General features: G+C 47.8%; 10 protein-coding genes across 23 annotated transcripts; 4 read left to right on the top strand and 6 right to left on the bottom strand.

The window, feature by feature from the left end:
- Positions 1-4655: 4655 nt before the first annotated feature.
- On the bottom strand, positions 4656-23521 carry MXD1 (MAX dimerization protein 1). 3 transcript variants are annotated; one of them, XR_010886516.1, is made up of 7 exons: positions 23378-23521; positions 23154-23259; positions 16926-16955; positions 11824-11938; positions 9764-9923; positions 9423-9666; positions 4656-6261 (listed from the first exon to the last, which is right to left on the bottom strand). XR_010886516.1 is itself a non-coding variant. In XM_067312237.1 (6 exons), exons 1-6 carry the CDS (start codon positions 23460-23462, stop codon positions 9479-9481), a joined length of 684 nt encoding a protein of 227 aa, XP_067168338.1. In that variant the 5' UTR covers positions 23463-23521; the 3' UTR covers positions 6783-9478. The 3 variants fall into 3 exon arrangements, 1 of the variants encoding a protein (XP_067168338.1); XM_067312237.1 differs by lacking the exon at positions 4656-6261 and having other exon boundaries at positions 6783-9666; XR_010886517.1 differs by lacking the exons at positions 4656-6261; positions 9423-9666 and adding an exon at positions 11426-11732 and having other exon boundaries at positions 9886-9923.
- A 3642-nt stretch (positions 23522-27163) lies between these two features.
- Positions 27164-30242, bottom strand: SNRNP27 (small nuclear ribonucleoprotein U4/U6.U5 subunit 27). The gene is made up of 6 exons (XM_067312448.1): positions 30169-30242; positions 29418-29538; positions 29119-29231; positions 28830-28909; positions 28338-28402; positions 27164-27540 (listed from the first exon to the last, which is right to left on the bottom strand). Exons 1-6 carry the CDS (start codon positions 30203-30205, stop codon positions 27486-27488), a joined length of 471 nt encoding a protein of 156 aa, XP_067168549.1. The 5' UTR covers positions 30206-30242; the 3' UTR covers positions 27164-27485.
- Positions 30243-30782: 540 nt separating this feature from the next.
- On the bottom strand, positions 30783-39159 carry ADD2 (adducin 2). Its single transcript, XM_067312239.1, is given in 16 exon segments — positions 30783-31040; positions 31042-31184; positions 31298-31453; positions 31534-31690; positions 31953-32042; positions 32143-32265; positions 32368-32616; positions 32728-32904; positions 33840-33938; positions 34030-34173; positions 34245-34394; positions 34477-34557; positions 35441-35595; positions 35764-35902; positions 35983-36197; positions 39121-39159. Coding segments are annotated over 15 exon segments (2220 nt in total). The 5' UTR covers positions 36166-36197; positions 39121-39159; the 3' UTR covers positions 30783-30866.
- A 1019-nt stretch (positions 39160-40178) lies between these two features.
- Positions 40179-41463, bottom strand: FIGLA (folliculogenesis specific bHLH transcription factor). The gene is made up of 4 exons (XM_067312264.1): positions 41257-41463; positions 40992-41144; positions 40355-40510; positions 40179-40245 (listed from the first exon to the last, which is right to left on the bottom strand). The coding sequence occupies exons 1-4, from the start codon at positions 41461-41463 to the stop codon at positions 40225-40227; spliced, it is 537 nt and encodes a 178-aa protein (XP_067168365.1). The 3' UTR covers positions 40179-40224.
- A 4852-nt stretch (positions 41464-46315) lies between these two features.
- On the top strand, positions 46316-67300 carry HK2 (hexokinase 2). The gene is made up of 18 exons (XM_067312308.1): positions 46316-46401; positions 53906-54068; positions 57675-57823; positions 57937-58056; positions 59141-59236; positions 59396-59495; positions 59999-60182; positions 60928-61083; positions 61239-61472; positions 61710-62014; positions 62532-62680; positions 63482-63601; positions 63963-64058; positions 64555-64654; positions 64849-65032; positions 65359-65514; positions 65811-66044; positions 67061-67300. The coding sequence occupies exons 1-18, from the start codon at positions 46339-46341 to the stop codon at positions 67203-67205; spliced, it is 2754 nt and encodes a 917-aa protein (XP_067168409.1). The 5' UTR covers positions 46316-46338; the 3' UTR covers positions 67206-67300.
- A 4379-nt stretch (positions 67301-71679) lies between these two features.
- Positions 71680-93258, bottom strand: GMCL1 (germ cell-less 1, spermatogenesis associated). Its single transcript, XM_067312331.1, has 14 exons — positions 92968-93258; positions 92573-92696; positions 88595-88691; positions 88037-88134; positions 87014-87126; positions 86189-86254; positions 85924-86008; positions 85608-85698; positions 84979-85119; positions 80380-80449; positions 75545-75620; positions 74549-74694; positions 74253-74340; positions 71680-73097 (listed from the first exon to the last, which is right to left on the bottom strand). The coding sequence occupies exons 1-14, from the start codon at positions 93174-93176 to the stop codon at positions 72969-72971; spliced, it is 1533 nt and encodes a 510-aa protein (XP_067168432.1). The 5' UTR covers positions 93177-93258; the 3' UTR covers positions 71680-72968.
- Positions 93259-93551: 293 nt separating this feature from the next.
- ANXA4 (annexin A4) lies at positions 93552-106420 on the bottom strand. Of its 3 annotated transcripts, XM_013944574.2 has the most exons (16): positions 106329-106420; positions 105540-105579; positions 104368-104451; positions 104133-104187; positions 100565-100621; positions 99577-99652; positions 98684-98778; positions 98279-98392; positions 98049-98139; positions 97473-97552; positions 96991-97047; positions 96731-96824; positions 96174-96269; positions 95679-95737; positions 95260-95382; positions 93552-94992 (listed from the first exon to the last, which is right to left on the bottom strand). In XM_013944574.2, exons 5-16 carry the CDS (start codon positions 100565-100567, stop codon positions 94933-94935), a joined length of 948 nt encoding a protein of 315 aa, XP_013800028.2. In that variant the 5' UTR covers positions 100568-100621; positions 104133-104187; positions 104368-104451; positions 105540-105579; positions 106329-106420; the 3' UTR covers positions 93552-94932. The 3 variants fall into 3 exon arrangements, with proteins under 3 accessions (XP_013800028.2, XP_013800029.2, XP_067168522.1); XM_013944575.2 differs by lacking the exon at positions 104133-104187; XM_067312421.1 differs by lacking the exons at positions 104368-104451; positions 105540-105579; positions 106329-106420 and having other exon boundaries at positions 104133-104210.
- Positions 106421-113903: 7483 nt separating this feature from the next.
- AAK1 (AP2 associated kinase 1) lies at positions 113904-196788 on the top strand. 6 transcript variants are annotated; one of them, XM_067312482.1, is made up of 20 exons: positions 113904-114234; positions 139656-139774; positions 140971-141079; positions 143246-143388; positions 147671-147792; positions 149280-149361; positions 151389-151521; positions 152551-152654; positions 153643-153722; positions 155230-155384; positions 155488-155765; positions 156633-156848; positions 160114-160343; positions 160972-161129; positions 161542-161658; positions 174180-174281; positions 175658-175759; positions 176854-176964; positions 180405-180509; positions 182090-183854. In XM_067312482.1, exons 1-20 carry the CDS (start codon positions 114072-114074, stop codon positions 182182-182184), a joined length of 2724 nt encoding a protein of 907 aa, XP_067168583.1. In that variant the 5' UTR covers positions 113904-114071; the 3' UTR covers positions 182185-183854. The 6 variants fall into 6 exon arrangements, with proteins under 6 accessions (XP_067168583.1, XP_067168584.1, XP_067168580.1 ...); XM_067312483.1 differs by lacking the exon at positions 176854-176964 and having other exon boundaries at positions 113905-114234; XM_067312479.1 differs by lacking the exons at positions 176854-176964; positions 180405-180509; positions 182090-183854 and adding an exon at positions 190264-196788 and having other exon boundaries at positions 113905-114234.
- Positions 196789-198071: 1283 nt separating this feature from the next.
- NFU1 (NFU1 iron-sulfur cluster scaffold) lies at positions 198072-217649 on the top strand. Of its 4 annotated transcripts, none has more exons than XM_067312356.1 (9): positions 198072-198133; positions 198210-198292; positions 202976-203082; positions 206625-206760; positions 209307-209373; positions 210246-210360; positions 212116-212179; positions 214562-214736; positions 215858-217649. In XM_067312356.1, the coding sequence occupies exons 1-9, from the start codon at positions 198098-198100 to the stop codon at positions 215903-215905; spliced, it is 831 nt and encodes a 276-aa protein (XP_067168457.1). In that variant the 5' UTR covers positions 198072-198097; the 3' UTR covers positions 215906-217649. The 4 variants fall into 4 exon arrangements, with proteins under 4 accessions (XP_067168457.1, XP_067168458.1, XP_067168459.1 ...); XM_067312358.1 differs by lacking the exons at positions 198072-198133; positions 198210-198292 and adding exons at positions 199551-199603; positions 201690-201747; XM_067312357.1 differs by lacking the exons at positions 198072-198133; positions 198210-198292 and adding an exon at positions 199531-199603.
- A 3192-nt stretch (positions 217650-220841) lies between these two features.
- On the top strand, positions 220842-265919 carry GFPT1 (glutamine--fructose-6-phosphate transaminase 1). 2 transcript variants are annotated; one of them, XM_067312528.1, is made up of 19 exons: positions 220842-220859; positions 231913-232020; positions 232427-232534; positions 234101-234226; positions 235136-235194; positions 236119-236253; positions 237117-237178; positions 237470-237549; positions 241598-241703; positions 242996-243159; positions 243794-243889; positions 244179-244276; positions 245339-245459; positions 247343-247500; positions 250580-250694; positions 251026-251153; positions 251864-252031; positions 252798-252959; positions 265568-265919. In XM_067312528.1, the coding sequence occupies exons 1-19, from the start codon at positions 220853-220855 to the stop codon at positions 265595-265597; spliced, it is 2031 nt and encodes a 676-aa protein (XP_067168629.1). In that variant the 5' UTR covers positions 220842-220852; the 3' UTR covers positions 265598-265919. The 2 variants fall into 2 exon arrangements, with proteins under 2 accessions (XP_067168629.1, XP_067168628.1); XM_067312527.1 differs by lacking the exon at positions 265568-265919 and adding an exon at positions 253609-257922.
- Positions 265920-266732: the final 813 nt, after the last annotated feature.

Raw genomic sequence — 266732 nt, 5'->3', positions numbered from 1 at the left:
CCCCCGGCACCAATGGCCTGAGCCATGCTGACCCCCCCCCCCCCCCCAGGGGCCTCGGCCTCCCCCAGGGCCGGGCACCTCCGCAGCAGAGCGTGGAGCTGCACCCACCTGGGAGCCGAGGGGCTGCGGGGGCCAGCGACGCTCCGGCCGGTCCTGAAGGGGGTAAAACCACCAGCGAGGGAAGCCGGCAGCCCTGCGGCACCGAGCCCGGGTCCTGCAAGGCAAACGGGGACGTGAGGGCAGCCGCAGCGGGGCCGGGGCAAGCGGGGGCACCTGCGGGGCCACCGGGGCGCCCAGAGCCGCCAGCAGCGGGAGCAGGGCCGGCAGCCGGGCTCGCTCCCAGCCAGGCACGGAGAGGGGTAAAAACACCCCCACGCTCACCCTGGGGCTGGGGTTGCACCAGCACCGCTCTGCTCATCATCCTCAGCCCTTCGTCGTGGGGGCAGGCGCCAGGGTCGTCCCTGCGGCTTCATCCTGTGCCGAGACCTGCGGAGAGAGACAGGGAGCACCGACGGCTGCGGGGCAGGGAGGGGGCCAGGGGGCAGCTGCTCCTCGCTGAGCCCCAGGGCTCTGGGATGGGATGGGATGGGATGGGATGGGATGGGATGGGATGGGATGGGATGGGATGGGATGGGATGGGATGGGATCCCCAGGCCCTCCCCTGCCCAGCAGCTCCCACCCAGCTCAGCCTGGAGCCCTGCTTGGCCCCGGGGGGTTTAAGAGGCCGCGGGCAGCCCTGCCCTCAGCACCCAACGTGGCACAGCTGGGCCCAGGCAAGGGGCCACCAGCTCCTCGTTAGCCCCTGATTGCGCTGCTCCCCCCCCTTCCCAGCAGGAGTTTCCCAGCTGCCCCCCCGGTGGCTGCAGCATCCCAGGGGGCTGCACAGCCAGCGCCAACTCCAGGCCTGGCGGCCGGACACGGGGCCCCGCGGCTGGGGCCAGGGCAGAACCGCCTGCGCCGCCTGCGCCGTGCTGGCCAGGGGGGCACCGGGCCGGGCGCCGGAGCAGCCAGGTGGCAGCGTGCAGCTGGGACACAGGGGGCAGGCCGAGGGTGGCAGGGGCAGGACACAGGGTGCTGCGTGCAGCGGGGGGGGGGACAAGATGGGGGATGCAGGTGGAGGACAGAGGAGGCTGGAGGGTGCAGGAGGAGGATGGAGGGTGCAGGAGGAGGCTGGAGGGTGCAGGAGGAGGATGGACAGTGCGGGGGGAGGCTGGCAGGTGCAGAAGGAGGCTGGCGGGTGCAGGAGGAGACCGGAGGGTGCAGGAGGAGGATGGAGGGTGCAGAAGGAGGATGGAAGGTGCAGGAGGAGGCCGGAGGGTGCAGGAGGAGGCCGGAGGGTGCAGAGGGAGGCCGGAGGGTGCAGGGGGAGGCTGGAGGGTGCAGGAGGAGGCTGGAGGGTGCAGAGGGAGGCTGGCGGGTGCAGAAGGAGGATGGAGGGTGCAGGAGGAGGCTGGAGGGTGCAGAGGGAGGCCGGAGGGTGCAGGAGGAGGCCGGAGGGTGCAGAAGGAGGACGGAGGGTGCAGGGGGAGGCCGGAGGGTGCAGAGGGAGGCCGGAGGGTGCAGGAGGAGGCCGGAGGGTGCAGGAGGAGGCTGGAGGGTGCAGGAGGAGGCCGGAGGGTGCAGAGGGAGGCTGGAGGGTGCAGAAGGAGGCTGGAGGGTGCAGGGGGAGGCTGGAGGGTGCAGGAGGAGGCCGGAGGGTGCAGGAGGAGGCCGGAGGGTGCAGGGGGAGGCTGGAGGGTGCAGGGGGAGGCTGGAGGGTGCAGAAGGAGGCTGGAGGGTGCAGGAGGAGGCCGGAGGGTGCAGGAGGAGGCCGGAGGGTGCGGGAGGAGGATGGACAGTGCGGGGGGAGGCTGGCAGGTGCAGAAGGAGGCTGGCGGGTGCAGGAGGAGGATGGAGGGTGCAGAGGGAGGCTGGAGGGTGCAGGAGGAGGCCGGAGGGTGCAGAGGGAGGCTGGAGGGTGCAGAGGGAGGCTGGAGGGTGCAGGAGGAGGCTGGAGGGTGCAGGAGGAGGCCGGAGGGTGCAGGAGGAGGCCGGAGGGTGCAGAAGGAGGATGGAAGGTGCAGGAGGAGGATGGAGGGTGCAGAGGGAGGCTGGAGGGTGCAGGAGGAGGCTGGAGGGTGCAGGAGGAGGATGGAAGGTGCAGGAGGAGGCCGGAGGGTGCAGAAGGAGGCTGGAGGGTGCAGGAGGAGGCTGGAGGGTGCAGGGGGAGGCTGGAGGGTGCAGAGGGAGGCCGGAGGGTGCAGAAGGAGGATGGAAGGTGCAGGGGGAGGCCAGAGGGTGCAGAAGGAGGCTGGAGGGTGCAGAAGGAGGCCAGAGGGTGCAGGAGGAGGCTGGAGGGTGCAGAAGGAGGCTGGAGGGTGCAGGAGGAGGCTGGCGGGTGCAGGAGGAGACCAGCGGGTGCAGAAGGAGGCCGGAGAGTGCAGGAGGAGGCCGGTGGGTGCAGGAGGAGGCCGGTGGGTGCAGGAGGAGGCTGGTGGGTGCAGGCTGGTGGGTGCAGCATGCCGGATGCAGGAGGAGGCCGGCGGGTGCAGGAGGAGGCTGGTGGCTGCAGGCCGGCAGCTGCGGGATGCGATGGATGGAGCCTCCCTGTGGCGGCCTGGAGGCCGCGTCGCTCCGCAGGGAGCCGTGGCCAGCTCCGACCTGGGGCAGCCCCCGGCACAACCCTGTGCCAGCCGCAGCCGTGGCCGCCCCGCGGGTGCCGTGCGGCCGGGTGGCACCATGGGCAGCCGGGCCGGGCCAGCGCGGGCTGAGCACGCCGCACTCGCTGCACCCGTGGCGACGGCCTCGCTGGGGAGGTGCCGGCACCTCCCGTCCCCGAGCGGTTCTGCGAAATCAGCTGACGCCGCTCCATTTCGGGAGGAAAAACCCTCCTGGGCCGGCACGAAAGGCCTCGCGCGGGCGCTGGCGGCCGGGTTCAAAAATAACCGGGAGCAGCCCAGGGCCCCGGCGGCGGCTCCCGATCCTGGCGGGAGGTGACACCGCCGTGAGTCACGGAGCCCCCGGGCTTTTCCACCTCCTCCCTGCGGCTTTTTCTTTTGCTGGCACCAGGCGTTTGGCAGAAGCAGGGGGAGGTCCCCCCCCCCCCCCCCCCCCGGCATGTCGGGAAAGCCGGCCGCTGCGGCGCAGAACGGGCCCAATTCGCGTGCAAAAAGTGGGACGCGGGAGCCGGCGGCCGCGCGGGGAATCGGGGCCGAGCTCCGGCCTGGCTCCCTCCTCCTGGCATGGCCACATGAGCAAAAGCGGGAATAAACACACACACACACACACACACCCCCCCCCCAAATTCCCTGGAAAAGGGCATAAATGAGGGCAGCGCGGTAAAGCAGCGGAGCCGGGGGCTGCCCGTGCCGGGGCTCTGCCGGTGGCACCCCCGACCCTCCGCCGAGCTGCAGCCCCGGGAGTTTCCTTGAACCTCATGGAGCGAAATAGTCCCGAAAGTTTCCAGCGCGGAGGGGAAGCCCGTGGGCAGCGAGGCGGCGGCGGTGGCAGCTCGGCGCGTCCCCGGTGCAGCCGGCAGCGCTGCCTTCGCGGCTCCTGCCCAGCCCCAGTTCTGCCCCGGCCACTTGCGCCACAACCCGACCGAGAACCGAGCGTCTCCCCCCCCCCCGGGCCCGGAGCGACCGGAGCCGAGCGGTTTTGCAAGCGAGCGCGGCGGCCGCGCGGAAACGCGGTGCCGAGGAGCTGCCGGCCGTTTGGGGAAGGACGGGCCGCGATTAGGCAAGCAGGAAACGTGGGTTTAACCCCCCTCCCCGGGGTGCCGGAGCCTGCGGCCGTGCAGGGCTCCCACCCCGGCGGCTTTCCCGCTTGAGCGCCGCTCCCAAGGAATCGTGCCTTTTCCCGCTTTCCCAAGGAGCAGCCGTGCCGCTATTTTAGCATTTTTCTGCTCCTTTCAGCGCCAGAAAACAGCGCTTCTCCAGCAGGGCGCCAAGTGCAGAAAAGGGGGAGCTAGGTAGGGAAAAGCCGCGTGCTCGGAAACCCGCCGTCTCCCCTTCCCGGTCGGAGGGAGGAGGACGGGCGAGCACGGCGGGGCTCCGGGACCTGCAGCCATGCTCGCGCAGAGCCTGGCGGGATTTGCTTCCAAGTCCCACCGACCGGAGCCACACAGGGACCGTGGCCCTTCCTAACGCCCCGGAAAATCCCAGCCCCGGCTGCCCTGGCCGGCGGGGCCGGAGCCACGGGCGGCCGAGGGAAGCGGTGTCCCGCCAGCGGCAATGCTGGTTTATGGCCTCCCATGTGCAAGGCACGTGCCAGCCGCCCTTCCCTCACCCCCATCTCCTTCCCGGGAATTTTATTTCGGTGCTTTAAAGAAAACGTGGTCGCAGGGCACCAGGCGCACCGCAGCCAGCCGATTCCGGGGGCCGAGCGTCCCAACGCTGCAGGAAATCCCATGGGACCGGCTCCACGGGGCCAGCTTCCTCACCGGCTCTTCCGCAAAGGCCTGCACGGCGGCAGCCGCGAGGACGAGGTTTCCCGGGAGCTTTGGCCTCCGCTCGTTCGAATTTGGGCAACTCTTGCTTTGCCTCGGCAAACTGCGCCGCTTGCTTCTTGGCAATGTTTTGGTGGCTGCTTGTTCGAGACGGGAACGGACGGGGAAAGGGGCACCGCCGCCGGGCATTTCCCGCTCGGTTCGGAAGGCAGCTGGCAGGACACGCGTCTCTTTAGTAATGAAATAATTTATTTTCTAACAGTTGAACAATACAGAAGTATACATATACACAGCAAGGTCTTCTAAAACATGTAGGTTCTAAAAATGCATGTGCTAACTGTAATAAAAAGCACCATTATATGGTCTTGACACAGGATTTATAATGATGTGGTATTTACATTAGGAACCGAACATCTGGAAACAGAATTCATATTCTCCCATCTGCTGCTCCCCTGTTTAGTCCGTGTTTATGAGTCGGAAGACTGCCAAAAATAAAGCCGACGGTTCAACAGCTAAGAGCACCGACTCGAGCGAGCGAGACGAGCAAGTTTGGTTCTCGTGTCAAATGGGAAGCAAAGAAGAAAGAAAAAGAAAAAAAGAAAAAAGCACAGATTAAACTGATAAAAAACGCAGACCGATTCAAGGTTTGGACATTTCAGAAGGCTTTTAAGTCACGCAACAGCTACCCGGCAAATAGCGACCGGGAGAGAGATGCCTCTACCATCGGTTTTGTTCTTCCGCCCGGGAGAGCGCGGTGCAAGGCAGCTCCCGGAGGGGTGAGGAAGAGGAAGAGGAGTTTTATCGCGTTCCAGACCCTTTAGGGAACTGGCCCTCGCAGAGCCGAAAGCAGGGCGACCCTCTGCGCCCGGGCCTCGACGCTCTTCCTTCCACACCCCGACCTCTACGCGGCTAGCTGTTCACAGAGCTGTTGTACGAGTTTAATGGTTCGACGGCGCTTGGGAACCGGGAACCTGTTTCTACTAGCAGACGATTTTAAAAAAAGGCGACTTTCGGGTCAAGCAGCAACGAAAGCGAGCAACGAAATAACACTTTCAGGGGAGCAAACACGTAGCTTGGCAAAAGCAGAATTCTTCCCAATACAGTACAGTGTCAAAACCTGAAATCTGTTACAAAAAGGGGGCAGAACTGGAAGGCGAAGCCCTGACGTATTGCTACCCGGCGTTTCAGACGCCCCTTCCCGCTCCCCGCCGCGGCTGGAGGAGGCGAGGAAAGTCCCCGCCGCCGCGGGGCGCCGCGCAGGGCCGCGGGGCTTCATCCCGGCTCGCGTTGGAGGCTCGAGCGCACGGCGTCGGCGCGGGAGCGAAACCGCGGAGGGCCGGGGCGCGCTCCGCTTTCGGAGCCGAAGCCGGGTCGGGGACGGAAGCGCGGCGGTGGAGGGCAAAGCGCTCTGTCAGTGAGCGGCAGAGCCCGGGCTGCTAACACCCGGAGTGCCGGAGAGTTTCCCACGGCCCGGCGAGGCATTGGGCGGTCGGCAGCGCACGGGTGCCGCTCCGAAAGTGCTCTGGGAATTTATGCAGGAAGCTGGTACTAGCCGCGACCCCGGGAATGCGGCACGTGCGACTAGCGGCACCTTGCGGAGTCGACAGCTCGGCTTCGCGCGCGAGTCGGACTCCGGGTGCTCGACGCTCAGCAAAAAGCTCGCCGGGCACCGGCAATACTTTGGGGCGTTTGAGACAGACGATCATTGACACACAAGTTACCGCGACCGTAATTTCTCTGCTCTGATCAAGTGCGAGAGCGTCCTCTTTCTCTTCCGAACGAGCACGTGCCTGGTTTCACCATTTGCACCGTGACCCAGGATGGCATTTTACGATCTGCCCTCCACAAGGAAAAAAAAAAAAAGGAAAAAAAAAAAAAGAAAAAGGGGGAAAAAAAAAAGGCGTGTTTTATACTCACACACATCTGTGCAACTATCAATCGTAAACTTGGGGTATCTGAGTTGCTCCTCACTCCCCCTTTATAGCAATCTACAAAAATTTAATTTCTGCAGCTTATTTCTTAATAATGCTGGTGGATCAGTGAATTCGAGAAAAAGGCTGGCAAAACAGAGAACAGTGCTACCATTTCTGCAACCTTCGGAGCAGACTCGGCTGCCCGGGGCCGGGCTCGCTGACCGGTACGGGAGGACCTGGAGAGACCCGAAGCTGCCGAAGATGGTCCCGGTCAACGCGACCGCGGCCTCGGAGCCCCGAGCAGCAGAATGTACTTCCCTTGCCTAGAGTTTTGGAAAAAACACCGTATTTACCCTTGTGTCAGTTTGACGTTAGTGCATCGTTTTCAAAAGTTCAAAATTTTCTAAGCCATCGAGATCGAGAGGACCACATCCAAACAGTGCAAAGGTCAAAGAATTACTGGTTTATATCGGGACAAAAACCACACAGTATTTCACCAAAAAAAAGAATGCAGTTAACTCAAAAAGGCACAACAATTAAAAAAAAAAAAACACAGTCGAAACCTTAAGACTCGGTACGTCTAAATAAAAAACAAAGTACACAATTTCGTATCTCTAATTTACCCCTCTGATGCTTTCCAAAAGTCTAAAGTTACTTTCACCTCGAAAAAGGTAGCAACATCTGCAACTCTAGGTTTGGAGTCGTGAGGCAGTTTATGCAACGCTCGGAACAAAAAAGCTAGAGAGGTCTCTCGAGCAAAAACGTATCGGAGCAAAGGACCTCAAAGTGCAGATATTCAGCTTGGTTTTCTTTTTTCTTTATATTTTTTAAGTAAGTTCACAGGGTTTGAGCTAGCTCTCTGAAGATGCTCTGCTCGGACTTCGGAAGCAGGCGTACAGATGCAAAAGGCATACGAGTTGTAGTTCAGTGCAAATCTGCTGGACGTCTGAAAATCCCAGCTGTTTAAAAAAAAAATCCTTTTTTCTTTTTCTTTTAAAACATAGCACACACAAAAAGAGAACATACTTTGGAGATTTTCGCAATCCACTAGCCCCGTCTCCCATCCGCTTGCTTTTCAAAGAGTTCAAATGATCCAAAAATAGCTTAAGGATACTTTTAAAAAAACCAAACAAATCAAGTTTTATATAGTTCATTCATTTGCACTTTACAGAGTGTCTTAGTGGCTTTTGGCAGCTTGACTAGTGAAGTCCTAGAAATTGCATTTTTTTCAAATTAAGTTTTAAAGACTGCAGGCAAGTCTGAAAGCCCATTTTTGTTGCCTATCGCTAAATAAGCTACGTAGCCCTTGAAGAGTAAAGTTGCTTTTAGCTGAATGGTAGGGCCTCTCTCGTCACCTTGAGCGAGTTGGTCGTATTACTGGAATCGAGTGTTTAATATTCGCTGCGAAAGGTTTGCCGAGTGGGCTGAATATAAAGACCTTAAAATGTTTCAAGCAAAAAGGACCGAAGAAATCTATATATCTCAGTTAGCAGACCGCTACGTACAAAGTTTCCAGAACATCTATAAAAGCACAAAGTCATAAGAATGTATCTCCATTACATTAGTTTCATATAAAATGAATAAATACTATTTATAGATCATGTGTTTTATGTACATTTACATGTGCTCTAGTTAGCTTAAACGAAAGTGTTGCGAGGTTTGAAACCACAGCTTTCGGGGGAGGGGAACGGTGCCTTGTTTTTTGTCTTTTTGTTGGTTTTTTTTTCTTCCCTCTCTCAAAGGCGGCAACCAAAATCCTTAGCGAACCAATTTTAGGGTGCCTAAAAATAACTCAACCAGCTGAAGAAGTGCTTAAATGCCAATAACGCTCTACTGACTAACTGTAGTAACATCAAGCAACATTCTGTAAAACGTGCCCTTTTCGATCGCTGACGGCCGCCGGTAGCGCAGCTACCCTCATCGCTCAGTTATTGCTAACTTTCGCATAACAGGTTTGGACGGGACCAAGCATCGCTTCTGTCAAACAAATGAGGCATAATTATTTTTGTGCTAAAGGGATCGAGATAATCTTTGTTCATCTCTCTGAGGTAGAAAAAATTGTCCCAGAGACAAGACGCATGAACAAGCTTCTAGGAAAACTCGCCTAGAACAGTAATATGCAGCTGTAATGCACGAGGTCATCAATTGCACAGGAGAAGTCTAGTACCATTTGGTTTTAGGTATTAAAGAAACTCGTGAGATGTGTAAAAACTGAAGACGTCCCCTCAAAGGCTCTGCAAGAGGGGGAGCAGGAGCTCCCTTGCCAAGGTCCTGCGGCCCAGTCGTGCGGGGAGAAGCGCCTTTCTTTTCGCAGAGGGGGCTCAAAACCTCCCGAGATCGGTCCCCGCAGCCCCGCTGCCGCCAGAACTCCCCGCGTCTCTCGGCGGGTGCCGACGCGAGAGCGGCCTTCGCGGGATTTCTCCCGCTTTCCCACCGCGGCCTTCAAAAATCAGGAGGAGCCGCAGTAAGACAGCGGGACCGGGCCAAAGGTTATACGGTTACGCTACTACCCTGAATGTTTAGAGATAAGTCCTCAAATTGACGCGCCAGCATTTCACAGTGCAATTATCACCCACGTCAAAGACGGGACACGGCCGAAATGCTCCGCGCGCCGTTCTCGGACTTCCCTCCGCCCGCCGCCAGATCTAAACTAAATATTAGGTCGGTAGGTTGGTTCTCCCTCCAGAGCTTTGCCCAGACAAGTTACCTTTGGGCCCTATTTCTGATGATTAGATACGTTATGTTGCTAGGCAAATACAAAGCAGATCTAGAATACCAGGCACTAACAGCAAGCCAAAAAAAAAAAAAAACAAAAAAAAAACGCTGAGGCTTTTTTAGGTCGCTGTTACTGCTAAAATATTCTCGGGCGCTTCGCAATTTGGTTGGAATGTACGGTCTCACAGAGGTGAGTTTACTGACAGGAAGAGAAGCTAGTGGATGCAATCGGATGTGTGCTCCAGAGAGTAGCTTGTAACCCACAACCCTATGCACTGTGCTGGGACTTAGGCAAAGCTGACTTCAATAACGTTGGTGGTACATTAGATTTACGTGCAAGAGAATTGCGGGACGGTCCAAAATACTACCTAACGAGATCCAACAGGGAAACAGCAAAGGATGAAACGGCTACAGGAGTCGCTTCTTATAGACCGAGGCAGGGCTTGTGATTGCTCTGCGACTTCAACCTCTTAACGCCCGAGCTGGAGTAGCCTTCGTCGCTGCAGACGCTCTGCAGACTTCCCCTTTCGTCCGAGTCGCTCAGGCTGCTGCTGCTCCAGTCCAGGTCTGCAGGTAGGCAGTCTGTGCTTTCAACATCCACGTCGATCTCTTCTGTAAGCACAAAGATTAGCGTTACAGCGCACCCAGCGAGACCTCGAAACGCCGTTCGGCAACGAGCGCGCAGCCCTCGCCGGCCGCGGGGCCTCACCTCGGTCGGAGTCGGAGCGCTCGGAGGAAACGGTAGATCCTATACTGTCCATTCTTACTCTTTCTATGCCCAGTTTCTCCAGCTGCCTTTTCAGATGCCTCTGTTCCCGCTGCAGCTGGTCTATTTGGTGTACTGCTTTTCTGTCGTATTCTTCAAGCTTCTGCAGGTTGAGAAATAAGGCACCGTTAGCTCCTCCGCACATCGCAGGCTAAGGCCCGCGGTCTTCCGGCTCGGCCTTCTAAACACGGAGCCTAGCTTCCAGGGCCACGTACCCAGCACTACTGAAAATCGGTTTCTTTTATGTTATCTAAATACGATTTCTGTTAACTAATGAAGGGTATCCAGGCCTAGACTCAGGACGTCAAGCAGGTGAATTAGAGTTGCTATGAGCCAGTGCGAGGGCAAGAGGGAAATCACAAAAACGACTGAAGCGTGCCAGGCAACTGGAGAGATTTGTGCAGACAGCTTTTCAAGCTGAGTAATGAACTTTTCGCAGGAAGAGACGGAAACCTTTCAGATTTCCTAGAAATCCACCGTTTTTGATGGCTTGCGCGGTAGCTACCATTTGCCCCTGCTCAAATCTGAGCTCTTTGCACTCTAACAGCTTCAAGTCATTTCAGACTTCAGTCACCAAGTCGGCTGCCAGCACATACCCTATGACTGTTTTCCCGAGGGATCCAACACCTGTACCTGAATGAGCACGGTTTACCGGCAAAATCTCTCGACACTTCGCTTCTCTTTCAAATGTGGCTGTCCCCTACCCAACACATTGTTTTCTGCTCGCGCGTTCGCGAGACAGATAGCAAAACCCCTATATGAACAAACACGCTGTCCCAAAAGCCTTACGCACTGCCTACTCGCCTGGCCCGTGTGCGAACTCCCAGCGCCACGGCGGTTTAAAAGGCAGTCCCTCGCACACCGAAAACACCAAAAGCCGCTCACGTGCATCCACAAGTTTCATCCCCGCACAGCCCGAAGGAAATCAAGTGAAGTTCCTCCACCGCAGAGCAGCGTCTGCCCCAGAGATCCAGCACAGGAACCAGATCTGAGACCCGTTAAAGACTTAACTGCTGTCCAATCCGAATTATCCCGAGACCGCTGGAGAAGACGCAAACGAAGCTTCCCCCTCCAAGTAGCTTACATGCAGCTAGACTGGAACTGGCCCAATCCTATTTTTATATATTCTGAGTCTTTGATAGCTAGCTATTAGTAAGCAGCCTGAAGCCAGGGCTCTCCCTCAACACCACCCCTTTTATCTTTCAGTTCATAAAACTCTAAATATACTCAGCAAGGAGAGTCTTGTCTATTCAAAGTTAATGTTAACTTCTCTTCCCGAGGAAAGCCACGAGAAAGGAAAAGCAGTAAAACAGTAAATACTCCTCAGCAGGAAAACAAACAAACACACACACACACACACACACACAGAAAAAGAAAAGAAAACCTCCCCAAATTATTTCATTTTTGATCAGCCAATACTTCGAACATGTCCCGTTCCTAAGGCCTCTGGGCAATGTCGCAGTATATATAAAATAAAACACCCAAATTAGGCTTTAAAGAACAGCGGCAGGCATCTACAAGCCTGCCTATAAGGAGAAGCCTTGGTTGTTGCACAAACTTGCTACATCCACCACTAAGGTAAACTGCGAGAGAGACGATACCGACCTTTGACGACGTTAGCCTAAGTCGGTACTTTCATAACAACGTCTCGACCCAGCTGCTCACTTTTTCCTTTCTAAGGATCAAGACGCGCTGAAATCCGTATGGCAACGCTGCTCCTGAAACAGGACTTGACACTCGTCCAACGGGAACAAAGCTGAATGCTGACGGCTACAGCGGGCACCAAACTAAAGGTCTGGGGATGTTCTGGTCTAAGAGCGCGAGGACGTCGCTTCCTTGAGCCTCGAACCCTTCGGGTCCTAGCACAACCCTCCGGCGGGGCAGTCCGGCGGCTTTCCTCAACAAAGCAGAACTTGATTTGCGCAATTTGCTGCCTATCTCAAAGGTTCCCAAAGCGGATCTACCCAGCGACATTTCCCACAACGAAATGAAATCAAACTCACCTTTATGTGCAATTTAGCTTTTTTTAGTAAACTCAGGGTAGTATGTCTGCTGGATTCAGGCCCAAGTGGTACCAGCCCTTTCAGCTTCTCCAAACACAATCGCAGATGGGCACGCCTGTAAAAGAGGCAGAGTTCACATAACATGTTAAACAGCGTTTGTAAAGCACTTATCTGAACATTTAGCATCTGTAAGCAGCTATGGCAAAGATAATCAGGGTATTTATAACCTAAGCCGTACAATAAATAACAATAGCAGCTGGCCATCTAGGTTAGGATTTATTCCTCTGCATTTTCCTCTGGCATAATACCAGATGCCTTCCCACCCTCGGGGTTATTACACCGCTCCAAGATCAGATCTTTAAAGCCACTGCCACCCAGAAACAGAAGAAATTCTTCCAAACCGCTCGATCAACGCAGCCCCAAAAGACCAAGGATTCTGGCAAATATACAACAGCCAATTAAGTCGGATGTACTATCTGCTGCCTCCTCCTTCCCGGTGGACACCGCTGCCCCAAGGCATGCAATTCGCTCACGAACCCGCTCCCGAAACACCACGGTATCAGCTCTGGGTACCTCAGACAAATGCGCACGGAGCAAAGCTTAAGGCATTCTAACTAACATATTTGCAGACCTGTTGAGGGAAAAAGAAGTCCCTTCCCAACCCCCCCAACCGCAGAATAGCCAACGCAGGCGTTCATCAACTTTTAAAAAGTGTTTCCGAGACGTGTCTCTCTCCACTCCGAATTTCTGCGAGTTACTAGCACTCCGCTCAGCACAGTCTTTCCCTCTGCAGCACAAGACGGACCCCAGGCCAAGCAGAGCCTTGCTCTGCAAGTTAACTAGTTGGTTCTACAGGCGACAAAACACAAGCCTACAGGAAAAGGGGGGGTTTATTTTGCTGGCACCCGATGCTCTTGTTTTCAGTGAATTTACCGTGCTCAGCACTTGCAAACAGTTTTTACAAAACGCTACAGCTCCAAGAACTTGTTTACATCATATACCTCCACTGAGAATTCAAGATTAAAACGATTTCTGTTTCCAAACTCATTAGCTACATAAAAGCCTTTAAATCAGATCTCTTTGATACGAAACCTACTGGTCCTGCAGGCTGAGAGGCCTACTTCTGCGTACAGGGAGAAAACAGCAGCCAGAGGAAAACAAGGTAAGTTGGAACCCTGCATTCTGGCTTCCAGCCATAAAAAAAACAGCCAGGCTGAAAAGTTTCTGGAAAGGAGGCATGTGCCAGGAATACTTTTTAGAGCACACAAATTCCATTAATCTACTCAGTCCATCATTTTACAGGTGCTGCAGAATTTACGCCAGACTAACGACAAGGTTTTAACGCAAGCCAGTCTTTTACTGAGAACCGTGAAAAGCAGCACAATTAAATACATCTTCAAGATAACGGCTGTTTCAAGAGTCAGATCTGCAGACGGCTAGGTCGGACAAGACCAACCCGCATCAAATAGGGTTGCGTGCGTTTCGGCCTGACCTGTGGGAGCGAGGAAAGCAGCGGGAGCACTTAAACTGGCCTATGGTCAATATACGTTTTTCCCAGTCAAAGTGAACAGCGCTAAGCAAACAGATTCTTTGGACTAGCTATTTTTCACAGCTTTGAGCGTGGCGACCATTCCAGAGTTCTTGCGCGATCAGACAACATCTGGGATCCACCCAGTTACCAGGGCCTGATTTTTCAGAGGCTTCGCACACCCACAGCTCCTGTAGCCTTTTCCCTGGAGCTGCGGATGAGCAGGACTTCTGGAAAAGCCGCCAGACGTTGCTATCGTTACACCTCACTGAAAAGCCTGACTCCGGCCAGCGGCGAGAGCTTTTGCGATCCCCACCGACAAAAGCCCACCAGCGACTTACGGACCGTCGGTGCGCGGCTGGCAAGGAGCTGCTGCAGGCCCGTTTCAGCTTTTGGGGTAAGCATATGCAGTTTGGGTTTTCTTCTCCCCCTTCTCAAAAAGCTTCGCCCCACGTGTACCGTTTTGTCTTTGCTTTGTTCCGCTGGCAGCTGGAACAGTGGGTGTCGGTGCTACGCAGCTGTAAAGGGACGGCATCCTTTCAAGCACTTCCCTTACCTATTTTTAGTAGGAATCGGCCAGTTTCAGATCAATTGCCTTGGCACTCGCGGCTCCATTCAAAACAAAAGCCTCACCGAGCCGACGCGGGCCCTTATCGGTGCCGCGCCGAACAGCGATCCCAGCGCAGAAGCCTGCTAGCGCTCCCTCGGTCGCTGGCTCACTGCGCAAGACACGCATAGTTTATATGCCTTAATATATAGGCTAATGCTTTATTGCTTTCATACCACTGTTGCATGCAGGAGTGAAATTATGGATTGGCAAGGAAATCCTTTTACCCATGGACAGTGATGATCCTCCCGACACGGGCAGGTTTCTCTAATGTTCAGCGCTCCAGCCCCAATATTTAGGTCACATTATTTGGCACCGGTTGCAACACCTGTCTTTGAAATATCTAATTGACACAGGCAGCTGCAAATTGAGATTTTGCAACTACCTGCCTATCTTGTTTTGTGCTCACTACAAGTAAACAATGATTTGCCTACACAAAGCACCTCCTGAGCTACAATGCAAAGAAAGCACATGGTCTTTACTGTTAAGAGTAAATCCCAAACACTGACAGGTTCAAAGACGAACCTTCGCAAAGACTATTTTCAATAGCAGGGGGAAGATCTGATTGGAGCTGCGCAGACCTGTTCAACCGTGCCTTGCAGAGTTAGCAGCGATCCGTCTGCAAGATCTGAGGATAAGGAGCTAGCACGACTGTGCTCTACAACAGTTAAAACAACAAAACTGAAATGCAAAGCTAATTCTGTTAAAAAGACAGCCTTGCAATGCAGGGTGTTCTCACAAGAAAAATAAAACCAAACATCCACTAGCAGAAGCTGCGCTTTGATGTTAAAACTGAGATAGGACACAGGAACGCACGTAATGGTGGAAAATGCAGAAGTAACCCGTTCAGCTTTGCCAACACCGAGCAATTTTCTGGGTTACGCAATGCAAACTCTGAAGTAAAAATTTCAGTTGTTTCCACTTCAAAGTTTTACAGCATAAGCTGGCTTATACAAAAGCAGATTTCTGCCATGTTTTAACTAAATAAAACTGCTGCCACGGTTAAACCCCAGAAGTCTCACTGGCCAATTAAAAAATAAAAATAAAAAAAAGCTCAAAAGATTTGTTTAAGTGACGACGAATGACCTTTCAAATCCATCGCGTGCCAGCCAGACCATTTCATTATGCTAGCGTTCATGCTTAGCAAGATACCATCTACCCATAATTCTCCCTCCAAATATTAAGCTAAACTGGTCCTTACGCCAGTGGGAAAGAAAGAAAGCTTCTGCAGCCAACGTCAGCCACGTCTTAAGACCGAGGCCAAGATTCAACAGCTCAACAGCGGCAGAACTGGACTAAGGTATCTGCAACTAGGAGTGAAATAGGAAGGGGTACGTGATCTCTGTATAGAAATAAGCTATTTTTTTCCAGCTACCCTTTTTCAAAGGGCTTAAAATACAGCAATTTTACTGTACTTACTTGTGCAACATTACAAACAGGATTTCAACACAGCTCCGGTCTAAACAATGCGGCAGCAAGAGGGATGCAACGCATCCTTTGGTAGAGCTTTAAGTACACTTTAGTTTTCCAGTAAGCAAATGCTAATTTTCTAAGTCATTTAAAACGAGGAATAAATTGCCCTGTCCTTTTCTAACCCGTGTCATTTGGGACTTGGGCATTTCTGCCTCTTCAGATAAAAAACAAACCAAGTTCACAGGAGTACTTAACCGGCAACAGACAACACTACGCTGCAATGTTTGAGTCAGATCCAAGCCATACAGAGAAAAAGAGAAGCTTATAAAGGATACAAAGCCATCTTTCAGCTAGACGACAAAGGCTGCACCAGTCTGTCTCAAATAATAACAGTTACTTGCATTCACAGCTCCAATCTTGTACCTACACAAAATATTCCAAAGAGGAACAGTTCAGCTGAACTTCAATAGCTCACTAAGGAGAGACGTGCAATTTAAACCTTGTAATGGAACATTAAAAAGCCACAGAACAATTAACACGCGCTGGGCTTTCCTATTCATGGAAGCTTCCAGCTTGCCACTGCATCCCCCAGCACACTAAGTTATTTATAGCGCTCCTACCTACAGTGAAGAACACGTCTTTGCACCCTGAAATGTACACGTATCATCACCCCCAGTCCAGCTGCCTCCTACCCCAAAACGGATGCCCTTTCATCAATCTGATTAGAAAAAGCTCAGAACCCCTTAGGAAACGCTTCAGCCTCCAAATCTTTACTCCCTTGATAAGGGCCCACCTACAGCTTTGGCCTTCGTCTTGTGAAATGTGCTTTCGGTTAAGAGAACAGCTTTCCGGATCCTACAGACTGCATCATCTCCGCCAGTTTAGGACCTGCTGCGTTCTGCAAAGTCAGACAAACGCTGCTGTCCTCGTTCAGGCAAAGGCTCCGCTCGTGGCAGCAAACTGGCGAAGGCCGGCTTGCATCGGGGATGCCCACTCAACGTGCGAGGAACTCCCCTGCGGGCCGGTACGATATAATGCCCTCCCCACGGAGAAGGACTCCCTCCACGAATTAGGAGATGGGTATCACCCACAGGGATGAACACTCTTCTCCTTAAGAAGTTCAGCGCTGGGACAAAGAGAGGCACATTCCTCAGAGTTTCACAAACCTGGGCTCACACGGGAGCTACTACGGCAGCTAAACGGCATTCCCGTCTGCTTATTACATAGTTGTTGTAGCGGTCGGGGACAGGAAATACTTCAAGTTGGAGCACTCGTGCTAAGTGACGTGATGCATTGCCCACACGCTCCTGTGGCTACCTTATTCAGCTGCCCCTTTCCTTCCCTCTTGCTTCCTCTCTGCCCCACTCCAACGCTGCCTCAGTTCCCTGAAGTCAGATTCCCAAACCGCGCTCAGAGCACGACTTCTAAACCAGGACACGGAGCGTGCGCTTGCAACGACTTCTCCCCTGGGAAGAAGACCCAGATGACCCCTGCGTAGGCTGAAAAAGAACAGATTCATTCAAATGCAGATCCTAACAAATCTCAAACACTCACCTGTTCTTCTCCATCTCATTGTGTGTTGACCTGAAAAACAAAGAACAAGTTATTAACTCCTCTGCTGTTGGCAAGCACAGTATGACTACATATACTGCAATTAAGATCAACACACAGCCTTAGTAACCGCTCACTGGAAAAGCTACAAACCTGGGGGGATTTCAAAGAGCTGCTGGCTACCCCGGGGACATCAAAAATGTTGGAAGCAACACAGACTGTACACCCCACGGGCCTGAGCAACGGAGAAGTTGCCAGACAAACGGCAATAAAAGGGCCAGTAAAACCAAGAGACGTGATTTTAAAGTGGAGAGTCAATATTAGAAATGTTCTGGTTAATGCTGACTGCGATTAAAGAGCTGTATCAGTGTAATGACTCAAGACATGACTCAAGACAGCCTACATCACCCAAGAGCAAATGCTCTGTAGACTTGGGGCAAAGGGTTTAGTGCAGAAGATTAAGCAACAGACCCTTGAGATCCACCACACTCTCAGTGCAGAAGTTCTTATCTCTAAGCAGAAAGAGGGAAATTGCTCCATCTTAACACAAACCTGAAATTTAGCCTATTAGAAATACAGTGCACTTTCACACACCACAGATGCCCTTGAGTGTTAGGCTAACTGCATGTTTAAAAAAGCTTTTTAAAGACTTCTCCCTCATTGCGCTGCGCAAGAAACGCACGCAGTACAAGAGAAGTCGATTGAGCATCTGCAGCTATTTGCACGTGAAGCAAAGAGATGGGGGTTAACAATTCCACGAAATTTAGATGAAAGCCTGAGTGTTACGTGCCACCTTCTGGAAAAACACCGCTTTTCTGAAGGCTGCATTTAAACAGGAATCCCGAAACAACTAAGAACATGCTGCCCCACACAACAGCAACACACTATGGCCAACAGGAGCCCCAAGAGCCTTGGCGTCCGTATTCGAAGTTCGCTTCTGTCGCCGCTGCTCAGGGAACAAAGCTCAGAACTAGGACCTGTCGCTACCCAAGTCGGAAGAGGCCATTTGCACCCTGCTCATCATCTCGCTGCAAAGCTGGTGGCAAACTCCCAAGGAAGACGGCATGCAAACAGAGATTCCCCGGGTCATACAACCCTTTAGCATTTCACACTTACAGGGGTGAGCGAGAGATGACAAGCATAACGCCAGCCTAGGTTTCAAAGTTAAGTCCATTTGCAAATTATCCTTAAGCTCATTTATTCTAAGCTACGAAAGGGCAGAGAAAACAAGCCGCTACTCGCTTTCTCTCAGTCGGAACGGAGGACATCTAAAAAAGGCCACCTTGCACATGACAGTAGGGCTGACGTTTAGGTAAGGACCGCTTGCGTGCATGCTCAGGATAAAGAGCTGGCTGCACTGCTTGGAAAAGCTTCAGAGGACACTTGCTCACAATCAGAAAAAATGTTACTACGTGACCGAAAACCTAAAGACGTAAAAAACCCCACATACTGCTACGATAAAGAAAGACGAGTACCAACTCCCTCTGACCTATCCCGAGTCTCTCCTACAGATCACCAGCTTCCACCACGTTTCCTACAGGCCCCAGTACTGGAGGAGTTTACTATAAAAACAAGCAACGCCACAAACTCGTGAGCAAAAGACACTCGCTGGCCACACCGGGGGTATTCGTAGCCGCACTACTCTTCGCAACTTTGCCAGCAGTGTTTCACAATAGGTCAGCCATTGTTTAGGAAGCCATCGCAACCCTCCTCCCCCATCTTCCTAATGAGATTAATCTTAACATGGCTCCTTTTGTTTGCTTTCTGGTGGCATTGTTTAAAGCAGTCCGTTCTGAAAAGCCAGCATCCAGCTCCCAGACAGTCTCAAAAAGTCCAAAGACATTTGATTCCAATTGAGATCGAAAGGTCCATATTTCTTCACAGACCATTTAAACGGATGCACATTATTCTGACATGTAATGGAACAGCAAGTTCTTCCTACCAGAGCATCTGTAAACGGCTAAGAAGAAAGACTCGGGCTCTCTGCTCCCTGGGGCTTCTCCATTAAACTTTTCCATATAAAGAAGTTTCATTTTTAAAACTGAACCCTTCACCACATCCCAGTTACAAGCACTTACAAGGCTCAAGCTCATGCAAGCCAACGAGCCTGCGCTTTACTACCAGCCTAGGCAAATATAAAAAAGCCAAACACCTTGTAAGTGTTCGTTTTGACAGATGTGAGGATCCCCGCTACCAGGGAGCTTTTATTAATATGTTCATTCTCTCTTTAGTAACTTTGTTTTGCAGTCCTGATTAGTATTTTTTTTTTGCACAGACAGTTATTAATATTTCAAAAAATGTATATTGGTTGGTGAATTATATTTTTAGAACATGAAGACCTCCACTGGTTTAACAATCCCTACGCGAGATCCCTATTGCTCTCTCTCACCCTTAATTCTTTGTAAAGAAAAAAAACCTCGCATAACGGACTTGGCTGAATACGGAAGACCTGTATGCAGTAACGGCTTAGACTGCGGTATTTTGTTCGGGGGTTCCCCAGTAGCTTTCACCATTTCCAGCTTTAATCACGCTTAATCACATTTGCACTAGTCAAATATCCGTGCAGAACACGGCAACAGCTCCTGCCCTTACTCCCTTCTACAAGGAAAAGGGAAATGCGTAATTGGCTTGCCTGGAGAAGAACTACCACGCTCCCGGGAACAGCAGCACGGCACGATTTCCACTCCCGAGATGCAGCCTCGGCCATACCGACAACACAGCGACAGCTCCGCACACCCCGACTTACAGCTCCAGGCTTAACTTCCAGCTGCGCAGAGAATCCCCAGCTTCTCCCCTCGGCAGAGAGGCCGCACCACTGTGTAGTACCAGACCCATTTCTGGACACCTTAATACCTACGGAGGAGCCAGCAACGCTCCATACTAACTGAAAGCTAGAACGTGAGCCGCAGAGCTCCGGCACATCGTCAGCGTGACTTTCGAAACTTGATCTTTTCTCCTCCAGACCATAACAATAGAAGAAAGTAACTGCAAAAAAACAGTAATTACCAATTTATTTTTAATAAAACCCAGAAATTAGTTCTGCCGCTACGATTCACCATAAGAAACATGAAAGTGAAGAAGAAGCTTAAAAGCTTATGTTTCAGAAAGGAAATTCGGAGCCTCTCCAGGTGCTACGCACACCCGCAAGTTCACTCAGACCACATTTTAGCATTCCGTGTTTCTATTTAAAAGTGCTCAGCTCTGTGAGGAGTCTGCTTATCACCCGGAGACAAAAAGAGCTAATCTAGCTTCCGCTGCAGTAATGGGAACCCAGCAGCCTTTAAACGACTGCGCAGGAGAAGACGGGAACACCCCAGCTTCAGGAGACAGCAAGAAACAGGGTACAACAAGTGACCTGTCCCTGTCACCTGGGAGTGGTATCTGGGCAGTATCTGTTGCTACAGGCACTATCAAAGGTCAACTGCTGCTATGTAACACGGACAAATATGTTCAGAACAAGGAAAATGTGACATATCTAGTGACAGAGCAAAGTTGCTCCTCCCTAGACAAACAGCTAAAAACGGACCAATAAGGAACAAAGTGATCTGCCCACAGATGACGTGACACGATGAACCTGCTCCGACTTCATTCTGCGCTGAAGTTTCTCTCCTAGCTGTGTTTTTGTCTGCGAGCTGCTTGATATGCACTTATTTGCACAAGGGTGGCTCTCCGGAGTCAGCCCTCGTCACCAGGAAAATACTACCGCTCCTGCAAAATCAGTTGACAACGTGATCTCTACAACGTAGAGGCGATTTTAACCTTATTAAAGTGACAGAAAAACTAACATGACGAAAAAAGAAGTGATCAGAGTTACGCTCGATTCTTTTGCTAATAACTTCCGTTTGCCCAGAAAAATCTTTTTGGTGAAAGTTAATACGTAGGAGCCCTGGGCCAAAACTTTACCCCTGCTCAAGCTAACAGAATACCCTCAGTCTACCTCTCTGTCCTCTGAACAGTTTCAGAGCTCTGACTCCAGCTTACAACTGTAACTCCTAAGGAACACGAGGTGAAGCTCACGCCGAAAAGACAACCCACAACTATCAAAACTCGAGATCGCCCCGGAGGCTGGCACGTAAGCCTGCGACAAGACAAACAGAAAGTTAACGCAGCCCTCGCCGGCTGCGTCCCACCTCAGCCGTGTTTGCGTACTGCAGGCATCACATCGCGTATCGATCTTCAGCCGCCAACCGCAGAGCTGAGCAGGATGAGTTAAAAACAGACCTTTAACTGCAAACTTCCTCGTTTCTGCTAGTTCGTATCATAACACAAGCATTCCCTGTGAGGTAGTAGTTTCTGTTTTACAAAACAGAAGAGCAAACAAATAAAACAAGACACGGGAGCGTTTAATTCACAGGCCTTCGAGGCGTAATTAAATACGCCCCTAAAAAACAGCCTAGCAGAACTTGCTTGTACAAAACAACCTAGCTGCTTAGATCCAACTTGAACTTGGACAATATAAGTCTCTGTCGTAGACAACACATGGAGTTGTTACCCAAGTACTCAACCATTTAGCATTTTTAGTATCCCAAGGACTGGATGCATATTTACATGAGAGATTAATGATCTGCGTCAAGACTCTAGATGGATTTCAAGGAGAATAATAAAGGCACACCATCAAACAAAAGCAGCACTAGAAGATTTAATCTAAGCATCAAACAAAAACCAGGCCGTTTTCTGCACTATGCCAAAATAATATTAAAAAAATCTTGCTTTAATTAAGAAGAACGCTCACAAACTCAGATCCATTTAACTTCCAAAGCTTTGGTAGGACACTGCTTTTACAAGCCTCAAATAAAAAGCCCAGCTCTCACGTTCCCTTCGAAAAAGCCACTCGCCACGTCACATGATTGCAAGTTTCAGATCCAAGTTTGCCCAAGACGGGCGGTTCCAGCTGCTCCCCTCCAGCCTGCTCCGAGCAGCGACCCACCCTCAGACGCGCCCCTCGCCGGGCATCCCCGCGGCGCCGCGCGGGCACGGCGGAAACGCGCAGGCACCTGCTCGGGGCCAAGGCCGCTCACCCGAGTGCCAGCACTGCCTGCCAGCAGCTGAGGGTCGCTGACAGCAGCCTGTCTCAAGGCACAACGGGGTGCGGTAACATCGCATGTCAGGATGGCTGCTTCTCGCAGGACCTCCTGCAGGGTCTCCCAGACCTGCCGGGCACCCCGTGACAGTGTTTTGGCCGGACCCACCAAGCTCCCTTTGACAGCAAGGTCTCCCAGACCTGCCGGGCGCCCCGTGATGGTGTTTTGGCTGGACCCACCAAGCTCCCTTTGACAGCAGGGTCTCCCAGACCTGCCGGGCGCCCCGTGACAGTGTTTTGGCTGGACCCACCAAGCTCCCTTTGACAGCAGGGTCTCCCAGACCTGCTGGGCGCCCCGTGACGGTGTTTTGGCCGGACCCACCAAGCTCCCTTTGACAGCAGGGTCTCCCAGACCTGCCGGGCGCCCCGTGACGGTGTTTTGGCCGGACCCACCAGGCTCCCTTTGACAGCAAGGTCTCCCAGACCTGCCGGGCGCCCCGTGACAGTGTTTTGGCTGGACCCACCAAGCTCCCTTTGACAGCAGGGTCTCCCAGACCTGCCGGGTGCCCCGTGATGGTGTTTTGGCTGGACCCACCAAGCTCCCGTTGACAGCAGGGTCTCCCAGACCTGCCGGCTGCCCCGTGACGGTGTTTTGGCTGGACCCACCAAGCTCCCGTTGACAGCAAGGTCTCCCAGACCTGCCGGGCGCCCCGTGATGGTGTTTTGGCCGGACCCACCAAGCTCCCTTTGACAGCAAGGTCTCCCAGACCTGCCGGGCGCCCCGTGATGGTGTTTTGGCCGGACCCACCGGGCTCCCGTTGACAGCAGGGTCTCCCAGGCCTGCCGGGCGCCCCGTGACGGTGTTTTGGCTGGACCCACCAAGCTCCCTTTGACAGCAAGGTCTCCCAGACCTGCCGGGCACCCCGTGACGGTGTTTTGGCCGGACCCACCGGGCTCCCGTTGACAGCAGGGTCTCCCAGGCCTGCCGGGCGCCCTGTGACGGTGTTTTGGCCGGACCCACCGGGCACCCAGGGCCTCCGGGACCCTCTGGCTGGGGGATGCCGGTAGTGGCAGCCAGGCTGGGGACCCCGGGGCAGCATCGCTGTGGGACCCCCGACCCCTGAGCCTCCCTGACACGGACAAGGCCGGTCCCCGCGGGCCTGGGGGCCCAGGCGTCCCTCCCCCCACCCCCCCCCGGTAACGGCCGTTACCTGCTGCTGCTGCTGCTCTTCTTGGCCTTGGCGCGGCGCCGCAGGGCCTCGCCGTCCTTGCCGCCGCCGCCGTAGGGGAGCAGCGAGGCGTAGCCGTGCTCCGCTTCTGCGGAGACACAACCCCACACACCGCCCCGTCAATGCCGGGCCCGCCGCGCCGCGCCGCCGCCGCCGCGGCGGGCCGAGGGGAGGGGAGGAGAGGGGGGGCCGGGCGCCGCCGGTACCTCGCTCCCGCCGATCCAGGTACTCGGCCGCCTCCAGCAGCATCTGGATGTTCCCGCCGCCGCCGCGCGCCGCCGCCGCCGCCATCTTGCCGCGCTGTGAGGGAAGGGGCGCCGCGGGGGGAGGGGGAGCGGGCGCCGCGCGCGCGGAGGGGGGAGGGGGGGGCGGGAGCGGAGCGCGAGCCGCGGCGCCGCTGTTTATCCGCCCGGCCCGGCCCGCTCCGCCGGCCCCGCCCCGCCGCGCGCCCGTTGGCCAGCCGCGACGCCCCGCCCCCTCATTGGCCACCGCCCCCTGCCCGGCCCCGCGCGCTCATTGGCCCCCGCCCCCCTCGACGTTCCCCATTGGCGGAGGAGCGGGGGGGTGTGGGGGGAGGCCGGCCCGCCCGGCGCCGCGACGCGGAAGGGAGGAGGGGGCGGGGCCCCTCTTCCCCGCCCCCTTCGGCCGCCATTGGGCAACAGCGCCACGCCCTCCCTCTATTGGCGCAGACCCAAAGGACGCCCCGCCCCTCCCCGCCAGCCTCCCATTGGCCCGGCCTTTCGCCGGGGCTCGTCCTATTTGGTAGCCGAGCCCCCCCCCCCGCCTCCAACCCTGACTCACTTCCTGCCGAGGCAACCAATCGCGAGGCGGAGAAAGGCGAGGGGGCGGGGCGCCGGCGCCAGGTGTCAACGTGGGCCCGACAGAGCCACCGGGGGGGGGGGGGGGGGGGAGGGAGGAGGTGCGGCAGGGAGCGCGCGCGGGGACCCCCCGGGCAGGGACCCCCCCCGGGGTTCCCCCAGGCAGGGGCCATCCTGGGGCACGGAGCACCCGGGGACCCCCCCCGGGGATCCCCCATGCAGGGACCCCCCCCAGGCAAAGCCCCCCCCCGGGGATCCCCCATGCAGGGACCCCCATGCAGGGACCCCCCAGGCAGGGAGCACCCCGGGGCAGCACCCCCCTTCCCTGCACCCCCCCCCCCACAGCAGGGGCGGGGGGGGGGATCCAGCCACCCTCCCTCCCCGCTTCCCGAAACCCGGCCCTCCCCCCCCCCCCCCCCCCCCCCCCCGCGCCCCGGCGGGCCCCACCTCGCCGGCACGCAGGGCCCCGGGGTGACTCACCCGCCTCGCCGCGCCCGCGCCCGGCGCCCCGCTGCGGCCCCACACCCGGCGCCCCGGCTGCGGCCGTGCAGGGTGTCACGGAAAAGGAGGAGGCAGTTCCAAACGCAGAAAGACAGATAAGCCGGAACTCAATGGAGAAACGGGAGCGGTTTATAGCTCGGGTGCTCCCATCCCGCGCTGCCCGGGTACAAGGAAAACACCAATGTTCGGGGGAACCACCCGACTATGGAGCACAGCTGGAGCATAAGGCAAACTACCACACTGAAAACTCTCCGTCTTTGCCTAGGTTTTGGTCAAAACTCTGCTTTTTTCACCTAACGGTGATTGACCGTTTGCACTTGCATTCCCTCCACGCCGACTTTTGGTCTTCATTTACTGCAAAGGGTTGGTCCTGCCTCCGAAGCCGGGAAGTCCTATTTACCGTCACTTGGCCCTTCTCTCCTCTGTTCCCACTCGCGTTTTCCCCTTCCTCCCCACGTCTCCCACTTGCCGCCATCCCCGCAGCTCCTTGGGTGGTGCCAGGGCGCTGATCCCAGCCCACCTCCCAACAAGGGTGACGGAGCACAGCTGGAGCTGCTACGTGACTCAGGGCAGCGGGCTGCTCACCCGGGCTCACCGATAGCGCCTGGCTCCGCAGCCAGAGATAGCGCCAGCGAGGCAACGGCCGAGAAAGGCTCAGTTTCACTGCAAAGCTCGGCTTTACACGGCACGCGTTGCTGAAAAGCTTTCCAGCAACCGCTTGCCATCCGACGTGCCGAGCCGAGCTCCAGAAGAGCCGAACCGTTCTCCCCTCTAGGAGGCCACGCTGCCACGTCCCCTCTCCCAAAGCAGTGCCACTGTGCCGGGCCCGCGCCCCATAAAAGGGAAAAAGCAGCATTAGGTGTAAACGGATTCCGCCGTCTCCGCAGGTTTCGGAGCTCCCTGCCGAGGACGGCAGCCCGTCACGGCACCATGACGCAGGTGCGACGCAGAGGAATCGAGGTTCCTCCTCGGCGCATCCGTTCGGGGCACCAGGCTGGAGCGAGCTCACGCTTGCTTGCGTGACAAGCAGTTTCTAATTAGCGAGAACACGAAACTAAAAAAGTGACTACTACATCCTGCCGATTTGGAAATCCCTGGCCACCAGCGGGGCCTTATCGGAGGACGGCAGACAGGAGCCTGTGACAAGTCCCACCACGTGGCCCGGGCTGATTAAGCACAGCGGCCAAATCAGCGGTGTCGCCACCTCCAGGCTGCCTCAACCCACCCTGCCCCAAGGTCCGCAGGAAAAACTAGCCGCGCTCGACGCCAGGAACTGGGTGTCAGCCTCGGCCTCGCCCCGGGCGCGAGGAGGAACGCAGCGCGCTTAGTCCTCAGGCAAACCTCCACGCCTGCACGTGGACAGAGGAGAGGCAGACCGTGAAAGCCAGCCCAAGTGAGGCGCTGACGAGTCGGATTTGCCGCACGGGTGGGTTTTAGGAATACGTCTCGACTGCCACGGCATGAGATACTGAGCTGCACCTTGGGAAAACAAAAAAGCATAAAGTCGTCCACAGTAAAGGCTGCCCAATCCTAAACTCCCTAGGTTAAATACACACATACACTTTTTAAACTATCTGTCTGGATAACCAGAGAATTGAAGCGCTTTTGATCAGAAGATCCCCCACTGCGGACTGCTGGGCTCCGAGCCACTTGCCGGGCTCTGCTGGGAGCAGCAGGTCCCAGGAACAAGCGGGCAAGAGGCCCTAAGCCAATAGCACCATTTGGGTTTTTTTTCTTTCGAAAAAGCCCAAACATTTCATGTCGCATTAAAGGCAGCTCAAAATACAGGCTGTGCTCTTGCAATATTCCTTTGCTCTGCGAGCAGTAGCTTTATTGGCCAAAACCATGACAAAGGAGGTGAGGGAGCCCCACGCTGCAAACGGCAGCAGAGGCCCTTTGTCTGAGAGGCCACGGCCTCAGCCACCGCGGTGCAAAGGGCTTTCGCTCTCCCAGGTCCGTGCTGCCACCTCCTGGGCTGCGCGCGACCCGCTCGGCGGAAACCCAGCGCTGGGAAAGGCCAACAAACCCCCCGCGACTGCAGCTTGGCTGCTCGGCAAGCGACGATCCCGTAAAGCGATACGCAGTTCTCGTCTAGTCGCCAGTAACGCTCCCTGCTTCGCCCAGGAAAGACTCAGCCTCAAAAACACAGAAATACTGCTAAGCGTTCAAGCCCGGCTTAACGTTTCCATGCCGTCCCACGCTGTGCTTAGGAAGAACTTGATGACTAAAGTAGCAAGAAGAGGATTAAACGTTCGGTAAGATCTGCACAAACAACTCTTTCAGCAGCGAGATAAGAAGCAGCGAAGCATGCGGGTTAGCCAGTCAACACACGAGGAAAAACACAACCAATGCTTTTCTGCTTGAAACCCTAAACCACAGGTTCCCAAACTCCACCTGCTCAAAGGGCAGGACTAACGCCACCGCTAGCTGCTCCCGGCTCCCCGCAGCTCCGACCACACGCGTGCAGGGAGGCATTCAGCTGTTCAGGCCATGTTCCCGTGCTCCGCGGAAGCAGCTTTCTTCCAGCACTACCCACGTACTGCAGGTTCTTAACGCCTACTCTGAACAACCGCTACGTTCAGGCAAAGAACTGCCCAGACATCTTCAGCAGCCTCCTCTCTGGTATTTTATTCCTGAGCGATGCTATCACAGTTTAAAAAACAAAAAGAAAAATATATACAGATTTTTATTGTAATGGACAATACCGAGTTATTTAAAAAAAACAACAACAAAAAAAATACAACCATCAGGTAACCCTGACAAGGAACAAACCAATCTGGACATTATAAAACCGAAGACTCTAGGAAACAACAATTTTTACCCTCTCTTCCTATGGGGCAGAGCAAGTACATCTGGATTTGTTATAAATAATCCAATTTCATTTTACGGAGAGAAGCCAAGATCCTGTCTCTGAGCTACCAGCACGTGTAAAAGCAAGCGCTATTCACTGGTGGTGCAGAAGTCCTTCCCCACAGGCAACTGGCCAATCCGAGCATCAAGCAATGAAATCCAAAGGTCTGTTGAATCCTCCTTTCCTGTTCATGTACTGCCTGCGAGGAGAGGAAGGAAAACAACATCAGTACCTGCGGTTAAAACCAACAGGCCGTAAGAGACTCCAAACTCTAGAAGGCTGGCGAGCTTCCAGCTAGACTGGCTCCAAAGCGGTATCTGACAGAGGTCTGTAACCGTGATCAGTAGCCACGGGGAATCAGCTTCCCCAGGACTGAAGGAACACGTGCGCAGGAACAAAGCTGCTTGTAACTGAGCAACTTTCTTGTTTAAACTCGACACCTCGCTGAGGACCGAACCTCCGGAGCTCGCCAGCGTGACGCTGTCAGGTCTGCACCCGCCTGGTCAAAACAGAAGCACCAAACCCAAAGTCTGTCAATATGGACTTTCTGCGCGCTTTAAACTCAAGCTCCCGTGAAAAAGAAAATGGAATTAACAGGTTATATTTTTTTATTCCAAGAAACAGGAGAACAGAGTTCCTTAGGGGAGGACTGATGCTCTGTCCTGCCCTAGCCACAAGCAGCACGTCTTGTTCGTGGACAATGTGTCCTTTTTGCTCTTCACCTCTCTCTGCTTTCAGAATTTCAAGGGGAAACCAGAGGCCTCAAACTTACCTTTGTTTGACAGCACTAAATGTACAACTTGTCTTTGTGAGGGCAGAAGAAGCCAGATTACCTCCTAAATAAGCTTAGGGACCGCAGCTTCCACATAAGGCTGCAGAGTTTCCCCTGAATGAGACTACCATGTAAAAGGAATTATTTCTCTATCATAAAAACGCAGGTAAATTCTGTGCAGTCACCACAGCAGGGCGAGTTTCCCAAGGGGCAGAAAGACCAACCTGTATTTTCTCTTCTGTGACACATTGATGGCATAAGCGTTTGCAGCACCGTCCACCTTCTTCCCCTGAAAGACACAATGAGGAAAACGGTCCAAAACTCAGCGCACCGTCCAGAGCGTGCCGGAGAAAGGGCACAGCAACACAGAGAGCACACGCACAGGCGGGATCGGGGCATTTCGCACAGGACGCCTCTGTGAGGGGCTGAACGCTTATTTGTGCCTGAGCTCCGGAGCTGTAAAGAGGGAACCCCACCGCAGGCTGCGTGTCTCGACAGCAAGGAAAGACACTCGTGCACGTACGGTGCAAAGCCCGACATCATCATTAGGACCTGGACGGCGCTAACGAGGGACTGTTGGGGGCAAAGGCATGACGACTCCTCTCCACACAAACCATTCCCACATCACAGCCAGGGAGAGAGGGAGCGGAAAGCCACTTCCAGACTCCACCTCTGGCCATACAGCATGGCTGTGGGATCGCACTGTCCACGCTCACCTTTGTCGTGTCAAACGAGGCGAACCCCATCATTTTCATCATCTCAATTTCCTCTTCTGTCTTGCCCTGCAAATCTTCTTCTGGAATAGCAACAAAGTACACGAGTTCACCAAATGTAGCCACTAAAGAAACCAGTATTTTAATAAACAGTGAAGGTGCCCGCTGGGCTGATCACAATCTAACCGGTATTTTGGTCAGAGAAGCAGGACCAAGGAGGTATTAACGAACACGAAAAGCGCCTCCCCTCCTCCTCACTGCCACACGGCGAGCCGCGACCCTGCTCCATTACCGGTGATCTGCCGCTCTTTGCTTTTGGAGTCCTTTATTTCTTTCTTCTCTTCGTCTCGCCTTTCCTTCAGCCGCGGCGGGGAGGACGAACTGGACCTGTGCCGCCTCGGGGACCTGAGATGTCAAACGCGCCCAGGTTTCAGCCGCGCAGCCCAAGAGGCGCAGGCAGCGCTGCGCGAAGCGCTCGACCGCCTCTGCAAAGCCGGGCTGCGAGCCCGCCTGCAGCGCCGCCGAAGAGCAGGCCCTTGGGGGGTGTTAAGGGTCCCGGCCCCCGCGCTCCCCCCCCCCCCCCCCGCTCACCTGGAGCGCCGCCGGTGCGGGGAGCGGGAGCGGCTCCTCCTCCTGTCCCTCTCGCGGGACCGGGACCGCTCTCTTCGCCTCCTCTCCCTCTCCCGCGAGGCGGACCGCGAGCGTCTGCGCTCTGCTCGGCGGGGCAAAGGCGGCGCTCAGTGACCCGCCCCGCTGCCCCCCCCGAGCCGCGGCCCCCGGCACGGCCCTCTCCGACCCCCCCAGACCCCGGCCCGGCTCCTTCCCCCCCCCAGGACCCCCCCAGACCCCGGGCCTGGCTCCTTCCCCCCCCCAGGACCCCCCTCGCCCCCGGGCTCGGCTCCTTCCCCCCCCCCGGACCCCCCCAGACCCCGGGCCCGGCTCCTTCCCCCCCCCAGGACCCCCCCAGACCCCGGGCCCGGCTCCTTCCCCCCCCCCCCCGGACCCCCCCCAGACCCCGGGCCCGGCTCCTTCCCCCCCCCAGGACCCCCCTCGCCCCCGGGCCCGGCTCCTTCCCCCCCCCCCCGGACCCCCCTCGCCCCCGGGCCCGGCTCCTTCCCCCCCCCCCCCGGACCCCCCTCGCCCCCGGGCCCGGCTCCTTCCCCCCCCCCCGGACCCCCCTCGCCCCCGGGCCCGGCTCCTTCCCCCCCCCAGGACCCCCCTCGCCCCCCGGCCCGGCTCCTTCCCCCCCCCGGACCCCCCCAGACCCCGGGCCCGGCTCCTTCCCCCCCCCAGCCCTCCCCATCCCCGGTCCCGGTCCCGGCTCCTCCCCGTCCCCCCTCACCGCGGCGCGGCGGCGACCGGGAGCGGCTGCGGCCCATCCCGCCGCCGCCCCCCGCACTTCCGGCCTCGCCACCACCCCCCCTCCCCAGAACGTGCCGCACTTCCGGTCCCGCCGCGCCGCCGCTCCCCCCGCCCCGGCGGGAACCGGCGCCGCCGCGCTTTGGTTCCGCAGCAGCAACGGTCCGGGCAGCGGGAGGCCCTGGGGGGGGGAAGGGGGGGAAGCGGCGGCCCCAGGGGGCGGCGGCGGCCCCGGCCGCTCTCCCGCAGCGGGACGGGCCCGGTGGCGCAGGGCCCGGGCGGAGGGCCGCGGCCCCGGCTGCCGCGGGGGCCACCAGTGACACGAGCGCGGCAGGCCTCAGCCGCCCCCCGAGGCTGCCCCGGGCGGGCGGGCGGGCGCCCAGACACCATTCCCACCGCGGCTGCCTTTTCGCACTCGTTTTATTTGTCACTCCGCGATGAGCCGGTGAGGGGAGGGAGGGAGGGAGGTGGCAGCAGCCCCGCAGCGTGGCCGCCCCGGCCGCCCGCGCCCCGGCCCCCAGCACGGGGGGGGAAACGCAGGCGGGGGGGGGGGGGGCAGCGGGGGCGGTTTGGGGCCCGTCCTCGGCACGGCACGGCGCGGGGGGAAGAGAGCGAGCGAAAAGCCGCGGCCGGGGCGCGGGGGCCTGGCGCCCCAGGAGCACTTGGTGAGCGCGGGGGGCCTCAGGCCTCCACCTTCTCCTTCTTCTTGCCCTTTTTGAGGAAGGAGGGCGTGCGGAACTTCTTCTTCTTCTTGGAGGGCGACTTGGAGGGCGAGCCGTCGGGCGACGCCGGGCTGCTGGGCGCCGTCTCCCCCCGCTCCTTGGGGGCGCCCGGCTCCGGCGCCCGCGGGCCCCCCTCGGCTCGGTGCCTCCTCGGCCACCCGCTCCTTCCCCTCTTCCTCCTCCTCCTCCTCCTCTGCTGGGGCCGGTGGCGGCGGCGGCTCCGGCTCGGCGTCGGGGGGCTCGGCCGGCGCCTGCCCGCCATCCGCCTCCTCGTCACCTTGGCCGGGGCGGGAAGAGAGAGAAAGGAGGAGGGAAAAGGGGGGAGCGGTGAGGTTGGGGCTGGCCCCCTTCCCGGCCGCTCGCCCTCCTCCTCCTCGCCGGGACCCTCACCCCGGGGCGGTGCGGTGGGCGCCGGGTTGGCGGGGCTCTGCGGCATGGTGGTGGCGGGGGGCTCGGTGGCGGCGGGGGGCTCGGCGGCGGGCGCAGCCGGGCTCTCCCCCTTCTCCTGCTCCTCCTGCTCCTGCTCGGCGCCGGCGTCCTTCTCGCCTGCGAGCGGAGACGGGGGGTAGCGGGCGCCGGGGGGGCTCGGCGCAGCTCGGCTCGGCCCCGCGGCCCCGCGGCCGTACCGTGCGGCGGCAGCTTCTTGCGCTCCACCTCGCGCCTGTACTCCTCCAGCTCCCGGTCCGTCAGCTGGCTGAAGGGGTTGGGGGGCTCCGGCTCGGCAGGTGCCTCCGCCCGGGGCTCCGCCGCCGCCTCCGCCGCCCTCAGGTGACTCTCTGTGGACTGAAAACCCCCCCGGCCCCCGAAAGCAGCATCAGGTCACGGCAGTGGTGGCATCACGGGGGGCTCCGGGCGGGGGCGAGGACGGGGATGGGGATGCAGGAAAAGGCGAGGAGCTGCCCACAGGGATGGGGACGGGGATGCAGGAAAAGGCAAGGGGCTGCCCACAGGGCCAGTGCCACGGGAAAGGGCAGGGGACCGTGTCCCGTCCCGTGGTGACACGACACGACGTGACGCGACGCGCGGCAGCCGCCGGGCGACGTACGGGGCTGCGGCTCGTCTCGGCGATGACGCTGGCCAGCAGCTGCGACTGGGGCCCGGCCGACTTGACGTCCTGGCGGTTCTGCTCGCGGATCTGGGGGGCGAGAGCGGCGCCGGGCAGGCGGTGGGGGCGGCACGCGGCCGAGCCCCCGCGCAGGGCAGGGCAGGACGGGGCAGGGGGACCCGGCCGGTACCTTATTCCGCATCTCCAGCACCTCCTGCGGGTCCGTGTAGAGAGGCACGAACTGGTTGGGGTTTTCGATTCGGATCGCCGTGCCGCCGCCGCTGCCCTTTTCCACCTCGTCCGCCTTCAGCCACTGCGCGCCGCGGCGGGGAGGGGGGAAAAGCCGGGTCACGACGACGATGCCGCCGCCGCCGCCGCCCGCCGCGCGCCCCCGGCCGCCCCGTGGGCGCCGTACCGTGGTCTTGGTCCTGGGGCCGCCCGGCTGCTCGCCGGCCACGTCGACCCGCAGGTAGGTGTTGGGGGTGTTGAGCCAGCGCGTCTTCTCCTTCTGCTGCTTGTGCGCGTGCTGCCGCAGCGCCGGCACGGCGGCGGCCTCCTCCTCGAAGACGAAGGCCGTCACCGTGGCGGGAATGAGCACGTCGCTCTTGGGCTTGCTCTTCTCCTGCACGAAGGGGTAGCGGTAGGTGTAGCCCGTCCGGTAGCCCTGGGGAGGCGGCACACAGCGCTCGCTCGCACGCTCCCCGCGCCGGCAACGGGGGCGATCGGCGGGGGGGGGGGGGTGGGGGGTTTTTTTTGGCCCCTTTTGCCGGCTCACCAGGTTGTCGAGCATGCGCATGAGGGCCTCGAACTCGTGCTCGCCCAGGCGGCTCTTCTGCATGGGCCCGAAGGTGCTGCCGGCCCAGCGCACCGAGCCGGCCTCGTGCGGCCGGTGCTTGGCGCGCTCCAGCACGATGAGGTTCTCGGCGCCGCCGGCGCTCGACAGCGCGGACACCTGCGGCGAGGCGGGGGGCGGCGCTGCCGGCAGGGCGCCACAGCGGCGGCGGCCACGGCCCCGCGGAGGGGGGCTGCACGGCGCCGCGCGGCTGGCAGAGGCCTGGCACCGCTCGGTGCATGGCCTCCGGGGCGCCGTGCTGGTGGCAGAGGCCTGGCCCCCGCTCAGTGCATGGCCTCCGGGGCGCCGTGCTCATGGCAGAGGCCTGGCACCCGCTCAGTGCATGCTCCAGGGCACTGTGCTGGTGGGAGACCTGGCCCAGCTCAGTGCATGGTCCCAGGGTATCACACTGGTGGCAGAGGCCTGGCACCACTCAGTGCATGGTCCCAGGGCACTGTGCTGGTGGCAGAGACCTGGCCCAGCTCAGTGCATGGTCCCAGGGTATCACACTGGTGGCAGAGGCCTGACACCACTCAGTGCATGGTCCCAATGGCAGAGACCTGGCCCAGCTCAGTGCATGCCCCCGGGGCACCGTGCTGGCGGCAGAGGCCTGGCACCGCTCAGTGCATGCCCCCGGGGCACTGTGCTGGCGGCAGAGGCCTGGCACCGCTCAGTGCATGCTCCTGGGGTGCCGTGCTGGCGGCAGAGGCCTGGCACTGCTCAGTGCGTGGTCCCAGGGTATCACACCGGTGACAAAGCTCTGGCACAGCTCAGTGCATGATCCTCAGAGCAGAGACCTTGCACAGCTCAGTGCATGCTCCCAGGGCACCATGCTGGTGGCAGAGGCCTGGCACCACTCAGTGCATGGTCCCAGGGCACCGTGCTGGTGGCAGAGACCTGGCCGAGCTCAGTGCATGGTCCCAATGGCAGAGACCTGGCCCAGCTCAGTGCATGCCCCCGGGGCGCCGTGCTGGCGGCAGAGGCCCGGCCCAGCTCAGCACACAGTTGCGGCGGCAGAGGCCGGGCGCAGCTCGGCGCGCGGCCCCCGCGCTCACCTGGATCTCGCAGGCCGCCTGCAGGTGGAAGATCTTGTAGAAGGCCTCCTCCACCGTGTCGCCCAGCGCCAGCACCCCGTGGTTGCGCAGCACCAGGATCTGCGCGGCAGAGCGGCGCCGCTGGGCTCCGGCCGGCCGGGGCGGCGCCGGGGGGGGGGGTTCGTTGGGGGGGGGGGGGGGCAGCGCTCACCTTGCAGGTGGGGCCGAGGCTCTTCTGCAGCTGCACGCGGTCGGCCTCGTCCTGCAGCGCGCCGCCGAAGTCGAAGTAGGCCGCGTCGCCCGCCAGCAGCGCCTCGTGCGACACCGGCAGCACGCCGCAGCGCATGGCCGACACCTGCGGGAGGTGGCACGGTGCGGCACGGCGCGGCGCGGCATGGTGCCCCCGCTCGCCCGGCGCCCCCTTACCGCGGCGGTGGCCGGCGTGTGCAGGTGCACCACGCAGCGCGTGGCCGGCCGGGCGGCGTAGACGGCCGCGTGCAGGCTGAAGGCGCCGGCGTCCACGGCGAAGCCGGTGCTGCCCTGCTCCACCACCTCGCCCAGGATGTTCACCTTGACCTGCGGCGGGCCAAGCTCAGAGCCCGCCCCCGGGGCCCGGGCCCCCCGCGCCGCCGCCGCCGCCGCCGCCACTGGCACTCACCAGGCTCGACGCCGTCACCTCGCTGCACGAGAGGCCCTTGGGGCTGATGAGGAAATGGTCCTGCTCCTTGCTCACCCGCAGCTGCGGGCGTGCGAGAGGTGGGGAAGCCGGGCCGGCCCCTGCGCCGCCCGGGGCTGCGGGAACCGCACCGGCCGGGGTGCGGGAACCGTGGGAACCGCACCGACCAGGGATGTGGGAACCACGGGAACCGCACCGGCCGGGGTGCGGGAACCGTGGGAACTGCACCGACCGGGGATGTGGGAACCACAGGAACCACACTGACCGGGGTGCGGGAACCGCGGGAACTGCACGGACCAGGGACACTGGAACCGCAGGAACCGCACGGACCAGGGACACGGGAACTGTGGGAACCGCACTGACTGGGGCTGCGGGAACCGCAGGAACCACACTGGCCGGGGACATGGGAACCGCAGGAACCGCACCGACCAGGGCTGCGGGAACCGCACCGACCAGGGACATGGGAACCACAGGAACTGCACTGACCGGGGTGCGGGAAACACGGGAACCGCACCAACCGGGGCCACGGAACCGCACTGACCAGGGACATGGAAACTGCGGGAACCGCACCGGCCAGGGACACGGGAACTGCGGGAACCGCGCTGGCCAGGGCCGCGGGAACCGCACTGACCGGGGCTGCGGGAACCACAGGAACTGCACTGGCCAGGGACATGGGAGCTGCGGGAACCGCACCGGCCAGGGCCGTGGGAACTGCACCAACTGGGGCCACGGGAACTGCGGGAACCACACTGACCGGGGCTGCGGGAATCGCACCAGCCAGGGACATGGGAACTGTGGGAACTGCACTGTCTGGGGCCACGGGAACCGCGGGAACCGCACCGACTGCGGCCACGGGAAGCGCGGGAGCCGCCCCCGGCTGCCTGGGCGCCGTGCGAGCCAGCCGGCGCGGGCAGCGGGGGGGCAGGGGCCGCCCCCCGAGCCTCACCGTGACGTAGGTGTCGCTGAGCTGCGCCCAGCCGTAGAGGTCCAGCAGGCGGTAGACGCTGCCCACCTTGCAGCGCATCAGCCGCTCGCCCTTGGCCAGCGGCAGCGCCTCGCCGGCGCCCTGCAGGTCGTTGATGGGCGTCACCGTGGAGGGGCCTGGGGGCGGCGGGGGGCCGCGTCAGCGCGGGGTGGCACCGGCATCCCCGTCCCCGTCCCCATCCCGCGCGGAGCCGGGGCGGCCGGCGGGCTCAGGGCGGCTCCGCGCCCACCCTGCCGCCTCCATCCGGAGGGGTTTATCCGCTACGACCCGGGCGCCGCGCGCACCCATGGGCGACGTGGGGAAGACGGCCGGGGAGGTGCTGGCCATGAAGTCAGCGATCTGCCGCAGGGCCCAGATGTTGGACGAGTTGTTCCCTTTCTTCATCTGCTCCTGGATGAGGCTCTCCAGCTCCTCCCTGAAAGACTGCAGAGCCCCGGCCCGTGACGGCGCCCGAGAGCCGGGCCCCCGCGGCGCCCCGGACCCGCGCAGCGGCCGCCCCTCACCGGGCTCTGCAGGATCATGGTGACGCGCTTCTTCTGCTCCATCATGTTGAAGTCCTGCCGCAGGTCGGCTGCCATGTTGCGGGCGCGCAGGTACTCGGGATCGTCCGCCGAGAAGCGGTCGAAGTAGCGGGGCCCCGCGGCGGGCGGCGAGGGCAGCGGCTCGGGGCTGGCGGCGGCGCTCATCCTCGCGGCGTCCCGGCACGGCTCCGGGCGGCCTGTGGGGAGCAGGGGGTCGGCAGAGCCCTCCCGCCCAAAACCCTCCTGCAAAAACCCTTCCCGCGCAAAACCCGCCTGTGCAAAACCTTTCCATGCAAAACCTTCCAGTGAAAAACCCTCCCATGCAAAACCCATCCATGCAAAACCCTCCTGTGCAAAAACCCTCCCGTGCAAAACCCATCCGTGCAAAACCCTCCCGTGCAAAACCCTCCCGTGCAAAACCCTCCCGTGCAAAATCTGCCCACGCAAAAACCCTCCCATGCAAAACCCGCCCGTGCAAAAACCCTCCTGCGCAAAACCCTCCCGTGCAAAAACCCTCCCGTGCAAAACCCACCCCCACAAAAGCCGCCCGCGCAACCCCCTCCCTCGCGTCCGCGCACCGCCCGCGTGAGCCCCCGGGGCCGAGGGAAGCTTTGGGCGGCTGCTGCCGATCCCGCCTGCCTGCTGCCCCCGGGGCCGCTCCGGGGCGCAGCGGGTCCTGGTGCCGCAGCTCCGCGCTCCCCGAAGCGGCGCGGGAGCCGCTTTCCACGTGAGCTTTCCCAGCTTTGCCGACGGCTCCGCACTGAGCACCCCAAAACAGCCCGGCGCTGCGGGGCCGCGCATTAAGGGTGGCCGTGGGGTGCCGCCGGCGTCGCGCTCCCCCTTCCTGCCCGCCTGGAAACCCGGCATCGCTCCCGCAATCGAATTAGTGCGGAGCTGCCCGGGAGCAGCCGGAGCTGAAGCTCCCCGGGGAACAGCCGGGGCCGGATGCTCCAACAGCATTAGGACACGAGCGGCAGGGCGGGAGGGAGGCTGGGCCCGGGGTCTCCGCTGAGCACGGCCAGCTCAGCCCGCTGGTGGGTGCGGTGGCGCAGCGCAGGAGGCGGCCGCAGCGCGCCGGGGCGCCGGGCTCGGCCTTTGCACGTGCAAACGCGCGGCGCCGCGGCCCGGCGGCTGCAAAGCTCCCGGGTATTTATCGGCGCCGCGGGGCGCCGGCTCACGGGCGCACGGGGATTATTGTGCAGCCGCCCGACGCCTCCCCCGGGGCGGCTGCTGCTGCTGCTGCTGCTGCTGCCCGGCGCTTCTGGGGCTGCGCGGAGTCGAGCCGCGTTTGAAGCGCTGCAAAGCGGCGGCTCCAAAACCCGCCTCTCCCGCGAGCTGGGGCGCCCGTGCCGCCGTCCCTCGCCGCGCAGCGAGGAGGAGGAGGAGGGGGGAGGGCGAGGAAGGGCCGCCGGCGTGCCGCGAAGGCTCCCGCGGTTCGGTGCTCCCGGATTTCTCAAGCGGCACCGCGGGCTGCTGCCCATACGCGCACGCGCGGGGTCTCCTCCTTCCCGGGGAGCCCGAAACCCCGCCGGCGGGTTTGGGCGCTCGCTCGCCCGGCCGGGTCATGCCGGCGGCAGCGCAGCCTGTGCTGCTAACGCCGCGCGGGGGGATCGATAGCGGCGCCGCGACCTGCTAAAACAGGCCGGAGGCGCCTGTTGAAGCCGCCTGGGCGACGCGATCGATGCCGGACAGTGGAGCGGGCGGGCAGGCTGCAGTGGGGACAAAATAACTGCTTTTTTCCCCCAAAACGGGGCCCAAAGCTGCAGCTGGACCTGCCCCACGGCCGGACTCGGTCTCTGAATTTCACGGCTCTGGACGGCTCCGTCCCCAACGGTGCCCTGAGCCGGCGGCGGGGGCTTCCCAGCACCGGGGCACAGGCCGGTTTGGGGGCCGGGAGACAGAGAGCGGCGCCGGGGGGGACGCCGGGGTCCCCACGCCGCCCCCATGGAGGAGCCTGGCGGCGGAAACGCCGAATGCAATGGGCCAGCGCGGAGCTTGGGCCGGGGAGGGAGCAGCCGCGGGGGAAGAGGGCTCTGCGAAGGCCTGATGGGCGGCGGGAGCCGGGGGCGACCCAGCTCCCTGCACCTCTGGCCCCGGCGAGCCGCCGGCCCCCAGCACCGGGAGAACAAAGAAACGGGATGGGGCTGAGGATCAAAACCCCAGCGCAGGAACCCGCCGCCGCCGCATGCAGGGAAGCGAGCGCTGTTCCTTGTCGCCCAAAGACCCCGTCTCAGCGTGCCGTCGCCGCTCCCGGCCCAGGAGCGTGGCGTTCCCAGCGGGAAGGGCGGCCGCAGCCCTGGCCGGCCAGCGGCTTTGGGGGAAAGGCAGCTTGCCCTGGGTGTCTTCCACCAGCGCCTCGACGCCCTGAGCCCGGCGGCCCCGCGGGTACCATGCCGGGGCATCGCCCGCGCGGCGCGACACAACCCAACCCGACCCGTGGGGCCGGCAACCGGCGGGATAACGCGGAGCATCTCCAAACGCAAGAATCCCCCGAGAAACGGGAGGAAAAAACAAAACCACAGACAAACCGCTGCCCCGCGCCGCTTTGCGGGGGCCGCCAAGCCTCGACGGGCGCCGGGGAGCGGCAGCAGCACGGCTGGGGCCGGGGTCGGGGCCGGTGTCGTGCCGCTCCCCAGCCCGGGGGGGCGCAGGGGGCCCGGGCGAGACAAAAGAAGGCGGCGCGGGCAGCTCCGGTGCCGGCATCGCCCCGCCGCCGCACCGGGAATTGGGGGGGGGGGGGGCTCGGCCCGGCGGCGCTGCCCCCCCCCCCCCCCCCCCCCCGGGAGCCGCCGCGGCTGAGTCACGGTGCGGCCGCGCCGCCGGGCCGGGGGGGCCGCGGGGACGGAGCCGGCCCCGGTCCCGGGTTGTTTTATGGTTGTTTTTTTTTGGGGGGGGGGTGTAGAAACGCTGCCCAGCGGCGCTCGCCGCTTGCAGGGCGGCGGCGGCGGCTCCACCTAGGCGCGGATAATGCAGCAAAGCGGGATGCGCCAGCCGCGCCGCTGCCGGCTTGCGGGGGGGGGGGGGGGAGCGGGGAGAAAATGCAAAAGAAAACCAAAAAAAAAAAAAAAAGAAAAAACAGCCACGGGGGAAAAGGCGCCGCGGGAGCCGCGCATCTCCTACCTCCTCAGAGCATCCTCATCCTCCTCCTCCTCCTCCGCCGCGCAGCGCTGCGCAGCGCACCGCGCCGCCGCGCAGCCCCGCACAAAGGCCGCCCCGCGCCGGTCCCCCCCCCCCCCCCCCCCGCAACGGGGCTGGGAGCAGCCCCGCGGCCGCACCCGTGGCTGCTGGGGGGGCAGAGGTCCTCCCCCCCCCCCCGCATCCCTCAGCTCCCCCCCTCTCCAGCCCTTTTCCCCCCATCCGGCACGGGAAGGGCTCTGCTGCCCCCCAGGTTTTGCAGCCAGCTCCCCCCGAGGATGCACCCCGGTGCTCCAGGCAGGCCGGGGGGGCAGCACAGCCCACCCCCCCCCCCCAAAAGCAGGGGCAGCCTCTCCCCACCAAGACCCCTCCGCCCTGGGTGCAAGCTGGGCCTTGCAGTCCAGCCGGGGTTCGTCCTGCTGCCCGCACCAGGGGACCCAGCCCAGCATCCCCCCCCCCCCCCATTCCATCACCAGCACTTAAACCCTCAGCATTTATAGCTGGAGCCAGGTGGGAGCAGCAACCACCCTGGCCCGTGCCCCGGAGCCGCAGCAGAGACCACAGCCGCTCGCTCTCCCCCTTCACCCGGGGGTAGTTTATTATTTTGAACCAACAGCTCCCTGTTTCCACCGCAGCAGGGCTCGGGGGGGGGGGGGGGGGCAGGTGTACATGAGCATAAGCTCCCGGCCTCTGGAAGACTGTTTCATTAGGAGATCCTTAGCTCGGAGCAGTTTTAAATAACTTTGCTACCTGGCAAAGGACAAGATAAATCCTGGCGGCGCTAATTACACTTTGATAGAGCAATTACAGAGCTGGCGTCCCTCGGATGCGTTCGGGTGGGACGGATGCAGCGCACGCCTGGCCCCTCCCCGACACCCAGCCCTCCGGCTCCGGATGCGGCACGTGCACATGGTTACACGCGGCCGGGATTCATCAGCTTGGGTTTGCTGGGAGCCCGTGCCGGCATCGCTCCGGCCACGAGCCACCCGCGCTCCGCACCATCCGACACCGAGCTTGGCCGCTGCTCTCCTCCCCATGGCACGGGACAGCGCGCAGCCCCGCTCCCGGCCACGCAGGGCGTCTCGTGCTCTAGGGATTGGCTTGAAACACCTTAAAAAAAATAATAATTCAGCTCCTTTAAAACAGCTGGAATACCCTCAGGAATTAAACGCGATTTGGAAGAGCCCCGGTTCCCGCGGCCACCCCCACCAGCGCTTACCAGCCTCCCGCTCTCCAGCGGCCGCCCCGGCGCGGCAGCACCCCACGGGCACCCGGGGGCCAGCGGCCACCCCTGCTCCCCCGCTGCCTGCGCGCTGCCCCCCGCGCCCGAGGGCCGGGCCGCAGCTGGATCCCGCTCGGCAGCGTCTTCCGGGCGCTGGGGAAAGAGGCAGAAGGGAAGAGCGGATCCGGCATTATGACTTGCCTTCCCCTCTTTCTGCTTTTAGAGAGGAGCCTTCCGCAGGCAAATCCCCTCCCATCCCCCTTTTTCCCCCATCTGAAAGGCAGGAAGGGGGGAAAAAAAAAAAAATCAAATATTGCTCTCATTTCTCCCAGGAAACTGCAAAAATACAGAATAAAGCAAAAACCACCCGCTGGGAAGAGTTAATCCTGTTCCCACCCCTCTCCCTGCTTCCCGCTGAGCGGTGCCACCCCCGGACTGCCAGGAACAGGCGCAGCCCTCGCCGCAGTTCGGGCTTTTCCTCCAGAACGGGCAATTTCTGCGCTTGCAGCCCCGCGCGGGGCCACGTCCCGCTGCTCCGCTTCGGGCGACCTGCCGATCGCACCTGCAGGTGCCCGGGAGCCCCCCAAAAGCCCGTGCCCCTCCCAGGAGGCCCTCGAGGGCGAAGCTCGCCCACCTCGCAGCCGCCCGTCTCCTCCAGAACCGAGCGGAGCAGGCGGATGTACTCGGCGGCGGCTTTGAGGGTGTCCACTTTGCTGGGCTTGCGGTCGCGGGGGATCAGCGGCACGAGGGTCTTGAGCCTGGAGAAGCCGCTGTTGAGGTTCTTGATCTGCCGGGGAGAAGGCAGCAGAAGCGGTGAACCCGGGGCGGGGGGGGGGGGGGGGGGGGTCATCGCCACGGCCGCCCCGGCGCCTTGCAAACCCGGAACGGGACCCGCTCACCCGCTGGCGCTCCTTGGCGTTGGCGGCCCGCCGGCGCTCCAGCACCTCCGCGGGGTCGCCGGCCGCCTCGTAGCGCCCCGACGGCTGCTTCCGCAGGCGGGCGATGGCGGCGGCGCGGGGCAGGGGCCCGAAGCGGGCGCTCAGCACCTCGCCCAGCACCTCGGGGGCCGGCGTGGGCTGCAGGGCCCCCGGGCGCCCCCCGGCCATGCCCGCGCTCACCAGCAGGGACAGACCCCAGGGGAGCAGAACAGCCCCCAAAATGCCCCTTTTATAGCCGTTATCCCAAACACGCGCACCTGGGCCCGGCCGCCCCCGCCGTGCTAACGAGGCTAACGAGCGGGGCAGGACCTGCTGGCCGTGCCTCGGTTTCCCCCGCTCGGGAGCGCGTGCTGGTGCCCTCCTTGCAGGGGGCCGGAGGATGATGAAGGCCCGGCGCGAAGGCTCAGCGCTGCTTTGGGGCCGCACGGTGCCATCGCAGGGGAAAAATGCCAGCACTTAGGAGCACCGCCGGGCTGGGAAAGGGCCAAAACGGGGCTCGGGATCCCCCCCTGCCCGGCCGGGGCAGCGCGAGGCCATGGCTGAGGCCGTGCAAGCTCGTGACAGGGATGCGCAACCTGCGCACCGGGGGGGGGGGGGGGGGGAGCCCGCGCAGCCCCAGGCCCGGCGGGGTGGGGGGACACACCAGGGCCACCCCGTCTGGGGGGGTTTAATGAGCGAGGGGCCAGGCCGGCTCCTTCCCAGCGGCGGGGCCGGGTGACGCTAGATGTCGCTGCCTTACTCCCCGCTTCCGCCCGGCCGCCGGGTCCCCAGCCCTCCCCCCGCGAAGGCTGCGGGAGGGGAGAAATGTGCAGCAAACGCGGCGACCGCAGCAAACGCGGCGACCGCGGCAATCGCAGCAAACGCCGCAAACGCCGCAAACGCGCCGCGGCACGGGGCCGGGAAAGGTGCAGCTTTTCCGGCTGCCTCGTGGGAACCGGGAGCGGCGTTTGGGGCGCCCCAGAATCCCCGCCCGAAGCCGTCGGGGGCATCGCGCCCGGGAAGGCCGCCAGCCCGGGAGATGCCTCCGCTCCCGCGCGGCGGCACCCCGCATCCCGCGAGCCCGCGGCCGGCCGGCCGCTCCGGGCGCCGCAGCCGCAGCCCGGGGTTTTATAAGCCCCTTACGTAAGCGCTGCCGTCGCCCCGCGGCAGGGCCGGATTTGCCTCCTTAATTCCCTCGCCGGCGGAGGGGAGAGGCATGCGGCCCGGCACGTCCCCCCCCGCGCGGCCGCCGCGCCGTGACGGGCAGCGGCCGGTGCTCCGGCGGGAGCGGCCCGGCCTCGCGCATCCGCTCCGATCATGAGCCTGGAAAATTACCCAAAGGTTTCCAGTTACTCCAGCAGGGCCGGTGCTGGGAAGAGCCCGGTGCCAGGGCGGTGACGCGAGCGCGTCGCGGAGCCGCGCAGCTGTCGGCACGAGATTATCGCGAGCTCTCTCGGCGCGGCACCGCGGCCCCACGCGCGGGGACGGGGAGGTCTCGGGGGAGGCGCGAGCGAGAGCGCCGCGCCGGGCTGTTCCCCCGGGGACGATCGCGCTGCAAAGCCCCCGGAGCCGAGACGTCTCCGTCGTTTCTCATTACTAGCTTCACCTCGCTATCGGCATAAAGGAGGCAGAAATCCCCTCGTAATTAATACTTTCGAGGAACAACAGCACATCCCGGTTTGGTGCGGCTGGGAAAATCCCCCTGCAATCCTGAAAGGCAGAGCCGTGTCCCGCCGCCGGCCCAGCCCGGCTGCCGGCGAGGAAGCTCCCACCCGGAGCTGGAGATCCCCGACCCTCCGCTCCGCAGCCGTGCCCTGAGAGCCGGCATGGAGCCACCCCACGGCTTCAGCTTTGCCCTGGAAGCACACAGGGATTCAGGGAGACGGAAAAGCTGCTGTCACGCACGAGCGTCGCCCAAAGAGCCGCGGCACGAGGCGAGCGTCTGCCCTGGCTGCCGGCGGCGCGACCCCGTCGCCGCTCTTGCCGGAGGCCAGGATGCCCCGCGGCCCCGGACCCGCTCCGGCTGCCGGAGCTGCCGCGCCACTGGGGCCGGTCCCCGGCACAACCCCGCGACGGGGCAGAGCCAGGCCGCAGGAAAATGCCGCTTTTTGCAGGTCCCGAGGATGAGTCGTCCCCGGTGGGGCCGCGAGGGCGCTTGGCACTCGCGATCCGCATGGTCTCCGTCGCGGGAATTACTAAGAGCGGGGCCTTGCCGCTCCGTCCCCGCAGCCGGGGACCGCGTGCCTGCCGGCACGTAGCGGCGCGCGCTGCCATGCAGAGCACCTGGCTGCACCTTTGCTCCCGGGATACGGGAGTGTCGCATCCTGTCCCGCTCCGGCCTCCCTGCTGCTCCAGGCGCGCGGCCGGTGGGGTCGGGACTGGGGCGGCCGAGAGGAGCCGCCGCGGGGCTGGGAGCTGCGGGAAGGCGGGCGGGAGAAGCCGCTGGGCCCCGCATCCTCCTGGTGCCTCCCCCTCCGCAGCCCGTTTCCCCCTCTAAGCAGTGCGCCACTCCTCGCCCTCATCCCCCGGCTCTGGGATTAAATCCATGCCGGCTAAAATCCCACGTTTATCTCCGCGGCGCCCAGCCAATGGCCTCCGGCCTGGCGCGCGGCCCCGGGCCGCGGATCAGCGGCGATAAAGCCGTCGGCGTCCCCGTGCCGGCTCCCGTCCCCATCCCCGTCCCGGCGGACCATGGCGGCGGCGGCAGCGGCGAAGGGGGGCGACAGCGCCGGGCAGGTAAGGGCATGCTGCTGCCGGCCCCATGGTGGGGGCTCGCCCCGGGATCTGCCGGGCGGCGGGAGCGCATCCGGAGGGTGCCGGGAAACGGCTTGCGGAAGGGTGCAAGAGCGGTTGCGCAAGGCGCCGGGCTTCAGCCATGCCGGGCTTTGCCGAAGCCGCGGGGCGGCGCCGTGCCGTGCCGTGCCGTGCCGTGCCGGGCGCTGTGCCCGGCTTCCTCTCCCGCGGGGCTCGAGGGGCTCCGACCTCCCGTGCAGCGGGGACGCCAGGGAGGCGCCGCACACGGGGCCGAGCCGCCGTGCGAGCGAGCGGCTCCTGGCGCTCCGAGCGAGGCGGCTGCCGGCACGGCCGGGCCGGAGCAGGCAGCGAGCGGCAGCGGGACCGTGCCGCAGGGGCAGGGTCGCGCCTGAGCGGGGTCCGTCCGTGCCGGCGCCTCGGGGCTCCCTTTGCTCCGCTTGCCCCCGCGCCGGCCCAGCGGAGCGGCCGTCTCGCGGCGCTCGCCCCCGAGCTCACGTGCTCCACGCGCCGCCGCCGCCGCCTCCAGCAAACTTATCGGACCGGTTTTGCCTCCGCGGCCCCGCGCCGAGGGCTGGCGGCGCCGCTCTGCTCGGGCCACGCGTCCTCGGGCCCCGCGCATCGCAGAGGCGGTCGCGAGGGACGGCTTCAAAAGACCTAGATATGTAATTAAAATTTAAAGGTACGAACAATCTGTTCAAAAAAAGCTGCAAAGAAAAGTGCTATTTCCAACCCCGCGTTAGCCGGAGGCCAGCTCCTCCGGCCTTTGCTCGACTAACGCGTTCCCTGGTAAATAAGTTCAGTCGGGGGCAATCCGCCTTCCGCCACCGCCCAAAACAGACCGGTTTTGCCGAGGACGAGCGTGGGGTCCGCGGAGGTTAGGCGAACCGCTGCGCGGGGCGGGAGGAGGGGACACGCTCCGGATTTTGCAAATGCAGCCGCTGCCTTTAGGAATCAGGCGACCCGGCGCACGAGGAAGGTGGACAGATGCGCCGAGTTATTTTTAGGCTGAATTACGCTTTAATTTTGCAGTAATCACTGCGACTTTGGGTATTTAGCAAAAGCCGGCTGAGAGGGCGAGCTGAAATGGAGTCACGCTGAAAAGATTAAGTGGAATCGTTTCCTGATGCCGGGCAGCTTTCCCTGAAACCCGCCCTGGACAAACCCTCGCTCGATGCGAGAGCTCAGGAAGGACTGGATTTCCCAGGAAAATAAAAGCAGTCCGGCAGGAGGCACCGGGATCCTTGGGGGGCGTTTCACTTTGCGAGCTTCGGTGGCTTCTCCCCGGCTCTTTCCTTCAAAAAGCAGTTTCGGTTCCTTGGAAAAATGATGTAAATGACCCCATAGGAATAACTATTGCCAGGCAAAGCAGCGAAGAGTCTGATCTCCTTGGAAGTCGTTTGGGGAGCGTGGCTCCTTGCAGGAGGGAGCGGGCGTACAGGTTAGGTAACTGCCGCCCCAGGGCTGCCGAGACCGGCTCTTCTGGGAGCGCGGATCCGGGCAGCGCGGGCCGCCGCCGAGGGCCAGCCGGGCGGGCGACGTGCCCCGGCCCTCGTCGGGCTCTTGCGACACACCGCCGCGGGTACCCGCGCGGGCACACGCCGCCTGACATGCGCACGCGTGGATGGGTGCGTGAGCACAGCCCGACGCGCGCACCGACGATCGCACGCGCGCAGCCGCCGGGGCACGCGCAACCAATGCACGCGGTGACGCGTCCGCAGCAACGCACCGCAGCGCACGCAGGCGCTGGTGAACGCGCACACGCGGACTGGTGCACGCACCTGCCTGCCGATGCCCGTAAAGCGGAGTGCACACCCACACCCCACGCAGGCACGTGGTGCGCGCACACACACACACACACACACACACACTAGGCACGCGCGTAGCCCAGCCAGTGCCCCTGCATGCAGGCACACGGGTGTGCATGCACACGGGTGTGCGCACACGCGCTCGCACACCCCCCCCCCCCCGTGTCCCCCCCCGGCACGCGCGGGCGCGCGCAGCAGCCCGGGCACGCGCACACGCGCACACGCGCGCACCCCCCCCCCGTGCACCCCCCCCCCGGCACGGCACGCGGCCGCGGCCCCGCGCGCGGGCGCCCCCTCTCGGCGCGGGCCAATGGGCGGGCGGCGCGGGCCACACACCCTCGCGGCGCGGCCAATGGGCGGCGGGCGCGGCGACGCGTCACTCGGGGGCTGGGGGAACCTCCTCAATGAGCCTCATTGAGGCGCGGGCGAGGACCGCGGCGCGCGCTGCTCCCGGGCCGCCTCCGCTGCGCACCGCTCCGCACCGCACCGCACCGCACCGCGCACCATGATCGCCTCCCACCTGCTCGCCTACTTCTTCACCGAGCTCAACCATGACCAGGCGCAGAAGGTGAGCGGGACAAAGGGATCGGCGGGGAGAAAAGGGAAGCGGGCGGGGGGGGGGGAGAAAAACGGAGGGAAGGGGGAGAAGAAAGAGGAAAAAGGGTAAAAGAGAGGAGAAAGGGGGGGAAAAGAGGAAAGGGGGAAAGGAGGAAAGGGCGAAGAGGAGAGGGGAAAGAAAGGAGGAAGAGGGGAAGAGGAGAGGGGGAAAAAGAGAAAAGGGTGAAAGAGGAGAAAAGGGGAGAACAGGAAAGGGGGAAAAAGGAGGAAAGAGGGGAAAAAAGGAGGAAAGAGGGGAAAAAAGGAGGAAAGAGGGAAAAGAGAAAGGGGAAAAGGGAGGGAAGGGGGAAAAAGAAAAGGGAAAAAAGAGAGAGGGAAAAAAGAGAAAGGGGAAAAGGAGAAAGGGGAAAAGGAGGAAAGGGGGGAAAACAAGAGGGAAAAAGATGAAAGGGGAGAAAAGAGAAGAAAGGGGGGAAAAGGAGGAAAGGAGGAAAGGGAGGGAAGGGGAAAAGAGAAAGGGGGAAAAAAGAGGGGGAAAGGAGGAAAGGGGCAGAAAGAGAGGAAGGGGGAAAGAGAAAGGGGAGAAAAGAGAGGAAAGGGGGAAAAAAGGAAGGGGAAAGGAGGCGGGGAGGGGGGGCAGCGGGCAGCCCGCTCGGCTGCACGGCCCCGTGCGGTACGTGCCGGCCGCGGGGCCGGGGGGGCTGCGCGGGGGCTGCACGGGTGGTGCACGTGGCGCTGCCGCACAGCATCCGCCGCCGCGGCCCGTCCGCGCCCGCAACGCGGCCACCGGCACCCACGGAAGTGTCGCCGGCTGGCTTGCCCAGAGGCCACGGTGAGGGGCTGAGCCCCCGTGCCCGGCGAGCCCCCGCTGCCAGCGGGCAGCGCGACGGGTGCTCGGCGCGGCGTCCGCCCCATCCGGCTTGTCGCGGGTTATCCCAGGTTATCCCGGGTCACGGCGGTGCCGCAGGCACCTCCGGTCTCCTTGGCTGCTCCCATGCCCAGCTGCCTGCTCCCGTCACCCTGCTCCGGCGCTGCGAGCGTTGGGAGCTGATGCAGCACGCCGCTCGGAGCCGGATGGGATAGAGGGAAGTGAGCCCAGACTCACTGCCTGAGACGGGGGACAGGGCCCCGGGGCGTCGCGAGGCTCTTCCCCTTCCCGAGCTGCCTCCCGACGTTGGCTCTCTCCAGCGCCGACTGCAACAAAAAGCGTCTTGGTGCCTTTTTTTTGCCTTTTTTTTTAATCTGTGTGTTCCGGCTGTTCTCGGGTGGAAAACGCGAGTAAAAGTGTCCCGCTGCGACGCGCTGCCTGTTTGTCACCAGTAGTTCAGCGTTTAGATTTCAGGCAGTGGAAAAATGCAAGCGCCGGTGTCCTTACGCGCCTCGCTGAAAGCATCCGCTCTTTGTTTGGACAGGGCAGGCGATTAATCTCCCAACAATGGCTAAATAAATGATTTCTGGGAAAGTGCCGCCTGGGAGACTCTGCGGAGGATAAAACTCCTCTCCGGGCCCTCCGGCGAGCGCCGGCGGGCCGGAGCCCTGCCCGGGAAGCCGGGCGCAGAGGGACCCACCTGCGGCGGGTCACGAGGCCGCACGGCCGCTGCGTTACCCCGTCACTGCCGGCGGCTCGCAACCGCCGCAAAACCTCTCCGTAAAGGAAGCTGAAGCAAAGCGCGCCGCTGCGCAGCCCCGGCGCCGCCCGGCCCGCTCCATCGCCTCGCGCACAGGAAGACGCCGTGCCGGCGACCGCGAGCGAGCAAGCTTGCCACGCTGGCGGCGGCCCGCTGGCCGCGATAAGTAGGAAGTAAAACAAGAGATAGACAAAACAGAAAGGAGCAGAAATAACTCCGTGGCTGGAGCCGGTCCGTGGGGAAGCAGAGGCTCAGCTTCTCCCCGTGCCCGCTTGCAGCGAGCGTCCCGGCGTTGCGCAAGGGCGAAAGCCGCGGCAAGGGCTTGTGTAAGCCGCCGTCGGAAACGGGCCACGCGCACGGACCCCGCTTCTGCTTTTGAGGAGCCGGGCAGCTCGCCGGGTCCTTATCGGGGCTGGCAATAAGGGACGGGGAGCTTTTGTCCGAGGCGTTCGACTTGGATGCGGCGCGGGAACGCGCTGTGCCACGCTCAGCAGCCGCTCGCTTCTCCTCCCGGCTCCAAACCCAAACAAAGTTTATTGTGGAGATGGGGGGAAAAAGCATCCGGCTGGGGCTGGGCTCGCTCCGGCTGGCCCGCGAGCCACTGTGGCCGTCCCGGCCCCCGGCAGCCGCCTCCGCCGCTCTCGGTTATTTTTAAACGGGCTCCCGCAAAGCCTCCTGCGAAGGAAAATGTGCCTTTGCCGCTGGTGCCGGGGCGAGCGGCCGCACGGTCCCGCGTTAGAGAGCCGGGTGCTTCCCCCGGGGCTGCAAAAATTATCCCTGCTCGCAAAGCTTCCCAAGCAGGCGGCAGCCGCCTCTGCGGGGAAAGGCAGGAGCGGCAGGTTCTTGGAAAGCGGTGATTTTTCTCTCTCTGACGGTGCCAACCTCATCAAAAGCAAAGGTTTTCCCCGGGGTTTCAAGCATACTCCATTCAGGGAGAGATTTTCGGGCAGCTAGCATGTGTTTGAGTCGTGCGTTTCTTTCTTTTTTTTTGCTCTGAATCGGGCAGAAAAGGGTCTTGGCCATAGATCTGTCCCTTGGGAAGAAAACGCCCTTTGCAGGAGCCGTGGTTCGTTTCCGCGTCAGGACAAAGGACTTCAAAAAAGCCCCAAAACGGGACTTTTGTTCCCATTCGGGAGAAGCCTGGTCACGGAGGCAGCTTTGTCCGGGGCTCCGGCGCTCGGCTCGGCTGCCGAACAGGAGGGATCGGGTCGGCTCGCCCGGCCGGGAAGTGGCCCGAAGTGAGAACTTCTCCGGGTCGCTGGCGTTGTGCAAACTGTGATTAGTGTCAGCAGCGTCCGCTGCGATCCCGGGCCGAGAGCGGCCGCGGCACGTTCCCTTCGGATGTGCCGGGGCTCCCGGCCGTGGCCGGGGCACGGGGAGGCGATGAGTGTTCGGTGACTCAGTGTCAAGCTGCTGGGCCAGTGGCCTTCATTCCTCACCGCGACTTTTCCTTAGAAAGGAGGCAAAACGGGAGATGGGGTTAATTTTCCCGCATTTGCGGTGTTCCCAGGCCCCGGCGGGCTGCACGGTTTCGCTCCGGCCTGTTCCTAGGGGGTTAATTTTGTCACGCCGGGGGATTGATTTCCGCGAGGGCGTTTTTTCCCCGGCCGGCTCGTGCCGGCTGCGGCCGCGGCCGTGGGAGGGGCGGCGGGTTCGCGGGTTCCTGGAAACCGGCTCGCGGCTCCACTCGAGCCCGGCAAGGTCGGCGGCGGGCCGGGAGGCGCCGGGCAGCCGCGGCTCACGCGCTCGGAGCCGGCAGCGGGTCGCGCCGGGGCCGGGGCCGGGCCGCGGGCGGCTGACGCGCCGCGCCGTGACCGCTGAGTAATGGGGGCCCGGCCCCCGCCGGCCGGCTTTGCCGGGAACCGGCCGAGCAGGAAAGCGCCTGACTCACGCCGGCCTGGCCCGGCTCGGCATCGCTCGGGGCGTGTGTCAGCAGGGGCTCGGCGGTCACGCGGCGTTGGATTTAGGGAGCAGCCGGGGCCGTGGGCCGGGCGAGGGCTCCCCGCACCGAGCCGGACCCCGCCGGGTATCGGCACGGCTCGGCGACGCGCTCGGAAAATAATTCAGGAAGGGGTTGCCCTAGAGAGAGGTTCGACCGCGCGTCCTGGCAGCTCGGGAGCGCTCGGAAACGCTGCGGATCTCTGTGTCAAAGCCTGCTCCAAACTCGCAGCTTGAACCTATCTCTAGTTTTCTCACGCAGAGCGAGTCTGCACGCTCTGGTGCCAAAAGGGAGGAAAACCCTCCCCAGAAAGCAGCTAGCCTCTTGCACTGCTGCCCTCTCCGCCAAAACGCTTCCCAAAGCGGTACGTCCGGCTCAAAAACCGCACGGGGAAGATGCGACAGGGCTTGAAAAGTTTGCTCCGAGTTCGGTTCCTGCCCGAAACGCCGCTCTGGGAAGCAAAACGCCGCCGACCGAACAGCCAGAGGCGGACGGCTTCCCCGGCCGGAGCGCAGCGCGACCCAGCCGCGAGCGTGTGGCCGAGGCCTTTTGCATGGGAATGAGCAGCCCTGCGCCCTTCCCTGCTGCGCCGGCGGCTGTTGCGCAGGAAGCGGTTGTGCCTCGCCGGAAGCCGTTATCGCGCTGTAATTCACCGCGTGCAGAGCAGTCGCGCGCCGGTTCCCCGCGGCGTGGCGGGGCAGGGGGTCCCCGGCGCGAGCGCGGGCGGAAAGGCCTCCGTTCGCCTCCGCTCCCGCACCCTGGCCGATTCGGCAGGAAGGTCAATTTTAGGGACATTTTTCATCCCCACGAGCAGCTGCCCGGACGGGGCCGGTTTTGCAGATGCATAAGCCGAGGAATTAACTCTTTCTCTCACCTGGGTGGCTGCACTGAGTTTGAGGGAGGTTATTCACGTGCTTGTGTGATTGCACCGCCAAACCCTCAGGGTCTCTAGGGCCCGAGGTGGCGGCAACTTCATGGGAATCGAGAGAAATCTTCAGGCGAAAGAGCTTCACCCGGCTGCGCCACAGGGCCGGTACCCGAGCCGTGACCACCGTTCCTCACCCCGCTCCTCCAGGCAGGTCAAACGTTATCCAGAACCAAATCTGAAACTGGGGCTTTTCCTCCTTCCTTGCAGCAGCCTTGCAAATCTTAGCGGCGCGGCAGAGCGGTGCAGGGGGGCGAAAGCCAACCGGCCCTTCGGGGAGGCCGAGCTGCCTTGCAGCCCCCTCCGGCGCCCTGCCCCGGGTCCGCCCCGCCGCTTCGCGCCCCGCGCCGTGCCGCGTTGCCCGCGGCCGATGGCAAAAGCCGGGTAACTCGCCGGCTCCCCGCGCCGCCGCGTGGACCTTGCCCCGGGGCGGCACTGCGGCTGCGGGGCGCGATAGCGGGCAATCCCCCGGCGGCCGGCGGCCGGCGGCCAACGCTCCGCGGGGGGGACCAGCCCGGCCCCCGGAGACGCCCCGGCGCTGCGGGGCATCCCACGTCCTGAGAAAAGAGCGATTCGCCCCGTTTTCGTTCAAATCGGACGTTGCATCCAACCGGTTGCAGCTGCTCCGGCTGCAGTCCTGGCTCTCCTCCTGCTCTCCTCCGGGTCCCCCGAACTCGGCTGCTCCCTGCTCGCAGCGGGGCTCCGACCAGCAGGGAAGACCCGACCCTGCGTGTGACCTGTCTCCGCTCCAAGCAGCAGCAGCACCTGCCAGCTTCAATTTGTTCCCCCTGCTCTCTTCCCTTCAGTTGGGATTTCCTCGGGGAAACGCTATTAATTTCCGCAATTCTCCCACTGTGACTAAAATGCCCCGTTCTGGATTCTAGTCTAGTAACTCTATTTCTTCAAAATTGATCTTAAAAGGTTGAACGACTGAGAAGGTTCTTTCCCTTGAAAGATGCTCGTGCTTCGTAGCCGCAGACTCATTCCCTTCTCTGACCCAATCCCTGGGCGTCTGGGATTGCAAAACCCTTTTTGGGGGGATGCTTCACGGCAGCGTACCGAGGCGCACGCGGTAACTGGATTAATTTGGCTGGGTTAATTCGGGGCCACCAGCTGGCCAAGACCTGGCCGTGAAAGCGGCCCTGGCTGCCTCCCGCGTGGGTCCGGGGGACTTTCCCGGGGAATTTTTGCGCCGGTGCCGCGCGGGGGCTTGTGCTGGGGCAGCAGGACGGACACGCTGACCTGCCCTAGCCGGGAAGTGGGCCGGCGTCTGCGCTCGCGGGAGAAGATGATCCAGGGCTTTGCGGAATTAGGAGAAGGTCACCCTGCTTGTGGCGCGGCTGCTTATTCCCGGCGCGGGGGAAGCGGGAGGGCAGCGGTGCCGGGCGAGCTCCGGGACGAGGGCGGCGGCGAGCCGGCGCCGCGCACGCCTTCCCCAGCGCCGTGACCGTAGCCTGGCCACGTGGGCGGCAATTTGCAGCGAGCGAAAGCAAACAGGAGGGCGAGCGGGGCCCTGTTTGACTTCCTGCTCCTCCGCTGGGCGAGGAGGGTCTGGCAAACAAGCCGCGCGCGGAGCAACTTCCCGGTTCCCTGCCGGGCTGCTCCTGGGCCGCGGCTGCCTGCTCCGTCGGCCCCGGCTCGCTCGTGCTCCCCTGCGGTTCAAGCAGAGGGAAAGCTCTTTTGGGGAGGTGGGTCACGTCTCGGCCAGAAGCCACCAAGGAGGAGGAGGAGGAGGAGGTCGGGAGAAGGGTTTCCCATCTCCACGGCAAGGATGCTGTTCCTCCGGGAAGACACATTGTCCTCGTGCAGCACAGGGCCAGGCTAAGCTGCGTTTCCACCCTCTGACCTCACCGCAGCAAGTGAGGCAACTTCAGCTGGGGCTTTGGCTCCAAAACGGGCGGGAGAGCTGGGAGCAAGGTCGCGCCAAAGCATCCCGGAGCCCGAAAAGCAGACGGACAAAAGCGCGGCAGGGCTCGAGACGAGGCCTCTTCGGTTCAGCCCCGGGGTCCCGAAGGGCACGTCCGCAAACAAGGTCACTCCTCAGTCAGACAGCTATTAGCAGCCCGCAAAATGCCCATTTCCGACTGGAGCGTAGCCCTATTAAATAAAAAACAGTCACGCTCGATTTCCGATGACCTTATGTTACGTGCCTACAGCCAGGTGAGCTAACTGGGTGGGGTTTTCCTCTGGCTTTGCAGGGCTCGCAGCTGCCCTTTAATTAATTTTAAGTGAAGTTAATTGAAATGGGGCACAGCTTGGGAGCTGGCAGTCCGTCCGCCTCTCCGTTTCCCTTCCCTGCCCAGTCCAGAAATGCTCTCCGCTCAGGAGCGGCTCCAGGAACGCGCACGGGGATGCTTCGGGGATGAGTTTTCCCGTGCGGCTCAAGGGGAACGTGCATCTGTGGGGGGATCTCTCCAGCCTCAGCGTGTCAATGATTTCTGGGATTTCTTCCCTTTCCACGCCGCGGGAGCCACTCGTGTCACAACGACTGAGCGTTGTTCGCTCTACCGGGGGTTTGGGGAGCTCTCGGCCCGGGAACCCGCGCGAGGGTGATCCCGGCAGGGAGTAAACGAAAGGGCAGCGGCTTCCCCGCGAGCATCCTCCGCGTAGGATGGGGTCCGGCGGGCCGAGGTCGGGGCCCGTTGGCGCCGCGCCGCAGCCCGGTGATGCTGCCGCTGCCTCCGCCGCCGAGCCCGTGACTCACGGCGCGGGCAGCGAAGGTTGCCGAGTTTGGATCCTCCCGCTGTCGCAACGTGTTTGGGCGCCTGCGGGTGAATAAGCGGCGAGGATGCTGCGGAGCGTCGGGACTTCCGCGGGGTTTGGCTTTTTCCCCGTCCACGCCGGGATGCTGCGGAGCGATACGGCGGAAGAGGTGACCCGTTGGGCCAGTGTCCCGCTGACCTCGTTACCTCGGAGGTGGCACCCGCCTGCTTTTGCTCCGAGCGCTGCCCTCCATGCGTCGCGGTGGTTGTGCCCGTGTCCCAACCCTCCCGCTGACCTTTGGCTTTTCCGCCCCTTCCAGGTCGACAAATACCTCTACCACATGCGGCTGTCTGAGGAGACCCTGCAGGAGGTGTCCCAGCGCTTCCGGAAGGAGATGGAGAAGGGTCTGGGAGCAGACACCAACCCCACCGCCTCGGTGAAAATGCTGCCCACCTTCGTGAGGTCCACCCCGGACGGGACAGGTACCGACGGGGACCCCCGAAACAGGGCTGGCGTTGCCGCGGAGGGAGCTCCCTTCCCGCGGACCCCTTCCCGCCTGGGCTGCTCCGTCCCTTCGCGGGGAGCAACGGGGGCCGCCTGGACTTTCCTCTCCCTTCTCCGGCTGCCTTAAACACCAGAGCGGCCTCTCCGTGAAATCCGGGTGCGCTGCGGCTCCCAGGCCGCCAGGCAGCCACCAGCCCCGACGTCGGGACCTGCCCGCTGCCGCCGTGCCGGGCCACGGCGCTGCCGAGAACGGCCGGAGCTGGCTGCCTGCCGGCCCCGGGACGGAGATTTAGATCTCTTCAAATATTTGAGAATATTTTAATTACAGGCCCAGCCTGGGCTCTGCCCCCGGGCGCGTGAACAATCGCAGCCAAAGGTGAGGGGAGCGGCGCGGCGCGGTGCGCTGGCCCGCCGCGTGCCCCTGCGTCACCCGCCTGCCCGGCGAGGCGGGGGCGAAGCGCCGCAGCGCGCCGCCGGCCCCGGGCAGAGCGTGCAATCGCCCGCCGCCGTTGCGAGAGCCGCCTGGGGCTTCCCGTATTGCAGCCTCGCCGGTGCCAGGACGGGGCGCCCAGCCCCGGCTGGGATTTTGCTCCCGACGCCGGCTGGGGTCGCGGGGCGACGAGGCAGGGCGGAAGGGGAAGCGTTTCGCCAGGGCTGGAAATTTGGAGGGTTTTGAGCAAGTCGTGCAGAGCCGCGAGTCGGGTTTCCCCGGGCGGCTCCGGGTGGATCGGGGCCAGGAGAGGCGTCGTGGCCTCGGCTCGCGGGTTTTGGAGGGGGCCGGCAGAAGCCGATGCAGGACGGCGGGGTGAGCTGGCGCCAGCCCACGCGGGTGGCACGGTGCCAGCCGCCTCGGCACGTCGCTTTACCGAGAGACGGTGTGACAGTTGCTCGGAAAAGGCTCAAGGCCACGGGTAAAGTCTGAGGGGTGCAGCCTCCTCGCTTCCTTTTTTTTGCGGTTCTGGCCAAAGTCTGACCGCCGGCCAGCGCGCGGTGCTGCTGCCACCGGGGTGGACGTTAGCACCCCTGTCCCGCGAGCACGTTATCCCTGCCGGGCTCCCTGCGTCCCAGCAGAGGACGGCGCTGGTTTTGGGGCTCGGCGCACTCCCGCTGCGGCGCATCGCCGCCCTCGCTCCGCCCGGATCCGCCGCTAGGGCGAACCGCCTGTGCTGCGGGATTACGCCGGCTGATGCCCATCCTCGTGCGCAGTCTCCCCGGGATCCGCTTACCTAAGGGCAAGGTCACGTCTGCAGCGTCTCGGGGCAGGCTGCGCCGGAGGGCGGACGCCAAACCCAGCCGCGGCCCCGCGCTGCAGCCTCCCCTCGCCCTCCTAACGTCTCTGGCAGAAGACCCTCCGGGAATTAGGTGGTCAAAGCCCTTGAAATGCGGAAGGTGCTTTATGCCTGCCTTCCTGGAGGTGCTGCACAGCACCCCTCGCCCAGCAATTTGAAGTACCCGATAGCAAGGAAACCCGCTGGGAATTACTGTCCAGGGATCTGGCCTGGCGTTATCCCGCTGCGGTCGGCGGGAGCTGCTGCCCCCTGGCCCCGATTCTGGCTGAAAGACGCTGCCAGGTTAATCCCTGCTCCTGTGCTGCTGCGAAACCAGCACGCAGAGCCGCAGGCACCTCCGCCTCGTCCCGCGTTCCCGTGCGGGGCAGCATCTGGACTGCTCCAGCTTTCCTCTTTCCCTCTTATTTTTCTAAGCCGGCTTGACTGACTGTTCCCGGCAGCAGCACAGGCTGGAAACCCCGAGGTCGGCGGCGAAGGTCGGGGAAGGAGCTGGGGTTACCAAACCCCGGCGTCCCCGGACGTGACCTTGGGCAAGACACTTCTTCCGGCCGCAGCCTGGCAAAGACCACGACCCAAAGCGCGCAGAAGTCCCTGCCTGTTGCGCCAACCACGCAAGGGCTTTTTCCCGGCAAGCTCGAGCATTGGCAAAGGGACTTAAACACACACCTTCAAGTGCTCTGCCAAGAGCAAACAGCCCCTTGGAGCGGAGCTCCCTGTTTGCCTTCTCTGTTTGGTTTGTGAGCTCAGCGTTGGGGCCCGTAACTTATCACCCGCGCGAAGGAAGCCCTAATCTAAGGCAGCACCCAGATGTGACATTTGCAGATATTGCTCATGGCGTAGCCCACGTGGCTTTGGTCTTGTGATTTCCCAGCAGAGCTGCTGCTTCCTCTTCCTCCCCCAAAGCCGAACCAGCCGGGGAGTCCCCCCCTCCGGCTGCAGCCGTCGCCGCTCGGCGCACGGCCTCTCTCCGGGGCTGCTCGTAGCTGGCGTTTCGTCGGCTCCTGCCAGCTGGAGGGACATCTTCTGCAGGTGGCTTGCAAGTCCATGTGTCTATGGACGGATACCATCAAAGTGGCTGTTGAGGTCCAGGTTTCGAGTGCTCCGCGGGTCTGGGTTAACGGCCCGCACGGGGTGCGTTCGCGTTGCTCCAGAGGTCAAGCATGACCTTGAGCGGGACGGTGGCCAGAGCCTTGCAGCCCGTGCAGAGGGTTTTGCGGCTCCGGGGCGGACGATTGCGGGGATCAGAGGGACTCCGTAAACCTACCCTCAGACTGCACTTGGGGTTGGCCCCCGCCTCCAGCTGCCTCGCGCCGGCCCCAGGGATGCCGTGAGCGTGGATGGACGCCCTGCAGACTTGGCTGGGAGCTGGCTTTCCTGCTGAAGTCACCGGAGACGCTGGCCGGCCCCTGTCGGTTGAATACTAATAACCGGCACGTTTTTGTTTCGGCTGTAGCCCCTTTGTACCGGCGCCGCTGGGCGCAATGCGGCCCCGGGCGCCGCGAGCTGCCGGGGGGAGCCAGCGCCGCACACGGGATGCATTCGGAAATCGCGCACCGCTGAGAGAGGGCTTTCCCCCGGCCCTCTGCCCTGGCGGCGAGGCGGTGAAAACAGCTAGCCTGGCGCTTTTCCCACATCCCGGGTCCCAGTGGATCCTAAACTCATCAACGGGCTGCCCTGGTGCTGGGTAAAATTAAAAAAAGTGCTCTGAAGCTGGTGGGCTCGGCCAAGAGGTCTCGGACAGCCCAAACAGCCCGGTTGACCTTGGCGCTCTCCAAGCCACGTGCAACGAGTCCCCGCTCGCCAGGGTCTTTCCCAATTCCTCGCCCTCCGCTTTCCTCCTTACCCCCGAAGCCTTGCCCTGAACACAGCAGCTCCCAGGGCAGGGTGAGATCACACGGCAGGAATGCGCGGGATTCCTGGGCCGTGACCCAGGACGCCTTCCCGCGTCGGCCGGGGCGGGAAGCTCCTCAGAAACCGCCTCTCTCTTCCAGAGGCGTGCGAGAGTGCCTCGACGCTTTTTTCCATATCAAAAGCTTGGGCAAATTCTCTCAGCGGGAAGGGAAATATGTCGTGTTGCAACAGCGAGCTTCAACATCTCGGGGGGGGGGGGGCCAGGAGACACAGCCACCACCTTGCCTCCTCTCTGGGGTCCGAGTCGGACCTTCCCCATGGGTTTGTGGGGCAGCTGGTTGGCGCTGGGCTGGTCCACAGGCCCAGGGTGATCCCGCGTGTGCGCAAATGCCAGGACAAGAGACCTGCTTAGCCAAATCCTTGTCCTTGTCCTGGCTTCTGCAGAGAATGGAGACTTCCTGGCCTTGGATCTCGGCGGCACCAACTTCCGCGTGCTGCGAGTGCGGGTGTCCGACAACGGGCTGCAGCAGGTGGAGATGGAGAATCAGATTTACGCCATCCCCGAGGAGCTCATGCGAGGCAGCGGCGTGCAGGTGGGTTTGACCGCTCTCCCCCCCGCCCCTTCCCTCCTCATCCCCACTCTTCCTCCGCGTGGGACGGCTCTGCTGCGGGACGCGGGGCTGTAGCAGGACTGGGTGTCTTCCAGCTCTTCGACCACATTGCCGAGTGCCTGGCCAACTTCATGGACAAGCTGAACATCAAAGACGAGAAGCTGCCCCTGGGGTTCACCTTCTCCTTCCCGTGTCGGCAGACCAAGCTGGACGAGGTGAGTGAAGGTCTCTGCTCCTCGCGAGGGCTGCGGCCAAGCCGGGGGGGGATTTCTGACGGCCTTGGGGGGTGAGCTCTGTGCCGGGGCAGCAGGTCCCCTGCAGAGACTCTGCTTTAAGCAGCCTCGCTGGTGCTCATGCTTCGGCGCTGCAAGCCGGCGGGAGGGCAGGATGGCTTGCCGGGGCGCGCGGGGGACCGGGAGGCGATGCCGAGCGCGCCGCACGGATGCCCTCGTGGGAAGCGGCTGCTTCCGCCGGCAGCGAGAGCCGGGTGGAGGGAGGAGGCAACGGCAGCAGGGAGAGCAGGTCGCCCGGGGCCGGCGCGGCTCAGCGCTCGTGATGCGGTGCGGGGGCACGGCGATGGGCTGTCAGCTCCGCTCAGCGTCTCCGCTGGGAGAGGGGACGGCTCGGGAAGCGGAGCCCGGCGGAGGCACGTGGCCCTCTTCCGCTCGTCACGCGCGGGGCAGCGGAGCGTCTCGCCACGCCGGGGCTCGGCCACCTCTCGCTCGCGGAGGCGGTCGCCTTCCTCGCCCTCGCGTCACCCCGGCTTTCTGGTCTCCATGTCGCTCTGGCAGTTCAGCACGTCCTCGCCGTGCAGAAACACTGCGGCAGCAGCTCACGCTGGGGACGCGGCAAGTCCCGCTCCGGCGTTCAGCAAAAGCCATGAGGAAGAAGACGGCCGCTCTCCTTGTCGCGGTGGCGAGGGCTGTTAAAAAGCCAGGGGGAGGAGGCATTTGCCCCCAGGGGACCTTGTCCAACTCACTCGTCTCCATGCCTCGGTTTCCCCATCTGTAAGCTGGGGCGGACATTTGATCCACCGTTGCTAAAGCACCCGAGCACATGGGGTTTCAGGGCTTTTGGTCAGAGACTTCAAATTCAAGCGAGTCCTGCGGCCTGAAACTTTGGCCGTACTCGGGCACAGAAATCCTTGCTGCTCTAACAACTGCGTGCGGTGGGTCCGTGCAGCCCTTGCCCTGTAGCGGAGAAGTAGACCTGGCCGGTGGAGTCGGGAGAGGGAAGCCTTTGAGACGCATGCTTGGCGGTTCCACTCTCTGAGCGCTCGTTCTCGCTGTTTCTCCATAGAGCATCCTCGTAACGTGGACGAAGGGGTTCAAATGCAGCGGCGTGGAGGGGAAAGACGTGGTTTCAATGCTGCGCAGATCCATCAAGAAACGAGGGGTAAGAACTTCCGCAGGCGTTCACCTGCCGAGGAGACGGGATGGGGACCCTAGGGACGCAACGCGTACATCTCCACACCTTGGCTGCCCCATCAGAACGGAGATAGTTCAGGTGGTTTTGACCGCACTAACTCGCTTTCTCTCCTCTCCACCATTTCAGGACTTTGACATAGACATCGTTGCTGTGGTGAACGACACGGTCGGGACCATGATGACCTGCGGTTATGACGACCATAACTGTGAAATTGGCCTCATTGTTGGTGAGCTGCGGCAGGGCTGGGCGAGGGCGGATCTGGGTCCACCTTGACTGGCAGCATTGTTTGTGCACTCTGGAAGGAGATCAGGTTTCTTGCAGGTTTTAAGGTCTTTGGAGGAGAAAGGTGATTGCAGCTTTAAGCAATGTTGCCTGAGGTTTGCTTTCTTTAATCTGAGCCAAGCAGAAGCTCAGGCCTGGGACTATGTATTTACTTAGTGAAAGATTTTTAACTCACAGCAGTGAGTTGCAACACATGGTTTTGCTTTAGATAAAACCAGTTCCCTAATTTTAAGGGTTTCATCTCTGAAGGGCCATCAGAGGAAACATGTATTGTCAGCTCAAACATGCTGCAAAATACTTCGGACTATGGTGCGAGTCAGATGCTCAAACCAGCTGCCAAATTGTTTTATATGTTGCATTTGGGCTATTTCTAATTATGGAGAAAAAGGGAAACGCGTCATGCTTTCTCACCTGCCCGAAGTGATGGAGCCTCTGTGCTTGGTGCAGGTACCGGTACCAACGCCTGTTACATGGAGGAGATGAGACACATTGACCTGGTGGAAGGGGACGAAGGCCGGATGTGCATCAACATGGAGTGGGGGGCCTTCGGCGACGACGGCGTGCTAAACGACATCAGGACCGAGTTTGACCGCGAGATAGACATGGGCTCGCTCAACCCTGGCAAACAATTGTAAGCACATTCCTGGCTTCAGCTCAGACTTGGGGTTAGCTCTGCGTTTTCTGTCCTCCCATTGTGCTGGCGCTAATGGGACCGAAGAGGTCATCCTAGTTAACTAGGTCACAGCGTCCTCCAGGGTGCCGGCTACACCAGCGCAAATAGGGACTGCATCACCAGTTCGGGTTGGTGCATCCAACCGAACCTCCCCATGTCCGCTCCCTTGGGATAATGTGTTCATGTCAATGTGTTTCTTTCCCCTTCCCATGAAATAATCTGCAAGCAAGGGCAAACACCACCACCTAATGTTCACGCCCGAGTCTTACAGACTTCCCATCTCCTACGTGGTGTGGGTATCTTCATAGCTGGCTTCTGGCAGCATGGGTGGGATTTGGGGCAGACCCCTGAACTGAAAGACACCCCGCAGGTAGTTGTAAATTCTCCTTTCAGAATGACTCTCTACAGAATAAACTACCCTGGAAAAAGAACACCTAGGTTTTATCTGTGCCTGGAAGGCCGCTTTGTCACTATAGCAAAGGGTTTTTAACACAGACCTGGCCATGGGGAGCTCTGTTCTTGCAGAGGTACAGGCGTGTCATTGATTTGACTAACTTCTGTAGATGGTACAAGCGTCTGCCCTCTTTTGGGGGCATGATCTGATATTCACACGCTTACGTACTAGAAACCTGCCCCTGCCATTGGTGGCCAGCTCACGGTGCACACGGAGCCAAGCAAGTGCATCTTGTGCTTACCTTGGCAGGTTTGAGAAGATGATCAGTGGCATGTACATGGGAGAGCTGGTCAGACTCATCCTGGTGAAGATGACTAAGGAAGGGCTCTTGTTTAACGGGAGGCTCTCGTCAGATCTGCTCACTACTGGCCACTTCGAGACCAGATACGTCTCTGCTATTGAGAAGTGAGTAGGATCCAGATGTTTTTTTCGGGGTCCCAGCCCGACTCCTGCTGTCTGTGCTGCCGGAACAGGACAGAGCTATCCACTGGGCAAACAGAAACACTTCAGATCACAAAAGTGGTACTGTCAGGCACAAATCCCTTTTCTTTGATCTGTAGGGAGAAAGAAGGGCTGCAAAAAGCCCATGAGATCCTCACCAAACTGGGCTTGGAGCCATCTCATGAAGACTGTATGGCCACCCACCGCATCTGCCAGATCGTCTCCACCCGCTCGGCCAACCTGTGCGGGGCCACCCTGGCAGCCGTGTTGCGACGCATTAAGGAGAACAAGGGGCTGGACCGTCTGCGGTCCACCGTCGGGGTGGATGGCACGGTCTACAAGAAGCACCCTCAGTAAGTCCATGAGTGTGGCCAAGGCCAAGGGGGAGAAAAAGGGGGTCTGGCTGCAGGGTGAGAGAGAAAGCGTGCAAATCTGGTCCTGCCAGCAGTGAATACGAGCTTGGCGCGAGCCGAGGGTCTCTGAATATCCCCAGGGCCCCTCCGTTTGGATGCCAAAGGAATTTGTACTCCCAGAGATTCACATGCCCCACGGTGGCATGCTCAAGTCCTCTTCTTCCTCCTCCCACGTAGCTTTGCCCGGCGCCTCCATAAGACAGTGCGGAAGCTGCTGCCAGACTGCGACATCCGGTTCGCGAGGTCGGAAGACGGGAGCGGCAAAGGGGCAGCCATGGTGACGGCCGTGGCCTACAGGCTGGCCGCCCAGCACAAGGCACGGCAGAAGACTTTGGAAGCCCTCAAACTAAGCCACGAGCAGCTCCTGGAGGTGAAGCAAAGGATGAGGCTGGAGATAGAGAAGGGGCTGGGCAAGGAGACACATGCAGAGGCCACGGTGAAAATGCTGCCCACCTACGTGTGCTCAACTCCAGACGGGACAGGTGAGGTACCACATACCTGCTGCGTAGGGCAGAAAGCGAGCATCTCAGCTCCCAGCATCTCTGCCTTTTAGGGAAAGGCTGGGACCTTTGTCATGGTCAGTTCCCTCCTTATGGTGTGAACGGCACAAGGTTTTTAACCTCCTGGTACGATACTGCGAAAAGCAGCTGAGCTTCCAGGGCACCGTGCTTTGGTCTTAACACCAAGCTTTGCTTTTACTGCTGCACGTTTCTCACACTGTCGCCTTGGGCTGTACTGCCAGTTCTGTCTCGTGGCTTGAATGTCCACCCCTCCATGGCTTAACACCCTGCTGTCTCCCTGAGGTGGGAGCCAACCCTACATTGCCTTCTACATTGCCCTCCTGCCTTTTCACCTGTGCCTACTCTTCCTCGTTCTCAGCCACGTCTTGGCTTTCTGGTTCTCCCAGGAAGAGGGCGGATTCAGATCAGCCTTTGGGCCACGCTCACAAGGCCCCTTTTGGGGGAATCTCTCTCTTAATGACTCTCTCTTGGGTTTCAGAAAAAGGAGATTTCCTGGCCCTGGACCTGGGAGGGACGAATTTCCGTGTGCTGCTGGTACGCGTGCGGAACGGGATGAGGCGCGGCGTGGAGATGCACAATAAGATCTACTCCATCCCATTGGAGATCATGCAGGGGACAGGAGAGGAGGTAAGGATGAGCAGCTGGAGACTGGGTGGGAAAAGCATCTTCCCTGGGGGGAGGCTGCAGAAGTGGCAAGCAGTGCAGCCACCCCCAAGGGCCAGTGCTGGGGCCCTGGGAGTTGGTTTTGCCTTGCTTTGGTTTCCGGGGTACAAAATGAGGAGCGTGGAGGACGCTGTTGCTTTCCTGCCTTTGCAAGGCACTCAGGGATGTTCTGTACACAGCGCTGGAATTTGAAATGTGCTTTACTAAGTGCAAAACTGGTTTTAGGTTAGAAACTGTTATTCCCGGACATCATTGAACCTCCCTGAATCCCACGCTCTCCGCAAGGGCAGATAAACATCAGCCCCATTTCCCAGATAAGCAAACCACAACACAGGCACTCGGAGACCTCTCCAGAGCCACATTTGCTGACTGAAACAGTTTTGCAAACCACTTCAAACAGTGCTTGGGGAACAGGAGTTTTTCTAGCAGGAGTTGAGGCAGACCGGCTGTGGGGCTACCTTGTGAAGGATCACCCATGTGAAGCTGTCCCCTCTCCGCCAGCCCCTCCATTGCTTCTGGGTGCGGTGTGGGGCCTGCAAGATGGAGATATCACAGTGATATCACCACACTGTTAGTGGGGGAGACACAAAAGGGAGCTGTTTTGGGTTTGCTCACCTCATATGGTGCAGCTGAGGGGCATCCTGGTCTGTTCAGAGCCCCGGTGGCTTGGGAATGGATCGGTGTCCCTGGGACATCAAGCAGGTTAAAACCAAATTGAACTTTCCACTGTGACTGTAACTGCCTCCTGTGGCTTTGTGCGCCCAGCTCTTCGACCACATCGTCCACTGCATCTCCGACTTCCTGGAATACATGGGAATGAAGGGCGTATCGCTCCCGCTCGGATTCACGTTCTCCTTCCCTTGCCAGCAGAACAGTCTGGATGAGGTAAGCCCAACCCAGCCGGCTCATATCACGGATGTCCGGTACCTAGGACTGGCTGAAAAGCCAAAGCGCACTGGGAAGTCCAGGTTCCCACATTAACGACTGTGTGGCAGATCAGACAGATCCAACAGAGGGGGAAGGTGAAGGTTTGGGACTACCAGTTCTTCTGCAAAGCCCCCTTTGCTGCATCAAAACAAATGCGCATCTCCCAAGCTCTGGAGAAGGCCCAGTCGAGGCACCTGCCTCCGTGAGGATCTGACCTCTGCGGGGCTGGCAGCGCCCACCAAAAGCTGGTGGAGGTGTGGGGACTGCCCCTCCTGCCCAGCTGCCCGGATGGCTTACCGCATTTTTTTCCCCACAATAGGGGATTCTTCTGAAGTGGACAAAGGGTTTCAAGGCCACTGGCTGTGAAGGAGAAGATGTGGTGAACCTGCTGAAGGAGGCAATTCACAGGAGAGAGGTGAATGTCTGTGGAGCTGTGAGAGAAGCTGGCTGCTTGCTGCCACATCCCGGCTCTCTTTGGGATCTTTAATTGGACTGTAAAAGCAAATTAATGGGCTGAGCACAGGGTTAATGAGTGTCTGAGTTTAAACAACTGCCCTTAGTCATTGCTAGAGGTTGGATTTTCAGACCCTGGAGCTAAGAGCCTGCTTCTGGCCAGGGCTGGAGCAGACTTGTCTCTCCTATAAGTTAGGGAGATACCATTGCCCTCTTCCTCGGTGCAGACCACGCAAAGCTCTCGCTGTGAGGGCTGCTTCTGGCAGGGCTGTTCTTACCTTGCTGGAGGTATCTGAGGTGTGTAGTATCCACCTAAAGATGCACGGGGCTGTGGGTAGTCCGTGTGTGTTTTGAGGACTCCCACACCCAGCAGGCAGGTCCTTTCCCATCACTAGAGAAGATAGTAATGTGGCAGGCTGTCTTCCAGGAATAACACGTGCAAACCCTTCCCCCTGCAGGAATTCGACCTGGATGTGGTCGCTCTCGTAAATGACACGGTCGGCACCATGATGACCTGTGGGTACGAAGATCCGTATTGTGAAGTTGGGCTCATAGTTGGTGAGAACAAACTTTCTTACAGAGTTCCCTTGCTCATCCTGTCTGCAAGCACCAATCCACTTGCGCAGGGCAATCTTATCCCTTTCCAGTGCCTCTTCCTTTGGGACAGGGCTTCTGGCTGTTCAGGATGTAAGATAAAAGCTCACAGACAGCTTCTCCGAGTCCGCTGTTGAAAGACGCTCTTCTCTTGGCAGGCACAGGCAGCAACGCCTGTTACATGGAGGAGATGAGGAACGTGGAGCTGGTGGAAGGGGAGGAGGGCAGGATGTGCGTGAACATGGAGTGGGGGGCGTTTGGCGACAACGGGTGTTTGGACGACGTGCAGACAGAATTTGACTTGGCGGTGGATGAGCTGTCTCTCAACCCTGGGAAGCAAAGGTGCGTGGTGGCTTTGCGGGGCTGGGAAGGGACTCCGCTGTGAGAGCCACCCCTAACGCTCTGGTGTGCCTGGGGCAAGAGGTGAACAGAGATGAGGCTGGGTGTCTGGGAGCAGCTCAGAGCTCCCCATCAACCTCTTGGCGGAGCATCGGTGTCAGCAGGGCAGCCTAGCTCTGCAATGCACCAGCGTGAGGTTCCCGTCTTCCCTCTCTGCCACGCTCCCCACCTGCAAGATGGGGACCACGCTGCTGTATTTTCTCCAGGAATCCCACATGCTGCTGTGTCCCTTCCTGCCCTGATGTTCAGCCCTGTCCTCTCCTCTCTAGGTTTGAGAAGATGATCAGCGGGATGTACTTGGGGGAGATCGTCCGAAACATCCTGATGGATTTTACCAAGCGAGGGCTGCTCTTCCGGGGACGCATCTCAGAGAGGCTGAAGACCAGGGGGATCTTTGAGACCAAGTTCCTGTCCCAGATAGAAAGGTGAGCTCAAACAGGCAGGGTGAGCACCAACTCTGGCCTTGCTGCTGCAGACCAGAGCAGAGAGGGAGCTTGGGGAACGTGTTCCCAGGGCTTGCGGGAGAAGTCTCAAGTGCTCGGTTCCTTCTGGAGCCAGGACGATGCAGGGTGGTGCAGAGGAAGACAGCAAAATCGCAGCGGTCCTGGTGTTATCCAAGCCACGAGTCCGTGGGCTCTGCAGGGCATAGCTAAGAAAGGGGGGAGACAAAAGCCAAGCTGCCCCATCCACTAATGCTGCCTCTACCTCGTGTCCTCCCCAGCGACTGCCTGGCCCTGCTCCAGGTGCGCTCCATCCTCCAGCACCTCGGCCTGGAGAGCACGTGCGACGACAGCATCACCGTGAAGGAGGTGTGCACGGTGGTGGCCCGGCGGGCAGCCCAGCTCTGCGGGGCCGGCATGGCAGCTGTGGTGGACAAGATCCGGGAGAACCGTGGGCTGGACTTCCTCAAGATCACCGTCGGCGTGGACGGCACGCTCTACAAGCTGCACCCTCAGTGAGTCACTCATCCTCATACAGGTGGCCAGGGGCTGTCCTCCAAGGAGACCGGGGGGATGCGCTCATGCCAGGCAGCCTGGGTGCTGACCGGGGGCCTGGTTGGGGCAGTCAGGGAGGACAGGAGAGCACTTAAGGGCTGTCAGTGCCAGAAGCTCACCAAGCTAGACTTTGCCAGGGTGCCACGAGGGCTGGCTGCTCCCTAAGGGACGGATAGCTGGGAGCCGAGGGGCATAACACAGCCGGCAGGGCAGGGGCCTCACCAGGCAGGGCCTGTCCCACCACCCCAGAGCGAGGTGAGCAGGACAGAGCTGGTGATTGAGTTCAGCCAAGAGCCCGGATCATCAGACAAGCTTGTAGTGACGAGGCTGGTCCAAGATTGAGCTGGGAAGTCAATCCGCAGGCCAGGAGCAAGTCCAGTGTTGGCCAGGCAGGTCCATGGTGATAAGCCAGGTCTGAAGCCAAGCCAGAAAGTCAGCTTTCAGGTCAGGATCAACAAGGTCCATCATTAGGCACAAGCACACTAGAAACCACTACTTGTAGGACAACACAGCTCAGGCAGGGAGTGAGGGCCCAGGGCCGAGCTTAAATGGGGTTCCTGGGCCCATGGGCAGAGGAGGATGATGGAGGCCCCAGGTGAGGCTGCTCAGGACCATTAAAGCTTATTAGTGCTCTCAGGGCCCTGACAAACCCCACCTGGTGGGTCTGGAGCAGGTGCCAGATTTGGTCCTGGAAGGAGAACGGGTGTACGCCAGGACAACCGTGAACCCGGCTGAAGTACGGAGACTTGGGCTCTCATGCCTAACGCGTGGCCGAGCTTACGTTGCAGCTCTCTCTGAAAAGGGTCCTGCTCCTCCGTTGACCTTATTTCTCTGAGTCTGCAGCGCTGGTTGGGAGTCTGTTGAAGGCGACCACGCAGATAGGGGCTGAGGGGTTCGTTCCCTTTGGGGCTGGCACCTGCGACCACCGGCAGCTTAAATCAGCCCCTCTTCTTTCTCCATCTATTATTTCCTGCAGCTTCTCCACTGTCATGCACGAAACAGTGAAGCAGTTGTCCCCCAAGTGCGAAGTGACCTTCCTGCAGTCGGAAGACGGCAGCGGCAAGGGCGCAGCACTCATCACGGCGGTGGCCTGCCGGATCCGGGAGGCCGGCCAGCGATAGAAGGAAGGAGGTTTGCAGAAGAGCTTGGTCTCAGCAAAGCAGAGGACGTTTCCCCCTCCTGTTCCCTCTTCCCCTCCCTCTGTACACACACACACACACACCCCACCCCCCCTTGCAAGCAGACTCTTAGCTTTCCTAGTTCTCTCGAGATACCACCGGTGGGACTGGAGATGCTGCGTGCTTTGCATAAAGTGTTGTCTTAGGAGTTTGACTGCCTGCCGTAAAACCGTGTCTCGAGTGAAGCTCCACGTGTCTTCTGGCTGCCTACCTACATCTGCAGTCAGAGCCAGACCTGTTCCGCTTGCAGCCTACCTTAAACACCAGCTCTCCTCCCCGTATCTCCTAACCACCCTCCCGTGTTCCCTGACGGCAGCAAGGATGATGCTAGAATAATTAAGATACCGCATTGTCACTTTACAGTAACCAGCACCTATTTATGTATGTTTGCGTGGTCGCGCCCGTGCTCTAGAAAGCAAACCTCTTTCAGATTGGGCTAAAGACCTCCATTAGTCTTTTACCCTGATCAAGGCTGTATTATTTCCATGAAAGTCATGGCAACTCTTAAAGCACAGGGTGCAGGAGCACAAGCTGCACCGAGAGATACCAGGTATCTCGGCACAGAGCGGGAGCAGCATTGGAGAAGCTGCCGGATCCCGGCTAGCGGCTCCCCTTTAGCTGCTCCCGCAGAGCACGTGCCTGGAAATAATTGGGGACTCAGGGTCTAATCCCATTTCCCGAGCTCGCGCCCCTGCCCTGAGCGCAGCAGCGTGACATGCGCGTGCGCGGTCAGGGTTCGCCCCTGCCCCGGCGCCCGGCGGGTGCGGAGCCGCCACCGCGGCACGGTGGTCCCTTCCCGCAGCGCGCGCGCCCGAGCGCACCAGCACGGCGGCTGCAGCGGTTGCGACGAGCTCGGGTTGCTTTTTGTCTGTGAAATAGCTCCGTCTTCAGCCCCCTTAGGTGACGTCCGCATTTATACACTGCGTATTTATGTGTCGAGAGGTCGTATGTCTTTTTATGTACGTAGTCTCGAGGGGGAGGGGGTTATAGCGCTTGGTTTCGACTTTGTCTTTTAACGTCGTTTAAGAGTGATGCAGAGCGCTTGTTCTCCTTTTTCTTGTTTTTTTTTTTTTTTAATTTAAATTTTTCTTGGGGTAGACTGGAGAAAGAGACCCAAATTCCCGCGGCGAGTTATAGGAGATGTCCAGGCTTTCTGAATTTGCTGCCCGATCCAAAGGGAAACCGAAGGCCGGGGATGCAACGCGCTGGCGCCGGGGAGGGGGGGGCGCAGGGGCCGCTTGGTCCGGACCCCGATGCTGCACGTTGCTGCGCGCCCGACCGGCGACACTGCGCAGCAGCCGTCCCCGCGGGGAGCCGGCTTGTAACCGGAGGTGCTGGGAAAGGCGGTGGCCGCCGCGCGCGGAGGCAGCGGTGCTGGCTGGTGTCACCTCGTTTCCGAGCTGGCATCCTCGGAGCCGTCTGCGAGCGTTCCCGGGGCCGCGCGGGCCCTTGGCATCCTTGACGTGCCACGGTGCAAAGCCGCGATTAATTTTGCCCACGGGAAAAGCCTGCAGATGAACCAAACGCTGCAGTTCTCTGCCCAGATGAGCAGGTGCATGCAAATGGGGGGTGGATACGTTTCTGTAAATATTTAGAGGAAGATAATGAAATTAGAGTGATGTACAAACAAACAAAAAAAAAATCCCATGAACAGCCCTTCGGTTTGGAGGACAGAGTTTTTGTGTAATTCTTATGTATATTTTTATACTGCTTGGGGAAACTCCATTACCCAAAGTCTCTCTTCTGGGCTGGGGGTCAAGTTCAGTAGCACAATTTTAAAGCAAAATTACTCTTTGGGCATTTTAAATGCTTATTTTTTTATAAGCCTAAAACAATTATAACAAATGAAGCCTGACCGTGTGTAGCAATGATGTAAGAAGCCAAGTTTAGTGAAGTTTTAGAAGATTTTAAATAATTTTTTTTAAAAGCTGATATAGAAGTCCTCTAATCTGATACCAAGCAGTTGCACGTAATTCCCTCCTGGGAAGACCAGCATTTTGCCTACTTAAAAACTGAAACAGAAATGTTTTTACCTGCTTCACTGTGCACAAGGTTGCATTAGGAGCTGTATTAAACTCTAAGCTAAGGACTGGTGCAGCTGTACCCGTGTGAGCGACCGAGCGCTTTTGTCAGGAGTCACGGGATGGTTTTGTGCAACTAAAGCTTGGGACAGGCCTGTTTCTGTAGCTGGTTCAGGCTCCGGTTCAGCCACTCTTTGGCATCCAGGTCTCTCCGGGGGAGGAAAAGGAAACGCCGATCGTTAAGTTCCTGCTCGGCGTGGATGGGCGGCGCAGGGTCGTCTCGTTCCCCTTTCCTTCTCTTGGCAGCAAATCGCGGGCTGTGACATTACGGTAGCGGCCGGCGGAGTTGGCCTGGAGCCTGCCGGGCGAGGCGCTGGCTCGCAGCCCTGCCTTTCGCTTCCTCCTGGCTTGGGCTCCAAAACGTTCCCACCTAAAAAGCAATACTTGAAGCGTTACGAGGCGCCTGTGTTAAGCTGTGACTGCGCATACGTCCCTGGCCGTGGCTCTAAGGAAAGCTTTTAATCAAACCCTCCGAGACGTTTGCGCTCCTCCTTTTTGTCCGGCAGCGAGGATGAGCGTCGGAGCCGTTTGCTCCGCGGTCCGATTGTAACCCATGCGGGACTGTAACCTCGAACCCAAATGTCGCCACGGGATGTTATGTGAATGTGTTTAAAATGAAGGGAAGGTCAAATCATGAGTATTGATATGAAGGGATGATCAAATCTATATCCAGAGAGAGGGGAAGACAGACAGACTGATCTCCTTGACTTGCCCATCGGTCTGTCTCCTTCCCCCGTAAGTGCTGCTTTGTGGGTGTAGGATGGCTTTCGTTCTGCTTAGCCGTGCCATTAAGATGCATTTTCTTTGTATCGGTGGTGTTGTGCTGGTGCATCCTCCGGCCACGCAGGCAGCAGCCTGGGGGAGAACAGCATCTCCCACAGCGTCAGCTGCTCCGCAGGAGAGCGCAACCTTTCCTCCCTAGAAATTGTTCTCCTGGCCCGTACTTTGGACAGGGTTTTATTGTCACTGCAGTTATTTTCCTCTTTACAAGCAACAAAATCTGGGGCCTGGCAGGAGGAACTTGCCTCTACCCTTTTTGGAGTCCAAGGCCCTGTACAAACTGAAACCTCTTCAGTCACCTAGGGCCTCTGGGGAGCCTGAGAGCCCCTGAGATGTGCAAATCCCTTGCCTGGAAGGAGCCCCCAGATTCCACACCTCGAGGTGGTTTGAGCTGGGGGAGCTTGCTGCCTCTGTGCTGCACCCTCTCTTATCAGGCAATCAGGATGTGCTCGGGCTATTCGATAGAGATGAGAGAATGGAAAGATCCAGTGGGTGGAAGGTGAGTGGAGCCAGGAGCGATACGCAGCTAAAAGCCACCCGTCCCCATGCAGCTGGGGGTGAGGTACCGGACAGCAACCGAATAAAGCGGGCTGGGGGAGCCTTAGTCCCTCACCTCGCCCCACCTCCATCTCTCCAGCCGATAAAGAGAAGAAAACACCTTCTCCGAATGGAGCGTTTTGCTTCCGCTGGCAGGAGAGTGGTCACTGAAGGCAGAAAGAGGCGATTCCTGGTCGTAAAGTCAAGTGAGAAAGAGTCATTTATCAACCTGTCAGGGATTTTGCCAGGGTAAAGGAAAGAGCCTGGAGCCGCGCTGGCCTCAAACACAGAAATTGCATCTTAATGGGGACGCTGGCTCCATGTGGGGCAGGGGGAGTTAAATAAAGCCAAAGACTGTTCGGCTGCTAGCAGAAATGAGTGACTGTAGTTTCATCTGATGTTCTGTAATTCAGTGTTTACAATATTTATTTTTAGTAATCGACTGCAATTATATATATATAGAGAGGCTTCCTTATTTTTGTATTTTACATGCTGTTTTCTCGAGTGTGGTATTGTACTTCTCAGCTCCCCTTTGCCACAATTGCTGCTCCTAGTCAGTGACAAATAAAAGAACAAAAACCAACATGTTTTCTGGCTAAGTTGTGATGTGTTTGGGTTTTTGTGCCCCTCTCTCTCCTGTCCCCCACACCCAGCCCCTCACGAATCCCTTAGGAATGGCACCCGCACCTCTGGCCCCATCCCAAATCCCTGATTCTGCCCAGGGGGAAGAAGGGCCAAAGCTGGGAAGGGATTAATTTCTCTGCCCTGGCAGTGCCTCTGTACCCAGGGGTGCGAGGGAGGCAGAGAGGAGGGGACAGGGAACCCGCAGCTCAGGGGACGAGTTACGTGTCTTGACAAAAACATCAGTTTGATGATGGGCTAGATGAAAGCCTTAACATCCTTCTGCTCTTGTCCAAAGAAATATGAGACTTAACGCATTATTATACAGAAGTGCATTCATTGGCTGCATCCGATACAAAACGCTATTTAAGGTAGAACAGGATAGACGCCGATGACTATTACACTTGAAATCATTTATTCACAAGTTGCCACTTTTTTCCATCTTATCTAACACATTTTTTTTATCCTTGTTATAAAGTACAAAGGGTTTTATACTTTTCTGACAACATTAAAAAAATAGGCTACTAAAGAGGCAAAATTCCCACTTGGAATCCAAAAATCCTGATGTAACAATTCAAAATAGCAATAGACAAACATAAAAACCAACCAATACATACAAAAAACTAATACAGTGTACCTCTTCTCGACTGGTTCATTAAACCAACTAAAAACGAATCCCTTGTTCCCAGCTCCTATTTTGGATCCTGTGACCTTGCTTAACTGATGTGAAGTTTGTGTTAACACATACAACTCAAAAGGCACTCAAAGGTCACAGGTTCCTGAGCTAAAGCAGGATATATTCCCAATGTAACAGTTAAAACAAATCACCGAAAAACAATGTTTAAAAACTGGTATTTGGTTTACATGAGTATATTAAGGATTCAGTAGAATCCTAGGTGAAAGCTGCTGCTGTATAATAGACTCAAATGATGGTTAGTACATTAGAGAATTCTCAGCACTTGGAAAAAAAATTCACTTACGAGCATCCTCATTTGAAAATTCACATGCTAAAAAAAAGAAAACAGAAAAAGATTTTTTTTTTCCACAACATTAAAAAAAAAAAGGCCTAAGAGCAATAAAGAAATATATATATATATGAGATGTAACAAAGGCTTAAAAACAAGCAGGTTTGAAAATCTGTACAAACACTTAAATGACTAACAAAAGTTGACAGACAACATTTACACAGATGTATTTGGCCCTGATGAAAAAGGGCCACAAAAGTAAGCAGAAGATGGATCTGGTATTTACAGATCAGTTATTAAAACCAAAACAACCAAAACCAACCAAACCCAAACCACTAAACACACACACAACAATGTGTGCTCAGAATTTTACAAGGTAAGTTAGCAATGCCATTCACACAAATTCATTTTTTCCACTTTGGCTCAGTTTTTGCCCAGAAAAATAAAAGTGGAACATGGAATGGCTACTGTCTGAAGATGCAGAACAGACAGAAAGGAAAAAAAAAAAAAAAAAAAAGGAGACAACTAGTTTTGGCCTATATCATTTCTGATCTTCTCTTCAGATATGCATAGGAGTATACTGAGGCTGAAGAACAGCCATATATATTTGCTACAGTGTAAGGCCTTTTTTAATTGTCATAGCTCTGTGTGTCAGCAGGGCATTTAACTTAAAGCAGGCATAGAGAGTTAGAGAAGTGCTACTATATTCCACCGAAGAGGTCTCAGCTTTCTGAATTATCTAGCAGTGCCTCACTCTCAGTTTTCTTCTCTGGCGACGTGTACAAGAAGTTACAGCAGATATAGAGCGGGAAGATGAGGAGTCTGCTGTCCAAATTCATTACTACTTGCTCCTGTAAAGCAAATACAGGAGATGTTCTTAGAGCGATACCATTCAAATTTACAGGGAAGCGCTCCACCGAGTGCTATATTGGCCACAAAAGAAGGCACGTGATCGATACTACCAGTCGTTCTCTAAATTCCAATTACTGTGTACATATAAAAAAAATAATGAAAAGCAAGCTCAAGATAATCATTCTCCTTTATCTTAAGCAGATGTTTTATAATACCAACCCTGATAAGATGTTCTCAAACCAGTAATAACCCTTTGTCCTACTGCTGCCATCCCTCCATGTCAAGGATGACAAACTGTAAAAAAAGGACTGCGCAACCTTTACCTGTACTTGCCCCTTACTTGTACCTTTCCATATACTTGCCCTCTACATATCACTGCGGGTTAGGATTTAAGGGGCCTGATGATCAATTCCTATGGATTCCTTATTAAATTCTGCTGTCGCACACAGGTGGAAATTGGTACATTCGCTTAAGAAAACCCCACTCTTCTCTCAGACTTTTTTCTTTTTTAAATGCAGTAATAAATACCAGCCTGGAACAATATGCAGACATTAGGTCTTCTACTTGCATGCAAAACAAGACATTCTTCAAACAAATTCCAACTCCAAATAAGCAGGAGTCTGATTCAGTATTATTCAATACCGACTACTACATTGTAACGAAGCGATTAAAAAGGAAACCCGAGGAGTTCGTATTTACCAACAACTACTTTTTCAAAAATGGCACAAATTTTAACTACATGCTTTAACAATAACCTGCTCTTACTCTTGGTTATCCGTGAATGATAAAGGAAATATTTTCTACACCCAAAATATTGCCAGTAACTCAGCGGTGTTGAAAGTCTGGGAAAGCAAGCAGTTGTTTAGAAGAACAGTAAATTATCAGTAGTCTCAAGCAGCACCATGGGAACTAATTTCACGAACATAAATGAAATCAACACCAAGAAAGTCTGAAGTGTCCTGCTCTAATTATACTTCATAAATTCGCTTGACCTTCCACTACCTATAAAGGGAGCTCCTCAAATTCCACATAAGCAACAACAAGGAGAAAGAACACCACTTCAAAAGTACTGTTGACTTCTCAGCCTTTTTCTTTTTGTTTTGTTTTGAACTCCAAATAATTCCAAGTTCAGCGCATGAAAAATCCAAACGTACCTGGTCCTTCTCAAGGGTTAGGATCTGATATCCTGTTGTTCTACTGCAAATAATTTTCCCACTGCTATCAAAAGAGGCCAGGCGTAACCTAAGGGTATAACAACAGTTAAATTAGTTAATCTCCCATAACTCAGTTTTTCAGAACAAATAGCTTCTCCCAAGGAGACAGAATAACATTTTCAGATGTAACTAACTTTGTGGCAACAAAATTAATTGCAAGTACAAATGGAAAAACTTTGTTGAGGCAACAGATTTGAGCACACGTCACAGGGTCTGAATTCTTGGTCATTTCTTACCTGAAGGCTATGTTTCTCCGAGGCTGCAGACTGACTGATCCGCTGCATGGCTGATTCAGTGTATTTCGTTTGAAAATGATATAACGATTTGTGTAAGTAACAAGAAGGTCAAAGCCAAAGTTGAATCCAGTCCATCGCCAGCAGTACTGAAGAACACAGGTGAAAAACAAATAAACTATGAGTATTTGCTTGCTACAACAGGAATAATAAATGCCACTTCAACAAATGAAGCAGAGTCACTTGGGGATGGGATTCTCAGCTACAGAGAGGTACGTGTTCAAGGATTCTTGCCAACACCTAATTGAAACACAAGACATCTACGCAGGCAGCCCTTCACTTCCGCTGTCATCCCTTCCAGACAGTTGACTAGAAGAGACAAGCTTAATATCCATTGCCTACAAAACACATTTAATGTAAGCGTATACAAAATGCCTCTGCGTTCTGGTAACTGGTGCAGTATTCCTAAGTAGCATTTAACTCACTAACGCATTCCTTTGAGTGAGTCATCCTTATATTAAGTGACTTCAGTGGGAACAAGCTGATGTTTCTCAGTTTTTCCACAAGGCCTGTTACCCAAGACACACGTACATGTAACACACGGAGGTTCGGACTGTAGCTATTAGGCAACATACCTAGAAAAGCTTCCTTTTCTACTTAGGAAAGACAGATATCAGTGAACAGAGCTGTATTTTAACTACGTGTATTTCACAAATCTCGAATGACAAGCCATGTCCACATTTCCTCCTTTTACGCTCGAGAAGTTTTTTCCAAATATGGGCTTGCTTGTAATGCAAGAGCAAAATTAAAACAGTAATTTTTTACTCATCAGAAAAACAGCAAGCATTTTTATTCTTTTAGAGAGAACAAAGCAATTTCTCTATCACCTCCATTACATCTTTTTGATGCAGTTTGACAATTGAGACCTGTGTTTTGAAAATACCTAACACGCCCAAGACATGTCAGCTACGTGCAAACGAAGCCACATGCTATACTTACATCACCATCCTTCGCAAGTTTTCTACCACACCTCATGCTGTTTCCTTCCAGTTCTTCTTTGTTTATCTCTTGAGGCCTACAAAAAAAAAGTACAACTTTAAGGACACTTCAACAGCTTTCTATGTTACTTTCAAGTGGGAAAGACCAACAGTCCCGAGTAACCTGGTCTGACCTCACCACTGACCCTGTTCTGAGCAGAGGTTGGACCAGATGACCTCCCAGGGTCCCTTCCAACCTGAATTACCCTATGAACATGAAGCAGCTCCACAAAACTGCAATATAAATCAGATTGTTACACCTCAGTTAAGCACGACTCTTACACAAGAATCTTTCTGGGTCAGAAGGACTTTTTTTTGTGTCTAGCTGTTGCAACAAGCTACATTCTGCAATCCTCCTAAAAAGTACAACTTTTTAAAATGCAGTACTCCGACTTACTCGGCAATAGCGCTACCGTTAGAGAGCAGCTGCAGGACTCTGCAGAACAGCAGCTCTATGAAGACGCACCCAGAGCAGCTGTGTGGAAGATTTCTCAAGTGGCTGGTTACGCAACTTGTCTAAAAATGTTGGCCCGCAGTGATCACAAAGTGGCACAAGCCCCTTGATTCTGTAAACTATACCAACACAAACTTATTCCACACAGCAGCTTCTGCTGGAGCTTGAACGGGTAGGGAAATCTTGCAGCTCCAACGTAGCTAAAGTCAGTCTCGATTTTCCAGAGGTACATTACTCACTTAATTTTAAACATACTTACATCACTAACCACATAAGCAACCATTGCCAGAAACGCTTCAAGTTACACTGAGGACAAATGTTTAAACTGGGTATTATAAATCACAACAAAGGGTAATCCCTCCACAAATTACATTAAAACCCCACAATACTAAAAGATACACTTTTAGCTACAGAAGCAAGAAGAAATGCAGCATCTCTGCTCTTCCTACTGTAAATACACCACAGGAACTCATGGCTACAACATTTATGAAACTCAGCTGTGGCTTTTTTTCCCCCCCATTTCTGTAAAAACGAAACCTGGAAGATTACGTACTTTACGAGCAGGTTAAGCAAAGAAGCTAATCGTGCTAACCAAACTGGCCCAGGAACCTCCTGCATGCTTTTTCCACATCTTCTAACCCAACTGGTTATGTAACTGACCTATATTCCCCAACGGTGATAAAAGATTTATTTCTGTTAAATCAGTGACAAATTACAGAAAACACGAGCACATGATTTTTAGACAGACATTAGTATTCCCCCCTCTCAGTTCCTCAAGAAGCTTCAGAAGACGCAAAACTTAATCTTAATGCCTTAATCACTTACACAAGCCTACCGCATGAGTAGCGAACAGTCAAGTTATTCTGTTTCGTTCTTAAACGCTGCCAAAGAGGCAGTTAGAGCGGGAACAATTCCAGTCATGAGCTCAAAAGATTTGTCGCCCATCTGCCGCATGAACAAATGTTTAATTACAAAAAAGAAAGGATCCACTTCAGTGCAAACATGTAAACCTCGAGCAGCTCCATTTCAAAGTCACAGCCTCCAGCATCACATTAAAAGCAAAGTCTCAAATTTTGAAGAGTGAATAAAACGTTTAGTCCTTTTAAATGCAAACTACTTAAAGCAGAAGAGAGTCATTTTTCCTCTCCTCTCTAAAGCTGTCAAAAGAGTGAACTCCATCGCACACTTCAAAGCAAAGTAACTCTCACTTCGGCAGTCTCAGAATACGCAGGTGCAATCATGCTACGCACCAGGTGAGACATGAAAACAGAGCCTTCCTTCAGCTCAGTGGGAGTCAGATTTCACATTTTGTTCAGCTTATAAATTTGCATCCCTAAGACTGAGGGGAAAAACTCAGATAATATATTGATACAGGCATTAAGTGTGACAGAAAGGGCAGCAGATCTGGATAAGAAAATGGTCTTATAGAACCTTCATTTTTTCCTTCTAGCTACAGGTTGATTAAATATCCAAAATACTTGCTTCAGCACAAAGGAACAGTTGCTTCTCTCCCCCTCTAAGATGTCAGTTATGAGCCACTGGCATCTCACTACTGGGTGTCACTACTGCTTGCGAGCAGAAGACAGAGAAGCGATCTCAGGAGTACAAGTAACAGTTCATCTTCTCAGGTATTATATAATATGAACTAGCAACGTGACGACTGAGCTGCACATAGAGAAACAGGGAAGTACCCTGGACACAAAGCACAGCGTCTTGCTCCCACACGACCCCAGAGAACGTGTTCACGGGAGGATTCTTCCATAGACTTTTGAACAAAGAGCAACGTGGATGCTATCACCAACCGGTAAGTTTCTAAGCTACTAAGTGTCAGAAGCTAAAATACACTGAGAAGAAACATTGCACATCTCCTGTTTCTTGCAATTACTTAGAAATTAGAAAGCCGTTACTGAAAGACCTTGCCAATGAATGCCAGAATAAAAGATTCAGGCAAAGAAACATTCACTGTTTAAGTAAAACTCTTTCTCCCTGAGATTTTCAGATTTAGCTGTCTTAAAAAAATACAAAAAAGAAAACTAGACAAGAAAAAAGGCCCTGGAAAATACCCTGCTCATTTCAAGAGTCAGTGAAATCATCAGTGCTGTAGTTAAACACGTGAGCGTTTGATTTTGTAGCTAGTATGATCCCCCGTCATCTTCGCTTCAGTTTTGTATGATATCTCACTTTAGTTTTGTATGATATCTCACTTTTTCAGCAGCACATAAATCAGATGGCTGACAATTAAAATACTCTCACTGCATTACAGTGAACTCCTGAAAGACAGCAAAACCAAGCAGATGTATAGTCTTATCTTGTGTCAGGGTTTTGACAGCTTTGTAACACTCACTTTCATATTACCTGTGGTTCTCATATTGTAAGTCAGAATCTAAGAGCCAGAAGGTAACACACATGATCATCTACTGTTAGATACATCAACAGCAGCATTACAGGAAGAGTTTTCCCCCAAAAAACAAAACTATCAAAAACAAGCTACAACCATCCTACATTAAACTTTAGGAGCTGAGCTTAAGAGATTCAAGATTATGTTCTTTGCCTCCACCATTTTCTAAAGCACTGCTAATGCCAAACAGAACCACCCATTAAAGATCTTTATTATTCTTGAGACAAAAATCAGAATTTTGGGGTTTTCTTAGACTGATACATGAAAACCATCAAAAGGAAGTAATCAAGGAATATAATCCACAACTAAACTATAGAGGATGCTGCCAAAGGATGCTCGTGGTTAAAGTGCAAGTTGTTTCAAAACAGAACTGGATGTATATAAAAACAGGTCTATTGGTGGCTGGCTGTTCAATAATGATCCAGTTAAAACCTCCAGCTGGAAAATTCTTGAACTACTCAATGCCAGAAAAATAAATGAAGAGAACACTCACTCTTCGCTTATACATAAAGGGGATAGGAGATATATAATTATCTGCCACTGAGCACTGTCACAGACTGCATGGCCTTTGGTCCAGTTCAGGACAGTAATTCTTACGCTTTTCAGGTTGCATTTAATAAGTTAAACCACTGCAACTGAACACGCTCATCTCCTGAATGTCAAACGTTGGGCTAACAGAATTGATCGAAGAAAAGCAAGGAATTAGTTTATTGATTTTTTGAAAGGCAATAAATAGAACATAGCTTCCTGACCTGCCGTTTATCTTCCACAAAGCATACTAAAAAACTAAGGCAAATGACGGCAGGAACAACTTCCTCAGTCGCATTTTGCCTTAGTTTCAGTAAGGAAACCAAATGTTCAATGTGATGTGGCAAAAACCGAGCAGAAGGAAGAGAAACTGTTTCTGATCATGTGCTCAGAACATGCATTAAGCAAACACCCCTCACTGCCCAAGCCACCACCACCGACAGCCCTTGCTAGGTACACGCTCAGGAAACCCAAACACGCACTACGCGCAGACCCCAGGCGGGATGCTGTGCAACACGCAGGTACGTGCAAATCTTCAGGAGGCCACAAAACCAAAGCATGCACACAGGTGGACGTCTTGGAATTGCCCAGACGGCTATGCAATGCCAATGCAGTGCAGCACACGGACTAGGAAGGAGAAAAGATGGGATATAAAATAAGAGGATTATGGAGGGAACAGGGTCTTAGCAGTGGAAAAGGATGCACTGCACAGGAGCAGCTAGAGGTGCTGACAGGAAAGAGAGCTTCCAGAATATAAACCCTGGTTGGGGGAAAGAGTGTGAAAATAGAAAGGAATGAGGCAATCAGGCCACAGGATCCCAAGGGCGGGCCCAGGCCTGCTGGATGCTGGGCCCACGCTCGCTGCATGGGACTCCTAGGATGGGAGAGGCAGGACCAAAGGTTGGTGCACAGTTATCTCTGCATGAACAAAAATGACAAATTGCCTCCTATACCACAACAGTCAGCCACATCGCACCACAGCCTTCTGCCCACCCAGTCCAGAGAGCAAGAAAGCAGGACAGAAGAAGGACTACAGATACAGAAGAAGCCTTTTCTAATACAGTCTTTAAAATGGAAGGCTAATAAGTTCCTATTTCACAGCCTCAACACATCAGAGCAACATATCAGTGGTAAGTATTAACCAACATAAAGGAATATACAGAAAAAACAACATTTACCTCTAGTCACATTATAGAAGCGACAAGTTTTCCAGAGTTCTATTGTTTAAAGGACAGGAGATGAGCCAGCCCAAGGGAAGATGGCTCCACAGAGAACAACAGAGTTTAAAACCACTGAGGTATGCTTTCCCCCCCTCTCATCTTAATGTAAACTCCAAATGTTAACCACATCAGAGTTTATATTAGAGGAAGGTTTCTACTTAAAGAAAGAAATAAAGGAAAGCCTGTAATATACCTACCCAATATCATTGTCTTGTTCTGCTCTGAGCATGGCAAACCACTGCTGTTTGTAAACAGAGGACAGCCATTCTAAAATTAAAAAAAAATAAATAAGCTTGGAGTTTTCTTTGGAGCTGGAAATGGGGATGTTGATAAACATTTGAAACACAGAAATAAAATTACATTGAAATAGTAAGTTCATACTTCTTAACTGAATGACCTGTGCAAACCCACCAGCTGTTAATTCACTTGTATCATTCATCTTCAAGCCTCAACTACAGAGGCAATACAGATAAAAATGAACAACACTAAGTGACTCAGCACTATATATATATATATTCATCTCATCAAGCATGCACGATTCCCCAGAATAATGCAACTCAGCAGATTTTGTCTATACACAAAGTTCAGTTAAACCAAGGAACCTGCTAACAAGCTCTGAGGAGAAGATGCCATTTTCTGAATCCCCAGTACAACTCTACGTGAGTTGAACAAGAAGAAAATCAAATTGAAGGGTAAAGGAACCCATGACTTATCACAGGTACTGTAAAAGCAAAAGGAAGGTGTCTTCTACTAGAAGAAAAGTCTTCTACCAGAAGTAAAATCAGGTTTTCCTTTGAGTACATGAAGCTTTTATCAGCTACAACAATTTAACAGTTGCAACCAACAGGTAAAATTCAAAACAAGAACTAATAGTTTGTAACTCAGTTGCACAAAAGGGACCACAAGCAGCCAAGAGCACAATCTGTATGTTCTTCTTAATCTAGATAATGAGAAGGGGCAAGTATGCAAGGGCACGGACAAGAACAGACTCCATGGAGAGATGGCTTGGGATGACAGAAAGAGGGAGAACCTCTATCACGGTGAAAACAAGCAGGGAGGCAATGAAGATGACAGAGGGGGGAAGAAGGGAGGCCACAGTAACGAGATCTCCTTAGATGTTCCAAACACAAAATTTAAAACTGACTCTTGCCCTGCTAATTTAAGAGTTAAGATTCTGATTTCCATAAGACAAAAGTGAAAAATAACCAGAGTATAACTAAAGCTATAGAGGAAGATGTAAGGAAAGCTACACAGTTAAGGCACAGAGACTGGATGCGTTGGAAGGGGAAAAACAGGAGGTAAAGCATCTTTTCATTTTTTATTTATATATATATATTAAAAATACATGCATGCATGCATTTTTTTCTTCATTTCATATTTCAGCTGTAGTTCATCTCTTAATTTGGAAGCACTAGAAGGGAAAATATTGTTCAGAAATGTTCAGAAGTTACCAGGTGAAATAGAATAATGAACATTTTGCTTATAGACACCTTATTGATGTCCCTTACACCTTTTACATATTTAAAAAAAGGATTATCCAGTGTGAACCCCTAGCATAGCATTTTCTTTTCCTCCTGCAGGTGCTATGCGCATACAGAGCATAAAATATTAAGTACACCATTTCTTTCAACTATTCAACACGCTTTCTTTCTTGATCTTCTGGAGAACAATTTCATTTAAATTAATCCAAAAGGTTTACACTACAACACAAACTACCCAGAAATTTCCATGCCCATAGACTCCTTCAGGTACTATGCAATCATCTCAGATTTTGGATGCTGGCGGACAAGTAATCCATTCAAAAGCACACCATTAACACTTATCTAAGTGTCCTTTTAAATGACAAGCAAAGTTCCTGATCTGAATACAGCTGTTGGCTACAAACACATATCAGTAGATTATAAAAGCTATCAAGTGTCAAAGCCTAACAGCACAATTTCATTAAACATTCAAAGGTCTCCATGTTATGTTTCTCTTTCCTCCCTGCTCTCGCAGTTCTCTTTTAATTAAAAAAAAATATATATATATTTTAAAGAAGAATCAACGGTAGAGCTGGAACATCAGATACTCTACCCACATTAACCACATACGCAAGAATTCTTATAAGTCTACTTTTCCCCACATCACTGAAAAGTGTCCAAGCCTCTATTTCAGCATTTATCACAGGTAATGAATTGCTTAAGCATGAAAGTTTTGCTCTCTGACCTTTTGAACTATGTGAAAACTGCATACTTTGTCATTAAGTATAAACAAATCAGCCTCAAAGTTGCAGTTATTCTTTAGTGATTTAAGAAATATCCTTCATTTCATGTACATAGATACGTGGGTTTTGATTCTGTGTCTACACTTTATTCATTCACAGTAAAATGTTAAGAAAAGCCTACCCAGCACAGTTCTGATAAATGGTAACAGCAATGTGAAGAGGAGTAATTCAAGTCTAGTACTGGCAAATTGCCGTTTTGCAACATCTTATTCACTTGCTGACACAGCCATTTCACACAGAAACGATTGAGAATTCTCCTGTATCGTCATTAAATTAGGTAAGGATTTAAACTGTCATTTGCCCAAAGTTATCTTATTTTCTATTATAAAATGAAAACTTCTGCACCTGCATTATAATTTGTACCAAAATCTAACTTAAAAAGCACTTAGGAAGATTGGTTATACTGACATTTTACATCACTCAAGCATATCAGATATCACATATCACAAAACAGATCTATTCTTCAAGTATCATTATGCATAATAAAAAAATATATTATCACTTACTGGCTATCAAAACCTGCTCCACCTGCTGGACATAATTGACCAAACCATGCACATGAACTGTACCTTCCCTCCTGCAATCTATTGTGTCCTGTTTCCATCTGCTGTTCAAAGAACACTAAGAGACATTCAGAGCACAGGAGAATCAAATTCCTTCATATTGTCTCCATCTATTTAGATATTAATTTAAACCACACCTACAAATAAGGATAGCCGGGGCACTTAAGCAGTAGTAACTGTCTATATTAACTCACAGATTGAAGGCTTCATAGAAAGGGGAGGAAAGAAAGACCCTGCCGCTTCCACTCCCGATCCTTATCATAGAGAGTCACAACTCAGCTCTCACCAGCTGCATTCCTTGAACATTGCAAGGTGGGAGGAAGAGTTGCCCAAGGCTATTCAGGGTGCAAGCTACGCAGAGCAACTAAACCATCATCCCTGGCAGAAGAAAGGATACAGCAGTACAAGAAAGGCAAGCCAAATAAGACGACGCTCCTTACATGATCATAATGGCAAGGAAATGGTTTTAAAAGGATCAAACAATTTGATCAGACTAGCAAGCTTCAAAAGAAAGATCCTGCCAAGTCTGCTTTGCCATTACAATATCATTACGTTGATGGCTATGGAGGCACAGGGGAAAAAAAGCCCCAGTGTGAAATGAAAAAAAAATAATTTTAGCTCTACAGAAAGCAAGCAGTGGAACTCAAAGACAGTTTTAAATATTTATATACAGCAAGCGTCCAAAACAAAGCCCAAGGCTAGAAGTATGGACAAAGGAAAGAACACAGATATCAAGAAGATACAAATAATGGAGAGTGATAAACAACTCAGTAAGAGCTACCTTAATTGACATTTGGCAATTACACCTATGAATAAATGGCATGGAGATGCAGATGAATGGATAGTTCAACTGTGGGTAGCTTTAAGAAACAAAAGTTGTGTAAACAAAAGCTAGACTGTGCAAATGAAAGCTAGAGAAACCACTAGGAGAAAGTCTGGATGACAAATTCAATGCTAAGATTCAACCACGATAAGGGCATCCTAGGCAAAGCGAAGTATGGAACAAAGATAACAGGAGCCGAATTCAAAAGGAACCAAGGCAGGGCACAAGAAGTCAACACACTGTTACAAGGAGCACACTTAACCGGGAAGGCGGGAGGGGAAGGGGGCTGATTAAATAAAAGATATGAATGACAGGGAAAGAACTTTTTCAGCTGAGACGTCAACCTGATAATTCATTTCTCCTCTATTCATCTGTCAACAGCCAGGGTTTGCTCAGCTTCCAAGCAAAGAACACCACTCATCTGCACACTCAGATTTCAGCAGCAAGATGAGAACAGGGCTTTTCGTTTTTTAATGATAATGTTAATAACAGTAGTCTACAGTAAAATTAAGCTGCATTTCACTGTGGGGAAAAAACACCAGGACCTAGAATGAGGAGGATATATTTTATACAAGGTGAAACGCAAACAAAAGTACAAGAGCAGAGTATTTAACCATCCAATCACCTCCAAAAATATCCTAAATATCTGTTAGCAAAGTAGACACTTGTTTTTCAAGATGGAGAAGAGTTCACAGCATCTTGTGCTTTTGTTTACATTTTCAGGTATTATTCCAAATTTTATTAGCAACTACCTATTTTTTTTAAAAATGATAATGGTTAGGAAACAAGTTGAGTCACAGGAAGTTTTGTTCTCTTAAAAGGATAAGGGGGTTTTGTGTGTCGGGTCTGCAGAGTTATTTGAACACTGGTAATGTACTATGTGTTGATTATAGAGTATTTTGAGAAACTGACGGTTCAAAAAATATTTCGAACAGCTGTGTGCACGTATTAAGACTCTTACAGGCGTAAATTTAATATTCAGCCCCTCTTGGAACTTCAGCCACAATTCAGACTTTGGAGATGAGTATGTGAGTGATCAGGTAGCTGTATGGCAGCTATATACACTTAGGCATTTTCTTCCCAATTACTCCAGAATAAATCAGACTAGGAAAACACAAAAAATTTGATCAGTTGAGTGTCTGCTCACCTGAGGGTATTAGATAATCTCTCTCAATAATTCTGGCTGATGCCAAGTCACTGATGATATACTGCAATCTCAAGTGTTTGAACACTGACAGGAATGCACTCCCTTGTTCTGATTCCAGGAATGCAATGTCACCCTCAAAATCTGCAAGACAGTATACTTGTGTCACAATTTATTTTCCTAAATACTTTGCAGATCCTGTTCAAGATCCTCAATTTTAACTTGCTCACGAGGGAAAGTTATCATGGACAGGCAAATTACATTTTGCAGCTAAAAGTAACTGACATTTTTTTCCTATTTCAAAGTTACTTACATTCAAATCCTTTCAGCAGAAATGTTAGACCAAACTTTCCTTCTTTTGAAATACATTAGTGTCTCTTCTTGTGAGAAAACAAAACCAAAGCTTAACCTAACTACGCAACAGCAAAAGCTGTTCAGTGAAGATGTCTGCTCACTTCAGAGCATGCAGACAAACCAGTTCAAAAGCTATCAATGTTAGAAAAATGTGAAGCCGGTGGCCAAGGCAAGCCTTTCCAGAGCAAATAGGACAGAGTCTGGAGATGAGGGAAGACTACCACATTGTATTGCCAGCCCGCATCTTCCACAAGCCAAGGCCATGCCAGCAATCCTACCTTTCCTACGCTTGGCAAACCAGGCATCAGCTTCAGTTAAAAGTTGTTTCAGAGATCCATTCCAAGAAGGCACGAGCTGAAGGAACATCCACTAGGTAAAAGTAAATGAACTCCAGTAAACCGATTGTTTCAAAGCAGTAACATATGCATTACTAAAAGAATATTTGCATAATGCAGTCACTTCTACAAAATCTCTGACATTCTATTAAATACTTGCAAGCAATACTAAAAAGGCTACAATTCTCATCGCCTTACAAACCAAATACTACCCAGGAGTACAACTTCATAACGCATCAACCAGACCCTCTGCAAGTACCTTCTTGAGAGCAGTATACACATCCATTTCCACTTGCATCACAAATAGGTTAGAAGAGTTGATCAGCTGTTTCATGAGGCTTATGCTGGAAAAAAAAAAAAATAGTAAGCGAGTTCTGCGAGACAGCACAGACAAAGACAAGAAAGCCAGCCACAAGTAATAAGCAGACATCAATAGCCTAGAAGCTTATTTGTAGTAAGCTATATACTTTAGGCCAAGTTGCACTTCATCTCTCCGTCACTAAAGCCAACTGAAGCCGGAATACCTGAGTTCTTTGAAGAGTTCAACACTCTGATGGGTCATCAGGTTATTCAAAAGCCACTCAAGGCACCTAGATTAAAAGCAAGGAATTAGTACCTCAATTTTCTACATATTTCAACATTTCTGCAACAGTTGTTCAAGCTCCTCTATATCGAAAACCCTGATTTAACACAGTATCATTCTGAAATACTGCTTTAAACTGACATGAACTTCTTTCATATTTTTATGCACTATTTCAAAAACATGAAGTTTGGTTTAAAGTTTTGCAAAGTTCTAGGTAACTGTTAAAGTTGCATTTAGATTCTCTCAGGGTACAGCGAAAGCTAAATTCAGAATTCAACTAATGCCACAAAGAGCTCTGAGAATGCACTGATTTGCAGCAGATGGAAACAGTTAGCACTAACCTTAACACTCTGCTCTCAGAAGTGTATTTATCCCTTCTAATTACAATAAAGTTAAGCTTAGATTGTGAATTTTAAAGCAGCTTTGCTATAAAACAACAGTTAATAATCACAAGTATTATTTCACTGTCATGCTGAAGATCAAATGTATTGTCTTTACTAATATACTTTGGCAATTAATTCTTTACAGCATAAGCACTATCTACTATAATCTGCATCTATTTTAAGACAGATGATTACAGTAGAAACAGGAAAACTAAATAGTATCATGAGCAGAGTCCAAGTCAGTCAGTCGAAAAAAAGAAAAAAAGAAAGAAAGAAAGAAAAAAAAAAAAAAAAAAAGGAATCAACCTGGCATTGTTTTACTGCTTGTAAATTCACATTTTTCATTAAAATATACCATGCAGCTTGGAGAAAGTAATTCTTACTTTTTCTTCACAGAATCTAACCCATATGTCCCCGCTGAATTGTAATAACCACACACAGTTTTTGCATTAATGGTTTCCTTCATTGTTTCACCACATTGCTGAATTAAGCCATCCTGTGGGGGAAAAAAAATATCACAAATATTTAAGATTTTAAATTCTAAACAGTATGTGTAAAAGATCGTGCAGTTCATACAAACAAATTCTAATGTCTGAACAATTATTGAGGTCACACACACTATCAACTTTGTCAGTATCTTTTTTGCAGAGTATTTTAACAAGCACAGAGTCAAAAGTATAGAGATACTTGGAGTGCAAAGAACAAGATGACATGATACTGCATGATGCAGTCTACTACCAACACCACAAAAGCATGACCAACTCTTTGGAACATACTGGATATTTCCACGTATGTTTAGAAAGGAATTTAAAAGTACATTAAATGAAATCTACTTTGATACAAGAGATGATATAAACTATTTCAGGGGAAACAGCAGCAAAGTTTGGCAAGCTCATATCTAGAAAATTTAAACGAACATTCTTTAGAAAATTATCTAGGTCATTCCTGTCATCTGTCACGTACAAGAAAAGCATAACCAGTACCTTCAGGGCAGAACAAATGGTACAGCTTGAGGATTTAACAGCAAAGTACACAGAGTTGTTACAACATATTTTAACATACTTCTAGATACGCATCTCAATACATCCCTTCATATTACGACTGAATCTTAGTCATAGCATTTTCAAATAAAACCACTGCATTACGCTTAGTTCTCTTCACTCGTTGTTATAAAAAGAAGATGCATTTATCTAGCCGAAATAGTGCATGCATGTGCCTATACTATGAATTGCTATCTTTATACAAATATATACACATCTCTATACAAATATACATATACACACACATCTCTATAAAAATATTATACAACTATGAAAATTATTATTAAAAATTATACAGCTATATACATATCCATACAAATATGCAAATACATATCTATATATAAATATTTCATATTTAATACTTACAAGCTGCAGCATGCAGGCTGCTGCTAGAAGTGCAACTACTCGACTGGGTTTTATTAACACATCATCTCTATACAGTGAGCCAAAAGCCACCTGCAGAGCTGAGAAGAAGTACAACTATCAAACAAAGAAGACTGGATGCTGAGCTTTGATAACTAAAAGAATTCTTAATTACAACCAAATCATTTCAGTGCATGCATTCTCTATAATCTTACCTGTTTGATCTTGGGATAAAAAGCTAATGTTAACCAGCCCAAGTACACACACAATAAGCACAGAACACAGCATTAACTAATAAAATACACTCCATTTCATTATTTGAACAAAATATTCACCCTAAAACAGCTGCAAAGTTACTCCACAGAGCAATGTGAAGAGCAATAAAACCAGATGAAAAGAAACTAAACTTTATGCAGAATTCATTCTCTTTTCTTATTTACTAGTTTGAAAATAGAACTTTCTTTTATTTTAAATAAACCATTTTATTTTCAATTAGTTATGTCAGATTAGACTTAGCCTTTGCCTTCAGAGCTTATGTTCAAATAAAAGGTTCCCACTTACCTTCTATATCAATATTCTGGTCAGGAATCTCCAACTCTATGATGTTCATGCTGGATTCTCTCCAAGAACCACTGAACATACTGGAAAAGTAGCCTGACTACATGAGGGAAGATGAGGGGAAAGAACTCAGGTAAGTGATTTCATTCAAATGAAGACTGTCAAAAAAAGCACATGGAACCAAAGATTGTTAATATTTACCTTTATTGCAGAACAAAATGTATTAGGGGAGAGGTAACTTTTCATAAACTTAAACATTCTGACACACTTTATCATTAGAAAGGGCTAACTATAGTTGCTCTATTTCTGAAAGTGGAAATACATATAAAAATTTAGACTACATGTGTATAATCAGATTAAGTAAAGAGCTTTAAATGGCCAAAATAGCTGTATAAGCTCTTTTCCTAAAAACCACATCACCTATGGGATATAATTAGTCCAGGAATGAAGTTCTTAATGTTACTGGCAGACAACAAATCCTGCAGGCATTGGAGAATGCCGGTTTGGGTAATAAAATGCATGCAAGACATACAAATTAATGTACAAGGTTGTGGTCTCATACCAAAGACACATACACATACACCATTTATGTAAATATACCTTTTATAATAAAGTGTAAGGCATATAAAACTAGAATTTGATAGGTTTCCATCCAAATGAAGTGAAATATACTGCTCTACTAGGATTCATGATTTTCCATCTCAGCAGAAGATGTGCGCATTATGAGATGCTATCACTCACTGAAGTTTACCTGAGAGATCAAAAAAATAAAGTCTATTTGTACAGTACCATACTCCCTGACCTGTTATCTCAGCATTTCAACTCAGGGCAGCAAAAAGTATGCAATCCAGTTTTGATTTTGATTATTTAAAGACATCTATTCCTTCAGCATATCCCTTAACTATAACCATATATACCACACTACTCTCAAAACCAGGACCTTATTAATTTTACCATTCCTCACGAGGCTACTTTAGTTTTGTTATAACCCATGCACTCGTAGATCAGCTCCTCAATTTGACGAGGAGTGTAATATTTTAATAAACAGTATCAGAAGACTTAATCCTCCATTTCTCAGATCTGCCATTCACATGTACAGTAGTACTTTTCTTCATTTAGCAAAATAATTACAGGAACTTTGGAGACTTCAGAGAATTACTGAAGTAATTTACAAATATAATTTTGCCTAACTTCCAACAATATTTTAGTTATAACAACATAATTCCAGTGGAAGAGCATAAACTGAAACAGAAATCTGACTTACGACAACGGGTATCTTAACTATGAAATTTCATCTCACATGAACATCATTTATACAAGGAGGTCACTACATAACAAAATCAAAAATTTCAAAGCATGTTAAAAAGCACCCATGGAAGCACTTTAATATTACATTTTAGTCATCGACCCACACTAAGTTTTGAGGAGTAGCTTCATGAACTTGTGATGTAGCAACAGTAAAATCCCAATGAAAATTAAAAATGCCGTCATCAGCACTAATCTAGGGACTAACCAGCAACCTTCCCTGCTTTTTTTAAGCTGCACAATGCAAGTCTGACTGTCCAACCCACTTGCTTCCTCCCAATGTTAGATATAGAGTCAAAGACAAATGGACAATTACAACTGCATCTGCCAGCTCTCTCTCCTGATAAAACCCACCCACTTTTCTACCCAGAGATCAGCGCCTCTGGATCAATCTTTACTATCTATGAATGACTTTTCTGTCTTTAAGTTCTTTAAAATGCTTTAAGGCCTGTCAAATAAAAGGCATCTTCTTCCTAGAAGAAAGTAATGAGCGTTCCCCCACCACAGCTAGTACAAGAACTTTTGTGCCTACACTAAGCACGACAGCAACATAACAAAAAATGCAAGAATTCACTTCTGCTGTCGTTTGTGACATCAAAGAACACTGCATTCACCAGCTGGCTGAGCATCTCACCTTGACATTTGCATCTTGTGACTCATAAAACTAGATTTTGTGTTTGACTACAACAAACAAAGAGGTGCACCCATTTTCAGGCATAGTATTTGAAGTTACTCTCTCTTCCCTCTTCAAGTAAGTTTTTTCCAGGGTTAAAGTCACACTTTAAAGTTAACACCACAACCAAATTAGAAGTTTCAGCAGCTTTCCTCAGGATAAAGCCATGGCTTCTCCCCATTTCTGTCACCGGAAATATAATGAAATAGGAAGAAACTGATCTTACATAAATATTGTCCTTTCATATTACAATTGACACTGAAGTTACTTCCTCCAAACTCTCTATTTTACTTTGTGAGCATCAATTTCCAACCATAGACAATTCCATAACTGTAAAAACAGAAAGGGCAGAGTAAACAATCCAAATTATCCTTGAATTAGTTTTAATTTTTGAACCATTAGCAAAGAAAATTTAAGAGAACGTAATCAAAGTTCACAGCAGTAGCTTTCAAACGGCAAGGCAGACGTTCTGATCTACGGAAATCCCATCCAACAATTCTGATGATCTTGCAAACCGTTTTTGATGAATCTAGATGATATCCTGCTAGACAAGTCATTCAGTCACGAACCATTTGATGCATAGACGTGGTTTGACTTTACCAGATGCCTCCTATGTTAAGAGGAATTCCTCCCTAAGTATTGATCATATAACATCAGTTAATGTACACAATCGGTGAAGACTCGAGGATCCAAATCCCCTACTCCATACCTTGTTTTAAGGACACTTCCATAATGTGTATGGTTTAAGCAGCATTTCTGCTTAGGTCACATTTACAAAACAAATATAAGGAGCCAGCAATAAGCAATCTAGAATAGCTCACATATACAGTACTGGGGCTGGCTTAAAGCATTACACTTGACAATGCACTGTCAAGATAACAGTACCTATTCAGTCCAAAAATAGGAAAAGAAATACTGAGCACTTCAGCATAATACAAGCCCAAAATAAAAAGCCTGCACAAACAGCATTGCTTTTACAGGTACATAGGAAGACTTACTGCTTTTTAGAACTTCTGTGCATAACTTCCTCATAGAGCAGCAAGGAAGTGTATGGACTTCTTGCAGAGCCATAGGATCATAGGATAATTCAGGTTGAAAGAGACCTCAAGAAGTCTCTAGTCCAACCTCCTGCTCAAAGCAGGGTCAACTAAGAAGTCAGACCAGGCTTGCTCAAGGCTCCACTCGGGCTGGTCTTGAAAACCTCCACGGACAGAGGCTGCATAACTTCTCTGGGCAACCTGTTCTGAGTCACCTGACCTGAAGAGCTCTCTCCAAAACTGAATCCAAGAACCAAAGATCTTAAATAACTAACAGTTTTACAGCTATCACTAATACTACCGCTGCACAGAGAAGACCATGGCTATTTGTATCACTGAAAAACAAATCAGCAGGCAAAGTAGAGCAGTTAGTCAACAGCACATACATCATGCACGCAAACCTCTACAGTTCATTCAAAAGCACATATACAGAGTACCAGCTATCGACAACATGCTTTTGCTTTGGCTTCCTATGCTTGAGTCCCAGCGGGCAGTAAATTTGAGCTAGGTTGGCATGTGCTTTACAAGTCCATTCCGGAAGCGCTTTCTTTGCTCTGCAATAACACTAACAACACAGGATACTCTCTCTCAGCTTTTTGCTTAGCACACAAGGATGTGTCCTAGGGCCACCAAAAGACAGTTCTCAGGACCGCTTTCACAAAACCTAGGCCAAAGTTAAAACAAGTAGGTTCTAAAGTTCAACAGTGAGATGCAACAAAAGAAACCAAAATATGAGGTGACAGCTATGCTTCCTCCTGTTGCTACCAGAGGCACTTAAAGTACAACATAGACTGTTTAACTGTTTGCATCCACAGAAAGAGTTACAACTCAGAAAAGAGAATAAGGGGGAAAAAATAAGACAAAAAATACGAACTTATGCTTGACATTTACAAACTATTCTCTTATTTATCAAAAACTTAGTGCTGGCTGCAAGTAAGGCAAATATGAAAGAAAGAAGTGGCTTACCTGACACAAATATATCTTATGCAAGTTCCACTCCTCTCCCAGAGCGCAAATTTTAATATCGCTGTTCTCACCGTTCAGAAAGAGCGTCTGATAGATGTACTTGGAAGTGCTTTTCAGCTTTTTCCTGCGTGGAAAGACAAGCGGGGACGCGCTCCATCACGCCTCCCTGTCCCAGAGAGGCCCTCGGGGCAGAGCCGGGGAGTTTCTCCCCGCTCCAGGCCCGACGCTTCCCCTCCCCGCGGCAGCCGGGGGCCGCCGATGCCCCCCGGGGGCGGCTGCCCTCCCCGGCGCTTCCTCCCGCTGCTTCCCGCCGGCTCCCGCGCCCCGTCCCTTCCCTCGGCGGCGGCTCCCGCGCTTCCCGCCGCGGGCCCCGAGCGGCCGCGGCGGCGCCGCACCTGCGGGGGGTGTTGAGCAGCCGCTCCTCGCGCTCCGCCTCGCCGTCGCTGTCGCTGTCACCGGGCGCCTCGCCGCCGCCGCGCTTCCTCTTGCCGCCCCGGCCCCCCCCGCCGCCGCCGCCGCCGCCGCCGTCGCCACCGGCCGCCCCGTCGCCGCGCGGCGAGCCGCCCCCCCGCCGCCTCAGCACCCGGCTGCTCAGCGAGCCCATCGCCGCCGCCCCGCCGCCTCCTCATGGGGCCGCGCGGAGCGGAGCGAGCGGGGCAGGAGCGGGGAAGGCGCCGCGGGCGGCGACGGCGGCGCCTCAGCAACGGCCGCCGGCGGCCATTGTCACGGCGCCTGCGCGCCTGCGCGCCGAGGGGGGCGGAGCCTAGAGGGGGCGGGCTGCGCCTGCGCGGCCGGGCAGGCAGCCCCTCCATGCGCGCATGCGCGGGGCTCTACGTGGGCTCCGCCACCCCCCCCCGCCCAGCACCGGGTGCCCGCCCGGGGAGCAGCGCCCCGGGTAGGCGCAGAAGAGCAAAACCACGGATCTGCCCCCGTTTGTTTGGCCCCTCCCCGCCTCAGCAGCCACAGCAGCAGCAGGAGGTAGAGAAACGTCTTGTTTATTGATTTAAAAAAACCTCAGCAACGTAACACGAAGCATTTAAGCACAGAGCCTGAGTGCATCTGGAGCACAGGGTAAAAAGTTCTGCTTTTATTGAGCAGGTTTCTAAAGACTTTAAAAAGCTCTGTCCCCTCTCCCCCCACAGCTAGGGAATGTATCTCCAACAATTAAAACGGGGAGAAAGAGAGACAACGTGATTTTTTAGCTGAAGGCACAGAAGTATCTCCTATCAAGTCAAGAGAAGCTTAATTTAGAGCCAAGCGAGCAGCAGAATTGGGTTCGGGCCATACGAGCTTCTAACCTCGGTGTGTGCTGCCTTCGCAACGACCAAAGCAGCCTGCAAATCCAAACACCCACCACAGTGTAGTGACAAGGAGGCTCAGCCCAAAAAGCAGTGGCATAGAGTTTGGGAGGAAGCTTGCTTTCAGCAGTCGGTGTGGGAGTCCAAGTCGGGCACAGGCACAACAACCGGACCCTCTACCACAGTGTTATCAAGGACTACAACCAGCTAGCGCTGGTGCGATACAGGAAGCTACCCCCATGCAAGGCATCCTCCTACCCCTGTGCAAGGCACCAGGCAGGGCTGATGAGATACGGCTGTGGGGACAGGTCATTCCCTGACAAGGCACCATTCCAATGATACTGCTTTATCTCCAGTAAGGGCTTGTAATAACCCAGATAACTTCAGGAAAAGTCACGCTCCCACAAGTCAAGTAGATAAGACCAGGAGTACAGGGCTGACCTGTTTCTTCTAATGTCACCAGTGACATCTTCCCTACCTTCTGATCTATAGGCATTTTTATATATATATGCACACATATATAAGTGTATCAAGTCTGTTAATGCTCCACATTAACAGAGGGCAAGTTTAGATTTAAACACTTGTATTTTAGATGGGTGATTGTGTTTGAATTATCTTGCAAAACTGAAGCAAGCCTGCATTCTGTGCTCTCCCTATATTGATTAGGTTAATTTTTTCCTCTGTGGCTTCCTACATTCTGCATCCAAGTTTGCTTCAGCTGATAAATAAGTTTTGCTAGCAAATGCAATGGCAGAGGGACAGCTCATCAGGAAACATGTTTAGCTCTTACAGAGTTGGTTACGGCCTTCAGCTCAAGTCAGGTTTTACTAGCCAAATTAGTAGAAAAACAGGTGTGCCAAGCATAAAAGCATATCATAAGAGTCAACTTGAATTTTAAAGCTGTTATCAACTTGAATTGTAAAGTTATTAAAAATTGTTATCTAATCAGAGCATTAACTAACCTAAGTCAATACTCATAGCAATAATCTAAGCTATCTGGAAAGAGAGAGGAATCCTTATGATTACTGTTTCCCATCACCCAGGCAGTACACCAGGCATCCTTTAATCCTCCCCACCACAGAGTTTGAGCAGAACTTTCCTATAATCTCCTGAGGTGTCTCCCTGGAGAGAAGAACAAAACAACATGTGATTAGTTTTACAGCTAAAAATATAGAAAGGCTGGATCATTTCTAGCACAAACAATTTCTTGTAGGGTTTGTATCCTTTTTGGCAGTATATGAATTAAGAACATTCAGGAATGTTTTCAGTACATAAACATCTACTTAATTTCAGCTCCTCTAACTAAAATACACAATAGGTGCCAAGTGAGGTTCTCTCTTTTAAGCTACTTCGCAAATCCAGTTCCGTTTCTACCACTGAAAAGCTTACCTTAATGAAGGAGTAGAGAGATTTCCCATACATGGTCAGGAATTCCCTTCTGATATCCAACATATCTATTTCAGAGCGGGACACCATCACTCGGATCAGTGTATTGTCATCTGTTCCCAAGCCCTAAAGAAGCAAACCAACCACGTACATTTACAAAGCATTTTGGATAAATCATTGCTGCAGACAAAGGTTTTATTGCTGGGTCTTGCAAGGGATCTGCTCCCATTTAGAGCATTCTCACATTAACAGAGTGCTGCTGGAAATCATGTTGCTCTGAGCCTCCGGAAGGAAAAGCTCAGACTATTTTTTCCCCAGTTAACAGTGGAGTTCCTCTCTATGTAATGACTGCTGTCATGTTACAGACTCCAGCATGGAAAGGCAAGGAAAGAAAAAGCAATCTCATACTGAAAGCTCTTTACCTTCATGGATTTATACAATCTTTCAGCAAAATATGCAGGTTTATTCCGTGTGCACTTTACTGTAAAGAGGCAAGAACAAGAGAATTAAGGCCGACGGAAACTGAAGGAAAAGGTTTTCCAAACCTTCTCCTGGTGGAGGTGTCTCTGTGATGGAGCAGTCCAGGGCTGACCAACAGCAAGTACAACACAGACAACCACAGTGACCCGCCATGAACTGGTGTCCCCTCGCCCGGTGCACAGCAGTGTTTTGTTTAATGTTTTAATGCTCCCCGACAGCAATTGTCAGTCACCAAAGCGTCTCTTGGCAAAGGAAACAATGCGATAAAGCATAGAGCTTTCTTACCTGACTACATTTGCAAAGAGTAAAACAGTACGGCTTGCAACAGGACATGTCTCACGTCTGCCTCCTGAAGCTATGTAAACAGCAGGCCAGAGCAAGAGACAGCATCTCTATTTCATTACTTTGTAGACAAAGTTTAAAAGCAGGAGACTCACCCACAGCTAGTAAAGCATCTTCAAGGTCTCCTGACATCTCAGATTTAATGCTGTCTACTATGTCCTTATTAGCAATCCTTCTGTATTCATCAAAAACTAGGGAGAAGAATCAGTGATAGAAACAGTGAGGAAGACAAAATCCCAGTTTGCAAAAATCAAGCTGCTCACACTCTGCATGAACGTTGTACCACTATCACCGCGTTGCAAGCTAAATTAGGGCTGTCCCACAGAAAGAATTCATTTTCCTTATTAACTGTCTTGTCAGGAAGTTTAAGCACATGGCTTCTTTCCTCTCTGCCCCAATAGGAGTCACACTTTAGCTCCGATTTAGAGACTGAAGCAGTAGTGAGTTGTAGTGATGTTTTTCTCAAGTCCCCTTTTGGCTCAGAAGGGAATAAAGTCATCTGAAAGAAAGGTATGCGACTGGATTCTACATATTGGCCTATCTCAGGAAGAGTTCATGATCAGTTACTGATCAAGCACAAAGCATCTACAGAAGTATTGTCCTCAAACAAGTAAGGAAAAAAAAAAGAATGCAGGACACTGGAGAGTCCTACCTCTTAGTAGATGACTTCTGTTCCGTGTACAGAGGATGGACATAAATTGTGCCTCATCTGTTCCCCATTTCTTCTCCCCAGCTTCATACAGGCACTTGAAAACATTAATAGACAAAGCAAGGCTAATTGAGAAGCTCAGCTGTACATAACATGAGATTTTTACTTCCTTGATACTTGAGCATTGCTGGCCTGTGGCTGGTCTAGATCACAGCTATTTCCAAAAAACAGACTGTTCTTACAGGATGAAAATTTCTACACACCTGAGCATCTTGCTGAGCAAGGGCACCATCCACATATGCTCCCTCATCTCTGTTTCCCTGCAGAGATGAAAGGATGAAACACTCAGCCCACCAAGGCAACTAATGGAAGCAAGTCCTGCAAATTCCCCATTTAATACAAACTACTGAAGACTTGTAATGAGGCCCACTTAGAAGAGACTTTAAAATTGAATAGTAGCTTACAAATACATAAAAGAAAAAAAAAACAAAATTGACTCAAGAATGATTTGTGCCTCCTCCTGAAGTCAGCAGCAAACCACTTGAACTGGACCATTTTAAAAAAAGCACATGGCATGAATGCACGCACAGAGTCAGATTCCTCTCCTTGAATGAAACGCAGGCAAGGTGGCATGGAAGGTGGGAGGTGAATTGAAAGCCAGCCTCAGAGACCTCATCACTGAAATGAGAGGCATGTCCAACAGCAGCAGAAAGACTCACCCCCATTTCCCTTAGACTGGGCTTACCGTTGAGAGGGACACGAGGACTCTTCGAAACATGGAAGATGTATCGGAGACAATGTCCTCTTCAAGGGTACAGTCATATTCTAGCAGGAGTACACACATGTATGACATCTGTTAGTAACAGCTCCAACACTTGGACACTGTTTGTCCACAACACGTGCTAGCCGTAGCCAGGTGAATATACGAATGTGCTCAGCACTCTAGGCGTCATTATTGTAACCCAGCCATCATAACTAGTGCTACTGGTCCAAATTAAGAAGTACAGTCAGTATTAAACTACCACTAGATCCACACATAGGCGTACATGCAACTGATATACATAACCCCCTTGCCCCCATTTTATTTACACCACTAATTTCTGGGTGACATTCTAGTTCTTGAGGCTGATAGCAGTTTTGCTGTTGACATCCATTTTAATTCAGAGGTTCTCTCTAGACAGACAGTAGTAGTTGGATCGGCCAACTTGTCCCAGTTAAACCAAAGACTAACAGACCCTCTCGCTCCTCGTGCACGCACGCACACACACGAGTTACTTTTCAGGCAGTAAGATTACAACACCTTGCAGTTTGCACTACATACGAAGTTTGTAGTTCTCATTAATGCGCCGGATCTCTTCATTTGTGCGAGAAGCCAGAATTTCAATCAGGCAACCTTCATCTGTTCCTGCGCCCTACGGATTGCCAAGAAAAGAACCAAGATGATAATGACAACCGTTTCTGATGTGCTATCAGCATTTTTTTAAAATAATTAGGCCACATCATATTAAATTGACCAGAACTTTAGCAATATAAAAAGGAAGACTTCCAAACCTTCACAGCCCTCCTCAGTTCGTGCACGTCGTACATGGTGGTGGGAGTCATCATCCCAATGATCACCCTCTCAAAATTCCCACCCAGCTCAGACTTCAAGTCATCAATCAAATCCTAGAAGGCCAGAGAGAATGAATGAGTTGGGAGAAGAAACAGTCCTTGAGAACAGAAAGAATCGACTCATTCACCACATTTCCATGTGCTCCAACTCTCCCTAATGAAGAGCAGCTCTGAAGCGAACAAGATTAAGAGAAGCTTTGCTGTATAGCTGGAAAAAAACTGTGTTAATCTCACTGTTGTGGAGGCTGGAGTGCTGTTCACTTTTCATCCAAGTGCTATACTCTAAATAGCATCTGTATTTGCCAGTTAAAACCAGTGACTTATATCTGAAGACCACCTACCCACCCTGCCAATAGTAGTTTTATAGGTGATCAGAACTTGCTGACGTTGGGAAACATTCAGTTTGGTCAAGGTCTCGATGATGGCGTCTTCATCCGTGCCTGTGAGAAGCAAATGAAAGCCAGTCAGACTGCTTGCAGGAGAACCAGAAGCGTGCTCTGGTCTTGCGTGGAGTGTGCCATTAGCCATCTTCTGTCCCTTCCACAACCTGGTTCTTGACAGGACTGGGGACTAAATCAATGCACAAAAGTACCTCAGCCCAGCAGGATAGGAGTACCATACTGCAGGAGAGCCAAGGTAAGAGCCAAGGTTTGGATTTCAGGTTGGGTTCAAATCTCAGCATGACCAAATCGCTCGATTCTTTTCGGTGCCCTCATACTGCATCAGAAAAATTGGTGCAGCACTTCAGAATACATACAGTGTCCCAAATTTCTCGGGTTAATATTTTAATATCTATAAGCAGCCTGGAGACAACACTGACAAAGTCTATGTATAAATACACAGATAAACAGGCAGACTAAGAGCAGTTGAACGGAGTAGGGGGTGGAAATCACCCTCACTACACATCATGGTAATCAGTCCTGTCTCTTCAGCTCTGACTTTACCTTCCTTCTCTTTACACTCCTTCCTTTGCTTCCTCTCTGAAGTAACTCCTAATTTCTGATCAGGCTGCCCTCTAGTGTTCTACAACACAAAGAATGGCAGGATCCACGCCAGAGGAGGCTGCACTTCAGGAGGTGGAAGGCATGATCCCTGTCTTCACTTTGCAAAGAGTTTTGTGGGAGATGCAGTGGGGCAAATGCATATGGCTAGACTTCCCTCCCAACAAACCACCAGAGTGGGAAGTCTCCCAATCGTCTGAAAAATGAGAGTCTAACAGTGGAGGGAGAACAACTTACCAAATCCCTTCATTGCTTTCCTTAGTGCCTGTGCTTCTTGCTCAGCACTGAAACTTGAGATCCCCTTGACTGTTGCCTGAATTCACAGGAGAGGAGTTATCAAACGCAGACTCAGTGATGCACACATACAGTACAGTTGAATAAAAACCACAGTAAGAGCAAAAAAAAAGTCCACCCATCAAACTTGAGTGATTTTAGATGAAGCTTCCATTCTACCCTGAAGAGAAACAGTCTGTTCTAAAGGGACTTCCCTGTTACGTAAGAAATAAGCCACAGTAGCACAACTAAAAGGAGAAAATACCTCCTTATTGCTACCTGTGTAGCATCTGTTTTTCAATTAAATAAAGGCTGACAACCTGACATCTCTGTTCAGTCCAGCTGTTACTTCTTCCCAGCTCCACGTAAATCATAAAAGAAGCTGGTCACAAAACCCTATTCCTGACTTCTCTAATGGCAGGCAAGGACCATTATTCCGTAAAAAAAATTGTGTGACATTTAATGCAGTGTTTTGCTTACAACAGCATTTCACAAACAGGTTTCTCCTGTCCGGAGCCATTTCTGCTGGACTACACTCTGTCTCTTACGTATCAGTCTGTGTTCCCAGGAACATCAACAGCAAAACAGTGATTAACATTAGCGCAGGTTAAGCTTTCAATAACACGCATAGGGATAACTGCTGTGTAGATGAGGGTGCAGGTTGAACCTGCGAAGAATAATATACCCAGGGAGTTTATCAGGAGACATCTGTGTCTCACGAATCGATATCTGCCTTCGATATCTGGATTTTACATTAACTCCCAAAGGGGAACAGCCCAGAAGCGTGGGTCATTCGCCCCTAGTATGAGGAAACAGAGGGAAGAGATAAACTTACCCCCCACAAAGAGACAGACAATGACAGTCTGTATCTTTATCTGAGCTACACTCCCCACATTTATCTGATCAGAGCAAATGCTTGGCACAACATGGTACAGGAAGCAAGCACACTCACCATAGCTGCAGTATTTAGTCAATCTGTTATTGTCCAAGTCCCTAGGCAGTTAGACACCTGTAATAAAAAACAGAAGGACTGTTAGTTTTCTAGCAGATAATTAATAGAACATACCTACCCTTGCCAGTTAATGGGGCTGGTTAAGTAACTGCTACTGTGAAGCAGGATTATAACCACCTCATTTCTGAGGCCTAAAGGCAAGGCTTCGCCAACAGCCCTACCGAACGCCCACAGTGACTGCGGCTCAGAATTGCCGGTCCTGCTTTGTACTGTACTAACAAAGGCTGGTTTATAATGGGAGAGGTCCAGGGTGTTTGCTCCACAAAGGCTGTCTTTGAACGAGGGATGTGGTGCACAAGCAGATGATTAGCACTAGTATTTAAGAAACTTCTGTTATTAGCAGTACAGCTTAGCTGAGGCTGCAAGGAGAAGCAAATAACATTGCTATGGGAGCCGGAGAAGATCAACTTGATTGCCATCCCCTTCCAAACTCATGGCTAACTTTGACCTTGCCCGGTAAGAGCCTGGAGGTCAGTCAGAGTGAGGGCATCTGCACAGCTCCAACAGCACTTACAGCTATTCCCTGGGAGGCAGGGACAACACCAGGGCATAGACAAGCATGCAAAGGACATCCTCACTCAAGGGCTGGGATAGCTGGCTTTCCGTTTCCCTCTTCCTTAAGATTGCAGTATTCAGCATCTCCTTGGTTTGATGCAATGTGTAATTCCTTGTAGGACTGCAGTTTGTTAAACCTCTCACGAAGAAGAAAAAATATATAGATATAGTTTATTTGCCATCTCCCAGGTGTATATTTTTTCTGCTCATAGGTTGTTGTTTTCATGCATAGGGCCTACTCCTACAAACACTTCTCTTCACTCCCGCCCAAGTCTTTTCCCACATCCCTGGTCCATAGAAGAGAAGACAAGACAGGAAAAGACCCAGGTCTTAGGATAAAGTTTATTTCCCTGCAGCTGAAGTTAAACACAACACAAGCAAGTGTTCTTGCATTATAAAGTACTTCAGCAGAAGCAGTGAGGCCAAGGGCTGACAGATCATCTCCCCCTAGTCTTGCTCATGGTGCTTAACAGCTGCTATCAATGAGCCCAGCCAGTTGTGCAAGAACAGCAGCAGCTTTGCTCATACTTCACATGACTCTTGTGAATCCAGAATACCACCACAGTGTGCTGTCCAGGCAAGTTGCTCTCAGTATGACGCTGGCCATAGATCCATTCTGTACAGGCACTCCTGAGTACTCTCCAGTTAATCTGTGCATTACGTGCAGTTAGGTAGCACATGGTAAAGTTAGTGTTGAGTTCATTTTCTTTTAGAGGATATAGATTTCAGTGGGCAAACTCTGACCTAGACCCTCAGAGAAAAAAGCTGATCTTTGATCTAGCCTAATCTTTTACATAAATAGTCAGCTTTATAATTTGCTTTAGCTAGACAATAGGTAATGGCTTCGAATTTCAGAGGGTTTTTTTTTGATGCTGGTCTTATCATTCAGTTTGTTTGTACACAAAAACAGGGATATTAAAGCAGCTGGCTTGCAAGTAGATTAGAGGGCAAAACAAAGACAAGAGGGAGGGAGGCAGGAAAAATTTTTCAGTGTAAATGAGATGGCAGAAAAAAAGCATGAGGAAAGGATGTGCCTACTGGTGTAAGGGCAAATGCCACTGAATATGAAATTACAGATCCATTAAACAGTCTAGTCAGAGTATGACATTTCTGTTGTAAGATTCCAGTTTCTTCATCCAGCTTAAAAGTCACTGCTAATATAGGGAGTAGAGCACTGCAGGTGGCAGCAATGCCAACCCTACCCCACAATCTGCAACTGCTTTTTTGCTCCCAGTATATGGCCATGCGTGTGGTCCCACCGAAGAAATCAACGGTCAAAACGGTGAAGTTACAGGCCAAAGCACTTGGCAGTTTGACTAGGTTCTCTAGCAATAGTCCCTGCCATTTAACACTGTTGCCCCCTTTCACAGGGGAAGGAGTCTCCATGAACAGCTCAGGCTGGGGCATTTGCACTGTTCGATTAAAGACTAGCCACCCTGTTTGATAGTACAGAGGAAAACGTCACTCAGTGTATGAGAGCTCACTCAGATTTGACAGTGCTCTGCTTTTTAACAGAACTCCCAGCCTGCAGCTCAAACAGGAAAGAAAATAGCTTTAGGATAGGAGCAGCACTTAACTCCTCTATATTTTGAGGAATTAAAGTATGCATGCAAAAAGCCAGCTAGTATGTGCTGCAGTGCTCTGGCTAATCCCTGTCTTGATGTTTTTATTTGATTCCAACTACTACAAAGGCCTGGGCTTGCTGATACAGTAAGCCCTGTGCCCAGGCTTAGAACAGACTCAAAACACTGTGGCAAGATGACGGAGTGCAGGTGTATGAGGCATCTCCTCCCATTAGCCAGAATTTTTCTGTGGATTATCTCCTCCTGTCTAGCTTTCTCAGATAACCAGGTAGTTAGCTGTCCCCAATAGTGTCCTCTAAAAACTGAGCTTATCCTGGATCAGCTATCAGAAAACAACATAAACTGTATCCTGTGTTCTGGCCATTTCAAATCTAGGCTTGCTTTGAATCAAGTTTCCCTGATTATATTCAGAGCACGCAGTTCCCAGCAAGCAGCACTCCTGAACAGGATTTAAACAGGTATTTCGCTCCAAATTTCCTGAGTGTATAGACATGGTGACAGACCTACAGCTAGCATTTGAAATGGAAAACAAAGTTTTGGGGACCCATTCTCTGGCAGGGCAGACACTGGACTTGTTTGACTAGTTCTTTCTTCGGCACACGTTTACTAGAACACAAACCCACACCCTGCACCAAGTCAGCTTTTCCACAGCTCTGATGCCGCCAGCTGTTTCCAGCGTGCTGGATACAGCCTGCTCCCTCCTTCGCTAGCTGCATTTCAGGGAGGCAGGGTGCCCTGCTGTAGGTCTCAGGCTCACGGCAGGCTGAGTGACCCTGATCCCAGCCCAGAGTTTGCAGCTCAGGAAAGGATCTCTCTTCTGCATGGGAGCCCCAAGGCAGCTGAAACGGCCTAGAAGCTCCCACATGATGACCTTGGTCTTGCCACTGCCCTCAAAAGGAATAAAACCTAATTCTGAGTTAGAGCTGGAGCCTTGTACTCCTTACTTCTCCCTGTGCACGCACCCAGAGCCACTTTAAAAAAACCACTGCCTTGCCCTCCCGTTGCCAGCACCCTGCAGGGAGGACACCAGCTTTGCCACAGAGCACAGCAGAAGCAGAAAGAAAGCAAACTCCGCATTTTCTGTGCCTAGGAAGTCAGGCGTGTTCCTCCTTCCCACTGCTCGGCTCCCTGTCCTCCCTCACCCCAGACCCGCCCCAGCAGGCCTGGCCCTGCACCCCGACGCCTTGGCACTGCCAAGCAACAGGGCGTTCACCCCGCCAGAGGCTGTCCTGTTCCCGCACAGCCGCACTACGAGCTGCACACTGCGCACTGCCAAGCGGGACTAGGACTTGGCATTGCACCCTGGCACCTCTAGTGGCACAACCCCCTCCCCACACCAAGGGGGACCCTGCAGTTAATTTGGCACTCACCTGCTGTCCCAAGCGGGTGCCTTGGCAGTGATGGAGAGAGCTCTGCTCCGCTTTCCTAGGAAGAGAAAGAGTCCCCGCCCTGGAGTGGGGTGGGACTCCCTGGAGCCAAGCAGCTTCTCACACAGCTGACAGGAAAGCAATCCAGCCCCGATCCCCTCCCTCTGCCCTTCCGCAAACATTTGGTTGTAATCCAGAGGACTGCCCCCCTCCCATGTGGTCTGTGAGCATTTCTTACCTGTATTGCATCTCTCCTTCGCTCCTGCAGCACCTCTCCAGGTCTTCCGTACGGATTCCCTCTTGTCTGAGGACTTGATCACTGCTGAAAGAGCAATGATTTTTCTAAGAATGATTATTTTTGCCCCCTAATAAATAGCACTGTCCTGAAGTGAGAACACTCCAGACAAGGGGCTTCAGTTTTGCCCTCTGGTGAAGCTGCCAAGGTCAGCCAGGATCAAAACTGACAGAGACAACTTAACCTTGCAATAAAATAATGCATCTTTGTCTTCACTTTATCCTCAGGGCTTTGGTTTCTCTAATGTCAAAAATACAGTTGTTACAGCAGGTAAATCACCTCTCTCAGGTTCCCGTTTCCAGCTCATATAACAGCTACACACCATCCCCTTGCACACACACACTTTTGCTGGAAGAGACCTAAAATTAGCAGCTTGGATGAATGCAGGCCGTGCTCCAGTGAGCATGTCTGTGCAGCTGGCTTATTATAGCTCCCACTACAGCTCCGGCTCCCAAGAACAGCCCCATAGAGGCCTGCCAGCATCTGCTCTCCGCTGACATTCACGGGGGAACGTTGAGCAGAGGGTGACTGGAAAGCAGGGTTCAAGTCACAGCCCCTTTCCATTGCAGAGTCTTTTCCTTGCAAAGTCTAGCACTAGGCCTTGACTACAATTCACAGTGTGGACAGGACATTATAATTGGGGCTGTTCTGCCTTCCCTTCCATACACACGTGCTCAGCACCCAATTTAGCATCTGCTTCCTCAAACCCAGCCTAAGGCCAACATTAGCCTATTTTTACACAGCATAAATGCAAGCAAACCTGAGCCCTCTACCCCGACTTGAACAAATAAACTCTTATTTAAAATTGTCCACACAGATTCTAGACTGGAGCTGCTAAAGATCCACCAAAATTACGCTGCTTTACACCAGCTAAGAGTCTGGCCCAGTATAGAAGCATGTGCTCACCCTTACGGGAACACTATCGGTTGCTAATTTATGTCACTGAGCTGTCGGAAGAGGGACAGTCATGGACAACCCCACAAGTCCTGTCACAGTGTAATATGTGACAAAGTGCATTGTTTTTTCTTCATTGAGACTTCCTTTGTCCCATTCGCTGTTTTAACCCCTCGTGTTACCATGTTATCCAAATACCCACAGCTTATTTGGTTTCATACCTGCTCCGCATTCCCACGCAGTCCTGCAGTATTCCCACCTCTGCAAAAGCCATAATGAAAATTAAAGGTCACAGAAGGACAAGGCAGTAGACATTAAAGCAAGTAAATAAATTGAGCTCAAGCAGCCAGCCTGCTAAGCAGGAGGTATTTATTCTTGTCTCGCAATGAGAACAGAGCCAAACCTCTCACAAAATGGCAGCATCTGTATTTTTGCTCTAAGGATTTGGCCTTTTAAATTTGTACTGCAAAGAGTTGAGGAGTCTGATGTGGAAGGAGAGATTTTCAGATTGTCATCTGACCGGTACATACCCGTTTCTACCTTCAGTGATATTGCCCTGCCTCATTCACTGAGGCCCAAATCCCGATACTAATGAAGTCTAATGACTTCCAGACTCCCACAGATTTGAGTGGTTCCAGGATTCAGGTCTTTGGAGATTATATAGGTGTTTTCAGAGAAGTTAATAAAGAAAGGCTCATTTTTATACATAAGCATTAGCAGTCTGGCATCAACAGCCCCTGAAGAATGGGGTTATTCAACTGTTGCACAAGCGCTCTCAGAGCTATGTTGCAATGCTGTAGTTCAGTTAAAGTACAGCCTCCCTAGCAGCAAGTGGCTAAGGTTAGGGTGGAGGCCAGAACTCAGTGTTTGCTTTCCTGGAGCACCGATTTTCATGTGCTTGTAACAAGGTAAAGATATCTCGTATCCTACATATTAATACAGGATAAATCATAATGCTAACTGCAGATTTTAAATTCCCGCAGAGATGTAGGGGCACTTTCGATGCTTACAGCAGGGATGTCGCCTTATCTCCAGGTCAGCACTGTATAAGATGAAACATCTGTTTCCACAAAGCAGGGGTAACCCTGGTGTAGAAATGATTTAGAAAAGACCCTAGGAAAAGTCAGATATGGAGATGAGGGTGGAAATCAGCCTGAAGCTTTTGGTCCATTTTCTGCAGAAAGGCCTGTAAACAGAGAGGAAGGAAGGTGACAAACTCACTCCCAGAATTCACTAAGCAATGTTTATTGGCGGGTGGGAAGACTGAAATACAGTGATTCACCCAAGAAATGAAATGAATGTGTTCCAATTCTTTATCCATTACTGTAGCCGTTAGAAACATTGCTTTTACACAGTCGGCACTACCAAGGGAACATGCAACACTTCACCTCCTGCAAGTTGAGATAGGGCTTTACGAAACCCTGAGCATAGCGTACCAGTACTGCAATGCAAAGTGCTCTCTGGATAGACCTGGTCTGATTACATAAATATACATGTCATGTGAGGCCAAGAGGGAATTGGGGGGGGAATGGGGAACTTTGAGGAAATCCCCCTAACCTTAAGCTCCTTTAAAACAGGTTCTATGACAGACCATTTAAACAGGGAGGTCTTAATGCCTCAGAAAGTAAACTATAAGGAGCAACATCCATGGGCGGCTGGATGAAAGAGACAGGAGTCAAACTCACCATTTTACACGTGCTTCAGTTACAAGCTTTTTAAGACAGGGTTGTTTGAGCGCTCTGTAGACAGGCACACATGGCCCAGGCCCACGAGTGAGGATCCCAGGTGCCATCACAATTCAGAGCAGTGACAACTGTAGCAGTGTCTCGAGTGCTGCAGTGCTCAGTGCTTTCCACGCTGCTGACCCACAGCATATGCCACATCAACACAGTCTCAAAAAACCCCCACACTCTGCCATTCTTACAGAGTAACTTAAAGCTGTGCTTGGCCACCAGCCCAGTCTAGTGTTTTCTTTAATAAAAGAAGACTATAAGCAGCAGGGAAAGCAAACAGTTCTGAGCCATTGGTTGTCTGAAGGCTTTGTCAGCTGCCTGCATTATTGAATGCCATCCAGCAAAGGACTGGAATCAGCAAACAGCTCTGAAATGGGTCTGTGAAGATGGTAAGGCACTTGTGAGGCAACAGGAACCTCGGAAGAGCCCCTTGCAGTCATACAAAGGATTGGACCACAGCCTACAGGCTCCTGATCCAACTTGCTCAGGCTGTCTTACCTTCCATTCAAGCCAAACTGCAGAGAACAGGTCTGCTTTGATGTCCCCAGTATAGTTTAAAGCACAGGCCGTGGTAGAAGATCCACAGGAGTCTTTGCCTTAGCTAGTGTTGCCTGGCCTCGATGAGCCATTCCCATTACTTTATGGGAAGACGTCACCTAGTATGGATACAATCCAGCCAGTATTAAACTGCTCATCTTGATATACTCTATTTACAATAAAAACAAAAGATGTGCTAGACCACTATAATTGCATCCACATTGCAGTTTGTACAAATATAATTATTTCATCTTGAAAAAGTCTCCAGTATCAAGACTAATTGATAGCGTTTAAGCCCCAGGCCTTAGGGCTTTTGCCAACTTCATGCAGAGACATTCAGTCAGGGAAACTCCTAATGCCAACTTTGAAGCTATATATTATTTGTGGGACAACCTAATCCCTCCTTCCCCAAAGCCACAGGCTATGAACTGCTGTGCCATTGCTTCCAGCACCCTTAAATGCATTATCAAGCCTAAATCTCACTTAATGGGTTTAATGAATGTTTACTTTAATTAGTATACATACAACTCTGAAGAGGAAATGAGTAGCTTTCATTTTTCTTCCTTAATTAATATCTGCTTCTCTGTAGCCTTATCATACTTAGTCCTGTAATTTGCTTATATCCCAGCTCCAGGAGGGGAATCAAAACTATGACTGCCCAGTTAAGGAGAAGTTTTAAAACACACATCTATTGATCTCTTCATAGGATGAAATTAGAAGCTCACCAGCTGATGGAGTGCTTGGAAAAGGGTAGCATACTAAAAAGCTCTAACAATATAGGGTACCTCGTACCATGAAACGAGAAGAGCAGAGCCACTCTGCAAGGAAAAATGAGCTAAGGGAAGACCCCAGCACTGGAGAAAAACCATACCCAGGAGGACCTCAGTCCTATAGTTCCCAAACAGAGTTCGGAGCAATAACAGGCTTCATTAACCACTATCACCTAACAAAAAAAAAAAAAAGTCAAGTAACAAAGCAGGTTCACAACCCACCCAGAAAATGCAGGCAGCAACAGACAAAAATGACTCAGAACCAAAGACCAAAGCTGATCCAGGGAAATCAAAAGACAGGACCAGAGACAGAACTACCTACAACATACCTCAAATGAACAGTGAGCTGCCTGGGCCTGAGCTTAAATAGAGCTCCTGGGCCACAGGCAGAGGGTACAGGGTGGGGGCCCAGGTGAGACCAGCTGCGACAATTAAGGCCTGTGGGTGCACTCAGGACCCTGACACTCGAAACACAGCTGATAAACCCCTTCTTAGTGAGAGCCTCTCTGCAAACCTGTCTTCATATAATGATACTGGCTCTAATCAACAGCATATATTTGTAGTGCAAAGTCATACTCCTGGAGAAATATTGCCCTTTTTTGACTTGGTGGTCAATTCTATTGATGTGAGCAATATCAATCCAGGCTATGCACAGTATTGTGCCAAATAAGCGTGGGCCTACAGTCTTCAGCCTGTTTAGTTATTTCCATGTATGTCTATTTATAGATTGGCCATTAGTGGCATTAACACTAGTGGAAGATGTTGGCTCCTAGCTGCAGGAAATGTAGCCATCACTGGAATTATTGAGTATAGCTTGCAAGGGCAAACAGGAGCATATGAGAAACAGACACTTTTAATTTTTAAATAAGTAAAATACAGACATGAGCACTGGAGTCTTCCTTCTGCGCTGCTTTGCTCATCTGCAGAACTCCAACCATAGGCAAATTACTACCCAGATGATAGTATGCTTGAGAGCTTGCCTTTCCTTGGGGATGGCAAAGAAAGATGATAGTTTACGCTGGTCATACTGGTAGTTTTTGTGGGTTGTTACTATGCACTTAAAAGAAAACCTTGGATTCCAGAAGATAGAGATATAGAGATACATATAGACAGGTAGAGAGAGAAAGAGAGAGAAAAACAGAATGGTGACTCTAATGTTTTTAGTTGGTGGGAATCTCAGTAGAAAATTTTGTAGTAGAGTTGTGCGCATGCATGTGCATATATGTATAACACAAAGAATGGTTAAGGGAACATCTTTATGAAGATAAAAGTAACAGGATGAGAACATTTAGTTGTTAGGCATTGAGCACAGAAAAAATGGCCATTACCTTGTAAAGGATCTCGTGACTTTTTTCTGCCTGCCTCTCTTCATGCAAAACTGAGGTTGCCCAATGCCTGCCTTCGTGAGCTTGGCTATAGCCAGCGAAATTCCCACTTGGAGGTACTGCGCAGGTACACAGCGCTGGAGAGCTCTGTAACCTAAGTGTTAGGGGGAGAAAAGGGAAACCATGAAAGCTTGTTACATGCTGTAACTTGTTACATGTTACCTCCTCTGCTTTATGCAACCCCTGTAGAACAGAATAGCAAAGGAAGATTTCAGTGAGGTTTATAACTCTAGTGGGGATGGATCCCACTTGCCTCCAGGACAGAGCTGCCTCCTGATAGTTAGGTATAACCAGATACAGCTAAGCAGGCTCTTTTCTACCTCTTTGTCACTTGCAGAAATACCCAGAAGAGGTCAGTGTTCCCTAGCTTTTAGGTTATTCACGTGAAACATTTCCAAACTTATGTTTTTATTTAGAAAATGCTGAGCTGTCTGGAAAGTTTGATCAAGAAGGATGCAGCCATATTAATGTTTCCCTGTTTCTTCTCCCAGGGATCTGAATGCATTCTGTTAGTAGTATAGGGGAGCCAGGAATCAAACGGATAATATGCAGGCAAACAGCTCTGCTGACTATGTCACCAGGCCTCAAATATTTTAAAACCAGCCTCACGGGATTTTAGAAACTAAATTGTGGTGTTTAGGGTTGATAGTATTAGTTGGACTGAGTTTCTCTGTGCAGTGGTAGAACTCCAAAGAGCACACTGGAGAGGCACCAGGCTTACATGGGAAAAGGACTTGATCACGTCTCTGCTGGCAATCACTGATTAGCTTTTTCATGTAAAGCTTTCAGGCTCAGTTCTCTCTGATCCCTATGAAGGTCACTGAGATTGCAGCAATGCAGCTGCACCTCATGTTTTCTGGAATTAAGAATGGCATCAGCATCTGCAACTGAGGATCTGCTTCTGCCATACTTCTGCTCCCCAAAACAGTCACCAAGGAAGTTTGTGAGTGCTTGTGGCAAGAACATCAGGGCCTCATAGCCGCACACGGGTCTGACACTGACCTGCATTATACCTTAGCACAGTCAGGTGCATTAAAAAAAAGCGGTTCTCAGTGCCTAGTCAGGATGTTCAGCAGTGCATCTGCAAGCCCTCTGCATGGCAGTAGGTTTTATCTTTCTTAGCTGGAAATGAGTCATTTCCCTGTACTGTACAGGGATGCCTGATTTTCTTGGAAATTGTTCAGTTCTGCAGAGTCCCCAGAAATCACTGACTGTAGGACTCTCTTTGGCACTGGTTATTTTACCTCAGTCTTAATAAATGACTGGGGATGTTTCATAGGTTAGACCAATTAAAAAAAAAAAGAAAGAAAACAACCTGGATAGAACCCACACTTTCCCCAGTTCATACTTCATCTGAAGGGCAAGTGAACCTTCTGTATTCCCCATTGGTGACCCATCGTATAGCCACAAACCAAAACTGAACAAGATTTAATGAAGATTAAATGCCTGTTAAATAAAAAGAGGACTGCTTTCACACTTGTGTTAACTGACTTCTCAAATGATGGCAGCTCCAACCATGTGGACCAAAAGCGTCTTGTAAATGAGATGTGAAAATCATGTAAAGATTGGAGCAACTTTGCAGCACTCTGCAAACTATGTGTGAATGACGGTGGTCAAGGAGGCCTTTGAGGTCTACAGAGGCAGCTTGTAGGGCCTTATTTACAAGACCTGCTGAGAATAAGGATGATGGAAGAGGTGTAGAGTTAACTGTACTGGAGAGGCACAGTGGCTCAGCAGAAAAGCAACTGTACAGCAATGCTTACATTAGTAAAGCAGTTTTAGATCTGTGTATAAAACATACGCTAAATACTATCACCAACAATTTTATTTGCTTATGCTGGGAGCCACTTTCACAATAATATGGATCTTAAAAGTCTCCAAATATTGGTAAAAGCAATTAGATCCATTTACAACATGCTGATCCCATCTTCTTGGCACTGTTGGAAGCCTGTGCCCCAAAGCCAGCCCATTCAAGCAAGGTAGCAATGCAGGAAAAAGAACAGTACAAAGCTTGTGATTTCTTTCACTTGCACATTGCTTCCCGACATATTCTCCAGGGTGTTTTAGCTACTCAGTTGTTTTCATTACAGTTCTCTTTCTTAAAACAAAATTCAGGGTAAACATTTTTACCAGCCCACAATAGCCAGGGCCTGCCTGGCCTGTACACTTGGGACTGGGGTTTGTTAGCACGATGGCTGTAGTTATTACCATAATACAGGAAATAATAGTCATTAGGAAAATGCGAATGCATTCTGGTTTCCTCTTTTGCCCCACCTTCTGCCCCAGTCAGAGTTGAGGAATGAGAGCATGAGAGCACGGCTTTCACAGAGGCATTCCTCTCGCAGCCACAGCCTCCGCAGGGTTTTGTGTTCCAGGTTGCAGGCTAGGAAAACCAATTCTTGCTGGTTTAATGTTCCCCTTTGCCATTCAAAATCCTGGCTCTGGCCTTCCCAGCTAACATGTGTGGAAAGCAGAGATGGCTGCTGCAGACACAGTTGGCTGTGGCAATCTAAAGCTCTCCCAAGTCCTGAGAACTAGAAAAAGGCTGAAAAGAACCCAAAGTGCCTTTAAAGAAAAATTCACAAGATTCAAACTAAACTCACCATTCTTTGAAGTCTGACTCGTGGGTTTGGGAATCCTGGGATTAGCCACATCGCTGCTTATGAACATCTCACTGCAAGCTTGCAAACTAGATGTGTACTGGAGCGGGCAGGAGGAAAAAGACAGAATTTAACAGTAAATCTGAGGTTTAGTCCTGGAGTCCATATGCTAAGGTCAGTGAGTGCTTTGGGTGCGTGGACGCATCGTGTCCTCAAAGGTTCTGAGCACCCGCAGATCAGCACCCGGGAGGCCTCTATAAAACCCCCAAATTGCTTTGAAACAGGAAACTAAACAAACATCCGATTTTGGTGAATTCACTTAGAAATAGCGTTGAGTCAGGCTGCACAAAATCAGCCACAATAGATTTAAAACACTCGCCAAATTTTGAGATTTCGGGGTACGGCGGAGTCCCTTTGTTCGACCAGCTCTTTGCTCCCCACCCAGGTACAGTTTGGGGGCGAGGAGTTATTTTCTTTAGCGTGTAGTTGGTTTTTTTGGTTTTTTTTTGAGATTCTCAATCAGGTGCAAGCAGGGCCTGCATGAAGGCAAGCCTTGAGCTTCCCGACAAGATGTCACGGCAGAGAGTTTTTATTATTATGACAGGAAAATGTCAAGGCGTAAGTGCACCCTTGAGAAAACCCATGTGTACAAATGCAGTTAACGGCCGCTCGTGGCGGCGCAGAGCGCGCGCGCCCGGCGCGGGCCGCGGCCCTCCCTGACAGGATTTCTGCGCGCAGCCCGGCCCCGCGCTCTCCCTCGGAGCTGGGGGGGAGCACATGGAGCCCGCCGCCCCTCCAGTGCCCCCGGCGCCTCGGGGCAGCCCGGAGAGCGCGTCCCCGCCGGCGGGGACAGGAGAAGAAGGGGAGACGGAGAGATGTGAGAAGCCCCCCCCCCCCCCTTTCATCGCCTCAGGGCCCCGCATAACGGGGCTACCCGCGCTGCGCTGCGCTGCCTGCCGGGAGTTGTAGTCCGCGGCGCGGGGGCGGGGGGCGCCACGGCGCCCGCCGGAACTACCGCTCCCAGGATGCCGCGCGGCGGGGCCGGCCGCCGCCATTACACCCCCCCCCCACCCCCCTCAGTAGGGTCGCTCGCCCCTCCGCGGCGCTGAGGCGGCAGGGGGCGGCGGCGCTGCGGGCGGCGGCGGCGGCGGCGGGAGGGGGGCGCCCGCGGGGGGCGGCGGGGCCGGGCCCAGCGGAGCGGAGCCCGGCGGCGGCGGCGGCGGCGAGCCGGGGGCGGTGCTCCCGCCGGCAGCCGTGACTTCCTGTGACAGCCCATTTCCTGGTCGGATGGGGCCGGCGGGGGGCGGCGGCGGGCTCGGTCCCTGACGGGCTCGGTGGCCGCCGGGAGCTCCGCCAGGCAGCGATGCGGGCCCCGGGCCCTGCCGGCAGGCGGCCCCCGCCGTGACCCGCGGCGGCTGGGGCGGGCCGGGCCGGCTCGGGCTGCATGGAGGCACCCGCCGCCCGCGCAGAGGTACCGGGCGGCCTGGCCGGGGCGCCGCGAGGGGGCTGCGGCGGCGGCGCCGTGAGGGGGCGGCGGGGCCGGGGCCGCGGCGCGGCACTAACCGCCTCCCCCGCACCCCGCTGTTGCAGGTGTGAATCCCTCCCCCCCACACACACAGCCCGAGGAGACCGCGGCTCCCAGCGCCGCCGTCCCCCGCCTCGCAGGAGCCCGGCGGCGGCAGCGGGACCCCGGCGGCGGCGGCATCGCCCCCGCGGCGGCCCTGAGCCATGAAGAAGTTTTTCGACTCGCGGCGGGAGCAGGGGGGCTCCGGCCCGGGCTCGGGCGCCAGCGGCGGCGGCGGCGGCAGCGGCGGCCCCGGCAGCGGCTACATCGGGCGGGTGTTCAGCATCGGCCGCTGCCAGGTGACGGTGGACGAGGTGCTGGCCGAAGGTGAGGTGCCCGGGCCTGCTGCTGCTTCGCGGCCCTTCTCCCTCCTCCCCCTTCCCTGGGGATGGCGGCTGTGGCCTCCCTCTTTTCCCCCCCCTCATATTTCATTGTCCTTGAGGGACTCACACTTCTGCGGCTTTGACGTTCCTGGGTTTCCCCCTGTGTCAGCCCAGTGCGGGTTTGCGGGGTTTGCCTTATTTCTCGTGGTTTAAAATCTTTGGGAATTGCAGGCGTTTCTGAAGTTCGTGTTTTTTCCCGCTTCGCAGCTTGTATACGTATATTTTTTTAATGAAGACAAAATCATCATGTATTCCAGTGGAGTGCAATGTACCTGTAAACAAAGAAGGCAGCAGTCTTCTAACTTTCTTCAGCCAATTCCCTCTTTTCCTACCTTTGGGAGAGGGGAAGGAAACCCTGGAGTAAATTCCTTGTGTGTTTATCATGCACATACATAGGCTGAGTAGAGCTAGCTCTTATCTGAGATGGGGGATTGCTGTTTGTGTGAGGTTTCTGCAAGGAAAATGGTAAACCCAATTGCATATTTTTTTCTTGAAAGTAAAACATTGTTGAAAGAAAAAATGAATAGTAGGGGTTATGAAGCTCCCTAAGGGTACAGTCCTTGCAGTGCAGAAAGCTGGTGGTATTATTTTTTTTAATTGTAACCAACACTGCTGCTTTAACTATCATTTTACATTTCATTTGTTTGGGCCATAGGGTATCTTATGAGTGTTTCTGGCTGGTAACCTTAGCCTCAACCTTCAGAGAGATGTTAGTCTCTTTAGACCTACTCCCAGGCCAAATCCTGCACAGCATTCTTTGTGATTTTGGTGAAAAGTGTTTTGTTTCGATCTTGTAATTGCAAAGGAGAGGGTAGCTAGTGTACGAGAGCTGAGTGGGAGGACCTGTATTGGCTTTTACAGAAAGAACCTTAAAATGTGAGACCTAAAAGGGGCCCGTGTGTTTGTGTACAGGTTTGTGAAAATCATCTCAGTATGAAGGAATATAGATTTGTGACCATTTTTCTCAGAGATGGTTTTCTGATGCATAGATTCTGCTCAGTGCCAGGCTGAGAGGAACACCAGAAACAGTCCTTCAGCTCATAAATGCAGTGGGGTTTTTTTGTCATGTCCCCCCCCCCCCCCCCACACACACACTTCTTCCCCTGAACTGGAATTTGCAATATGGATTTGCCTTGGCTGATAGTCCTAAGGCCTTTTGGCCCTAGGAGTTTAGGAACTAGACAAGTTAAACCTGAGTAGCCATCACAGTCTTCCTTTATGCACACTGGCCTCATCCTGGTAACATGGGAAAACAGAGACTTTTTTTGCTGATGAATACTCTGTTGGCAGGTCCTGCCCTGGTGCTGACAGCAGCAGGATGTGAGCCTGTGTGCCACTGGGTGCTCTCCTGCTCGGCTCGCCGAAGCTGCAGCCAGCAAGGTGCTGGGCTGCAGCGCCGACTGTGTGGGCGAAGGATTATTGTGGGAGAAGGGCCTCCCCTCCATGCCCTGCTGTCCTGAAGGAACTGCCGCTTGTGAGAGCTTTTCTCTGGAACTCCTGGGTTCTCCGCCGGGCTGCGGGATGGGCCTAATGTTAGCTACAGCCGTTAATTTGCTTGCACGGGGCTGTAAAGTAGGCACGATGTTCTCCTTTTCTGACCGTGCCATAAGGCAAAGGAAGTTTTCTGGGTGAAATGTGCTGGGCAGGTATTTTCTTCAGGGTTAGACTCCTGGTACAGGCAGTCAGAAATCCCCCTGAATGGTGACTGGAGTCTCCAAGGAGACATGAGCAAGGTGGCTTGTAGATTTGCAGGTTGTTGCCTTTTGGTGGGAATGGAGGAGAATGAATTTTCCTTTATCAACACTAGAAAGGCCTCGTAGGTCATCTGGGGAGACAGCACCAGTCATAAGCGCAGCAGCTTTGCGTACTTCTGGCCTTTTGGTGTAGCTGTCAGTGATCCAGAAGTGCTAGTAAGGAGCGTTTTTCACTGACTCAGCTAGAGATCTGGGGAGCTGTCTGGCAACCCAGACCCTGCGCTACTGAGGTCTGAATCCTTGTCTAGAAAACTTTTTTTTGTACGTGGTGTTAATTTGCCTGGCTCAGCAGTATTGGAGAGCCGACTTGTGAAGTCTTGGCTGCTTCTGCTGAAAGGAAAATTCCCCTGGGAAGCACTTTGTCGGAGGAGATGGAATATCCTGTCTGGGAAAGAAACCTCTCTCATCCCCCTTGCTTTAGAAGGGAGAGGAGGGGCCTGTGTGTTGGTGCAGCATGTGAAGCATAGAAAATAAATGAGATGTAAAAAAAGGCGTAAAAGGAGGACTCCGAAACGATGATGGATGGTGTGGGGAAGATGGAGTTGCAAGGCTGAGGAACTGGTTGAACCAGAACTTTTGGAATTGAAGTGTTGGGGTTTACCTCTGTCTGTCAAAGCTGTGACCAGCCACTGTCAATTCTGCTGAGCAACCCTGCTGAAGACGATTGCTCTCTGGCTCAGACGGGAAGTCCTTAAACGCAGGCACAGTGAAGTGTGCCAGATGGCAGATTGGCAGATATCTCCACGTGTTGTCAGTTCCTTGGACAGATCCCCCAAAATATCCAATGCGGTTTGGTACACCCCCCCCCCCCCCCCCCCGATAGTTGTGTCTGGATACTTGCTTTCCTGGATGGGGAGGAACAAGTCAAGGTCCTTCCGTCTGGAAGGAAGTAGATGGGAATAATATAGAAGGAATTTGAGTGGTTGTCTGTGGCGTTATAATACCGGTAAATCAGTGTTTTCTGCAAACAGTATAATGCAATAGGTGATTCTTTGAGTCTCTGTAGTCATCTTCCTCTACTCGAGGTAATAGCATGATTAATCTATTGAAAAATTCCTGTCAAAGTTTGCATGAGGATTAACTACTGTGAAAAGCCAGTACTGCTGCCCTTGGAGTTCTGCAAGACCAGGGTTAAAACTGGTGACATCTGAGTTATGCTCTCATGGCGAGCGAGGGGGCTGTTAGGGACTTTAATGTGACTGGTGTTTCACCAGGGCGGCGAGGTGAGTGCCCAGGAGGCATTTGAGGTAGGTGAGTCAGGCTACTATTTTACTGTTTTGTTTATGAGAAGGAACTAAGCAGTGTGATCAAATTGATGCTGCTTTTTGTTTCAGCTTGCTTTAAAAACAAAACAAAACCCTGGAGCTAGAAGGAGGATGTCTCTGTGATGGGTGAGGAGCAGGGCAGCGGGAAGGTTTAAAGGATGTTGCCAGAAACTTGCTAAGGAGTTTGTGGATAGGCATGTATGTCAGAAGTACCGCAAGCAACGTGTGCTCCACTGAGCTAAAACAAACTAGATGGAGATTGCACGAGCGTCCTGGTTTCAGGGGGCTATGTTCTGTATTACTCTGCATACCTGCAAGGTTGTAACAGTGTTGAATTGATCCAAGGTATATAAGCGTTGACGGATGCATATACTAGCTAGGCTCCTTTTTTTTTGTCTTGGTCTTCTAGCATGGGTCAAAGGCTGCATTTCTTCATGTCTATGAGAAGTTGCTTTTTCAATTAATATTAGTTTCTGAGTTGTTGCTTGTGGGTTTTCCCCCCCTAAAACTGTGTAAATGAGGGGAAATAGGTTTAATGATTGTCAGATATTTCACTGAAACTTATCAGATACATGTGAGCATGTGTGCTGCTGGCTAAAATATGTTTCAAAATGTCCAGTGCCAGACATCATAAACCCTTGCTCTTTGTGTGTACCTTGTGAGGCAGAGCATGTACACTGTGCTCTGCACTGATAGGTAAGGGATTGGCTCTTCTGTGTTATAGTAATCTGTTTTTTAAATGTACAACCCAGGCAATCTGGTAAAGAATCCCAAGTGAGTTGTTTGGTAATGTCAAGGTATCCCACGTGCTTGGTTGCACAGATGTTGTTGGGGCTGTGTTTGTACCATGTCCCTGGGTGTAATCGGGAAGGAAGGTGTTAATGGAATTAACTGTGTAAGAAGTTGTACAGCCCTGGAGACTTGCGTTATCTATGCTCCCTGGTAGGTTTTATGCAGCACTTCAAAGAATGGGTCTGGGATTGTACATGGGGGTGGTTGGATTCTTATGTAACAGCTATAGTGGCTAAAAGCATGTTTACTGGCTATGTTAGCCCAGCACAGTCATGGGAGGGCAAGTTTCCTGCAGTTATCTTCCCAGGAAAGAGCCTTCCTTGAAAAAACAAAACAGTGTCTAATTCAAGCAGTGCTGCAATAGCTTTATGAAGTTGTCAGTTACTTTAAGTGTAAGAAGGCTTGGATTTGGCATCCTGCCGGGGGGAGATAGGCTAAAATCATCCCGTTAAAAGCTTGCGGAACAGTTTTGGTAGCTCTATACAAAGAGGTTACTAACCTCTGGTTGTGACCCTAGCAATGACATTTTGGATCCAAGAAGAACAGATACTCCTATGATGTTTTTATTGTGTCATGGCCCTTTTCTTCTGTGCATAGGAGCTGTCAATAGTTCAAAAGAGCAGGTGGTAAACTATAAATGTGCTGAAGACAAGCTGGAATCCACTTTGGGTTTAGCACTCGCTGCTTTCCAAGCTCACCCACCTGCATTAATCATGGCTAATAAGGGGTCAGGCTGGTCAGGTATGCACACTTGCATGGAGACTGGAAACTGCTTCCTTGGTAGGTGCAAGTGGTGAATTGGACAAACTGAGGCTGTGCCTGTTGGGAAAGCAGCTTGCCAGCTGCAAGACTTGTTGCTGCTCTTCGGAAAGTCACAACCCATGTGCCTTGGTTTGCACTAAGTAAGTGTTTCTTGTGTTTCACATGTGGAAGAGCACAGGAAGTCTCTGAGGAGAAACATGCCAACAGCGAGCTCAGTTTACAGAGTTCTTTTGATAACAAGAGGTAACTGAATAAACAAGCATTCCAGGAAAGGATGCTTCGTTCTTGGATGGGGGGGGAAGAGAGATGCCCTTGTGGCAGTAATGTGTTAGAAACCTATCTCCTTAAATTGGATACTGTCTGCTGTACTACTGTGAGCGTAGGAACAATACTGACAGTGAATTACAAGCGCAAGGAGGAGGTTTGGAAAGGCTTAAGTGAAACACCATTGCAAGGTAATTCTCTGCCATTGGGGCTTTTTCTTGTTGTGGAAGTCTTCCCTTCCCTCTTTTGTGGAAGCTACAAAAATTGCCTCTGAATGAACTGAAGGTTATTGATAGCTGTCTACAGTATGATGCAGTAGCATGAAATCAGAGGAGAGCTGCTGCAGCTGCTCTAACCGAAGGAGCTCTTGCTGTCCTATTGCCAGAGTATCTGAGCCCTGGCATGGACTATTAAAATGTGCTTCCGTTCCTTGCAGGGCTGCTGGGAAATATTATACTGAGATAAGAAGGTGAAGCAATGCACAATATGTGTGGCCAAGGCAGGAATTGATCTCTGGCCTTCCAGATAGAGTGCTTTAATTGCAGTCTGTGTTTTCTCCCCAATGCTGCCTCTGTGTGTTTTAAATGGGAGTGCTCTTGGCACCCATGTGATTTGTGCATAAACTAATGCTCGCTCTGTGTCAGAACCCATGCTGACATCAGGACCCCAGGCCATGTGTCACAGGATTGGATTAAAGACCTTTTTGGAACAAGATGCTCTTAGCATCTGGTTTGCTTCATGATTCTGCAGAAACAAATTACGTACCAGTGATGGGTGATCTCATAGATTAAAAATAAAAAAAGCCATCAGCAGCCGAGTTGCCCAAGCAGAGACTTTGCATGCATACATGTACATCCACGCGAGAGTTGAGCTGGGAGCTGTTACTGTGATAAGGGGCACGATAGGTCTGAACTTGATTCATTCAGCGTTAGGAACGTGATGTTTTTACTTCGTCTTTAGTGTTCATAGGGCTATAATAAGGAAGAGACCCCAGAGTGTGTGTGTATGCTTTAAAAAGGAAAAAAAAAGACACTTGGTGTGCTCTTCAGGAGGGTGTGATAGTAAAATACATGGTCTTGTGAAGCTGTTATTCAGACCCCGAAATCTAGCTTCTCTCCTGTATTTCTGTAAGCTAAGTCATGCTGGCAATGTTGACGTGTGCTTTTGCTGCAAAACTCTTATGACAGCAATAAAATAAACTCAAAGCTTGTCTTTTAAAGAAGTGCAGAATGCTCCACGAAGAGCATGGCAAGGCCTGGTTCTTGCAGGCTTTTGCTGCACATCAGCTTCTGTTCAAAGCACTGCAGTGAGCAGGACGAACCTTTGGTTTGATGCAGTATACCTGTTTTTAAGAAAAGCTTTGTGACTATACTGTTATCCTACATTGCATGTGAAAACTGTTCAGGATTGTGGGAATAAGCAGTGTCAATGGTATAAAATTCAAGACTTTCAAAGTGTTTTAAAAGACTTGAACACAAATAACCAGCACTGATGGCAGTGGAGCACAAAAGTACAAACTCATTGCTTTGTGTGTCTTTTCTGTGAGGCCTATCTGGTAAGTCAGTGATACTTTAGTTACCTCTTACGAGCCTCTGAAGGATTAATTGCTTCTGACTTGTAAAATGCTTCGGAAAGTAAGACCTTCTCTCTAACGTTTAGCTGCTGCTTCAGAGGAGTGAAGTGGATCGATAGGAAATCCCTGCCTTAGGACTGCAGTTTGTTCACATGAAGATATTTGTGGCTGTTGTTGCCTCTTGGGCTGTGGTCAAATAACTCTATGACCTTTAGCAAAAAGTATCTGATAGCAGAGGATATGTAAATGGATGACTGCGTGAAAAATATTGTGTAATTCTTAAAAAGAATATGTCCTTCTAAGTTATGAGAAGGATCTGTGAAAGAGAAGCATGTGTGTGCTCTCTCACACTGATACACCTGCTGTTCTTTTTTTAGGTAGGTTGTTGTAGTACCCCCTCATTAGGCAGACATGCACGTGGGGTGCAGAGAGTAAATGAATAACTAGGAATAGCCAGCCCCTGGGATTTGGCACAAACAGGCAGGAGACGGTGGCTGGAGGGAAGAGTTGTTGTGATGCCTCTTTGGATCGAGAGGTGGGGGTAAGGCAGGAGCTAAGCGGAGGTGTAAGAAAGGGCGGTTAAGTGACTGGGACAGCAAGATTCTCTATTTGCAGGTTTCCTGTGTCTTTGATCAGAGTTCTGCAAACATGTCAGAGGGCTCTGCAAAACTCATCCATGTTGGGTAGGAGGCAATACAGACCCGAGCCCTGTGTGCACGGAATACTTCCCAGGAATTCCAAGCAAGCTCTGCTTGCAAAGGTGAGAGTTTTCTGACTTGGGCTATTTGGTGGCTGCATATTCATTAGAGCCTTCTTATAAATGAATTCACTTTTACAAGGGTTTGGATGCAAGTAAGACGATGCAAGGAGCCATTCCCGATGTCAGCTGGTGAGATCTAGCGTGTTCCCGTGGCTTTTCTTGGTTATGTTTGTAAGGGAATAAAATCTTAATGTACCACACAGAGTACTGGCCTGTGAAGGGTGTGATGGCAGTGGATGAAGGAGGGGCAGCATGGCAGAGAGAAGGGAAAGGGGCAGCATAGCCTTGGATCAGAATCAGTGCTGGGGTGCCTTGAATACAGATTTGTCAGCAAGAAACTTTCTGCTGAAATTCAGAGTCTTTCTTTTGGCCTTACCTGTTCCTTTTGAGTTAGGATGGGTACTTACAGATACGTGATTAATAAATGAGTTTACCCTTGTATCTCTATACCCACTTACCAGTTGTGGTTTGAACTGTTGTACTGCTTCAGGTCATCGGAGAATGTCAAGGCACCCCTGTGCTAGGTATCGTACACCACGTGGTTCTGTGCATGGTTGTTGCCCTTGCTCTCTCCACCAAATCGACAAACAGATGGTGGAAGAAAGGCTCATCAAATTATTCTACAAGTGAGAAACTGAAGCCCATAAAGTTGTAGCAATTCGATAAGGGCTAGGTAGGAAAGCAGTGACAAAGCCTTTGTACTAAATGCAAGCCTAACTCCTTGTCTGGTGTTTTAACCACAGTGTCATTAATATTCATGTCACCATAGTATTGGAGAACTTTTATCGTGGACTAGGGCCCTGTGTCACATCATGCAAACACAGAACAAAGACTGTCCATGCTCCTGGGAGATGCCTGGCTGCCCTTGTTTGTGCCTGCTGAGGCTCACTGGCTGTGTTCGGTACAAAATATGCTTGCATGTCGCCCTCTTAGGAGTTGTCTTAGGAAAGGAGCCTCCCTAGATGCAAATAGCGGTGATCTTGCAGCTGATCATGACATGAGACTTAACACCCGGTATCTTCTAATGGTGCAGTGTTTTTCAGAGACCACAGGAAAATACACAAACTCAACCTTGCTAACACAGCTAGTCAGCAGAACGTGTGACTGGATTAAACACGGGTTGAATTTTTTTTAAATACAAATGATGCTTTTTTTGAGAACATAGGGGACAGATGGTGTTTTTTTACCTTTTGATTAGCTTCAATCTTAACAGGTAAGAAGCACTTGCATTGTACTTTTGAAGCTGTTTCTGCCACCAAGCAGGCTAGAGATATGTACATGTGTAAATTGGGCACGCATATGTAAATTGGGATTCTCAAGTAGTTGCATAAATTCATGCAAGCTGGTGAACTAAATCTCAAATGTGGGCTTGTGGGTAACAGTCACAAGAGCCGGTCTGTCAACTGCTGTTCTGGACCCCTGCAACCCCTTCCTGTTTCTGGATATCTGATAAATGAACAGCCAGGCATACGCCTATCATGTCTCTCTTCTTCTGCACCTGTGTAACTCTGAAAAACTCCAAAGTGCTGCTCCATGCATGGCTGTGTTTTTTGCTGTGCTGAATGATGAATACCGCATGCTCCTGACTGTAACCAGTAGTTTGAATTCCCTGAGAGCTGCCTAGTGTGATAGTAGAAACCTTTCTCCATGCTTGGCATGTACTGAGGAGTTGAAAAGTTCATTGCTGACTTCAGGGTTTGATTAGCATATCCTCTTCTAGAGGAATATTATGTAGTCCTTAGCTTGTGTTTTTTGTGTTACTTGATGAGATGGTGCTTCTGTGGCTCAAGAGTATATCTGTAGTTTTACTGGAGAAGGTTGAAATCTGGATTTCTAGGTTTAAGCAGGAGAAAAATCCCAATTTGTTTAAAACAAACCTCCACACAATAAGGGTGTTGTGGATCTCCTGTAGTATCACATTAGCTGTAAACTTGAGTTTTTCCTAGAATGTATATGTTAAGATTTCTCTCATGTGTTCTGTGCTACTTTGCTCAATAGGAATGTCTGGGTGCTGCCATAGTAATTGAAATTCCGAAATATTTAACTTGTCTGTTGCCATGAGCTCTCTTTGGATCCTTGCATAATTGCTTTCAGAATGGAGTTTGCTGTTACCATAGCACTTAAGGGCTCTGGTAAGCCCTCTCTGACTGGCCCTTACAAGCAAGTCCGGTTAAAAACCAGTCCCTGCCCTGGGCAGTTTGATCTTGCTTTCTCTTTTCCCCCTCGCCCCAACCTTCAGCAGAGACCTGCTCTCACTGAACTAGTGTTGCTTTTCACTCTTTTCCTGGAGACGTGGTTCTTTGCTTCCTTGCATTTCCAGTGAAGCTTTTCAGCTGCATGCAGTTGCTGCAGCTTCTTGCTGGCTTTGCAGTTCCAATGATGATCGCTCAAAACAGTCATGCTCCCCAGCATGTTTATGCCATAGCTAATTTCACTTGGAGATGAACGAGATCTCGGATGCTATTAGCAGCTGCTTGGAATAATAGCAGTTGAAATGTGCTTTTTAGAGGGCTGGCTGGTAACTAAACGTTTTTTTTGTTTTTTTTAAGATGTGAGTTATTCATGATCCGTAATGTGTGTGGTTTATTTATTTATTTATTTTAGTCTTGGATTGGAGATTCAAGGACTAAAATTGTCACAACAGAGAGGGACTGAATCTGCTTTGCAAAGTAATCTGCTTGGAACCAGTGTATGTTACTGCATAGTAATAAAACACTGCTTCCTCAGCTTTTGAGTTCCTAAGTCGGCCTGTCAGGGAGGAATCAAGTGGAGGCACAAGACTAAAGCAGAGCACGTGCCTACCAAATATACCCGTGTGAACGTCTAAGCACGCTTCCTGCTTTGAAGGGTAATACAGTCCCATAGCTTTTAGTGATCTGCTGTTTTTGATGGAATTGCGCTCTCAAATGTTTTAAGATTCAATCCCTCGATCAAGGTGTCCAGGCTGTGTTCTGAATCCGTTCTTGCAGAACAGGTAGTGCGAGAAGTTATTTCTACCCTCAAACTAAAACTTAAAAGGGAATGAAAGGTTAATGCATAGGGTGCATCTTGCCCATTGATGGTTCAGACTTTTAATATGCTGTTGCATGCCAGAGATGAATTTGCTTTCCTTTTTTTTCCCCCCTCCATTTCTTTTTTCCTCCTTTCTCTGTCTACCTTGTGGTTTACAGCTCCGTTTTTGACTTTCTACAGGGAGCTGGCCAGGAGCTGAGGGAGAGCTGCTTGGGGGAGAACATTAAAACAAGTTCAGTCCTGAAGTTCTGTTATTAGATATGGCTGTGAAAAATGTGAAGAAATGGAGTTAAACAGCTTAAACTCAGACCTATCAAAGCAAAACCCAGAGAAGTAAGGGAGAAGCAATTAACCTTTTCCCATGTCATCAATGCAATGAAAATGCCTGGGCTGATTTAAATATTTAGTGGCTGTTTGCAGTTGTGGGGGTCATGGCTAATAAACCTCCACCAAAACGCCAGCAAACATGCGATAAACTCTAGCCAGCTAGACTTGCTCTCCTAAAATTAGGAGAGGTCAAGCACATGCTTCTGGTTCTGTGTCGCGTGACATTTCTGGTCCCATCATTTTGCCCAGTGGAGGGGTTTAGGCACTGCTGGCTGCTGACTGCCATGCTAACATTAACTATGATGTTGTCTTGCCTATTTAAAAAGTACCCAGAAGTGGGTGGAGCCTGTGAATCCAAATCCGTCTTGTCATGGCCTAGATATTGCAGCAATGACACTAAGCGAGGGGCCCTATAATTATGTTAGTAATACTGGATAATCGCATTAGGATTCTCAGCTATGGTAAATCTGCATAGGGCTAACTAAGGCTCTGCTTTACCCTAGCTGAGAATCTGGCCCATCAGCTCTGAGTAAGTATAAGCCTTTGATTTACCTTGGGAGAAGAAATCCTTTGCTATGTTAAATATGTTAGGTACTCTATTAAAATTTGTCTGGTGGTATTTAAAGACTAGAGCTTAACCGATGCTACAGCTGGAACTGGGCGAGCTGCTGCTTTCTTGAGTTTCTAATGAGGGGGGTTTCTTACAAGCAGGGCTTTGGCTGCACGCGTTGGGCTTTGCTGCAGTATTGGAGGCAGTTTTTTGCCTTGAAAGTGTGTGTTGCCTAATGGATGTGCATGGCTCTGGAGATCTTCATAGCTGTTCTGGGGGGAAGGTTGGGTTTTTTTGGTTTGTTTGTTTTCCACTTTCCCACTAAATCAGTTGTGGAGCAGTTGCATTTTGTATCTGGCACAGTGCTGGACTTCTGTGCCCAGCTAACATGCTCAGCGTGAAGCTGCGTAACAGATTGTTGCTGGCCGGCAATGGAGGCTGCTCTTGTGTTAAGCCATTAAAACGTGCAGACTGTATTGCTCGTGTGCAAATTTGCTTTGGGGAGACCAAATTGTTTCCAGCTCAAATGCGAGCCTGGCTGCTGCATGGAGAATTTGTTGCTGCTCAAAATGGTTACTGTTGGTGAAAGAGTGCAGAGCCTCGCACCCAAACCTTGAGACTTGGAGCTCTAGAGCTGGATGTGTAATTCTCATCTCTGCCACAGACTGTGTGAAACACAGGTTGGTCTATTTGTGTTGATGACCTGCTCTGTTCAGAACTGGTATTGATATAAATAGGAAGAGTTTGCTCTCACAGTCTCCCTTGATTTCCTGACACTGCTCTCCTCTGTCAGTAGACCCTAACCTGCGAAGCCCTAGCTTTTGCAAGGAGGAAATGAGCTATATACAGTCCTTGCGTGTTCTGCGTGGAGGGGAGGTAAAGTCTGAGTACTTTGCAAAGCTTGCCTCATGCCTGTGGGATGAGCCTGGGATAATTTGATATAAAACTGGCATTGATGCTCTTCAATTAATTTCCTTAGTAAAACTAAAAATACTTAAAAAATGAAAAGCTTAATTTCCTTTAAGTTCAGTTTAGCTTGGAGCACTCCTGACTCTTTTCTGTTGTGTCACTATTGCAGCCTTCTTTTGAGTATGGTCACTATTAAATTCCTGACCTTGTTGCAAATACACTTGCTTAGCTAACTTTCCAGCTGCCTAGAATCGCACCTGGGGAGATGTAGGTCTTGGCTGATGTTTCTGGTATTTGTACCTGTTCCAGGTTTCCTGACTTGAAATCCTGAGGTTTCATTTCTGTTTTATATAGATGCTATCTGCTCCACCCGCAGTTCTGAAACTCTGGCTCCTCAGCCACTTAAAATGGTCATAACTTGGATGAAATTCGAGTGATTTTGATCATTCCTACTTGTGCAGAAAAAGCTCTTTCAACTAGAATTAGTGCTGTGCTGCTTTTTTTCCTTTGCCCTGAAGATAACTCTTAAATGTTGAGACTATTTAATTGGTGGTTGATGTTTCAAGATCTGATTTGATGAGTTTCCCAGAGCGGTTCTATCTTGGCTCCAGTGTTGAGCCTTTTAAAATGCCTTTTAGGGGCAATGGAAGCAGCTCCAAAGCAGCAGACTAACCCACAATTGAAAGTTTTGTAAACTGACCAGATTTTATGCTGTTCTATTCTGTTTGTTTGTTTTTAATAATGGAGTTTGACTCCCTGTGCAGGGGAATATTCTGAGGTAATGAGCATGGTGAACTTTGTGGGGTCTGATGCGTCTGTGCATGAAAGTGAGCACCGTGCTTTCTTTTCTGCTCTCATCTCCTTCATAATTATTAGGCCTGCATGGACTATAGGACTTGCATCTTTGTGTTTTAGAGCCCTTGAGCTAAAGGAGAACCCTTGTAGTACAGGGCATAAACCCTGCTTTCTGCCGTGCAGAGAGCAATGGTTCATATTCCCAATATGTGTAGTTCATCATAATAGCTTGCTGCAAATACTATGCTCATGAGCCAGAAGCAACCAGGAGATCCTGGAGCAGGCCTTTTAGACTGAAGTAGTCCCTTAAACTTGGCACTGTTATGATTTAGCATAAGTCAAATGACCTTTTTTTATTTTTTATTTTTTTAAGTAAAGCTTGTTATTTCCTTTGAGGTGAAAAATCTCAGTTGAGAGTAGACCTGTTTAGTTTAGCATTATTATCTGCTTTTCTCAGCTGGAGAATGTGTTGGCAGTGGATAAGGGGTTTTGTTTTGTTTCTGCTCAGAACTGGACTCTAGTATTTAAAACACACACATGCACCACTTGAAGTTGGAGGAACATGGCCTGCAGTAAGACCAGGAGTTTGTACTCTGGCTTTCCTGGTTTTGCACAGTCTGCTGCGTGTTCTGTTGTCTCAGTGCAGTGTGTCCTGTGTCTCACCTCTATTCTCATTGCTACCTTAAGAAAACTGCTCAAGCCATGTTTATAGTTGTGGGTTTCTGTGTGACAGCCTGTTCTGCTTCAGCTGGTGGCTGAAAGCCCTGTCACTACTTGATGCTCGAGGTTGCAGTCTGTTAACAAAGCGTGGCCTCCGTAAAGAGAATCCTTATTTTGTAGCCTGGACTGTGGGAGAGGAACATGAATTATGACCGCTTACTCATGAGACATTATACAAGCCTGTGGCTCTAGGATATGCTGTGTGATTTCTGTGAGTGCAACTTCAGGGTGAATTATCTTCACTTATATGGATATAAAATAACGTGTAAATACCCTAATATAACCAAGGGATTATGGAATTGGATGGGAGAATGAGTCACAGACATTAATTAAATCCCAAACCCCATGTGTCTTGATGACTTTCCATTCCAGCGTTAAGTAGTAATAAAACAGTACAATAAAAACAAAGGAAGGAGACCATTAAAACAACCACTGCTATTTTAAGTCTTTTTGTGCTAGGTAATCCGGAAAAGATGTATCCAGGTACTGTACCTCCAGCTGTGCAGGCGATGGCGGAGAAAACAGTGCCAGTTGCTTGTTGAGGTCTGTGGTGCCCAGGATAAGAAACTGGGAGTAAAACCAGGACAATGGAGAGTTTGGTGAGACTTCCTGACAGCGAGGATAACAACACGCCAGGGATAAACCACTCAAGAGTGTGTGGAGCATGTGTTAGAGGAGTTAAAGAACAGGTTGGCTGGGCATGTCAGGAGTAGCTATGAGCGTAGTCAGTCCTGTTTCTAAGCAAGAGGCTGAGGTAGGTGAAATCCCATGTCAGACAGTGACACTGGGCCTCACTGTTTCAGTGGGACAGTCCTCTATTGCTCCCCAACACCTATTGCAACTAGGAGAGGGTGAAATGAGGGTAGAGAAAACTTACCTCTGTCCATTAATTTTGTCATCCCTGACCTTTCTCCTTTGGACCACTGTGGCTCTTTGTGGAGAGCAAGAAGAAAATCCTCTTGTTGCGCAAATTTTGTGCGTTAGTCATAAAGCTAGGGATCCACTGGAGACAGAAGTCTGAAGGCCCTAATGCACCCCAGGATGCCGTTGGCTTTCTTGGCCACAAGGGCACATTGCTGGCTCATGGTTAACTTGTTGTCCACCGTCACTCCCAGGTCTTCCTCTGCAGAAGCAGAGAGTGTATTCCAAGTTGAGCTGAGTAAGTTGGATTGTACCAGTGTCATTTACTTTCCTTGCCCAGTGGTAGATCTGATCATGGATGTTGCAGCCCTAATGCAACGTCTGCTTGGTTACTGTGGCTTCTTAATTAAACCTTGAACTGCTTTAAAAATGAGTCCTGGGGGGTTTGTGTGTGGTGTTTTTTTTTTTTTTTTTTTTTTTTTTTTTTTGGAAGGGTGTTAATGCTGGCGTCTCTCCCTAACTTGAAGGGCATTACAGGTGCTTGATAAAGCAGGAAAAATGCACAGTGGATCCCAACCATTCCAATTCCTTGTGAAGGGTCAAGGGCAGAACACTTCACATTCACGGTCCCAGATTGTGGGAGGATTAGGCAGTAAAAAGGGGGTAATATTGGAACAGAAAATGAATTTGGTGAAATATCCTGCCCTGGATATTTCCCAGAAGTGATGGAGGAGCTGCATTAAAAAAGGGAAGGGGGGGAAATGGGATTTGAAATGCTATAGTTTCTAGAAGGTATGCCATGTTAATACCTTCCTTCTGGGTAACTGAAAAGTGGTATGAAAGACAGCAAAAAGAATACATCAGTGCAGATAAATACCAACAAAAATAGCACTGTAATCCTAATGCACCATCACAGTTGAGTAGTAGAACTGTAATAAAAATCTCATATAAAAATAACCCAGCAACTATTTATCTGTGGCAAGGGAGACCCAATATCATCCCCCATGGAACATGGTCAGCAAAGGACTGCTGCCTTGTCCCATTTTCTTGGGATTGAGTGTGGAGCCTTTTGCAGTAGCTGCTGGGCTGGTCTCTACTTGACAGCAAGACTTGTGTTGTGATGCTCAGTAACAGTTTTTTAGAAGTAACGGGAGCTCTTTCAGAAACTCTCTGCAGTTCAGCATCCACAGTGCAGTCTGAGGAGAGAACCCTGGAAGACCTTGACTTTTTTTCCTTTCCCTGTCTATCTACATATGAGTCACTTGGCCCTTTCCATCCTCGGCTTATAGCTGGGCAGAACTGAGACCAGGTTATTCATCCACCTCTGTGCTCAAAACTAACACTGAGAGCTGTAGAAGAGAGAAGTGTTAGCACATCTTGGTGCTTTTTCCCTGATGTGCTTACAGAGCTTGATACTAACCTTGGCTGAACTTGGCCTTTGTTCAAGATGATTACAGATGATTGTATTGCTCAACTTTGCCCTAAGTATTTTCCTTGGCCTTTTTTCCTTCATAGCAAAGGGCAAGTGATTCCAAAATTGTGGTTTGCTGAAGCCATTTCTGTTCCTGGAAAAGATGTGAATATCTGGGTCCTTTGTGGTCAAGAACGGCTGTTATGTATAACGAACTGGGGGGAAACCTATTTTGTGTTAAATGACCGCATGTTATTCCAGCTGGAGGGAGGTGTCAGAGGTGCTGGATGGCTTTCTCAGTACAGCAGCAGAGGGAAAATGGTTCTGGTGTTGCCAAGCGATGATGCCCAGTGACGGGTAATGTGCAGTGTCTGTGTGTCAGCTGCCTGTGGCTACAGCCATGAAACAAAAGAAGTGCCGGGAACTTATGTTTTAGCAACGTTTCAGGAATGGTGGGCTGCAAATACACTGTGCAAGGGAGTTGATATGGTTTTCCTGCAACTGGATCGCAGCGTCCTGACTTTGGAGAGAGGAGGAAGGGGGAAAAAAAAAAAGCGGTTCAAGTGAGCCTGCCCCTTGTACTTAGGAAAGAAAATGCTAAGGAAGTTCTTCTGGCTTGTAAGATAAGGCAAAATATGACATAATTCTTGATGGGTACAAATCGATAAGTATTTGGATTGTGCAAATGAGGAATGGCTTTGTGCCTGGTTCAGCAAAGCACTTAATTTTAAGTGCCTGCTAGCACAACTGGGAGCTTAAAATGCCTTGCTGGCTCTTCCTGCAGGCTAAATATTCCTGGGGCAGTTGCTGGGGACATCTGAAGGAAAACTTGGCTGTCCCCTCAGCTTCGGTGCTAAAACACCATGGGCCGTCTCACACATGGAGCCTCGAGGTGGGTGAGAGAGAGCTTATTAAAATACAGAAAGTTGGAAACATTTCAGTCAAAACCCACATGCATTGTTTGTCCAGCTCAGAAAAGAATTTCATCCCTGAAGAGTAAAGCTTTTTGCGGTATCCAGAATGTTTATCAGGAACTGTGGTAGTTCCAGATATTTTTAAGTTACTTGTAGAAGGATGATAGAGCAAATTTAAAATCATGTAGTGATTTTGTCCCTCTCCCACCCCCAGCTGGAATTCATGATTTGGTAGTTGGCTCCTTCCAGCACAGTGACTTAACCAAGAAGAGAAGCGATTTCTCCTCAAACCTGGCTGCTTTTGGATCATCCAATGTAACCTTGGGGGTGTGGGGAGGAAGAGGGATGTGATCTAAAACAAAGCTTGAAAATGTTTGCAGAAGGAAGATGCATATATGCTGTCAAGATGTTTTTGCGCTTAAGAAGCTCAAATATGCAGCGAGGAGGAGGTCATGCTACGTGTCTCATGTCCTCCTGTGTAAACAGCGCTTGGGTCTCTGGAAGGTGTTTTCGGCATGGATTTCAAAAAGGGGGTGTTCTGCCTAATGACCTAATCATCTCTGGATGATGGCATTTCTACTTTGTCAGCTCCCCTGATGCCTCTTGCAGGGGAGGGTGGTGGATCAGTGTAGCAGGATAACATGTACAAGGCAGTGTCTTTTGTGAAATGGGGTTTGACCCTGCAGACTCTGAAGTCTAACCCGCTTTTCAGTTCATGCGTATAGGGCAGAGTCCAGCTAGGCCTTTTCTGGGCTATGATTAACTCAAGTTATATGGTCCGAGTTGATGTTTCAGCCACTGTCAAGCTTGAGAGGGTTCCTCTGGGCTGAACTTGCTGTTTTTTGGCTCAGCGTTAACAAAACGAGGCTTGTTGTGGGGGCCTGTGGTCTGGCAGTCGCAAAACCTGGCTGCAGTAATACCTTGTTTTCTTCTTCGCTGTTCACATGATTATCTAATAGGGTGTATTTGAGGATCTGGAGCAGAACCTAAATGCAGCTCAAACAGTGGATTGTGTGTGAAGATACCCTAACAATGCTGTTTGGGAGGGGGTCTCGGAATGAGTTATGTCTGAGAGAGATTTTTATTTCTATAGCATAGATGCTAAATTAACAGCAACTTGTGCTGATAGGTTTTTAGAATCTGCCAATACCTTTTTCTAAAGGATGTTTGATAACCAGGAAACAAAAGGACTTTTGGAAAGGATTTTTACCCTTGAGTATGAATCTGGCATATCTTTCTTCCGCACTTCTAAAGTGCTGATTAAACTGGTGCTTTAATCTCTTATAACAAATTCACCTACAGTTGAGTTGGAGTAACTGAATTCCATTGCATCTGAAGTATTTAAATATTGAAGCAAGTTGGACTGTTGTAATAGCGCTGTTATTCAGTGTTGTATGAAATCTCTTAAGTGTTTTGTTCCAGTTGCCTAAAACAATTTTAATGATTCAGGAGCTTATAGTAGTCCAGACTCTACCTGTTTTCTCCTCTGCTCTTTTCTTCCCCAAGATAGGGCTTTGGGAATACTGTTGTATTGTGTCTGTGTCCCAGGGCTGCAACAGGCATTCTGGCTCTACCAACCTTTATGATTTGCTGTTCCTGTTTTCTACACAAAGATATTTCAAATGCCTTGCCTAAAGTTGCCTTGGATGAGGTGGTAGACCTCTTGTCCTGTCCTTGCTTCAAACACTGAGCCATGCAGCTGCAAAACTCAGCTGCTGCTCTGAAGCAATGAATTTGTACAGCAGGAAGCAAATGAGACAGGCTGGAGGTGCTCAGAGCGGAGGAGAGCTCACCTCTGATGCCCGCTGCACAAAGTTTTGGCCTGACAAACCAAAATCCTAGTCCAGACTCATAGCTCCCGTAAGGCGCTCTGTAGTGTAACAGTGTCTTTAGGTGGCTTGTGAGCCCTCTCCATATCGTCACTGGTCTTTGGGATTCAAATGCTGCAGAAGCCCTGGAAGACACTGGGATAGTTGGACAGAACATCTGCTGAAGCGTTGCTCTCTTTTGTGACAGCTTTTCCCCTTCTTTCATGTTCAGTATAAATCACAACTTGTCTGTGAGGAAAGCGGGGAGCGCCACTGTCAGCTAGTGCAACATCAGCTTACAAATAACATCTTAGGCTTGTTTTCAGGTGGACGTTGCTGACTGCCTGTGACTTACTGGTTGCAGGAGTACTCCAGGCTTGTGTAGGGATTTTTAGTCTAATGCACTCGAAGTGTGTACGTGCAGTGGGATCTTATCTTCTTACCTCGCTCTGCTCTCGTGAGGGGGCAAGAGAGGGGATTACGTGCAGCTTTATGCGGCTGGTTTTACCTAGTTTAGCAGAGCTTCCCTGACTGTGAAGAGTTCTGCATCCTGCTGAAATTACAGAAGGGCTGAAAATATAACTACAAGCATTGGAAATTGGCCAGTAGGCTTGCACAAGCCCTCGTGGAAAATTGCTCTGGCATCTGTATTGACTGGAGATAATTGGAACTTCCCTTATTATCTACTATTTATTTATTTATTTCAGCTCATCTGAAAAGCGGTTAGCACAAGCAGTCAGGCCAGCAGTGCGTGGTGAGACAGCCACGTTTCTGTGCTCTCGTAGTGATACACGGCGGTGGACAGGAATGCAGGGCTAAGTGCAAAAGACACTGACGGTCCCCATGATTCCTGTGGCTGTTGCCAGCTGTAAGTTGATGATGATTGTAATGCTGACTGTGTACTACCTGCAGAAGGAGGTCAATACATCTTGAGCATGCATAAGGATGGGCATATAAATATTCTTTTATGTTTCAGAATAAGAGCTGTATTTTAGCTTCTGCCAGCTTTATGGGGAAGGAGTTTAATTCCCTTCAAAACTTTTAACCATGGGCCCTTGGTTTTGAACGTAAGGGAGAATGTCCTCTGAATCGACCCGCAGGCTTATTTCTTGCTTCTCTCCCTTCTGGTGCTTGCAAAGTCTCCATGTTTGTTTTTGTTTTGTTTTGTTTCATGTGAAGCCCAGATTAATCTCTTCCCTTTTGCTTTCCATACCTGTACTGGAAAAAATGCTCCACTTGCAAAGACAGACGGTGATGATGTTCCTAGTGCCTGGATTACTTTGTTTCTAAGCTTTCTCTTGTACATGACCTACCCTCCCTGGCCATGCATATGGCATAGCTGTCTAACTTGGCTTGAGGCAGCAGAGGCTCTTGAGCTGACCTTGGCTGCCTTGGAGTTGCACGAATCCTGGCATGGCTAGGTATCATATTGGAGCTGGCATATTACATCAAAGCTGGCGATGTCTTGCCATTCAAAGGGTTGTCTTGCTTGCTGGTCACTGAGAAGTGAATGGTCCTGTAATGGGCAGCTGGTAGTGCTTCATAATTGCTTGACAACTCTTCTTTGATCTATTTTCTTCCAATTTTGCCCAAATTTAGCAAAGTTGGGGGTTGGACTGGGATAACTAGGGAGAAACTGGTTGTGTTGTGAGACTTTGGCAACTGGAAGTAATCCTTGGGGCTGCCAGGCTGGTAGTGTAGTAGGTATGTCGTGTGCAAGGAGAAGGGGTGTAACAGTGGGGAGCAGCTGTTCACAAGACAGTGAAAAGCTGAAATAAGTGCCTTAATTCCAACATGATGTTGTGAAAAGCCATCAGCGTTCAGATGAGTGCTGGGTGACTGGTCTAACCAAAATCTGCTTGTTCAATACAGCAGTGACCAGGCCTCCCTTGGCAGTCGTTGAGAGCTGGGCAGTGCCCATCCTTCCCATTGAAACCCATAGGAGAAGATGCTCATGGTCTTCTGCAAACAGGCCCGTTCTTTACTGAGTAGCACTGCATAGTAGGTGAAAGAATGATCCAAGTCCACTAGAAAGTCTTCCTTAGGCAGTGTTGGCTGCTGTCCAGGTGCTTGGTAGCTCGGCCCCTTCCTCGGACTGTGTTGAACGGCATTACTGTTCTGGGCAGGCTCATGCTGCCAGGCAGAGCTTTCGGCAGTCTTCTGGGCCCTCCTTCCCCTGTTCTCTGTAATACCTTGCTGAAAATGTGAACTGAATTTTCTGTCTGCTGCTTACCAACAAAGTTGCTGCTAAAGCTATAGAAGTATAGGTCCTTCTGGGACACCTCTTTTAGCATTAGTCTGAATTATTGGCCACAGTTGCCAATAAAAAGGCTTCAAGTGCTTCAAAATGCTTCAAGTGTATTGGCTAGTAACCTATTTACAGATGTTAACCTCTAACCTTAAAATGATGATGCAGTGCTGTTTTACCTTTATTATTTTTTTGTTTTGGAATTCGACAGTTTGGGGTGAGCACGGCCTTCCAGAGCAAGATGTGTGGTTCGCAAATCATCCCTATATGTAGTGAAGCAGTAGGTAATAAATGTGTGAGGGACTTTTGAAGCGAAGGGTAGAACAGAGCTTCAAACTAAGGTCTCCTTTTGGAGAGGAGATCTAAAAGGAAATTAACCTAAAAGGTTCAGATCACTAGGGGCATCCCTGTCACTTGCAGACATTCAGATACACAGCAATTGTTTTATGGAGAACCCCAAAACAGGTATACCTATGACCTTGGCCTGGAACAACCTGCAGGCTGAAACACTCTCCTGTAAGGGAAAGGATTCCTGTGGTAGCTCTGACTTGCTTCGTCATGCAAATACGGTCAAGCCTTGTTTCTGTAAACATGTGCGCGATGCGTGAAAACCGGTGGCCTGATTTCTCTGCGCTGTACGTCTGCGCACCTGCTGCTTCCTTTGGAAGCCCGTTTGTAGGTGTAGGTGTTCAGCATTTTTGAACACTGGCCCACATGTCTTGCAAATGGGCTTTGATCTTGAATTTCTTGAAGCCATTCGTGTATGAAGAATGCAGTGAGAAATCCCTGTTCTTTGTACCCTTTACGCTTCCCTTTTTCCCTTTCAACCGTTCTTGTGCTGTTTTACTGCGTGTTTTGCAGTCCCGTTCTCTGCGTGCAAAGCTGGGGGTGCTGAAGCCAAGTAGCAGCAAAAGGCGTAATAAAATGATAAATCCGGATAAATTCAAGTTAGGGTGGCATTTTTACAACATTTCTGATTTAAATGTGGAACGAATACCCGAGAGCAGTTAAATTCTTAATTTTGTTACAATTTCCTGGATGATATCTTGGGTACAATCAAAAACTGGGCTCAATAAATGGTTATTTGGAAGGAATGTTATGGTCTGTTTTTAACTGAGGCAATCAGATCAGATGATGTAATAGACATTTAGGAAGTAAAACTTATGCACCCTCTCTTGAATGGATGTGAATCGTCAAATCTTGCTTCTCTTGTGGCAAAGTCACTTGCTCTAGATTCTTGTACAAGATTGCTATACACCGTGATTAAATCAATACTTGTTTTCTCTAGAGAGAAGCATGCTGCTTTTGCTAGTAGAAAAATTGTCATGCTTTAATCTGCAGTCAGTGGGAGTTTAATAATAAAGTAACCAAATTGGTAGGTGTAGTTTCAAGCAAAATAACTTAACTTATTTTGAACAGCTTCCATCTGTGGTGGTGTCAGCTGAAGTTTGCAGGAGTTTAAGATAATGGAGAAAAGGAAAAGGACACGAGGCTGTAACTTTCCTGCGACTTGCATAAGCACTGTTACGTCAGTACGTATGACAACTTCTCGGCAAACGTTTCCATTTTCTTTCTCGGATGTGGTTCTACCTGACTTGTTTAGCTCTCGTTGCTCTGTTTGGAAGATGCTCCAGGACACAGCAGTTAAGTCCTAATGTGTTGATGTTGCAGTCCTGTACCAGAGAGCATTAACTTCTTAGGTGACTTTAGATCCTAAATTTTTGTTTCTTTTGAGCTCTTGGGATGAGGACGGTTTAGCGATGTTCTGTGTTGCGTAGACTGTACTTTTCTTTGCCAGTTGGCCCTGGCTGCTTGTAAGAACAGTAGCAGGATGTACATTTTCTAGCAAGGGTGCTCTGGGAGTGACTCCATTAATTGGCACCGGGACAAGGAACTGGGCGAGAAGAAGGATGCTTTAAGGAGAACTTTGCTGATGAGACATTAGCAGTTGGTCTGAAGAGGTACCAGTCCCACTGCAACTAAAGCAAATGTTTAAAAGGAGAAAACAGACCTTGAATTTAGTGGATCTGCGTTTTTAAAGTTTAATTAATCTATTTTTGCTGCTCAGCTCATGTTTCTTTCTGCCCAGTGTAGGACTGTAAACAGAGATACAGTATCCTTCTGGCCTTTGGGGCTGCGAGGAGAGAACTGAGCTCCGGGAAGGGAGGGGAGGCTTCTGATGGGTCCCCTCCAAATTTCTCATTAAAAAAACAAAAACAGAAAAAAACCTCTTGTGATTCCAAAAAAGTTTTGATAATGACTGAGACTCTAATAAAAAATGTGGGTGTTTTGTTCGTTTGTTTAACGTTTCCTCTAGAGTACATCTGTGGTCCATGGAAAGTTATACGGAAAGTGGAAAATAAGCCCAAACCTGATGATTTTAAAAAACACAATGTTTTGAAAATGTAGGGACGAGGGAGATCATGCTGGGTATGAGTCCCTTATTATCTAGTGAATCCATTAAAGGCTGTAAGAGGGGGGGGAAAAAAATCATTAGAGTGCTCTCATGCTTTCTTCAATATGGACATCCGTTGAACTAAAGATAGCGCAGTGCGATGTGTGTGTCCTCCAGAACTGAACCGAATGTGGCTAGGATAGAACAATAAGGCTACCACTGCGCGTTTAGGAGTTTTTAAAAATGGCTTGTAATTTGAGATCCTCAACTTGAAGCAGCTTAAGGGGGGGGGGGAGTGGTGTTATTTTTGTGACTCAATTTGAGCACTCAGAAGAAATGAGGCCCTCCATAACAAGAGTTTTAAAATGCTCTCTGGCAGGGTTGAGCAGCATCTGTATGGCTTGCTGTATCCCAGGGCCATGTCCTATTTTTCCTGAATTTTAATATCCATTTTGGAGCCTGGTTATAGTTTTAAGAACCTTCACTGAAATTTTCCCACTCTTTTTCCCCCATACTCCCTCATCTGCTGCATCTATCTTGCAGTTTCTCTGGGGTGCTGCCCATTAGCTCTACCCCTAAAAGCCAATGCAACTTCCCTGGAAAATCCTGTAAGTCTAGTTGTTACGACACATTATGATGTGTAAAATGAAGGACTTTGCATGCAAAGAGATTTTTTTTTAACAGCTCCAGTGCTGACACACATGCTATTTGCATGTCTAACTCTTCTGTGGGTTTTTGGAAGATGGGCTATAATGGGTGTGTTAAAAGCTGTTTGATAACAGAAGCGAGGAGTGTTGTACTTTGGACATAGCAGCGTTGTCTGGTCACTTGTTCTTCTTCAGTCTCTTCTTGGTAAAAAATATTTTCAATTTTAGTAGTAGCTTCAATGGGCCGTATGGCTATGTTGTTGGATTTGTGAACAGCTTGTAAGCACCAGATATTGCAAGACGGGCATTGTCAAATGCGATCTATTTTAACGCTAAACTTTACCCGATATGTGGCTGTTTTGCTTGTCGCTTTTCACACAATAGGAAGAAACCAGTTGGATGCCAGATAACCATTAGTAATAATTATATGCAAACATGTCAAACATAACCATGTATGTATTGTTGCCCTGGTGGTTTCTGGCAGCTTGTAGGAAAAGAGGAGACAGTGAGAATCACCAAAGGGCTCAAACCTCTTCTACAAGAGCTCTTTGGGATGTGACTAGCTTTTTATGGTGCGTAGTAACTACAGCTCTTTGCATACTGAGACTCCTGAATGCTACAGCAGCACCAAATAATGACTTACTACTGGGCTGATTCTTTAGATATCCTTAAACATGAAAGAAATATTTGCTGTAACTTCAGGTAAAAGAGCGAATAAACTGCTGTTGGGCTATAGCATTGAAAATGTTATCATGCTTCCCATTTTTCCCTTGTGTATCACTTCTTCGCTACTTGGATACGTGCGACTCTTTTGTTCTGATTCCTTCTGATATCTGAGAGCCAGGTGCTAAACTTTGAAGCCTGCGTGCCTCCATCCTCAGTCTGCTTCCTATTTCTGTCCAGGACTACGAATGAAAAAACCCTTTTATTTTGATGCATTGGTAACAGATATGAAAGGCTTCATCCTAAACAAGTCAAGTATGTCTTGGGAGTCTTGGCTTGACGAATAGCAGTGACCACCCAATAAACTGTATGGGTTGTTTTGTTTTGTTTTTTTTTCCTTATTCTTCTGTCCTTTTTTTTAAAAGCACTAACATCAAACCACATATAGGAGATGGGTTGTACTGCTTCTTGCACCAATCAGTTTTGTAATGTAACTCAGAGATACTTCAGAAGTTGGGAAGCCTTTTAAGTTTAGGCCTTTAGTAATTCTGTGAATGTTTCGTAGCTCTGATTTCTATCCAAGGCAACACTGCGATTATACTTCAGCTTTGCTCTTCCTAATGAAAACTAATGGAGCAGTGACGGACTATATGGCAGGACAAGTAACTGGTAATTGCTCGTTATTATTGAGATGGTAACTGTTAACTTTGCTTCCATTAGTTGAAGATTTGCCCTTTTAGCGTTGTGGTTGTTTTTGGTGTGTGTTTTTAAGTTTCCCGAAATAACTGTCTAGGCTAAGATGTAAGCTGGGGCACTAAGCTGATCGAAGGGGTACTCCCACCATTTGTAGCTGCTGCATGTCCTTCTCCTTCAGCAGACAGCAGGGACCGAGGGGTTTCTCTGTTACCGAATGTGGTGTTTTGTGTCTTCCGCAGGTGGATTTGCAATAGTGTTTCTTGTAAGGACGAACAATGGGGTGAAATGTGCCCTGAAACGGATGTACGTCAATAACGAGTACGACTTGCAAGTCTGCAAAAGAGAAATCCAAATTATGGTAAGTCACCACTTTGCACTGGGGTTCCAGACTGGGAGTGGAATGGCCCGAGAGCCCTGTCACCGTCTGGTTGTGATCTGTCTAGTGTTGTAAACTCTGTGGGTTTTCTTAACAAGATTATCATTATTATTTTTGGAGAGACCTAGCTCCTGGAGTTGCATGACTGCCTGAAAATCTTGGGTTGAATTATTTAAAATTGAAATAGTTTGGTCAAGAAAGAAACAAACTGAAAAAGGAGAGGGAATCTGAGAAAAATAAAGAAGGGCAAAAAGCTTGTATTTCAACCCCATGACTTAATGGGAATGGGAAGAGCTGCAGTGGTGAGTGTGATTTGGGGGTGTTTCTCTTTTATTATTAGATGCAAGGAGTTGTACGATAAGATAGCTATTTTAAGCTTAGAGAGCATCTTGGCTGATACCTGATAAACATGGGCATTTCCATGTTTGAAATTGCATTCAAAGATTGTGATGAACTTTTAGAGTGATTGCAAGGTGGGGAAGGAAACACAAAACCCTCATTCTGCTAATTTATAACATGAGGTATTGGTTTGAGATAGAGGATCTTCATGTCAGAAGCCCTTACCTGTAGCAATTCTGAGTGTGTTTCTTGAAGCAGCTTTTAGTTAGGTTAGTACCTTTAAAATAACTTCTGGAGTTTGTGCAATAGTGCAGTAAAGCTTTTGGGCATGCTTTTTCGTCACCATAGCTAATGCTATGTGGAAAAAGTTGAGATTAGATCTTACATCGAAGGTTTTAGCTATGCTCACAGAGCTTGTTTACTGGCATTTTGCTTGCCAGTGCTTTCCGTTGTTTGTCTCCGGTGCCTCTTCAAAATGTGTGGCTAACCTGGAAGGTGGCGGTGAGAGAGAGACAGTCTTACTCAACTGGTCTGCTCATTCCTGTACTGAATCCTATCTGAAGTGCTAATCTTTGTCCTGAAGAACCAGTACAGCACTTAAAGGAAATCTTTGCTTCTTCCCTTGCTTTTGTGTAGTAAAGAAGTATTTTGAGCTGAACTGTAATGCTGTAGGATTGCAAAAAGTGCAGCAGAGAGCAAAACTTGTCCACTAGAATCGTGATTTCTTTTACTGGTGAAGCTGAACATAGAACAGAGGAACTGGCCTGGCTACTGTTCCTGCAAGTGTGTGTGAAGCTGGGAGTTGCAGCTTTTATACTTGGAATATATTTGTCTTGCAGCGAGATCTGTCTGGCCACAAGAATATTGTTGGATACATTGATTCCAGTATAAACTCAGTAAGCAGCGGCGACGTGTGGGAAGTGCTGATACTAATGGACTTCTGCCGAGGTGAGTGTGGGCTCAGCGTGTTGGTAGATTTGTTCCTCTTCAGCCCTTACGGGAAACTTGCACAACCTTTTCCTTAGGAAAACTATTCATAGGCCTGGCCCTTCCTTCAATACCAATAAACCATTCTGAACAAAGCGAAGCCAAAACGAAAGGTGGAGAAGTGGGTGATGTGCGAGGCTATGTTGACTCTGTTGATAGGACTGTTGCCACCTTTGCCCCTGCCCCGGATTTCCCTAGATCCCTCCTGCTGTGAGAGAGCACCCTTAAATAGGTGCTTGTATTCTTCATAGGCTGGTTCACATAAAACAGCTGCTCTTCTAAAGCTGCCAGGTTGCAGAATAAAATTCTTCTCTGCTCTATGTTGTATTGCAAGCTTTTTTCCATTTCAACCTTACTTGGAATTATTCTGGAAGCCTGAAATGGATGGTATGAGGCCAAGGAAGTATGCCTTTTACCTCTGCCCTTTTTGCTCCGCTGTCTCTAGCCAGGCAGGCCCTTCCAGTTTTTTCCAGCTGTCCCGAAGCTTTGATCCCTTGTGGCTGGGATGTGGTGTTTGGAAAATGACGCACATACTGTGCCCCAATGCCTAGCGCAGGAGCGGAGCATTAAGCAAAGAAGAATGTTTTGGCCAGGTGACCTCAGAAGTCTGTGGCTATTTTGTATGGTGGCAGCTGATGGAAATAAGTACTCTTGGCACTGCTCAGCTTTTAGCCGAAGCCAGGTGCATTGTAACAAGGACAGTTAGGTTCTAAAATGTCTTTAGATGCGTACAGCACATCCTTCTGTCCTGCCATCACCTCCTCACTACTTCATTTTGCTGCAGGGATCTCAACTAGCTTGGGTTGGGTTTGTTTGCTGGTGCAAAGAACCTTATGAGTAGTTTCTCTGATGGAATCATTACATAAGTTCTTGTAAGCTTCATCCGGAAAGTCACAAGGAGCGTTGTAAGGAAGAGGCCAGCCAGCACTACTAAATCCATGCTCAGCTTCACATTGCCGACTTGGCTGTGAAAGGAAGTGTAAATCATGGCACTTGAGTGTGTGCTCCTTCCAGCTTCCTTAGCCCCTCTTCTGTGCCTGTTTTGGGGGACATAAAGTAAGGCTTCTCTTTCTGGGGTGTTTCCTTCAACTTCAAAGGAGAAGAGCTGCCAGGTGGTATTTCTCATTTGGCTTGCCTTTGCCAGACACTCGGCTTAGCACGCACCTCCCTCGGTCTCCTGCAATCAGACTGAAGCATAGGAACTGCTATTATACATTGGATTTTTTCTTGTTACTCTCTTCCTCTTGTGACAAACATAGCTTCTAACCCGTATCGGTTCATTTTTATGTGCAGAATTTGACTCATTTTAAGAGTACAAAATGTTCACAGCTATACTATGAAGCTCAGTTTTTCTTTAATTTCATGTTACAAAAGTTCTGAAGTTTTCCATCTCTTCTGATTTTTAAATGATGCTGTTTTTCTTTGCCAGCAGTTCAGAAATGAGTGTTTTTTCTCTGTGTATCTCTTGAATTTTGAGGGGGAAGATCCTGTGTGGAAATTGTCTGAAAAGGCCTTGACAGCAGCAAAGCCTCAAGGCTGAGGCAAATTCACTGCTCATTTGTGAAAACTTGCCTTTGTTTTGTCTGGAGGTTCCCCTCATATGTGCCAGTCTGACTTCAGCCAAAGTGTTTAGCGGTATATGGTTTTTTTGAGTGCCCACCCCCCACCCCCCCTTGCTCACATGTGGCAGACTATTTTGTGGACTGTGGGTATGCCAAATTTGGTCTCTCCTTTCTCTAGTCTGACAAAAGCTTTTTATTGGAGCAGGAAAGAAACAGATATGGCTTAGTCAGAAATACACTTGGGTGTTAATAGAGCCAGGTAAATGAGGGCCTTAGAAGCTAAATTGCAGCTCTCGAAGCATTGCTCAAAGACAAGATCAGATGTAACGCCTGACGGCAGATAGGCAAAAGCCTCTCGGATTTAGGCAAGGAGGGAGGTTGCCAAAAGCCTCCGGGAGGGGCTTGGTGAGAGTTTTGAATTTGAACTCATGAACTTCTTGTGCTCTGACTGTACAGTCACAGTTTCATGGAGAGCAGATTACGATTAGGTGTGTCAGGCTGGGTTAGGGCTTGGACATGGCACAGAGTTCATCTTGCACAACTGTTGGCGTCTGTCCCTCCGCAGGAGGTCAAGTGGTGAACCTCATGAACCAACGCTTGCAAACGGGGTTCACCGAGAACGAGGTTCTGCAGATCTTCTGCGACACCTGTGAAGCTGTAGCGAGATTGCATCAGTGTAAGACGCCAATAATCCACAGGGATCTGAAGGTGAGTTGTGGACTGCAGCAATGCGGGAGGAAGTGTGCGCTCCATGTGTGTTCGCTGCCTGCGTAATGGCAGACAGGCTTTGAATGCTGATACTGGGTTTCTGTTGTTAATAATGAGGAAAGGTGGACATAAATACCTCTCCTTATTGGAAGATAAAGAAATGAGCTTCTCATTGCTGCTTACCATATGTTTAACTATCTATAGCTCTACTTAAAAAACACAAATGTTTGTGAATAATTGTTTTGCACAGACGATGTGCCAGAATGCATCTGATAAATTATTCACAGTGAATTCTTACCACCTGAAGCAGTATTGATGTTATAAGGTAGTTCACAGAGAGCACGCTGTAAATCTGTTGTGTGGATTCACATCCAGAGATGTTGGCCTTGGGGCGGGAGTTGTTAGACAGTTTCAGAACTGGCCTCTAACTCTGACTGTGAAAGTGCGTTGGAAAACTCTGTGCGCTTAGCGGGGAAGAGAGCTAGGCCAGCAGGGAGAGCTTTGAAAAAGTCCCCCGCCTATAATCAAACAAACAAACAGAAAGACGTTCTCTTTTTCCTCTCGCCCAGCTCATAAAATGCCTGAATAATGCATTCAGCCGAGAGGGAGGTTCCTATCTACATTTGAAATTCAGATTTGCTTTGTGGGTCAGGCTCTGTTTTCGGAGCCCTGAACAGATGTTTGTTCTGTGCCACTGGCCATTGTTTTGTAGAAGCAAAATCAGGCGTGTGTGCCAAGAGCAGGCAGGTAACGCAGGGAAGGAAAGTCCTCACGGTTTGGTATGCTTTAGGGTATACCAAATGCTTGTGACCCACTGCACTGCTCAGTCAGTTTGAACGTATGAAACAAACCTCAATTCGGTAGTTGTAGAATGCTATAAAATGTGTGGAGCGTTTTAAATTTGAGGCCTGGATTCAAAGCTGTCCGGGTCTGTGGACGTTGTCCAATAGTCTGTGTAGGCAAGGGAAACCTGGGTGGGAAGATGAGCTTTAGGGACGGGAACCTCTTCAATCAATATTAACCCCTGTTGTTACCTTCCTGCCTTGCAAATCCCTGATATCCAGTCCACTACTGCATGCTTAGATTGGCAAAGTTTGTAAGGCCTGGCTCTTGGTTGTTAAGTCGTGTCCAAAGCTAGAAGAAATAGCTGGCTTCTGTCTACTTTGAGACACGCTTTCAACTTGAATATTGTATTATTTCAGTCACGCTGACCACCGGAGTGCCGGTCGGAATCATGGATCTAGGTACTAACACAGAATCATTGACTTAAACATGTATTGACTTTAGTTTAAATTCAGTGCTGAGGACAGGGGGCGAGTTGCAATTTCAGCACAATTCCAAGAGAGATTAAGGGCCAGAAAAGTTTTAGTCAACATCTTACTGCAATGAAGGCCACGACAAAGATGCTACTTGGAGCCTGCATTCATGTATTAAGGCTTTCCTTCTGGACCTGATGGTATACCAGCAGGTAACTTGTCAGTCTGTCCTTGTGCGTTTACAGCTGCGTGATGCATTGCACAGAAGCTGCTGTTTAGTTTTGTGTGCTTTGATTGACACTCTTAACTATGGCTTTCCTGTCTCTCACTCTGTAACTCATGTTTTTGAAAGCACCAGCTCGGAGCTGTGGAAGTCAAGGTTGGCTCTAAGCTTTCTGCAGTGAGAGGTCTCCCGCTTCGACCTGTGATGCTTCTGCGAGTCTGAACCCATCTGGTTCCAGGAGCAGATAACTGATCGCAGAGAATCTGCTGGTTTCTCTTGTAGCAGAGACACAGTGAGAAACAGCAAAATGCCATGTCAATCAACACAACCGATGTTGATCACAAGACCCTCCTCCTTTCCTTTCCTGAGCTGCTGGAATGACCAAAATATTGCTTTCTGATGTTGAGGATTTATTTTTTTTTCTCCTTTCATTTCATCAGGAATCCCACCAGGGTTGTACCTCCCTATGGGGCGATAACACAGTCACGCTGTGCTGCTGTTATCTCTGTGCCTTCTCCCATCGCCCTCCTTTGTAATGCCGAGTCTTGCGCTGATGCCACCAGCAGACGTTTTCCTGGAATTTGTTTGGATGGCTCTGTGTTCAGAGAGTGATATGTAAAACTGTTCATTGCTCCAGTGCTAAACTATTATATCAGCCGTGTTAAAAATCTGCATGTGCCAAAATCAGTTAGTGTTGAGATGTCACTGTTGCCTTCAGTTCTTTGCTATGAAATACTAACTAAGTGTTCAGAAGGAGACAGTGAATGGTGCTGGGGAGGAAGGGAAGCTGAAAAATCTCTGAAGAGACCTGAAAAACTGTGAAGCAGTCAGAAAGGGGACCTTGGTCATGCAGACAGACAGACAGACACCCACACCTCGCTCCCCAAATCACGACTTGCACTTAGAAATACAGGCTTTCAGAGATGTTGCTGTCACAAGATGATAACGTGTGCTGGTTTTGCCAGTTAAAGAAAACCTTCTCCTCTCCCCCCCCCCCAGTTTGTTTGTGCAGTGTGTTTTCCCGCTTCACTTGCTGTTTTAGCAAAGAACAGTGTTTATTTTAGAGATGAAAGGCAGAAGTTAACTAAACACTTTAAATAACAAAACATAAGGGGACTCATAGCTTTCCTTAATATATATTTGTTTAGAGTCTGAATCAAATTTCAGTGTTGGGCATGTTCAGGACTGCAGCTGTTGTGAGCGCTCAGCAGCACTTAAAGCGGGACTGCTGCCCTCTGGATGTTTGCCTGGAAGAAGGTACCTCCGTCCTGTTCTGAAAAGACAGGTACTTTTGGCCCAGCAGTCAGTAGCAGTAGTTCATGCACTTTGTTTTTATTTTTTTCTGGAAATTACTGAACAAGCCTGCTTGCTGGATAGCCCAGTACTGGTTTTTAATAAAACTTGCAAGATGTTTCGGTGAAAAGTCATGTCAGATTCTCAACCAGATAAAGTGGAAGGATTCTTCTGGAAACATTTACAGAGTATTTGCAGGGAATAGGGAATAATGCTGTCAGTGTTGATCTGCTAGGAAGAACATCTGTGTGCAATGCTTTATTGAAAGCAGATGGATGGCAGTGGGGAGGGGGTGTGTTGTTTAACCCTTGGTTTCAAGCCAGCGTTTCCCCTCTCAGCTGCTTTTCTTTGGCTGTATTTTCTGATGCATAAAATGCTGACTCTTTCATTTTCTCCCCTTTTTGTAGAGATGGCCCTTGATTGGGGGGTGGGAGAGGTGTCTCCTTCCAAAAGATTTTGTTAGCTAATATTTACATGGTGATTTTTGAAATATAGAAGCAGTATGTTTCATCTCACTGTTGTATCTGAACATTTGACATTGTGGATAAATGCGTTGAGAATTGTGTATGTTCCCTTGAGAGAACGTGCTGTTAATGCCGTTGTGCGGATGAAGAACTGGAATACAGGGGTGCGTTGCCAAAGTGAAGAACTGACCCCAGCTTTTTCTAGTCTTACGTCAAGTCAGCATTGTAACCTGTGGACAGCTTTCTTAGATGAATGCAAGCTAGATTTGTATTAATGCATGATTAAGTGTGGTTATTTCGGGGAAAGGCTGTAACTGCTGATTTTCAGCTACCAAGGGTGTTTGTTGCAGCATCCACTTGTGTGATTCAAGCTCCAAATAATATTTGAAAGAAAGGGGTCATTTTCTCAGCAGGCTGGAAGAACCTCTGCTCACAGAATCATTGTTTAGGGAATATGGGGTACACGACACATTCTGGTAACAAACAACTAAAATGGGAGCATAAGCTTAGGTTTGCTTTGAGTAAGATCCTAAATGACAGGTGAACTGTAGGCAAAGAACTGGAGGTGTACTATAATTTCTGAAGTATAGGAGTGTGTGTGTTGTCATCCACTTTACTTCTCTCTGCCCCACTAGATAGCGAGGGGGTATAGCCCTTCCTAAAGCTGCGGACCCTTTATAGGCAGCTCGTATCGGCTCTCCCCAATTTAGGCACTTGAGACACCGAGAGATTGTCCTTGTCTGGAAGTGCATCTTAGTCTTAATAGTGGCAAGGTGATCTGCTTGCAAAAGGAGAAGGAAGGAGAAGTAGAAAGAATAGGTGGCAGAACGGAAGATAACATTACAACCACGTTTCCATGACGTGATCTCTATTTTAAGAGGTATGACAGTTTTGATGCATGCTTTTTCTTTGCAGCCATGTTACAGTTATATTTCAGATGTGCCTGATGTTTGTCTTCAGGCGTGAAGAGCCCAGGGTCATCTAAAGAAAACAAATATTTTTTCTTTGTCTAATGGAGAGGTTTTGTTTGTCTGTGATACTCATAGGTTGAAAATATCCTGCTGCATGATCGTGGCCACTACGTCCTGTGCGACTTTGGGAGTGCTACTAACAAATTCCAGAACCCTCAGACTGAAGGGGTGAACGCAGTAGAAGAGGAGATCAAAAAGTAAGCGTGCTCTTTCTTTTCAACTTGGATATAGCTGGCATTTGGAGGGTACTCCCCTCCCCCGCCACTAAATTTTGCTTATGCCTGTTGTAGCAGGTTGGACACTTCAGCATAGAGGTACATCTGGTGGAGGTAAATAGGGGCCTGGGGGAAGGTGAAATAATACGTTGAGCTTGGTGTAATTGCTTTGGACCTGAAAGACTGATTGTAGCAATACAGAGAAGTTGCCCACCTTGGTGAGATAGTGACGTTCTTTGTTATATATGGGGTCAGTCCGTCTCTGTCTCCGATCTGTCCTGGTTTCTTTGAACTGCAAACACAGCAAATGACAAAATCCATCTGCTGTGAGCCACTCATTGTAAATCCTTGCAGTGACTAAGGAAATGCTTTGCCTAACTCGGAAGGGAGCCTCAACTGTTCATAGAAAATGGAAGGACATTGGGATGTTTAATCCATCTCCTTCTCTTGCCTGATGTGCAATCAGCTCTAGTAGTGGCAGCGAGATGGCCCTTGAAGCTTTAAAAAAGAACTCAGCTGGCAGTCCTGGAGAGCCTAGGTCAGGGATGCCGCGGACCCCAGCTCCTTGCTCTTGCTATAGTTCTAATGGCATCACTGCTGCCGACTTTCCAGTTATGCTAATACAATACTCTGGTTGTAAAATCATGTGTTAGATGTGTGTGCAAAGGCCTCGTTTTTGTTAGGATTTAATAATAGCTGCATGGATTTCCTAGGCTTGTATGAGTTAAGTTTTTAGAGCTCTCCTAGTCTCACTGTGCAGTCTGTTTGAAATGCCCTGTTTGTGTACTTGCTAACGAGCCTACAACAACTTTGCCTTTAGCAATGCTCTTTTGTGATTAAGGTAAATGGTGTGCAAGGTGTCACAGCAGAAATTACAGAGCTGCTGATAGAAAACCTTATTGTAGGAGTCTCTTAAACTGTGTCCCTGTCTCTAGCTTTTCTGTTTCTAGTGACTTGTTAAAACAAGGCAGATTCTAGTTACAATTTGGGTTGCCAAATAACCTTTCCCTTCTTTGCAATGGCTATGAGCAGGAATCCCAGTGTGGGAGCCTATTTATTAGAAGCCACATGTGCGGTTACAGTCTTGTAGGTTGGCCAAAGTCCCAGCAGTGAGGACGTTGCGGAGGACATTTGGCTATCAACCTCGTTAATATTCTGAATCCTTGAATATTTCTGTTTTGGTTCTTAAAATGATTGTACTGTTTTGTGAGTAAATTGCTGGCTTTACAAAGGATCTCGGCTATTGCTTTGGTTTCCCAGGACAGTTTTTAATGGTTAGTATTTTCTTGCTAGACGTACGCAGCAGAAGCTTTGTTAAGTGATTTATTTACTTTTCAGCAGTTTATCATCTTTAGCATTTGTCCTGAAATGAAGAGGGATGGGTGAATTTCGAATTGTTTTTAAATACAATATAGTGAAAGTGCATCTGATGTCCATTTCCAACTCTCTGATGGATCTTTTTGCTGCAGGTACACTACATTATCCTACAGAGCACCAGAAATGGTCAACCTGTATAGTGGCAAACTTATTACGACAAAAGCAGACATATGGGTATGTATAAAACCCACTTAACATAGTAGAACCAGACTGCAGCTTGCTTTCATTACTATAATTACAGGGTAAGGTCTGTCTGGAGCTAACCTGCTTTCCGTAAAAGGTTGGACTGTTTCTGAATAAAGAGTTCCTCTGCTTGACATTTCTGCTGAGTTACTACTAAATAGGGTGGCTTGTGGATGAAACATGGTTCCTTCTTTGTATTCTGCCTCCCACATGGTTTTAATTTAGAGATGTATGAAATTCCACGATTGAACCATTCAAACCTAATTCCATATCTTAAGAGTTAAAACAGAACATTCAGGGTATTGTGATTTCTTGTGCCAGGGTTGGATTACAAGCAAGTGTTTAAAAGAATAAAAAGCGGAGAAAATACACCTATTGCCCAATAGCAATAGCGTGTTTCTCCTGGACGGTGTAGGACAGCTCAGCATTATCGAGCATGGCCCAAGACCAGGGTTTTGTGCTGGTGTTCCTAATGATTGGTGCAGTTTGGACATGCTTGTCATGTTGAGGGCAAAATGCAACTGTGGAGTCATCAGTTACTGTATAACCTAATCAAGGATGGTAGGTTTCTGTTGAGCTGGGAAGGAGATGAAAAAATGTCTGTGCTGTTTGTAGTGTAATGGCAACTCAGCAAATGGGATGTGTTCGAATGCTACTTCAGAGCGTGTCTATATGGTGTCTGAAACCCTGAGCTGGGCAGTAATGAGGCAGTAGCTGTATAAGGAGGGTTTTAATGTGTCCTCGATAGTGCTGCATCTGCATATACAAGAGGGAAAATTGCTGGCACGGCATCTGCTGGGAAGAGACCTCTGTCCTCTCTGTGAGCTGAGCTAAGAGTCAGGAACGCAGCAGCTCCTGCGGGGCTCTTGCGCGGCCGAGTTCAGCGGGAGGCTTGCAGAGCCGAGCTGTGTACCAGTGTCGGGTTGCTTGCCCTGGTGATGGAGACCTGAGGAGGGAAGGTCACGGCTGTAGCAGCGTGAAAAGATTGTCAGGGCCTCAAAGCCAGCCAGAGGAGACGCCAGGATTTGTCCTCCTCTCTGTGATGATGTGGAAAGGCAGAGACCCAAAGGTGCAAACTGCACTATCCTTCCTAGCCTGGAAGGAATTTCGTTCTAGTGACCCACTGGGCGCTTCCGAATGAGTGTGCAGTGTTGTAACCTCCCTTCCCTTAAATTTCATTGAAGTTGTTTTAAACAAGAATGCAACTGAATTGTGAAATCCTGTAACAAAAAGTTGATCATGAGTTGTCTAGGACTAGGAAATGTTTTCCCCTCTCCCCTCTGGGATGGTGGGGGTGTTTCATAATTACCCCTTTGTGCAAAACTTGTCTTTTCTTTTGAAATACTTGGTGGTTCTTGCTGTCAAAAGCAGCGCAGAAATAGATGGAGCAGTGATATAATCTAGCAGCCTGCAGACAGAGGATTCTGGTTTGTTTTAAGATCCTCTCTCTCATTGCTTTACTTAATTCTCCCAGGTTTAACTTGTTACAGATATAAACTGAGTATCTCTGGCCAGTACGTAGTTGTAAGGGTCAAAAAGTTCTTTGAACTGGTACAGTTTAAGCTTGGGCAGCAGTTTGGTTTTTGTCAGTATAAACGTATTAAAGATGTGTCCCATTTGATTTTGCTGTTATTTGGCTTTTTCCTACCTGTATGTGGAGAACAGAGTAAGTCCTATCGTAGACCTACTTGTAATAGCATGTACCAATGTGAAGTTTGTGTGGGTTTGGGGATCTTATCTTATATCTGCTTCTTCCCTACCCTTATTACATCTCAGGCTTTGCCTCTTTAATTACGTGAAGGGTTACACTATTTATAGTGGTATATGGAACTGTGGGGAGAGTGCGTGAGAGATGATTCTCACCCAGAGAGGTTAAAACGTTGGCTCGGGATCATGCAGGACCCCAGTGGTAGAACGAGCCAGACCGCTTTCCCAGTTATCTGCAATGATATTTGAGTTGTATGATTCCCTGCTTTGGTCCTGTTTATTAAATCATCTGCTCTGTTCTCTCTCTTTAGGCCCTTGGCTGTTTGCTGTACAAGCTGTGTTACTTCACGTTGCCGTTTGGGGAGAGTCAGGTAGCAATCTGCGATGGCAATTTCACCATTCCAGATAATTCTCGGCATTCGCAAGACATGCACTGCCTCATCCGTGAGTCTCTCTCTTACATGACATAATTTACTTCTGCAGAACTTCTTAAAAATAAATAAATATATATAAATTAAAAAAATACATACAAATATATATATTTTTTTACTTTTTACATTCTCTACTCTTATCACAGAAGAACTGACATTTCTCTTCTTTTAAGAGACGTGCTTGCACACAGAGATGGATAAAATGATCTTCCAGTAGTCTGGCTGATCACTCTTCAAAAGACAGTTATGACCAAGAGATTTCTATTTGGCTAGGCTGTAACGAGCTCTGTGTAAAGGCAGGGAAATAGACAGCCGTTTGGTTTAAAACTCCTACAGAAGCTTGCACAATAAGCCTATTTATACAGAAACGTATTTCTCCAGCAATCTATTTGGATAAGGAACTGAAAAGAACCACAGTGACTTAGACTACCGATAAGAATTTATCTTCTGTGAATTGTGAAACAGAGCTGAAATGATTTATAAATAACCCACTGACTAGAGTGAATGTGTAATTAAGGGTGCAGTGCGTTACTCTTGGCAAAGCTGGGCTAGCTCTCTTGCTTTCAGTCTGCATTTGATTTTTCTAGCCATAATCTTGAGTAACACAGACTTGGATGTGTTTGCAAAGGAGCCTGATGCTTTCCTTGCTTAGGCAAAGGCAGCGGTGTATGTGGCTGGCCCGTGTTCCAGCCCCGCTGCCACGCCTGGGGCTGGATCAAGCTCTTTTCCTGAGGGTTCGCTTGAAAATGCTGAAGTCAAAATCGAAGCTAGTCCCTGACCAAGCCGGCTGCAGTTCCCCCGCCTTGCTCTAGGGCCTCTGATAGTAGCTGTGAGCTGGGCATAGCTATGTTGGAGAGCATCTCCCAGTCCATCCCGCCTGACCGTCTCGCCCCCTTCTCAGCCGGCTCGGACAGTCCGATCAGGCCTGTTGACCACAGACCGCGTGCTCAGAAAGAGGCAGGGCACCCTGTTAGCACCTGGCTATGCCAGACGTGTGGATCTGTCTGTTCTGATACTCTGATGTTAACATCTTTTTTTAAAGGGTATATGCTTGAGCCAGACCCTGATAAGAGACCTGATATTTACCAGGTCTCCTACTTTGCATTCAAAATGGCAAAGAAGGAATGCCCTGTCCAAAATGTCCAGGTGAGTAGCAAAGAAGTGGACTGATGCAAGGTTTTGTGTGAGGAGGAGGCTGGGGATGGCTGAATATTAAGGATATATTCCATCAGTGGTTCCCCAGTCCTGTAATTGGGATGAGCTTTCTTTTTTTATCTTTTTTTCTTCTTTTGTAATTAGAAATGCTTTTTGGAGGTGGGGGGAAAGGGGAAGGAAACCAGGGTCTTGTTCCATGTGTTGCTTATTTCTGTCTGCCCCCGATTTACCTCCTCACCCAGTTATCAGTGTGAGGCCATCCACGAGGCCTTGTGCATGTGAACATGGAAAATTAGGCCCTGCTTGTGGAACTGACTTGATTTCTAGACCAGTTCATCATAGCGTGTGTAATATGGACTGCAGCTGGTTTTAAACACGGTGGTTTTATGCCTGCTGCCTGGCTGAGAATAGCCTCTTTCCATTTGAACTGCATCAGACCTTACACAACCATCTGCCCATGCTTAGTGTGTCTTTACAGATTTCAGTTGAAAAGTAGAGTTGGCAATAATTTTTTGTGGACATCTCAGTGACATGAAACTTTAATCTTTTGCCTCTAGATAATGACTAAGAAGGAACTGAGGTGGTTATTTATGCTTTTCATGAATAAGACACACTTCTGTTATAATGCCTGCATTTTTCTGCAGCAGTTTTAATAAATATTGCTGCTATTGTCCATAGGCTGTCTTCATAAAACACCCATGTCGTGCTCTAAAGCTTTATGTTCAATTCCAGATGTAGTCAATGGTCAAGAAGCTGAACCCCCTTCCCCCCCCCCTTTTTTTTTCTTTCCTTGTAAAGATTCTCCTAAACTATGGTTTCTTCATGACATTAATGTTGAGGGGTCTGTCCTAAATCCAGCATGGTGATAAATAACTGCTTTGGGGATCCCACAATCTCCCATTTTCACTTGGGCATGTCTACAAATTATTTCTGGCTCTGTTTTCTGTCTTTAAAATACTAAACTCAGTGATTTTTGCAGAACTCTCCAATCCCCGCTAAGCTCCCAGATCCGGTCAAAGCAAGTGAAGCTGCGGCAAAGAAGAGCCAACCAAAGGCCAGGTAACCATCTTCATTATGCTCCGGTCTCTTTTATTGTGTGGTGTTTGTCTGCTTTTTAATAGGAATGATGGCTGAGTATATGTATCTGCTTCCTTGTGGGGTTGCGCTTACACATGGAGACAAACACTGCAGTCCTGAGGCTTCTGCTTCAAATATGTAAATGTCCATTGATCTGAAACTCGGAAAATGCATATAATAGAGGAAATTTGTGTGCATGCGCGTGGGGGGAGGGACTTGGGCGATGCTGAGCATGAGTCAACAGCTAGGCTTTGTGTACTGAAGACACTGTTTGACAGCAGCAGTTGAAGATCCGGTGCTTAGATGAATCTACTGTGTCATCCATCCTAAGGCAGTATCCAGAGCAAAGTCAGGAGAAAGACTGCAGCTGGCCTGCAGTGGGCTTGGAACTGGCCCAGAGAGCGTGAGTCTGCTGAGGAACCGCATCAGGGACTATTGCTATTCGAGTCTGACCCTCGGCGTATGATAACCTGACCCAGTAATTACTGTATGCAATTGCTATGATTACTGCAGGAGCCATATAATTCCTTTTGGGGAGGGGAGGGAAGTCTCCATGGTACATGGTCTCCGTCTGAAGAGCCTAATCAGTGGAGAAACCACTTTACTGCTGTGGTGGTTCTCCTTTCTCTCATTCTGCTGCTAGCTCTGCTTATTATATTATAACTGAGATTTGTAAATTATTTTGGACAAAGAACTTGTTATCTCATTTTACTGCAAAGTGAGTAGTACAGCAGTGGATACTTCAAAAATGGCAGTTGTCTTCAGACCCTGAAATAGGGCATCTCTGCTCCTGTCTGTAAGTCCTGGAAATCTGCTTTGTTTGTTTTTATAATTGAACACAGTTACCCTCATGTTAGTAGAACAACTTGATACCTAGTAAGCAAATACATTGACAAAAGGACAGGATGGTGCCTGGTTTCTTGGCTCTGTCACTTTGCATTATTGCAGGACAAAAAATAGCAAGAAGGGATCAGGGAAGGACAAGCAACCTGATTCTGGGGTTAGACATACTAAAGTTAAAGTACTTCTAAAGATGCCAGTTTAAACAATTCTGCTGAAAGATATGAGCTGCTCTTAAGTGAACTTATTACATCTTTCATCTGCTCATCTGTAACTCTATAAGTGGATTTAAACAGTATGTTGTAGCAAATATTTGAATGAGTTGAGTGATTTTGACAAGTTCCAGCTGTCTGACAAGAGACGATGCCACAACTGGCAAAGAAGTCAAAGCGATTGAAATAAGTCAAAATCGGATTGAATCTGATTGACTGGATCGGATTAATTGTTGTGAATGCATCTGTGAAGCTCTATGTTGCTTGCAGTTTTGTGGGAAGGGTTGACTTGTATACTTGGGCACCTAGTCACCTTTCAGTCCCATGCGGCTTAAGTACTGATGAGTTGTTAAACCCATACTGTTAAAACCATATGTTAAAACCATAAACCCCGTTTGATGTTTCTTCTTCCTTTAACTCCTTACCACCTTTTGCAGGCTGACAGATCCTATTCCTACGACGGAAACTTCCATAGCACCCCGCCAGAGACCTAAAGCAGGACAGACGCAACCCAACCCAGGAATTCTACCCATTCAGCCAGCCCTGACGCCTAGGAAGAGGCCCACAGCCCAAGCAGCCATTCAGCCGCAAGGTGAGACGACGTTGTCCGTTCAGTGCCTTCCTGCAGGGCTCTGGTGTGCAGCGGGACCTTGGTGCGCAGTGGCCGCTCTAACAGATCTGGTTCACCCTACCAGTTGCAGGACCCTCTGCCCTGAGCAGCGGCCAGCCTTCGCTCCCTGCGAGTGTCCCCCAGCCAAAAGCAACGCCTCAACAGACGCCGGCACAGCCACAGACCAAGCAGGCGCCGGCTCCGCAGCAGGCCTCGCAGGCGCCGTCCCAGGTCCCTTCTCAGCCACAAGCCACACCTCAGCATCAACAGCAGCTCTTCTTGAAACAGCAACTGCTGCAGCAGCAGCAGCAGCAGCAACAGGCTGCATATTACCAGCAGCAGCAGATAATGCAAGCTCAGCAGGTGAGCGGGGCCGTGTTTGTTGCATGTTTCCTACCAGGCCGTGTGCCAGAGGCCTTCAAGGCCTGACCTTTGCATTTGTGACAAGTCCTCTGTGTGCTGGGGTAGGTGTAGTTTTTGGGGCTTTTCCTATTGATGTAGCATTTGCAGTTCCTTAGCAAGATTTCTTTGCTACACAAAAGGCTGATATCTTTAACTGCTAAAGTGGAAGGTCTTGAGATACTTTCGTGAGGTACGAGCAAAAAAGCAGCAGTGCTGGTTAAGGTTTTACAGCTCAGAGTATTTAGAGGTTTAGAGGTCAATGCTTAACTGATGAGCAGAAGGGTAGAATTTCTCTTCTGCTCTCCTTGTGAGACAAGAAACCCGGCATGCCTTTTTGTTAACGGTAAGATTCAGGTCTGTTGTCTGTGGTAGACTGTGATGACAGGGAGGCCTGTGAAAACATCACGTGTTAGACGAGATGTGTCTCAATGACAGACTTGAATACTTAACTGAGGTGTTTATAGCAGCCCACATCGCTGCTAATGCATAATTTAACAGTGGAGGCAGAGGACTAGTGAATCCTTCTATCCTGGGGAGAGGAAGGCCTCTGTTTAGAATAAATAAAAATGGAGAAAGGAGTTTTGAACCACAGGATTCTGCATCCTGGTAGCCCAGTACGGGCAGGTGTAACACAGAAAGGATCTAATGCTAGGCCAGCAGGCTGTTTTCCGCTGCTCCTTTGCAGATGGTCTCCAAGCCATCGCAGCCTGTTAGTGCTTTGCTGCTTGCACTGGCTATAACCAGCCCCGGGGCTGGCGCCGAGGTCTGGCTGTGGTACCCCGGTTCCCAGCCTCGCAGCAGACTGCTCACCAACCGGTTTTGTCCCAGTTCCCAGTGATGCAGCAAGGAGCTCCGGCACAGCAGCAACTGATGCAGAACTACTACCAGCAGCAGCAGCAGCAGCAGCAGATGATGGCCCAGCAGGCAGCAATGCAGCAGAAGACTGCAGTAGCAGCAGCGCAGCAGAAGCAACAGGCCCCAGCGCCGCCGCAGCCCCAGGCCCTGCAGGGTGCAGCCCAGCCAGCACCTCCGCAGGAGCAAGTGGTAAGAGCCTTGCAGGAAGGAGTGGGGCAGCGGGGTGAGGAATACTGGCACGTGCTCCCCTGCCACGTCCTGTCCGCAAACTACAACCCAGTGGGGTGGAGTTGTGCTCTGGGCCCGTAGAAAGAATGTGGGTAGGTTTCTTAAGGCAGCATCTCCCTCTATCCCTCCCCTGCCACGCTCCCTTAGAGGACTTGTGCCAAACTCTCATCAAAAAAACATTCATACTTGAAGCACCAAGATGGGCATAAGGCAACTGAGCTACCCAAAATCGCTGCTCCTTTGGAAGACTTTCCTCTGGTATTCAGAGCTCTGGTACAAAGGCAGGTACAAGCAGCCTGCCCAGTTGTTTCTGGAGTTGGGGTTGCTTTTCTTTCCTCCTTCTGAATACTCTGGAAAGGAGACTTTTCAAGGCACCATGTCTTCAAAAATAAATGAATCGTCCGCTTTACTAATCACCTGAACGTGTGCCCAAAATAAATGCTTTTTACTTAAAGGAAGATATGCCTGTGTGCAACATGGAAGTAGCCAGCTGTCTGTAGTGTTAAAGGCAGGGGAGCTGTGCCAGAGGGCAGGATCCCTATTGCCAAGGTGTCTCTGCAGCGCAGGCGAGAAGCTGTGTTTTTGCCTTCATTACTGTGCAATCCCATCTGCTTTTGCTTGTTTTCTGGAGCGCAAAGGCATGTCCCTCACTTGAGTTGTGTGTTGCAAAGCAAGTGTGTTGTCTGCAGACGCCAGGCAAGAGGAAGTTGTTTGTTGTTTTGCTGTACCTGGTTGCACATATACAAAGCAAACGGTTTCTGATAACAGACCAGTTCAGCCACACTGTATTTGAGCCCAGACTAATGGCCAGTTTGTGCTTGGTTGTTCATGAGGTGCCAGTCACTAAGGACCTAATTCATCTTTCAGGCATGCTTTCTTTGAATTGACACCAGGAATTAGTTTGGCTAATGAACTTAATGAGCCAGCGACCTGCATGATGCTGTGGAAACAATTTGTCTTGCTCTTTCCCTGATGCCGGTGTCTCAGGGCTCTGTCATTCACCCCTGTGCTTTTCTATTAATCTTCAGCACTGAGCTGGTTGTTAGGGCAGGTGATGAACTTGGAGCTTTTGTGTTCCTGGCCTTTTTATGGATTTGCTGAATGACCTGGGGCAAGTCAATTTATTGAAATCTGTGGGAGTTTTCAGGTTTTGGATGAGGCACACGTTATTACCCTGCTCCTTTTAGAGGAGGAATGCCTGAAACATATTATTAAAGTGCATCTCTAAAGAACTTTGCTGTGATTCACATGCACAAAACCTTTCTTAATTTTATTAAATCAGCTGGACTGAAAATTCGCCCTGTCTCCCGAAGGCTGATCAGAATTGACACATGCAAAGACTTTTCCACTCCTGTGGCAATCGGGAGGGGAAAAGCAGTAGTCAACTCATTTTAAAAAAAACAAGTAGTGAGGCATCGCCTCTTCAGAGCATGCTCTCTAAGCAGAAGATACCAAGCCAGGCCTTGTCAAAACCTTTTCGTATTGCAGGACTTCAGGTTAATAAGCTCTGCGTCCACTTCTGTGCAGATTTCAGCACGGCCTTTTTATTTCTCAGCACCAAATGTACCATTCTGCAGTGACCTACATAGCGAGATGTAAGGTGGGTGCATCAGAAGCAGTCAGGTCAGCTTGCTTCTCAGCTGCAGAGAGTCTGCCTGAAAGGGCAGGGTGAAAAGCAAGGCAGCTAACCTCTTGTTTGCCTTGCCCTGCTGTAGTTTAGAACCACGCTGGGGATATAACTCCTTCCCGATGGCCCTCCTAGGCCATCCCAAGTCTTCCATATTTCTTCTCTGGGTGAAAATGGCCTGGGATGATACTGAGCAGGGAACAGAGGCAGGATAGAAGGGCCCAGGCAGTGGAGATGGAGTGCACAACTTTCTGCTCTTTGCATTCTGGTTTTTCCCTCTTTAAATCCAAGCAATAACTGGATTAGGACCCATTGACCAACTGATTTTTCACATCAATCCCAAGTGATACTGTTGTTTAACACTAGAAAATAATATTTTGAGTACTTATGGGTATGTCTGTGAACTCAGCACAAGACTGAGTTGATGAGGGAGAATAAAATCCGTTTGAGAAGTATCTTGATGTTCCTGAAGGGTTTGTAGTTGGACTCTCTTGGCAGACACTTAAACCAAACACACTTATTTTTCTCCTCTAGGTTTGAATGACAACTTTTACTCCCAGGGTCCTTGCTTTTTCCTTAGGAAATTAAGTTCCTTGTTTTGCTTGGTCTTGCTTTCCTTAGCTGAGCTGTGTATGTGTCACTGTAGAAAGAAATGAGAAAACCGGCACCACCCTATGGAAATGCCATCTCTGCTCATTAACCTGTTATGGGCTTTTTTAAATTGGGGGGGTGTGGGTGGGGTGTCTCTGTGTGTCTGCCTTTTCCCGCCCTCTTGGGATTGCAGAAGATGGGGCTGTGGGTTTGCTACTGCTTAACAGATCTGTTTGTTTAGCTGGTCTGTCTTCCTGGTCATAAGCCTGCCTTTTGCTGCGCTAAGCGGTCACATACCAGTAGAAGCAGTGGATTTTCAATGGAACTTCCTGTTAGTCAAGTTGGATTGCCCTGGCTCGCTCTGCTCGGGGTTGTGACCTCTTGGTTTGCACAGTGTAGGGTGAAGTTCCAGCCTGTGATTTTTGGGAGCTGGGTTCTGCTTCTACATCTGCTGACAGTAGGGCAGTGCTTAGGGGTTCACGTATATTGTGAAGCAACTGCCGTTTGAATTCTTAAGGGCTGTCTGTTTTCTCACATCTGGAGAAAGCGAAGCCCAAACTCCTGCACTGCAGAAGCCCTGTATCCCTTCGGAGATTTGACCTCAATTACATGGCGTCCACTGGAAGAGGTGCTGCTCTTCACCTTGCCCCAATCCATGCGCCTATATGACAGGATTCCTGCATGCCCTAATCTGTTTTCTTTTTTTAGCGCTGCCCGACTCTCGACCTTTACCCTTGAGCAAGTTGCTGAGACCAGTTGGCTGTGAAAAGCATGCATTAATAGCGATCTTGCCTCCAGAACTCCACCGTGGAAAGGGGAGAAGGCTTCCAGTTGTGCAACTGTAGTAATGCTGAAATACTGTAGACCAGTGACACTAATTTTTTTTTTTTTTTTCCTCCAGACTGTCCTTGATTCATGACTCTGAGGTCGGTTCCCCAGAACATAGCTGTTCTTTGAGCACGGCAGCTCTTCACCTTCAAGGACCTACCATTTTGCTTTCTCTCCTAGATGCAGGCACAAATAAGGCAACAGCAAAAACCTCAAACCACCCCCCCCGCGGCTGTGCAGGGGCAGAAGCTGGGCTCTCTCACCCCTCCGTCGTCACCGAAGACGCAGCGTGCAGGACACAGGAGGATTCTGAGCGATGTGACGCACAGCGCTGTGTTTGGGGTTCCAGCCAGCAAGTCTACCCAGCTCCTGCAGGCAGCTGCTGCTGAAGCCAGTCTCAACAAGTCCAAGTAGGTGGCCGATTGCTTGGCGTCAAAGCGTGTGGAGGGAGGAGATAGACAAGGCTTTTTGGATGCTTCCTAGGCCAAGCTCTGAGGCGAAGGTCGGCAGCAAACTCTGGTCTAAATGAGCCTTTGTCTCCCCAAGACCACGGTTCAGTGCTTGGCAGGAAGCTGCTGGAAGCTGCCCAAGGGCAGAGGTCCTCCTGAGTGTTTCTGCTCTCCCAAAATATTAAGCTAACTGGGCTTCCACATGGATCACAAATGCTAGTCTTACTTCCACTGTTCCACCAGTAGCCCTGGTGCCTGCTTCATGCTTGCTGCATAGCGCCGGTTCTTCCCCAGGAGTACGTGCTACATCACATTTATAGTATCTACAGGCAGGAAGCCTCCACATAGATGTTGCAGGAAATTGTTTCAAATGGTGTATTTATGGTACTTTTTTAATTCCTGACATCAGCAGGATGCTCAGACATGATTATGAGCAGATAAGGCAAGCTGGTCCCAGCCTTTTGGATGTGCAAAGTGCAGTAACTTGGGCTAAGTGTTTTAAGAAGGAAGTGATTATAACACAGTAGCTCAGAACAGATCGTAGTGCTGGCCAGAGAATTTCAGACTGGTTATTAATAATCATGTCCAGGTCTGCTTCTACTACACCCTCGGGTTCCCCAAGGACCTCGCAACAGAATGTGTATAACCCGCCCGATGTCTCCACGTGGAATCCGTTTGATGATGACAACTTCTCCAAGCTCACAGCTGAGGAGCTGCTGAACAAGGACTTTGCAAAGCTGGGTGATGGTAGGTTCATGGAGAGGGTTTAATACCAGCCTGCTATTAAACAGGAAGGTGGTGTGGAATGATGATGCTTTCAGTCAGATGCTGCCTGGGTGCTCCCATGCTGTCATGGTCAGCTCTGCCTGTAAGAGCTAAATCCTTCCAGTCTCCCTTTTTCTCTGTCCCTGCCCTGCTTGCTGAGCAACTGCAATTAAACAAGCAATATTCTCAAAGGGAGTGGTACTTGCTGCTTTTAATGTGGCCCTGATCAGTTTGTTGTAGAAGCTACAGTTTAAACTGTGCTTCATCTGCAACTTCTGCAAATTTTGATTTGCAAGGAGGGACTTAAGTATGGAAATAGTTCCCTAAAAGTACAGGTAAGTAAGCAACCTTCAGAATGGAAGTCTCTCCCCTAAATCTGCATCTGGCCTTTCAGGGAAAGCTCCAGAAAAGATGGGCGGTTCTACAGAGAATCTGATTCCAGGTTTCCAGCCAGCTTCTGCTGCGCCCCAGGTGGATGCGTTTGGTGGCTCTTCTTTCACTTCTGGATCAGGTGAGTTTGTGAGTATGTCCTAGAGGGCTATGCCCTCAACAAGCACAGCAGTCAAACAGCAGCTTTTGTCATAGCCTTTTTGGAGGGAAGATAAAACTGATACAAACTCCAAATTGACTTGTGAATGGTGAAGGCAAGAAGTTTTGTACTGGCTGTGCAGTCTGGCTTCTAGAGACCAGGAGTCCTTGGCTGGTCTAAGGAGCTTTATTGCAGATGTCTGTGTGTGTGTGACCCCGTCCGGTCTCTCCTTTGGTACCTGGGTACCAAGGTTCTACCCTAAGCAGCCCTTTCTATGCTGAAAAATCTCTGTGAGTGCTGCTGCTTGTTTATAGTTCTTCAGCATCTCACTGAATGCAGTGAAGACCTGGAAAACTGCCAGCAGCAGCCCTAAGTGTAAGTAATCCTCTCCCCATCTTATGCAGCCCTTCTTACCAGTGAAAACTGCAACCGTGTGGCGATGCTGCTTCATTAAGCATACCAACCCTTGTAGAGAGGCATCCTGGCAAGAGACTGAAGAATCCTTTTGCGGGGCAAGAAGTGACAAATCCATTTATGCTTATTTCTATTTATAATAAGAGATTTAGCGGAGCTTATAACTGAGCTTGGTATTGTTGGCTCTTACCTGAGAGTTAAGGAGTTGAAATAGATGACGCAAGGGTTCTCTAGGGAGTTACTTTGTGACTTTCACAGAGCACTGAACAGCTGGACAACTCACTGTGTTGTTCCACCAGCTGTTAGAGATGCTGAGCAGCAACAGCTCCAGATTCAGCTGTAAGGTAGCTTCTGTGAAGCCTGAGAAGTGTCCATACGTCCTGGGCTTTCTGGACACTGTAGCATGTTCAATTCTCTTCTGGTTTTTGTCTTTAAAATTTGCTCCTTGACTCTCTTGCCCTGAGGTCTGGGCTCTTTAGAAAGGTGCCTCAGAAATTCTCTCGGTTGTTGCACTGGGACAGGCACTTCTAGCCCTTTTCTTTTTCTCTTTGCTTAGATATGAGCTACAAATCTAGTCCTAAGCCTCTCTGGTACAAGATGCCATACACTTCATTTTAGACAGCCCCCTCCAGAGCGTGGGGGCTGACCTGCTGTCTGTCCTTTGGCATTTCACCTCTCGTGCTGCTGTAAAGTGCAAGAATAGTACTTCCCTTTCAAGGAATGTTTTGAGATCTATGGGTTAAAAATTGCACTGGAGAGCTACATGGTAATAGGGTTTCTGTCTTTTTCCCTAGCAACGTAAGCTTGTTGTGAGTGTGCATGTGTGGTGTTCTTCCCAGGCCATGGCTGGGACTCTCTGATATTGAGCTGTGTCTCAGTGCTGAGTTTTTCTGCTTGATGTTTTCTGCTTTTCTCTCTTCTCTTTTGTTTCACTTTGCCCTATCTCTTCCTGGTTATCCAGCTGAAAAAACGAAAGACATTCTGAGTTTGGACACTAGCCCTCCTCTTCTGACTGTGCCTGATCCTTTCATTCCTCTCCCATTATCCGACACACCAGGTAACTGGAATTGAGGTTTATGGGGTGGGGATTGTTGCCATTTGCTTTGTATTCTTAATCTTCCGGTTTTATTTCTAGGCACACCTGAAATCCTGGCCCCTTGTCAATAGTGCTAGGCACTGGCAGGCTCTGCATGGTGGTGTAAACGTCACTGAGCACAAAAGAGCTCTTAGTTTTCACGGCAGCCCCTTGAGTTATCAGGTTGTTTCTAATGCTAATAATACCGGTGTCTTTAAAGGTTCAGTATTCAAAGCTAAAAATATTAACTGGGTAATTATCTGTGCTCACCTAAGCCACTTTCAAATTGGCTTCCAGTTTTGAAATTGTAGTTTCCATTATTGCTGTTAATCTTTCTTTGCCGTAAGAGTCAGTGTTTCTTTGGCTTCCTAGCTCTATTGCAAATCCTGTGCTTCATGTGAAGCAAAAGTTAACATATAACCTTTTCTGATTTGGCAAAATTTCTTAGTGCAGTTGGTAGCTATTTCCATTTACTTTGCAGTACTACTTAAATGTCTCTTCCATGTGCGCATTTCTGACTGCAGCAGCCAGCACTTTTTAGCACAAGATTATGTAAGTGCTTAGGAGCTTATTTGCAAATCAGTGGGATTTGGAATATGGGCATGTTTTATCTTAGAGTTTCTCTAAGCCCTGTGGTGAATGTGTGTGTGACGGGTCCCTTCATGTCAGTTAGCCCCAGAGGACAAGTGTCTCACCCTTGTTCTCAGCTCAAGCTGTGGAGTTGCTGGTGGTTTGACTGTAGAGGACCCAAACTGCAAACCCGCGTGCTCATAAAGACAGTGTCTATGCATGGAAAGCTAAGAAATCAGGAAAAAGGAAAGTCTTAATTTTTTTTTTTTTTTTTTTAAGAGTTGTGTGGAACTTCCTCCATTCTGGTTGAGGTTCAAAGAGCAGGAGAAATGTGTTACAGCTGAAAAGTGATTTCACTCATAAATGGTGCAGTTTGGGAAATTCTGGCTGCACAAACCGTATTATGAAGCAGAACTTATTGACACTCTTTCTCTCTTACATGAGCACTTGAAAGGAGCTGACCTGCCCAGCCACAATTTGATAAGGACCTAACGAAGGTAGATAATTCTGCACTGCTTTTTTCCCCAAGTGCGATTGGAAACATTTGCTTTTCTAGCTTGAATTCTGCCAGCCCAGACTACTATTCAGTTCTTTGCCAGTGTGCTCAACACAAACGGTTACACACTGAGCCAGTTGTTTTTCTTACTGCCTGTTGAATTTTGATGTAGCACAACCATATGAAGCAGCAGTCACAGCCTTAGCTGCAGGAGCTCCCAGATTCTTCTTATCACAGAAATCACTGCGGAGAAATTGCCTTTCAAGCCTGCTCTTGGGTGCAAATAATCAGAGTAGCAGTTGTCGGCAGTTGTTGCGGTGCTGGTTGCTTGTGCCACAGATCTGTCCCTGACTGGTGGCGTATCTGTACAGGCAGGTGCTAAACCTTATTTTGCTAATCTTATTGCCTGCATGTGACTGATCCTGTTGAGTTCGGTGAATCTGCTGCCGTGTGGGCAAAGTTGGGGGCAAGGGCATCAACAGCGTCTGTTTCTTGTTGGTTCGCTGCAGGTTACCGTAGTGACAGCTCTCTGGTTTTATTTATTTATTTATTTTTCATATAAAACCTGCTCAGGCCAGAGGCTCATGAATGTTTCCAAGGGCTGGAGCTGCAAGCTTATCCTTGGTTCTGAAAAGTGAGAGGGGTTGTCTGTGCTTATGAAGTCAACAGCAAAGATAATCCTGGATTTGGAGTCAGATTTTTCGATGCGTGTGTGTCTGTCGTGCAGAACAGAGTTGTCTTTGTTCTGTTGTGCCTGCGTTACCTGTGCCGCATGCCTGGTACTGAAACATCCCCACAGCCAGCCGAGAGGACTCGGACGCAAGGGATGTGCTGACCTGTGCGTGAAAGCCGTTTTTAACTGTGCCCCTTGGGTCAGCAGAGCTGGGATTGACGCAGGCCTCTTAGTATATAGCATCTCCAATTGCACATTTCCAAACTACCTTAGTTTTCTGCCGAAACAGCTGAATGTGTTTTTAAATGCTTGCTAAGTAATTGCTTTCTGTTTGGCATATTTTTATTTCTGAAGAGATCCTGGTAGCAAACCCATTGCTCTGAAAACATTTTACCTCTGTCCTTTTTTTAGACTTTGAGCATGGATAGTCCTTTCAGGAGTAAAAGCGTGAGCCTGTACCCCTTGGTTACAAGAGTAGTTCTGTTTAGCGAGGCTTTTGCTACAGGCATAAGTGGAGCTTTTATTCCCCCCCAATTGCCATACAGAGCCAGTTTTGTCTGGGCTCTAAACCTGCAACAGCTGAGGGTCTGGCTAGAAGCTCAGCTTCTTTTTTTGCTTAAGCCCCAAACTTGCTGTCTTTGCTGGCACCTGAGGGTGCAGGTGGCCTCACTTGAATGCTGGCTGGAGACCTTGTGCCTTCACACCCTTCCTCTGTATGCTTAGAAGGACAGACAAGCCTTGCTATGACAGATCCCTGAGAAACAAGCGGATGATGCTTAACCCATTACAGATAGCCATGGGTTGCATCCCCAGATGGCCTAAATATGTTCAGATGGAGGAGCACGCTTCCAGGGAGGCACAGCCAACAGATTCTGCTTTCAGTATGACTGCTCACATCTAGCTTTAGCAAGATCATATTCTCAGCTCTGTGAAGTCAGTTAAATGTACAGCAAAGACAAACCTTGGACACTAGCTTCTAGCAGACCGCGCTATTTCTGTGGATTGTGGTGTTGGAGATGTGCAATTTCCTAGAGGAAGTCATGTTTTCACTTGCTTAATCTGTTATAGATAACTTTTTTCCTTAGGAGTGGTCCTAGGGAGCAGGTGACATGGCTTCTAATAGAAGGCAGCAATATTAACTCTGAACAGTAATCAAGGGAAAACAGAATGGTTTTTGGTACGTTTTTGTTCTTAGTATGTTCCAGCCATACACAATGGCTGCAATTGCTAATGGAAATGTAACTGGTAAAAGGAGCTGGCAAGAGGGGTGTAAAAATATGGCAAAACATCTGTTAAAATAAGGAAAAATGAAATATTCGTGCTGAAAACATTTTTTTTGGTGCCTGTGTAGGAAAATGAGCCAAGTTCTTAATAAGCTTATTGCAGGCTTCACTGCTGATTAATCCTAATGGAGTATTTGATCAGAAGGGTAATTTTTCTGCTGCGCGTGGCTACTTAATATCTATCAGTACAAATTTAGCTCACGCTATTATGGAAAGCTAAATTTTGCATAGGGTATTCTGGAGGCTTTCAATTGAACTGAGTAACGAAGCTTCAAGGCAGATCTCTCTTTTTGTCTTTAAGGCTTCCCCCTGTGAATAGACCTAAGTCGAGGTTCTTCATGCCCTGTATGTACAGTGCTTGTTTCTTTTGACTTAATTTCCATTGGTATGAATGGGCTTGGCCCTAGCCCCAACAACCTGCTTTCCAGAAGTATTTAATCACCGTTTTGACCCACAGCATGTGAATATTTCTGCTCTTAGCCTGTGTCTGTTATTAATGTCCCAAATTGAAAATGAAGTGCTGTGTTAACCCACGCTCGTCAGTCACCCGGTGTTAGGATGCATTTAAAACCGTTCCTGGTGCTTTTCACTCTAGAAACACCTGTTTAGATGAACAAGTTTTTGAATATCGGACATGGGCCCAGTGAAATGCCCTCTGAAATATTGCCAAAAATATTTCTTTCCAATTCGTTGAGTGTTTGTGGCTTCCCCTCTTTCTCATCAGTTCCAGATGATTTTTGCTCCCTAGGTACCCTGTGCTATCAGCAGTCCTGGCTTATTCCACCTGCTCTCTGCAGAAGTGGATAGAGGTGAGGTGATGGGTGTGGGCCCTCGGCAGAGCAGGCAGAAAAGGTCTTGAGCGGCGGTGCTGAGGCGTGAGAGTTGCGAGAGAGCTCTGCTCCCCCACCTTGCAACTCCCCCAGGCTGCGGGCTGCACCGCACTGATTCACGTGTGGGCTGAGTCCGCGTTCGCGCGGGGCAGCTTGGTGGCTTCTCTGCGGCAGCACCTAGCAAAATATTGTCTCTGCACAATGAGCCAATCATGTATTCCCCTTTCTTCTTCAAATGTGTGGGGTTTTTATAAACATATTTACACAGCCATTTATTCCCTGCAGTAATTCAACATCTTAACTACAGTTGAGAGACGAATGTGTCTTTGGTGTAGCTAGTTATTTGTTTGAAGAACAGCAACACCCAGCCGCCCCTCTGACAGTAACTGCTCATTGTCTTTGCTATAATGGAAAGTATGATAAGAGACATTCCCCATCCTGCTGAGCTAAATAAACATGCAGACGTAGCTGGAGAAGCAAACTTGGCCAAGAAAGCATACATGTGCCATCTGGGCACACACTGGATTCTCATTTTTGATGAAAAGGCAAACAGCATTGCTTATTAAAGAGTCATTGTCATGTTGGAATTCTCTAAGGCTTTTAAGTAGCACTTTAAGGATGATTTTTGCCTTTTTGTTTCCTTCAGATGCTCGTAGATTTCTGTGTTTTTACATGTTAGTAAATCTGAAAAGCTACTTTTCAGGACTAGGAAAGTACATAACTTGTAGTGCAGTTTCAAAACAAAAAGTATGTATCCGCAGCCTTGGCATGTTTCTAGTGCCAGCTATCAAAATGTATGGACCTGACATCTGTTCTTGCTAAACACATAATCAGCTTAAAAAAAAAAAGAGAGGTTTTAAGCAAAACTGGATTTTTTTTTTTTTCTTTCCTCATTGCCTTCTAATGCATGGCCTTCGGGAACTGGGTTTCCAAGCTTTCTCAGCAGTGGCAAGAATGCAGCGCTCCGAACTGGAGGTGAATTTCATGCCATTGCAACACCTGAAGAAATGGAAACATGGAAGAATCGTGAAAGGTTGAGATCAAATTGCTGATACTGGCAGCTTCCAGCACCTGGAAGCAGGAATTAAGACTCAAGTCACTGACATCCTTGTCAAAACACACAAGTTCAGCTGCTTTAACAGTGCTGTTATCACTACTGTAGTAGGGCCCTTTTATTGTTTGGCACAACTTAGGTATTTGATCAGAATGCTTTTAAGCAGCGTAACTCCCCCCACCCTGGCCTGTGTATTCTGAAAATATAGCTGCACCCACCCATGTCAGGATATTTATAACTATTTTAATAGAAAATCTTAATAAGAACTCATATTGGTACCAGGATGACATGTAGACAGCTTAAAGTACTTGCAGGCATGCACATGCACATGTGGATGTGTATTAACAACTTGTTTACATCTTGAGTTGGGAAAATGCAGAGGGTGAATTATACATTTAGTAACTCGATGAATTAATTGCAGTACTATTAACTGAGAGTACCAATAGACGTTTTGAAGATTTGGAGCAACAAAGCGCATGGATCACTTGAACCCCAGTTAATTGAGTGTAAATAGTATCTAGAATTGTGTCTGCCTGGGGTTGACTTTGATCGGAAGCTGTGTTACTTGACGAATATTTCTGAGATCATTAATGTTGAACTAAAATAGTTTGCTTTTGATCTCTTAAGGAGCTACTGTTGAACACTGTCCTACTCTTCTCTATGGTGTTAAAAAAAAAATCATGTTTTTTAAAGAATGTCACTTGCTATATTATTTCCTTCTTTCTCCCTGTGCTATGTTTAAAAAAAAAAAAAATCAATTCCCTTTGGCAGAAACTCCACTGGGAAAATTGAAGTCTAGTGGCCTCCCTTGATTAGTCCTAGTCTTCTGAAGCTGAATAATGTGGAAGGTTTCCTTTAATCTTTAATACTTGATCAATCAATAGGAAGAAATCTTCCTGAGTGACTAATCTATACCTCGGTAATTTGCCCTCCCACTCATAGCACAGTTGACTTGGCAGGATTTTTACAACCTTGTCTTTCTTTCTCAGTTGACATCCGAAGAAAAGAACTCTGCTGTGTGCTCTATTGAATTATCTTTCTTTTTGCTATTCCTCCGCAGTACATGAGTGAGTAACGTTCCTACTGTGTGCAGTGCCTGGCTGGTGGAGATCTTTGGCTTTGAGATGTTGCATTTTGATTGTTCAGTGTTACCAAAGTGTGACAGATTTTTTTTTTTTTTTTTGCCCTCTGCTCCCTTTTTTTTAACTTGCAAATCTCTTGGAAATCTTTATTCGTTTCTTTCTAATAGCCTGCTGTAACTAAAAACATATTTAGCTCCCCCATGTCTTGATTTTTTTTTTATTTTTATTTTTTTATAACTGCAACTGTTTTTGAGATGCTTTCTGCATATACTTTGTTGTTCAAGGGTTGTATCAGCAAGTACAAACGCAGCATGCCAACTTACAGTCTTTGGCGGTGGCGGTATTGCAGATGTGAAGTCTGTGCAAATTGACTAATTGTACATCTCAAGTATCTGATACGTGCGTGTGTTGAAGAAACAGGATCTGAAGAAAAAGGCCAAAATAGCCTCACTGGATGTAAATCCAGAGTAATTCTGCTGATGCTAGGTGGCATTACACCCTTTTTATATTGGTGCAAATCAGAGGAAAAGCTCTCCCTTTCATTCTGTGAAGAAGGGATTTGGTTTTCCAAGCTACCAACATCTGCCACTTGGGGTGGCCTGTGAGAGCTGTTAGATGTAGGCTATACTCTTGCTTTGCTTTCACTGGGTTGTGTTTTGCTTATTTTGACTATGATAGGAAAAAAAAAAAATTTCTTACTGCGTGGATCTGGAAACTTAGGAAGAAAGTAAAACATTCACCTGAAAAGCAGCTGTGTGCAGCTGGGCTTGAGCTCTGGGAAGGGTTGATAGAGCACTTTGTATTTCCTCCTGCATGCTTTTGAGCTTTGAGACCTTCTTAAGGTTTGATAATGAACCTCGCTTACTCAGCCAACATCCTTACTAATTGATGCAAAGCCCTCAGCAGAAGCACTACACAAACTTGCTGCCATCCTGTCAGGAATGAAAATGGGCAAAGTGGAAAACCTGACAAAATGAAATACAAAAGGTCAGATCAATCCTGAACTTGAGTCAAGCCTGCTTTGCCTGTGACCATCTGACAGACTTGGAGTAGGCTGTATGGGGGAAAGGATATCTCCAACAGGCAACCTCGTGTGGGAGCGTGGTTATCAGTTGAAGAGCACGCTTCCTAGGTGGAGTTTGATAAAGGCCATTTTTGCGGGCCCTTCAGGAGCTGTAAGATAGACAATACCTTTGTGTTGGATTATATTTCCTTAACCTTGTTTGTCCTTGGATTTGTATATCCACATCTGAATAATCTGAATCTGTCTATTGGATTTGAGGCAGGAGAACCTCTGATACTATAAAACTCTAAAATTAACAGCATGGTGCTTGGTGCAGACTGTTTTGCCCTGTTATGCTCAAGCCTTTGAGCTCTGAACGTGCACAAAACTTGCTATTATGGGCCCTGAAATTGCAACGTGGAAGAGTTTGTTACACTGCTGTTAACGTTGTTTGTTGCAGAACCAATCTTTCCCCTCGTTACCCTTTTCGAAGTACAGATTGTGGTTGTGTGCCCACATGCAGTGAGAGTCACAGGATTCTAGCACTGTTTTAGCACAAGTCCCCTTTGATTTTCCTCCAGTAGAAGATCTTTGCTAAGGGAATGGCAGGTGGGACATAACGTTTAAATGAAGTCCATACCTGAGGCTGTAGCCATGATCTCCTCCATGAATGGCAGATATGTGCTACGTTGCTGTTTGCTTTATTGGCGGAGTCCATTCTGCAGTTGATGATTACTTCATATATGCATGTCTTGCAACGGTTGTTTGTACAGATAACACAAATGAGACCAGTAATCATGCCCCCCCCCCTTTTTTTTCCCTCCCTCTTTTGCACTGCTGGTTTTTCACCATCTCAACCGTGACTTCACTTGCAGGTGAAGCTGCTTTTCTCTTGGAAATGAAAATTAAACTTCCACTAGAGAATTGCTCTGGTAGGAGGACCAAAACTGCAGCTCAGTATCACAAGAGAGCCTGGTTTTCTTTCAAGGTCTGCATACAGTTGAACTGCACCTGCCTAATATCCATGTGCAGGGAAACAGTCTAGTGCATGAAGTTTCCTCCTTGGGTTACTGCTTTGACTGTTGGAGCAGTGGTGGAACAGAGACCTGAGAGCTGGATTTACTTGCCACTGCCAAGGCATGTAGCGTTCTTGGACTTAGGAATGTCTGTGGATTCAGAAACATTTCCCTTAGTGCGCATGTGTATGTTTTTAATAAGCATGTTGTGGTAAAGAAAACGAAACTAACTCTTATAGAAAAGGTATTCCTGTTATCTAATGTAGAACCATAGATTCCTCTGGGTCTTCACTAACTTTTCAAGCTCCTTTGCTGTTAAACATGAGTTTTCACTTAAAGTAGCTCTGCTGTTCTTCTACTTTAGCTCTTATTTCTAGTGGTTAATACAGGATGCAACACAAAATAGAAATCAGATAAACTAATTGCTAGGCCCTCAAAACCTACTGAGGTGTCTGGTGTCTGCTTACTCATTCATCCTGACAACTTTGTGTTGAGTTTCTCAGCCTTGCTCAAAAGGGATCAAGTTCCTTTTAAAACATGCACTAAGAGATGTGGTGGCTACCTGTAACAGCATTGACAGAACCAGTGATGAAGGAAACAAAGGAAATCTCATGAGACAAGTAACAAAATATAACAAAGAACCACTGACTGTCTAAAGCATCCCATAAAACAGGTTGAGCCTTGGGGACAGGAGGGAAAGCTAAGACACAGAGAAAAGAATCCCGTGTTTATTGTCATGATTTCTATGCGTTTAAAAAGTGTGGCTGAGCTCAATATGCAGCTTCTTACTGCCTAACCAAGAGAGAATTCCACAGTGTTACACAGCAAGTCTGCAGCGATGAAAAAGGAGGAGACTGTTTGGAAAGGTAAGATTGAAGGCGAGGGTCTTCAAGGAGCAAAACACTTGGAATTTGGTTCATGAAGGGAATAGTTTCAGGTACCGTATGTGTGCTTTTGAAGATACAGGCTGATTCAAGTGCCTTGAGAAGAGCTGGGCACTGGCACACAGGCCCTCTCTAAGAGCCTTGCTTTGCAAGGAGTATCTTAGGCCTGAATCTCTAAAATGTGAATACATTCAAAACACACACACACATACCACTTTATGGTTCTACAACCTTCATCTTGAAGTAGGAGCCAAACTCAACCTGGAGCTGCACAACTGAGAGCCTATCCATAATTTCTCCCACAATTGTGTTCTGTGCCTTGCTATCTGGATTAAGTGATTTAAAATGCTGTTTAAATCAACTGTACTTGGGATGGATACCTGTTATCCTGGCAGTTCCCTCCCTACTAGGAAAAATTGTTGAGCATGTTCCCTGACTTCTTGTCCCCAGGGGTGTCTCTTGTGTTGTGTTTTCCCAACAGGCTATAATCAGTTCCTGTCTGCTTTCCTGGAGCCACCCCTGTTAGCCCATTTTTGATAGCATCGCTACCTCTCTCTTTTGGCCAAGCCTCTCAGCTCATCCAAGGAAAGAGCCCCCCCTTTGTGCAGCTGAGAAGCCAAGGGTGATGCCTCTACAGTTGGGGTGCATTTTTCTTTGGCAAATTTGGTCTTAAGAAAAACTGGGTTTTCCTTGTAGAGTTGGGAAGGCTTCAAGTACATGCAAGGCTGCTGTCCCCATCAGGGTTTCCCTTTTAGTTGACCTTCTTCAGGCCTTTACTCATAAAACAGCTGCCTTTCGGTTCCCTTTTTAGATTCCCTTTCCCTCATGGTTGCCTTAGTGTGCTGGCTTGTGAAGTTTGTCATGGGAAGCAGAATTTGTCCTGCTCTGAATAAATAGTTCCAAAGCCACCAGGTCATTTTCTTATTTATATCAGGCAATAAAAATGATGGATACTATTATAATGTACCTAACAATGCAACTTAAGCTTTTCTTTGACTTTCTCACTGTGATAAGTCTTTTGAATAGCTGTATTCCGGAGCCTATATTTTTGTACATTTTCTTTGGATAATAAATAATAATTCCAGACTTTGAACTCAAAACAATAATAGTGTAGATGTAAAAGTGTTGTAAAGGCATGGCTGTGGCATGCCGTAGCTCGTGCTAATGTCAGATTATACATGCAGTCATTGCAGCAAGCTGAAACGGCCAGATTTGTCCACATGGAGCAAATTTTATCAGGGTTGTTCTACTGAAGGTGATTACTTCTAGCAAATCCTGAAAGTGTTCTTTAAGTGAAGAAACCCATAACTAAACTCATTATTGAAAGCGTGGTTAATATGATTGCAGAATCACTCATCCGCTAGATCATTAATTGAGATTAACTCTTTGAACAGGCAATCTAAATGTCTCTGTATGAAAGATAATGGAAACCATGGGAGTCACACTGCTGAGAATGACATGTCTGATTTGAAACCTGATATTTGAAATAACTGGTAACTAGACAGCTGTTTTAATCTAAGGGCAGATTCTCATATCTGACTCTGTAGTGTCTTAATGTTTTGTGGTTTTGCCAAAGCACTTAGGGGTCTCTAGGCATTTAATTCTTGAGTGAATAAATAATAATTGTATACCTAACTCTAGTGTCACGGGCTTCTGATAATCTGTTCCTTTTCTTCTCGTTACGTGAAGACTAACAAAAACCTTCCCAGTATATGCAGGTGAGAGGGAGAGGTTTCTCTCAGGTTTTCAGTGGGTCGTGACCTGTTAAGCCTTACTGCTTTGGGGAGGATTGAAAGAACTGCATGCTATTTTACAACTGCCTCTTAGGGAGAGCAACATGCAGTGGGCGAGGAAGGTTCTCAGATGTCTAGATGACTATGGCCACCCGGTGAATAGCTGCCCTGTCTTAATGTGCTCCAGTAACCTTAGTGGAAAGAGGTCCTGTAAGTGGTGGTGGTGGTGTTTGCACACACAGTTGTGCAGATGCTTTTCTGAGTCTGACATACTAGACTGAGTCCTTGAGTTGAGCACCTGATTAACGTAGTTTTTGTTTTGTTTTGTTTGTTTTTTTTTGCTTTTTCTCTGCTGCCTTCCTTCCTGCCTCCTTTTCCTGCTTAACCCAGAAAAACTGATTGAGGGACTCAAATCTCCTGAGACTGCGCTTCTGCTCCCTGATATCCTGCCTCTCGCTGACCCCTTCGGTAGCACCTCAGATGCTGTGAATGGTAAAAACAACCACCTCAGGGCCCCTCTCTCCTATGTCTTGTTCTGCTTGATAACTCTGCATGTTTGCCCCACTGGGCTCTGAAAACAGCAGCTGATCTTGGTGGAACACAATGTGATAGGAAGTTATGGATTATGCAGAGACGGGTATACCATTTTCCCCATGGGAATCACATCTGAATACTGAAGACTTGGAATATGTGTTCAAATCTAGGTTTACTCATCTGGCGCAATAACATGGCATAGTTGCACCTTCCGTGTTCTTGTGGTCTTGGGTATAAGAGTTATTTGTTGACTGAAGGAGAAGATGAAAAAAATCCCACCATTTCTGTTAAAGACTTGGTGTGACCATGGCCTAGGCACTTAGCCTGTCGGTGTCTCCATTGACCCTCAGCAGGCCGAGGATGACAGTGCTGCTTTTGCTCTGGGGCACAGCACAGGAATAGATGTGCTAGGCTGTCATGAGCCCAAACGCAACGGTATCCAAGGCGGTATAAAGAGCCCGGAGTGTTGCAGAATCACATTTTGACCTACTTGCCAGCTGTACTAAAGACTAATAATTACAGGCTGCAGTTAGGTGCGATCAGCTGCTGTTGTGGGTTTGGGTCCCACCTAGGGTCCCCTGGCTAGCTGGTTGCAACTTGGTGGCTTTGAAGGGAAGGGTAGAGAATGATTCACCTTAATAGTATGACGGGGGTTTTTTCTGTTCTGCAGTTCCAGGCAGTTGTCTGAATCCTATAGACCACTGAGACTCACCACTATCCAAACAAAAGTATTTATGGTTTTCTTAGGTAGTTCAACTAGACCTTTTCTGGTCTGAGCCTATGACGAGTGCATCCTTGTTCTTTAATTTCACTTCCTGGCTCATTACCTTGATGTTTGCCCATGAGGAAGGGACCCAGCCAAGCATTATACCTGGTTTAGCTTGGCTAGTGTGAATGTGTTGACAGTTATTTTCAAATACATATATATATTTGAAAAAATATGTATATTTTTTTCAAATATATATATATATTTTTCTATCAAAAGCTTGTAACGAGTTACCCAGCTGTGAACCCTCTGCTTAGCTGCAGAGCAGACATTATTAACCTCCCATTTCAGCCTCCAGATATCTCACATTGGGTTTGCACATGTAAAAAGACACTAAAAAAACACCAAAAAACCCCCACCTTCAACCCCCCCCCCCCAAGCTCTAGTATATTGCCTTCTTCCCTCTTGATTCAATTAGCATCAGTCAAACTTCAGCCTGTCGTTGCTGACGACAGGAAGGGGTCGCTGCAGAATTCAGACAACTGCCTTGTTAGCTCCTACTTGTGCTGTGTCTTGCAAACTAACCTCTGGCTTCTTCTCTGCTCTGATATTTTTCACATTCGCAAAGGAAAACCTGACGTAGCTGTTGAGAGTCTCATACCGGGCCTCGAGGCTCCGTTGCCCCAACGCCTTGTGTCACAGACTGAGTCGGTTGCTTCCAACAGAACAGGTTGGTGAGACAGGAGGGTGGGTGGGTAAGGTTGTGTAGTACCTCTGTGGGCTGCGTGACCATATTATAGTAAATCAGAAAGCACTGTCTGCTTGAAGGTACCTTCTTTGCTCTCCCTGCTTTCTGCACGCTCCCGCCAGTTTAAACTGGACTCGCTTGTGTGTTTTGTAAGTGGATCTTGCATGGTTCCTTAAATGTCAGCATTATTTTCTCCTCGCAAAGAGCTGTACTCATGCCTGTAGTACTCACTTAGCCCATCGTTATAGACCCGTAGGTGCCAGAGCAGTCACTGAGCTGTTCCACTGGGGCTTAGCTCACAATTGATGTCCCTTCCTTATTCTGAAGGCCTAGATCCGGCAACTTTTGCTACAGAGGGACTTGATGTCTTTTTAGAGGTCTGTTATGAAGCAGCCAGTACTAGTAGCTTTGCCAGAGAGTCCCTGCAACCCTGGGTGTTACCATGCCCTGCAAAAGTTACCTTTCAGATATTTAAAATTCCAGTTACTGTTAATTTCTGCGTTAAAGGACACGTCACCTAGGCTAGTCTGTAGCTGACAACTTGCTTCCCAAGAATCCTGCCTGCCTAGGTGTCTTGGGAAGGATGGCAGTGTGCCTGAAATAGCACGTTTGTCACTTCTGTCTTCCCCTTGGGTCCCGTCCTTTGGAAGGCAACGTGGGCGCTACCTGTCACAGTAAAACCCTTGTGGTTCAAGAAGTGGCTCGTGTTTCTGGTAGATGTGAGACTAGCTTTCACAAGAAGTAAGGGCTGTGCTGTTCCCTGCCCCCTGGTTAATTTAAACCATCGCTTCTGTGGGATTTCAGCGTTGTGTGCTTAGCTTCAGAGGGTGGTTACCTCAGTGAATCCGTGCTACGTATTGCTAAAAGTGTTGGGAACCCCTCTACCCTCACTGCAGAGCAGTAAGAAAGGTTTCCCACCACAAAAAGTGGAAAGATGTGGGAAAGTGTCAGCTTTGCAGCAATACCCTGTTTATGTACTAAGTGGACGGGAACAAGAATGTGCAAATCTGGGCTTAACCGTGTTTGTGTCCTGTTCAATGCTACCTTGCGGCCTTTGGATTTTAACCTGGATTCAGACTCTCTCACTGGAGAAGACTCTCTGCTTGACTGTTCTCTGCTTTCTAACCCTGCTGCTGACCTCTTGGATGAGTTTGCTCCTGTAGCTTTTGCAGCTCAACCTCACAAAGGTAAACTGTCCCTCTGTCTCTAACTTCTAACCTGTCCTGGGACTGGATCTTTAGCTGACGTATGATGCCACTTTACACAAGCAGATGATCTGACCCGTGTTCTAGTTGTGTTTTTTCCCAGACTGCTGTTTTATTCCCAACCTGGTGAAGCTTGTAATGTGCATTGAAATGCCAAGGGGAAAAGATAGATAAAGGTATTCAGCTTGATTGTAAATACAGACAAGGATTGTCAAGACAGGTAGTATCTCCTGTGAGACCAAGTGATACGGTAGGCTGAAAGGGTAGGCTTTTGAGTATGCAGCCTGCCTTCAGGTCTGCACATGAATGCACTTCGGTTTTATCTTTTGCACATGTGTTTTAAGACTTCCTCTTATGCTGCGTTATTAAGTTTGGAAGGGATCCTGATAATCATCTCTACTGATGTCACAGGTTTTTGAAACCAGTGGATTTTACTTGTCAGTGTTCATGTCTACAGCACGCAACTGAGCTCTTTCAGATTTGGAGACTGTATTTTCCTTTTCCAGAGGTTATCAGGAAAACACCCTTGAGTCAGACTGCAGTATCACATTGCAGCAAATGCGAATAGAAGCCCAAGTTCAATATTGAATTGAAAAACAGAACAGTTTACAGTAGCGGAAAAAAAGCAGAGCTACAGAAGAGTAGCAGACCATGTGTGTTAATTTCTTAAGAGTTGCAGATCAGGCTTTGCAGTATGGGATTATATGAACTTGCAAAAAAAGTCCAAGTACTGTGCACTAATCTGGGTTCTGTTCGTTCTTCCGCTAACAAGCAAGAACAGAGGACCCTGGGAAGCCGGGATCCTAGCTCAGGTGGCTTTTTCCAAGCTGCAGAGTGTCCAGCTGAAATCTGGGCCCTCTCATACAGCATAGCTAGAGTAGTGGTGCTGGAATACTTTGAATAGAAATATATAAATAGCTGGAGTACAGCTTGTATGGTGAACTTTTTCTGCTCTGTTCTGGCAAATCCTTGTTGAAGGCTAAAGCAGTTGTGAGCAGTGCCTGTGTTCCCTTGGTACAATGCAGAAGTGTTAGGGGGTGACCTTCATGTAAGCCAAGCTTGTAGTGAATATTGGGTAGTACACATCCAGCTAGGTGCGACGAGGACCAGGGCTTCTCTTCTATTTATTGCCTTGAAAAGACAAGCCCAAAGCGTGAATACTAACTGCTGGGTGCCCATTGAAAATGGGTTGCGCTTAGCTCATTTGGTAAGTATCCCTATAGCAACAGAAAATGATCTGTCCTCAGAGGAATCGCTGTAAAAACAGTCTGTAATCAATTTTTACACTTGATGGCATTTTAAAATGAGATTGTGTTTTTTGTAGAGCTTTTGGGTTTAAACAAGCAGTTCTTCTAATTACTCATTGCTATACTACATGCCCATGCCACTTTATGTTGAATAAATGACTTGAAATGTATGTTGAACAGTTATTATGCCACGTCTGGAACATAGCAAAGTGGACAGTCGGCCAAAACATGGTTGGTGTGACTTAATGAGAAAATGAATTAAGACTTCTGCATGACTTCTCCCAGGCTGCCTTGCTGTTGTTCCACTTGTGTTCAGGTAGGGTTAGATTTGCCAGGGAGAAGTGAGACTCTTATTAAGCAGGAGAGAGAGAGGTGCAAGATATTAAACCCTTCCAAAGCTCATTTGTGGCTTTTCAGACCCTGTTGTTAGAGCTCTGGGTGGGGTCATTACCTGTATATCTGTCTCTCCCCCCCCGCCCCATGTTTATCCTAATCCTGGCATGATGCAGCGCGCCTAAGGTGCAGATGCTGCTGTCCATGGTATAATCAGCCTGTGGAAATGCAATGCTGCAAGTTGTCAGTGGGACCAGGAAGATTTGAAAAGACAGCAATGTTTGAACATGAACTGGTACATTAACCAAGCCAGAGTGTCTTTTTCTGTGTGCCTAACGAGGCTGTGTCGTGTTTTGTGGGCCCTGAATTCTTGCTCATCTTTTGGGATTCCTTAATTTGCATTTGCTGAACACAGTGCTGAACTACATGTATGTGAGAGGGGAATTTTTTCACTTACAGTGATGTATAGTTACTAAGATCAGCGCAAATGCTTTTGTGAAGAGAAATATATCTCCCAAGGAGTTTTGTCCAAGTAGAAATGCATTTTGTTTCTCACCAGCCTTTTCCTCTCCTTAGAAAAGATAGTCCACAATTGAGCAGTGCTCCTTGAATAGCTTCCTATACAGCGAGCTCCAGAGGTATTAGCAATTGTACATATAAATGAAGTGAAATGGAAATAAAATGCTTGCAAAGGCTGCCAGCTAGGTTGAGAAGAGCCCTAAATAACTCCAGAGACAGAGTGGTGACAAACAGGAGACTTTCCATTAAGACACACAACCTCCGTGTGTTCTTGTCATTTTACAGCCTAGTCTTCTATAGAACTTGTTTTTTCTTAATCTGATCCCCTGGAGGACAGTATATTTCCACAAACTGTTTCTTGCATCAGCTCGCCTAAAACCTATTAGCATGTTTGTCAGCTTTAGGTAAAGAGCTTTTATTCATGATTCGAACTGAACAGGAGTGTTCCTGTTCCTTGGAAAACATAGACTTATACATATCCTTGCTAGGCTTCCAGAAATACTTCATATAGTAATTGAGGACCAGATTCTGGATGGTATTTAGGTGTCTGAAGTAACAAATAGCGATACACAGAGTGTGAGAAGTCCCTAAAGGAGTGTGATTGCCTAATAAGGTAGATAAATGTCTGATCTAGTATGGATATGGTTGAAAGTGCCTCCCACCAAGTGTCTCACATCATTTGAAACCAATGGAGTTATGTGCCAGAACTCTCTAGGGGCTTTAAAAAAATCTCTAAGTACCTAGTTACCTCTTCAGGCATTTAAACTCCTTTGGAAACCTGACTTTATGTTGCACTTTCTTGTTTTATCCCTGTGGGCAAAAAACTCAAGGGGCTTTGTCTCACACAGACAACCGGAATTTCTTCCCTCTGTGTTTTGCCTGCCCTTTTCTTCTCCCTTTATACGAGAGCTGGTAACTGAAGAGCAAGATTGCTCTCTCAAATGGTACTAATATCTGAGAGCCACTGCACGATGACAAAGAATACCTTCAGTCCTTGGGAACTTAAGCCTCAGGATTTTACCACAACTTTGAATTAGACTAATTGTTAAGCCTTTGGACTGGCCCAATTTTATTTTGGTTCTCAAGAAGGCTCACTTTTCAGTTTGCTTTGTTTTTTGTTTTTTTTCCCTCCACTTTTGTATTTAATTGGTTCTTTTACCTTTACCTTCTTAGACTTACCAGCTTTGTTTCACCTTTTAAATTAAACTCCTGCTTCTAAACCCTGTCTTTTAAAACATAAAACATCCTAACACTTTTGGCAATTCTAACCTGCTTTCTCTGCTATCTTTGCTTCTTTACCTCTGTTTCTCCTTTATGCTGCAGAAGATACTAACCTGATATCAGGCTTTGATGCTCCTGAGGGCTCTGAAAAAGTGACAGAAGATGAATTTGACCCAATTCCAGTGTTGATATCCAAAAATTCACAAGGTAAGCCAGGATTTGGGGTGAAAAAGGGAAAGAAAAAAAGAAATAGCACAAACTAGTTTTGGGGCAGTGGTGCTACAGCACATATGAAATCGTGCAAGCTGTCAACTATAAGATATGATTGTTGTAGTACATTAGTATTAATTTTTCTCCAATTTATACTGGCCTTTAAATTACTCTGGTTTCTTTATTTGTGAGAAACTAGCATATCCAAAAAGATGCAGTAGACATGTAAACATCTTTGCATCCCGTGAAGTAATTTTTAGCAATTTGCCGAACAGCATACTCAGGTAACTCTATGGCTCAATTGCAATGGAGAACTTCATTCTCAGAGATCTTTATTTGCTGTTCAAGTCAGTGGAAGGAGGTCCTTTGACATTTTTTTTAAAGTGAACTTTACACAAGGTGCAAGAAAGGGAGTGATAATCATTTCTAACCCTGAAACTCCTGCTGAAAGTGAGTTTTTCATTTCTGACTGATATTTTTTGAAGGTGCTTGTGGGAACCAAGTATGAGAAGTTTGGTAGATGGTTACCCGTTTCCTTTGAACCCCTTGAAGGGTCAGAGTCCTTAGGACAGAGACTGGGAAGTCTCTCCTTTTACAGCATTCCTCTTGCCTAGATCATATTAACATGATCTTTCCAAACCATTTCAGCCTCGTGTATGGTTGAATCTAAAAAGCAGCGCTATTTCCTTAAAACAAATGATGGTGCTGAATTTGTAGCTCTTATAGGGACAGAAGTAGGCAGCATTTTGCAGTTTGACCAGTCAAATGTCTCCTCTCTGCAGTCAAGCTGCTGAAAGATTTTGATTACAGCTTCTGGTATGCTAGCGCAGGCCTAAAAACATGCTCCACGGCTTCCTTTTTTGGTTTTGTTTGTTATTTTCATGGTAGCACTTTTTGGACTTCCCTAACTCCCATTTTCTTTTGTAGCATGATGTGTGCTGTACCAGCTGCTCACTGTTTAGGACTAGCTTTTCAAAGACTTGCCAGAAAAAGTTCTCAGACATTAGGGACTCTGCTCCTGCTGGAAGTCAGAGAAGAGTTCTACCAATGTTGGGCCAACATAGGCTACCTTAAAGAACAGCCCCTTCCTTCAGTAGGAAAGCACTGATTGTAGAAAGCCACAAGCTAGCTGAACTCACCCTGGAGTGGCTGGAAACTCAAAGATGCTCTTAAAACAGCAACTAATTTTCAAGCTATAAAATTTTGAACAGTCTTTTCTATAGGTTGTGGGAGTTCCTGTAATCCCCTTTTAGATTCTGTAGGAAGGACAGAATTCTATAACTTGGATGTAAATTCTAGGAAAAGGAAATGGTTTGCAGAGCTTTTGTGTTGCCACAGAAGTGGCTATGATGTTTTTTTCCATATGACTATTGTGAGCTAAGTTTGGAGGGGAGGGAGAGGGTGGAAGAGCAAGCAGGGGAATGTCATTGCTATCATGATGCAAGTAAACAGAAGATCTTGAGCAAGTTTTCCGTTTTACTTTGACTTTTTTCTTTCTTTGCTTGCTCTTGAACATCTGAAACTGTCGTGTGTGCGTGTCCTGTTCAATACTGAATTCCTATCTCTCACACTTTCAGGTGGGCATTCTAGAAACAACAGTGGAAGCTCTGAGTCCAGTCTTCCCAACATAGCCAGGTCTTTACTGCTGGTGGATCAGCTCATAGACCTGTAGCAGTGACACAGTAGCAGACGCAGTTTCTGTAACGTACCTAATCCTCCGTTTTCATTTCCAGAGGAGTTACCTTCAGTTGTGGTTCTTTTTTTTTTTTTTTTTTTCCTTAATTAAAAGAAAAATAAATCTGTCAAGAGGAGACAGTCACCCACTTTCTCCCCGTCTTCCCATGCCCCAGGAAAAGATTCCGTCTCAGTTCTCCAGGTAGTCCTCTCTAAAGCTGGTAAACCCACTGTGGTTCCTTTTGCACCTGTCTTTGCTAGCCTATGTCTAAAGGGAGCACCGTCATTAGCCACCCTGCTGAGATGTACACATAGCACCATGGAAAGCCTAACTGTACATGAATTAGATAATCGTAGCTGATGTATGATCCCTGCGTACAACAGACTCCTTTCTCCTTAGACTAGTGTGTGAACAGCTGTGTTTCAATCTTTGCATTTGTGTTTTTGGGTTTGGTTTTTGTTTTGTTCCTGTTTTTCTGATGAATGGGCAGGAGGAAGGAGACAGGTAAAATGAGTAGGGACATCCCTCTCCTGTAGAATACAGGTTAGGAGAGCTGCTATTTCTAAATTGCCAGTATATGCTTCAGGGGAGGAAAAAGCACTGAACTTCCCTGAAGTAGTCTTGCCGTAGTACCTCTGGTGATGGTGCGAATGAAGAGAGTTTTCCGGACTGCCCCCAGCTAATGGTTTGCTGTTTAACAATCCTGCTTGTGAATGAACTGCGCTTCCTTGAAGAAAAAAAAAACAAAAAACAAAAAAGAAAAAAAAACAGATTGTTAAAGCTGCAAAAATGACCCTAAGTGAAATAGAACAAAATTTTGAACCAAATACATGTGAGTATGGCTGTGATTAGCTTTTTGTTGGATTTTTTTTCTATTTTTTTGGCTGAAAAGGGCATTGTGGCAGCAACAGATGTATTTTCTGTGATTTCTTTTCTGTGTTTGACTGGAAAAATATCCCCCCAAACCTACTGTAAATTGTGTATGAAACAAATTGTCCTACAGTTGTTTGTCTCTTTTTAATCCTGGTTTTAGTCAAGCATCTGGTATCTGTTCTGGGTTCCCTGTTTTCTCTTGTAACTACATATAGTGCAAAACAGTTAAGTATGGAAGCTTTTTTTTTTCAGTAGACAAAGATTACTGTAGACTTTATTTTACTCTTCAGTCTTTGTGGAACAAGCATGCACTTGGTTCAGATGGTTTGAAGTAAGTGCTGCTACAACTTGATGGGTTTTACCTTTTCTTTTCTCCTTTACATGCTTGGTTTGTCAACTAGCTGGATATGCTAAACTTGTTTTCATTGGCTTATGAAGTCCGGAATTTCTATCATGTATTTGAAAGCTCTTTCTGAGCAGAAGGACTCTTCCTCTGTAGTGGAATAATTAATAGCTTACCGCTGACCTTGTGTATGTGTATGTAGCTGTATTAGTAAAAGTGCAGTTTCCCATGTGCGAAAGTATGAACGACTGAAATATGTATGTACTGACCTTGCTAAGAAGGAAAGAAATCAAAGTTCGTGACTGCTCCTTTCCTAACTCCAGTCTCTCCGCTATTCCCCCACCCCAACACTTAGTTTAACAAATTCTGTAAATAGAACTACCATCAATCATGTCTGCTCTACATTACTCTTCTTTTAAAACCTACACTTAATAATAAAAGTATTGCTTAAGTGTGTTGTATCATTACATGTGTATACTGCACTTTCCGAGAGAAGCTTTACATGAGAACTATGGAAATGACCTTAGTAAAATTGTGGATAGAACTTTATTATTTTTTTTTTGTTTTATATTCCTAAAGCACAGGCAAGCTGGACTGGATAACATGAAGAAGCTATAGATAGAAAGTTATTGTATAGTCAGATACTGAGAATATATGAAAAGAGAATGGATTTAAAAAAGTAACCATCTACTGTATATTAGAACAAAGAGATTTCTGTGAATTAAAGTACTTTTAAAGAATGTTTAAGAATTTTAAATCTAATAGCACTTGTTCAAGGGTTCTGGAAAAAATTATAAATGCACTGGGTTGTTAATAATGCTATTAAATAAGCAGATGTGAATGTTCCTTTCATTGCTTTTTCAAGTAGCTATTCCTGGATCTGGGTGGGAAATACGATGCAACGGAAGAGTGAGTCTTTAGAAATGTCTGTTATTTAGACCTGGTTCATCAGAAGAGACTTGCCTGTTATTTGTTAAATGAATGGAAAATGCAAGAGATGTGAAATGGGCAGATACGGGGGATTAATTTTAAGCTATCCAAAAACGTGATTGTCCTGCAGGCGTCAGTTTAGTGTTGCCATGCTGCCCAAAATTTAAGGAGGTGTGCAAAAGCTGCTGCTGTGAAGGAACAAACTGAACTTTGGTCCTGTGCGCACGTGGAAGAAGTTTGGTATGCAGTATTCCTGTAATGCCTAAGAATGGTCATCTCCTACAGCTATGGTTGCAAGCTTGTTGGAAACCCTGGGAGTTGTTTCCTGTCCCCTCCTAAGGGTTGTAGGTTAGGTCTTAAGTAACATAATATAAACACGCAGTCAGCAAAATCACAGCGGAGTGATTCTCCTCTCTGCCCATATGCGCTGTTTATTCATGTCTGGATGACAGGGGAGCCTTTATACCCAAACAGGCTTGAGCTTGTAGAGCGGTTTTTGGCATTAACTGCTGTGATGGATCCTCCTGATAGGTTACCTTCAAATGCAACCACTGTGCAGGGGAAGAGCGGTTTTCCTTTCAAGTCAAGGTTGTGCTTTGGAGGCAAGGTAAACTCTGCTTTTGGGTGGTGAGGAGCTAAAAGTGACAAGTGGAAGTTAAATGTCAGTTCTTGCTGATTGTCAGTGGATTTGGGTTTCTAACTGCCCCCTACCTTAGAAAATCTCCCCATTTTTTCAATGGGATTAGGAAAAGTGTAATACCCACAATTTGGAGATCAGCAAACTTGCACTGTATCTGAAAGCATCTCTGAAACACCTGTCCCAAAACCAGAAGGTACGGCTGTCTTAATACTGGCTGACTGAGTCTTCAGTGGGTTCTTTGTCCTTGTAGGATTAATTAAGGACTTTCCTGATTCTGCAGGCACTGTGCAACCTGAAAATTTGGGCTTCTCGGAAAAGTCTGTGCGAGATGGGTGGAAGAATCAAGAATTCTTGTAGGAATCACTGGAGCTGAGTTGTAGCTGATGTGGATGTGTGGGAAGCATGAGTGTAACATGAGGGAACGCTCTGAGAAATGAGACTTATTGGTTAACTTGGTTATAAATACTCAGTTAAGAATAGCTCCAGTGACTCCTTTTTTTTCACTCAGGTGTGGGCACTGCACATCTAAAGTGCTTCACTCCAGCAGCAAAGAGGTTTTTTTTACTCCCCCCCCCCCCCCCCCCCCCCCCCCCCCCCCGTGTCCTAGACTTCTGTAACCAAAAAGGAGTTGCACTTTGGATACAGTCAAGCCTACGCAAAGGAGTGCAGAAGCCACGCACAGTGCCAGATCTGCTCACTGCTCCTCGGGAAGAAGGGTGGGTTGGTCACCTGGCTTGTGGGGTTGTTTGAAGGACATTAGTGATGTTTAAGACCTGTGCTTCTGCTCTCCACAGGAGAGGGAATTTAACCGCTAGTAACTTACCCTGTGTTTTGCTTAAGCAGGCAAAGACCATATCTTGCATACGTAACACGCTGCTTGCGCACAGTGAAAATGAGGGCAAAAGATGCTCTTTGTCTCCAATAGGTCAATCTTGATTTCAAACAGCTGGCATTTAAGTGTGTGCAGTTAGTGTTTAACACCTGCTTTGTCTTGCTTTGCATGGTGTAAGTGACTGTAGAAGCGTGCCAAAAACAGATCATTAAATTTCTTATTGTTTGGGGTCATGTGGCTTAGTCAACTTCTGGAGCTGAAGAAGCCTAGGTCTGTTCCTAGACCTGCCACCGTGCTGTGGAGTGACTTTGGGCAAAAACCACTTTGTTATGCTGCCTGAATTGTCCAGTGAAATAGTAATGATGATACTGACTTTTCATGTTCTGCTTTGATATCTAATAACTAAAAGCACTGTGCGGGGGAGTTCTATACTGTTATTTAATGACATTGCTCTTAGGAATCAAAATACGAGAGAAAATTCCACTGTCCTTGAACGAAGGAATGAGAAGTCTTTTGACCTTTTTTTTTTTTTTTTAATGCCAACCTAGTTACCTTGCATACTAGTAATTATGATTCTTAGCTACCTGTTACCATATGTTGTGATCTTCCTGGCTTTGGCTAAATGAAATCAGGAACATTATCTGGTGGAAAAGCCTTAGACTCTTGGAATGCCTCTGTCTCTTGGAATGCCTCTGTCTCCTCTGAGGTTCTTGTTTTGGGCTCTGACCCCAAAATGAGGTCATCCTCTTGGTGCCCGATCTGCCTCCTTTGGAGCCCCCTGAAAAGGGACAGTAAAAGTTCTCTAGCTTTCCTGTAGGTTATTTCAGTACCTTGCAACCTCTGTGCCGCATTTTCCATAAAAGACGGGAACTCGACATGTCAATGCTCTAACTCAAGGCAAAAAGGTGTTTTCTGTTTAGGTTGCTATATACATTTAAGATGATTACCTGTTTTGTTCGTTGCTTTACACACAGCAGTGGTCTCAAAGCAGGAACCGTTCTGGTGTCTGCACCTCTCATAAGCCACGCGAACAATCTGTCTGTTGTGAGTGTTTAAGCAGGGCTACTCCTAGTGTACTGTGATATATATTTTTATTGTTAAGGTTTGTGCTGCAGAAGGGGAACCTGAGTATAATTAAGGAATCATTTCTTTAGTACGTGTATCTGACCCTTGAATAAAAATTTCCATATGAATGTTGTACAGGGGTACAACCTAATCTATAAACTCCAATGTCTGTAATTATTGTAAGGAATAAAGTTTGCAATCATTACTAGCGTGCATGCTTTAAAACCTGAGCATGGATTGACCAAGTAAGGGGTGTTTCCCAGTGAAGTAACACACAAATTGTGGGAGCGTGGAGGAAGAGGAGACAAAACAGGCAGCTGCCTGTTGGCAGGGTCCACCTTGGCATAGGAGGATGTTAGGAAACGCTGCCTTTGCAGAAGAGGCATCTCTTTTTGCACGCGGGGTTGTGGGTGCTTTTTGTGTTCATAGAAGCAAACCATCTGCATGCATCTTTTCAGGCCTTTTGCATAGCGTGCCTTTGGTGTGAATGGGAGCTGAGTCATGAGAGAATGGACAGGGCTTCAAACAAACCGGCGCCGTTTTAGTTCCATGGGATTTGCCCTTTACACTCTAATGATTCATGGAGTGACCCTTTTTCTCCTCTGCTGTAACACAGAATAAGACTGCCATTCCTTTTAACGTGAAACGGTCCCTCGAGTGCATCATTCTCATTGGTCTCTGATCTCAGACATGCTGAACCATCCATCAGCACTGGCTCACTTAAGCTGTCCGTCCTTCTAACAGTTATGTTGCATGCGCCTCCGAAGCATTCGGCTGCAAAGCCTGTAGCTGTGGCTGCTTATGGGAATCCACTGACTTTGTCTTGTTAACTCTAACCCAGCCTTTAAACAAAGTTTTGTTTTGTTGTGTTTTTTTTTCTTGGACTTTTCAGTGTTTGAGCATAGCTCAGTGTTTCATCATATGTTTTAAAAAAAAAAAAAAAATGTAAGAGGAGATGTGCTGGACTAAGCTACTTTCTAGTCAGATACACACCCAGGCATCAGATAATGTCTCCCTAGCTGTAGCAGTGCTGCTAGAGCTCTTCCTGGAAGTGTCCCTTTGCTTTTTGCTTCCCTTGGTGAAACAAACGGGGGGAACCCACCAACATCTAACAAAAGGAAAGCTGTGCCTGAGATCAGTTACTGTATGAGAGTGTCTGGAAGCCAGGTCTTCCTTGAATACTGGAGAAAAGCAACATGGGAGTAAAGATGATGCTTCTCTCCCATCAGCAAATCCCTAAACTCCTCAGGTAACCCACTGCATTTTAGCATTTCTGTTTCAACCTTGCTGTTCCCTTTTTTCTGTTGTTCTCAACTTCTCAGGTGTCCTCCTACTCTTGCTGTATTGCCTAGTGGCTTTGAGTGAAACCAGTTGCTAGCTGGAGGCCAGAACGAGATCCCACCTAAGCATCACTTCATTTTTCCCCAAGTAATTCACTAGTCCTGTACTGGCCTCTGCAGGAGAGGAGATTGCTTCCAAGCATTCACGGCCCTTCTCACTTAGGACAGGTAGAGAGAGTAAGAAAGCACTGGAAAAAGTCATTTTATTTTTTATTTTTTTAAATAAACCGTTCTGCCCATCATACATGGCCTCTGAGTTCAGAGATGCATGTTGCTACTGTCCTAAACCAGTTGGGGCTTACATGCAATCAACCCTTCTCTTATTCTCTGTCCTAAATGTCATCATTTACATGAATATAGACACCAACTAACACAAGTAACTCTTTAAAAAGAAATTCTGATCAAATGACTTGTTTGTGCTTTGAATGCTCTTCTTGTGAAAAGTGGGTCTTTGCTTTGCATTGGCATAATGTTCACAGTCATAAATGCCTTTTTCCATTTCTTGTTTTCCTGTATGTTATATTTCGGTGAGGACTGGATAGTTCAAAGGCATTTGTGTGATGGCAACTGGTCTTGCTCTGCTTCAGCCTGTATTCTTAAAATCTAACAATAATACCTGGTAAATATATAACCAACCTCCTGGAAGAAAACAATGACAAATTTCTTGTTCCTGTAATCTGAGATTAGTATCTAAGGTTAAACCATTGCGGACAACATAGGCTTCAGGAAAGATAGATAGTATTTTTGTAGACTAACTTATAAAATGTTCACATATCTACACTGTCTTTATTTAGCAGTGTAATGTATCTAAGTGAATAGTTTCCCAATAAATAACAATTTTGATGCCTAATGAATGAGTACTGTGTCTTTAATTATGAGAAGCGACTGAGTGGGTTAACTTTTATACATCAACAGACCTGATTAAGAAGCGATGCCTTGAGGCCTGCACTGGGTATATAAATTTGAGCTTTTAATTCGGGCAGAGTTTGGACGTGAGGATGCTGTTCTGTTGTGGCAAGGTTGGTTGGTTAGTGGGCTGCTTGTCCCGTCGTTCAGTGGATACCAGCTGCCAAAGAACCTTACCCCCCTTTCTTCTTGCAATTCACACTGCTTAGTTTCATGTGCCTTTTTCCTATCCTCTTGCTAACATGAATCCAATGACATACTTCTAACCTGCTAATAGTTCTTTGAAGGTAAGATATCTTCTGTTCTGTCTGTGTGAGTCATAAGGAAAAAAAGAAAAACTCATGGGCTCTTGTGACTGGAGAATAGCAGAATAGCAAGCCTCTCCCCACACTGGTGTGTTACCCTAACGCAGGAGCAAGCCAGTTGGTTATAGTTAAGTATTTCACTTGAAATCATTGTCTGGGTTGTTTAAAAGGTTTGTCTTGCAGTGGCTTAAAACAACGCTGCTATAGTTAACCATTTCATTGAAAACTATAGACTGACACTTGTTTTTTCTTAAAAATATATGTTATTTGAATGATTGCTAGGCTTCCCTGTGCGTTTTAGATGCACACGTGTGCAGTGTAATTCCACTTCAGTGAGATGGCTCCCGAGACCAGAGGCTATGCCGAGCAATAAATCTGCTTACAGGGCGCTCCTGTGTCAATAGGCAACAGTGCTGAATGAAATGACAGGAACTGTCTGTTTATTGGAGCTTTACTCCAGGCAACAGTGCTATGAATTAAAAACCTTTCTGATGGTCATGTAGTGGGTGGCACAAAAAAACTCGCAGAATGGTGTTGAGAGAAGGCTGAGTGTGACCATTCATGTGTCTCGCATCTTCCATCTCTTTCTAAAAACTTGTACTTGTGGTGTCCCTGAACTGTGAGGCAGTGCTAAACTGTGTTTTAATTTGTGTGCAGTAAACAACTTCCCTGGCATTTTTATTTTCTCTTGTTTGCTCTCCCTTTCCTTCCCATTTTCCATGCGTGATGGTGGTGTAAATCTGAACATCATGACACTTCTTGTGTAATAAGTATCTTTCATGCTTTTTGATGACTAAGAATGTGTAGCCTGTTGAGTAACACTCTTCTCTTCGCATTTGTAGGTCTGCAGAGGGATCCAGCCCTATTTCCAGTTGTAGCTCTTGAGCTCCGTAAAGGACCCTCTGGCAGTGAAGGACTCCCTTCGTACAAGGGTCAGTCTGAGACGCTGGAGGTGAAAACTCAGCACAACTCAGACTTGGACTACTTAGCAAGAGATGGTCCTTCAAGCAACAGCTCCTTCCATAGCAGTGAAGGAGAGGGGACAGATCACGAAGGAGATATTTTGGATTGTAGTGGGTCCAGGCCTTTACTGATGGAGTCAGAAGAGGAGGAGGAAACCTGCAAGCTGCAGTCTGTGCCGAAGGAAAGACATGAGGCTTCCAGAGAAGATTCCCACTCCCAGGTTTCCCAGAGTAGAATAGGGGAGACGCTATTCCCTGCCTTCCAGCCACATGCTGGTGAGGTTTTCAATGAACCGGATGTTTTTGCCACTGCTCCTTTCCGAAGCTCGAGAAAAGTGCTTGATGAGGTGGATGTCTTTACCAAAGCTCCTTTCATCTCCAAGGGCAATATGGCTCTTAGACACCCAGAAGAGACAGATGTATTTCTGAGAGCACCTTTCACTAAAAAAAAAAGCATGGAAGAGTTGACTTCTCATAGTGTTCCTAAGGAAGCGTTCACATCACCTGTTTTCATAAGCCAAACAGGCGATGTCCAACATGTGATTAATCCTATGTTCCAAAGCCTGGATGCAGCAATGCGTGGGTCCACTGCCTCAGCTAGATCTCAGTATCCGTCTGTAGGGTTTATTCAGCCAATTAATCTTCCGCCTTCCTCCGTAAGAGCAATGGATACCCAGGACAGCATCCCTCCTACATGCGCGCTGAAGGACCATGGTGGTATGCCCAGTGAGAGAAACCAAGGAGGACATGCACTCCCCCAGGAAGCCATCCTGGGCTCAATGGTTAACAAGCCTTTCCGTCCGCAGTCTTTGTCAAAATATTCCCGTCACTACAGCCCAGAAGATGGGCAGGGTCTCGAAGTCAAACCTATAGCTGCTTACAAAGTGGTTTCTCAGACAAACAGACAGGCTATCGCAGGATCTGTCTCTATTGCTTCTCTGTCTTCCAGGACTACAGAGCTGCCTAGTGGGGATCCTTTTGCTTCAGCACCCTTTCCTTCCAAATCGGGAAAGCAAAAGCCTTAATCTGCTGTGAGCTGGGAGGTGTGTTTCTGCCAGAACCATCTCTCATAGGACCTTGAACCTCTTAGTTGAATTGAACAACATAGCAATATATATATATATATATATTATTTTTTTCTTTTTGTCAGAATTCTATTTGCAGTGATACATAGTTGAACCATTTTAAGTTATGTTAGCTAGTCTGAATGCCTGGCTCTCAGGATCTCCATATCCTTTTCGGTTACTTCTTACCTCTCTCCTCTCACTGTCACCCCCCCACCCCCCTTTTTTTAGATGTTTTTCCAGACCAGTAGTATTCTGTACTTTCTGGCTGTGGCTGGGGAAATGCATTATAAGATGAATTACAATGTTTATTGATTACAGAGCAAGTCAAGCAGGACTGGCTAGTGCTCTGGAAAGGAAACTGTTTCACAGGTTAAAGGGTTGTCATGACTTCTTTTTTTACCAATGGGAACTTCTGGAAGAGATCAAGGTAGAATATTCCTGTTGCTGGTGATGATGGTAAACCTGTCAGCTGTAGCTTGAGAGTAGTTCTGTCATGAATTATGTGCGTGTTCGTAGGTTATATGCACACTGAGTGTAAGCTGTGCAGTCGATACCTCGTAGGAGGTTTGTGCACCGCTGATGTGAGCAGAGCGTTGGCCTCGTGCGTGCAAAGTCTCTTCACTCGCTGTGCCGTGTAACCGGTGGAAGTGCTTCTGCCCTCGGGCCTATTTGGGAGCCCAGAGGAGTTGGTGGAAGGACTTACAGTGCCTTCAATCACTTGTCTTGCAAAATGTCTCTCAGATGCATGGATTGAAACTGTTACTGTAATTGTTATTTGGAAAATCAAAAGATCAGGAAGAACTTCGATTTTTACATGTGTATTTCCTGTCCGGTTTATGCCAAAGTGTAGGACCCTGGAATTTTGCATATGGTGTTGTGAAGGAGAGCTGTGCGTTGTTACAGTATTAAAATACACCCTATGGAAAAGTACATTATGGAAACAGCTTGATAGAGGTCCTCATCCTACATACCTCATTTGGTGTAGTTCAGCATTGGCTGCAATCCAGTTACACTGATTTATACTAGCAGAGAACTTGACTCTATATTTATAGAATCTGCCTTTGGTTTTCCTGTCGATTAAGATGAATCTAAACAAAATCTACTTGCACTCCGTTTGGTAACATTTGCTTTACTCTAGAAATACTGTACTTCCTGCCATATTCCTCAAGACACCTGCTTATTATCACTTCTATCACTGATGTGATGAATCCCAAGATTGTGTTTGGAGGAAGCATAGTCCTGAAGGTTTACTATTTGTCGTGTGCTGGTAGCTGGGCCGAAGTGGACTTTGCTCCTCTCCCTTTTCAGTAAGGTAAGATAGAGACAAGAGAGTGAAACCTCCCCTCTTCCTTTTTCAAAACCCCTTGTAGCATAAGGTGTCTTGGAACTGCTGTTTCTGGCCAGCAAATGCGATACGTAAGTGTGGATTGACTTTGAAAATACCCAGATACAGGGACTCATTGGGCTCGCAGTCGCTGATGATCCTTTGCAGTGTAGTAATCCTTTCTCCTAACAGATGTTGGCGCTGCAGAACGTCTCCCAGGGAAATCTTTGTGGTTGTTTCATTTTGAAGGGCTTGACCTCTATGGAAAAACTCCCGTTGACTCCAGTAGTTTCTCGCCAAGTCTCTTAAAAGCCTTGCTGTGGCTGTTTCCGCAGTGAATTTGATTGCTATTATGCAAGCTGGAGCCTTGCAGTGAAGACCAAGGACACGTTATGCCTTTGCAGCTAAGTCCCCAAGTGGCTTTGAGCTTTTTGGGCTTTCACAGGGGAATTCTTGGAGCAACGAGTAGGCTGCGGAGATCAGTACCAGCTGTCTATAGAGCAGGCTTATGTTTTGCCCTCTTTCTGATGGGCTAGTGCTCAGGGAGAAAGCGCTGCGAGAGTACTGTCACGCTAAGAGAAGGAAGGGTCAGAGATCACGCATCTTAATTCATTGGTTTTGCACCAGTGAAAGCTGCTGCAGCTGAAAACAGAATTCAGTCTAGTCTCATGGAAAAAACTGACACCACCTACATCTATGGCTTTGGCTGGTCAAATGTCCAAATAATAGGCATTAAAGGATCTCAACGGGCATGTTAAAGGTACACGTGAAGCGTGCTCAAACAAAGCGCAACGTTGCACACGAAGGGGAATGCAGCCTGACGCTGACTCACTGCTGACTTTGAAGCTGAGCAGCATAAGGGGAGGATGGATGGAAAAATCCTGACTGTCAGGAGATGACTAGTGGAGCATGTGCAAATAGGGCTTAGCTACTGCTCCGTCTTTCCTTTCCAGTCCCCAAACTCAGTTCCTCTTCAAAATATCTCCAACTGCAAGAGATGAGCCAAATGTTGCTGATGGGCATGCTTGACACTGGGATTGCCTGGAAGTAAGAGAGAACTTGGACTGAAGACTTAAAAGCCACGAGGGTAGGGAGAGACAATATCTGAAAGCAAGGAGGCCAAGTTGGCTTGCGCAGTTCAGTTGCGGGCAAATAGTGGCTTGCCAAGCCCAGATTAGGTCACGTTGTATGGAGCTGGTCTGCTACGTTTTGAGTTAGAGTCAATATTGGTGCACATCGGTTGTTTAGAGTTTTTTTTTTTCCTTGTGCTCTTCTGTCACCAACCCTAGAAAATAGAAGTACTGTAAAGATATTTCTGGGTTTCTCCTGAGAAGCTTCTCCAGCTAAGCTGAGTCTGTTGCCTATTGCATGTTTTGTTGTCATCGAGTTTCCTTTTTAAATACCTGAAAGCAACTGTGCAAATAGGTTGCTGCTGGCTTGGATCAATAAGAGATGCTGAGAACGACTGTGATACCAAACTGTGAAATCTGAGGGGTGCAAAGGAGACTGAGCTTGAGGGCCCCGATTCGTATCAACACGCAGCCTGTGTTGTGGCCACACGTGCAGCCAGGAGACTGAATTTGGCGCCAAGCCCTTAAGTGCCCTCGGGGAGCTGATGGGAGGCAGGTCAGACCTTGACAGTGCAGGGATGAATCTGTGGAGTGAAGAGAGGCTTTGCTGGAATTAGCAGGTACAGCATGTAAATAAGATGCGTGTTAAGGTATTACCTCTGGTAACTGGATTCAGCCTCTTCTTCCTTTCTTTCATTTTTACTTGAAAAGTTGCTTTTGGATAATTCCGTGAAACTTCTTCAAACGGCATGTTTGTTTCACGTCCACTACTTGGAATGTCTGAATTAGCAAAAAACACGGTTAAGGAAGTGGGAGGCAGTTCCCCTTGGCACTCCCGCAGGAGCTCCCTGCCCCTCTCTTGCCGCTGGTGTCAGCGAGGTGGAGCTGGGAGCCACGCGGAGCTGGGACCTAGCTCTCCGGCCCTGCCGAGAAAGGGAGAACACGCACGCGTGCAGCCCGGTGTTTGCAGCAAGCCATCGATTCAGGTCTGGTTAGACTGCATTTCCAGCTAGCGTTTTGGCAGCTTATGTTCTTAAAGCACTTTACACAAAGAGCAAGCTAACCACGCTCAGAAAAGCTGGTGATCCTGCTGGCAAACACCTAGTGTTGAAATGGTTTTAAATATATGGGGGGGGGAAGGAAGCTTGTCTGAATCTTCACATGTGACCTATGAGGTAATGCATCTTCGGTTATGGTCAGAAAATTGAACTTTAATGCCTGTTAATGTGACTCATTCTAATTTCCAACTTGTATCCTCCTAATCCTACACTGCCAGTGCTGCAGCTCTAGCGTGATGAGTTTAAGTGGAAAGTTCATTCCTGTAGCTTATGAAGTTTACTGTTTTCAATGCACTTGGAAGAAGGATGCTTGTTTTCTTTGCCACCCAATCAGTAAGGTTCGTTAAGTAACAGCAATGTAGCCTAAACTCGGGGTTTTAAAGTCAGTTTGCTGAACAGAACCACTGCTCTCGTCGTCTTAAAGCTGTTAACTGCCCTGCGGTCTGCTGGGAGCGTCTCGGGCCGGTGCCTCCGAGTCGTGCCCAGCCGGAGACGGCAGCTACCGCTTCTCGCTGCGGAGCAGTCGCTCCCGTGACAATCGGAAACTTGTGCTGGGAGGGGGATTGGCTCTGTTTTGTAGTCACTGCCGACTTCACCTCGAATGCAGTTAAAATCCTGTCCCTTCAAAGGGATTGCTCGGTGTTTCTGCATGCAAAAAAAGAAAAAAGGCAACTGGCTCGGCTCAGTGCTTCACTGCGGTTATGTTTTTTCAGTGCATGTAACGGGACCAGCTGCTGTCGTGTTAACCTGCACTTTCCCTAGTCTGGCGCAGTATTTTCAAGACGTTAACTGTATCTCATCTCCCTTGCAGCCAGCTCAGCACTCTAGTCGTGTGTCGTAAGTGTTAAGTTTACAATCTTAGTTTCCTGAAGCCAGCGCATGCTCAATCCGTAATCCCCAGTACGCATGGAGCACGCCGGAGATGCTAAGCCTGGAACAAGCAAGCCGTGCAAGCAATCCTGACTCGCAGCGCCTGGAGCATGCCTTGGGTTAGATTTAGGCAGGCAAGACTGCGATCCGTGTAATCACTAAGCTCTCAATCACTCCAAAGTGGTAACTGGTTACTTTAACTCAGCTTCCACCAAAGACCGTGGTGTTGGGGAGCTGAATTTTTTTTCCTTTTTTTTTTTTTTTTATGGTGTTAAATCAAGGCCTTTTAGTGCACCGAAAGCCTCCGCAGCGTTCTGACAGCAGGTATCTCGGCAGCGTAATCATGCTGCAGTTCTGAAACACGTTCCTGAAACCTGATCAGCTCTTTAGCGTTTCTAATAATAAGCCACGGCCTGTCGTTCCCATCCTACGTAGGGTAGACACTGTCGTATGCACCTAGACTACACCCCTGTGAAGTTAGAGGGATAATGAGTGATCAGCTGTTTTTCCCCCTTTCAGACCCCAATCCCTCCCCCACAAAGGGATAAATGATTGTGTGCAAGTGTCGGGAGGGTTGGCGCTTTTGTTGTTGTTGTTTTTTAAGTGTCCACTTGTTCTGGGTGAGGAACTGGGATTAGGAAAACACCAGCGGATTCAGCTGGTGGGGAATCCCTACCACCAAGTCCAACGGGAAGGAAACTCTCGCCGTCCCTAATGAACTGTCGCTTCTGCGCCCGGCAGGAAGCCTGAGCTGGAAGCATCCGTGTCCTCGGCTAACTGTGACAAACAATCTCCGTGTGACTTTAGGTTGTGTCTCGTAAGACCAGTGTTGCATTTGAACCGCCTTTTTGTTGGGGTAATTCTTAGTGATATTGGAAATACCTCCGATGTGCAGGTTAATGGAGTAAAGCATTGCACTCCAGGCGTGATCATATGTTTCTGATAATCTTTATGAAGAAATGTTCAAGTTGTAAACTTATGTACATTTTATTAAAGCTGTATCTGATCAAAATACACCTTCTCTGCTGCGTGTTTCTTCCCCTCTGTTCATGCCAAATATATTTGCTGAATGCCAAGATTCTGGTTTTTAACTAGTTTTTCTTCCCACTAAGGCACTGAATTCCCTAGTGAGACTTTTATCTAGCAGTTGCAAAATCAAACCGATCTTGTTTCTTTAAGCAGAGTTTTTTAGCAAGGGATATTCCAGTGTATTGGGGAGGAACCTGGCTGTGCCAGGGCAGCGCTGCACCGGCACAAGACAGCCCCGTTTTTCCAGCAGCCTCGAACCCTGCAGATGCCTGACCCGCCGCAGGAGAGCAGGCACGGAGCGAGTCCTTCCCCGCAGCCGATGGGCTGCCGTGGCCTCTCCCAGCGCGCTGCCTGCGCGTGCCGTGCCAAACGCCGCCGTGGCCAGGAACAGGCCTTGGCAAGGCGCGGGGGGGACGTGCTTCGCGTGAGCGCAGCTGCGTGCCAGGGCACAGCGACTGCAGCCGAACACGGAGGAATCACTGAAGCGAAGGGCTGACACGCTGTGAAAGAAACTTTGCTTTATTTTTATGTTCTACTAACTGTAATAGAATAAGAAGGTATGGACATGACTTTCAGTCCAGAATTGGCAGGGATATAATTGTACTAAAGGGGGAAAAACGAAGCCATCACAGGCACACGTGCTATAATGTGTTAATCTTGCTGAAAGTGCAGGTGTTGCCCTTTTCCCCCAGAGAGGCTCTTCTCTTCTTCCTAGTGCAATGGCCTCAAGTACAGGCAGTGGTTGCAATCTGCAAAACCGAGAGCTTCCACCCCAAAGATACTGCAATTTCAGTCAATGCTTTAACCCGATAAAGTTTTTCTGTGGACCCAGCGGCAGGTAGGTTACTGGGAGGAGGGCTGAATTCTCAGTTTCGTGGTAACTTCTAAGCAGATTTTGATGTATGCAACAATCTGGCTCTCCCAGAAGGTCTCCCAAGGGCCGGTCCGGCGTGCGGGCAATGGCCTCGGCCTCGCGGGAGCTGGCGCCGAGTCCCCTGCAGCCCCCTGCCAGTGGAGGACTTGACTTGTAGGGATTTACTCTTATTCTCTGGTTTCTGCTAAAAGCAGAAGAGGGAAGCTGGAGGGGATCCTAGAGGGCTGGTGAACAGGAATAGAGAGGCTGAGTTTGATTCCCTCATTCAAAAAATTTTTTTTAAATGTCTTCAAGTTTATTAGGACATGCCCCTTAAATAGCATGAGGTCATTAATTTGGCTGTTAACACAATATTTGAGCATACCCTTTCTTCTCGGCTTGCACAGAGAGCTGTAATGTTACGTGGCTGGAAGCGCGGGGAGATGCGAGCGGGCGAGACGGGCAAGAAAAGGCTTTTTGTGAGTAACCGCACTGCCTTCCGACCTGGCGAGGTTCTCCTGCCCAGGACTGTTTCTAAAAATCGGTCTCTTACAGGTCCTGCCGCTTCCGGGCTATAACGCGAAGTGGATCCAGGAGCTCGGACGTGGCCCTGAGGGTGGCCAGCATGGCCCGAAATGGTAAGAAAAAAGTACCTGTTTTAAAAACAAAAAAACCCCCAACTAGTTAAACTTGGGCTTGGTGTCTTGCTAGGCTTGTTCTTAGAAAAAGAGCCTATTTCACGTTATCTAGGCTGTTTATTTCCAGCAGAAAAGTTGACTCTTTGCCAGCCAAGTAGTGACGGGTGGGGGGGGGGACCCGAGCTACGCCAGGCATCGGCATAGCGGGGCCGCTTTGGGCTGGGCCTTGCACAGGGAAAAAGGCCAGAAAGGGATAAATGCTGCACAATAAGCATTTTGTTTGCTTTGACTCAGACGTAAGCAGAGCCTGAAATACACCGCTCAACCTTGTATTTCCGTCATGGAGAGCACGGGGTTTTGCCCCCAGCAGCACCGGTGCCCAGGCGCGTTTGCAGCTGCTCCTTGCGGGTTTTCCTCAACCACGTGGCACTTAAAATCATTAAACCCCCCCAAGGGGAGGATTTCCTGTCCCCTTCTGGGGCTTCCCTAAGTGCTGTGCATCCCCGTTTAAAAAAACCAAAACCAACCCCAACCAAAAATCACCCCTTGAATACAAAAGGCAACAGCCACGTGTCCAAGGTGGAGCCTGTTTCCCTGGGCAGGGGCTTCGGGTGCCCCACAAATGCTGGGTATTAAGAAAGGGGGTGGGTGGGAGGGGTGGGCTGCAGCCGGCACCTTCCTTTGCAGCTAGACCTGTTGCAATCCTCTTTGCAGCCAGCCCCTTTGCACCCCCCCCTCTTTACAGCTAGAACCTTTTCACACCCCCTTTGCAGCCAACACCCCCCCCCTTGTAGCTAGCCCCTTTAGACCCCATTTACAGCTAGAACATTTGCACTCCCCCTTTGCAGCTAGAACTGTTGCATCCCCCCTTTTGCAGGCAACACCCTCCCTTTGCAAACACCCCCCTTGGCAGCTGGAGCCTTTGCATGCGCTCCCCTTTGCAACCAGCCCCTTTGCACCCTTTGCAGGTAGCACCCCCCACCCTTTGCACCGTCTTTGCAGCTAGCACCCCCCTTCGCGCCCCATCTTTGCACCCAGCATGCACCCCCTCCCTTTGCACGCCCCCCCCTTTTTTGCAATCAGTATCCCTCCCTTTGCACGCCCCCCCCCTCTTTGCAACCAGCACCCCCCCTTGGGGCGCGCGCCCCCGCCCTTGGCGCGCGCCGTTCCCGCCCGCCGTTCCCGCCCGCCGCCGCCAGGGGCCGCGGCGGCGCCTCGCGCCGGACCGTTGGCGCGGCGCCCGGCGGCCCTGAGGAGCGCTAAGATGGCGGCTGCGCGGTGGCTCGGCGCGGCTGCGGCGCTGGGCGGCCGGTAGGTGACTGCGGGGCTCCGCCGGCTCCTCGCTGCCGCGGCCCGCAGGCGGGCAGGAGCCAGCCCGGACCTCCCCGGCGGGGCCCCTCCTCGCCCCCTCCCCGCGCGGCACCTCGCGGCGCCGCGGCCGCGTCAGGCTCCCCTCGTCCTTCCCCTTCCCGCCTCCTTTCCTTCTCCGCGGCAGCAGGGCGACGTTATTTCTTCCTCTTCCTCCCTACAGACGGGCGGGGAAGGATTATTTCTTCCCCACCCTGGTAGAGTCGGGCAGGGAGGCGTTAATCCCCCCCCCCCCCAGCGCACAGGTGCCTGAGAGGCCGTTCACCCCCGGTGCGCGCCCGGGTGTGGGAAATGAGGGGTAATTACCCCCTGTGTGCTCAGGAACACGCGGTGAGGAGTAATTACACCCCCGTGTGTGCTCAGAGCTGGGCAGAGAGGAGTTATGCCCCTCTGCGTGTGCTTAGGGCTGTGTAGTGAAGGGACATTCCCCCCAACATGCGATAAGGACCACGTAGTGAGGGGAAATCCCCCCCCCCCATGTGCTTAAGACCATGTAGTGAGGAGTAATTTTCCTCCACATGTGCTTAGGGCCATGTAGTGAGGGGAAATCCCCCCCCCCCGAACATGTGATAAGGACCATGTAGTGAGGGGAAATTCCCCCCCCACATGCGCTTAGACCATGTAGTGAGGGGTAATTCCCCCCCAACATGTGATAAAGACCATTTATGAGGGGAAATTCCCCCCCATATGTGCTTAAGACCATGTAGTGAGGAGTAATTTCCCTCCACGTGTGCTTAGGGCCATGTAGTGAGGGGAAATCCCCCCACACACATGTGCTTAAGACCATGTAGTGAGGGGTAATTCCCCTCCCCATGTGCTTAGGACCATGCAGTGCAGGTTAATTCCCCCCAACATGCAATAAGGACCATGTAGTGAGGGGTAATTCATCCCCTACATATGTGCAATGAAGAAAATTTAACTCCCTTCCATGTGCCAAGTGCCATGCAATAAGGAGTAATTCTCCTCTGCATGTGCTAAGGGCTATGCAATGAGGGGTATTTCCACACATACACACACTTGCTAAGGACCATGTAGTGGGGGGTTATCTCCCCACAGGTGCTGGGGACCTGTGCAGTGAGGGGAAATGCACCCCCTAGCCATACTAAGGATCAAGTAATGAGGGGTAATTCCCCGCCCCCCCCCCCACACACGCAGGTAGTAAGGACCATGCATCAAAGGTACAATTCCAGTCTATTAACTGAGGGTCTGGTAACGATGGGTTAGTTCTTTTCCTTTCCTCTTCACTATGTAAAGATCTCTTGTCAGGTAGTGAACAGTTACTCTTGTACATGTATGTAGTAATATGTGTGTATTTTACAGCACCAAAAAGTTTGAGAAACATATATGCATGTATGGATACTCTGATTCTGGTGGACTTTTGTCCTTTTGCTTTGTTCTCTAAGGGAGAAGAAAATTGGAGGGTGGGCCTGTCCTTTTAGTTCGTTCTTTCTGCTTGCAGATAGTTGGGATATGGATAGTAAAAATCTCTTTTCCTTCTCCTTCACGTTATACAGCGGGAGTGTGGTCTGTGGGCTCTTTTTAGCAGAGTTGTGGGTGTGGAAGGTTTAGTCTCCTTTTCTCCCCAAAGCTGAAAGGGGGAAGGAGAATTTTTCTCTTGGGGGACCGTCCTTATACATGCCCTTGTTGATTCCCTACCTGTTGTCAAGACCATGAAAGTAGCCAAATGGCATGATTTAGACCTTTTCTGTGTTCATGCCTCCCTTAGTGCTAACTGGGAGGGGGGGTTTCATGAGATTAAGCTTTTGTCCTGTGCTTGAGGAATTGGGGACCAGGTGTGGTGATTCTTTTCTGATTTATGACCCTCTAAGAGAGTCAGAATCTCTTTTGTGCTTAGTAATAGCCTCTGCAAATTTGTTTTAGGTGGTTTACTTGCTTTCCCCCCCCACTGTACACTGAAGAGGAGGAAAAAACCAGATCTAATCCCTTATGTATTTATCTGAGCTATCTTCTACATGAAGGCGTTCTTTGGTTACGTTTTCTAACTTTTACTTTGCTCTGAAATACCTAGGCTTCTCCAGACATGTGGGAAAGACCTACACACAAGTCTACCTTGAACCCATAACATGGTATTTTCTCATCTAATAAAAAATTCCAAGAGGGTAGTATTCATTTTGCCACTGTGCACTGTAGCGTTGCCTCTGGAGTTTAAACTGCCCCTTTGTTTGGATTTTCATGTCTCTGACTAGTTATAAATTAGGAATTTACACATAAAAATAATCATTTGTATGTTGTTGGCTGTGCGTAGAGTTATGGAAATCGGATGTGCAAGCACCTAGTTAAACTCTTGAAAATTAGGCTTATGATTTATCACTCTGCCTTACTTGATTTCTCTGATGGTTTACTTGGTCCTTCTGCTTTCCCTACTGTGGGCTTTGTCTCAGCGGATGATATTTCCCCTATTTTGACTGCTGGTGTGGTTTATATGACCAGTATGGACTAGAGCTTTTAATTTTAATTTGCCCGTTTTCCTTCTGGGGGTCTTTTTCTCCCGTGCCTAGAACTAATACTTAAACTGGAATATATTGGATTTATTTATTTGCGAAAGGGAAGAAATACAGGCATAGGGGTGGACAATGGTGAGGTATAGTTTGGTAAGTGTACCTAATAGAGTTTTTGTCTCTTATCCAAACATTGTCTTGTTAGCTTTTCTCTTAGGAGAATTGTTTGTGTAAGGGCAGCCACTGCGTTACCTGTTTAGCCAGTCTTATATCTTCCAAAAGTCACATATAGAAGAGTCTTGTGTTTGGCTAGCTAAACTGTTGGAATATAGGAGTAAATTCTGGCCTTTAGTCTCAGGTGCTTGGGGTTGGATTCATCTCACCTGTTTGTAATCTTCTAAAAATGAGGCATCTAGTCCAAGCTAGATTTTTAGGTTCTTGCTACAGTCAAGGGGAAGACAAAGAGGCCTCTCTGGGGTTTTTATCCTCTTCTGTTACAGGTATGTAAGGTGATTTGCCTTCCTTTAGTAACTGTGAAGGAGCCTAGAGTAACTTTTAGGTGATAAGAAGTGGGACAGGTAGGACTAATTTGTTATGAAATCTGAGAGAGAGAGAGAAAGTGCTGAACATCTGTTCTACTTCTGCTGCAAACATGGAGTCCAGGGGAAAAAGTAAGGGGACGTATTGTAATCTAACCTGTGAAGTTTGCTACATTACCTGATAGGATGAAGGTAGGTAAGTGTCTTACTGAGTTCTGGGGATACTAAGAGCATGTGAAGTTCTCTTTTTTTGGGGTACTGAAGAAGTACAAACTCCTAATTTGGGAATTGTTATTAAAATTGTGATTTCTCTTTAGGTTCTGTCATATGATGTTAAAAGACCATAATTTGACAACTAAACAGTCTCTCCACCAATTTGTACAAAAGAAACCATTTCTCCCATTTGTGGTATTGCGTAATACAGGTAAATACAGGTTAAAAATAAGTGAAAATAAGTAATGAATGTATTGTGGGATTTTTTTATTTTGTGGTAATAACGAAAGTATACTCTTTCTGAAATCTGAGTTTTCTGGAAGTTTTTTAATGAGGTACAAGCACATACGCAGCTTGGAGAGAAGACGTGGATTGCTCACTTTGTACTTTATTATCTATGCTTTTTCTATGTCATTCAGCTGCTAAGACTTGTAAGGAGCTTTGCTAGTGCAAAACATACCATTTGGGCTTTGCTGCACTCTTTAATTTAAATCCTATCTTGGAGTAAATGCATCCTTTATGAAAGACCTCCTGTTACCCTCTGTCCTGCTTCAGCTGCTGAGCTCAGCGAGGTTAAGTTACTGACCATCCAGGGTATAATCTTGCAAGCATGAAGACAGAGTCTTTCATTTTTAGAGCTGTGATGTTTTCTTTTTTAAAATTTTCTCCTGCTGAATATGTTCCCATATATGTATCTGGTCATTTATGAGAAAAGAACTTTAAACTTTTTGTTTTAATTCTAAGTTGTGTCATGTATTCTAGTGCTGGGGATATTCAGGCTTGAAGTAAATCTTGCTTTTTTGCATTTTGCCCCAGTTCCTTTCTATTTGTCTACGGTTTTAATAAGGTAACATAAAATTAAACAGAAACCATTTAGTGTTTGCGATCTAAACTAACATGATACGCTAATATGAAAAGTATTATAATGATCAAATTTGGGCTTAACAATAAAGAAATTTATAGAATTGTTATTAAGGTGTATTTTTTGTCTGTGTGTTGTGATTCAAATCCCTCTTATTAGTAAGATAACCCCCGCCCTCCCAGCTTGTTAGCCTATGCAGTCTTTTCAGTGATCTATATGTAGTTTAATTTGCTCATAACTATGATATGCAGACTTGACCTGGCATATTTACTTCAGGTTAAAGACATCTCCTGAAATGAAAAATGTTGAGAAAGGTAGGAGAAAAATGAAAATGAAAAATGAGTATGAGGCCGTTAGAGATGTTTAGACTCTCTTGAACACTGTCTCTGTTCAATAGAAAAATGATGCAGAATAGCAAGGTGGTCCTTTCGGTAGCACACTGTCAAAGGATACATTCCCCATTATTATTATCTGCAATAGTAACTTGATGATAACCTGAAAAAGCAAAGGCTGAGATTTGGTTTATTGTATCTGCTTGTACAGTTTTTCATAAGGCAATATACTCGGCAAACTCCCCCCCCACACACACACACACTGAAATGTGCTGCTTTTGCAACTGCTTTACAGTGCTGTAGCAAAAGAGTTAAAAATTAATCTGCAGGTGCTGTTGCATGGAATTAGTCACAAATGGAAATCTTATTTAAATGAGTCTGCTCAGGCAGCAGTTTCTTTTTAATTTTGATTTCAGAGGAGTCCAATCCTATCTGGTCCAGCACCATGGTTTTTCATTTCAAATTTAATCATGTAGCTAAACAGGTAGACTGTGAAAGCTTTAGTCATCCAAGTATTTTACCTGCTTTTGCAAATGTCCTTCTAAAGTCTGCCTGTATTTGATATCTTCTTCTTACTGGAATAGATATAGAATGGAATAATAACCAAGCACGTATGGTGTTCCTTAGAGAATTGAAAGAAAAAATATAGATGTTACATGTAAGTACAGCCCCGTACCAGCTACTGAATAATAAATTCTGACTGGGTTATTCACAGTTGTACAAAGAACTCCAATTTGATTATTAAAAAAAAGCTAGTCTTAGGAAGATGGATTTTCAACTGCAGAAGACACTATCTTTTGCATTAAAATACAGTTGCTACCCACATGGACGCTTTTCTGAGAGATGATACATCCGTTTGTGTTTTAGAGCCTTAGAAATGCTAGATGACTGATGTTGGATAGTTGTCAGTTACCCATTACTTTCAAAAAATTGGCAGAGCGTACTCAGTTTACACCATCCAAATCCACTCTTGCAGGTTACTTGTAATTTACATTGTTATACTGAATGTGATTTTCTATGCTGCATTGATCTGGAAGATGTGTTCTTCCGTCCCTGTGGATAAAGCTAAGTAGTTGCTCGTTGAATCAGGACTATACTTTTCATGTTAAAGCGTAAGCATTTCTATGCTAAGTCTTTTTTTTCTTTAAATAAGTAGCATGTGCATACTTTGCCATAGTGTGTGTTCAAGTTAAATGGGTTGTTACCATGACAGACACCTGCAGAAACAATTTGGCAATTTATAAATAGCCTGATTTGTCAGCTACTACTAGAGAGTCATCATCAAAATGGCAGTTTAGGAAATGAAAATGTCAGCTCTTTTTGTTGTTTTAAATCCCTGTGTATCATACATCTCTGAAGTTAATGTGAGCTTGTTTCTTGGGTGTGATTTATTTATAAATATTAGTTCCTGGGGATTTTTGTTTTTAAAATGCATTTTTTGTTTGCTGAATGTACTGTACTGTGAGAAGAACAAATATCATTGCCTGTTTTGTGGCGTGATTAGGTATGCAGGGAAAGTAGTGACTAGAAGGAAAAATAGGAGAAGGGGGACTGTCTCGAACTGATGTTTACCTTCAGTGGGATGTCAGATGTCCTCTGTGGACATGTCCACAGGAAAACACGCTACTAAAAGTATGCCATTAAATGTATAGTTTTCATTTTTATTCAAGACCAACTTTTTTCTTTTAATGCTCTTTTAAAAAAAAGATCCTCACCCTGCCAGTAACTTCAGTAAATAATAAAATACAATCAACATTATCTTTTAAACATCTTTACCAGTGACATACAAATAATTTTACTTCAAATTGCTGGTTAGGTTCAGTTTCTAGAGGACAGATGTTATTGGTTGAGCTGTGAATTCAAAAAAAATGGTTGGAGTAGCTATAGAAAACTATATAAACTTTGAAAAGCTGGGCAAATTCTCTGTTTACAGTGACGTCTTATGCCATGAAAGTACTACAAACAGGGTGTGGTTGGCTGTAACCGTTATTATCTACGTTTTTGATAATTCTGGAAGAGTAAAAAAAAAATAATCATAACTTGTGCATATCTTCAAGAGAGGGTTAGTAAAACTGGCTATGTGTGTGCTTTAATGTTATGAACAGTAAGTGATAATGCTGGAAGAGGGACCTCACAGCATTTGAGGATTGTAAAATTAAAAAAAACTGAAGACAACAGAGAAATGAAGGTTGCAAATCTCGGCCTTTGAGAGAAAGTGAGAATGGTACTGTCCTCATGCAAATTGACATTGACCGTTGCAGTAGGAGGCTTTTTATTTAATGAAATTTAGTAAGAGAAGCAGAGACAAGGTTCCATTTATCTGCTTGTTCCGTATAAGATAAAGTGACTGTGTTTATCAGTCTTCATGTTAGTTTAGATGCTTTCATAGAACCCATTGAATCATGTTTTGGAAGTATCATTACACAGACTGCTCTTTGTTTTTTCACAGCACAATGATCATTAATAGTCTTGACTTGCTAAATAAGCAGGATCTTTGAATTTCTTCACTTAAGCTGCTTCTGCCTGATTACGTTAACTTTCTTTTTTTTTAATTTCCAGTAAGATGCATGTTTATTCAAACTCAGGACACACCAAATCCAAATAGTTTAAAGTTTATTCCAGGGAAAGAAGTGCTGGAGTCAAGGACTATGGAGTTTTCCTCACCAGCTGCAGCATTTTGCTCACCTTTAGCAAGGTATTATTAAACTTGTCATAGTTTGTTTGGGGGACCTGCATGGGGTGTGCGTCTACAACTGATGTTTTAAACATAGCTGAGTGTTCAGGAACAGATGGGCTGGATTTCAGTTTTTCATGTTGCTTTACTCGTGCATAAAATTGAAGCTGGAAAGATTGTTGTTGCTAAAGTAAACTTTCTGTGTTTCTGTACTACCTATGTCAGTATTGTAGCAGAATGCCTCGTGATCTAGTTCATGCAGCTGGATTAAGTAGCAATAAAGTCCAGTAATCTTGAAGATATGCTGCATGATTGGTGAGACCTCTTGCCCTGATTTTGTAAAACCTTTCCTGTCGGAAGACTCCTACTTTGAGTAGTTGCTTGAAAATCATACAGCTCTTCACAGTTAGGCAACATAGGGAACTAAACAGTCACAAATGTTACATGTTTAAAATTAGTAGCTTGCTTAATTTGGCAAATGTTGTTGTTAACCTGAAATTCAGAGCCAATGGATTTTTCCTCTGAAGAGAGTTTATTATATTTCAGATATTGAAAAAAGGCAAGTTTTGGCCTGCTTTTTCAGGCTTGATCTATAACAGGTCTTGGGTTTTGCAACTCTCAATACCAAAATGCACAACCTGGAGTAAGAATCACTATGCAAACAATCCATTTATATCATCTTGGAGTAAAAGGGGTTTGGAGCACCATCACAAGTCTCTCTGGAAATACTTGGAAGCACCTATTTTTGCATTTTTGTTATTGCTTTCACATTAGCCTCTGAAAATAAGTTTCCTTTATCTCTTATGTGGGTGGAAAGGCTTTGGTTGGAGAGCGAGATCCAGAAATGCTGTAATAAGTTACCTCCAGAGATACTAGTTTAAGTCATCTTTGTGTATCCTGAAAGAACTGCATGCAAGTAGAAACTATTCCATGTGATGCTCTCCGAGAAGTATAGGGTCATCAAGTACACAGCTGCAGCGTTTCCAAAACGCTCTGTCTGAATTGTTTGAGAGCAAACAGCACCTTTACGAGCAAAGCTCTGTGACTTCAAGGTAACAAATGCAATGTGAACGGTTTTCCAGGACATCAAAATATGTTGTCACACTGCTGAAACAGTAGGATCTGATTATGCCAAAGTACATTAGGTTGCAGAATGCAAGCAACTGTCAGAAAGTGGCTTTATGTTGTCAGATATCTGCAAGTAGACTTTTTCATCAAAGGTGATGTATATGCTAAAATGTGTACCATGGCAAGTACACTGTGTTGTACACCTTAATGGAAGACAATTATATGACTAATATATGTTGTTAAAACTCAGATTACAGTTTTTGTAAGTAGAATGCTCATTTACCTTCAAATAGAAAATGCATTTTCCAAAGGAAAGTGTTTCATTGGTCTTGGATAGTTTAGTGCATCTGTATAATTTCATTGTTTAATTAACTTTAAAATGCAGTTGGTTTAAAACACACTATAAGCTTATAACTATTTCCTGTGTGGAAATTTTTTCAAATGGATATTGTGAAATCTCTTCTGGCATTTTTTCATCACACATACCTTTGTGATAATATTTCTAATTCCTGAATTCATCTTTTTTGGTCTTTCACTCCTTCAGGAGAATATCTTTTTTTCATCTCTGTAAACTAAAGAAAATATGTTCCTTTCTTTCCAAAAATAGTCATTACAGTCTTTTGCTGGATTTAACTCTGAGTTCTTACTTTTAATGATTCTTTTCTTTTTTACTCTTATCCTCATGAACAGCATCATTCATTTATTTTATAGTTGAATTAGTTGGGTTTTATCGAAGCCTATGTGGAAATTGGTCTTTAAACTCTCATTCTGTTTTTATACTTCAAATATTGTCAAAAGTATGCTCGCTTTCCTATCTGAGTTTTTGTGTTGGTTTGGATGTGTGCTAATGTATCACCGGTGGTGGGTGCTGTATGGTGCTATCTTAAGTGGCTTAGTATCAAACTTAGACCTTTACTAGATCTCAAAGTTATTCATGTGCCATAATAATGAACAAAAATGTTGACGATTGCTCACAAAGTGAGTTGGTGTGTTAAAGCCTTGTGGACTACTCAGCACTGAACTATTTATTTAATGGCAATGTCTTCTGCTTTTCCCAAGAAAATTGAGGGCAGCTTTTATTAAACTCGGTTATTTTTAATATCATGCTTTAATCTAAGGAACACTCCTTGTGTTTGCACCAGTCCTACCTGAAACATTATATACCTGCTAGTTTTGAGGCTGATTTTTATATAGAGAAAATAATTTTGCCTCCGAAAAAGATTTGGAGAGAGAGTAGCTCTTTTGCTTATCTTTTGGAAAAGTCCTGTAAGATATGTTCAGTTTTACTTCCTGTACGGCTTCACAGCAGGATCTCCTGGCTCTTAGTGAAACTGAGAAGGCGCTATACTGTGGTGAATTAACTGCCAGTCTCTCTTAATGGTTCTGTTTTCAGAAGTGCTTATTTTTGTTTAGAAATATATTCTAGAACTTTTTTGGGGGACGGATTAAATAAATCTTCTTAGGAGTTTGGCTGAAGTATGCGCTTTGTTTTGTTTTAGACAGTTATTCCGAATTGAAGGAGTTAAAAGTGTTTTCTTTGGGCCAGACTTCATCACAATCACAAAGGTAAGTAGAACAGCGATTCAAATACGCTACAATATGAACTGCGATTCAGCTACCTAATAGATGGTTATATCCATTCAGACTCTTCTTGGAGATGCATAGTGCAAGTACCAGAGGCAATGGTCGCAAGTGGTATTAAGGGAAATTCCAGTAATATAAAAGGGGGAAAAAATCACAATGTGTGGATAAGCGCTGGAACAGGTTGCCCAGAGAGGTTGTAGATTCTCTGCTCTTGCAAATGGTCAACACTTGACTCGATGAGGCCTTGAGCAGCCTGCTCAACTTGGAGGCTGGCGTGGCTTTGAACAGGGAGTTGGACTAGATGGCTTCCAGAGATCTCTTCCAGATTAAATTATTTAATAATTGGGATCAAGTACATTGTAGGCAGTGTTGTGTTTATCTAGGGTGTGGAGTTCATATCGGCAGAAGTAAGGCTTTGCATAGTAATCATGCAGTTACATTTTTATTGTATGGGAGACCACAGGGCAATTCAGTGAATGATACTTTGGCTCAGAATCAAATGGAACCTAACTCAGAATTGAGTCTCTGAAACAGTTTGGCAAAAATACGTGTCAAATAATGTGTTTGGGAAACTTTATTTTTCAACGTCAGTTGTTAGTGACTGGGTTTTTTTTAGTTATTTTTTTATAGCATTTGGCTTGCAAACAAGGAAACCTTTCTGTTGACTATTTTAAATTGAGTCTTACTAAACAGTTCTGACCAAGCCACACTGCACAAAACTATTCAATAAAATCCATGCATCAAACATGAGTGCCCATTATGGTATTTTTAACATAAGAAGGATCCCAATGCAATTTATTATTATTGAGAGGCAGATGCTCTGTTTTTATTCATTTTTCTTCTGATTTTCATAGGAGAGTGAAGACCTTGATTGGAACTTGCTGAAACCAGACATTTATGCAACTATAATGGATTTTTTTGCCTCTGGTTTACCTGTAGTTACTGAAGAGGCACCTAGGACAGATACAGGTAAATTGAACTTTTCAGGAAGAGGCCAGTATCTTCCTCTGGTTTTCATCCTTACCATACCCAGAAGATCCTGCATCTGAACCTCAGAAAAGCATGCAAGAGAAGTTAAAGTGAAAGCTGCTAAAATTAACACAGGAAAGAATTTGCAGAGAATTTAAAGTGAAAGATGCTAAAATTAACTTGGGAAAGAAATTGCAGAATGCATATGTTCTTGTGGAAGAAATGATAAACTGTCCAAAACAGTTGCTTAACCAAGTATACAAAGCCTGATTCTTATCTAACATAGTATGAGGTCTGTATCTTCACAGGAGCTACACTGAATTATGTTTTTTGGCAGCGTGGACCATGTTGTCCGGTCGTACTTTTATTGTGTGTGTGGTTTTTTTTGCAAGTATTGAGTTTCCTTTTACAAAGTTTTTGAACATTGCTTCAAATCCCCCCCCCCCTTTAATGGGCCCCTGCAAAGGTTTCCATTTCCCTTCTTAAATCAAAAAGGAGTGTCCAGGCTTAATGCCCATGTATTAATGATGGGTTTATGTTCTTATATGAACAAGAAACATTAAGAAGTCATCTACATGTGTTAAGATATGCAGACAAGAGTAAAGAAATAGCTTAAGATGGCCACAGGACTTTCTAGAAAGCCTGTCTGCAGTGACAGTGAAAAGTAATGTAGAAATATTTAATGCTGTATATTTTGGTTCCACTGAAAAGACATTTTTAAAAACGTGAGATGCTTAAAAGTCTTCAGGGGTATACCTAAAAGTAAAAGCTTGTTTTTTTTCTCAAGAGTCCTGAGAAAGCTATGATCTTCAGTTGCAGACTTCTTTATGGTATTACTATTTGCCATTTTTTCTGGTTCTTAATAAAATGTGGGTCTGTGTTTCTTTTCCAAACTGTAATAGAAAGTACTGAGACTAGCTTACTATTTAACTCAAGGAGTTGCCCTTTATTTTTTCATTTGCAACTTACCTGCTTGTACAATTTTTCTTTCCCCAGTGTTTTAAGGAAGATTGCAATTATTTAATTCCTCTTTGCTCTATCATGTCTGGATTTCCTTTTAATATTCATGTAGATTTTACTTTATTTGTGGGGAAAAAAAGTCTTTAAAAATAATTCTACAAGACAAAGACTGAACTTGAAATTATATACTGAACTGCTAAAAACAGACCTATTCATAATTTCTTCCTCCCAGAGGAAAAAATACTGATGAGCTAGTCAGTCAGTCGGCTGCTCAAGAAACTGATGTGGATTGTGACATTCTAGTAAACTGGAATTTCTCACTTCTTACCCAATACACATTAGTATTTTTCTGAAGGGTTATGTGGTGTAGCCCTTTATGTTTCACCATATGTGGATGAGTCCAAGGACACTTGAGTTGGGTTGCTAAAACATTGCTTTTGAGGACCCTTTCTTAACCTGGGCATCCTTATTGAATGCTAGTTGTTGCTTTTATTTTTCCTGTGCTGCTTTCCCTATCAGAAAAGGTTGCACTGCCGTTGTCTGTTAAGGCCTTTGTCTGTTATTTGAGGAGAGCTGTGAACTAACATTGTTTTATGTCGGTGAAAGTCTGTGATGTAAATATGGATAATTCAGATGAAGATGTTTACTCTGAATTAGACTCTTGCCTTTTGGTTTCAGTCATCTCAGTGATGTTTATACTACTTCATACTGCCATTATGGATATACAGTGTTTGTAACCATAATGAAACTCCTCCTGTGTTCTGATTTGCCCCCCCCCCTTTTCTCCCTGCAAAGCTCCATCAGAAGAAGATGATGAAGTTGTATTAATGATTAAAGAACTGCTGGACACAAGAATAAGGTAAACCAGCAACATTGCTAGGCAAAGTGAGTTAGGCTTGTGTTTTGGAATGAGTTGGAGAACAGTGTGTTTTTTTCCTAGTTGTTTGTGATTTCACAGTTCAGTATCTAGCGTGGGGGTATAAAATGCTAAACTGACCAGAGTTGTGAATACTGTTTCCTCTAACTGAAAATTTTCTATCTAGTTTTTCTGTTTAAACAAACTATGTGCTGAAAAGAGTCCATATTGCTGAATGATTTTAGAATACTGCAGGATCTTACCATCCGTAGTTCATTTAAACAGGTCCATTGGATTTAACCTGGTTATTGCTAGGTAATGAAAACAACAGAAATAATCTTTGGTTTTACAGTAGCCTCTTTCTTTTTTCTCTAGTTTATTCATCTCTGTCTTCATTATACTTGTCCTTCCAAGTATTTCAGGCAAAGTAGGTTATGCTCTGGATTGGCCGTACTCTGAAGGAAGACACACTAGCAGGTTTCCCTGGCTGTCTGAGCTTCAGTGGGTTTTGTCCTTATACTCTCGTGCAATTTCATCTGTGTTTTAACACAGCTTGAATTTAGAATCTTGTGGTTACTAATGAAGTCTCGAGAGTGGCTAGTGGATCATGTTGTTTACCTGAAGTATATTTTTATGTTCATTAATTGCCTCCCAAAGTGAACTGAAAGCAATAGGAAACGTGACATTCTGGATGCAGCGAAAAATGCCTGATGTATTTTTCAAGTTGTCTGATGGCACTTTCTTCCCCAGCTCAGAAATTATAGTAACCAGAAACTTGTAGATGGGTCAAAATCATGGAATTCATTTTCATTTTTCCAGAAGATGCAATGAATTTGGACTTTTTTATATTTTGTAATTTCAAAAATTTTTAAATTTCTATTTTAAAATACTGCTGTGGTTATCTCAGAGCTGACACATGGCACTAGTTAGTTTGCCTCAAAGGAAAGAGGGAGAAAGGCAGAAGTAAGTTGAAACACTTTCCCCAAGCGTATTGATGTGTGTACTAAGCATTGAAACATTTTACCCAAGTATAATATTATACAAAATCATGATAGAAAGTAGCATTCAGTAAGCCCTGCTCTTGCTGGGTATGCGGTCACTTAAAATCCTTATGGTATGTTAGTCTTAGATTTCCCTGTGGCCTTTCTTAAAACCCACAGAATTTCTGTTGAAGTTATTGGTTCCCTCCCCCTCTTTTTTTTCTTGCTTTTTTCTGCTGGGCCAAGAAGCTGTTGATGAGAATACTAGCAGCAGTGTATTTTACTTCATTATACAGCAGGACAGTTTACAGGAGTTATATATAAACTGGTGGTGCATACAGACCGTTTATTGTTTAGTCAATCAAAAATAGGGGCAAAGAAGTCAGAAGGTGCAGGGTGGGAGGAATGGAGATCTGAAAGGTACTGTAGCATGTTAAAAATCTTATTTTTAAATAAAATTGAATTTTTAGTCATATATTACATCTGTTGGCTTTCTGGAACGGAGGTAATTTGCTACAGTGAGTTGTTAATAAATGTGTTGGATTTGTAGATTATTCTGTTAGGAGTGTAGTTCTCAAAAGAGTTATTTTGGAAATTAGTATAAAGAGCTTCTGTTAGAGTAACTTGATGGTTTTAGCTTGGTCTGGAAAAATGTTGCTATGGGGATGCAGTTAAAATGCTGGGTATTTGTTGGTCGCAAAAGGAGTCCAGGCTGCAGAAATGCTAGTAGTATTGGGATATGATCTTAAGTGATGCTGGTTTCTTCATCAGTTAACAGGATTAGGCTTTTAAATATTTGGAGCTTTTTCTCCCTTGTCTAAACAAAGGTGAACTACATATTTGTTTATGGAAGCACTCAGGGACTTTTTATCACCGTCCCTAGTCATGTAACAGATGCAGATGCATCATGTGGTAGGACGTGTGCCTCTTACCTGGTGGCAGACACCTGGATTTTGGTGCATAACTGAGGCATGCATCGTCACATGAGGACTGGGGAGGGCCTCAAGGCAAATCAGTCTTTCTCTGCAGGCTGAATCCAACTTCTGCTCCAGGGTGCTTACCCTTGTCCCTAGAATTTAGATACTCTTTCATGTACTGCTGCATTCAGTGTACAGTAAGTTTCAGTATAGAGGATGGACCTTTAGAAAGTAACATTTTCCTGTCCTATACTGCTCTCAAGTTTCTTGCTTAATATACTATAGAAAGATGGTAGCCATGAATGTGAGAGAGGCCACCAAAATATGAAATGTTGGAAATCTGAACCAGTTGGTAGTAGAGAAAGAGGGCTTTAGTTACTAGAGCTTGCCAGTTCTTTGGGTGTTTTAAATAGAGCTCTCTTAAAGATTTCTGGAATGAAACATATTTCAGCCATGCTTACGTTACACTGGGTATTGTGTTCCGTCAGGCCAACAGTGCAAGAAGATGGCGGTGATGTTATTTATAAAGGCTTTGAAGATGGGATAGTGCAGCTGAAGTTGCAGGGTTCGTGCACCAGCTGTCCCAGTTCCATCATAACCCTGAAGAACGGAATACAGAACATGTTGCAATTCTACATCCCTGAAGTGGAAGGCGTGGAACAGGTGGGCTAATGTGAGACCAGAGAAAGCAGTTTTCTTTTAAATTGAAAAAAGGTCTTTGTCCCTTTCTGTCGTATATAGGTTGTTGGTTTAAGCAAAGTACAGCATGTGTACATGCAATTTTTCCAAGCCAGAAGATGCTGTATCTTTTTAAGTAAATGATGTGGGGCAGTATGAAGAGTACTGTGGTGCTCAACTCAGAAAATTTTCTGGTACTGCACAGTACTCTGCACTGTACTCTGTCTTTTTAATTTACTGGAAAAAAACTAATTTCCATGAAGCCTTGAACACTTTGAAGATGTCTCTGTTTCCTTCAAAATCCTCCTTGGAAATTGTTATCCAGTACAGTTCTAGGATTATAAATTGAGTGTGAAGAGAACAAAGTAGTGAATTAAGATAGGCTGGAGTATCTGGATTATAAACTGAAGACAGTGTGCATTTTCCTAGACTGATCTAGCTGTTAAAACCTGCGTTTAGGTGAAACTGAAGAAAGCAAGACCACTTCCCCCTCTTGCCCTCCCTCCCTGCCCCCTTGTTTACTGCTATCTGGTTGCCCACTCCCCTGCTCAATTGCTGCAAGTCTAAACTTGATTTAAAAAATACTCCAGTAGCATACCTCAGGAAAATTGGTATTCCCCCCCCCTTTTTTTACATAGTTTCAAAAGCACTGTTTATTTCTAGTCTCAAAACCATTACTGTTTGTATTTTGATCTGGGATTACTTCACAAGAAGCTGTTCTGTGTTTGCCAGTGGAAGCTAGCTTTGTGTTTTGGGGACTGTGATAATAAAGGACAAGCTTTTGTCCCCTAACATGCAGATTTTTTTGTTCTCTCAATAAACATAAGATACACTGTAGTGATTGTTCTACTGGATTTGTAATAACTTGACCAGCCTCCTGTTGCGTCAGCCACAGCTCCTCATGGCATTTTTGGTTTTATGTTCCTTACTGTTTTCTTGTGCCCATTGTTACTAAGGGACGTAAGATAACTGCTGCTCTCCTCGAGTCCCACAAGGATCAAGCACCTCAAAATGTTAGGGTTGATGTAATAAATTCTGTATGTAATGCTATGGGGAGCCTAGAGTTCAAACTGCTTACTTAAGCTGCTTCCGGATTTTGATTTCAGGTTGTTGACGATGATGATGACGTGGAGAAAGAAGCAAATTCTACTTGAGCTAGCATCATCTATGGCCAAATAAGTATTTACCTCTTGCTGTATGTAAATTAGCCGTGTGCTGAGAAACAACCAAATTTGCCTTTATCTTCAGAAAAATTTTTGCACTTTTTCCTGTGAAAATGTCTCTTCAGTTTAAGCAGTTTGTCCACTAATTTATTAAATCTCCTGCACTCAGAAAAGAATCCTTTTGGTCTGTTTGTAACTGCTTTGTGCTGGGTTTTAAGAAACAAATGGCAGGCCTTTAAAAATGGTGATGTATGTCTCCATTGTTTTGTCATGCAAAAAATTCAAGAATAAAAAAGAAGGGGAACAGAAGTAGCTTTTCTTGACTGTTTTTTATGCAATAGAAGTATTAAATTTTTTTTCCCCAAACCTCTTTATGGGGCTTGCAGGAATATCTGCTCTGTTCTATAAATGGGAGACGCAAGAATGTTAATTTTATGAAGTCTTTTGTTAAAGGTTTTGATTGTTGTCAGTTTTGTGTGGAAAATAACAGACAACTTCAACTGTTTATGTTAGAGGATGTAATATTGGCAGTATTTGTGAAAGTTGCCTAACCTACTTGCTCCCTAACACTGCACAAACAATAGCAACAGAAACAAAAAAAGGGAGTTGTTATAAAAGTTTATCTTTTTTTAATAAATGTTAGAAGATGATCCTTATCAGCTTTAGTAACTAGAGAAACTAATTAGCTTACTTAGAAGTAAAATTGTTTAGCCCCCATTAGTGGTCTGTTTAAACTTGCAAAAGAGGATTTCTCAACATAATATTCCAACATCGAGATGAACTTGCAATGCTTAAGGGCACAAATTACATCTGTAGTATAGCAAAGAAAATTAATGTGTTTACCTATGCTGTATCCTGTTTGTTCCTTCTACAGTGCCAAAGAGCGCAGCTTATGTGTAACTTGGCTGCCCTGGCTGAGGGAAGACGTGGCAGAGTAGAACACGCTCCAGTTTTAGAGACTATAGGAAGGGAAGTATTTATTGTTCTGAAATTGAAATACGTAAGTTGGGCTTTTCAAGCACTTCTTTTTATTTCTTCTGCATGTAGGACTTAATTTCTTCCTGGTGCCTAGCTTTAGCAGATGGCTTGGCTAATGGGGATACTATTTCTTCTTTGTGCCAGGACAGTCGAGCTGTGTTTGTGGTCATTATTTGGCTTATGGTTATAGTAGTATTCCCCGTTGCAAGGATTTGAGGGCCTCCTGTATGTTCCCTTCTTTTCCTCCTTGCCAGTATAATTCCACTGAGTCCCTAAACTGGATCAGTTAAGTCAGCAGAGAATCTTTTCTGTAGTGTGCAGATCAGCATGTGGTAAGCATAAACTTCATATTACTTGTTAGGAATTTGAGAATGAATATGTTAGCAAAACACTTCTTCAGCTTTCTTGTAAAAATAATAGCCTGATGTCATTTAAATTACCCAGCTAGGATTTTGAGTTTGAAATTACCATGTTTTCTTCACCCTCCTTACAAAATACACAGTGCCTGATCTTAGAGGCATATCAGTGACAAAAATACTCTTGAGGTAGACTGATACTACTCAAAAGACAGCTTGTGCAAATGCTATTGCTGCGTTCTTGTTCATCAGCAAGCCACAGAATGGCTGGTAGTAGCTCTGGCTTCTCGAAACCAGAGCTACTTTTTAGGCCTAATTTGCCAATTCAGTGCACTATAAATGCCAATACTTAAACATCAAAATAGCTGTTTTATGTGTTGAATAAAATGTGTCTCTTATGATGTGGTCTTTATTCTTTAATTCTATAATTTAAGCAGTACTAACTTCTTTCAGGTACAGTAAGGATCCGGTTCTGCTGTTGTGTTTGTACTTCCAGTCTTGTTTTTAATGGGGTTTAAGTTTGTACGAATAGGACCAAATTCAGCCTGCATGCACTGAGGCTGAAAATGAAGTGTCTTGTGATCTTGAGGTTGAAAAGATTCCATGTCTAACACACGTTTCCTCCGTGAGCTTGATCAATTCTTCAAGCTCTGTCTTGGAGAGAGAAGCACATAACACTTGCATCCCATCTTGTATCTGTTTGGTCCCATTACAAAATTAGCTCTTTAGGGCAGTTTTTGTCTGTGTTGGTACAGTATACAGCAGTGGGGGAACTCTCTAACTCTGCGTAAACTAAAGCCAAGAGGGGAGTTAACTGCCACTTCATACACCGAGTCAATAAAAACAACTCCCATGCGGCAGCTGTAGCGTTCAGTAATGCTACAACGGTTGGGCACCATTTCTTAGTGACATGGGAGGGACCAGCAAGTGCTGACCCAACAAGTTTACTGTCTAAAAAAAATCTGTGTTATTCAGAACTTACCATAACCATAGACTCTGATACTATGACAGCCCAAAGTGGTGAAATCATCGGACCAAATATTTAGGAGCTTCTGTTTGAACCTTCGAAGCTCTGTATGGAAAAGCTTAGTTCTTGGAAAGAAACCCTGTTAGTTAGAGGGTGCTGTTTCCCCACCCCGGCCCCCTTCCCAAGACCCCAAAACTCTGCGCATTGTTGGGCTTTGAGGCAAACAGTATTAATGACTGCTCGAAGTTTAGCTTAAGAGTTTATTAGGTGTTCAGTGTCCACTGTGACAGTATGGTATGTGATGTTCTTGGAGTTCTTTTTTTAAAGAGGACTCTTCAGTTAGACGGTTGACAAACCGTGCTGTACTGTAACATTCAGGTCAGAACAGTTTTTTGACTTATATTTTCAAAAATTGCAGTTAAGCATTGCATTTAAAATAATGATTGCAAGAAATGATTCTGTTGTAACAAAAGTACTTTTTTCTTTCATTTTATTTTTTGCTGTGCCATAGGTAAATGCAAAATGATCATTTGCCATTTGGCCATTTTTATTTACACCAGTTTCAAATATAGAAAACATACCCTATCCGTTTATGTTTCCTAAGCTATTCTAGGGCTCTCTTTTATAGGAACAGTTGATTACAGCAATCTAAATTCTTGTCATCTTGAAACTGTTTACAGGTGGAGACGTGCTTTTTTGTCAGGATGTGACTCATTCCATGCTTCTAGGAGAAATTAGCCTGTTTGTCTATAAGGCAGTCATCTGATAATGCTGTATTGCATGATAGAAGCGATCGACATCGACAGCGTTTGGTGACAGGATTTATGGAGCAGGTACTTTCAGCAAAGTCGCAGGGGTAAAAAGCTCAGATTGCATGATTTTAATACTCAAAATGTGTTCCATTGGGGATTGCAAAACATACTTTATTTCTAGGAGGTAATAGTTTGCAGTCTTTCTAAAATTCAGGATTTGTAGCCAAAACTTCTATTTCAAGCAAAGTAAGTTGAGGCTAGGGGAGGAGGAGGTGGTTTTTTTCCCTAACCATGACCCATACTGTTAGTTTAAAAAGTTCACGTGTGTGAGACAATTTGGGAAACTGTTTTCACATTTCTCCCTTTGGTATTAAGTTGCACATCTTCATCAGCAAGAACTATTAATGTTAGTCAAGCCATGTATTGCATATGTAGCAAGCCTTGGAATAAAGTAACATATTTTCTTGGGGATAAATTTTGGCTTTTATCGGGGAGGGGGAATATAGGAACTTCAAGAAAAAAACCTTGAAACTAAGTTTCTGTTACATGTAAAAATTGCGGAAGATTTGCACCAGGATTGGTACGTAAGGATGGATGATTTAGTTCCAATTTGAGGTGTTTGTTTTTATAACATTATCAAGTATCATATCATTTGAGTGGTAATGTTTTGGGCTTGTTGTGCTTCTGATTTGTGCTGTTAAAATGGGTTAGTAGCTCCCTTTTTAGCTGGGAAGTCAACTTGTACTGTTACAAGGTATTCAGCTTTCTAGTTAAAGCTGTGAAAGTGGACTCCTCTGTAACCACAAACGAGGAAAAATCAGAATTTAAAGCCAGTCCTCCTCCATCTTCAGAAATGAGGGAAAATAAAGCACCGAGCAGCTTGATTTTGCATTAATAATATACAAAATTAAATCCTAGGGAATGTGTTCATTGCCGTAGGCTATTACTAATGTCTTTGGTGAACAAACAACACACAAGCAGCTATGTGTGCTGGCTGTTTACTTTTAATGTTTCTTAGATCAGTGACCTTTTTGCTTTTGTTCATTTTTGGCCAGATTCTTCTGGCAGCAAGGCTCGAGTTCAAAATCTGCCACTGTTCTGTTTGGTTTTTTTTTTTGTTTTTTTTAATACTAACATGTTTGGGTTTTTTGTTTGCCTGTAGGCTTTATATGGAAATACTGCTTTATTGACATCTTAGTGTTCAGCTAAAGTTAAGAGCTTTTTTTTTTTTTAAGGAAGAGCTTCCTTGCTTTTTGTAGCTTTAGGCTTTTAATAATTTTTCAGACCATACTTGATCACGGTATGAATGTAAACATTGTAACTCAGGTGTCTAGCGGAATGAACAAGATCATCAGTCCTCTGTCAGCTACGCCAGACCGTGCTCGGTTTGCAGATTCCTCTTCGTGGTGTCTTTGCCTTTCCTCCGCGTCAGTGCTGGTGCGGAGCGGTGGGACGGGATGCGGGGTCCGGGCCGCTCCTGGGGCGGGAGGGCGGGTGCCGCGCCGCGGGCTCCCGCAGTCGCCCCTCTCCGCCCGCCGGCGCTGCTTAGTGCCTGCCCGAGCTTGGCGGAGGAGTCCTAATTCCGCCCCCTCTCCAAGCCGGCGGCTGCCGGGCGCTGCGGGACCGTCCCGGGGCGGGACGCGGCGGTGCGGGACGCGGGGGCCGCCCCGCTCCGGGCCCGGCCGCAGGCGGACGCGGATCCGGCTGCCACGTCCCGGGGGCCGGGCGGGGCCGGGGGCGGGGCCGGGGCGGGCGGGGCGGCGGCGGCGACCAATGGCGGCGCGGGCTGCGGGCCTGCGCCCTGGGCCCCCGCCGCGGGGGGGGGGGGGCGGCGCGGCGCGGCCCCGGCGCGCAGAGGCAGCGCGGCCGCGGACGGGGGCGCAGCATGTGCGGTAAGGGCTGGCGGCGCCGGGCCGCGCGGGGGGCGGCGGCGGCGGCGCGCGTCCTCGGCGGCGGCGGCGGCGGGCGGCCGCGCTAGGCCGGGCGGCTCCGCGCCGCGTGGGGAGGCGGCCGCCGGGGCGTCTCGCCGCGCCGCTGGCACGGCGGGGCCCTTCCCCGTGGCGGGGACGTGTCGGCGCCTGCCGTGCGCTCCGCGGACGCCCGCCCGCAGGGGGGACGCCTTGCAGCGGCTCACCCCCGAAGCGGCTCGTTTTGCGCCAGACTGCGCGGCTATCGCCCGAGCGTACAAAAGGCCATCTCCTGCCGGCTGCGCGAAGGGCGGCCGTGGCAGAAACGCCGTGCTTCCGAGGTGTAGCGGCCGCCTGGGCGCTCGATGATGTCAGTGGGTTTGGATTCGGTGGCACGCTGTGCCGGGGACGGTGCTATGCCTGTTCTGATTGTATTGGGTAGGGTAATAGGTCGTAATCCTCAAAAACACGCGAGTGACACGGGAGCCCAAGCCCCAGTGAACGTCAGTAAGATGTACGTTGTGGGAAAGGGACACAGGTTTCAGCGGGAGCGTTTTCAAATGCGCTTCTGGTCTTGTCAAAATAGTCACTCCCACTTTTAGGTGAAAAGTGTGGTTTATTACTTTTTTTCTGATCATTGCAACTTCTGATGTGGCTGCTCTTAAAATGATTGAAGTTTGTATCACGTAGGATGTGAGGTGAACCGGTAAACTGTTTTAAACGTGGCTTATAAGTGTCCATTGCAGGGTTTTGCATCACATCATCTCAGTCTGTTTATAAACCAGTGTAACTTTCTTGTGTTGAACACATGCCATAAGTGAATTAGAGCACAGACCAATGAGGCTTGTGCTCCAGAGTCACTTAGGTGCTTTTCCCAGTCCTACATGCGGTCCTGTGTGCCTTATCCAAACAATTGTTCTACCTTGTCTTTTGAACACAAGAATAAAAAATACCTTTCTGTTCCTGCTTCGTGTTGTGTCACATTGGCTGCATGTTTGTTTTTCTGCTTAAATTTATGTGGCAATTATCTTTTAGGTCTTTTTATTTTTCCTTCCAATTTTCCTTCCTTTTTTTCCTGAGTTTTTATGTTTAAAGCTAGAGGTGATACTCTAATAAAAATTTTGTGCCAGAATGTTTTATGTATTTGATTTGTAACTTGCCATTTCTTTCAGTGTTTTTGTAAGGTTGAACCAGAGTGAGATAGTATCACCTTCAAACTGTCAAGTCTGTGGAGCACTATGAGGAAGCAATCAGGAAAACATATTTCAGCTTACATTTAGCACTATGTTAATTTGTGTTAAAAGTAGAAAGTGGAACAAAGCTGAGAATAGAAGGGATAATTATTATTATAAATAGCTTGCTGCGAGAATACTTGCTGCGAGGGATACTTTCAGTGAATTGTGCTTGCCTTTCTGGAGGTACAACCTTTGAAATGGGTAGTATTAACATTCTGCTGTGTATCTTTTTAACTGTGATAAACATTGATGATTCTGGGGCTAGTTATTCAGTTGTAGTCAAAATTTGTTTATCTGCAAACACATTTTTTTCCCTTTTCAGTGTATGCAAAACTCTTTTTGGTTATTGAAATATTTATTAAGCAGTAAGAAAAAGCATCAAGGATTGTTCATTGTGGTTGACTCTTCATCTTGTTCTAGGAGCCAGAGGTATTTCCTATACTTAAAAATGAGAAGAGGATAGCATTAATTGAATGTGTTTCTCTAAAGAGTTACGGTATGAAGGAAGATGAGCATTGGAAATTGAAGAGCTTCTGAATGCAGAAATTATGTATCTGAAGACAGTTGAGTTTCTGTAGGAAGTGGGAGGAGAGCTGTTGGGAGTCTGAGGGCACTAGCACACGAACTCTTGTGACTTGAGGTCAGGCACAGTTGGCAGAAGCTAAGGTATACAGTCTCTGCTGCTGCCATTCGCGGTCCAGCTGATGAGCTGAAGACCAAGTTGACAGCGCTTTAGGTTCACGTTATGAAATGTTAATTGCAGTGGCAGTTTTTGTGCTTTCTTCCAAACAGCAGCAGTAGACTCCAGCAGAGGAGCGAGGTGACAAATTGTAAGTAATCCGGCGAATATCATAAAAAGGCCGAACTCGCTCATAGGTACTCTGACTGCTGAGTTACTTACGCAAACCTTAATTTTCTCTCTTAACTGAAGTGATAGGAGTCTATGTCTTGGAGCAGAGGGCTCCCAGTTCCATTGCTGTGGCCTCCACGAGATCCCAGAGCTGTTTTACGCAGCGCAGTGAGAGCCACGGCGGCCTGGTTGGTTGTGGGAGTCATCAGACAGCGTTTGTGTAGCAGACTCTAAGTCAGGTTGTACAGTGTGGCCTAGCAGATGTACAGCCTGTGCTCAGATTTTTATCCATTTTGACTCAGGTGGAAAGACAGGTATGAGGATGAATTGGAAAAAAAAAAAAAGTGACACCTCTTGCTATTATGGAAGTTCTCCCTACGACAGCTTCAGGATTGTTATTACCCGTACGATGTTTTCAGTGCGCTGATAATCTAACGTTCAGGTTTATGTGCGGGTGACCCTGTACAAGCATATCAGATCACAGGATTTCACCACTTGACAGGAAGAGTAATGCAGCCTTTAAGTTTAATTCCTTAACGTTTAGTGTAAATGACAGATTTGGTGGTAAATGTGATTATTTTTTTGTTTGTTTTCAATCGATTTTGTGCTTGGTATGTATTAAAAACTTGCAGTTTAAAGACTTCAGCAAGTGTGAGTCGGACATGCTTTAGTCTGAAAGTACCAAACCAGTTCAATCTCATCCTTAGAATAGTTTTGGAAAACAGGTTTTTCAAGGTAGCCAGGCTTGATAGGCTGTTCTGTAAATAATAAACCCATCATATGCTGTGACTGTTTTAAAACAAACCATGAAAAAGTGTTTTAGAATTTAGGTCTCATATTATTAGTGATTACTGAAGATGGAAACGGGGTAGCTGAAGACTTGCATTTCAAGGTTTAGGGTTGCCTGTACATCACTGGGGATTTTTTTTACCCCAAGAAAAAAAACATTTATTTCTGTAAAGTATAAAATAGTGGTTCTTGCCCCAAATGAGTCCTAGAATTGATGCACTGGTTATTTACCCTAGACAGGAGAAATCTTGCCATTTTATCTGAAGAGAAGAGGCATGTGCATCAGCGGTGAAGGAAGCATCCAGTGGACAAATGTGGTTCTTCACTGAGTGGATGTTTTCTGCTTTGCTTTTTTTCCAGTGGGGACTTGATGAATTGAACCTAAACTCTCCCGTATACAGCTAGCAGACGCAATAGCGATAGCCTGCTTGTTTCTGACCTTGTGCTCATCCAGAGTGCGCAGAATTAGCGTTCTTTCTGCGCACGGTGGTTCACACAGCGTGCCCCCTCACTGGACCGCCGGGAGCAAACATCAGGAACCCGCTCCAGTGGGACGTTGAACATCTCCATCTTAGGGAACGCGCGGAAGTAGAGAGGGGTGAACACCGTCCGGTTCTGAGACGTCGTTCTGTGCTACTCTTAGCCTCCCCGTTAGAACTTGGCGTTAGTGCTTAGTTTCTCCCTCACTGTAATTTGAAGAGAAAGGTCCCAATCTCTAACATATTCTGTGTACATGATATTTAGTAGCTTACATTTAATTTATTGAAGAACTGAGGCCTAATAGTCACCGCCAGGACAAAGGGTTCTTCAGAATTGCCAAGTGGACGTCCTGATAACATTGTCTGTTGAAATTATTTTAACAGTGCATGGTGTGCTATAAACATACTTATAAACCTGAAGTAAACATAGCCTGAAGGCTTTTCTGCTTACCTTGGAAAAGGATTAGGAAAAGCTATTCCTGAGTGACTTCATGAATTCAGGACATTGGGGAAGGTAGTTTATTCTTACCTGGAAGTGGTGATTCATGTCATTTTCCTATGACGTTATCATGAAATAAGGATACATGAGAACAGAAAGGTCCCAGGAAAATAAAGTTCTCAGAAAAAGAGTTTTTTTGGTGACCACTGACAATAGCAATAATTAATCTGGATTTGGCAAAAATGCTATTCTATTAAAAGCTGTCAACTATTATGTAGCTGTCATTAAGAATACTTAGATTGAATATTAAAAATCAGTTCTAAGACAGAGCTGAGTTTCACAAGCAACTGAATATGCATTATGTTCATGGTTCTCAATGTAAATTTCTTAGGGCAAATCTGTAAGAATATGTTTTATGTGCTGAAATACATTGTTCGATGTATTTCACTTAAAAGACTATATGGGACTTCTCACTGCGACAATCTTTAGCATGTTTTAAGAATTCTGTGATTGACTTGCATGCTTTGAACGTGTGTATTCAGTCTGTGTGTGCAAAGTCACTAGTTAAAACTAGTTGAAATGGTTTTTGTTGAAATGTAAAACATGACCACTGTTCTAATCCTGAAGTACGTTAGTGTCAAGGCCATAGTGTACCGCAGACAGGGGTATGATGTTTTCTGAGCCTATCAGATGTAAATTCCTGTAGTATGCTTGCTGCTGTCTTTTTCTACCTAGCAATTCACAATTATATAAAATTCTGGAATAGAATCAAGTTCACAGGGGTTTTTACCCCTGTGCATGTATTTTACCAAGAATAATGGCAACCCAAAGTTCATCAAGGTAGCGTAATTAATTGCCACTCATTTCTTGTGATTTTCTGCAGTACTTCCTCTTTCTGGCTTGTTCCAGAGTGTGTGTGACAAAGGGCAGGTGTGGCGTTATTACTGAAAAATAGCTCTGTGTTGAATGGGGGTTGCAGGAGCAGTGGCTAAATGTGTAATTTGAGCTGAAACCGAAACTTCTGTTTTCAGGTCTGCTAGGGTCCTGGAAGCCCTGGTGGGTTGGTTTCAGGAACAGTCTGCTTGGACTTCTAAATTTTCAGCACCTGGGATCCAGGCTGGATAAGCTGGATCCAGCAGGATAAGCTGGTAGTGTATCAGATGGGACCCTGATGGAATTTGCTAGATTTGCATCGGAATTCCATCAAAACCAATATGTTTTCGTTGACTGTTGTGATTTAAATGAATTGTCACTTTGACAGAAAAATTGGCGCTTTGTGACAAAGCACTCTACACGGAAGCCTTCAAGCAGCTGCGAAGATGTGTGCGGTTCATCTCTTTTCATCTTTTGAATTGTGTAGATTCATTTGAATATAAGCACAGAGAGGGAGAGAACAAGGCTTTAACAAGGCAGTGTGATTTTGAGAATAACAGGCCTGCGGTGTGTGGAAGGAATGTCTTTTATAGCCTAAAGCGAAAGGTAGAGTTGCTGTGTGCCGCTACACATCTGCCACGTTCCCTCTCCGAGAAGGCTACGTCTTGTAGCGGGGTGAAGCGATCCTTTGTTCAGCCTGCAAGTAAAAAGAGGTTCTGTTCCTGCACCGCCGGCGCTCTGCGTCACGCTGGGACGTAAGTATCATCCGAGCGCCCTTTGCCTCGGCGCAGCTGCATTCCTTTCGCCGGGTTTGCACAGATATGGCCCCAAGATTTGAGGTGGAACTCAGGAGCAAAATTTGGTCTGCAGAGCTTCTGTTGCCGGCTGCTGAGAGAAAAAAACATTTTTCAAGAATACACTTAGATCAGTGAGGTATAACAAGCATTTAGTGCTTTGGTTCGTTTTTTGCTCATCAGAGTTACTGTCAAGGGCGGTAGAATTGTATTTAAAAATGGAAGCGAGTGCAAAATTTGTGTATTTCTGAATAATCAAATATTTAGGGTAAAGCTGGTAAAAATAAACACTATTTTTTAAATGTGTGTTAAAACTCTCTGGCTATGTGAAGAATCATCTCGTTATGGGCTGTTTGAAAAGGAGAAAATGAAATGCATTTGAATTTCCAATAGATGAAACTATATGTTATTTTCGCATGATTCATCATGTTCAAATGTCATAAATAGCTGATAAGTCTTCAAATATTTGATTTTAACTTGTAGGTTAGTAAGTCATGCATTTAGGGAGATGAGTGTTAATTTTTATGAGATATATTGCCTCATTTTTACTTTTTGACTTCGTTTATAGATATTATGCTTTTTATTTTTATGTGGTTATTTTTCTGTTTTCTCTAAGGTGAGTTTTAAGCCTGCTTGTCCTACATGCCTTCTGATTTGTAAGATGTGTAGATCACAGGTAGGTTTTTAGAATTTTATTTTTGTATTGGTGTCTCCATTATCACTCCAGCTATTTGCCTGTCAAGACCTAAAAGCTGAAGTGTATCAAAATTGAATCTCCCAGTGTTTACATGTTTGTCTTCTATGAAAAGGGTTTTTTTGGTGGCATTCTTAGTCTTAGTTTTGGACTTTTTTCCCAGTCCTTTTGAATAATCTTAATAAAATTGTGCTGTAATTAATACATTTTCAATGGCTGAGGCAAATGCCAAGTTGGCTGCTTTGCAGATAGATGTTTTCTCTTTGTTTACAGTACAAGTAGAAATAAATACTAGTGTTTCTCAGCCTCATTCCCGATGAGCCATCCCTGCCTGGGAGAGATGGGTTTGTTCCCTGGGCCCGTTCAGTACGTGGCACTTTGTTACGTACCGGTAGCAGTTGTGACCTGTGACGAGGAATCGAGTTCATATTTTTTTCAGTTCAGATGTTACTGAACTTGTTAAAATTTGCAGAGAAAATGACTTTTCAAGCCTGCGTCTGGTTTGGATTCAGGTTTAATAAAGATGTCCAAGTAACACTTCAAAGTCTGCCCTGGTTAGAAGGAGGGAGGCTGCTGCTTTTAGTCCATTTTTGGGCATTCAGAATAAATTTGAGGCCCTGTGCCAGAAGCAGGATGGAGATTAAAATGATCAACTCACTTTTACAAAATGTTTTATGACAGGAAACCAAGTTTCTGACTAATAATCATGTCTGTCTGTTGAGTCAGGCTTTCTTTTATGCAGAGGACTTCCTAAGTCAAAAAAAAAAAAAGATGGCTTCCATAAGGTTGGTAGTTTTCAGTTTTTGAAGCTGAACTGCGTGCGCCTGTTTTTTTTCCCTTCTTCTCTTTCCTTCTGCTCTTCTGAGCCTTGAGCCTTCCTCTCTGTAGCTTCAGGTGAAAACCACAAAGCTTTTAATTTCTTCTGCACATCAGAACGAGGGATCAGTAATGGACTGGGATTGTGCGCAGCTCTTTCGGAATTCATTCATATGTCACATCGGTGCATGCAAATGAATGTCGGTTAGCAGCTGGAAAAGAGATCGGTAGCGCGGGAATCCCAGCGCTGGGTGTCTTGCATGGTGGTTTTGCATCCAGCTGCTCCTTGCCAGACGTGCCAGGTAGAATTCACTGGGAATCACAGGGTGCTGTCAGCTCCAAATACCGTTTGAACTTGAGAGGAGTTTGTTTCTGTGTCAAAACTAAAGCTAAACCAAAACCACGTGCTTCATTGTAATGGCCTTGCTGGGGCACCGAGAGCGTGTGCCAAAGGGTACATATGTGTAAACTGTGAAGTGCGTGTGTACAGTGATGTTCACTGGAGCTTCGTGAGAGACGCTGTTGCGTTTCCTTGGTGTTTTTTCTGTTCTGTCAGTTACAGATATGCTGATTAGGCGTTCAGGAGGGCACGTATGCTCCGCTTTGTGCAGGGCTGCTGTCACTGAAAAGACTGTTGGGCACTCCGGTCTACTTCGATTTAAAATACCCTCATTTTAAAAGCTATGTCACAGCCTGAAAACAAGTTAGGATTTTTGTAGCTGTGTGCCTGTTATTTAGCATTTTGTAGGTGATGTCAAAGTCCCTTTGGCTCCAGAAGAGAACTGCCTTCACAAGCCTCACGCCTGTCTGTTGCTAGAGAGGTTTGGCATTGCTGATGGGCAGCCAAGGTGGCGTGTAAGGTGGCAGAGCAGCTGTTGAGACTACCTAAATTCGGTTGCAGTCCTGCTCCGCACCCTTTCCCCTCTGCCTTTCCTACAGTCCTCTTTTCTCCTCGCTTCTTGGAATAATTCTGTATTATGTGCTGGTCTTCTTGCACACAGTCTCTTCCCCTAACTTGGAAGTGGTTGTGGTTCGCCCTTTGCATCCCAGTTGACAGTCGTTCCATTTTTGCCCGTGAGTCGCGCAGCAGGGCGCTGGGTGGTGCAGAAGTGCTCCGTGCTCCCCTCGATGAGGCTCTTTGCGTTTCAGACCGCTACTGTTCGCCGGGAGGGACCTACAGCAACTGCCTCCCTGTAGCCAGCAAGACGTTCAAGCCCCAGAGCATCTTAAGACTCGTCATCAGTCCCCATTTGCTGAAAACAGCATAAACCGCTTGAGTGGCAGTTGGTATCGTGCTGTGGTAGTAGAGTGACTTATTAGATAGCTGTGTGCCTAAATAGGACTGTTTATGCCATATTCAGAGAGCTGACATGTCGTCTGGGTTAATACAGAGATTGTAGGGACTTCCAGAGAGCTGTTTGAAGGGCCTGGCTGATCTGGGAGCGGGTGCTGCCTGGAGCCATCAATAAAAAAGTACAAGGCTCAGGGATTTGGGTGGAAAGGGGACCATTAGTACATGGTTGCAAGGCACATGAAAAAAGCAGAGAGGTTTCAGCTCTGAAATTATTTAGGTAATTTGGAAAAACGTAAGCTTTCATGTTTCCATAATTATATGTGTGTGGGTTATAATTATGCCTTCTGAGGCAGGTTTACTTTGGACGTGACGACAGGTGGCTTTGAAAAGTGAAATGCCAAGAATGGCTAGAACTCAGCATACCTTTTTAAAGGCACCTTGTGTGCTTGCTTCCTCTATATTATGGTGCACGCTTGTTTTCATGTATAATCCTGCCACCGCACTGGATGGATGTCTGTTTGGGAGTTTTCTGGCAAGTCTGGAGAGAGGGGCTTTTTCAGCTGCCTGCTGATAAAGCAGCCTGCTTTGTTGTCCTGTTGTAAGACCTGGAAGTCATTTAAAGGATTTTAGGCATCCAGGACATAGTTGAAATGTGCAGTCCTTCAGCCTGGATGACAGCTGTTTGGAGTCAGTTCACTCCTCAACAGGGAGGTTGCTATTTGTCTGAAGAAAGCAGTTTTTAGAAACAGAGTGAACTAAGTATCTCAAATTGGAAACCTCTTCTTTTTTTTCTTTTCCCCAGAAGGGCGGGGAGGAGTGTTTGGGCGACGAGAGCATGAGGGAAGAGGGAAGTATCCTTCAGAGGAAGTTTCTGAAATACAGCAGTTGTTAGCTGCTCTGAGTGTTTTATTATCTGTTGGGATTTTAGCTGTGAGGTGCAAGGTTTGTGGAGGACCTCGCCCTGTTCGTTCAGTTAGAACCAAAATTCAAGTTGAACAAATGGCATCAAGAGATGGCAGCAGCAGGCTTGCGTGTATAATTGGTTGGGGATGTCGGGAGCAATGGAAGTGAAACCGGGCAGATTCTTGTAAACTTGGTCCTTAGTAGTCTTACAAGTGGTTACCAGAAGAGGCTTTGGATTTTTTGGAAATGAAAGAGCTAAGTGGAAAGCTCCATCTTTTTTTTTCTTAACTTGAGTAGATGGTTTAGGAAAGAGGAACAGTGGAATTTGCATCTAATTTTTTTTTCTAGTAATGAAGAAGAAGGAAAGTGAGAGATGGTGTGCTTTTTTTGCAGCAGAACTACAGGGACATATTTCCTCTGGTGTTTGGTTAGGAAGGGATGCTCTGGGAAGAAGGTGCAGCTTTATGACAAGCTTATCCGGAGACCTGCAGGTGAAGTCCATGCAAAACAGGAAAGAAGTGGAGAGTGTCAGTATGTTATAAGGGTGCAAGCAACCTTCTTGCAGGTGTCATTTTTCTCTGCTCAGGCTAAAAAATACCTCATAAATGTTTCAATGCTTTGCAATGGGTATTCAGTGCATCTATCAATTCTGAAATGCCTGTGTGTATTTCTTCTTATAAAATAAAGACATTAGAAGGCTTTGAATTATTTAGGATAATTCCAAAACACAAACAGTGTAAGAATGCACTTTTCCAAACACTCCTTAAAATAGTCTTTGTGTAAACGTAAAGACATGTTTTTCAAAAGTCATCCTGAGAGTAAAAACTTTTACATGAATAAAAGTTTGGGAACTGTGAGGCGGGCTATGTGGCTACATTATCAGGAACAAATCAAAGATTTGGGATGCCTTTAAATAGTGTGTTTTGTTTTGTTTTGTTTGATGGGACTGAACTCCATTCTTCTCAAAAGCAGAGTTTTTTATAAAGTTTCTTGAATTACCAAGGCTAAATTACGAGTCGTTTTTGGAAACTTACACATACAGATGTTTGTGTGAAACCTGTTGTGCTTGTATTCCTGCAGATATTTTTCTACTTTAAAATCTTAGACTGGGTAAAATGATTTCCTGTGCAGATATTTCTAGCATGCAGTAAATGCTAATGCTAATCCTCATGCTATTGCTTCATTATAGCACCAAAGGGAATCGTTCTGAAATAGAGCCATAGCTGATATTACAGATCTAAGAGTTGGTATGTCCCCATCACCATAGTATGTTTGCATGCCAACTGCTTAAAAATGGAAGTAACAAGTTATCTTTCTTTCCAGCCCTCAGGAAAAATAGCCCAATTAGATTGAGAGTGTTCATTTGCATGAGTTACATGAGTTTTTCTTAGTGAGGTGGTGGGAGGAACTTCTGAGCGAAAGCTATTCAAGGAAGAATTCCTTTAGAAGATGGTTCTTAACTGTGCAAAGCCCAAGGTTAATGAACCAGATTTTTTTTTAATCTGGAGTGATGAGTTTCCTGTCCACTTCATCGTCTCCTGGCAGTTCGTTCCGTGAGGCAGGTCCAGCTCCCATGGAAATTCCTTCCCCAGTACTGCCAAGCTTGCCTCCCGTGTGGTCACTGTCAGTGTTATGAAAAGGATGGTGGCATTTCTGTGGTTACTTTGGTCTCTCAAATGTAAGCGACATCACCTCCCTTGGACTTCAGACAGAGCAAGAAAAGCTACAGATGCAGTGGGACTTTCCTGTAGGGGGTTCTCAATACAAACATCTGTTTGAGTTTGGTGGGGTTTTAACTTAGTATGTGCCTGCAGATAACAAATACAGATTTTGTCATGCTATTAAATGGGTATGTCTTTCCTCCCCCTGCAGGAATCTTTGCTTACCTGAACTACCATGTTCCCCGGACAAGACGGGAGATCCTGGAGACCCTTATCAAAGGGCTCCAGCGGCTGGAATACAGAGGATATGATTCTGCAGGTAGCTCTCTCCAAGTAACAGTGACTCATTTTTGAATTTTGGCTTGCAAATGATGATTCTCTGGGTTTGTTTATGAATGCTTTCAACTGTTGCCTGCTTTTGAAGAAAACTGAAGCACAGATTGGATGTTTCTGTGATCATGTGGTCAGAGGTTTGGATTAACTTTAGATTTACAGATTTTTGTAAACATTTCTGATGCATGTTATCCAAGCATTTGAAAATAACTATAAGACAACAAAGGGAAAATTCATTTTTAATCTAAGGGGCTTCTAGCCTTTATTTTGAGGTTCAGGTGGGGAAAGGAAGGGCACTGTAAAAAAAAAAAATCTGTATTTGTTTTTGTGAAATACTGTAACATATTTTCTGCACTTCACACTCTTTCCTCATATTTTGTGGTGATGTTTAGGTGTGGGAATTGATGGAGGAAATGACAAAGACTGGGAAGCTAATGCTTGTAAAATCCAGCTCATCAAACAGAAAGGGAAGGTGAAGGCTCTGGATGAAGAGGTTCACAGTACGTATTACTGTTGATTTCTTGGCCCCTTTTCCTCCCATTAAGCATCTTATCATTTCCTTTATGTTCTGAATATCTTCTGTCTTATCCAGAAACACTGTATTCCAGATTATTGTGTGTAAACCTAACACAGACATAACACATGTGCTGTGAAGTACCCAGTGATTCCATGGACATTGCCGTGAAATCACAGAGAAGTCCTGATTTCGCAAGCCAAGGGAATCGTATCCTATTAAAATAGAATAGACCTGGAGAAAAAAAAAAAGATAATATATATATTTATATTTATATCTTTATAGTAATGCTGGTCCCTACTAAAACCTTGAATCTGTGTAGTGACGGCCTAGCAATTGCTTAAGAGAAAACACTAGTGTAATTGTAAGTTTAACTGTCAAATTGATAAGCAAGCACAAAGTGAGGCCTTCTGTGTGCTTTAGAGTTAAATTTTAAATACATTAAATCTGTGCAGGAAACAAAGAAATATAAAGTTGTTGTGTGTGAAATACTGGTCAGCTGCGTGTTAACTTGAAGATACTTTTCAGAGTAGTTGGGATTTATAGTTTGCATTTAAAAACTTTTTTTTTTTCCGGGTATCAGTTGTGTTGTTATTAAAGTTAACTCGGAGAAATCATATAAATGAAACTGTAAAGAAATTGATTGCATAACTTAATTTGTTTTTAATCAGTGGTGATATTAACTTCACAATAGAATACTGTTTATCCAAAAGAAAGGTGGGTAGATGAAAACCAGAAACTGAAAGGCCGGGTGAGGTGATAGATGCATTACAACATTATGAGGTATACAAAATATTTCGGAAAAAATGTTTACCTGCTCATGAAAATTATAGGCTGTAGATGGTTTTGAAGAGATTGTGGAGGCAATATTGGAACAAAAGGATGGATTTTTTCCTAAAAAATATTAACGTTAATGTTATGCTTTCTAGAGATAAGCGTTACTGATGAATGTTCTAATTTTAGTGTTATGTAACTATGAAATAAGCTAGTTCAGTCATAGCCGGTATTATTGCATTGAAGATGATAGGATGACAAGGTGCACCCAAGAGAGAGAAAATAAAGCTGGATTCTTTCTTAAAGTTACTTTTTATTTTGATGGGGTGAGGAGCGCAGGGAGATAACTTGTGTGCATCCACACTGAGAATTCCCCTTACAGATTCAGCCAGGAGACGTGGCGAGAGTGAGGCGCAAGGAAGTGTTGTGAAAGATTCACCTGTTGGTATAGTGGTTCTTGGGTAAAGAGGTTCTCTCCCTCTTCTCTGCTGTGTGGCAGTTTTAGTGCTTTCCGAGTGGGAATGAAGTTGTGTATTTCAGTTGTAAACATCTTTAAACATGTGTGAAACAAAGCATTTCATTGCTTTGATGGAGCACATGGTCTTTGCTGTGGTAGCTTTACACACTTGACACTTGGCTAGCGATTTGCTGATTATATTTCCTTTTCAGTATTGCTGTCTCTGTGCACCTTACTTTGAAAGCCTGATAAGACTCCGTGTTGGCTTTGGGGTAAGGACAGGCCCTTAGGAATAAAAACTTCTCATACTTCTGCCTGCAGAGCGACAGGATATGGATCTTGACATTGAGTTTGATGTACATCTTGGAATTGCGCATACCCGTTGGGCTACCCACGGCGAGCCCAGTCCTATCAACAGCCACCCGCAACGCTCAGATAAAAACAACGGTAAGAATTTTTGCTTGAGAAAATGTGTGTTCCTGAGCAGGAGCAGTGACAACTCTTACAGTTTCTGGAAAGCTGTTTGCCTTTTCCGATTACTGGTGTATAACAGAACAGGATGGTTGGAGGCAGCGCATGTGAACAGTTTATTTCAGGCTACGATGCCAATCCCAGTTAGGCAGAAGCCAGCAGGGGCTTGGCCATCGATTTGAAGCTGTGGGCTAGGTTCTAATGAACAGCTTGCAGCAGTATGATCTCTTGAGGGACTGGGATTAGTGCCCCAAAGCTTCAATAAGCGTACGGCCACTGTACAAGGAGGATACAAAAACACAGATTAAATTGCATGGTAAGCATTTTCCTGTCCCTTCTTAGAAGTGGATTTTTTTTATTATTTTTTTTTACTTTTTTCATTTTTTACCTTCTCTCATAATCACCATTTTCCAGCAGTGGGTTGGTCCACTCTGTGCTGTGGCAGAACGCAGCTTGGTTGGTGTGCGTTTCTGTGTAACAGCCTGGTGGGTGGCACCAGCAAGATGATAGAATGAGCACAGTATTTAATTACTGCTAGTAAGCGTGGGTTCCTAAATTCCCGATCATTTAAGAATCTCCAAAAACTTTACAGGATCTGATTTGTCTTAGTTCCACCCATATAATTATTAGCTTTTGCCATTACAGACCAACCAAAATGGAGCAGATCAGGGAAATGGCACCACAGAGTGAAACTCTTATCTTTATTCTGCTAAGTATAGCTTTACGCACAATAAAATTGTGGACTCTGCTCTCTGTTCTGGTATTATACTGTCATCTATGGACGTAGGCCACAGGAATACAATATTTACTGTGCTGCTATTTTAAGATGCATAAAACATTTGCATGTGTCTTGGATCTGAGCAGTGTATTTCCTCCTGTCTCTAGAATTCATTGTCATCCACAACGGCATTATAACCAACTACAAAGATCTGAGAAAATTCTTGGTAAGTAAAACAGAGTGTTTGTGAGAGAGAGAATGTATCCTGGGCTATAGTAGAGTAGTGCTGTATAGATTATCTAGCTGAAGTTGCACAAGTCCTTGCACCGGGTGGCAAAACACCTGATAATTTGAAACAACTCTTGCTGAAGATGCTTTGAGATAGAATTATCATACGTGTTTATGATACTTGCTGAGCTCAGGACAGGTCTGTAGGTTAAGATTAGAGTTTGAAAGGATGAAAATTGCTATCCAAGTCACAGTATGTTGATTGCATCTTGCGTTTTGAGGGTGGAAATCATTCTTTTCTGGTTGAGGACACTCGTTTTGATAATCCAGCCATGGGAATTGCACAGATTTTGTTTTGCTGGTTGACAGCTCTATTAGCAGGAGTAAGTAAATCTCTTCCAGGATGTCTTTACGTTTTTCTCCTTCTTCAGTTGCAAACATTGCCACTGTTAAACTTGTCACTCAGCTCTGTAAGATACACATCATAAATGAATAGGGCTTCTTTGTAAGTCCTTATATCCGTGCTTATTTTTAAGTATGCCAATTCTTCGTACCTAATATCTTTAAGATGCTCCCTTTCCTCTCCATCCGAATGATTAAAATTCCAGTCCAGACTTTGATCATCTTGCATCTGCATTGCTCTTACATCCTTTCTTTGACAAATGCGCTGAGGTTACTGTCTGTCACCTTTCCAGTGTTGCTGAACTTATCTCTGTGTTGTTCCGCCCATCTTCCTTTCCGTTCACTTTTTTTTTTTCATGTTTTAAATTTAGATGATAATGTTTTGGGGAAAGGGACTGCTGTTTCTAGTTATCATTTGTGCAACACTGTTTGGGCAACAAATAATAGGTGTTTGATACGGACTGAAGGTGATAATGTCAAAAAATAATGAATACCATGTTTTTTGGTTGCTTGCTTTTAGGAAAGCAAAGGATATGATTTTGAGTCTGAGACCGACACAGAAAGTATCGCAAAGCTTGTCAAATATATGTACGATAATCGTGAAAGTGATGACATCAGTTTCACCACCCTGGTGGAGAGGGTTATCCAGCAACTGGTAATATATTTTGAAAAGGGTGGGAGGAGCGGGGGATATGTAATTTTTTCTGGTGGAGTTGAGCATAAATATAAAAATTTTACTAGATTATTTCCAAGTTGAAATACTGTTACTGCAGCATTGTATCTGTCCCGTAAGTCTATACCCATCTGTGCCAGTGTTGCAAGAAATGCTGTAGTGTATAGATATGGACAGGTTGCTTTTTAAAGTGTTTTGTTTGTTTTGTTCCCTAATTGCAGACAGTTAATATTTTTAATATTACCACTCTCCTCTAGATACATATTCTTTCTTATTTAATGTATATATTCTTCCCATGAATATTTACTAATGTTAAGTTTTTGGTCTCAATAGTATCTTGAGGCAGCCAGTTCCTTGAGTTGGGAGAGAATGCACACAAGATTTTTAACATTATTTTTTTTACTGTGTGTTTGTGGTGGTTCATTTGCTTCACGAAGTCACAATTTGAGATGCTGATTTAGGAGAGTGAATTCAGAACCACATCTGAGCTTTTACTGAAGTTTCATTGGAGCCAGTGGGACACGATCCAAATAAGCCTGTGCTTAAAATCTTCCCTGAAACTGGACTTTATTTGCTCTGTATAAACCTCCAGTGTGGAAGAGATGCTGACCCCTTGTGGGAACTTAATTGTAAAGCATGTTGCTTCCATCTTCCATGTATCATTTATTATTTGCTGAATTATGCATGTGAAGAGGATCCACCATGAATATACTTCTGTTTCCAGAACTAGCTTGTTTAGGAGACAGGTTTTCAGTAATTTGTCTGGCAAAAGCTATAGTAGCTGTAGACAAAGAACAAATTTTACTTGCAGATCTTGGTGGCAGTTTGTATTTTTCTCATTCCAGGAAGGTGCTTTTGCCCTTGTGTTCAAAAGTGTTCATTATCCCGGTCAAGCAGTTGGTACCAGGTAAGTGTTGCTATGGAAAATAATGTTCTTGCATCCCATGTACAGTTTTTAAGCTCTTTCTTTTGGCATTTTAGAAGATGATAGTGTAGCAGTTGTGATAGTGTAGCACTCTTGCTTGTGGCCTCCTGCATTTGCAGCAACAACAACTTATTTGTGAGGAGCTTTCTCTCTTTTTTTAGTTCAGTTCAGCGGCCAAGATCCTGCGCTGGAGAACAGCAGTCCCTTAAGATTGAATGTTTGGATGCTGAAACTTTGGGCGCTGATGGTTGTAATTTGATGTTTTGCTTGCAGGCGAGGCAGCCCGCTGCTAATCGGAGTGCGCAGTGAGCACAAGCTCTCCACTGACCACATCCCAATACTGTACAGGACCGGTAAGTGTGGGCACCGCCTTCCCAGCAGGTTCCAGTCACGCTCGGACCACTGTAAAAGCATAGTGTTTGCACAGAGCCCCAGCTGCATGCTTTGCGGTAGATATTATACCCTTTACTTTCAGCTGTAGATTAAACTCTATTAAAAAGGAGATTTTTGAAATAAAGATGTTTTTAACCATACGTTATACCATATGCCTCAACTTAGTCTGCTGAGATGATGAAGGATATGCAACCTGCTGCTTTTGCTCCCTGATATCTCCCCATACACCAGCAGAACCGACTTCTAGTTTTAATCAAAGCTTTAATGTTGTACGGTTGCAAGGAAAACATGTCTTGGTGCAGTATAGCTAAACTTAGATATTTGAGTTTATATTTGTGTTTGTGGCATGTTGGCATTCAGGGACTTTGTTGTTTTCAAGAAAAAAGGTGACTGTGCTTTGCAGGCTGTAGGCTTTTCACCATCGCAGACCTTTTTTCTCCTGTAACAGAATGGCTAAAAAACAAAAACAAAAACCAGTAGCACGCTGGTGTCCTTTGTGCGGCAGTCTACATTTACGTTCTCCGTGCGTCTCTCTCTCGCATGTCTGTTTTGCCACTGCAGACAGACAGTGGCACCCTTGATCATGAAGATGACTAAGAATTATTCTTCGCCGCGCTGTTTTCTGTCTGAGCCCATTCAGTTAACGGGCACTGGATTAGTTCTTTGAGCGCTGCAGTGATCAAAAAGTCTTACTGTGCCACTGTGTCCTGCTGCTTCCTAACGGTGCTGCTGTGGTAGCTTGCTACAGTGTAACGTGAAGAACCGGTCCCAGTAAAGTTTGTCGGTGTTTATTCTTGGTTGATGCTGGATAATTAGTAGTAATCCCTAATGTATGTATGTAACGCTTTTTTGTTTTTACTGATGATCTGAAGTTATTTTTCTTTCCAATTACACTTTCAGCTGGGCAATCTATGGATCATTCTTTTGATGGAATATCCATAAAAATGGAGGAAGGTGCCTACCTGAGAAAATAGCATACTGGAAATTTAAGACAAATCCTCCAGTTCCTTAGGAAAGGAATAATAAATGAGGGAAATTTGCATTGTCTCTTTAATATGTGGTTATTGCTTTCCAGGTAGTGTAGTGAAACAAATGGGATAATCAGAATTTCTTCTTTATCAGAAACATCTTGAGCAACACATGGGAAAATCCTTCATCAATCCGCTCATCCCATCCCATCCCATCCCAAGTATTCTGACATAATGCTGAGCATGTACAAAACTGATGATTTACTGCCGATTGTGCTATATGCTCCCTGCAGCTTCGATTACAAAAAGAAACAGTAAATTACCTTAAAAGCAATAGAGGGAAACCCACTGGAATTAGAAACAGAATAACTTAAGAGCCCACTAATAATCCTGCAGACATTCTCTGGAATTCCTTCAGGAAATCAGGTTGTCCATGAGCTATGTCCTGAGTGCAGTACGGATCTCAATTGCAGCTCCTGGTAGAAGCAGTAAGGTTTAGCTGAGGCTGGAACTCACCTCCCCTTTGCTCTTTTAGCCTGGCTGTATTTAATCAACTTGAAATACATGAGGCAGTTATCAGGGTGAAGCATTATTAATCTCATGTTAAGTACTTAATTTATTTTAAGACTAACCCATCATTTTTAAACTAAATTCACATCTGAAGTAGGAGAGAGCTTTCTTACAGGAGGAAAGGCTCTCACGCTTAGCTATTGTAAATAAATGTATTTCCACTGTCGCAACACAATGACCTCGGGCAGTGCCAGCTCAGTGGTTGAAATCTGTGCGCTTTTGCCCGAGGAGAAACAAACCTCCGTTTTATGAAAGGGGAACCCTGTTCTCTTTCTGTAGCTGGTTTACCTGAATACAAAGGTTAGAGGAGTGCCTTTTTTTTTTTTTTTTTTCTGGAATATGTTTTCACTAAGTCAGTGTGAAGTGTTAAGAGTAAAATTTTGAAGTTACACGATCAGGGTAATTCCCACAGGCTTTAAGAACCAAAGTGCTTTAACTTTCAGTGGCACTAAGGCTTTTTTGGAAGATTGACCATAAGGAACGTATGCATTAGGGTATCTTTGACTATAATCATTGCGCCATTAGTTCTGTAATGCTGTTGTCTTTGGTAAACACCTCTTAATGAAATCTAAACTATAATGCTGCTCAAGTAGGTATGGAAGAATCTGTTAAGCAGAAGGTACATTAATCTCTGCTGTATTAGCTTTGCAGAACTGCCATATGCTTAGAATTGCCGTAATGGAGAGTGAGATGGTATCAAAATATACTCAAAATGCCCCCCTCCCCCACAAATTTTTTCCCTGCAGTGTGAATTCTCAATAACATCTCCATTCTTTGATTACAGAAGGGAAAAGATTACTTCTGTGTTGCTTTTAAATTCTAGTAAATGGGAGTTAGGTGCTCTACAGCAACAATCCAGTTTATCCATGGATAACGTGGTATCCGTAGATAAGATAACAGCCGTAATTGGCTGATAACGCTCACTGTGACTTTTCAACCTCTCCTTGGTAACGATATCCATACAGTGCGAATGTACGTGCCCTCTAAGAATATGTTACGGTTACAGCTCGTTGTAGAATTCTGTCATACAGGAAAGCAATGCAACATAATAAAGTCAATGCGGGGAAATGTTATATTTTGAGAAACAAAATTTGCATGTTTTAATCAAGTAGGGGTGCTTCTGTTGGAGAATGGCCACTAATACTCTTTCTCTGTCCTTTCTGGTTATTTTCTTCATTTACTGACTCGATAACTAAAGTGGAGAGCCCTAAATTATAGCTAAGTGGAACCTTCTTATTAAGTACCAACATGAAAGCAGTATGTTTTTCTTTAAATTTTCACTTACAGCAATAAAAATTTAAATGTCAGCATCATAATATTTACATCTTTGAATCAGATCTGTTATCAAGTATGTGAAACAAATTATGTTAGGGCCTATAGTACAGTAACTTCAATTTTGTTATTCTTCAGCAATAGTCTTGCACATCTTGCTAGATAAGCTGCTTAATCACCCCGTTGCCAAGTGGTGTGAATTGTATGAGAAATAATTTTGTTGAAGGTCAGGGTTGAGCAGGAGGTGGTTTTGGTCTTCGTCCGCATCCCTGATGAGCTTTGCCCCTGAGAAATACTTCTTATAGTTAAATAGGAGGAGGAGGCGTAGAATGTATCGGGAAGTACTGAAGTACTTCTGAAAGGATCCCTGGTGAAATACTGACCTCCTTCTAAGGCTTAGTTGAAGTTTTTCGGAAGTTGACTTAATTCCTCTTAGTCCTGTGTCCTTCAGTACACCTAAATACTTCCGTTGCAACAGTTCAAGGTTGACTGCAGTTTGCCAGCACTACAAGCTTTGGATCAGAATGAGAAGTTTGTTTTTGATATCTCAGGAACAACACTGAGTACTTAATCATATGTTCACGATCTGTGTCTGAAGACATCAGCTCAGCCAGACAAAAGCAGGTTTTGGTTACATCTGTTGGTGCTCAGTGGAACAGTGTGTTGCACAGGTTGCAGAGAAATGAAAGAATTTCATCCAGTGATGAGAACAATTGGCGAAGAAGGAGCAATCCTGCTTGATCTTTCAAAGCCTCGGGAAAGTTTGTTAAACAGGAGCACAGGAGAAGTTTATAATGACAAATGGGACAGATTCAACTAGGAAAATGTTAGTATAAGTGACTGCTCATAAAGCAACTTGATTTTTTTTTTTTCCTAGTGGAGCCATGCATAAGCTTTTATTTGAATTTTTACTGGTGTTTTCTCTAGACTGAACTCTGCATCCAACATTAAACTTACAGCCGTAATTCAAAAGCACATTAAAAAAAAAAGCAAGCCAACTGAGAAAGGGCGTAATAATACGAGTGCTATTATGTTGCCCTCTTGTTATTTGCACTGTTAAATTCATTGCGATCAGTCACAGTGATTAAAATAGTGCTTCATGTTGATACTGTGCCTGGGGACCTTTGGTTGGGCCTGAGATTGCAGCTGCATTCCGTATTTGTTAGCGTGCGCAATACCTGATCCCCATGTCTTTTAGGTAAAGACAAGAAGGGAAGTTGCAACCTGTCTCGTGTTGACAGTACCACCTGCCTTTTCCCTGTTGAGGAGAAAGCTGTGGAGTACTACTTTGCTTCTGACGCTAGGTAATGTTTTTCAGCATCTTTTAGTGTTTACAAAAATATGCTGTTGGCCTTGAACAAGAAACTAGGATGCAGTGGTTTCTTTTATGAACAACAGTAAACTGTTGGTATGTGGCCATTTGCATTATTTTACAAACAGTAACAGGTTGCCCTGTGTGCCCAGAGTGTATTGTATCCATGCAGAGACGGGAGAGAGAGACAGAGACAGATTAGATGAGACTCTGTAAAAGAAATGAAAACTCGCTTTGTGCTAGGGGTATTACCCTTCTTCAGGTATATCTGTGAATATGATTCCAGAGGTGGGTAGCAGGAAACCTGGCAGAGCACTGACCTAAATTAAGACGATAGACCATTATTATCAGGAGAATTGTGTTGATTCTCCAGGGATGTCTGCACATGTGCAATTCCTTTATCGTTCAGAGAAGACTTATTTTAATCCCAACGCAAGGAGGAAGGACTAACTTCACAGCAGCCTTACTAGAACAGTTGGACTTCAGTATGTTAGAGAAATAACTACTTTTTCTAGAAATGTGAAAATACTGCTGTGCTCGACTTCTGCAGCTCCATCAGAGTGTTTTGGAGAGTCTTTTGACACCCTTGCATGTTCTCCTGATTTTACAGAGCTTTTCAGTGACTTGCCCAAGGTTCGAGCAAAAAGTACTAAAATAGTGAGCTGATGTATTTAAATACAGCTTGCCTTGTTTATGTAAGAGAGCATTGATTAAAATCTTGTATAAGATTTTAAACCCCACTGGTAATCCCAATATTGACATTCCCCGAGTAAACTGCAGGCAGGGAAGGTATTCAGTAGTACCTTGTTCTTGGCATGTTTTTAATAAGTAGATCTCGGAGTACTTGAAAAGGTGGCCAAGTTGCCCCCAATTTTATAGATGGTGAAAAAGAGATGCAGGAAGGGGCTTATCACTGGAAAAGTCAAGAAAAGAGTCTGTAGTTGAGCACCCTGTGTGTTAGGCCAAATTCCCTTCTTCCTGACGGCTGCTCGCTAGCTCCTAATAGTTACATCACGTTGCTGCACATGCTGCTTTGTCAGAGGAATTCATAGTTTCTTCTCAAAATAGGAACTGAAATTAATAATGAGGTGGGGGGAAGAAAACCAGTTATGCTGGCAGTGTGGAAATGTACTTCAGTGTATTCCTCTTATTTTAAGAGAAATTCCAGTGAAATGAGCAACTTTCTTGAGTCAGAAACTGTATGTTGGAATATAAATAGGGCTGTAGACCTTGTCTTTCTATGAAGAATAATGTCTTACGGCAAATGTTGTATGCTCTTTGTAGCGCTGTCATTGAGCATACCAACAGAGTGATTTTCCTTGAAGATGATGATGTAGCAGCTGTGGTTGATGGCCGTCTTTCCATCCACCGGATTAAACGCACGGCAGGCGATCACCCCGGACGTGCTGTCCAAACCCTGCAGATGGAACTGCAGCAGATTATGAAGGGTAAAATCTTCTGGGTGTCACCTGTGTAGATGTACATGTCCTCCCTAGAATCACAGAACAATTTAGGTTGGAAAGGACCTCTAGAGGTCACCTAATCCAATCTTTGTGTTTAAAGCAGGTCTAAGTAGATCAGGTTGCTTAGGGCCTTGTTTAGCTGAGTTTTTAATATCTCCAAGGATGGAAATCCTGCAGTGTCTCTCTGGGCTGCTGTTCCAGTGCTTGACCACCCTCATGGTGAAAAAATTTGTCACTACATCTAATAGGAAGTTCCCTCTAGCCGCTAACACCATAACGACTAGAAATGTGGGCCTGAGGATTTTATCTCCTGTTTGGAGGCATCTTGTTTATTTAAAGATTGATCCTGAGCAGGCCTTGCCATTCTGGATCTGACTATTAGTTGACACACGCTCCGGTGTGTCTTGAATCTAGCTCTCAGATTAGCTGATGCTTTGCTAGAAAATGAACTGTCAGCTTAATGAATCTAATAGTTATTTATGTACAGGAACAAAAAGTAATCTCTGACTGGAAAGTGGCCTGTTAGTGACTCTGATCCAAACTTTTCCCTGCATATATAGCATACCATGCGGTAATTTAAAGCATTTTCATTTGTCTTCTTTTGTTGTCTTTTTTATAGGTAACTTCAGCTCATTTATGCAGAAGGAAATCTTTGAACAGCCAGAATCTGTTGTTAATACGATGAGAGGAAGGGTCAATTTTGATGACTACACTGGTAAATAGAATTAATCTTTTTTTTTTTTTTGGACAGCTCAAGTATCTAGTGGTTATTTGCAGAGGAGGAAGTAGATGATGACATGGGAAATTGAAACATGCCCTTGTAAGACAATGTGCATGTCTTACAGGATGTCCTTCCATAATCACATGCTCTGGTGGCAAACCTGGTGTTTGGGGTGATTCTTTTGTTAAGGGGCTGATTGAGATCTTTATTAGTGCTAATGAGTTTTAATTTGAGGATTTCTGCTAACTGGCCACCCTGATTTTCTCCCCGAATCTGCTTACAGTAAATCTCGGTGGGTTGAAGGATCACATTAAGGAGATTCAGAGGTGTCGTCGCTTAATCCTTATTGCTTGTGGGACAAGTTACCATGCTGGAGTTGCGGTGAGTGGTCAGTCTTGATCTCTTTGTGAATTGTAGCTAGAACTGAACACTGGGTGTGTCGAGCAGGTTAAGGGCAAGATGTTCGTACTGAGCAAATGTGTTCTGATGAGTGAAGACCTTCTTCAAATCTGCACACACCAGATTTTCAAATGACCAGCAACATCATTAGGAACTAAAAGCTGGCAAACTTGAGTATTTATGAAAATGTTGCTTGTGATTTTATTGCTATGGAAAGCTTTAAAAAATAAACTTCTTAAACAAAAACTGTCAGGAGAAGAGACAGTGCAGTAGCAGAATGCAAATGCTGCAGCAAGGTAGAGGTGTTGCCATGAGCTATGATTTCTTCCTTTGCGTAGATAGTTTATGCAGTGATGGCACATGCTCAGGGATCCCTGTGCTTGCCCAGTCGGGTGAAGACGGTTAGCTTTATCTGTTGCAGGAGTACAGACAGCGTGTAATTCTTTTTCTACAAGGCAACCTGATCGTCGGGTAGAATGTGATGGCTGTAGGTGAAGCATTTTTGGTTGTAGCTTGGCAGCCCATCATGTTGCAATTAAAAGTACTCCGCAGCCTTGCTTAGGAATCTTTTTGTTTCTTGCAGAAAGTTGCAAAATGCAGCTACGCTAACTGATTAACAAGGATCAGAAAAGAAGGATTTTGTTCATCTTGACTAGCTCTATAAGATAATGTTAATAGTAATCAATAAGTTCACTGGCCCGGATACTGGCAGTGGCTCTTGAATTCTTCAGTAATACAAATTACATTCCAGGAGAAAGACACCCTGCTTTGAAGATTGTTCTTAAACATTTCTCACTTATAATATATGTGTGGAAGGGGGTTGGCCTCATAGGCTTTTTGTGCAGCTAAAAGCAGAGTAGTTTTTCATAGGGCTGGCTGTGTGCGACTTGAGTATGAGTAATTAAAATATAATCCAGGGCTAACTTTTACATGGTATTTTGATAGTAATATTTTCCAGTGTGTGGCAGCTAGAAGGCTTTTTGTATGCCACTTTTTTCTGAAACATGATGTAATATGTAACTTTCTGACACCTCCTTTTACCAGACTCGTCAGGTTCTGGAAGAACTGACTGAATTGCCTGTTATGGTTGAACTAGCCAGTGACTTCCTGGACAGAAACACTCCTGTCTTCAGAGATGATGTTTGCTTTTTCATCAGCCAGTCAGGTATAGTCTCGCTTCACCACCCACTCACTCACCTTTTTCCTGTAAGTGTTTGCTTGGGAGGGAAAAGTCTGTAGGGCCGAGTTCTTGTGCCTGCCGGCGGGACTGCAGGTGGTACACGTGAGTGAAGAAACTGGCACACAGGTACTAGAGATGGGAAAAAATAGAGCCGGTCTCCTCAGGTCTGTTTTCATGGCGGTGCAGGGTTTTGTTTAGGTGAGTCTTACATATGGCAACAGTTGTTTTGTTTCCTTTCTCTGGGGGGAAATAGTCCATCAATCAATAGACTAAAAAAAATCCACCGAGCTTTAGGTAAAGGACAACTCAGTAGTTGCTTTTGAATACTTTTAGTTCTTTGGTTAAAACAGTATGAAATACTAAGCTATATCCTTGACCAGATCCATAAACGAAATGAAACTATTAAACAAAAGTATCTTAAAATATACAACAACCTTGGAATGGAATGTGAGATAAAACATACACTTAAGCTCAAACAAAATAAACTGGTATATCCTGTTGAAAATCTTTTCAAGGACAATTGCAGTAATTATTTTCCTTTTAGTTGCATCTGCCATTGTAGATCTTCACAGCTGGTCTTCAGCTATGATATTAAAAGTAGTAGTTACTTTTTAACCATAGGTTAAAATACTCCTGGTGGCAAAATAATAATCACTTTTTCTCCTCAGTGTCAGGTAACTTAGAGAACTCCCTCTTTCTGGGGGCTCATATGATTGTTCTAGTTTCCCAGTGTTTGGAATACCTGTGCCGCTGTTGCCTCTTCCCTTCAGGAAGAGTACTGTCCTTACTCTAACGGGGAACACTGTTAAGAGCACTCTAGGGAGTACCTCTTTCCCCTTAGTGTTGCATGCAGCAAACAAACAAGGATTTTCCTGGAACCTGAGGTTGGTCATCAGACAATACAAAACCGAAGTACACATTCAACTCAAGTAACTCCAGTTCCCCCAGCCACAAATCTCTCTTTCTAGCCTTAGATTAAGACTACCACTCTAGATGACTTGTTTTTCAGTAATGCAGTATGCAGACCAGGGGTTTGATGTATTGGTATACTGAAGTAGAAGTGTACCACCCCTTGTGTTTTTTATTCTGTGTTGGTTCATCTCACCTTATGTGTGCAGGAGTACTCACAGGAGTGTCCTTTAAGGACAAAAGCAAACTGGGAATAGTAGATGGAATATTCAGTAGCTTCTGCTTTTAGTGCTATCTCTGGAGCTCAGCTCCACAAGCAGCACTACTGGGACGTCCCCCCGCTCCTGTGGAGTTTACTTAGACTAGCCTTTTCTGATTCTTTACATCTAAGGTTTTTGAAATATTTTGAAGTCAGATTCAAGCCAATTTATTTGAATATAGTACAAACAAATTTGAGAACTGGTACTTAGTTTTGGATATAACCTCTTTGAGGACAAATTTTGAAACTTACCATGTTGTTGGTAAGCACCACTAGCCAAAACAAGTCTGTTTTTTGATAGCAGTAACACAGTGGGAGGACACAAAAGTCCAGGTGTAACTTAATGCTCTATTGCATGCGCTGTACACTTGAGCTGCGTTATGTCCAGATATCCTTAACATGTTTGTTTTTTTTCCCCTCCTCAAGGTGAATTTTAATAACCAGGAGAGAGAAGAAAATTGGTTTTGTTGAATGAGATGTACTGTGACCCCTTTTTTTAAACCTTAGCATAGTACTAACTTTTCCTTATATCAAGTACTAGCATCAGGCTTTGTTTTGCAGATTTCAGGCTTGTCTGTGGCGCAGGGCCGTAGCAGCTAGACGCTGGCACAATGACTAAACCCTGGCAATAGCTTTGTATTTAGGAAAGCATTGCAGTTTTGCCACACGATAACAGCATTGTAAACATCTGTCTTTTCAGGTGAGACGGCAGATACTTTGATGGGTCTTCGGTACTGTAAAGAGAGAGGAGCCTTAACTGTAGGAATAACTAACACAGTTGGCAGCTCTATATCACGAGAGACAGATTGCGGAGTCCATATCAATGCAGGACCAGAGATTGGGGTTGCCAGTACAAAGGTAAATACTGAATTTATAGATGTCACTCTTTATTACCGTGATTGTTTTTGACTGCATTTTAACCACGTGCATAGTCTCTCAATGTTGAATTTTTAAAGATAGCTTTGATGCATTCTGTACAACCAAAATAGTTGGAACTCAACTATTATCAGAACTCGACAGGCTTTCAAAAATAATAAAATAAAAAGCTACAAAATTATATTTGACACTGGGAGGTCTTGGTCATTTCATTCTTTATGATCTCAAGAATAGTTTTGCTTAAGGAAGGAAAGTGAAGTCATTAGTTGATTTGAAGATGGCACGAAGAATGAAATACGGTAGCTAAAACTGTTGAACACAAAGCCACGATTATTTTGGATTAATTATTGCTAAGATGGCACCTTCCAAGAAAACCCTTTTTGCAGAAGTGCTCGTTGTACCTCCCAGTTTCTCTTAAGATGTCTGTAGTGTTTCAGGGGATCCTGCATTTGGGCTTTTGGAGGAATTTGGAGAGCAATTTTAACTGGAAAAAATACAACTCTGTTGGTAAATGGAAAGATGTAAAACAAAGTAGGAGAAACCCTGTTTTCTACAGAAGTGTCCAAACACTTTTATTTCCTAAATGAGGGGGAAAAAAAATCCAGGGATTTTTAAATTAAAATGAGTAAAATAGCTGAGTCATGATATGCCCAATTTCAGGCTACATTCTCTGTTTGACTACTGCTCACTTACCTGGTAAAAGCGTTCAGCTCAGCAGTAATGGAAGAATTGGGCTCCTTGTCTTTAAAATCATACTGTATCGGAGCCATCTCTGTGGGGACTTTGCGAGGCAAGAAATGTAAATCAAATTATGTCCCAGTTAGCAAAGTCTCTCCCCTCTCTATAAAATTTATAGGATGTAAGATTTATCAGGGTGGGACTGCAACAGCACCACTAAATGCAGTTGAAAGAGAACAGGCTTAACTAGAACCTTCAAAGAGCTGCTAACCTCACTGCAGCAGCAATGGGTAGTTTTTAATGTATTACTGGGAAATGAGGGGCAATTTTGCATATATGCAGATCGTTATCCAAACTCCCCCCGAAGGCGTTAGCTGTTACATCATGGGTTCTCTGTTAAATGTTTTCAGTACCCGTCCCCTTCTTACCAGTCACTATTGATGATTGTGTAGTTAATAAGCATGTGCCCAGTAACACTATTCATTTTCTTTTTCTTGCATCTTGCAAAGAGTTTTTTCTTTTGCAAGGGAAATATTAGAAGGAGGCAATATTAAAGCTTGAAACTGAAGGGGTCTCAGAGGGAAGAACTTCCTAAGCAGCAAGAATTCTCTCCTCTGTCTCTAGCATCATTTGTTCTGGGCGCAGACTCAGTTTAAACTAAGGTCTAAAGATCAGAAAGAAAATTATAAGACAAGGTTTGGAAACCTAAACAGTACGTAACTGCCCTTAATGGCACCGCTTTACTAAAGAATGTGTGATATTAAAACCATACTTTCAGCAAATGTGGGAATGGTCTTTTAAAGAAAACCTGTATTTATGTCCGCCTGACAGTGTTATTCTCTGGTAGATGCATCTGGCTACGTGTGATGTAGTATAAAATAACTTGCCTTGCTGCATTTCATTTCAATGAAGTGCTTCTGCCTGGTGAAATCTGCTTTGATTTAGTTATATTTAGAGGCAAGATGATGTCAATCTGTTACATAAATTCAGCCAAAAACCACATTTGAGTTTAATAGTTCATTGGGGAATTTGATCATGGAAAATTCATGAGTCTCTTACAAGAAACTTGAACGAGTTGTTTGTGCCTTGGTTGTTTTTACATTGCCAACATTACAGTTTGGAGATAACTGAAAATTGCATTTTCTTTCTGGTGATGTGAGGAGTTACCAAAATTATGCACATGTGAAACATGAATTTGAAGAGATTTTGCCCTAAGGTTGTACAGAACTTTATTTTGAGAACATATAAACAATCCAGGCAATGTCAACATTTCTGGTTTGTGCTATTTACTTCTGTAACCTTCAACTGCGTGCCATCCAAAACAAACATTTCGTATCTAACCCTGCTAGTCAGTATAACTGAAGCTTTTCTAGATTCCTTTAAAGCTGTTTAAATCTTTTCCAATATATCAGTGTGAAAGTTTGGTCATTGTTTAGAAAGGGATAGAAATTCTACACAAATTAATCTTACACTAACGAACCTCAATCCCAGGCTGGCATCTTGGACCATTTCATAACATTTGTCTTGTAAGGACTTCAGAGGCTCGACTTTTACAATAGCTGTTTAATGCTACGGCTCAGATGCTTTTGCAGATGGAATTATCTTAATGTGAGCGCTAGTTTCGCTTGTTTGTGCAGATGAACACAGTTTTTCCCCCAAAGCCAGTGATACCAGTCACTTACCTTTCCAGTAGCCCCAGCAGGGGAAATGGCTGGTGAGCTCCTTGAACACGGTCCAAAAGATTATGCCTAGCTGTTGTGTCGCAATGGCCAGCTGTTGTTACTGGTGGACTTTTCCCATACATCTCCAGTCATTGGGTCTGTTGGTCTTCAGCGTTCTCAATATTTGCTTGCTCAAATACAGAAAGAAGGCCACGGGTATGGTCACAAGATGTAAGGTTTTAATTAACGGTTTAATGGTTGCCAGGGAGTTTTTAGAAATACTCCACTTGGCTTGTTGTGTGTTAATCTCTTGGAGCGTAAGGCGATCGTGCCATTGTGAGGCTCCATTTGAACAAATGCCCTGTGCGTTTCAGGTTCGTTCCTGCTTAACTGGAATGAAAGCTATAATTTAGTAACGTGCTAAGAATAAAGTCAATAATTAGTCTAAAAGTTATGTTTCTGAACTGCTTCTCCCAGACGACTGAGTTTTCCTCTTATAATCTATTGGTGACGTGGCACTAGCAAAGCCATCTTAATTCTTCTATTGTCCAGCTGTTGCACAATAAACCAAAGTTTAAATATCTAGAATTGCAAAAGTCACACCTTACTCACCCTTAGGGCCACTGACAGAGAAGGGGGTCTGAGAGACGCTCACAGATCCACCGGGTGCTGTAGTAGGTGACAACTGCTTCGTTACATGTTTCTCTCTCTCTCTCTCTCAGGCCTATACCAGCCAGTTTGTTTCGTTGGTGATGTTTGCGCTGATGATGTGTGATGATAGAATTTCTATGCAAGAAAGGCGCAAGGAAATCATGCGTGGTCTAAAGGGACTGCCAGGTAGGAACCATTACATTTATTGTGTTCTTGCCAGGTGAAACTCTATAGTGCAAAGGAACTTCAGGAATGCCCAAACCTTGCTCTCACCCAGAAGCTCGCAGTGGAGAAAAGATTGAGGGGATCAAATTTGTGGGAAGTGGTCATTAGTGTGAACTTGCAGCCGCATTCTCTCTGATGCCTTCAGAGTGCTAAACTGGGATGTTAAAGTACTGGGCCCAGTTTTCATGCGAGTCACTGCTTTTATGTGTAGGTGAAGTATAAACAGCCTGTGCAGTTTGAGGGGCATGGACTTAGAAGCACACACAACTTTAGTTCTTCTCTTTCTTTCTAGACTTGATTAAGGAAGTGCTGAGTATGGATGACGAGATCCAGAAGCTAGCAACAGAGCTATACCATCAGAAGTCTGTTCTCATTATGGGACGTGGCTACCATTATGCTACATGTCTTGAGGGAGCTTTGGTAAGAGATTTCTTCATTTAATACTGATTCAAATGCCCTTAGCTCTGGCCTCAAATTTGAGCGCAGGAAATGACGCATGGCTGCAAGATGATTTACAAGCAGCTAACTAGGGCGCGCTGACTGATACACCAGGTCAGGTAGTTGGAACTCATCGTAACGCTGTTAAGGACTCTACTGAAGCAGACAGACAGATCACATAACTGTTAACAGGCTAAATGCAGCTGTGAAAGTGCATTTATTTTCAGTGTTCACACTGGGAATGCTTTAGGTCCATCATGGATTATTGTGGCAGTGCACCCTCGTATAATCGGTTCCTTAAACTGCTGGAACGGCATTTCCAGAAATGCTCAGTAGCCACAGCTGAGCACATCCTTCCTAAAAACTGTACGCTGGGGTTTTTACCTTTGAGGATATTCCTGTTGATATTAGTGCTATGATGATATATATGCAGGCTGACTGTAAATCACAAGGCCTGTGGTGGGTTTAGCAACAGAACTGTAAGTGTTGATCTTCTGAGCAGCTCAGCCCATATGCACTACTTTGAACTAGGTTTTCAGGCTGGCTAGTCCAAATATTGGACCTGAGGAGACCTTGAACATATTTTTACAAGGTTAATCACTGCTTTTCCCTAGAAAGTAGAAAAAAACTCCTCAGATGGCAAAAGAAGAAGATTTGCCTAAAGCTTTATGAATTACTTTTTCCCCATCTAGAAAATTAAAGAAATTACCTACATGCACTCTGAGGGGATATTGGCAGGTGAGCTGAAGCACGGTCCTCTTGCGCTGGTGGACAAACTGATGCCTGTTATCATGATCATCATGAGAGATCACACATATGCAAAGTGCCAGAATGCTCTCCAACAGGTGATTGCACGACAGGTAAGTGCCTGTAAAAGTATAGAGTGCATCAAAAGTGTTGCTTTTGATATAAAAACAGTTTTACTGTGCACCCAAAGTATTTGCTTTGGAGAATTTGATATTTCTATCCTCAGTCCAGCTTAGATCAGGTTTGCTGCAATCTGGTAGCTATTTAGTGTACTGCCTAAAACGTGACTTCAGTAGATAGTCTTTCTGTTTTTCTTAGGTGCAGTTTTTACAATACTAGACAAAGGGTAGAAGAGAGCTTGATTAATGTCTTCATTGTCATCCTTAAGCTTCAAAAGAAAATACCTTTGTAACAGATTTTATAGGACAGTAGTAGAAGTTAGAGCCAAAGACCTTTTGTCAATGCGGATTAGGTCCAAAACATTAGTAGATATCTCTTCCAGAACCTGAAATAGTAGCTGGCTTTCAGATTTAAATCTCTGTATTTCACTAGCTTAAAAAAAAACCAACAGTTTTGTTTTAAACTTTGGAACTTTCCAGTTCTATCAGATTTTAGAAAAGGTGATGCTTCAAACCGTACAAGACATGCCATTGCAGATTTCTGGTTAAAAAGAATTAAAATAGGTGCAAGTCCCCTGGTATAAGGCAAGGCATACAAACTGCATTAGGTTTCTGCTTACCCCTTAAAATATGCTGCAGCGGTGCCCTCGATTGTTTTGTTCTGAATTCAATGAAAAGTTCTTGTTGCCCACAATCTGAACAGAAGCAAGAAAAGAACCCTTTCAGAGCCGTTTTTCTTAGACGTTTCCCTTTGTTGCAGGGGCGACCTGTAGTGATTTGTGACAAGGAGGACATCGAGACAATTAAGAACAATAAGAGAACAATCAAAGTTCCCCATTCGGTGGACTGTCTGCAGGGGATCCTCAGTGTTATCCCCCTTCAGCTTCTGGCTTTCCATCTCGCAGTTCTCAGAGGATACGATGTAAGTACAGTACTCCCTTCCTCGCCTTCTGCACTGTGCATTCGCTAGCGAAAGACCTGGAATAGATGTGCTGGGTGAGGTGGGAAGTCTGGGGGGTTTGTCCACTCCGTATGATTGCTCGAGCTCCTGTAAATACCAGGTTAAGTGGGAGACCTAGCAATTACAGAAGCTTCTCGTGAACAAAGCTTGAATGACGATCTAGTATACTTGGCCGAGTCTTGTGCAGTTTGGTTTGGACATGTGTTTGCTTTCTGGAATCATCACAAGCGTACTGTTCCTGAAGGGCTTGTAGGAATCTGAAAGGAAGCTAAAAATCCACAGAAGGATGTGTGAAAACCAGAGTCGGTTTGTGTTAGGTATTTGATCTTAATACAGGCACTGGCCTCTGCCGTTTACTGCAGTGATCTTTTTTCTTCTGAGCCACGTACAATGTATGCCAAAGGAGTTAAGTCCTTAGTTCTCTTGACCAGGCCATCACAACTGAAATGGATGGACTTTCCCTGCACTGATTATCCTAAATTAACATGAAAGTGTGGTGTTAGTTTAAATTTAATTGCACAAGAACTGTTCCCCACCTTACAAAGTTATACACAAACAAACAAAGTGCATAAATACTCACAAGCATCTTCTTTCTCCTCCCTCTCTGCAGGTTGATTTTCCAAGAAATCTGGCCAAGTCCGTAACTGTAGAGTGAAAGATCATCTGAATCATAGGGGCAAAGGGGAATTAAATGAAAGACTTTTTTTGGTACCAAAATAACTTGATTTTAAAGTCCCCTAGGTAAATCTTATTTTGCTAAATCGTTGTTTGTGTATAAGATCACCGTAATTCCATTACATTAGTGATTGTCAAATTGATTCCACGTGCTATGTCAATAGCTTTGGGTTTTTTGAACACTAGACTTCCATGAAAGATGTTAAATGGTTTTCTTTAAAGATTTCTCAGTCTTCTAGGTAAGGGGCCCTCCACTTTACTTTAAGATAACGTCATAGTTTCTTACCCAGTGTGGCTCATTCCTGTTGTTGCTGAGAAACCATTGAATGAATTACCTGTCATGCTCTCAGGCAGTGAAGCAGGATACCAGGACATACAACTGGAACAAAAGCTGTTACTGGTCTTGCTTGTGCAGATACTTTAATAGTGAACAAAATTGGAACAAGAGTTTGGGTCAATTTCTGCCTCATTTACAAAAGGGAATTCAACTGATCTGTCATACTTCCTAAATCTTAGGCCCTTGGTAAACGTGCTTAAACAAAAAACCAAAACAAGTCACATCAAAAGGATTTTAATCTATGCCAAATACCTAGCAGCTGACAATCTCGTAGACTCAGTGGGCCAAAATGCGTTCTGCAAAACCAGCACCTATCTCTGGTTGTGCCCACGAAGACAGTGGAACTCGCTCCTTCAAGCATAAACGAAAGCAGCATCTGATGTGGGCATGGGTGCTTACCAAAGCGGGGGAGAAAAGAGGAATATGGACAGTGCTCAGGTTTTGTTGTTTGTTTTCTGTTTTAAACAAGTCACACTCATTCTGTGTTGAGGGATGAAGTTTTTCTCCCGTTTGAGCACTGTGGCATTATAAACAAATCCTAGGGAACTGGCTTTATATTGCTGCAGGTCACTTACTGGTCTGAACATGTACAAGAAAGTTTTTGCCTTGTATCTCCCAGTCAGACAGCACTCAGTCTTCCTTTCTGAGGCTTAGCACGTTAGACCAAGTCCCTTAAAGCGGGTCTGGTTTATTTAGAGCAGTTCATGCAGTGGCAGTGGCGTATCTGACTTGTGTCAGCTTCTGCCGGTTTACAGTCAGAGGGGGTAAAAAAAAAGGTTCAGTAGCCGAGAGAGAAAAAGATACTGTGATAATAGCTTTATACCAAGTTTGCAGAGGAGCAGACATTACACAGAAAGCATGCTTTCACGACCTAACGCTTTTTCAGTCGTTAAAGGGCAGTTAGCTCTGTGTTTCCTAATGCAAAAGGGCCTATTTCCTACCAGCCTGTCAGGTTTTGAATTAGTTTTACACAGGCAGTAAAAACACCATAGTGCAAGGCGTAAAGCAATACTTGGCCAATAGTAGAGAAACTCAAGGTCAATTACTGCCCCTGAAGAACTGCTTTAACAAATATGGTGTTTGGGGACTGTCCTCTACCATTTGAAAGCTGGTTCTCCTTGCGCAGGATGCGAGACTATTGCTAAGTTACAGTAATCCAGGCCAACACTCACAGTGAAGACAGTTGCTCAAAGCGAGGTGGTTCCAAAGACTGTCTGTGGCAATTCTATTTTGTATAAATTGAAGTAACCTCTATAACTTTGATTCAAGATCAGTTGCCGGCTTAGTTTTATTATGTTAATGAGAATAAATTGCTGCATGCCTGGAAATAGCTCCTCAAACCAATATGTATATGTTTACTGATACACTGTATTCAGACTATTACTTTATGAATGGGTTGTGCTGCCAGTGTCTGTTTAAGAAGAAAGCAGTAAACGTTGCATTTTATTTGTACCATGTTTGCTTATGAGAGGCCGAGTCATTAGGTGCCTCAGCCAGACCATGACGAGTAGACTTCTCTGCGTCATTTGAAGAGGATACTTTTCTTTAAGGAAAAACAATGCCTGTTCAGTGCTAGCAATTTGAAAACAGTCCCTCTTCCTTCTCCCACTCAGCTTGCTTAAGAAGAGGGAAACTGTGAACCTTTAACTGGAGGGGTTGGAACCAAGGAAGGGTCATTCCCCCCCCCCCCAAGATAAGGACTTGCAGTACGATACCCTGCGTGCTGGCTAGCATGGATTCTAATGCGAATGAATCCCGCAAGAAAGTTATTTTAAGCTCTTTCTCCTATTCCACTCAGAAGAAAAGCAGCAAGCACTGCTCTTACCTAGCCTCGTACAGATGATTGTCTGCTAGCTTACCAAGTCCCCTAGCAAACCTGATGGTAGTCAGCACTGTTAAAATACAAGTTGCTATACAGTAAAAGTTGGATAATGCAGGCTGTTAAGTATTTACAAAAATATGTTGTATACAAAGAGGACCAAAGAAGAGGATACTAAGTTAGAAATGTAAATCTGACACACTCATGTTGGATGTAACTGTACAGATATTGCTGAGTTATTTGGTTTGATGCTACGATAGACAAATCCTTATGCTTTGTAATTTAAGGCATTAAAACTCATGACAAATTCTTCATTTGTCAGAAGTAAAGGTACTCACCCCCTGCATTCTGCAAGTTGCCAGCAAACTGCCTGAAGTGTACCAAACTCTGCTTGCCAAAAACAGTGGTTTAGTCGCTACTTGCAACTAGACTATCGGATGTTGTAATGCTTAATATCAAAGAATGCTGAGGAGCACACTTGCTGTGAAGAATTTTTCTGATGAGCATGGTAGGGAATCCTTAAAGCATCTCGTTGTTGTTAATTGCCATGCCTGCGTGAAGTGAGAATGTATAAAGGACTCTCCTAGCTTTCCTTACCTCATTTTGTCTAGATGTGTTGCATTTTGATGAACAGATGATGTTTCTCTTTTCCCTAGACAACTTTTAGAATGTCTTGTGATATTTATTAACAGCCAGTCAGTCTTCTGCTCTCCAGAATGAATGTTTTGCTTACTGAGCCAGTAAAACTCCCTCCTTCCTAACTGAGGCGTTTAAAAATGCAGTACCCCATCACTAAAATTGAGCCACAGGTAAATACAAATACAGGCCTTTGTCATTTGGAATGGCAGCTGCCTATTACTGCATACATTTGTCAGAATTTATTTTGATTCAAGAAACTGTTTTCCTCATCTCTATCTATAGCAGCTTAAAGTGATGCATAAGCCTTTTTTTTTTTTTTTTTTTTTAATTACTAAAACCCAGGGACCTTTGGGCTCAGCTCGTGTTGTTTCTGCCTAACAGGTCTCAGTCAAATTCCAAGCCTCTTACTAAGGTTATTCCACAAACAGTAGGAGTTTAAATCATACATGGTATATAATTTGGTCAGAAAGTTTTTCTTCTTTCCTCATAGCTACACTAAAGAAAGGCCATGAATTTATCAGGTGAATAAATACTGGCTGTAAAAGTATTCATACAAAGAGCCCCAGACAGTATTTGGGTAATCGTCTTTGTAAAACCCAACAGTGACACAGCAAATGCAGTCTCTCTTTAGTGTGGTTTTATTTACCGGAGAATAATTAAGTACCACGGACATGGAGATATCCTTCTAGCCAAAAAGCTGCCTTGGAATCCTTTTCCTAGAGTTTGAGTCCCTTTGTATTTAAAGAGCTGTGTTAGTGAAAGCTTCAAATACCCAATTTCAGAGTCAAGCGGTAGGGATCTCATGGATATGGCACAACACGTAGTCATGCCGAATTAGGAGCCTTAAATCTGGCTTAGACAAATTAGGTTTGGTTAAGCTGCAGATTGAAACACCTAAAGGCCTAAGGAAGCCCAATATATTAATGCAGAATTAGGCTTTTCCCCTCTTGGTTAGTGGTAGTCCTTCACACCACAAGTAGATGCCTGTCAGCAGCGTGGAAGAGGGGGTGGGGGGGGATTTAAATCAGGCCCTTCAAGTAGTTTGTCAGTGTTTAACTGTGGCTAATTTTAGATCCTACCTGAATGTACTGAACTTGCCTCAAAGCATGGAGTCCCTCCCCTATATGAGGAACAAGAAGAAGAAGAAGAAGAAAAAAAAAGTACTTGGTTCAAATAAAGGGAAAGAAAACTATTTGCCTTCAATTCAGTTTGCGTAAATAGACACTTGAAATGGCAAATGTTACCATTTCTTCTCTTGTAGACGTATTTGCCTCTGCTTGTACATACCCAGCTGGCTTGGTTTGTGGGGACCAGTCTGTATCTTGTTTCCTGTCATGTGCTGTACGCAGAAGATGTCTTACTTTTGTCTGTAGTGTTTTATAATTTGGGTTTTGTCTTTTTGCTTACTTTTTTGTATCTCACCCTTTGAATAAAATCAAGTGCCCTACATTAAACAGACTCAATTCCTGGTCTTTAGTTAAATCCATTTAAGAATAGGTAACCTCTATGAAAGTTAGGGGCTATATGTAAAAAATAGAAAAACTTAGGGCTTAACTCAACTCTCTCCTAACTGGCCAGGCAATTTTTCATGTCTGAGATAGAATATTTTTCAACTGTCATTTTCTAACCACGTTTTTGCCACTAACCAAAAAGAGGCAAGAAGGAAGCTTTTCCATAAAATACCTCTAAGGCAGAACAGTTGGTATTACCATCTGTACTTTAATTCAGATTTGACAACCACTTTTCTATTATTAGATAAGACAAAATTGCGTGACCCACACTTCCTGGTCTTTACACTCATTCTACACGAGTTTTGAAACTCTCAAGGTTCCTTTTTGAGCTGTTCGGTGGTTGTCCCCTGTTTAGGTAATGTACAGACATGCGGGGAACGTCTCTGCCAAGCACTTTAAAGCAGGCTGCGTCACAAACAGGGCAGTGGAGGCTACAGAACAGATGCTGAGATAGTACTATTAAATACACCTTCTTGTAAGAAAACAGCTGGGGGCTAAAAGAGATGGTTCATGTCTAAAAAATGCCTAGACAACTTCTTAAGTGAAGCCCTCGCCACCAAGAGACCACCTGAAATGCCACCCCTCCTCCAGCCAGAGCCACTCGTGCATTAATTATCCCAGGGCCCCTCACCTCCGCAGGGGAAGAATACCAAACACGATCCTTTTCCTAGATAAAGCGAGCAGCTTGGACTTGCTCTTGTTGCAAAGTGAATGCCTCTCCTGTATAAGTAGCAGTAGTAAAAATTCATGAGACGACTGTTTTTTAAGGCTGTTGTCTTGAAACAACGCGTATGTGTCCTTAGTATCACAGTAAGAGCCAATGCCTACGCACAGAAAAACAGCCCCATGTTAGAAGCAAGACTGTCCGCTTCTGCTCGCTCAGATCTTCAAAAGTAAACATGAATACTAGCTTGTATTACAGTCATAACCTGAACCACGTAATACCGCTCAAAGCTTTAGGCTTTTGTTACCATAACTGAAGGTCACACCTGCTTGGGACCCCAAAGGAAAAAGGACTATTGCAATGACGCAGCAAGGAGAGTTGCTTTGACTAGACGCGCCTCGGCGTGCGCAGAATCTCTCCTAAATGACTCCGGAGATGCACCGTACTGGGTCTCTCTCCTCTGGTACAAGTCAGCCGTTCTCCGGCACTGCAGCGCGGAGAACCGAGACTGTCATCAGCTGCTGTCGCAGCTCTGGCTGCATTTCCAATCACACCAGGGAGGGCACAGGGAACCTCTTTCTTTAGTACAGCCTAGTACTACCTTGTTTGAAGAGCAAGGGAGCAGTATCAAAACACAGGTGAAGAGACACTACCGGGTTCTTATCTCCCCATTTGTGATACCTAACCACACACACTGCACAGTACATTTCGTTTAAGCCAGTAAAAATGACAGTGAGAAGACAGCCACAAAGGGACGTGACCGGGGTCTTAGCAAGTCAGTCCTGTGCTCAGGTTGCAAGAAATCCCTTTCCTTAAATCCTCGCTTGACTAAAAGCAATAAGGTGAGGGATGAAGGGCCTGCAAGTCCCTTGCACAGAAACTCTGCCATCCCCTGTAGCGCTGGTCTCATACAGTATGACATTTTAAGACAAATAATAAGCTCCCAGCTGCTAAGTGCGATTTACAGAAGGGCATAAGCATTTGGTTTGAATGAATTATAATAGACTGCCTGCTCCAAAGTACTTTTAGGCTCTCTTAGCGCAACATACTTTCCGACATTTATGCTTTCCCACTGTTCAAGACTCATTTCTCGGTGTACTGAGTTAAAATACAAAGTTTGTGGGGGCCTTCAGAACAGTTTGGGTGCAGAGCCTCACGCTAATGGTTATAGACATACATGCAAGTTTCTTTATCTGTATGGATTCCTTTTCTAGAAAGCAGCGCTTACCGCTGGGGTACGCGTTGCTTGCAGGAGTACTGTGTATATCCAAGACCCCGGGGATGGTTTTTATCAGGCACCTTCCCTTCCTGCTCTGTGGTAAGCTGTTTTTCACTACTGCAGAGCTCATCCATAGCCATCTGCAATAACTGCTTGCACAGAAAACAGCCACGTAGCTGCTGGGTTTGGAGAAATGCACCCCACTAAGCAGCCAGTTCTTCGGTCGCCGTGAGATAGGCGGTGGGAAGCTGGCAGGCCGCAGGCCGTGCTAGGGGAGTTGTTAACCCCCGAGCCCCTTCTGACGTGGGCAAGGTTGGGAAGGAACCGGCACATGGCAGCATTGCAGATGGATATAGGTAGGACGAGGAGGGGGTGCTTCACCTGTCAGCTTTCAGATTATAACTTGAATCCCAGTTACCAGGGTGGTATTTCCCCTGTTCGCAGAAACTCTGAGCATCAGCAGAGCCATTCTTACACATTAGCTACATTGGCTGTGCACGGCAGGCGGTCGGTGCAGACTACTGTCTTTTTGGTTTGAGAAAAGTGATCGTTGCTTTCCACTTCAGAAAGTAGAAGTTATTTTCTAATTTTTCTCCCCTAAGAGAGCAGACACCACACTTACTGTGCTATTGGAAAGATGCACAAAGTGAACTGTCCCTACTCGAAACAGAGACTGGCAGCAGAGAGCATCAGGTTACCTAGTATAGGTAACTTAATACTGTTTTTAATTACTGTTTTTACTGTTTAGTAATTACTGTGCATACCGTTACCTAGTATACCTCCCTGTCTGTTGAGCATGTGGTCCCTGAGCGCCTGGTGGTTTCACCAGCCCCACAGCATCACTGTGCAGCACCACAGCAGCACCCCGTCGTATCTGGAACGTTACTGAGTAGGATTTAAGTGTTATAACTTCAGTGACAGCTGATGAGCCTTCCTGGGAAGCTTTTAAAAATCACATTATGGGAATGGGACTTCATCTCAGTAGAGCATCCTGGCTAGTTCCACAGTTCAAGAGCTGCTTTCCCGGTTGCCCACACTCCCTCTTTGCTGGGCTGCTCTGCCAGCACCTATTTTTAGCTCACCAAGTTTCTAGCTCCTACAGCTCGAAAGGTCCAACAAGCAGCATGCTGCAGCATCTCCACTTCGCTTCTCCTCTCTGCTACAGCTCCCTGTGCAATCTCTGCCCACACTGCCACTGAAGCCACCCCAACCTTGCAGTCAGAGGACTACCAGCACCCCCCGGACCCTCATAGCGCTGCACAGCCCTATGTGCCTCATTCGATAGGCAGGAGAGCATCACTGTCCTTCCCAAAGCAGGGAGAAGGCAAATGCTCAGATACTGCTTTAGTAGCACAGTCAAACACGTAAAGAGATAGACCGCAGAGACAACTGAGATCATAGCTAGCCCCGGGGACATAGCCTGTACTTGCGTTTGGACAGGCTGGCTTTTTCATCTCCAGCTTGGACGTAAAAGCAGGAATCTGATCTACTGCAAGCCTGACCCAAAAGCTGCCCTGTGTGCCTTAAAGAGGCTCTTCCTGACCTATTTTCATGCATTTATCAGCTGATTGGAAGACATCACAGGCATTTGAAAAAGGAAAGGAAAAGCAAAAAGCAAGCTGACCTGCCAAGATGGTCCACTCCGTGCTAAAAAGGTTACCCAGCTTAAGAGAAAAATCAAACCCACAAATCACACTCGACAGGACTCCTTTCCCCCTCCTCAGTCTCATTCTTTATTGTTAAGGTCAAATAAAAAATGTTCCCATGGTCCTTACAAATTCCTATGGAAACAGCTTTAAACAAACAAGCTGCTAGCCTGTGTCTGGGCAGCAAAGAGCAGCATTAGTTTAACAGAAGATCCTAAAAGCGGCGATGAGCCCAGACGCGCTGGAGACACTCATGATACCACCAGAGCTCACAGCAAAAAGCCAATTAGGCTCCCAGGGACTCGCCCGCACCGGGAGACGCGTTCGGGTCATGGGCAGGACGGGGGGCAGCACAGGGGCCTGGCCAGCTCGTTCGGGCAGGTAGGAGGGCTGCCCAGCCACCTCTACGCAGGAAATAACGCCGGCAGGGGCAAAGCCCACGCCTTGCCTCTAACAGAAGCTGCCGTGCTGTTTTGACAAGGGCAGTAGTCAGCAAAGCTGCAAGGGACATTACTAAAACCTCCCTGCTCCTCTCGTTTCCATCTCTGCCCAGAGCCGGCACACCGCTAACCTACACTAGGCGAGAGAGCGTGTCCCTGGGGAGGGATGAGCAGGACGGTCCCCGCCGCTGCGTTTGGCTCAGGGTGGCAGCGAAAGCGCCAGCTCGGCCTCGGCAGATCTCGGCATCCCCAGCAGAGCGGGGCTTGGGACGGGGACAGCGTTGCAGAGGACGGTGCACCAAGCAGCCTCCGCGCTGCCACGGCACCACGCGCCCCAGCGGGTCGCTGCTAGGAAGGAGATGCCGCCTCTCCTCCCTGCTGATGCCAGCTGCCACCTGAACAGCCTCCTCGAGCTCGCAGGCGGGTGCTTTCTAGCACCCAGTACTGGGCAAGACAGCATCTGCCTGCAGGGGCTGACTTACCACCTCATCGGCAAGCCCCAAGGGTGTGCCTGCAAGGTGGTTTCATAACCAAAGTTATCCTTTAGGGCTATCAACGTAGAGCTACCTGCAGCCCAACCACGAGACCAGTGCAACAGCACCGGCAGAACAGGCAGAATGGCCCCAGCGGTCACCAGCCAGGCCGCTCTAAGCTGTGGCACGGGCTCACGTTCCTCCTTGCGTTTTTCCAGCAATTCCTGCTATCAGAAAGACACGCTTTGCCAAGCATGGCTAGAAAGCCTACTAAAAAATTGAAGTTGGAACACATGCAGCGTAAGCCAAAACAGAACGGTCACGCTCAGAGCGCGACACATCAAGCCCGTACAGCCAGCCATTTACCAGGTGGAATTTAGTGGGGATTTCAGAGTTGCACAGAGCTAGGAATTATGCACACAGGAAAAACTCCCACTCAGCCACACCAGGAGTCATCACAGGTTTCTGTGACCCAGCGAGGCCGTATTACACTGCTCGCTTGTCGTGTTGCTAAGGGAGAGCAGCAGCCCTCACCCCCCCTCTCCTCCGTAGATCAGACTCGAGCCTACGGGCCAGCCACGTCATCTCTCTTAGCATAATTGGCAGACGGCCTTCGGGAAGGGCTCACGACAGAGCTTGACATGCAGGATGAATGAACTGCCTCAAGGACTGTCTCTGCAGGACCACATCCAAGCGAGGCAGGGGGCAAGCGGGCCCCGAGGCTGACATGAGGCCAAGCCAGGAAGGCACCTGCTTGCAAGCAGAGCAGCTGGGGTTCGGGAGGAATCTTTGCTACGGGGCTGTCTAGTCACAAGTGTCAGGGTAGGGACGTGCAGGGACTAATCCATCATCCTCTCACCCCCCTCCAGGTGCTGCCGACCTGGAACAAGGGTTTGTTCAACCCCGTTGTGGCCCCAGCACTTTCAGGAGGGAGGTTTGCTCTAGCTGCGGCAAGAAGTTGAGAACCACTCATGTGAGCTACACAATTTCCATCCCAGGGCTTTGCCAGCCTGGCTGATAGGAACAGGAATGGGTTCAGGGAGCACTAGCTGGGTAGGTCTCACGCTGCTGAAGCCACAGGACAGTTACGTCCTGAAAGCGGAAGGAGGGAGAGGGCTTGGGGCAATAACCTCTCCTTCAGGCACAGCTGGATCCAGAAAAGGACATCTGTCCTTGGCCCTAAACATGCCTCCTCCTCACCTAGATCCAAAGGTTACTGTTCAGTCATTAGATGCCTCTCTGTGCGGTGTAAGGTGCTGGAGAAAGGAAGGCATGGTTCCTGGTGACCAGGCGAGAAGGCGAGAACTCAAACCTGCTCCCAAACCAGTTGAAGCATAAAAACTCTGCAACATCTCTCTAAGAAGTGTTCTGTATCTCATCACTTTACCCCTCCTGTTTGGGTTGCCACGTGTCCAAATGGTATCATAGCCAATGCCTACATGGAAAAGCAATAAAGCAAGTAATTTATTTGTAGCTGTCTTCAATTTAATGCACCAGCTGGATGTGACCAGCTGGTTTGTAGCAGGCCAGCAGCCAGGACTTTATGGATAACTGGAGGTACGCTGGTCACAGCTCTGAGACAAGCTGTTCTTGAGTAGCTGTGGGTGGTAGATAGGAAAAAGAGAACTGAAGTGCGACCTGGGCTTTAACACCCTGGAAACGTCAGCTAAGAAACACTTTTCTCAACAGTAGGAACAAGCAGGGAAATGTAAAGCTGGGGCAAGGGCTCACCAGCCTGGGAGCGCTTTGGTCTTCGACATTTTCTCGTTTCGGTGACTGCGAAAAGCGCTATATAAAGTCCTGTTCCAAAGGGAAATATCTGCCATTATTCTATAGCTGGAAAAACAGAGGAGCAGGAACGTTAAATGACTTGTCAATGCAAGGTTGCCATGGGACAGAGAGAATGAAACGCAGGTTTCCTTTCCAGCAAGGGAGTGGTAGTGGAACAGCAAGAGGTTGTGTACACAGAGACGTAAGCCTGAGCTCCAGGCTCTTGCTGACAGCTACCCTACAAAGCTCACTTCCTTCGTGTAGAGCCAAAAGACACCAATACTAACCACGTCCCTTCCTCCCCTGCCATCAGCTCTAGGAACAGACTTCCCTGCAACCAGGCCAGCCCAAGACACCAGTCTGTAGACATCACCCTTCCCACCTCCCTCCAAAAACTAAGTTGCTCTGAATGTTCACGCCTTTCTTTTGTATTTTCCCATGGCCCCCCTGGAGCAGGTATTGCTCTGCACCCTGAGCGGGCAGTGCACAGCTGTAGTTCTTCAAGTCTTCAGACAGCCTAACCTGGGTGGATGCTGCTTCCCAGAACAGAAACAGGTCAAGAAACCCGAAGTGAGGGCTCCTGCACAATCCCCGAGCTGTTTCAAAGCAATACCCAACCTGGCACAGGGCTGCTAATGACACTGCTAATTTTGCTGTTGATACCTGTCTTCCCCCAGACAAGTGTGGGAACTTTGGTGCACTCCCCAGCTCCTCAGTCCGTTCTGGGCCAAATCTCCAGAGGCCCACTGCAATGTTGTTTCACGGAGAAACAACAGCCCAGACAACACAAATTTCAGGGCAGAGTTTTGGTGCAAATGACCCAGTTTCCAAGCCTGCCCAACATGTTTCAACAGTAACTGTATCTCGGTGCCCTGAAAACATCATCTCTGCTTCACAGGCGCCCAGTTCCCCCATAGCCCTGCACAGCTATTTGCAAACTCCCACCGCAGTCCCAAAGGCGTAGAGCAGGTAGCATTAGCCTCTGTAGTTGTCACAGCTAGGCAAGAAAGAGAAGGACCTGAGCTATGCTACATCATGGGTCCCTTGAGAGCAAGGATTAACCCCCCAACATGCCGAGTTTTCCTGTAGTTTCACAATTGCAGTGAGCAATCCCACTGAGTCTGGGTTGTCCTCCTGCACACACAAAGTTCTCCTTTGGGTAAGCCCCGAATGAACCCTGCTGAAAGCAGATATTCTAGCTCAGGAGTCTTTTAAGCACAACACTCTTTTCCCGCAGCTGACAGGACCGAACCACTGGCTGTTTCCTTATTTCTGGATGCCGGATTGGCACCCCGTACAGGAGCGGGCGTCACCGCACGGGCGCACCTCTCGGCTCGAAAGGCTCTCCTCTTTACGGCTGCCTGTCCTCTTTGCAGGTGGACCGCATTGCTGCCTCCAGAGAGTGAACGCCACCGCCTCTTCGCCACTGCGTGAGCAAAGCGCCTCGTGTGCAGCTGCCCGAGAGAGCCTCGAGGGAAAGGAGCAACACGAGCGAGCTACAGGCAGCTGAAACAACTCCCCTGGGCTGCCACCTTCTCTGCCCGCTCACGTCCTGTCTGCTCTGTGCCACACAGGCCGGCAGGCCCAGGTTTAGAAGTGTTTTGCATTGAGTTAGGCATAGAAAACCCACTAGATAAGTGACCAGCAGTCACAGATTAGGTATTCTGTATTTGCTGGTTGCATTTTGCACTTTGGCTCTTGCCTTGTTTTTAGTTTTTAAACAATAAAAAACTCCACAGATGTCTTTATTTTTAAAGCAAATGCCAAAACCAGGGCATTCTGCTTTGGAAATGCCAGAGTATCTTTTCTTGGCTGGTTCCTTCCCTTCCTGCCTTTCACAACCCAAGAAACAAAGCTAAGGTCACGATCCTCTTTCCCCCCTTCAATGAGATTCATGGGCAGTTTTGACAGCTTGACCCTGTTGCTTTGACTTGAGTTTCTGGTCTACACACTAGCACAGCGAGGACGCATCTTGCACAGACAGCCTGGTGCTACGCAGAGTCCCCTGGGTCTCACTGTGTAGCAGCCCTCTTTGGAAGCGGGCAATGCTGTATTTTATCATATATCATCCCTATCGGGAATCAGGCAGGGGTTTTGGAGCATGCCAAAAACCCTGTTTCTGTTGCTGGTGAATTGTTGAAGAATTCACACTATGGGCTGGTGTATGCCCTTAGGGGGAGGGAAGGGGCAGATAAATCACTGAAGAAGAGAAACTGGAAATTTAGGGAAGGTTTTCACCCTATAAAATACCCAGAAAACTTACTGGCACTCAATAAACAAACAGAAACCGGTGCAACATGTCAGAGCAGAGTGTGCCCTGGTCTCTGTGCATCTTTTTAAAAGCATCTGTCTGGGTCATGCTCCAGTTTGAAGATTTGCTCTGTTTTACCAGTGCTCTCAGTTGCACAGTCAGCTGAACAGCAGTGGGAGGGAGGAGAAAGGAGGAATAAAAGCCCATCTTTGTTCCGCTGACCCCTTCTACCAGGGGAGCCTTCCCTCTGAACAGCCCACAGCTCACGCAGACAGCGATTTGCACTCTGC

Source organism: Apteryx mantelli, chromosome 29 (genome assembly GCF_036417845.1).
Source record: "Apteryx mantelli isolate bAptMan1 chromosome 29, bAptMan1.hap1, whole genome shotgun sequence".
Lineage (NCBI taxonomy): Eukaryota > Metazoa > Chordata > Aves > Apterygiformes > Apterygidae > Apteryx > Apteryx mantelli.
The sequence above is the reverse complement of the archived record's forward strand: the minus strand, read 5'-3'. Positions and strand labels throughout refer to the sequence as shown.

Coding starts and splice junctions, on each gene's coding strand:
- NFU1 (XM_067312356.1), top strand. CDS start 198,098: ATGCGAGCGGGCGAGACGGGCAAGAAAAGGCTTTTT. Junction 209,374..210,245: donor ACTTCATCACAATCACAAAG/GTAAGTAGAACA, acceptor TGATTTTCATAG/GAGAGTGAAGACCTTGATTG. Junction 214,737..215,857: donor AAGTGGAAGGCGTGGAACAG/GTGGGCTAATGT, acceptor TTTTGATTTCAG/GTTGTTGACGATGATGATGA.
- FIGLA (XM_067312264.1), bottom strand. CDS start 41,463: ATGGCCGGGGGGCGCCCGGGGGCCCTGCAGCCCACGCCGGCCCCCGAG. Junction 40,511..40,991: donor AGGAGACGGGCGGCTGCGAG/GTGGGCGAGCTT, acceptor CTCTTTCCCCAG/CGCCCGGAAGACGCTGCCGA. Junction 40,246..40,354: donor CGCTGGAGAGCGGGAGGCTG/GTAAGCGCTGGT, acceptor ATTTTTTTTAAG/GTGTTTCAAGCCAATCCCTA.
- HK2 (XM_067312308.1), top strand. CDS start 46,339: ATGATCGCCTCCCACCTGCTCGCCTACTTCTTCACCGAGCTCAACCAT. Junction 57,824..57,936: donor TGCGAGGCAGCGGCGTGCAG/GTGGGTTTGACC, acceptor GGTGTCTTCCAG/CTCTTCGACCACATTGCCGA. Junction 64,655..64,848: donor TGAAGTTGGGCTCATAGTTG/GTGAGAACAAAC, acceptor TTCTCTTGGCAG/GCACAGGCAGCAACGCCTGT.
- GMCL1 (XM_067312331.1), bottom strand. CDS start 93,176: ATGGGCTCGCTGAGCAGCCGGGTGCTGAGGCGGCGGGGGGGCGGCTCG. Junction 87,127..88,036: donor CAGCCTGCATGCTGCAGCTT/GTAAGTATTAAA, acceptor TTTCCCCCACAG/GATGGCTTAATTCAGCAATG. Junction 85,120..85,607: donor GTTTGCCAAGCGTAGGAAAG/GTAGGATTGCTG, acceptor ACTGTCTTGCAG/ATTTTGAGGGTGACATTGCA.
- ANXA4 (XM_013944574.2), bottom strand. Junction 98,779..99,576: donor GAAAGCAATGAAGGGATTTG/GTAAGTTGTTCT, acceptor TGCTTCTCACAG/GCACGGATGAAGACGCCATC. Junction 98,140..98,278: donor AACTGAGGAGGGCTGTGAAG/GTTTGGAAGTCT, acceptor GGCAATCCGTAG/GGCGCAGGAACAGATGAAGG.
- AAK1 (XM_067312479.1), top strand. CDS start 114,072: ATGAAGAAGTTTTTCGACTCGCGGCGGGAGCAGGGGGGCTCCGGCCCG. Junction 114,235..139,655: donor GGACGAGGTGCTGGCCGAAG/GTGAGGTGCCCG, acceptor TGTCTTCCGCAG/GTGGATTTGCAATAGTGTTT. Junction 156,849..160,113: donor CACCTCCGCAGGAGCAAGTG/GTAAGAGCCTTG, acceptor TTTCTCTCCTAG/ATGCAGGCACAAATAAGGCA.
- SNRNP27 (XM_067312448.1), bottom strand. CDS start 30,205: ATGGGCCGCAGCCGCTCCCGGTCGCCGCCGCGCCGCG. Junction 29,232..29,417: donor CCGCACCGGCGGCGCTCCAG/GTGAGCGGGGGG, acceptor TTGACATCTCAG/GTCCCCGAGGCGGCACAGGT. Junction 27,541..28,337: donor TCACAGAAGAGAAAATACAG/GTTGGTCTTTCT, acceptor CTCTCCTCGCAG/GCAGTACATGAACAGGAAAG.
- GFPT1 (XM_067312527.1), top strand. Junction 234,227..235,135: donor ACGCTCAGATAAAAACAACG/GTAAGAATTTTT, acceptor TCCTGTCTCTAG/AATTCATTGTCATCCACAAC. Junction 237,179..237,469: donor GGTCAAGCAGTTGGTACCAG/GTAAGTGTTGCT, acceptor TTTTGCTTGCAG/GCGAGGCAGCCCGCTGCTAA.
- MXD1 (XM_067312237.1), bottom strand. CDS start 23,462: ATGGCGGCGGCGGCGGCGCGCGGCGGCGGCGGGAACATCCAGATGCTG. Junction 23,260..23,377: donor CCTGGATCGGCGGGAGCGAG/GTACCGGCGGCG, acceptor GTGTCTCCGCAG/AAGCGGAGCACGGCTACGCC. Junction 11,939..16,925: donor AATGAGATGGAGAAGAACAG/GTGAGTGTTTGA, acceptor CCTCTTTTACAG/GCGTGCCCATCTGCGATTGT.